Raw genomic sequence first — 220,000 nt, 5'->3', positions numbered from 1 at the left:
TTTTGTTTTTCTTCACAAAAGCACATATGAAAGTAAAGGTTTGCCAGAACGTGCTTTCTATCCGCAGCGCTTAGTCTCTCTTTTCATATTCTGTCTTCAGTACCAGCAATTTAAAATGAAGCACTACCCAGAATTCAAAAACATGAACATTTAACAAATAAACCCAGACACACATGTGCGCGCACACACACACACACACACACACACACACACACACTTGTTTATAGAAGTTAAACTTTAAAAATCATACCGGTATATATTGTTTCTTTGTCTATATATATATATATATATATATATATATATATATATATATATATATATATATACAGAGTTAGTTTGTTTTTAGTTAGCTTGATCCCGACAGATTCTGTATTAAATAACTACTGTTAATGATTGATACTCAATGATTGTGTAAACAACTGAAACCGAGGGAGCGCATTGTTTTATGTTGAGTAATTAATATGTTTTAGTGCATTTAATTAATAACGAACAACTTCACAAGGCAATTACTCAGAAAATAGCAGTCTCGGCACACCCCTGTAACGAACCCTCTCTAAAACAGACCAAAGTGGTGTAATGAACTGCAAACTCCATTGAAATAATCATAATGTGCTTAAACAAATTTATCAAAATATTCTTTAAAACACACTTTAACGTTTTTAAAACAGAGCCCTAAAAATCATCATGAATCAAACAAAGCAGAGCAATTCCTGAGCATTTGACTGTTTACAATGTAAAATAAAAAAAATGTTTAGCGCCACCAGGTGTCTGAATGTTGTAACAGCGAGAGCAGCCATGGTGTGCCTATTATTTGATTGCAGAGTAAATGACGGTATTGCTTTCCTCCGCCGGACCCTGTCTCCTTTCAGGTCCTCTTCCCTCGTCGTTGAACTGGATGCTGGAGTAGTTCTCCCCGGCGCCCCCCTGTGGTTCACAAGAGAGAAGTGGAGGTGAGGCTCACAGTGTGAAGGGATGCATACAGCAGGACTGGAGGAACTGCTTTAGGGAAATCCATTAGAAAGAACCATTTGTTGAGCCGGATCAGTCGTCAGTATGAGGCTAATGGCAAGTGCAATACTGCTTGCTATTCAAACTTGTGGTATTAGGATGCACTATCACCATTAACAAATATTAGTCAGGAACTACTGTGACAGGTTCATGATTTTGACATAAACAATGGTTCACTTTAATGATGTATAAGACTGCAGTCTTTATTTAGATCCCTGATCCACTACCGTTTTGTCTGACAGGTGAGAATTAAACATGATGAAACGTATGGAAAAAAGAGAAACTTTTTTTGGTTGCAAAGACCCTGCTCTCTTGTTCCCTGAATTCAATGATGAAGGTGTACTGTAATGATATGGTTTAGGATGCGACTTTCAGGAGAAAGAAAAAGACTAGTGCTCTTTACAGTAACCGTCGCTCCATTGTATCCCTCGTAATTATAATTATAACGTCCTGCATCTTTCCGTTTATTATAAATATGTATTTTTATATATGAACCTTTGCTTAGATCCTGTGTAATTAAAATCAAATCTGATTTAAATCTGCTTGTGGACACATTCTTTGAAGTTGTGACACATTTCATTATCATTGACACATCCTGTTCTTACCGTAACCTGAGCAGGAATCTCACTGACAGACTCCTTTGTTAATTCTTCATCCTGGACGTGGTTATCTGTGAAAGGAAGAAGAGATGTTCCTTCAGCTTGTATTTTGTGGAGAGGGATTGCTGAAGAAATCGATGGCAGCAGGACTTGAGTCAGTTATTCAATAAAGAGCCCTACCTGAATCTGATCTCCTCCTCTTCCAAACACAGAACGCAACGATGAGGATCAAAACTATGAGGAGAGCGATGGCTGCCGCTGAAGCTGTTGCAATCAATACCGGAGTGTCTTCAAGGAGTGAGAGCAAAACAATCAATCCATTACAGCTGCAGACAGACAGACAGACTTTTTTTTTTTGGGGGGGGGGGGGGGGGGGGGGGTGACAGGGGCAACTACACTGTCAAATCTTCTATGTAAATTAAAAAAAATAGAATTTGTGTTTTCTCTCTATTGTTCAGGGCCCACAAAAACCTGCCGATGGCCCAGATAATATTTTAACTAATTTAAGAAGTTACTGAGTTGAAGAGGGGAACAAAAAGCTACACTTGCGCCATCAGTAGTTTTATTTTTTTCTGTTTTTGAGCTGGTATAACTCTAAAGAGATACTTGCTATTACTTATACATTACTTATACATTACTAAAAAACATCAAGGTACAAGGTAGCCTCACTCTTCCAGTAACCACAGCAAGCAATGAGCGTCTGTTTTAAGTTTGGTTAAAACCTATTTATGAACTTCCATGACCAATCCTCGTCTGAGTGATCTGCTTGTAATGGGAACTGAAATATCATTTGTAAACAAAAAAAAGCAGAAAATAAAACTGATTTTGATGTCATGGTTGATATCTTTGCAAAAGAGAAGCTGAGTCGATATTCGCTGCTTCACTAGGTTTATTCATGCTAGAGTTTTTTTTATGTTTGGAGTTTTATTATTATGGAGAGGGGGGCCCCTAAATGTATTCTTTGCCTACCCCCCACCCCACCCCCCCCCCAGACTTTTGTGAAGTGACGCCCCTGGTATGATCCCTTCTTGCTGTTTGTTTAACAATATTCTCCCGGAGTTTAGTTTCATTAAAGCAGCAGACAGCTACAGCAGACAGACAGTGCCCACACAATCCTGTTCCATTTAACACAACAGTTTCATTCCGTCTTGGTGTCTGTGTTAGTTTAATACATTTTAGTAAAGCTTCAGACAGACCGACAGACAGTGTCTCGCGATCCTGTTCAGTTTGACACTACAGTATCATTCTGTCTGGGTGTCTGTTAGTTTATTACATTTTTTCACAGTTCATTATCATTAGGCCACTCATGTTTAGATTGACCCCGGAATTCAAGTTCTTTGTTAGACTATCATCTGAGCACCAAATCTTGTGATGAACCTCAACCCCTGGTGAGATTAATCTTTTGGTGTTTTTGGGATAGACTAGGTCCTAATACATCCATCCATCCAGGCAATGTGGAAAAATAAAAAAAATACAGACCATATTCCACAGGGTTTCCCCTGGGTTCTAGATTTTTGTAGTCACTCGTGACTAATCCTTTCTAAAAACATTAGTCACTCCAGATATTCACTACTGGCGCACAGCTCAAGTCTGAAAGGGTGTTATGAATCCTGTTTTTATTTTATACCTTAAATCACTGTATTGACCAAAACAATTATTTAATTTAAACCATTTTAATAATGCTCTACAGTTTAAATAAATTGGTAATGTACAGCTGTAAAGTTTTAGAACATTAAAATTCAAGAACCAGATTTATTTGCTCTGAAAAGCTACATACAGACACAGAATGCATTATGAATTACTTATACCATGTATGTCTTTTTACAATAAAAAGAAAAAAACACAGTGTTAGAATATTATATACAACCCATGGAAACAGAGTTTTCCAATAAGGCTGAAACTTTGCTGCTTGTTTTCTTTTTTGTTATCTGACACGTGTGAGCTTTGCTTGTTCTTTTTTTCTGGTGTTCCGAATCCAAGTCTTCATTTTCTACAACTTGTTGTTCTGTTTGTTCTGTTTCACTCTTGCTGAAAAAACGAGTGGATTTTCTTTTGCGACATTTTACAGTATTGGCTAACAGTTTTGTTTTTTAATTCGCGCGCACAAGTTTACCGCAATCATGTATTTATATTGATGATACAGTTATAGAAAAGAAGGCAAAGTTCACTATCCACGGATCTCTACAGCTGGCCTCAATACGAAAACATATTAATGGCATTTTTAAATTATTGGTGACTAAAACGTACAGTACTGATGCTAATTAAAAAATAATAATAAAACGCTTACCTAGTATCAGTGTCATAAATGTCCCTGCTTGTTACCACACAAATCACTGATGATGGCAGGGAAATTGGAGAGAGCTTCAGTCGCAAGACATTTTTGGCGTTTTTAATCTTTGATGGTATTTCGCCTTGATCGCCATTTGCTAGTAATGTACTAGTATTGAGCAAACAATTCACATTTATTCACTGGATTGAAAGCTAAAACTACTCTCACACCAGACGTAACGGCTTGTCAAACTAGACCGCATGACAATACTTTGGTTTCTGATTGGCCATACATTCTGTATTTTGAAATGTAGTACTTAAGTTACAATAAACTTTAATCGGGTCATTGGAAAGAATAAAATATCGACTTGCAGGCATGAACGCACACAGGAAATAAAATGAGTTAAAGACTAGGCTTAGTTTTTTAAAATGTCTTTTTTTGTATCCCAGATAGACTGCAGTAACCGCCCAACTGTTTATATTACATTTAAACAACAGGGCTTATTTAAAATGTACCTATTTAATATGTAAATTAGCCATGTGTGCGCTGAACGCTGTCACAGCGCGTCAGTCTGGTGTTGGTGATTAAACGCTGATTACATGACAAAAGTTTGCAATAGATTGGCAAGTGGTACTAAATAAAATGCGTTGTCTGCCATTTCAGAATTTTTCTCGGGTACCCCAGTTTGAAAGCTGCTAGAAGAAACCACATTAACAACAGGTACAGTTTAATAGTAGTAGTATTTAAATGCCGTTGTCCTGACTGGTAAATTCTTCCAGCTTCCCTTTTTATTTTGACATTTTCCATATAAAAATAACATTTTTATCTTGACATTTTTCATTCTTAGCCACCAAGTAAATATTTTGGACAGTTTTCAAAACAATTGTTGCTTTATTTTTACACGTTGGTGTTGTTGATAATATGATAAACGAGTATATCTGCTTCAGGTTAAACGATGGCCCGTGTTACACAGAACACTACAAATAAAATGTCAAATATACACTATGTATTTTGTTGGTTTTGTGGATTTGCTATGTTTTTAACTTATTTTAATACTGCACATAATAATATGGTTTTGAAAATGCTACTTACCAAATGCACGTGAACTGTATTACATAATAATCTCCTTTATTCCGATTCCAGTGGTGTTTTCTCAATGCAAGATATATTGTAGGCATATATACAGTGCCGTATAAAACCACATACACTGTATATATATAATTTTATCATGCTCGTTATAGGCCTACTGGCGAAATGGTCAAGAGACAGTTGGTGCTTAACACATACAGAATAATTTTGGCCCTGAATTTTAGCATTTTTGGTCATAGAAAAGACACATTTCACATATTTTATAACGTTACCGTAGGCTATTTTTTTTTTCTTAGTTAATGATGCGTTTTCGTTTCACAAATCTTCTGCACACAGTATTTTTAAGCACAACTATAATAACCTATATTTCAACAGTCACTGCCGAAGCTGATTACTTATTCTTCCAGAAGTAATGGTCGGGTGTAACAGAGATACGAGGTTATATTTGCGCAACATGAAACTGAGGCGCTGAATGGCTGACTGCATTTACATCGCCTACCACGGGAGGAGAACGTTGCAGAGTCAATGAATCGATGAGGCCGAGGCGGATCTGATCAGCAGGAGTGATTCTATGGTTTAGCGATCCCTTCTTTTGAAGAAAGAGACGTTGTGTGTGACTTTAACAAAAGGGATTTTTTTTATAGTACAAACAGAAACGATCGTCACTAGTGACGATTCCACTTTTTTTTTTGTCGTCACTTTCAAAAAACATTCGCAAATTACGAGTGACGAGCGACAGGGAAACCCCTGATATTCCATGTAATTACCTGAAATTAATATTTTAAAAAACTATAGGAAGGTTGTATTACAAATGACAATAACTGGTGTTTTACACACTGAATTAAGAACAAAAGTGGTATCAATGCATTCAGCAAGGCCTGTGTTTTTGTTTAATATGTCACAGTTATGAGTTACCATGTGCTGTTGTTAGGGGTCAAAGGTTACATCAAGTCATGTTCTGTGCTGATTTAGGACCTTTTGAGTTTATATGTAAAATCTTATTGAATAAAGAAACTGTAAATTATTAACACATCTCCTGTCAGTCAACAGGGCTGGGGCAATTTCATTTTCCAGGTGAACAGACCTAGTAAGTTACCAGTGCTGTCCTGTACTAGATATATATATATATATATATATATATATATATATATATATATATATATATATATATATATATACACTAGATACCTATACAGTGGAAAGTGCACAGCAGGTCATACTTATTGGGTTATTTATTATATTAGCCACAAACACTCAGCAATGATATGAATAATACCTGTAAGTGTAGTGGTGTAGCTATACGAAGCCTTTACTTCACCCCCCTCAGTTAGGTTGCATCTCCATCTCCTGTTGTGGTCTGATATATGCAGCTCCAGGGACAGAGTGGAATGTGTTCTGCTGGGAGTGATCTTGAACCTGTCTCCCTGCAGGGCTGTGCCTTCATCATCCACCCAGGTCAGTTCAACATTGTCAGGAGCTACACCATTACACACCAGGGTGCACTGTAGAGCTAAAGCAGTGCCTCTCTTTAAGTCTCTACCTGGGTCAGCTGTAACTGAAAGGGAAAACCAACCAGAAACTGTATTAATGACCTCTGGACTTTACAATGCCAACCTATACTTTCCTGTGCTTTCACAGTGCTCTATTATACTTTACTATGCTTTTACTATGGGAATCTTTTCTGAGGATGCCCCTGCATATGGAATTCAGAACCTGGTATCATTTTTAAAGCAAGACTAAAGATATCTTTTTTTATTTAACTTTTGTTCACCAGTTGCAGAACTTGAGTGTGAGTATGAGTGTGTATGATACTGTAACTATGGTGATATAACTGGTTCTAATGCTACTAATGGTTACTTTAAACACTACAACACACTTACTGGTGAGCAGGGTCAGAACAACTGGAGTTCCTCTTGTATGATAGTTCCTATTTACATGTTGTTGACATTCATACTGGCCGGCATCCTCTGTGTGCAGGTGGTGTATCCGCAGAGACGAGTCAGGCAGCACCTCCAGTCTTGCAGCTCTCTCTGGCTGTTTGACTGTAATCTTCTCACCCAAGGCCAGCTCAGAAGCTGTTTCAGATCTTTGACTAAAGATCCAATAAATGAACGAGTTTTCATATTCCTGGAATCTCATACAAGGCAGGGTAACAGTCTCTCCCAGAGAGGAGTACCGCAAGAAACCTGGAAATATAACAACAATAACAGAACAATAATAGTATCATTACTACTACAACTACGACTACTACTACTACTATCTCCTCTGACCCCCGGAGGGAGAGAGTCCCCAGTGGGAGGCCCTGTACTCCCCACTGTTCCCCAGAGGAGCTGGGTAAATGGGGTGGAGGGTCCTGCACGGAGCGCTCGCGTCAGGAGAGATCCTGCGTCACTTTACCGACTCGGACGCCACATGTCCTTTCTGCAGTCAGACCGAGTCGGTAAGTCACATTTATTTTTTGTGCGCCAGGCTGCAGCCGTTTTTCCTGTTGCTGAGGAATCTCTTGCTGCAGTTCTGTCTGCATTTCTCCCCCACCCTCCTCATTTTCAGGCACCCTGTTCATGGCTCCAGCAAGATGAGAGACCTCCTCGTGAATCTGCTCCTGGCTCTTGCTAAACTGGCAATTTACAAGACCAGGAAGCGTAAGATGATCGGGGAGGGTCTCTTTGACTGCGGGGCCATGTTCAGGGCCCTCGTCCGATCACGGGTTAATTTAGAGCACGCCCACGCAGAGTCCGCTGGCGACATGACCACCTTTGTCGACCAATGGGCTCTAGGGGGCGTGCTCTGTACCATCTCCCCTTTGGTTTTGCACATTTAATTTACAGTCCTTTTTTAACCGTTTTTTTTTTTGTTAAATTAGTTAAGGCCTAGTTCTTGTTGGCACCCCTATTTGTTTAGGGGTGCTAAACTGAATTTTTTCTCAGGCCAAGCCTCTTGAACCACTGAACCCTCTGAACCATTTGCTTCATAAAAGATTCACTGAGCCGAATCACTTGAAGCGCTTAGTGCTCCATAGTGACATCTATTGGTAGAGCCGCGTCGTTGAACATACTTGAACTTGAACATACGAGTTACACACAGGCTGGTATTGCCTGGAACTTGGCATTTAGAAATAATGATAAAAGACACCGTAAAGCACGCTTTTACAGGCTCTGTCAGTGTCATTTGTGACTTACAAAATGAAGTTACATTTTATAATTTCTGTTATCTGGTTATATATCAACCACACATGTGATTACCCCCAAAAAAGTCAGTCACACATACGCATTATCATATTTAAGATTGTTGTACAATCGAAAACACGATAATGTTGCTTTAGAAAGGTAGGCATATCTGACCTGATGTATTCATCTGGGAAACTAGTGTTGAAACAAGTAATATATTTTGATAATTGCTTTGTTAGTCAGTTTTCCGGTGGTGCAACAGGTTAGGAGGTGTGTAATTAGAAATGCTTGTAAACTTAACGCAGAATCTAATCCCTGCCGCTGTGAGGAAGTGTGCGCGAAGATAACTTGTTTTATATTTTAAAAAAATAATTACATTTTCCAAAATGCAAAACTAAAAGAATCATATTTGCTGATATTTTTTAAATAAACACATTGAAAAAAAGAGAAAGAAATAATAAACGCTTCCTTCCAGGAGTAATCTAGGCTGTATTTCAACAAAGCATTGTATTGATTCTGGGTCAGTCACATCACGTGATGTGGTGCTTCATGCGGAACACTGTTTGCTTCAGATGGTTCGAGGCGGGTTACGTCATTTGTTTGCTTCACATGAAGCAGTGGTCATTTGAATCACCTGAAGTAGTGAATCACTGAATCATGTGACTGATCCGAAGCCTCAATGAGCTCCTGTGAGCGATTTGAAGCCTCATGAGTAGGGACCTACCTAAATCGCGATTTCGCGGAAATCGTGAAATTGAGAGGTCACCGTGAAATTCACCTCTTAGGGGCCAATGCATACAAACAAATACATAGAGGTTAAAAAAAGAAAACAAACTTGTTTAAATGAACTACTGCACAACGCAAGTGACACAAAATACTTAGCTTCCTTCTGCAGATAGCCCTTTTTTATTCCTTTGCCGTCCTGTGTGCATTGCACTTAAGCAAAAAACAAACAAAAAAAAATGTCCACAAGCAACATTTACAAAAAAATTTCTCCAAAGCAGTTAACGTTCTTGTTTACTATTCAAATGACAGAGTTTTAATCAGCCTATCAGTGCGTCTTTACTGCTTTTATGTGACCTGTACTGTGCAGGAGGGGGCGGGACAAAGTTGGTGCTGCATTGTTTTGATTTAGGTTGCTAAAATCTAGTTTTCAGCATTGGAGGTAAAATAGTAGAAATGGACGACAAATAAAGCAAAGTATATTTCGGCTGATGATCGTTTGAAGATATTTCCCAAAGAAACTACATGCAGACTGAGGTAATTGTTTTCCATATCTTAATGTGTATTTGGAGAAAATACGATCGATCGCTATTTATCTTTAGAATCACATATTAAACAAAATGCTACTACAGAGGCTGCTGAACAGAACGTAAAATAAACAGCTTTCAGAAACCAAACTGGAAAATCAGCCCTGACAAGAAGTATTCCTGTCTGCAAGTTAAATCAGTACTAAAATGATCCAGCACAGCCACCTCGCTTCAACCTGCTGCTTACAGTTGGAATTTTAGCCACGTCTTCTTTGTTTTGACGCGGTACTAATAAAATAAATTCTTGGATGGGACAAAAAACATGACAACGAACGTACAGCATACATTGACTTTATTAAAGTATGCCAGATGCCCTTGTGTAACCGAGTTTTTGGGCTGTTTCTAATCGATTTCCACATCTGTATAACTTGGCAAAGCTTTGCCTTAACTTCCAACCAATTCAGTGGATGCAGACGTGCAGTCTCAATGTATAGGCAAGTCAACTGCAGGGGGATGGTGGGATGGTGCATGCTCGCCTTTAACAAATGCCAGCACTGTTTTAGTAAGGAAACAAGTACCACTATTTTTAGGCTCTATAGTGTTCTGAAATACTGTCTACTTAGGTTTATTTAATGTTTAAACATGTCCGTGAAATCCTAATTTTATTCCGCAACATACCCGTGAAAAATACGTAAATTTACCGCGATTTAAGTAGACCCCCTACTCATGAGGCAATGAACCACGTGTAAGATTTGAAGCCTCAATGAAGCAATGAACCTCGTGAATGATTTGAAGCTCCGCACTAACGTAGTTGAATCAGTTGAAGCCCCTCTCCAAAACTTATAGGCATTCTAGTATTAGGCATAGCATTAATGGGTCATTAGTTCAGTGTCTCATCGGTGTCTCTCAGATGGCTAGATTATTTATAAGCATACAACATACTTGAAGCGTAACCCCAAGTCAATTAAAAACTATTGGACATTTTTAAAAAAGTGTTTTTAAAGTGCATAATATATAGAAACATAACATAATAATAATGTTTATTTTATTACATTTCAGTAAAACAGACTTGAATGCAAATATTTCTACATATACATCCATATATATATATATATATATATATATATATATATATATATATAGTACTGTGCAAAAGTTTTAGGCAGGTATGAAAAAATGCTGTAAAGTAAGAATGCTTTCAAAAATAGACATGTTAATAGTTTATTTTTATCAATTAACAAAATGCAAAGTGAGTGAACAGAAGAAAAATCTACATCAAATCAATAATTGGTGTGACCACCCTTTGCTTTCAAAACAGCATCAATTCTTCTAGGTACACGTGCACACAGTTTTTGAAGGAACTCGGCAGGTAGGTTGGCCCAAACATCTTAGAGAACTAACCACAGTTCTTCTGTGGATTTAGGCAGCCTCAGTTGCTTCTCTCTCTTCATGTAATCCCAGACAGACTCGATGATGTTGAGATCAGGGCTCTGTGGGGGCCATACCATCACTTCCAGGACTCCTTGTTCTTCTTTACGCTGAAGATAGTTCTTAATGACTTTCGCGGTATGTTTGGGTTCGTGGTCATGCTGCAGAATAAATTTGGGGCCAATCAGATGCCTCCCTGATGGTATTGCATGATGGATAAGTATCTGCCTGTACTTCTCAGCATTGAGGAGACCATTCATTCTGACCAAATCCCCAACTCCATTTGCAGAAATGCAGCCCCAAACTTGCAAGGAACCTCCACCATGCTTCACTGTTGCCTGCAGACACTCATTCGTGTACCGCTCTCCAGCCCTTCGGCGAACAAACTGCCTTCTGCTACAGCCAAATATTTCAGATTTTGACTCATCAGTCCAGAGCACCTGCTGCCATTTTTCTGCACCCCAGTTCCTGTGTTTTCGTGCATAGTTGAGTCGCTTGGCCTTGTTTCCACGTCGGAGGTATGGCTTTTTGGCTGCAAGTCTTCCATGAAGGCCACTTCTGACCAGACTTCTCCGGACAGTAGATGGGTGTACCAGGGTCCCACTGTTTTCTGCCAATTCTGAGCTGATGGCACTGCTGGACATCTTCCGATTGCGAAGGGAAGTAAGCATGATGTGTCTTACATCTGCTCCAGTAAGTTTCCTTGGCCGACCACTGCGTCTACGGTCCTCAACGTTGCCCGTTTCTTTGTGCTTCTTCAAAAGAGCTTGGTCAGCACATCTGGAAACCCCTGTCTGCCTTGAAATTTCTGCCTGGGAGAGACCTTGCTGATGCAGTATAACTACCTTGTGTCTTGTTGCTGTGCTCAGTCTTGCCATGGTGTATGACTTTTGACAGTAAACTGTCTTCAGCAACCTCACCTTGTTAGCTGAGTTTGGCTGTTCCTCACCCAGTTTTATTCCTCCTACACAGCTGTTTCTGTTTCAGTTAATGATTGTGTTTCAACCTACATATTGATGATCATTAGCACCTGTTTGGTATAATTGTTTAATCATACACCTGACTATATGCCTACAAAATCCCTGACTTTGTGCAAGTGTACCTAGAAGAATTGATGCTGTTTTGAAGGCAAAGGGTGGTCACACCAAATATGGATTTGATTTAGATTTTTCTTCTGTTCACTCACTTTGCATTTAGTTAATTGATAAATATAATCTATTAACATGTCTATTTTTGAAAGCATTCTTACTTTACAGCATTTTTTCACACCTGCCTAAAACTTTTGCACAGTACTGTATACAGCTCTGGAAAAAATTAAGAGAACACTGCAAAATTATCAGTTTCTCTGGTTTTACTATTTATAGGTATGTGTTTGGGTAAAATGAACATTTTTGTTTTATTCTATAAACTACTGACAACATTTCTCCCAAATTCCAAATAGAAATATTGTCATTTAGAGCATTTATTTGCAGAAAATGACAACTGGTCAAAATAACAAAAAAGATGCAGTGTTGTCAGACCTCGAATAATGCAAAGAAAATAAGTTCATATTCATTTTTAAACAACACAATACTAATGTTTTAACTTAGGAAGAGTTCAGAAATCAATATTTGGTGGAATAACCCTGATTTTCAAGCACAGCTTTCATGCGTCTTGGCATGCTCTCCACCAATCTTTCACATTGATGTTGGGTGACTTTATGCCACTCCTGGCGCAAAAATTCAAGCAGCTCGGCTTTGTTTGATGGCTTGTGACCATCCATCTTCCTCTTGATCACGTTCCAGAGGTTTTCAATGGGGTTCAGGTCTGGAGATTGCGCTGGCCATGACAGGGTCTTGATCTGATGGTCCTCCATCCACACCTTGATTGACCTGGCTGTGTGGCATGGAGCATTGTCCTGCTGGAAAAACCAATCCTTAGGGTTGGGGAACATTGTCAGAGCAGAAGGAAGCAAGTTTTCTTCCAGGACAACCTTGTACTTGGCTTGATTCATGCGTCCTTCAGAAAGACAAATCTGCCCGATTCCAGCCATGCTGAAGCACCCCCAGATGAGTCCAGTTTTCAGCTTTGCCCAACACCTGGTCATCTAATGGTTAGATGGAGACCTGGAGAGGCCTACAAGCCACAGTGTCTCGCACCCACTGTGAAATGTGGTGGAGGATCGGTGATGATCTGGGGGTGCTTCAGCAAGGCCGGAATCGGGCAGCTTTGGCATGAATCAAGCCAAGTACAAGGTTGTCCTGGAAGAAAACTTGCTTCCTTTTGCTCTGACAATGTTCCCCAACCCTAAGGATTGTTTTTTCCAGCAGGACAATGTTCCATGCCACACAGCCAGGTCAATCAAGGTGTGGATGGCGGACCACCAGATCAAGACCCTGTCATGGCCAGCCCAATCTCCAGACCTGAACCCCATTGAAAACCTCTGGAATGTGATCAAGAGGAAGATGGATGGTCACAAGCCATCAAACAAAGCCGAGCTGCTTGAATTTTTGCGCCAGGAGTGGCATAAAGTCACCCAACATCAGTGTGAAAGACTGGTGGAAAGCATGCCAAGACGCATGAAAGCTGTGCTTGAAAATCAGGGTTATTCCACCAAATATTGATTTCTGAACTCTTCCTAAGTTAAAACATTAGTATTGTGTTGTTTAAAAATGAATATGAATCTTTTTTGTTATTTTGACCAGTTGTCATTTTCTGCAAATAAATGCTCTAAATGACAATATTTCTATTTGGAATTTGGGAGAAATGTTGTCAGTAGTTTATAGAATAAAACAAAAATGTTCATTTTACCCAAATACATACCTATAAATAGAAAAACCAGAGAAACTGATAATTTTGCAGTGGTCTCTTAATTTTTTTCCAGAGCTGTATATATATATATATATATATATATATATATATATATATATATATATATATATATATACAGTACTGTGTATATATGCATATTGCATATATGACTTGGCTGACACAAATCCCGACTTCTGGATTGAGGTTGATTACTTCCTCGCACTAAACTCATAGAGCCGCCACGGATCCCACAGTCATACCACAAACATCAACAACATATGGTGCTTTAAGGTGTAATGGTGTTTTTGCAAAAGTATAGCAATTTGATATTTAGAAATTCTATTTATTTTGTTGATGTATCACAATGAAATAATATTGAATTCAAGACTTCTTTGACAAAGGTTTGAAAAGACATTTTATAAACAATTATTTCTGGAAAACATCACAAATAATCATTACATTTATTTTTATAATAATTAACAATAATTAAACTCCCCCAATTTCACATAGTAGTACCCAGCATATGAATGAAATATATATATATATATATATATATATATATATATATATATATATATATATATATATATATATATATATATATATATATATATACACACACACACAGTATATATTAATTTAACAAAGATTAATTGAAATTATTTTAAAATGTAATTTGACAAACAGTATATTCTTCCTTCCAGTTCTAACCTACGTCAACGAAGCATTATTGATTCGAAGTAAAGCGTTGTATTAGTGGTTTGTGTCTTCTTTTGAAAATATACCATCAAAACGTTTCGATAGTGCACCTACAAACCATCAGCAAGATTTTACTCAGTGAGCGTGCGTGACTGAATACCCCGAGCGTTTGCAGCTTCAGAGGATCCGTAGAACTGCTGACGTTTGTGTCACGTGATGTATTGCTTCATGCGAACCAATTGAACCTTTGATTCACAACACTGTTTGCTTCTAATGGTTCGAGACGACTCGAAGCGGGTGAGGCTTTGTACCCATTTATTTGGGCTTTTGTTTTGTGTTTGTGAATTAAAAAAAACAATAGCGCATCCGCTCTTTGAAAACTGCATTCCTGTGTCCTGGGTGTATTTTTAAAGGAGCAACGAACCGCGGAGAGGTATAATTCTATTACAATATATATTAACTATGTCTCAATCCTAAAATTCTAGGTGATGCAAAACCTTTGGCCACAGCTGTATAAAGCCTTCTTCATTTTATATATATATATATATATATATATATATATATATATATATCTCACACCATGGGTTAAATGGAGTACACGACAAGCGTTTATATCAATTCCAATACATTACATATCAATGCAGGGTCACAATGTCAGCACTCACTGATTATTAACTGGATGTTTCCTCAGTTGCAGAACTCTCAACGTGGTGCTTCAGCCCCAGCACAGAACATCCGCTGGACGTCCATACCATGAGCATGCAAGCAACCAGCTAACTAACACAACAATCATTTGTTCTAACCTGTTAGTCACGTCCGGGGGAGCAGCCCTTTCTCTTTACAGTCAAATTGAATTGAAATTGTCCGATAGTTCATTCCTAATTTGGACGAAGTACCCACATACTTTCTCTTTGTACAGCAGCAGAAGCTGATTCTGGGGCTATCATGGCTTCATTTTTGTCAAACGAAGAAGTATGCGTGCGTAAGGGCATTCAGTGCAATTCTAAAGCAGCAAGCCTTGCAAAAACAAATCCAGTGATATGTATGTTTCTAAATCTAAATTCTGATTTCTTTTTTTTTAAATGAGTTCTCATTAAGGTTACATTTAGGCTATATGATGCTGATGTAAATATTCAGGATTCACTGTTTTACTGCAGGTTCGGCTGTATTTTGTTTTTATTCTCTGAAGTGTTTAAGTTTTAGGCTGTTTTATTTTCTGCATCCAGTCACGGTAGATGTTATTTCTGATCTTGTTGTATATAGATTGTATATAAATAGCTGATATATGGATCTATTCAGAGAAAGATATATAATAAATAAAAACAACTTGCATTTACTATCTATCTATCTATGTATCACATATGTCGTGCATATATTGGTGTAATCTCTTTCTCTACATTAAACATGTTTCATATTATTTATTATTTAACATTTGAGGTAGAGGTGAGAGTGGTTGGTTTGCCCCGCACACACGCGCCCCTCACAGGCATGCTTAAGCATGTCCAGTTATTTTGTTTATTAATTTGCTGGAAAGATATTAACAGAATATATATATATATATATATATATATATATATATATATATATATATATATATATATATATATATATATATATAATTTGAATAATCAGATTATCAACTGGATTTACACACAAAAAGGACAAAAAAAGAAATATTTAGAAAATTGCGGCTGTATCCAGTCTGAATCTTGTTTTCCTCTCCTCATCGGGCATGTTTAGAAAATAAATCCATTGACCGATTGCCTGCCGTCCCGCTGGTCTGTGTTGAGCCCAATTATTATAAACTTGCATATCGGTGACATGCAAATTAGACAAACAAGTGATTTTAGTGTATTTCAGATTGTGGGAAACAGTCGCTGCTTGGTATAAAACAATGTCACTCGGTTGTCTGAAAAACGACATCCTCACTTAAACTGTTCTTAATCCATTCATAATAACACATTTTGAACCAACACTTTGATGAGTAGAGGCCATTATCCCTAAATTGCTAACCACAACACCCTTGTAAATGTGGCCACGGTCTCAATGGGTTAACTTTCTACATAAATAATGAATCAATGACGTGTATCTTATGAATATAATGTACTGATTTTAGGCATGATATAATAAAAATATAAGTTTATGTAAAGTAGTGTTAATTAGAATTAATACAGATTCAAAGATAGAAGTAAAAATGATGTCACAATATATAGAACACCATTACATCACGTAAGAATAAATCATGGATTTGAATGTAATCAATAACAAGTAGTTGTCATGCCGTCAAAAACCTATAAATACCTCCAATGTTTTGATTTAAACACAGGCTCCCTTGAGAAAGATATAATATGTACAACATATCGAAACGTTGGGCAGCTGGCTGTTTGAGCTAAAATATATATATATATATATATATATATATATATATATATATATATATATATATATATATATATATTGTCACGGCTGACCCCGAACCAGTTATTATGTGTAGTAAGAAATTGGATTCCTTTGCATGGAGAATTTCAGTGGCTAGAGTTCACGGCTCCTCGATTGATTCAGATTCAGTTGTATTAAGTCTGCCCACTAATAATGTAGAGCAAAATAGGTATTGTGGTGTTTGCAGAGCCGACCCGAGCTGAACCCAAGACAGAAGTGGAGTCCTGCTGGGAACGAGCTGAAACATTGGACATGGACTGGATGATTTAAAAATGAAATGTATTAATGAGATGATATGTGCTGTAACCATTTGTAATGTTTGAATAATCTTTAGTCTGTAACAAATACTGTAAAGTGCTCTCTCTGTAAGACCGAAAAACAGAATCTGGTACAACTTGATACACTGGCCGGCCTTGAGCAGTCTCTTATTAAAATTGGCACGATTCCCAGAATTTAGTGCTGAAATCTCTGTTAAGACTTTTCAGCTTGACTACAGAATAATGCTGTACTAATAGATGTATGTTAATATGCTTGTTTTAAATGGTATAGATTGCTGTGGTAACATATAATCATAGGTAGTGATAATTATTGTTAGTATGAAATACTATGAACAATTTTTATGTATAAGATCATATGATTCACTTTGCTTAATATGATAGCATACCTGAAGCTGTTTTCTATCAAGATGAGCATAGTTAAAAACGGAGTCCTAATTCAATGAAAAGAATTACTGTGTGCTTACATTCAAGAATTATAACTTCTGAATATAAAGGGAAAAGGAGTTAGGAGTATTCTTAAGGGAAAGAGAAAAACAGAAAAGGATTAAAAGACCTCGCTTTGAGTAGGTTTCTGCTTGTAATTCAGTTTTAAAATAAGTAGGTGAGTAAGAACAACCTAGAGTAAAAGCAGACTCTAACTTAAGAAAATAAGCATTGTCAGAAGATACACCACAACTAGAGAGCAGAAAAATTGAATAAAATCCTATTGTAATATTGCGGATATACTGCTGCTAGCAGAAAGTAATAAGGTTAGCAGCCATACGCTATAAGAAGTAATGTACTAGTTTGACTCTGAAGTTAAAAGACGCAGCATAAAAAGATGTTGTGTTTAAAATGCAAAATAAAAGGATTGAATAAATAATGAAGAATAAAAGCAGGAGGTTTTAGGAGAGTAAACTCTATGTGACCTGTCTTCTTGAACTCTCTATCAGCCTGCCCTTGGAGAAATTAATATTAGCTGCTGGAAGGCCTCTTTGGTGGGAAGAAGCCGGAATTTTTTTATCAGAAGGCTTATAGTATCGGGCCGGACTGCAAAAATAGGGAGTTAGAACGGATGGTCTTAGCACTTAAGATAGTTAGTTGTCGGGCGGAACAAGCACGTAAGATACAGGTGTAAGGAAAGTTCTAGGGAACATTAATCACTATTAAACTTGGCAAGAAAAGAGGTGTCTCCAGCAAGCTGGTTTTAGCCAGTATGTGTATAGCTGAAAAATACAGGGTCATCTGGATGTCAATTAAGTTCAAGCTACCAGGGGCCCATAGGAGAAAACATTACAGCTTTACAGCTCAGTAAAATAGTTAGGTTTTCCATAAGGAGAAAACTCTACATTAAAAAGATATAAGATGGAAGTTCCCTATAATACCTGCTAAACACACACCTGTAAGGAAAGAATGAAATTAATTTGAGAGTGAGATGACATGAGGGAATATATTTTTGAAAGCCAAGTTCATGTAATCAATTATAATCATTATAACTATAACTGCTATATTATGATATAACTATTGGTGTTGCATATATTCAAAAAACACCACTTTTCTTATATTGGTGTTGCATATATTTAAAACACCACTCCTTTTTATAATGCACCCATATTAAGTAGTGAATCAAGGTTGCAGGGATTTTGTGAACTCTGCTTCACCTAACTTTTCAGATGAAGGAGGGGGGCCAAGAATGAGTGGATGAGAACATGGGCTAGTGTTGATTTATTAAATGTTGTTGATTTGTTGGCATATGACCTTAATTGAGTCTGAGGAGTTGGTTGAATTCTTTAGAGATTACTGTTTGCCAAGAGATAAGGACTGTCAATATAGATTGATGACTGGATCTAATTGGGGCTTCCCATTGCTTTCAATGGGACGAAAATTGTATAAAAACCCTGGGCCGATCACACTGAGACCACCACAATCAAGCTTGGCAGAGCTATGTGTGGTCCATCCTTTGCAGATCTCCACAGAACAGTCCTTCTCTTTTGTTCACGCTACTCTTCCTTATAATAGGAGGTAAGCATATTAATGGTAATATTGTTATCTCGCATTTATTGGTTATATTGCTATGAGGTTTTGAAACAATGTTTTAGTATTAAGAGTGTTATATTGAATGTGCTAAAATATAGCAGTGGGTGCTTGTAGGCTTTGTGCTTAACCAGCCTGAGGGCTGCACTGAATACATATAATTGTATTATGTTATTGAAGTATTAAATGCTGAAGCTTGTAATAAACTTAGGATTGCTAATTATTGTTACATGTTTTCGGGTTTTGGTAGTATGCGCAAACTACTAAACCAATATTGAAGGCATTTTAATAAAACGAAGGAGCGCTGATGTTGCTCTGATTCGTAAAACTTTGAATAAATGAGTCTGAGTGATTTTCTTGATTAAATAAAAAGGTTTTAAGGACACACCGCTCGTCCAGTGCTCGAACATAAACCACTAGGAGTTTTAAACATCTCTGTCCTCCTTAACGTCTCCCCTGAGTTAAGAGTGTGTGCAGAGCAAATAATATAATAAAAGAGAACGTGAAAAGTGAAAACGTGACAGTTGGCGCCCGACCGTGGGGCGAGCGAAATAAACGGTCCGCAAAATAAACCTAATCTAGAAAACACTAATAAATACAATCGACCAATAATAATTAAAATTGTTTAACATTTTGAAACGCGTTACTGAAATAGTTTAAACATTTTAATTCCATCACGTAATTTTGTAAAGTGAATTGCGTATGGGTATTTAAACTCCGGAAACCCGACGTTGTGACGCAACCCCAGATGCGGCAACCTCACTTGTGCACAAATCTTCCGGTAAAATAAAGTCTAGCAAAAGAGGGCGTTGAACGGGCTATTATAAATAGTAAAAACGGGCTACTCTAAATGGCATCTGCAGGGAGATTCATAGAAAAACTCCTTGAAATAATTTTGTGGAAGAAAGGGTTTATGCAGTTATAAACAGATTGTCTCAGACTATAGACAGAGAAATGAATATTGATGATAATCTGGAAAGCGCTTCGGATAGGGGGGAACAGGATGAGATGGAGTCTCAACTTTCCTCCTCTGAGTCAGAAATGGGGGAAGAAACTGCTAACAAAAAACGAGTATGTGAAAGTAAGCTGTTACTTGCCTTAATGTGTCCAAAGAAAGAAAGAAAAATAAGTTAAGCAAGCAAAGGAATAAATCTGATGAAAAAAAAAACTGCAAGAGAAAACTCAGTAAATCTGCCTTGGGAAGCTGCAACTAGCAGAGAGGAGAGAGCACCGGCTCCACCCACTAATTCATGTGACTTGCGATCATCAGGTCCTAAAGGGATACGAGCACAGAAAGTAACAAACTCTGAAAAACTTAGAGCGCTGAATACGTTAGACAACCAATGTATAATTTATTGGCTGTTACAGCTAATGTCTGCCAAGAAATAAATAATAATGAAAACCTCTTACATGGAGGAGGTGTGGTTAGAGCCCTGTCTGATGCAAGCGGTTTAATAATTCAGGAAGAAAGTTACGATTGGATTTTTTTTTTAAAAAAAAGGTAAAGTTAGAAGTGAGGAATGGATGTAACTGCAACCAGTTTGTTACATGCATTTCACTTGCTATGATTCATGTAGTCCTAGAGAAGGAATGCTGAATTCAGTTAAAAAATTTAAGTGAAGCAGTGTTAGCAGCCTTGATACAGCCTCTGCTTGTAATGCAAGTGAGGAATGTTTAGTTCACCCAGAGGGGCGGTAACCTGCAGGGAGAGAGAGAGAGAGAGCTCACAGACTGCACCAGCTTGTGAGTATAAGGAGGGGGTCTTGGAGAGCCCAGAGATCGGGAATGCACAGAGAGCAGACCTAAAATAACATAGAGTGAAAGACATAGCAGACGTTCGATTTTTAACCCATTAGCAGCAGAAGCAGTTGAGATTATGATAGAGAAGGTGGAAGATTATTTGAAATATTGGAATTAATAAAGATAATGATACAGAAACAAATAATTATATTACATTAAATAATTTAATACATTTAAATAAAATAAATAAATAAATAAATAAATTAGAATTAAATTAAATTAGATTAAGCATCAGGGTATGAAGCTGAGTACAGCCTTTAAAGAAAAAGTTAGCAGTATTTCTTCCCCAAAAACAATAAAGCAACTCCAAGCCGTGATGGGGTTGTTTAATTATGCGAGAAACACTGTAACAGGATACTCAGTCCTGGCAGCCCCGTTGTATCGAAAGATTTCCCACGGTAACGCTGAGGGAATAGGGGTCTCGTGGACAGAAGAAGAAGAACTTAGGCTAACGCAGCTTAAGACGTTAATACAAGAAGCGCAGGATATTACCACCCGAGTTAGTGGTAAGTCCTTGGAAGCCTACTTCCATATTGGTGAACAAGCTGCAGTAGGGGTGAAAAATAAAGGGGATGAAATGCCAATAAAGAATTGGGGTTTCAATTTCACCTCACAGAACAGCAGTTTTGTTATGAAAAAAGGATGCTAACCGCTCTTGCTAGAGTAGCACCGTCCTTATTCAACCTAGCTCAGGATGATCTTATTGAAGTTTTCAGTGATACCCCAGGACTAGCTACCCTAACAAAGGGATCACTGATAAACACGAAAGCGCTTAAATTACGGTGGGATAGATGGGTCACTTTGCTAGCAGACCCTAGAATAATCTTCACTACCGTCTCCGAGCTAGCCTCTAACCTCAGAAGTAAATTCCTTCACCTTCCCCCGTTTGAAAAATGGGAGGAATGAACTGCCCCAGCAGGACAGCCGTTTGTGCCTGACTGGTTAATCTTCTCAGATGGATCCATTCCAGTTTGTGGAATAGGGATATCCGTCGGAAGAAATCGGAATGGAATTTATGAGGAAACGTAGCACCACTCTGAAGTGGTATCAGGTCGATCCGCTCAAGTAGCAGAAGCTAAAGCCCTATTGAAGGGATTACAAATGGCTCAAAGTTTGGGGACGCCCAGTGAGACCATATTATTGATTACAGACTCAAGTTACTGCACCCAAGAATTCAATATTCACTCTCTAACATGGAAAGAGAATGGTTACTCTGACCATAAGGGTAAGCCCATAGCGCATGCCAATATATGGAAAGAGAGTGAAACATTGAGGAGCAATAGGATCAGTGTTCAGCATATAGCAGGTCACCAGAAGGGGAAAGAAGTAACTATAGTGGGAAATAATCGCTCTGATGAATTGGCGCAAGGAGCAGTACAGGGTCATTAAAGTTTGACCTTTTGAGCATCAGCAGCAAAACTGATCAATTTGCTAGCTGATAGCCAGCTGTTGTCTGAGTTCCCGCCGGACGGGGACAGATACCAGTTGGAACAAGGGAATTCTATACCGACTGTTTAAAACAAGCAAAAGGATAGTACCCCCTAAAGCAAGCTGACAAGCCATAGTACTGGCAGCTCATCAAGGAGCAGGTGCCTTGCATAGTGCACTTAAGGGAACTTTGCATCAGTTGCGAGATTAATGGTGGACTGAACTGCATGCTGAAACTGTGGAGATCTGCAGAAGATGTTTGCCCTGCCTGCAACACATTCAGAAACCAAAAGGAACAAAGTAAGAATTGCACCTGGAAATATTTCATTAAATATTTTCATGAATGAGTTTTTAAGAATCAAATACATATTTGAATTACAGACTGCATGAAAAATCAAAGACTTTATTCATTTGACAATGATTAAGGAAAAGAAAATATACAGTATACTATTTAACTCTAGAGTATACATTAAATAAATGTAATTCTGTTTATAACAATTTAAAAAGAAAAATGTTATTGCAGTTTACTAGTAATTCTGTAATGGTTATAAGTAAAGCCTAGCATGGTTTCGTCTTATTTTATTACATGAATTGGAAAAACAAAAATAAGAATAAAACTTAAAAATAAATAATTAGTAATAATACATTTGAACAGTAATGAAAGTAAAAACTTTTATATTATAAATGTGATTATTTTACTGGTTACATCGTTAAAATAAAACTAAAGCTTTTGTGTTTTGTTTTTGCAAAAGGAATGTAACAGAATTATTGCCTTGACTTGACAGGTAAAGCAAAACCATGCAATGAGAATGATAGGGATTTAAGAGAGCAGTTTGGAAAGTACAAAATGCTTATGTCTGTTTATTGAGAAAGTGTGTTAATATACACTTTGCTTTTGAAACACAGAAGGCAGCTTTTGTATTGCAGAACTATTGAAAAAAAAAGTACAATGAATATTTTTTTCTTTTAACACTTTCTTAAATTCAGTTTTGATGTGCTCTGGGTGTTTTTGACAAATGGAAAAGATAAGAAGCTTGGTCTTTGTGTCTTAAATATATACTAACTTTTGTAAGTCTGTAACAAGAACTGAAAGGAGTGAACCTTGCTTGGAAACCATGACAACACTGATAAACAAGTCAGCTGGGAGCCACTTTAACTCTTTAGGTGCAGGTATAGTGGAAGAAGTTGATAGGTATGCTATTGCAAGCAATGAAATGTTATACGTTTGAAAAAATAACTTTTAGCCTGTTTTGGTTTTAGTGATTATATATAATTGATTAACAACTATGGGTTTTTGTAACATCAATTGATAAAATAACATCAAGAAATGTGGAAGTTTATTCTTTAAGTCTCGGTGATATATTCATTTTAACAGATATATCTGCTTGTAATAAGACAAAGAAAAACTTGCACTCATATTTCAATAGAGACCTTGTGAATAAATAATCAAACGATGAAACAGGTCATTGAAGGAGAAGCAAGCGCTTTTTTCTCTGTTACGAGCTGATTTCCAAGAGAATAATAATAATAATAAAAATACATTTAAAAATTATAATATAAAATAAAATAAATAAGCAAGAACCCATAGCATAGGCATTGGAAATTGCTGAACAGGTTCCTTATGACCCGGTGATTTATAGGGATTCATTTACATAGGATGATATTTAAATACTTTTCCAGCAGACCCTACTGTATAGACAGACATATATTTATGAGCAGGGAATGACAAACATCCATTTCATAAAGCAGCAGGGATTCTGGAAACTGTTTGAAATATTTAATATAACAAGAATAATGAGAATAAAAAAAAAAACATGTGAACAATGTTGTTATACTGCACCTTGGCTTTCCTCTGTTCGTGTTCTTTATGAGGAGCAGGAGCCGGTGTTTGAATCTGAGTCTCTCGAGGAACCTGAAGGGGGATCTGTCACGGCTGACCCCGAACCAGTTATTATGTGTAGTAAGAAATTGGATTCCTTTGCATGGAGAATTTCAGTGGCTAGAGTTCACGGCTCCTCGATTGATTCAGATTCAGTTGTATTAAGTCTGCCCACTAATAATGTAGAGCAAAATAGGTATTGTGGTGTTTGCAGAGCCGACCCGAGCTGAACCCAAGACAGAAGTGGAGTCCTGCTGGGAACGAGCTGAAACATTGGACATGGACTGGATGATTTAAAAATGAAATGTATTAATGAGATGATATGTGCTGTAACCATTTGTAATGTTTGAATAATCTTTAGTCTGTAACAAATACTGTAAAGTGCTCTCTCTGTAAGACCGAAAAACAGAATCTGGTACAACTTGATACACTGGCCGGCCTTGAGCAGTCTCTTATTAAAATTGGCACGATTCCCAGAATTTAGTGCTGAAATCTCTGTTAAGACTTTCCAGCTTGACTACAGAATAATGCTGTACTAATAGATGTATGTTAATATGCTTGTTTTAAATGGTATAGATTGCTGTGGTAACATATAATCATAGGTAGTGATAATTATTGTTAGTATGAAATACTATGAACAATTTTTATGTATAAGATCATATGATTCACTTTGCTTAATATGATAGCATACCTGAAGCTGTTTTCTATCAAGATGAGCATAGTTAAAAACGGAGTCCTAATTCAATGAAAAGAATTACTGTGTGCTTACATTCAAGAATTATAACTTCTGAATATAAAGGGAAAAGGAGTTAGGAGTATTCTTAAGGGAAAGAGAAAAACAGAAAAGGATTAAAAGACCTCGCTTTGAGTAGGTTTCTGCTTGTAATTCAGTTTTAAAATAAGTAGGTGAGTAAGAACAACCTAGAGTAAAAGCAGACTCTAACTTAAGAAAATAAGCATTGTCAGAAGATACACCACAACTAGAGAGCAGAAAAATTGAATAAAATCCTATTGTAATATTGCGGATATACTGCTGCTAGCAGAAAGTAATAAGGTTAGCAGCCATACGCTATAAGAAGTAATGTACTAGTTTGACTCTGAAGTTAAAAGACGCAGCATAAAAAGATGTTGTGTTTAAAATGCAAAATAAAAGGATTGAATAAATAATGAAGAATAAAAGCAGGAGGTTTTAGGAGAGTAAACTCTATGTGACCTGTCTTCTTGAACTCTCTATCAGCCTGCCCTTGGAGAAATTAATATTAGCTGCTGGAAGGCCTCTTTGGTGGGAAGAAGCCGGAATTTTTTTATCAGAAGGCTTATAGTATCGGGCCGGACTGCAAAAATAGGGAGTTAGAACGGATGGTCTTAGCACTTAAGATAGTTAGTTGTCGGGCGGAACAAGCACGTAAGATACAGGTGTAAGGAAAGTTCTAGGGAACATTAATCACTATTAAACTTGGCAAGAAAAGAGGTGTCTCCAGCAAGCTGGTTTTAGCCAGTATGTGTATAGCTGAAAAATACAGGGTCATCTGGATGTCAATTAAGTTCAAGCTACCAGGGGCCCATAGGAGAAAACATTACAGCTTTACAGCTCAGTAAAATAGTTAGGTTTTCCATAAGGAGAAAACTCTACATTAAAAAGATATAAGATGGAAGTTCCCTATAATACCTGCTAAACACACACCTGTAAGGAAAGAATGAAATTAATTTGAGAGTGAGATGACATGAGGGAATATATTTTTGAAAGCCAAGTTCATGTAATCAATTATAATCATTATAACTATAACTGCTATATTATGATATAACTATTGGTGTTGCATATATTCAAAAAACACCACTTTTCTTATATTGGTGTTGCATATATTTAAAACACCACTCCTTTTTATAATGCACCCATATTAAGTAGTGAATCAAGGTTGCAGGGATTTTGTGAACTCTGCTTCACCTAACTTTTCAGATGAAGGAGGGGGGCCAAGAATGAGTGGATGAGAACATGGGCTAGTGTTGATTTATTAAATGTTGTTGATTTGTTGGCATATGACCTTAATTGAGTCTGAGGAGTTGGTTGAATTCTTTAGAGATTACTGTTTGCCAAGAGATAAGGACTGTCAATATAGATTGATGACTGGATCTAATTGGGGCTTCCCATTGCTTTCAATGGGACGAAAATTGTATAAAAACCCTGGGCCGATCACACTGAGACCACCACAATCAAGCTTGGCAGAGCTATGTGTGGTCCATCCTTTGCAGATCTCCACAGAACAGTCCTTCTCTTTTGTTCACGCTACTCTTCCTTATAATAGGAGGTAAGCATATTAATGGTAATATTGTTATCTCGCATTTATTGGTTATATTGCTATGAGGTTTTGAAACAATGTTTTAGTATTAAGAGTGTTATATTGAATGTGCTAAAATATAGCAGTGGGTGCTTGTAGGCTTTGTGCTTAACCAGCCTGAGGGCTGCACTGAATACATATAATTGTATTATGTTATTGAAGTATTAAATGCTGAAGCTTGTAATAAACTTAGGATTGCTAATTATTGTTACATGTTTTCGGGTTTTGGTAGTATGCGCAAACTACTAAACCAATATTGAAGGCATTTTAATAAAACGAAGGAGCGCTGATGTTGCTCTGATTCGTAAAACTTTGAATAAATGAGTCTGAGTGATTTTCTTGATTAAATAAAAAGGTTTTAAGGACACACCGCTCGTCCAGTGCTCGAACATAAACCACTAGGAGTTTTAAACATCTCTGTCCTCCTTAACGTCTCCCCTGAGTTAAGAGTGTGTGCAGAGCAAATAATATAATAAAAGAGAACGTGAAAAGTGAAAACGTGACAATATATATATATATATATATATATATTCTAGCTCAAAGTATATATATATATATATATATTATTTTTATTATTATTTATTTCTTAGCAGACATCCTTATCCAGGGCGACTTACAATCGCAAGCAAATACATTTCAAGTGTTACAATACAAGTAATACAATAAGAGCAAGAAATACAACAATTTTTGTTCAAGTGTGACAAACCACAATTCAATAATACAGCAGATAATATATATATATATATATATATATATATATATATATATATATATATATATATATATGCAGCAGTGTGGAGTAGAGGTTAGGGTAAAACCCAACTGTATAAATGGGTAATTGTATGTAAAAATAATGTGATAAAAAAATAAATGATATATATTGTATTAAAAAGTTTGTATTTCACTTGATCACTATTTTTAACACGACGCAATTAATTGCTATTCATAGATTGAGCAGCATCTTCAAAATCTGTTTGGGAACTGCACATTTGCTCAAAGCACATTTCACAATTTGATTAGATCATTTTACTCAAAGACAGAAGAAGCTTTGTTCTTTGCTTGTTTGGTATTTTTCGATTTCACAATTTGATCAAAATAATTTGCTCAAAGACCAAAATAACCTTTTATTACGTTCTGTGATCATTTGTAAATGCTCAAATTGCGAAATGGTTATTTTTATGGAAGATTGACCGAATACTGACTGTGAGTGAGTGTGTGTGTGTGTGTGTGTGTGTGTGTGTGTGTGTGTGTGTGTGTGTGTGTGTTTATATACAGTGCCTTGCAAAAGTATTCAGACCCCTGACCAATTCTCTCATATTACTGAATTACCAATGGTACATTGAAATTTCGTTCTTTTTGATATTTTATTTTACAATGGATGGAGCAAAATACAGGGACATACTGCAAGAGAACCTGCTTCAGTCCGCTAAAAAACTGAAGCTTGGGAGGAAATTCACCTTTCAGCAGGACGTAATCCCAAGCATAAGGCCAAAGCAACATTGGAGTGGCTCAAGAACAAAAAGGTGAATGTCCTACAGTGGCCCAGTCAAAGTCCTGATCTCAATCCCATTGAGAATCTGTGGCACTATTTGAAAATTGCGGTCCACAAGCGTCGTCCAACCAACCTGAACAACCTGGAGCAAATCTGCCAAGAAGAATGGGCCAAAATCACTCCGACACTGTGTGCAAAGCTGGTACATACTTACCCCAAAAGACTTAAAGCTGTTATTGCAGCGAAAGGTGGCTCTACCAAATATTAATGTGTGGGGGTTGAATACTTATGCAAGCAAGATATTTCAGTTTTTTCCCCAACATAAAACTAATGTCACCTTACAATAATTGATTTTGGTTTCAATGTTTTAGAAAATAAAATATCAAACAGAACGAAATTTCAATGTACCATTTGTAATTCAGTTATATGAGAGAATTGGTCAGGGGTCTGAATACTTTTGCAAGGCACTGTATATATATACATGTATATACAAATACATACACACACACACACACACACACACACACACACACACACACACACACAGAATACATAGTAGACACAGACAGTGATTTAATTCAGTCATCTGAAATGTCTTTGTATCAGATAGTTTGTATCAGTTGGAAATAAGACCATAAGACCATGGAGTTGATATCAGCTGGCATTGTACAGCACCACATACCACATATATTCTAAACCTATAGATAGATAGATAGATAGAGATAGATAGATAGATAGATAGATAGATCAAGTTGTTTATATATGTTGTTTAGCATCTTGTATAAATGTCCGCTGTACCGCAGTCTCTTTCTATTGTGATAGCTGTGCTGTGTGGAGACCACATTTCCCTAATTCTCATTTTATATTTTATATTCTTATTTTCAACGCTGAGACAGGAAGACAGAAACCGTTTTTCTGCTTGACTTTTTAAACCCCCAAAACACCAGCGCTTACCAGCAACACCAGCTCCGAAACCCCAGGTAAGCAGAATCAGGCGCACAAGTAAATCACAGAGCTGCTTTTCCATTTTCAGTCTTCGGTTTTAAAAAAATGATCAGTTCAGAGATACAGTATGGAAGCTTTAGCAAAGGAAGGAGAAGTGGCTCAGTAAGATCAGAGCGTTTCCTGCATTGAGAGAGAGGGGGATAATCAACCACTTGATTCCAGTGAATAGAAACGTCATACCCAATACAAGAGAAGTACTTCTAATAGCAAAGCAAAAAATAAGTCATGTCCGGCTTGCTTGCTCAATCAGGCAGTGGTTTCATCTTGGCCATTTTCCAGCAGTAAACTTTCCACACCCCCAATCACTCTTTTCTGATTTTATTTTATTTATTCTCTCAGTCTGGGAACCTGTAGGTACAATTTCAAAAGGAATCTGTGTGCTGTATTCCTGTCTTTCTCTCTATTGAATTGGAGAGCAGGGTGCTAGAAGTAAAGGTTTGAAAAGAAGTGTAGCTCCTCAAACATCACAGGTACCAGCAGGAAGGAGGAGGTCCATCCTGAATTCAGAGAGCTGAATAGATTGGATCCAAGAGCAGCCACTCTACAGGATGAGAGTAGAAGCATGGAGCTCATAGACTCTATAAGAAGAGTCTCTCTATATATGTCTATATATTATTAAATAAAGACATGAAGCTCATAGACTATATAACAGGAGTCACCAGGCCCGAATTAACCTATTCTGAGGTCCTTTGCACTACCATAAATGGGGCCCTGTGGCTAGGGTTGCTTGATCTGTATGACGTTTGCAGCCAAATGCTCAACCAAAATATGTGAAATATAGTCAAAAGCTGATTAAAAAATAGCCCAAGGGTAGCCAATTTTTTTTCTACATTTTACACAATATTAACCCTGGAGAAGCTGGCTGGCTGACTGGAGAAGCTGGCTGGCTGACTGGAAGCTGGCTGACTGGAGAGGCTGGCTGACTGTTTACTTAAAGGGGACATCCATGTGTTTTTTGAGTGTGTGTTATATAGGAACATGTAACACACAGACACACACACACACACACACAAAAACAAGTGGATGTTCCAGCCAGCCAGCCTCTCCAGTCAGCCATCTTCCAGTCAGCCAGCCAAATATCTTACATCCTGCCTGGACCAGGAGATAAACTGAATAAATACTAATGATAATGATAGCGAAAATAACTAATGATATAATTTTATACAACAAATTCAAATTAGAAAACGATTCAGTACTGTCAGCCAATCGGCTTCCAGCATTAGCATCACAAGCAGTAGATGCCCGTTGGAACATCTCAGCATCAACTGTAAATCAAATTTAAAATCAATCTGCTTGTACACCATTATTAAGAGCAGGGGTTTGAAACGTTAGACAGAAAAGTAAAACAAAAACGATTTTGTGAATAAAATCACATTGTTTTTCTCTTTATATGTGCTTTATCCTTGTTTTTTAATCAAAAAATGTTCAGGACTATTTTCTTAGAATGTCATTACTCGAACCCAACAAATCAGTACAAGCTCAAGGTAAATCAAGGTGAAAATGTTCTTACCTTCACATACTGACTAAAGAGGTTTTTTCTGAGACCGGAGACTTGCAAAGTCTTCAATTATGTCACTGAAGTCCAGCTTTCTCATCAAGTCGCTCTCAATGGACATTAAGGTGAGCATGTTCAATCTGGCTTGTCCCATCGTTGAGCGGTCAAAGTTTTTAATCCTCTTCATTTTGGAGAATGATCGTTCTGCTTCTGCATTTGTAATTGGCAAAGTGAGGTAAAGACGAAGAGCGATGTCCACGTTTGGAAAAGTTGGTTCCAGCTGGCAAGCCTTCAGTTGCTTCAAGAGGTTAATTGGAGATTTGCTTTAATTTTTTGTTAGGCAACAAAACTGTTCAAACTCGTCTGGAAAAGCTGCAGCTGCTGAACAAATCTTGGTGTGGGGAACATTGTTAAAGTTGGTCAGGAAGCCAAAATCACTAGATAGATTTCTGTACGACTCCAGGCGATTTTGCAGGCATACTTTCAAACTGTCAATGATGACGTTAAACGTTTCAGCTCTGAATTTTTGGCTCACTGTAGTAAGCCTGCGATATGGTTGCTTTGGACTTTGCACATGCTTCCATTTCATCAAACTGATCCCTGAGGTATGATATAAAACCACCCAGTGACTCCAGGGGCTGCACAGCAGAAGCAAAGTCAATCTCTACTTGTGGAAGTGTGGAGCTTGTTGACTGAAATCGCTGAAGGATATGATTCCATAGCTCTGCCATGAATGCAGTTTCAAGAAGGTCCATTTTCGCTTGCAGGAACTGAACTTCTGTTGGTGTCACATCATATTCAGTGGTGTCTTCACTGACTTTATCCAGAGCTTCTTGATTGCTTCTATATTGTTGTAATTGTAACAGAGGGCTTTTGTGGATTCAGTGTGGCAGGACCAACGAGTGCAAGAAGAGATTTTAGCATCAGAACACGATTATTTTCATTTTCTTTAAGTCCCTCTGTAAGGATTTTCCAGTGGTATGTTGAGCCAGCAGAAAAGGCATAGAGTTGTTGGAGAAAGCCAAAAAAATCACAGTTTGCAGGCAGCACTGGACACTGTGGTTGCCGACGAGATTCAGAGAATGCGCAGCACAAGGCAGATGAGTCCAAAATTTTTATATCCAGCTCGTTTAGAATAGAAAGTACACTTTCTGCAAGACATTCACCACTGTGACTGGAAACGGGCACAAATTTCAGAAAGCGTTCAAAGGGCTTTCCGTTTTCATTAACAAAATGAACAGTGAATGCCAACTGATCAATATGAGACACCTCAAGGGTGCTGTCAACTGATAGGGAGTAATATTGTTCAGTGTGGATTTCTTTCCGTATTACTGACTGAAACATCTTGCCCATCAACTGCACAAACCCGTCGCACACAGTGGAGGAAATATATGATGGATTCTCACGCCCTCCATTACCAAACTTCTCAATATGACTTCCGAATTTGGAAATCAGCTCCAAAGTTCCCAAAAAATTCCTGTAATGAACAGATCCAATTATTTCATCATCACACAAAACAAGAGCCCTCTTTCAGCAAGAAATTTAATTACCTCCACAACTTGCTTTAGCACCTCTCACCACTCTTCTGTAACTGTTTCTCCATTTATTAACTTTCGATTGAAAATATCTTTTGACACATAGCGACTGTAAGACTGATTGCCCCGTATGTACTGCCGTTCAGATGCTTTTAAATCTACGCTGTGGTTCTGGCAGACATTTTGCTGGATCTGACGACGAGTTTTGTAAAAGAACACCGTGTGTATCAGCATCAGGCTCACCTATTCCTGTTTCAGACGTCTCTAGGAGGGGACCCCCTGCTTCAGCTTGTTCTGGGCCATGGACTTCATCAACACAACTTCACGTTTCGCCAGTTCCCAGGTCAGTGTCTTTTACTGGTTGACTAAAGAATCCGCTCAGTTTAGGCATTTTGCTGAGCAGCTTTCATTCTTTCATTAATTTTCTTTTGGCAGAACCGGTTTCGTATTTTCAACCATCAGACATTGTAAATTAAAATATTCACCTACTGTGTAAGTGCCTTCAGTTTTATTTTCACGAGCGTAACTAAACTACGGCGGCAGCCTCCGAGGGACATACGGAAAGGTGCTTGAATGCGTATTGTGTTTTTTGTTTTCATTATCAGTGACTGGGGCCCCCTTAGAGCACCTAGTGCACATGGTTAATCCGGGCTTGGGAGTCTGTGGGAGGGTAGTGGGTGGAGCTTTAGGGAAGGACCAGAAATGACAGCACACAGGAGCCAGAAGTGTCGTTTAGTCCTTGGAGCCCTGTACCATCAATGGTACAGGCAGGATTTTATTTTAACAAACAAAAATAGAACAGTCCAGTATTTCAGAAAATAAACAAGAAAACCACCTGGAATACCAGCAATGGTAAACTCAGGTTTCAAATAAAAAGAATAAACAAAAACGTCTCGTTACAAACAACAATAAAGGAAGCACTGGGTTTCTCCGTGCTACTGCAGTGGGTTTCCTCTCACCGCCTCTTGGCCCCCTTCCACGGATTACTGGCTTGTCCTGGGTTTCCTCCACTGCGGCAATCCACCAAAGTTCCTTAAAGTTTCAAGCTTCTGCGAATTACAGCAGTTTGATAAAACAAAACAACAACAAAGCACAGCACGTGTTTTCAGTTCAGGACAGGGGGCCGAATGGCAAAACCATACTGCTTAAATACTGCCAAGTCCCACCCCTGCAATCAGCACACTGCCTCACGTCAGCCAATCGATGAGAACAGCACAGCTGATTGCAATGATGGGACCTGACGGCCGCATGGTTCCACCTTGGTCCAAGATGGCCGCCTGACCCGGAACTTCCTGTATGGTCAGAGTTCAGCCTCCTGACCCAATCATGGTCAACCCTACACAGCGCTGCCGGTGGTCGGGAGGGCGAATTACAACAGGGACTTCTTTCAATCCTGTCACAGAGTCACTCTCTATAATACTAGAGGACATGGAGCTCATAGACTCTATATAAGAGGAGCCTCTCTCTACATTATTAAAGAAAAACATGGCACTCATAGACTCTATATAACAGGAGTCACTCTCTATAATACTAGAGGACATGGGGCTCACTCTTATAAAAGTTTCCCCATAGTAAAAGCACAGCAAAGTTTAATAAAGCACAGTGAAAACATGGTAAAGCAGAGGAATACATTGTAAGAAAAGCCAGGTATGGTAAAGCATATTAATAACATTGCAAACCAGTTAAACTATGGTAAATGCATAGTATAACCCTGGAGAAAGCATGGGAAACTGCAAAAATACTGTGCAAACATATTGTGGTAAACTTGTATAAGGGCTTAGACTCTATACAAGAAGAGTCTCTCTCTACATGATTAGATTAGAGGCATGGAGCTCATAAATTCTATACACAAGGAGTCAGTCTCTACATGATTAGAGGAACACATGGAGCTCATAGACTATACAAGAGGAATCAGTCTCTACATGATTAGAGAAACACATGGAGCTCATAGACTCTATACAAGAGGAATCAGTCTCTACATGATTAGAGAAACACATGGAGCTCATGGATTACACAAGAGGAGTCAGTCTCTACATAATTGGATTAGAGGTATTGAGCTCATAAACTCTAAACACAAAGAGTCAGTATCTACATGATTAGAGAAACACAGATGAGCCTTTCTCAAGATTATGAGAGGAGCCACAAGCGTGTTAGAAGACTTTGTTTGATTATTTGGGTATGATATATGGAGGTTGTCAGTATCTTGTACTCTTCCTGTGTCTTGCAATCTCTTGTAGTAATATATCTCATTAGCTGGGTGTGTGTGGCAAATGCATGAATTGTGAGCATGTTATTAGGAGGACCAATACAACGTACAAAAGAATAGCAACCTATACTGGAAAACAGTAACAGAAAGAAAGAATTGTTGAAGAATGATGTCACCACAGGTTAAGTATAAAAAGGGTTGTTTAGAGATCTTTGTTATACCCGAGGAAGAAATGAAGACTGCGGTCTTCAAAATTGGCCTTTTTCATATTGTATCCTGATCTTAAAGTTTAATAAAGTATTAGTATTAAACTGACTAATTGTTGTGTTGAGTGAATCATTCTAGGTTAATCCCCAGTGAGCCAGTTAACAAGAGCAATACCAGAATTGCAAATCTAAGAATAAAATGTCATTTCCATCCTCCTTGGTCATTGTGGTCGTGGTTTCAGCTTGGTCATTTTTTCTCCTGTGAAACCACAGGAAACTTGCAACACGACAGTCACTTCTGCATTTTCCTCAGTGCAGATTTGTATTTTAACCAGATAAGCGGAACATTTAATTTGAAAATAACGATGAAGAATTTGCGAGCTTCATGTCTGTGTTTCTTGTTACTCGGCTGGAGAGCCGGGTGTGGTAAGTAATTATTATTCTTTTTAAATATTAATAAAGAAGTTCAGCTTTTACCAGCAGCGGTCTGTTCAAATTAAACGTACACGTTAAAGCATAGACACATCTGGGAAGAGGTCCATAGCTGAGTTCATACTGAAGGTTTGTGACACTGAACAAACTTCCACATTAAAGCAGAGACATCAACTGGGAAGAGGTCGGGGGGACCAACTCAGAATCGGGACACATACATTAAAATTGTTTTAAAACTATAATGTTTGTTTTTTTTAAAGAATTCTTATTTGAAAATAGTGCTTTTATCACTATTAGTGTTTTCACATTAACAGAAAACAGCAAACTCTGACTGTTGCACAACCACTGTACCTTCCCTATTTGTGACCGAGGTTAACTATACATTATAACCAAATGTATTTGGATTTTTACCCATAATTTCTCTCAGTTTAGTATTAAGTATGGAACCATATTTTAATATGATTGATGATTGCAATGTCAGTAGTTGGATGTCTCAGATTTCTTGCACTTGAACTCAGATAAGAACTCCGAAGTTGTGCTGTTAGGTTCTCAGCAACAATAGAGCTTGCAAAGAAGAGCGACCAGAATTATCCTGGGTTTAAAAGGCATGTTGTATGTAGACAGGCTAAAAGAATTGAATCTATTCAGTCTTGAACAAAGAAGACTAAGAGGTGATCTGATTCAAGCATTCAAAATCCTAAAAAGTATAGACAATGTCGACCGACTTTTTCGACCTGAAAAAAAGAAACAAGGACCAGGGGTCAGAAGAATTAATTGTAAAATAATTAATTGAAAACAACTTGTGTGTATTGTTTTATTGTAATGTTAACTCTTTCCTTTTAAGAACAAATGCATTAACTGATTGTAATAATCACCAATTCATTGTATAAAAATGCAATGCAGTTTGTTTAAATACACACTGAAGAAAGCATCTACCGCAATGTGTCCGTGCTTGAGTGTCCACCGTTTAAAAAATAATTTCACATGAAGATATAAACAAAGTTATGTTTTTTTAAAAGATGTGAAGTGAGTGCTGGTCTTCTTCTTGTAACACCGAGAAGAGGCCCAGAGATGAATTCAGAACTTTGTTGCACCTTAAATAACTCGTGAGTTAAAGGTGTGTGTGAATAGGATCCATGCATGTGAATGAGAGGATCGTGCTCATAGTTATACAAAGCAGTGGCATATAGAAGTACAGTTATTTGATAAAGGTTTTGCTGGGAAGTCTTTATCAATGTATGTAAAAAAATGTATTTTTAATATATATATCTATCTCTAGTCACCTCCAAAATTATTGGCACCCTTGATAAAGATGAACAAAAAAGGCTTTATAAAATAAACAACACAGGTAATGAGCTATATTTTATGCTCAAATATATTGGAAAACCATATTCTTATATTCTAATACAATTGCTTAGAGAAAAAGTTTTTTATTAACAAGTAATACAATTGTTTCTCAAAAAGATAGGTGTCAGAATTATTGGCACCCCTAAAGATTCTTCTAAATAAAATCAAACAAAATTAAATCTGCATTAACATTCTACTTCTTTAAGTTCATCTCAGTCTTAAGGAACTGTAATGTGACCTTCCATGGCTTCCTGTTTCACTGGGGTATAAAAATGAGGTAACACGCATATGAAATCCATTTGTCATCCATCACCATGGGGAAAGGCAAAGAACACACAAATGAAAAGAGACAAATGGTTGTTGACCTTCATAAATCAGGCAATGGGAACAAAACAACAGCTAAAAAACTAAATATAGCACTTACCACTATTAGGGCAATAATTAAGAAGTTCAAAACCACTGGAACAGTGGTAAACTTGCCTGGTAGAGGACGCAAGTGTATCTTGCCCCCAAGCACAGTGAGGCAGATGATTCAGGAGGCAAAGGGAAATCCAAGGGCCACAGATGGAGAACAGAACTTGGTTGCATCTTGGGGTCACCAAGTCTCCAAATCTACAATTAAACGCCACCTCCATGCCAATAGGCTATTTGGAAGGTTTGCCAGAAAAAAAGCCTTTATTAAGAGCAACCAACAAACATTAGCGCCTGGCGTTTGCTAAACGGCATTGGCACTTCGATTGGAACCGAGTGCTATGGTCAGATGTGACGAAAACAGAGCTCTTTGGCCACGCACACCAGCGGTGGGTTTGTCGTCGAAAGAAGGATGCATGTGCAGAAAAGAACCTCATACCTACTGTAAAATATGTTGGTGGATCTTTGATGTTATGGGGCTGTTTTGCTTCCACTGGTCCTGGGGCCCTTGTTAAGGTCAGCGGCATAATGAACTCTACCCAGTACCAGGACATTTTAGCCAAAAACCTAGCTGCCTCTGCCAGGAGGCTGAAACTTGGCCGCAAGTGGATCTTCCAGCAAGACAATGACCCCAAGCACACATCAAAATCCACAAAGAAATGGTTAATTGACCACAAAATAAATATTTTGCAATGGCCATCTCAGTCTCCAGACTTGAACCCCATTGAAAACCTGTGGTTTCAATTGAAGAGGGGAGCCCATAAGCACAAACCGAAGGATATCAAGTATCTGGAAAGATTCTGTATGGAGGAATGGTCTAAGATCCCTCCCAATGTGTTCTCCAATCTCATTAAACATTATAGAAAAAGACTCGGTGCCGTTATCCTGCAAGGGGAGGGTGCACAAAGTACTGAAAACAAGGGTGCTAATAATCGTGACACTTCATTTTTTTTGGAAATAAATTTATAATTTGAGAAATGTGCAATTTTGGTTGAATCATCAATTTTAATGAATCATTTAATCATTAATAAAAAGTCAAAGATATTCCACATGTCTTTTTTGCTCATCTTTACCAAGGGTGCCATTAATTTTGGCGGTGACTAATATATATATATATATATATATATATTACATATATATATTACATTTGACTGTTTCACAGTTATGGAGAAGGCAGTGGTGGTAAGAGGGTAACCCTTATAAAAATCTCCATTACTAATAACATAGCAAAGTGTAATAAAACACACTGAAAACATAGGTAAGCATTGTAAATCACAGAGAGGTATGGTGAAGCATATTAATAAATTTGGCAATCCAGGCTAAACTATGGTAAATGCGTAGTATAACCATGGGGAAAGCATGGTACAAGTGCAAACATTATTATTATTATTGTTATTAGTAGTAGTAGTAGTAATGATACTATTATTGTTCTGTTATTGTTGTTATTATATTTCCAGGTTTGGACCGGTACTCCTCTCTGGGAGAGACTGTTACCCTGCCTTGTGCGGGATTCCAGGAATATGAAAACTCTTTCATTCATTGGATCTTTAATCAAAGATCTGAATCTTCTGAGCTGGCCTCGGATGGGATGATTACAGTCAAACAGCCAGAGAGAGCTGCAAGACTGGAGGTGCCGCCTGACTCGTCTCTGCGGATACACCATCTGCACACAGAGGATGCCGGCCAGTATGAATGTCAACAATATCTAAATGGAATGCTTTATAAAGGAGGAACTCCTGGTTTTCTGAACCTGCACACCAGTAAGTGTGTTGTAGTGTTAAAAGTAACTATTAGTGGTGTTAGAACCAGTTATATTACCATAGCTTGTGTATCATACACACATACTAATTTTACTTATCATAGTTCTGCAACATAATAAAAATATGATAAAGTGTTATAAAGCACAGCGAAAGCATGGTCAAGTATCCCATAGTAATAGCAGAGCAGAGTGTGATAAATTACAGTGAAGCATGGTCTAGTATCCCATAGTAACAGCACAGGAGTGTGATAAAGTACAGTGAAAGCATGGTGAAGTGTCCCATGGTAACTGCACAGCAGAGTTTAATAAAACACAGTGAAAGCAAATAAAATAAATCAAGGTGAAACTTTTATAAGGGCGCATGGCAACCAGAACATTTAATCTGTATGTTGGGACTGGCAAACTTATTTCTAATCAGCCATGCTGTTGAGGAGTGTGCACATGTTATAGGGTTGATAGGAATTATTGTATCGTGTATCCTAACTTTCTTGGATCTTTTGAAGAACTCATTGGTAGGTGAAGTGCAAGTGAAGTTCTAGCAGCTAAATCGAAACAGACATTATTTCAGATGAAGGCACAGTCTGAAAGCACTCTTTCTATACAGATGTGTTACCGTGGCACATATTTTTTGTTTATATACCGGTGGTCTTTAATACCATTTCTCGTTGGTTTTCCGTTTCAGTTACAGTTGACCCAAGCAGAGACTTAAAGAGAGGCACTGCTTTAGCTCTACAGTGCACCCTGGTGTGTAATGGTGGTATTGCAGACTGCAGTTCAGCTCCTGACAATTTTGAACTGACCTGGGTGGATGATGAAGGCACAGCCCTGCAGGGAGACAGGTTCAAGATAACTCCCAACAGAACACATTCCACTCTGTCCCTGGAGCTGCAGATATCAGACCACAACAGGAGATGGAGATGCAACCTAACTGAGGGGGGTGCAGTAAAGGCTACGTATAGCTATACCACAACACTTACAGGTATTATTCATATCATTGCTCTGTATTAGTATCCTCCAAAGTCATCATTACTAAAGCTGTAAATCCCTTCTCATTGAAAGGGGCATCTCTCCGGCCTCGTAGGCTTCCGCCAGGACCTGCACAAAGGCAGGCCGCAGCAAGTCCCAGAACTTATAGAACTCCACGGTCAGCCCGTCGATTTGTTGTACAGCATCAGACGGAGGGCGTTGGAGAGCTCGGCCAGGGTCAGTTGGCCCTCGAACTCGTCCCTGACGCCCTCGCCGACCGTGGGAAGCCCATCCCAAAGAACCCTGCAGGCATCGGAGTCGACGGGATCCAGAGAGAAGAGAGCAGATTAGAAAGCCCTGGCCCTCTCGTTTACGCTCTCCAGATCCATCAGAAGGGAGCCATCTTCTGCAAAAAGGTAGGAGATGTTCTTTTGGGCTCCCTTTTTTCACCAACATGTAGAAGAAGTGTGTGCAGTGGTACATCTCCCGAAGATACTGGACCCCCGAGTGCACAGACGCCCCCGGAACCGCTGGAGCTGCAGGTCCCGCAAGGTTATAATAATCTCCCCTGCGTTATTTGCAAGTTCAAACAGTTAACAAGAGAAACAACAAAATACAACAACAACAAAAAACAAGTTCAGAATTTTTGAAGAAACCGACAATATATTTGGTACAACCCCCACTACTCCTTCACACACCATAACAATCACAATCACGATTGAAACCACAAAATCAAAACACATTTAAATTAGGATTTAAGCAGAGTTCAATGCAGACAATATCCCTTATCAGAGAAAAGCACACAATATCTCAGTCCCGCGAACAGTCAAGCAAGAATTTGCATAAAGTAAGATTTTCGGTCCCACAGTGATCTTTGGTCTCAGTCCCGACCAAATAGATCCACGAACAGAGCTGAAAAAAACAATGTATCCACTGTAGAGAGGCATCAGGTGAAAATCCATCCAACCAATTGCAGAAATGCACAATGGTAAAAAAAGAATCCAAACAAAATAGACATCAAAAAAGCTTATCCCAATGGCTGATTTATTTGCAGGAGCAGGATGTAATATGCAGCTATGTTTCTGCTGACAAACCAACATAACAATTTGTCAACAGATATAAATGTGATTTTTCAAATTTCCTTATCTAAAAAACATGGAGAAACCAGCAATCCTCCTCAATTGACCAAGATACAACGCTCTTTCCGTCTCTCTCTTTTCCTCCCCTCCCTGCAGCAAAACCGCAGGGTTTATATAGGTTGTTAAAACAGACCTCGCCTCCTGGTGGAAATTAGGTATTAACACACATAAATACTGTGCACCATAAATCAACAGGCATAAAAAGAAGCATAAAATTAGCTCTGGGCTACAGACATCAATGCAATTGGTTTTCCTATAATTACTTTATAGTTTTCAGTGATTATCTTTATGGGATGGTGTCACAAGGTGCTCTTCTTCTCTTCGTACGTGCTGTGCTCGAGTTGGTCCCTGAGAGCCAGGCTCCCTTTCCAGATCTAGCAGCTCCCTTTCCAGCCACTTGATCCCTGAGTCCCTCCGCCTGCTCGCGCCCCTCGTGTAATCCTGACAGAGGATCCTGATCTGCGCCTTCCCCACGTCCCACCACTGACTCCACGTGGGGAAGCAAGATCGCCTGCTGTGCCAGACCATCCAGGAGTCCCGGAAAGACAGCACAAAGAGCTTGTCCTCCAACAGGCTGTTATTGAAGTGCCAGTAAGCAGTGGTGTGCCTAGCTGGTGTCAGGGTTACTGTCACGGCCACCAGGTTGTGGTCCGTGAACAGCGCCGGCCTTATGTTGGAGGAGCGAATGCAATGAGCATGGTTCCGGGACTGAGAAACCTGCCCCGCCCTGACTCTGATGCAGGCGAAGGCCGAGGCGTCCGAATGTTGCCATCACCTGAGAGGTCAGCTCCCTCAGAGTTGCCGACAAGAGCAGGTAGGGTTCTTGCCCCACGGCCTCCAGGGTGCACTTGAAATCCCCCCCCCCCCCCCCCCCGAGGACCATGCACTCTTTGGTGCTGATAGTACTCATGTAGGCCGACACCCGGCGATAAAACTGGACTCTCTCCAGACCCATGGACGGAGCTTACATGTTCAACAGGTGAATGACAGCATCCCCGTCTCGGACCCAGTGGTGCAACAGATGGCCTGGCACGACGTCGTTCACATCGATCACTTCCAGTCAAAAGGACCGGGAGAAGAGCATCGCCACCCCACAAGATGTGTCGGTGAGGTGGCTGAAAGATGCTCTCCCCCTCTCACTCCAGCGGCCAGTTGGCTTCGGCTTCGACCTCAGGAGTGGTGTGTGTTTCCTGCAGGAAGCACACAGAGTGTGCTTTTTCAGGTAGGAGATTACCTGGGCCCTGCAGAAACTGTCCTTACACCTGTTGGTGTTTAATGTACCGATGTGAAACATCATCTTCTGTCACGGTCGAGCCTGAAGTTTTCTCGGAGTGGCCGGCCCTGAGGAAGAACCTCACAGATCATATGATCGTGGAGAGGTCCCTCCATTTAACCAGGGCCAGCTCTACCTTCTTCCTGCCGCGGACTGTGGCCTCCAAGAACTCCAGCAGCAGGAATTACTGAGGGAGAGCAGGACAACCTCTCAGAGTCCACACTGCACACAGACTGCTTTGTCCTCCTTCTCCCCCATGTCTCCTTTGCCCTCCCCGAAAAGGAGAAGCACAATGCACTCATATTGCTGGGTGAGCGAGTTGCGCTTGATTATTTATTTTACAGCCCCCTCCCCAGTCTCACCCCCAGGAGACGCAGCAGGAGAGGCCAGTTGAAGGACCTTCTTCTGGACCATCCGCACCATCGATACGAAAGGTGCGGACATGGGTTCAGCGATTTACTGCCGAACCAGATGGTTCCATTCCCTGCGCTTAGAGTCAGGGATGGCAGCGGAGCTCTCTTTCAAAACCGAGTTCCTCAGAAAAAGGGCTGTCTGCTTACTTTAATCCAACAGGTTCACGGTTTAATGATGTAGGACGTCAACATTTTTCACTTCAATTTTTCAATAAAACCACAAAAGAACAGAATAGCAGGGAAAGTGCTTATACAGACCTCCCCATTATTTCACATTGAAAACAGTGAATGAGTGAAAGACCCCAATACCGAACATGTAGGACTTTAACCATTCACTGTCAGCATGGCCTACAGTGAACTAACCAAATCAGTGTTTAATAACCCATTAGATGCCATTGTCCTCATTTGAGGACAGGATACTCTGTCTTTTTTGAAGCTTTTTTAACCTGTTTAGTTTTCTCTTTAACTATATTGTTATGATAACTTACTCTCATTTTGTTAACCGCAAAAGCTAAGTCTAAGAGTAATGGTTGATTCTGCAAATAAAGCCTTTCAGATACTTTTATGGCACCTCAAAAAAAATAAGAAACTGAAGCCTAATGATCCATTTCTTGGTGTTTTCTTATCCACAGTGATGATAAAGCTCCATTTTCTATGTTGAGCTTCATAGCCGGCGTGACATTCCACTGGCCTGATTACTGCCAATAAATAGAACCCAACAGTTTGTAGCCAAAACAAAGGATTTTCATATTTTATTCTGTGAAGAAATATTCATTTAGAATGTAGCAAATTACATAAATACCACACGTGTTCTAATATTTTTATTTGGTACTTAATGGCGAAGGTGAAATGCTGCAGATCTGCCAACACTTTTCGCTAACAACACTGAAACTTATTTAAAAATGGATTTTTTAAAAACTGCATTTTTATTTGGAAATAAATCATTTATAAGTAGTTTAATTGCACTAATTCTTTTTCTTTCAGTGTCAGTCTCTAAAGTGGAATTGATAATCAGAGTCTTCATCTTCTGTGCTGTTCTCATAATCCCCGCCATCATCGGAGCTGTCGTATATGTCAAGAGGAGCAAGCGAGCAGCAGAGGAAGTGACGTCAGGGAGAGAGCTCACGCCCGTCCGGGGACTTCCTGTCGGCCCTGGAATCACTGCCACATTGTAGGCTCTCCCTTATAAAAGTTCACCACAATTTGCCTTGTTTTTCAATATGCTTTGCCATACCTAGCTCTTCTTTACAATGCTTACCTATGCTTTACCATGCTTTCACTGTGCTTTATTACACTTTGCTTGGCTTTTACTATTGGAAACTTTACCATTCTTTCACTGTGCTTTATTACACTTTGCTACGGCATGATTTAGATATTTTATTTAAAATCATGTAATCAAGTCATAATAGTAGTACAGTATTTCATGTTAGATTTTGAAATGTCAATGTCGGTATGTAATTCAATATGTTAAAGTAACATTATTCAGCAAATTTCATGTGACTTTATGAAGCAAAATCACTTCGTTCTATAGAGTGATGCAAACGTCTGGTCATAGCTGTAGGCTTTTACTATGAGAAACTTTTATAAGGGTTGCAACACCTGAAATATTTGATTGAGAAGATCTTTACACTGGATAAGGTTCAGTGTATTGCTGTCCTCAGAACTATACAGTGTTCAGAAGATGTATTCTGTGTTTTAATATATGAACAGTAGTCTTGTACTGTATGTTAAGTGTTCGGAGGCTACCGCTAATCAAGTTTGTACTGTAAACTAATGAGAATGAACGCCAGCAACAACCCTAGTGGACCGCTGGGGGATTGCATGTGGATTATGGGGTCACTTTTGTGACAATTCCAAGCTTGAATCCACCTAGACCTGCTATTCCTAGAGCCCCTTTCACACTGGCACTCCTACCCGGGCTACCCGGGTCACAATCCCACGTAGTGTGAATTGTCCCCAGCAAGCCACCTCAGGATGTGAGTTGACACACCGTTCATGAGCCGATGCAATAACAATTCAATTGCAATTCAAACTCTCTCCAATGGTCCAGCCTCAATCAGACCCAGTGACCTACAGCACAGGTACCAGGATGCAGCAGTTTATCTACAGCCTAGCATTTTAAATAGCTGCGTATCCTGAATTAAAAAAAAAAAAAACAAGTGAACAGCATCTTCTGAAAAGACCTCTGAATGCTAATTGTGAGGAAGTGACGAGGGGAATCATATTAGTGTTGCGCTGTGCAATGAAGCCCAAGGCTGCGTCCCAAAACATTCCCTTGCACCTTACACCCTTCGACAAGTGTACACTTCGCGTGATGTTTTACTGACGTCACAGAGTGTGCACTTGGGAGAGCGAGGGAGTAGGGCATTGCAGCATCATCATTCAGCGCCTTTACCTTTACCTTTGAATGAGAAGGGACATTCTGGCTTATTCTAGAGAATGGAACCATCCCCTCTGCCTGTTCAACCTTGATCAGGAGAAGGCGTTCGATAGGGTATGCCATGAATATATGTACAAAGTGATGGACAGGATGAAATTCGCTCCTGGACTTAGGGAGTGGGTTAAAACAATTTATACGAACATTAGTACCCGAGTCTTGGTGCACAGACATGTGACTGGTAAAATATCTATCCAGTCAGGTGTCAGACAGGGTTGCCCACTATCCCCACTGCTATATTTCGTGTGCATTGAACCCCTCCTGCAGGCAGTTCGTAGAGATACCAATATAACTGGTTTCCAGCTGTCTGGTTCCAACGGGGTCCAGATTAAAACAACAGCATATATGGACGATGTGTCACTAATTTGCACCAAAACATTGTCGGTACCTCGGATTAGTAATATCCTTGAGAAGTTCTGCACGGCGACCGGGGCAGTGATTAATAAGTCCAAGAGCGAAGTCTACGTGTCTAAAAATTGGCAGGTAGATAGGGAACTGTCGAACACGAACCCTATCAAAAAGGACAAAATCAAGATTCTGGGCCTCATTTTCGAGAACAATAGCTCGGGGGCCAAGAGCTGGATGGTGGCCATTAACCAGGTCAGTAAAAAGACTGGCAGATGGAGCACATGATCCTTAACAATGACGGGTAGAGTATTAATAACAAAATCTATACTGTTCCCCATCCTCTCTTATGTAGGAAAAATCTTTCCCCCAGACAGGACCACCAAAAAAGTGGTGGACCGCATTACCCACTGCTTTATCTGGGGCAGCAAGATGGAGAGAGTAAAGCGAACCACAATAAATAAAGTTGAAAAGAAGGGAGGTAAGAGGGTCCCGGGCGTTGTGCAGCTCATCCGAGTGCAGGGGCTCACGCAAACCATCAAGAACATCCAGGCCCTGGACAGGAAGGTATGTTACATGAATCATTTCTACTTTGCCACCTGTCTCAGGGCCTTGGGCCTCTGCACTACTGACAACACCGTGCCGTACTCCTGGGACCCCCCATTGAACTATAGAACTTTAAGGGACACTATATATAAATTGGGCTTAGATAAAGCAAAATTGGCCCCCTGGGAATACAAGGCTGTAACTAAACATCTTGCCGGTTCCCAGGAAATTGTTAAAGTAGCTACTTTCTCCCTCACCCAAAGCCAAAAAATCTGGGAGAATGTGTCTCACAGCTGCCTCAGCAATGTCCAGAAGGATAGCATGGAACACCGTCCAGAGTTCACTCCCCACTCAAGCGTTCATGTTCAGGAAGGGACTAGGCCAAGTAGAAACATGCCCCTATGCAAAGTGCCGCAAGAGAGAAACACCAGCCCATATCTTCTTTTTTTCCAGTCACTTTTAAAGCACCACAGGTTTTACCATGTTGATTTTAATCTGTGTCTGTTTTAACCTTGTACAAAGCACAATTGTCTTGGTGTTTTTAAATGTATTTCAAATGCTTTTAAAACAAAATGTATGTCTGTACGCATGAATGAATGTCATCTTTAAAAGAAATGTAAAATGAATGAAAAAAGAATGGGTGTAAATTGTAAATATGTAAAATCTCAATAAAAGAGTACTTACCTTTGAATGAGCAAGAAGCTACACAATGTTTTGTTGTCAGATTGTAGTTTGAAGAATGGCTGTAGCATTTGCACTATTCCTGTTCCAAAGAACAGTGGATTTCAGCAAGTAGGAGATGTCTTCACCACGCTATTGCCCTACTGAGCGAACAAGACGTATTGAGAACATTTTACATGTATATGGTTATTTTTAAACTTTGAGATAATTGGAAAAACTTTGATATTGGTTAATAAAATGCAAACTTTGCCACATCTTACAAACATGTACTTCATAATGTAGCCTAATATTTACGTTTTCTTTTTGTTTTTTTAAATAATATTTTAAATAATAAGATATCTATTTTACTTAATTCAATATGTAATATATTTTGCTTTATATTCAGTATCACTACGAAATGGCTAAAGGTTCTAAACTAATTTATTAATCACTGCAAAAACATATAATGGAAATGATAAAAGTGTGCAGGCTATATTAAAGTTTCAAATGTCACTCCCAGCCCAGCTTCGCAGCGTTTCTTTTCCCTGTGAAGAGGACATCGTTTGCCGCGCGCAGCTGGATCAGTTTTAGAGTCTCTTCCTCTGTCCCTGTATTTCGTAAAAACCAAAAATAATTTTGAAATATATTGCTCGCTTATATCATCTGTTAGTTTTGTAGCTACCTATCTAGTTCATTAATTAATTGATAGATCATTAATTCCAGCAATCGATATGTAGTGAAAAGATTTTTTGCTGTACTTTTTAATCATATTAAGATTAATTTTATTAGCTAAGCGGCTAAGGGTGTAACTTTCTTTTGAACATGGGGGGACAATTCTTGAAACCAGCTAGCCGTCCTTGTGGGGGAAAGATGCTTCTGGAATAGTATTACTAGTATTATTACTAGAGTTATCTAATAAATAAATGAGTATTATAGAATAGAATTAATATAACGTAATGAAAAAGGTTAAATCATATGCAGATGCCAGGTGTTATGACTTATGAGCAAAACCCATATAGGAACTCTACTAACAAAATATAGTCAAGCAAACATAAAATCATAAACTCAAATATAAATATTATTATAATAATTATAACGGTTGTGTCACAAAAATAAATAAATAAAGCGACCAGGTGAAATATTAAACAGTAGGGAGTCTAGGGGCAATAGCACAGACGGACTATATTCCGGTAAATAAGGCAGATAAATTAATCTCTCTCTCTCTCTCTCTCTCTCTCTCTCTCTCTCTCTCTCTCTCTCTCTCTTTCTTTCTCTCTCTCTCTCTCTTTCTCTCTCTCTCTCTCTCTCTCTCTCTCTCTCTCTCTCTCTCTCTCTCTCTCTCTCTCTCTCTCATACTAATTAAATTAAAATGTATACAAAATAACGTGGTGGACAGGCAACCCTGATAATAAACCCCCGTAGCAGATTGGAGTATATATCGACTATATACAGGGCAGACAATAAACACTTGGTGACAGGACATTTTTTCCCCTTTACACAATTACACTGGCCAGTAGTATTAATCTCTGTAGGGGAGATACATTTAACACCCGGGTAAACAGATAACTAAAATAACACATACAGACAACAATGAATAAACGCTGCGGGCCCGAGCGGTGCAGGGTAGTACTGTCCACTACGTCCAGTAAACTGTATTTACCGTCGGTCCAGAGGAGATGGCGATGGAAATCGGCGGAACTAGGACTCGCTTGCCGGTCGCCCCGAGCGCTAACCGATACAGAGGAGAGTCTTCCAGACGACGTTACAACACAAAATAAAATAATACTATCTAGTATCTACACTAAAACAAGGGGGATTTAACAAGCGTATGTACAGGAGAATATAAAAATAAATTAGAATTTATAACCGTGTTGGCTATATTACAAATCACACGTATTTCGTTACAGTATTGTTTTGTTTCTTCTCTCCTCTAGGACGATAACCTCTCTTTTCGCGCTAGTGCTCAGCCCCGCCTCCCCATACTTTCTTCTTTCTGATACGCCGAGCACCAACATTCTTTTCTCCTCTGTCATATATTTTAGCTCAAAGAGCCAGCTGCCCAACGTTTCGATATGTTGTACAGATCTTTCTCAAGGGAGCCTGTGTTTGAATCAAAACATTGGAGGTATTTATAGGTTTTTGAAGGCATGACAACTACTTGTTATTGTTTACATTCAAATCCATGGTTTATTCTTACATGATGTAATGGTGTTCTATATATTGTGACATCATTTTACTTTTATCTTTGAATCTGTATTAATTCTAATTAACATTACTTTATATCAACTTATATTTTTATTATATCATGCAATGCTGGCTCTGAGGATCATCTTGATTTGGCCTCCCCAGTGCATCAGCATGCACAACTTTTGAATGAATTTTGTTTATTTATTTAAATGTTATATATTTATTGAAGTTAATTAGTTCATTCTTTTCTGTTGAGTCCCGCTGGCATAATCGTGTTCAGTCTATTTATCCATTTACTTTCTTTTATTCTTCTATATGTCGCATTGTCTAATTTTTACATCATTTATGTCATGTCCTTGACTGGTGAAGTGCTGTACTATTGGTTCATTCATTTTTTTTATTTCTAATTAATGAAAGGTGGTTCTGAATTCTTTTATATAAAGTAGTTCCAGTCTCTCCAACATATTTGATTTCATCACATTTTTCACAGGCTATTCCATAAACGACATTGCTATTTTTACAGTAGGTATTAGTTTTTAGTGGATATGTGGTGTTCTTATATTTAATTATATTTTTACTTTTGTCCATGTATTTACACACTTTACATCGACTGGTGCACATGTTCGTAGAACCTATTTTGTCAATTATTCTTTTATGTTTACTGTGAACTAAAATATCATCTAAATTAGCTTCTCTTTTGAATGCTACAACTGGGGCCTTAAGAAATACTTTTTAAAATTTTTCTGAATTATGTAGAATCCGCACGCGTTTCCACTCTTAGAAATATTGGGCAAAAGTTTATAAGGCACACACTGCTACACATTAGGGCAGCAATGTGGAGTAGTGGTTAGGGCTCTGGACTCTTGACCGGAGGGTCGTGGGTTCAATCCCCAGTGGGGAGACTGCTGCTGTACCCTTGAGCAAGGTACTTTACCTAGATTGTTCCAGTAAAACCCCAGCTGTAGAAATGGGTAATTGTATGTAAAAATAATGTGGTATCTTGTAACAATTGTAAGTTGCCCTGGATAAGGAAGAAAGTTTTGGAAGCACAGCAGATGATGCTCAAGACAAAGAAGCTCACAGCAGACTGACACAAAGCATCAGGCATAACATTGCATGAAATAACTATACAAAGACACCTGAACACAGCAGAGCTGTATGCACGTAGACCTCAGAGCTGCAAACCACTTTGAAATAAAATTCATAAAACAAACCATCTGAAATATGCCAAGAACTATGAACAGGGATCTGAAACATTCTTCAACAAAATGATCTGGTCTGATGAGACATATAACATTTGTTATATGACTGAAGACATTGATGTGATTGAGGATTGAATGAATACAGCCATCTACTGTTTCAGCTGAAAGAAATATGGAAATATGTTTTTTTTTTTAATTAAGATTATTGGTTAAATTACTAGAAATTGTGTATTTTGCTTTTGTTTTATTAAAATGTGGTTAAAGTTTACTAAATGCTTGTCATAAGAACATAAGAAAGAACATAAGAAAGTTTACAAATGAGAGGAGGCCATTCGGACCATCTTGCTCATTTGGTTGTTAGTAGCTTATTGATCCCAGAATCTCATCAAGCAGCTTCTTGAAGGATCCCAGGGTGTCAGCTTCAACAACATTACTGGGTAGTTGGTTCCAGTAACATAATTCTGTTACCTTGAATTATGGTATAATAAGTGTAGTGTGCCAATACTTTTCTCTACGACTGTACATTCATCTACAGCTTAAATCCAATTATAATAAATGTCTACAAATAAATAGTTTCAGTCTGCAAGCTTTTGAGGATCCTGGGTACAAAGGGTTAAAGTTTTTGCTATTCCCTGAGCATAGAAAAAAAAGAACGAGCTTGGATTGGTCTGCTGTGCAGCGCCTTTGATTCAAATGTGATAATGCAAAAGAGTCTGGAAATATGACATGTTTGCAAATCAAATCTGGTGTCCTGCCTTTCACCTGGCTGGCTGGCTGGCTGGCTGGCTGGGGGGGGAGGGGGGGGGAGGGGGGAGGGGGGAGGGGGGGGGGGGGGGCTAGTTCGCATAGTGGATTTAGTTAATGCACTAGAATAACCTTTTACTTTTTCTCTGGAGGCCTGTGTTGGGGGCTGGGTGGTGCTACTTGTTAATATCAATGCACTAGACTAGCCTTTCACCTTGTTAGTGTTAATGCACAAGCCTTATATCTTTGACTGTGTTCCAAACAGGAGGGCTAGGTGGTGCAGTGGGCTCATGTTAATGCACTAGACCAGCCTTTCACCTTTACCTGGAGTCAGTGCTGACGCTAGGATTTACTGGGCCTTGGTGCAATACTGTAAAATAGACCACCAGCATCAGTTGGATTTTTAATATTAGTACAAACGTTACTATGAAAAAAAACACATGTCTGCATCTCCATACTTAGCCCACAGTACAAATGCTTTCAATACAACTCATAAGCAAAAACAACATTTTATGAACACACTTAACAAATTAATATCCCAAAAGCATGCATTTTTTTTTAAATACTGAATTTTTAGCATTACCAATGTTAGTATCACATCTGCCAGCAGAGCAATCACATGACCTGAACACTGACCTATTGCCAGAGCGCACGCTCTGTGTCCCGCCTCCAGATAGACAATCTGTTGGCTCTGATTTGTGAATTTGTGTTTTGATTGACAGTCCACCAATACTACCTTGCTACGGTTTATTTTTCTGATCCCAGTAGATTAGACGGTGCCTACATATTTTTTACATTTAGTCATTAAATTGGGCTAAAAGAAAAAAAGAAACAGACTCAGGGCTGGGGGCTGGGGCTGGGGGCTGGGGCTGGGGGCTGGCCCCCTCCCCAAAGCCTGGGCCCAGGTGCTGGGGGCTGGGTGGTGCTACTTGTCAATATTAATGCACTTGACTAGCCTTTCACCTTGTTAATGTTAATGCACTAACCTTTTATCTTTGGCTGGTGGCAGGGGTTCCTATCAGGGAGGTCTGGGTAGGTAGTGGGTTAATGTTAATGCACTAGACCAGCCTTTCACCTTTCACAAATACTGGGACCCCAGACAGATATAAAGTGGACAATCCGGGGGAGGCTGAGTGGTGCTGTGGGTTTATTTTAATGCACTGTCACGGACAATCCATGGACAATGGTGAAAATCAGAACAAGCCTCAACAAATAAACATGCAAAAAGGGGACACGTCTGTCAACTTGACTTAGACATTTCTTTAATTTTAATGAATTAAAAGCTTCCATGTGACTGTTATGGGTGTTTTTTATTGGACAGAAATGTCACACAATATACACCAGCTTTCAGGACTTCCTTTTGTTTTGAATGGTAAGTTTCCATTCTATTCTGTTAAGTTGGTTTTGTTCTCATTGCTGTCTTAATGTATTGGCCACCACTGGCTTAAAGCCAGATAACAATAATTGGACTTTATTGTCCTCTTGCTCGTTTTATTGTCCTCTTGCTCGTTTTATTGCTGGTGGTTCATGGAGTCCGTTGAGATTCACCACTGCTGCACTAAACAAGCCTTTCTCCTTTCTCTGGAGGCCTGGGTTCCAGTCTTAACAAAGAATCTATATACAGTGCCCTTCATAAGTATTGGGACAGTGAAGTCAAAATTGCAATTTTTGCTGTACACTCAAGCAATATGAAAATATGATTAAAAGATGAATATGAGGCAAAAGTACAGAATGTCACCTTTTATTTCTGGCTGTTTCAACACATATATGTTTTACCAACTAAGAATAACAGCACTTTCAGAGTTCCATCCCCCTATTTTATGTGAGCATAAGTATTGGGACATTTGGCTCACAGGTGTTTCTAATTGATCAGGTGTTTCCTGTTGCATTGATTGTTCACACATAAAAGAGCTGTGAATGTGTAGTCTTTTATATATATATATATATATATATATATATATATATATATATATATATATATATATATATATATATATAATCTATCACAGTCATAGGCATATACACTGGTGTCTGTGTATAAGCCTGTGACTGTGATGATAATGCGTGCCTGTCACAAGCCAGAGGGCGTGTCTCCTGCCTCCTGCCTCCTGTCCATTCTCAATATGGAAAGCGAGATGATGTCATATTGTCACTTTCACCATCGACAGTGGAGAGGAGAACACCTTGGGATCTCTTGGACTAGCTGGTAAGGAAACCTCTCAATATAATCTCTTATTACTCTATATCGCAGAACATCGTAACTGCAGAAATGTCTGACGCCATGTTTATGCTTTTTTATTTAAACTTTAGCTTAATGCTTTGGATATCATAGTTATACCATACTCTATTAAAAATGTTAAGATTATCTTGAGTAATATAAAAACAGTTTTAAAAATAGTAAATTGATGGATAATTCCTGACAAACTCATTTTTGCTTCGTAATATTAGTATATGTTGTTTGTTTCTGAAATAAAGACAATGCACTTTAAATCAAATCTTTAAGAAATTCAAACACGAAAGCGATTTTAAACACATTCTAATATGTGTATAGCATATTTATATACTTTAGTTTGTTTATGTTTGTTTGGATGAGCTTGTTTTGCTGTGGTTAGTTTTGTTTCGTTTTGTTTTTTGGTGTTGTGTGCTGCGTGTGATTTCACTGTGTGTGGTTAACCCGCAGTTAACCGATATTTCATTTGACTTTAGAATTTTGTATTAGGTTTTCAATATGAAGCAAGGATAGTTATGTAACAACGAATACATTGCTTTTCCAGTACAAATAAATACAGTTTTTGAGATTTTTTAAAAATTATTATTATTTTTTATAATGGTAAAACTACATTGAAGACACTGCTTGAGTGAGTGACGCGGTTGTCATTTACTGTCATAAATCAAGGACGCATCACACAGCGCCGGTATTTGCATCTCTGCTACCGATCTGTTTGAGATCAGTCGATTGAATGGGACGTTATCAAGCCTCACAACAGGTAGGGTTGGTAAGGATGAAGCGCTTTAATGGACGTCGGGTGTAGTAGCCGCCAGAGGGCGCTAAAAACCGGTGTTGAAATAATAGTAAAAATTAGTTTAATAATAACACAGTTAGATTTAGAGGTTGAGATTAGGTTTAGGGTTAGAGATTAGGTTAGTTGTAGACATTAGGTTTAGGGGTAGGGGGTAGATTTAGGGGTTAGTAGGCTAGATTTTGATTGATAACCTGCCATTGACTGATTTCAATCACATTGGATGATCTATTGGACAGACTCCAATATCTCAAATGGGTTTAAGTATTTGAATTTCTATATTGGATGTTATTTTGAGAACAAGTAGGGAACGCAAATAAAAATTCAAGCATTTAACATGTTCACATAAGCTTGGATTTGGATGTGGTTTTATTTTCACCGGTATTGTTAATATTCGTGGTTTTTATTATGTTCACATAAACACACTTATATATGATGTATATTTTGATTGGGATTTTTTTTTTAATTGTTATTTTTATTTAAACTTATTCGGGTGGTGAGTGATGCTGTTTCTTTATACTTTATAAATCATCCTCTCTCTAGATTTGGTTGAGTTTCTTTACTGGTTACTGTTTTGAAGAAACTGGAGGAACACAAATAGAAAAGCAGACATTTAACATGTTTGCATAAACTTGCACATGGATGTGCTGTATTTTAATAATGATTATTAGTATTATAATTATTACCGGTGTAGGACCAGAAAGTACGCATACCAAAACTTGACCCGTGTAACATCAGAAAATGGTACGCTGTCAATCTGTGATTGGCTACTGCACAAATCACTATGAACAAGACAAACTGCAGTTGACCCACTAAATCGTATATGTTTACAATGTTAGATAACCCAAAGTGTTGCTCTTCAGTTAAAGTCACATACATTTGCTGAATTGTGAAACGAGTATATATTAAAAAGAACTTTAAGGGCCAAAATAAGTACATGGTACGTACCCCTTTCAGACGGGCGTTTCCTTGTTTTCTGAGCTAAATTTGCACATGCTATGTCAAGTGCAATACACAGTGTACCACATTTTAACACGTACCTCAAAATAACCCAACACTATTATTAATAGTTGTGATTTTTATTATGTTCTGTAAACAAACTTGTCTAATGTAGATTTTGACTGGGAATATTTTTGTATAATTATTATTATTTGTGCTTATTCTGTTCAAGCTTTTATGTATTTTTGATTGGGGACATAGTAATAATAATAATAATAATAATAATAATAATAATAATAATAATAATAATAATAATAATTGTGCTTTTTATGTTCACATAAAAAATGATGCACTGTTGAATGAGAAGAATATTCATTTTGTATTAATTTATATAAACTTTTTTTTTCCTGTGAATATTATTATTATTAGTAGTAGTATTGTTGTTGTTTTTGTTGTTGTTTAATAATTTTCGTATTTATTTTGTATTGGTTATTTTAAGAGAGATTATTATCTTGTAAATTATCATTGATCATTCGATGTATTTGTAGTCACAGTAAAGAAGGGTGCCCTTTTGGCCGCTGCACCTCGACTCTGCTATGGAATCAATTGATATATTGATCATTGATGCACATGAAACAAACATTCATGTATTTGGACTTCTGTCTCCGGCACAATGTCGTTAGACGCGGTATCGATGGGCACTGCATCATGGGTTATTCTTACTGTCCTTTAGGAAATACAATCCTGAGTGACGGAGCTCATCAGAGACAACAGCAATGTGCAGCCTGGCTTTCCTCATCGTGTCCGGTGAGTTTCACTGTGCTGTACTCATCACTATCATTCAGATGATCACATTTAATAGACTTATTGGTCCTGAATATCAAAGCTTTTACGACCGTCGGGGAGGGCTTTTGTTTTTCTTGTTCCGAGCAAAAATAAAAAATGGCCAGTGAGGATGGGAACAGTTGCAAAATCCCAATTCCGACAATATGAAAAATGTTATGCAAATTAAGTGTTTACCTAATTAACATCCCCCGTCAAATCAAAAGGGTTGAGGTGGTCAGATTGAATATTTTCCGATTGAATAAGTGGTTCCACCTGTTTCAAAGAGTCCTGATTGAGATGGGATCCTATTTCAAACAGGCTCTGTCTAAAGAAGGCTCTGATGTGGTTGCCGTGACTCTGACTACTTCAGCGATGGAGCCCAATGTGCTGCTAGAGATTGCTGCGATTTTAGAGAATGAAAGGGATAACGTGGCTGCTATGCCAAAATGAAAAATATATAAAAACAAATAAATACATACATAAATAATAAAATGTCTTAATATTTATTTCTATATTTATGTATGCATTAATTAATGTATTAAATTATTTTTGATTTTGGCATAAAATATCCTTCATAACCGAAACTATAATTTAATACAGTATACATTAAAACAATTAGGCTACATTAAAATAGAAGCTCTCTAAAATAGGAGCTTTTTTCTCTGTGTCCTGATGTACTTGCTTTATTGTTCTATTAAATGTATCTTCTCTTCTTTCTCCTTATCTCGTGAAACACACGCTGTTTTGTTTTTCTCTGCCTTTGCTACCTTTCAGTCTGTCCACTGATTGAAATCCTGGAATGATGTAAAAACTGTAATTTGCATCATTAACATACATGTTTTTAATTTAAATACTGAATAGTTTTTCTGCCACTTTTATGCAAATTGCACCCATTCCAAAACAGCAGAAAAGTGTTTCATTTTATGATGGAAACACCGTTCAGGATAAGAGTTGGGTTTAAACAAACAGATACAGTGAGTTCCAGACTGTCGGAAGGCACTTTTGATATTCAGGGCAATTCTCCTAGTTGTGTAAGAAAGTATTATTGATTTAGAAGAGCTACACAACAGAATACATCTCTCAGGCTGCAAACTGTTGCACCATTCATTTTAAAAAGTCTGTTTTAAATCAGGACCTCTTTTACAGCACGTTTTAGATGCTTTATTGCCTGAATGGATCCTGTCACTAAAGCGCGGCCCGTTTTATTATCCAGTGGCCTGAAGATTTTGACTCCTGTTGTGTTTTTGTTGTTGTAGCCTGCGCATTGATGGTGGGTCTCTCAGTCTGCTGCCCCCAAAGAAGATATCACGTCGTCTATGATAAAATGAACTGGGACCAAGCTCTCCAACACTGTCAAAATAATTTCATTGATCTGGTTAGTGTTCCCAGTGATGAGGAAATGCAGGCAGTCAAGGCACTGATTTCCCGGGTCTCAGAGTACACGTTTTGGTTGGGTCTGCGCAGAAAAACAGTCAGCTCGCCTTGGGAATGGTCATCCGGTGTGGCCTTTCAATACAGCAAATGGCTGAGTTGGGAACCAGATGCTAATGGAGATTGTGGAGCCATGACTCCCAGTGGAGAGTGGCGAGCTGAACCTTGTGCTGACCTTCACAGCTTCGTCTGCTTGGCAGGTAAGGAAAATTGATTTCTGAACAGAGTACCCAGCTTGCTAGTTATTTTGATATTGCGATATATTTTTATGATGATTACAGTCATGTAGTTTAACATCACAATGTTCAAAACATTGATTCTTTCAAACAGTCCTTTAGTGACCTCTTGAAGTAGAATGCAGGGACGTGATGGAAATGCGTCATGGAAATATCTGGATGGAACGATCAGCACGTTTAGTGTATTGATACTGGAGTTTTGAAAAAAAAATACCATTAAGAAAAAACTAAATGTACGTTTAAAATAAAGTGCACTGTTTGTATGCTACTAATATTACTTATTACAAAAACTAAACATGTACACAAGAAGCACTATTGCACATTAAAAAGCATGGTTTTACTTCAGAATTGCTGTGCATGGTATGACATCTTTACACAGAATACGATGGCCTATGAATGTGACAAATCACTAACTGGTTGATTTATTTATTTTAAGTGAATAATAATAATAATAATAATAATAATAATTATATTTACAGTCCTGTTACACTGTTGTGTTTCTCTGCAGGACCTTCTGTGCTGTGCGGTCAGAGGGAGTACTTCCTGGTTCACACAGTGAAGAATGCAGACGAAGCCAGAGAACACTGCAGATCTCTGTACACAGACCTGGTGAGCATCACAAGCCAAGACGTGCTCCTGGATATCGAACAGCTGATGAACAAAACCACTTCCAATACCGACTACTGGATAGGACTGAGGAGGGACGGTGGGTCTTGGAGCTGGGGAAACGGGGAAACTTTCAACTACAGCAACTGGGGAGTACTTCAGCTAGTGAGGAATGGAACCTGTGTCACGATCAAGACCTCTCAATTGAATTTTGGGGCATGGAAGATGAACAACTGCAATGACATCAACAAGTTCATCTGTTACAAAGGCAAGTCACTTCTGAGTTATAGAGACGCTCTTTATCAGCTACCTGATCAGAATGTTTCATTTCTTACCTGTTAATATCCGTGTGTGTGTGTGTGTGCGTGTGTGTGCTGAGTGATTTTCCATTGTGGTTTCTGCTCATCATTCTTTGACATGTCTACTAACTATAATTACTTAGAATACACAAAATAGGACATTAAACAGGTAAGAAATTAAATATCAGTTTGCTGTAGTTGAGCGGTCAATAACCAAGGCTTTAAAAAACAATTTCACACTCCAGATCCTGACTCCCCCACACTGTAGATTCATTCCCTGAGCAGCAGATACTAGGACAGCACATCCTGACACCACCACACAATGCACAGCACAGTGCGGTAATTAGCAGGCTGGTTGATTCTTTCTATGTGATTTTTTTCCCACAGATCCACAGGACACCACCACTGTTCAGTTTGACTCTTCCCAAACAGAAGATGGAGAACAACAATCCCAGCATCCTTCCACGATGGCCAGCCCCTCTCCTGCTGCAGCAGCGGGTGGGTACAGAGTCATATGGCTGGTGTACGGTCAGGGATATATGAAAAAAATAACTTGTATAATGCAGCAAGACCATGTAATGCCTCATAGGTCGAGTAGGATCTTAAAATCAATTCCATATCTTACTGGAATAGAATGTAAAGAGGTAAAACCCGGAGTGATAGGATCATATTCACACTCCTTGAGAAGGTATTAGGACCCCACATCCTGTCAGTAGTAACTACACAATGCACAGCACAGTGCGGTAATTAAGAGGTTGGTTGATTCTTTCTATGTGATCATTTCCACAGATCCACAGGACACCACCACTGTTCAGTTTGACTCTCAGAACTCTCCAACCACCGAGCCAGCCGCTTCCCAAACACCAGATGGAGGAGAACAATCCCAGCAGCCTTCCATGATGGGCGGCACCTCTCCTCGAGCCAGCTCCCCTGGGCACTCCAGCTCCTGGCTCCCTGGCACTTCACCCGCAGTAACAGGTGGGTACCGTGTCGTAGGGTGCAGTGAAACCAGACCCTAGTAGCCTAAACCGACCAATAATCTGAACCACACAGCTCTCATAATGAAATGCAGACTGAAGCAGAATTTCAACGAAGCTGCATTTGGATGGGCTGTATTAGTGACCTTATTCGTTATTAGTTTTATTTATTATTATCATTGTTATATCTTTTTACCAGGCACTCCAGTCCCTGAGGAGCTCCACCTGATCTCTGACAGTATGGTCTGGCCGGAGGCTTGGCAGTACTGCAGAGATCACTACACTGACCTAGTGAGCCTCACAAGCCTGGCTGCACAGAACAGAGTGTCGGAGCTCGTCAGGAACAGCACTGCGTCGCGATTCTGGATCGGCCTGCACAGAACCATTGTGTATGATAAATGGTACTGGGTTGCTGGTAAGGATAAGAGGGCCCCCCTAAACTACACTAACTGGGCCTCTGGGGAGCCCAACAATCCTTACTATGAGCACTGCGGGGAGATGGTGCTGGGGGAGGATGGGGGGGCTGAGTGGAATGATCTGTGCTGCTATGAAAAGCTCCCCTTTATCTGTTTCAAAGGTTAAAAACACAAACTAAAAGGTTTTATAGCACTGCTTCTCAAACATTCTATAGTATAAAGTCACTTAAGTCTAAAAAAAAGCGATTTCCAAAAACGTTATAGAAATATCTGAGTCTAAATTTTGTTTTATAAACGTGGCATGTGTGAACAATAAAGCAAAACAAAGCAATGCAAGTTCTATAGATGATGATAATGTGTAGCAATCTTAAAGGGGCAATAATTAATTATGAAAGACTTATTGAGGCTGATTGTGAGATGGGGAAGCATTATACTGTTGCACAGGCTTCAGTGCACAATGCTTGTCTTATGGTCTTCATTGTACAGTGCAACATTAATATGATTCCCCTCCTCACTTCCTTACAATCAGCATTGAGGAGTCTTTTCAGAAGCTGCTGTTTACTTGTTTTTTTAATTCAGGATGCGCAGCTATTTAAAATGCCAGGCTGTAGATAAACTGCTGCATCCTGGTACCTGTGCTGTAGGTCACTGGGTCTGATTGAGGCCGGACCATTGGAGAGAGTTTGAACTGCAATACAAGGACTGATCAGCTACCAGGAAGCAGCAGCAACTTGGTTTAAATTATTATTATTATTATTATTATTATTATTAGTAGTAGTAGTAGTAGTAGTAGTAGTATTAACGTTTTCTTTTAAATATCTACATATTACAAATTGAAGTATGAATCACAAGCAAGGGACCAAAAGATCTTCAACATAAGGAAATGTCCAGTGATCTTATTGCTGGGGATAATAAGATATAAGAACATGGATTTAAACCTTGGTCAGCATCATATAGGATGTATTGTTAGAGGGAAGTAGAGAGGGTGAAAGGGTCTTATTTAATATTTTTCTAATTTCTGCTTTTTGCCTTTTAAAAAAAATCTATAATATTTAAGTAGGTTTTATACATTTAAATAATGCTTACATATTTCAGTAGTATTTAAAACGTTTTAACTTGTTAAATTAGTTTTTACATAATTAAGAAGGTGTGTCTGTAGTTAGGTCCTGGATATTGTCATCAGCACCAGTATAACAAAATCAAAAGAAAACTTTTATTTTCCTTATTTGCACTTTTGTGTTGCTTCATTGAGCTACAGCAGAGCGGGCATTCTTACCCCCCTGCTGCTGCAGGTAGTCGCAGGAGTGTGTCTGTTTAGAGAACATTATTAGAGTGACACGAAGAGGGAGGGAGGAAGCTTGTGTGCCAGCCTGCCTGCCTGCAGCTGAAAGTACCTGCCTCTAGGGAATATACCCAAACTGGACAGCCAACAGGGCGTGGTTTCTGACGATGCAGATTGTAGCTAATGCTACTCTGTGAATGAATGTAGTGAGTAGGCAAACTGTAATCATAACTAAACAAAATAGAAACTACGTTATGTACCGAGTGAGTCTTCTGTCAATTTTTATTTTGTATTTCTGAATACATTGATATTCTGTATGTTTTGCTGATATAAAAATAAAATAATGATTTGATCTGAATTTGTCTTTTGTTTGTTTATTTCTCTAATTGCAACAAAACCTGAAATGTATTTCATTATGAACTAAATAGTTTCAGTCCCAGAAAAACAAATGAATGTCAGCAGCAGTAATAGTTATACAGTAGCTAGTCTGAACACTCTATAGTTCTGAGGACAGCAATACACCAAACCTTATCCAGTGTAAAGATCTTCTCAATCAAATTTTTCAGGTGTTACAACCCTTATAAAAGTTTTTCATAGTAAAAGCCAACAGCTATGGCCAAACGTTTTGCATCATCCTATAGAATTAACTAATGAACCTGCTGAATAATGTCACGTTAACATATTGAATTACATACCGCTTTGTAGATTTCCATATACTTGATGACTTTTGCAATATCATTTTGTAGTTTATTTGATTACATGTTGTTAAATAAAATACTTAAATAATCTTTATCATTTTTAATTTGTTATTATTGTGTCTCAATTCAAAAATAGGTCATGCAAAACTTTTGGCCATAGCTGTAGCAAAGTGTAATAAAGCACAGTGAAAGCATGGTAAAGCATAGGTAAGCATTGCACAGAAGAGCTAGGTATGGTAAAGCATATTGAAAAACAAGGCAAATTGTGGTGAACTTTTATAAGGGAGAGCCTACAATGTGGCAGTGATTCCAGGGCCAACAGGAAGTCCCCTGACTGGCGTGAGCTCTATCCCTGACGTCACTTCCTCTGCTGCTCGCTTGCTCCTCTTGACGTATACGACAGCTCCGATGATGGCGGGGATTATGAGAACAGCACAGAAGATGAAGACTCTGATTATCAATTCCACTTTAGAGACGGACACTGAAAGAAAAAGAATTAGTGCAATTAAACTACTTCTGTCTGATGCATGTCTGTGTTTCTGTGCCCCATGTTAAACTAGCAAAGACCAGTAAAGACCACGTTTGGTATTTGATGCTTATTAAAATGCCACCCACAATGTCATGGACTTCAGAAGACAAGCAGGAAAGTTTCATGGCCTATATCTATTATTTAAGAGCTGTTATTATTAGCGGTGTTAACTTGTTTGTTTAATTTCTGAAAGAAAAGGGGTGTGTTGTAGTTAAGGAACAACTAAAAAAAAGTATTTAAATATCAACGACAAGAAGGAAACTGCAGTGTCCCTTATGCTCAGCTTTAGCACGGTAGAATTCAAAAGCAACTTTTCATTCAATTTCCGAGCATGAAGAGACGAGAACAATTTTGCTTAAAAATGTTCCAAGAGATAAATTCACAGTAACGAAACACACTAAAGTCTATATATATATATATATATATATATATATATATATATATATATATATATATATATATATATATATATATATATATATATATATATATATTTAGTTTGGAGAGTAGTGTAGCGTTTCGCCGGAGGCTAGAGATGGAGAAGACACGCTGCTTTCAGTTTAATTATTTTGGACGCAATCTCCGCATCCTTGAGACCACTGCTCTACCAAATTCACAGCATGCCACACACCACACCACTGAACGCCGCTGTAGCATCTCCTATAGACTTAGCCCGACGCCTTATGCAAATAGGGTACCAGGCTCCACACACCAGGACCAATGGGCACAGACAAATAAACAACAACCAATTAGGATGCACAGATAACAACCAATGGGAACAGACCAGGTTACTTGGTACAGGGGGGTGCGTTCACGAGAGGCAAACTTTGCTAAGTATGCAGATTCAGAAAATTGATGGCTACTTGCTCGATTCTGTGCAGAATAACGAAAGTCTGCGTGTCGTGATCGCACCCAGGGATACACACACAAAGGTAAACAAGCAATGGCGGAATACAGACTGCAAACACAAACAGACAGCAGGGGGTACGGTACATGAACACAATACTTTTATAAACTAAAACTAATAACACGTTAGAAAAATAAGAGATTTAGAAAGCGACGTGAACCAAAAATGCATAAATGCAGCCATGAAAATAACCAACTGAAAAAAAGCAGATGGGTATTAAGGATTACTTCAAGGTAATGGACAAAGTCTGAAAATGAAAGCTAAGTAAGCTTTTTTCTTTGTTCACAATTGTAATATATTGCCTCGCTTTGCTAAAGTGAAACTTTTTTTTCTTTGCTATGGACTGGAGAAGAGGGATACAGTGGAAAGGTATTAACCCAAGGGAAGACTATTGTTACCGGTGGGGCTGTAATGGTAACAGTGGGTCAATTGCAACGAACTGAAAGCAGCATACTAACGGGATGATTGGTATTTAACTTGCGTACTAAACTAGTACGCAAGTTAAATACCAATTGCAACGAACTTGGAGGCTGAAGTTAGTCCCCAGCTGCGTACTAAAAAAGGTCTTAATTGCAACGAACCCAAAAATAACTGCTGCTGCCCTCTAGAGGAAACTAAGCGCGGGACTAACTTAATCTAACTCTTGCTATGGACTAAGAATTTTAATATCGTACTAAGTGGAAGACATGTGAAAGTGCCAGAATGTACTGGCAGTTTATTTTTGCTGAAATAATAATGTGTGCATATAACACACACACACACACACACACACACACACACACACACACACACACACACACACACATATATATATATATATATATATATATATATATATATATATATATATATATCTCATATCTATATTTGAAGCATCTGCTGCCTGTACGGATATTGTAATAGTAAAATAAAATTACATTACGACTACAATACTGTTAACTACTAATAATGAAGGAAGGTGTCGACAGCATTACAGTCATGTATGTAGAGCCTGTAGTATGCGATAGTAGCTTTCACATTTGAGAGACGGGTTTTTTTTTGGGGGGGTGGGGGGGCAGAAAGTCTTTTCATTCAAAAACAGAATTCAAAATTAAACCAGCTTTGCGGTTCTGATAATGAATGAATGAAAGAATGATTCAGAGCCCCCTTCAGTTCCTGTTTGGTAACAACAACAATGCTCGATCCTTAGTACTGTACTAAATCTGGGGATCAGCTAGTCTCCAACTTTGTTCCGTTTGTTTTTTCGATTCAATTGGTACTAACTTAGTACGCAGCTGGGGATGATCCCGAGATAGTACCGTACTAGCTAGTTCGTTGCAATTGACCCAGCAGTCTTCCCGAGGAGCATTTCATTTTCCACTATGAGCTGAGTCTGCAGTACATATTTAATATGGGTCAGTCAAAATAATATGATAGGCAGGTTGGACAGTAATTATGACTTTAAATACTGTAAAGCCATAAATATTTGTGTTTTTCGCATATGGAAAAAAAAAATGTAAACATTTTTGGCACGAATATTTTAGTGCTGTACATATAATGAAGTAATATATTACTACCAGTGCAACATTTCCGGAGCAAAATAGTTTTATGGGTGTGATTCACCAAATATTTTGGTCGCAAATATTTATGGCTTCACAGTATTTTGTTTAAATGTAGCTGATACAGCAAAAATAAATAACTAAAAAACATAAATAAATAACAGAACATTTTTTTGAAGTTCATACCGCTAGTTTTTTTCTTTCTTTTGTAGTATGTTTTGTAATTCATTTTCTGTTAAGTCACAGAATCACCATTCAGCAGTTTTTTCATTCAGCCATTTTATCTCTTGTTAGGAGAGGAGGTGGAGGGCCAGTGATGTGAACCAATCACATGACAGATAGAAGCTGTTGCCCGGTGGTGTAAGGATGTTAGGGCAATAGTTAGTTCAATCTATTTTTCTTCCTATGATGAGGTTTTGACCAATCACAGGCCAAAATTTCCAACCACTGACATCGTGAGGGAGAAAAAGCGGACAGCATATGTTGGTTAGTGTTGGTGGTGTGAGCGTGCAACCTCAAGGACCCTAGTGCCTTTTGAAGGCATAGAAGGATCTACGACATTAAGTCGATAGAACCTGGTAAATGTATGCAGAATAGCCCAGCTAGCCGCAGTACAGATATCAGTCAACGAGGCACCTCTAAAGAGGGCCCATGATGTTGCCACACCTCTGGTAGAGTGCGCAGCCACCATCCCAGGTGGGGTTATGCCGGCATTAGTATATGCAGTCGAAACCGTGTCCACAATCCAATGGGACAGTCGCTGCTTAGAGAGGGCTTGACCTCTGGTCCATTCACCATGACAAACGAAGAGCTGGTCAGACTGACGCAGCGCTCTCGTTGTATCCACATAGCATCTCATTGCCCGAACCAAGCAGAGGGAATTTAATCTCCTCTCCAACACCTCCATTATTATTATTATTATTATTATTATTATTATTATTATTATTATTATTATTATTATTATTATTATCTATTTCTTAGCAGACACCCTTATCCAGGGCGACTTACAATCGCAAGCAAATACATTTCAAGTGTTACAATACAAGTAATACAATAAGAGCAAGAAATACAATAATTTTTGTTCAAGTGTGACAAACCACAATTCAATAATACAACAGATAATAGTGATAGTTACATCAGGATATGATTAAGTACAAAATACTACAGGTTAAACACTTGGCAGATTTCAGTATTCTGAAGTACAGGGTTATATGCAGTAAAATAGGAGGCAGATAAGAGCAAAATAAAGCACATTTAAATGAAGGGTGATAGTGTCCCAGTATACAAACAGAGGAGTTCTACAGGTGCTGTTTGAAGAGGTAAGTCTTAAGGAGGCGCCAGAATGTGGTCAGGGACTGGGCAGTCCTGACATCTGTAGGAAGGTCATTCCACCACTGCGGAGCAAGGGTGGAGAAGGAGCGGGCTCTGGAGGCAGGGGAGCGTAGCGGAGGTAGAGCCAGTCTTCTAGTGCAGGCGGAGCGGAGAGGTCGAGTGGGGGTGTAGGGAGAGATGAGGGTCTGGAGGTAGCTGGGTGCAGTTTGGTCAAGGCATCTGTAGGCTAGTACAAGAGTCTTGAACTGGATGCGAGCGGTGATTGGGAGCCAGTGGAGCGAGCGGAGTAGTGGAGTAGCGTGGGCGAAGCGAGGTAGAGAGACCAGGCGGGCAGCAGAGTTCTGGATGAGCTGGAGCGGACGGGTGGCGGACGCAGGGAGGCCAGCCAGGAGGGAGTTGCAGTAGTCTAGGCGGGAGAGTACCAGGGCCTGGACCAGGAGCTGGGTAGCATAGTTGGTGAAGGGAGGGGGGTGGAAAGCCTCTAGTTCCACAGACTGATTCAAGAGAAAAACTGTAATCACCTTCGGAAGGAAAGCAGGGTTTGTGTGCAACGACACCCTGTTTCCATTGTTCTGAATACGCATACAGGAACTGTGCAGGACAGTGCCTGTAGCTCACTCGGGAGCAGTACAGGGGAACGCACGGTGCAGCGCGGCAATAACCTGGTTCTGGACCCCGTGCAGTCACACAACGTGGCAGCACATAGCATATGCCAGGGTGGAGCACATGCTCGAGGAGCTGCGGCTTGTTAGACAGGATGAAAAGTGTACTGCTTTTTTATTTTTTTATTTTAATTGCAAAGGCAGTAAAAGGAAAAAATAGAGGCTTACACACACAGCGATTCAGCTATGGGAGAAACAAATTCACCATGCCAGGTTGGTGACCAAGCACGCCGAACAGGCGGGCTGAAAAAAGCTGTTGGATTCAACTCAACAGCGGGAGCAAAACTCGAGAGAGAGAGCTGTTTTGCACAGGCTCGATCACAGCAACTGGACAAGGGTGTCTAGCCTGGACTGCGCAGCCTATAGCGAAGTGGAGCACCGTCTACAGGCAGAGGGCATCGAGGCATCAGGAGTATCGAGGGCACTTGAGGATGCCGAAGCACCGAGGCAATGGAGCACTGTGAGGCACCGAGGCCACCGATGCAGGGGAGCGCTTGAGCACCAAGGCTATAAGTCACCGAGGCTCTGAGGCACTGAGGACCTGCTCTGCTTCGCCTGGGGTCGCTGCCAGTCCTGCTTTGCCGCCGGAAATACTGTGGCCGGAGCCCCACAGAGGGGAGCTGCCAGCCATGAAGAAGGGGGGAGAGATCAGGAGACCACCTTCCCCCGCAGCACTTTTGCTACAGGAAATTCGCTGGCTGGAGCCCCACAAGAGGGAGTTGCCGGCTACAGTGAAGGGGGGTAAGGTCAGGAGACCACCCCCACAGACAGCCGGCTGATTGCCAGGATTACCTTGGCCGGAGGACCCGGCCTGTGTGTAGTCAGCCAGGCCGCTACAGCTGTTGGGAGGACCTCCCACCGTGGCCGCCACCCTTGGCCAATTGCTGCCTCTGTTCCAGGGCTGGGACGGTGAATCCAGCACTTTGGGACTGGGGGGGGGGGGGGGGCTGGGAGGGGGGTGTATGCTGCGTGTCCTCTAGTATTATAAAGAGAGTGACTCATCTTATATAGTCTATGAGCCCCATGTCCTCTAGTATTATAGAGAGTGACTCATCTTATATATTCTATGAGCTCCATGTCTTTCTTTAATGATGTAGAGAAGCTCCTCTTGTATAGAGTCTATGAGCCCCATGTCCTCTAGTATTATAGAGAGTGACTCCTGTTATATAGAGTCTATGAGCTCCATGCTTCTACTCTCATCCTGTAGAGATCGGCTGCTCTTGGGTCCAGTCTATTCAGCTCTCTGAATTCAGGATGGACCTCCCCCTCCCTGCTTGTACCTGTGATGTTTGAGGAGCTATACTTCTTTTCAAACCTTTACTTCCAGCACCCTGCTCTCCAATTCATTAGAGAGAAAGACAGGAATACAGCACACAGATTCCTTTTGAAATTTTACCTACAGGTTCCCAGACTGAGAGAATAAATCAAATAAAATCAGAAAAGAGTGATCAGGGGTGTGGAAAGTTTACTGCTGGAAAATGGCCAAGATGAAACCACTGCCTGATTGAGCAAGCAAGCCGGACATGACTTATTTTTTGCTTTGCTATTAGAAGTACTTCTCTTCTATTGGGTATGACGTTTCTATTCACTGGAATCAAGTGGTTGATTATCCTCCTGTCTCTCAATACAGGAAACTCTCTCATCTTACTGAGCCACTTCTCCTTCCTTTGCTAAAGCTTCCATACTGTAGCTGTGATCTGATCATTTCTTTTTTTTTAAACCGAAGACTGAAAATGGAAAAGCAGCTCTGTGATTTACTTGTGCACCTGATTCTGCTTACCTGGGGTTTCGGAGCTGGTGTTGCTGGTAAGCGCTGGTGTTTTGGGGGTTTAAAAAGTCAAGCAGAAAAACAGTTTCTGTCTTCCTGTCTCAGCGTTGAAAATAAGAATATAAAATAAAAAATGAGAATTAGGGCAATGTGGTCTCCTCACAGCACAGCTATCACAATAGAAAGAGACTGCGTTACAGCGGACATTTATACAAGAGACTAAACAACATAAATAGCTTTATCTATCTCTATCTATCTATCTATCTATCTATCTATCTATCTATCTATCTATCTATCTATCTATCTATAGGTTTAGAATATGGTATGGGGTGCTGTACAATGCCGGCTGATATCCACTCCATGGTCTTATTGTCCTTCTACAGCACCCTGTCGTATATTTTTATTAGTATGTCCTTAAATAAGAATAATTCCAGTATAGCTCATTTTAATGACTGAGTCACATCACTATCATGGTCTACTATGTATTCTGTGTGTGTATATATATATATATATATGTTACACATACAGTCACATTTGAGTCATCGCCAATAAAAATAACCATTTCGAGATCTGAGCATTTACAAATTATCAAAAAAATGAAAGGTTATTTTGGTCTTTGAGCAAATTATTTTGATCAAATTGCGAAATGGAAAATATCAAAGATTCAAAGACCTAAACAGAAAGGAAGAAAAAGTCATTTCGGTCTTTAAGCAACTTATGTTCCTCAAATTGCGAAATGGAAAATACTAAACCAGCAAAGAACAAAGCTTTGAGTAAAACGATGTAACAAATTGCGAAATGCTCTTTGATTAAATGCGCAGTTCCCAAACAGATTTTGAAGATGCTGCTCAATCTGCTAATAGCAATTAATTGCGGCGTGTTAAAAATGGGGATCAAGTGAAATACAAACTTTTTAATATGATATTTTTTATTGAATGAACATAAAATCAGTAAACTATATTCATGAGATACACGTCATTAATTCATTATTTATGTATTTATTATTTATGCAGGAAGTTAACCCATTGAGACTGTGGCCTATTTTGCAATGGGGGTTGTGGTAAGCAATTTAGGAAGATATTGACCTCAAACATTAAACTTCATGCGAAATAACATTCATAATGTTCTTGCCTTGTTATTTATAAAATACAGTTCTGGAGGAAAAAACGAACACAATTAAAAATTGATTGTTTTATTCATATTATAAGACAACTGTATACACAGTACTTAAACTGCAAAATCAAATGTCAATCCATGTTTGTCTAATCACTGTTTTTTAAGCAAAAGAGAGAAAAAAGAAAGAAACAAAAGTATGCTTCTTAAACGTTTAATATTGTTATCAATCATAGGAATGGGTGAACTGCCACTTTTTAAAAAACAGGTTTTGCATACCCCGATGTCATGCCTGTGGAATAAGAACATAAGAAAGTTTACAAACGAGAGGAGGCCATTCAGCCCATCTTGCTCGTTTGGGTGTTAGTAGCTTATTGATCCCAGAATCTCATCAAGCAGCTTCTTGAAGGATCCCAGGGTGTCAGCTTCAACAACATTGCTGAGGAGTTGGTTCCAGACCCTCACAATTCTCTGTGTAAAAAAGTGCCTCCTATTTTCTGTTCTGAATGCCCCTTTATCTAATCTCCATTTGTGACCCCTGGTCCTTGTTTCTTTTTTCAGGTCAAAAAAGTCCCCTGGGTCGACATTGTCTATACCTTTTAGGATTTTGAATGCTTGAATCAGATCGCCACGTAGTCTTCTTTGTTCAAGACTGAACAGATTCAATTCTTTTAGCCTGTCTGCATACAATTATTCCAATGTATTGGAATAAAGATGGAGACTGCTTTTTGACAGCAAGAAACGCTTCTTAAAGGTTTTTATTTGAGGTGATGACAACATTTGCATAGCCCCAGAATCAGCTTCTGCTGCTGTACAAAAAAACAAAGGTTTTTTTTTTTTTTTTTTGGTACTTTGTCCAAATTAGGAATGAACTGTCGGACAATTTAAATTCAATTCGACTGTAAAGAGAAAAGGCTGCTCCCCCGGATGTGACTAATAGGTTAGAACAAATGATTGTTGTGTTAGTTAGCTGGTTGCTTGCATGCTCATGGTATGGACGTCCAGCGGATGTTCTGTGCTGGAGCTGAAGCACCACGTTGAGAGTTCTGCAACTGAGGAAACATTCAGTTAATAATCAGTGAGTGCTGACATTGTGACCCTGCATTGATAGACAATAAATGTATTGGAATTGCTATAAACGCTTGTCGTGTACTCCATTTAACCCATGGTGCATGCATATATATATAATATATATATATATATATACTGCAGATACTGGGATCCAGATGGAAAGGTTACATGTATAAAGAGACCGGGGTCAGCTTGCTCTATGTCATTTTTGCGAGATGTAGGGGTTCTGATGTGTCTAACTAGTGGATTAAGCAGGTTTAGTCCCCTTGATTGAATTAAAGTTACTACAGCTGCTTATCCTGATTTCAGCATACCAGATGTAAATCATAACAGGTAAATCATCCTTTGTTCTCCAGGAAACGCTCCATGAGGGTTAGTGTGTCCACCTCCATTCTCCAAAAAAAAAGAAAAAGTTTTACCTGCAGCACATCTCCTGGCCTGAGTATGTGGAGGCGCTGTTAACCCACTTACAACAGCATATGTCACAGATGGCTTGGAGGGTGATGTCAGACCAGGAAGTAGACACAGGCTCAGTACTGTGGGGGGAGGTGCAAATGTGCAAATTAAATAAACCAAACACAAACCAAACGGCACTGTGGCCAAAATAAACAGGCAGAATAATTCAACAAGTATCGTGCTGATCTAAATCCAGCACCAGCAGCAATTGTTTTAGTTTGTTCATTCTTACTTCCTTCTCTCTGTCTCCTTTTTCCTCTACTTCAACAACCCATCAGCAAAAGCTGCAGCTATATATATCATGGTCGAGGGATTAACTGGTTGTCAATTACCTTGTTTATCCTGCGATCACATTCCATACAGGTTTTCTCATGAGCGTGGTCGACAGCCAACTTGTCAAGAAATTATTAGCTGCCGATCACGCATTCTTACGGGATGAATTTGGCAGAGACGAGAGGAAATCATCGTTCTCGTGCCAACTACACTGAACTAAAATACAGTAATCTGTCACGTATCCGACTGCAGTGGGACCAGAGTAAGGGCGGATATGTAAAAGGTTGGATAAATGAATGAAGAAGATACAGGGTATTAATGCTTGTGACAGGGTAGTCATCTGCCATGTGGCTGCGTGCATTCGCTGCTGAGTAAAAGGCAGGAGATCAAGACGGAGGTTGAAGTTGATAAGCCCCGCTTATATATAAATGATTTCCATTACACGAGAGTAGATGTTAAAACTTCATGCTGATTTGAACTCAGCTCTCGCCAAGGTAAGCACCAACTAAGACGTAGCTTTACAGTAAACTAATGTGATCCATCTGTGTCTCCATCCATTTGCGCTTCCTTCCATATGATGATGTCGATATCCTTCTGTCTGGTGTTGATGGCTGAAGTGTAGTGCTGGCTCCAGGGATCAGCTTATTGCCTCCCTAGCGCATCAGCACACACAACGGCTGCGATGCTGGCTCCGGGGATCAACCACAGTGCGGTCTCCCCAGCGCATCAGCATGACAACCGTCTGGATTGAGCTAAGTAGGGTACATCTCTGTGGTCTTCAAGTGGGCTCCTTCCATCCTCGGTGTTTCGTCGACTAGCCCACGACACCGCAAGAGGGCTCGACGATGATTCTGGCTTCCCAGCATCACCCCCCTCCGTCCCCCACTCAACTCAGCCCAGCTTACTTACCCGTACATCAGCGTTTCTTTCTTTCTATTGTGCTTGAGATCCCCAGCCAGAATCTTTCCGTCTCAAACACAGCCAGTTGTTGCTCCTCTCTGCTGCTTCAGATAAGTTCTTCACTGTGCGACACTACTTCAATTATATCAGGTTATTGTTAAGTATGTGGGAAACTACAAAGCGGCATGTCATTTAATATGTTAACATTATTTAGCAGGTTTCATTCGACTTTATGAAGCAAAATGTGTTAATTCTGTAGGTTAATGCAAAACTCTTGGCCATAGCTGTAGGTTAGCCCTCTTTATCAGTCTAACTTGTTCCACTTGTTCTGATAAGTTAAACCAATTACTGGGATCATCTGCTTGGTACTCTGCAATCAGGATAAAGTTAGAACAGATTTAAAGGATTTTCTTCTCCGCATTTCACTGGATGTGGACTAAATCACTGGCACTCTGCAATTGAACCATTGTTTTTTTTTGCTTTTTAAATTCTCATAATTCACACTGAGCTTGGTCACAACCCCCCCCCCCCCACCCCCCCCCGCACATACACACACACACACACACACACACACACAGACACACACACACACACACACACACACTCTCTCAAGCCCTTTGTCCAACAGATCACCTTGACTGTTGTAGACGGACAACTTGAGTGTTTCTTAAAGGAACAGATTTTCCTTTTACAATAAGATTTTTAATATAGTGTAACAGGGCAAGAAGCCCTGTACATGGATTTTGTTTAGTTTTAGAACGGGGTCTCCCCCTCCGCCCCTGTGCAGGGTATTGTATTGTTTTGCATTTGTTTGTTTTAGTTGTGGCAGTAGTAGTCGTATTATTATTATTATTATTATTGTATTTGTTAAAGGTATACATGACGGTGAAGCGCCGTGGGTTGTGTTATTGTATTCATGTATTGAAGATGTAGCCATGTGTTTTTTTTTTATTTTGGTTAGTAGTGTGGATGGGAAACCCCATCCACAGTAATTAATAAACTCGTGTAGATTGTGGCCGAGGGGTAATAGAATAATTACCAGCCAGTTAAACCCCTCGGCCACGATATGAAAGGCTGCAGCTCGCTGCACTCCAGGTGGGTGTTAGAGCGGAGAGAGCGAGCAAGGAGCGAGTGAACGAAACTAAAAGAAAAAATATACAGGAACAGTGAAGGCTACAGCCCAGCCTGACCTGTATTAGTTATTATTTTGTGTTTGTGATTTTGTTTTGTTTGACTGTTTTGTTTTGCTCTGTGAGCACAGTGTTTTTGTTTAAATATTTTATTTATTTTGTATTTGAAACGGCGCCGCCGCGTCTTTCTTTTGTTTAAAACTGTAGACTTGGTGTCAGTATTTTTCCTGTCCCTGCATCTGTCCTGACGTCAAAGCCCAGCCATCCTGTCACATATAGTAATCATACAGGGCTGTGGCGGAGTGTCCCGCCCCTATGTAATATTATTTGTATTTTTGTTTGCGGCGCGGATAAAAGCGCCGTGGCTTTTTTTTTATTGTTTTTATATTTATAATTTAAAACCCTGTGAGGATGCATGACTGATCAGCTACTGATTATTTAACTAGCTGACAGTCATGCATCCTTACCAAACGCGTGCAGACTGTGGCCGAGGGGTAATAAGATAATTAACAGCTAGTTAACCCCTCGGCCAGAGTATAAGAACCTGCAGCTGTCCGTGCTGCAGGGTTGGTTGGTTGGGTGCAGAGAGGAAGTTCGGGGAGATAGAGAGGAGACATAAAAACAATTGCTAAAACTTGCTGGATTAGCCCGCACAACACTTACTTACTTGTTTGTCTATTCGTTTGGCCCTCGTGCCCTTTTGTTTTGTTGTTTTGTTAAAATCATTTGTTTTGTTTATTAAACACGCTGAGTGCCATTGCATTCAGCTTCACCCGCCCATCCACTGTTTTGGATTCAGTTACTTCCTGGTCCGTGATGTCATCACACCTCACCACTGCGAGTCAGCCTGTCACAAGGGCAAACAATTTATTATCAAGTTTTTAAAGTTGGTTAGTTATTATTATTATTATTATTATTATTATTATTATTATTATTATTATTATTATTATTATTATTGCTATCACTGTTATTAGTAGTAGTAATGATGCTATTATTGTTGTTATTATATTTCCAGGTTTGGACCGGTACTCGTCTCTGGGAGAGACTGTTACACTGCCTTGTATGAGATTCCAGGAATATGAAAACTCTTTAATTTATTGGACCTTTAGTCAAAGATCTGAATCTTCTGAGCTGGCCTCGGATGGGATGATTATAGTCAGCCAGCCAGAGAGAGCTGCAAGACTGGAGGTGCTGCCTGACTCGTCTCTGCGGATACACCACCTGCACACAGAGGATGCCGGCCAGTATGAATGCCAACAATATGTAAATGGACAGCTTTATGAAGGAGGAACTCCAGTTGTTCTGAACCTGCTCACCAGTAAGTGTGTTGTAGTGTCTAAAGTATCTATTAGTGGCATTAGAACCAGTTCTATCACCGTAGTTACTGTATCATACACACTCATTTTATTCAACAAAAGTTCTGCAACTTGTGAACAAAAGTTAAATAAAAAAAAATACCTTAAGTCTTAGTCTTGCTTTAAGAATGATACCAGGTTTTGAATTCCATATGCAGGGGCACCCATAGGAAAAGCACAGCTTAGTATTGTAGCGATCCATGTAATTGTGTTTGTACTGTAATTCCAGATGTAATTGTGTTCCCTTCCCACTCTGTATTGTCTCCCCTGTGATTGACTGTTGCTTGTCTGTCCTTATTGGCTGTTGTTTGTCTGTGCCCATTGGTCCTAGTGTGTGCCTGAGGAGCAATGGGATGTGTGCAAGCTCCAGTACCCTATTAGAATAAAGGGGCGGAGCTAAAGTTATAAAAGGCGCTGCTCTGCCAATTTATGTGTTGTTTGATTGCCATGGTTGCTGTGTTCCTGTTTGATTCCTGTGTTGCTGACAGAGCTGTGGACTCTGGCAGGTGCAAGTTGTCAAAGAGCTATTGGCAAACTCAGACCACAACATGGTCTCATTTGAAGTATTTTTTAAAACCCCCAAAGTAATGACTAAAGCTAAGATTTACAATTTTAGAAAAGCAAAATATGAAGGTATGAAACAGATACTAACAGAAGTAGATTGGAGTAAAATAGAGATAACAGCCACAGAAAAAGGATGGCTGTTTTTAAAAAATGTAGTACTAGAGGCGCAGAACAATTACATCCCAAAAGTAGACAAATCTAAAACAAAATGGCCAAAATGGTTTAATAGATCAATTAAAAAAAAATATGCAGTGAAAAAAGGCACTTCACAGAGCGTTTAAAAGGGACCAAAAACAAAGTACACAGAAAGACTACTTGGAACTGCAAACACAAGTCAAAAAGGAAGTTAGAAAGGCCAAGAGAGAGATAGAAATCAATATTGCTAAGGGGGCTAAAACCAATTCCAAAATGTTTTTCCAATATTATAACAGCAAGAGAACATTCAAAGAGGAGGTTAAATGTCTAAGAGACACAAATGGCAAAATCATAGATGAAGAAAAAAATAGCAAATATATTAAATGATTACTTTTCACAGGTTTTTACAAAGGAGGACACGGACAGCATGCCCCACATGTCGACCTGTTCCTATCCAATTTTAAATAACTTTAGCGAAACAGAGGCAGAAGTGTTAAAGGGACTAGGAGCTCTTAAAATAAACAAATTCCCTGGTACAATAGTACTCAAAGAAATGAAAGAAGTTATTTACAAACCGCTAACCAAGATCATGCAACAGTCTCTTGACACAGGGGTTGTACTGACAATAACAAACGTAATACCGATCCACAAAAAGGGAGACAAAACCGAACCAGGTAACTACAGACCAATAAGCCTGACTTCTATTATATGTAAACTTATGGAAACTATAATAAGATCTAAAATGGAAAATTACCTATATGGTAACAGTATCCTGGGAGACAGTCAGCATGGTTTTAGGAAAGGGAGATCGTGTCTAACTAACCTGCTTGACTTTTCTGAGGATGCAACATTGAAAATGGATAATTGTAAAGCATACGACATGGTTTATTTAGATTTCCAGAAAGCTTTTGACAAAGTCCTGCATAAAAGATTAATTCTCAAACTGAACGCAGTAGGGATTCAAGGAAATGCATGCACATGGATTAGGGAGTGGTTAACATGTAGAAAACAGAACGTACTGATTAGCGGAGAAACCTCAAAATAGAGCAAGGTGTACCACAGGGATCAGTATTAGGTCCTCTGCTTTTCCTAATCTACATTAATGATTTAGATTCTGGTATAATAAGCAAACTTGATAAATTTGCAGACTACACAAAAATAGGAGGAGTGGCAAACACTGTTGCAGCAGCAAAGGTCATTCAAAATGATCTAGACAGCATTCAGAACTGGGCAGACACATGGCAAATGACATTTAATAGAGAAAAGTGTAAAGTATTGCATGCAGGCAATAAAAATGTGCATTATAAATATCATATGGGAGATACTGAAATTGAAGAATGGAAATATGAAAAAGACCTAGTTTATGTTGACTCAGAAATGTCTTCATCTAGAACAGGGGTGTGAAACGCAGTTCCTGGAGGGCCGCAGTGTCTCCTGGCTTTCGTTCTACCCGAGCTCTCAATTACTTAATTGGTCTAATTATTTGATTAACTGGACACATTTAACACTTCTCTTCAGGCCTCAAAATGTTTCACAGGTAGTGAATCAAGTGCATTTTTAAAACCATAAACTGTAAAAGACCTTGGAAAATATGAAATATGTCAAATTCAACAAATAATTAGATCAGTTATGTTCATTGAGAGCTTAAGTTGGAATGAAAACCAGAAGACTCTACGGCCCTCGAGGACTGGAGTTTGACACCCCTGCTCTAGACAATGTGGGGAAGCTATATAAAAGGCCAACAAGATGCTTGGATATATTGTGAGAAGTGTTGAATTTAAATCAAGGGAAGTAATGTTAAAACTTTACAATGCATTAGTAAGACCTCACCTGAAATATTGTGTTCAGTTCTGGTCACCTTGTTACAAAAAGGATATTGCTGCTCTAGAAAGAGTGCAAAGAAGAGCAACCAGAATTATCCCGGGTTTAAAAGGCATGTCGTATGCAGACAGGCTAAAAGAATTGAATCTATTCAGTACTGAACAAAGAAGACTACGCGGTGATCTGATTCAAACATTCAAAATCCTAGAAGATATAGACAATGTTGACCCAGGGGACTTTTTTGACCTGAAAAAAGAAACAAGGACCAGGGCTCACAAATGGAGATTAGATAAAGGGGCATTCAGAACAGAAAATAGGAGGCACTTTTTCACACAGAGAATTGTGAGGGTCGGGAACCAACTACCCAGCAATGTTGTTGCAGCTGACACCCTGGGATCCTTCAAGAAGCTGCTTGATGAGATTCTGGGATCAATAAGCTACTAACAACCAAACGAGCAAGATGGGCTGAATGCCCTCCTCTCGTTTGTAAACTTTCTTATGTTCTTAAGTTAGTGTCCAAATAAAATAAAAGATTTGAACAAAGAGCAAGCGTGTCTCTCCTGTTTTCTGCCTCCTGTGAAATGCTACAGTATAATAAAGCACAGTGAAAGCATAGGTTGGCATTGTAAAGTCCAGAGGTCATTAATACAGTTTCTCTTTGGTTTTCTCTTTCAGTTACAGCTGACTCAAGCAGAGACTTAAAGAGAGGCACTGCATTAGCTCTACAGTGCACCCTGGTGTGTAATGGTGGTATTGCAGACTGCAGGTCAGTTCCTGACAATGTTAAACTGACCTGGGTGGATGATGAAGGCACAGCCCTGCAGGGAGACAGGTTCAAGATAACTCCCAGCAGAACACATTCCACTCTGTCCCTGGAGCTGCAGAAATCAGACCATGACAGGAGATGGAGATGCAACCTAACTGAGGGGGGTGCAGTAAAGGCTTCGTATAGCTACACCACTACACTTACAGGTATTATTCATATCATTGCTGAGTGTTTGTGGCTAATATAAGAAGTAACCCAATAAGTATGACCTGTTGTGCACTTTCCTCCGTATGGGTCTCGCATCGTGAAAGAAACACATGTTATAGCACATGGATGTTCACTTTAAAATTATAAATATATTTGTAATTAATTTAGAACAATTTGTAGATTTTATTTTTCACTTTGACATTATGGACTTCTTTTGTGTTGATCAGTGGCAAAAACTCCTAATTAAGTCTTTTTTGATTCCATGTTGTAACACAATAAAATGTGGAAAAGTCCAAGGGGAGTGAATACTTTTGAGAGCCACTGTAGAGAGAGAGAGAGAGACAGACAGTACAGGACAGCACTGGTAACTTACTAGGTCTGTTCACCTGGAAAATGAAATTGTCCCAGCCCTGTTGACTGACAGGAGATGTGTTAACAATTTACAGTTCATTTATTCAACAAGATTTTACCCATTTACCTGTTATCTTTACAACAGACACCAAGAACTCCGGTGTCAATCTGAACATGAATGGCTTAATGATACTAAACTGAAAAAATGTAATAAACTAACAGACACCCAGACAGAATGATACTGTAGTGTCAAACTGAACAGGATCGCGAAACACTGTCTGTCTGAAGCTTTAATAAAACAAAACTATAAATAAGTTAGTAAACTAACACAGACACCAAGACGGAATGACATTGTTGTGTTAAATGGAACAGGATTGTGTGGGCACTGTCTGTCTGCTGTAGCTGTCTGCTGCTTTGAAACTGAACTCCGGGAGAATATTGTTAAACAAACAGCAAGAAGGGGTTATACTGTATCGCTAAACCAAACGGGTGGGGGTGAGCTGTCTGTCTGTCTGTCTGTCTGTCTGTCTGTCTGTCTGTCTGCAGCTCTAATGGACTGATTGTTTTTCTCTCACTCCTCGAAGAAAATCTGGTATTGATTGCAACAGCTTCAGCGGCAGCCATCGCTCTCCTCATAGTTTTGATCCTCGCAGTTGCGTTCTGTGTTTGGAAGAGGAGGAGATCAGATTCAGGTAGGGTTCTTTATTGAATAACTGACTCAAGTCCTGCTGCCATCGATTTCTTCAGCAATCCCTCTCCACAAAGTACAAGCTAAAGGAACATCTCTTCTCCCTTTCACAGATAACCACGTCCAGGTTGAAGAATTAACGAAGGAGTCTGTCAGTGAGATTCCTGCTCAGGTTACGGTAAGAACAGGATGTGTCAATGATAATGAAATGTGTCACAACTTCAAAGAATGTGTCCACAAGCAGATTTAAATCAGATTTGATTTCAATTGCACAGGATCTAAACAAAGGTTCATTTATAAAAATAAATACATAAGTATAATAAAAAATAAAATAAAATATACCGGACCTTAGAATTATAATTAAGAAGAGGGATAACATTTTTATACATTTTAACATAATCTTCATGTCTGAACAATACCAGCGGCGGGCTGACTGATCTGATGAACAGGAGCGACGACACTGTTAAGAGCGCTAGTCGTTTTCTTACTCCTGGTCGTCGCATCCTAAACGATATCGTTCAAGTACACTTTCATCATTGAATTCAGGGAACAAGAGAGCAGGGTTTGCATTGTTTAACGGTTCATCATTTTTAATTTTCACCTGTCGGACAAAACGGTCTGGGATCAGGCACAAATGAACCCTTGGATCTAAATACTGTACATCAATAAAGTTTGAACCGTTGTTTGTGTGGAAATTTCTGAAAAAGCAGAATAACCAGAAAGCCTTGATTTGAATTACAGACTTGTGCACAGTTGGGTGTATATTATTATTAATATTATTATTATTGTTATTCCGTAGTATTAATAGTTTCATAATCATGATCCTGTCACAGTAGTTCCTGACTAATATTTGTTAATGGTGATAGTACCACAAGTTTGAATAGCAAGCAGTATTGCACTTGCCATTAGCCTCATACTGACGACTGATCCAGTGCAACAAATGGTTCTTTCTAATGGATTTCTCTAAAGCAGTTCCTCCAGTATGCATGTGAGCCTGACCTCCCGTTTCTTTCATTAACCACAGGGGGGCGCCGAGGAGAACTACTCCAGCATTCAGTTCAACAACGAGGAAAGAGGACCTGAAAGGAGTCAGGCTCCGGCGGAGGAAAGCAACGGCGTCATTTACTCTGCAATCAGATGATTGGCAGACAATACTGCTCTCTCTGTTACAGCATACAGCATCTATTGGCGCTGTGCGCAAAAAAAAAAAAAATATGCTTTTAAAATTGTATTTTACATTGTAAACAGTCAAGTGACCAGGAATTGCTCCGCTTTGTTTGGTTCATGATGATTTTTAGGGCTCTGTTTTAAAAACATTAAAGTATGTTTTATGGAATGTTTTGATAAAGACGGTTTTGTTTAAGCACATTATGATTAATTAAATCGAGTTTGCAGTTCATAAAACCACTTTGGTCTGTTTTATAGAGTTTCGTTACATAGATGTGCCGATACTCTGTTTACTACTACTATTTTCTGAGTAATTGCCTTTAAGAAATGTGAAATTGTTCAATATTAATTAAATGTAATAAAACATATTGATTCCTCAGCATAAAACAATGCGGTCCCTCGGTTTTAATTGTTTACACAATTATATTTTCTAAGTGATTATTTGTCTTTTATCCTTTTGATATTAAATATATTTATTTTCCCTTAGTTTCCTAGCATCTACGAAATACAGTTAAGATTAGGTCTTGTCTAATGTCTAAGAAAAGAGACCACATAACTCCTGTGCTGGCTTCTCTACAGGCTTCCATTACAATTTAGAGTTGATTATAAGATCCTACTTCTGACTTACAAAACACTTCATGGCCTGGCACCTGATTATCTAAGAGCTCTTGTCCCTATAAGTACCTGGACGTGCTTTGAGGTCGGCTGATTCTGGTCTCCTGTCCCTCCCAAAGACAAAAAGGAAAGGAGGAGCTTCCAGTTACAATGGTCCCCGATTGTGGAGAGAGCTGCCATCTGATATTAAAGATGCAGGGTCTCTTAATATTGTTAAATCAAAATTCAAATCTCACTTTGTTAGACTAGAATTTTATACACGTGCTTTAAAGTGTTCTTTCTTCTCTCTTGATTTCTCTAATATTGAAGGTTTTTATTGTTGTTTTGATTAATTGTACTATAACTTTTTCATTTTTGTTTTATTGGTTTTATTGTAACTTTTGTTTGTATTGGAATTGAGATTCTGTAGTATGAAAGTCGCTATATAAATAAATTAATGTTCAACTATTAAATAGGTTGAGTCCCTTGTTCCCTTCTCCTTGTGTGAAACAGCTTCGGAATAGCTGCTTCTTCAGAATAATCTATTTGCATCTTAGTTTATATATTTCCAATTGTAAATATATTGCCCTTAAAATGAATACACTGATCTATAAGAAATACAAACTGAGAAAAAATAAAGTTAAGCAATAGAGAAAAGAAGAACAAAGTTTCTGTCTTCCCTGTACCCTCAAAATCACACAATACCCTGTTCCACCTGTAGATGGCAGTATAACCCCAGACATCTTGTATTCAGCTCGCTACTGATAACCGTGACATTCAATTGTTTTTCTGGGACTAAACATGTTTAGTTAACAATGAAATACATTTCAGGTTTTGTTACAATTAGAAAAACAAACAAACGACAATTCAAATTCAGATTAAATCTGTATTTATTTTTATACCAGCAAAAAATCCAGACTATCAATATATTCAGCAATACAGAATATAAATAGACAGAAGAGACTCACTCATATAACAAAGTTTCTGTTTTGATTACAGTGTACCTATTAACTACATTCATCCACAGAGTAGCATTAGGTGCAATCTGCATCATCAGAAACCAGGCCCTGTTAGCTGTCCAGTTTGGGTATATTCCCTAGAGGCAGGTAGTTTCAGTTGCAGGCAGACATGCACACAAGCTTCCTCCCTCCCTCCTTCTGTCACTCTAATGTTCTCTAAACAGACACACTCCTGCGACTACCTGCAGCAGCAGGGGGGTAAGAATGCCCGCTCTGCTGTAGCTCAATGAAGCAACACAAAAGTGCAAACAGGAAAATAAATGTTTTATTTTGATTTTGTTATACTGGTGCTGATGACAATATCCAGGACCCAACTACAGACACACCTTTTTAAATATGTAAAAACTAATTTAACAAGTTAAAACGTTTAAAATACTACTGACATATGTAAGCATTACTTAAATGTGTAAATCCTACTTAAATATTATAGAATCTTTTTTTTTTAAAGGCAAAAAGCAGAAATTAAAAAATATTAAATAAGACCCTTTCACCCTCTCTACTTCCCTCTTAACAATACATCCTATAGGATGCTGACCAAGGTTTAAAATCCAAGTTCTTATATCTTAATATCCCCAGCAATAGGATCATTGGTCCATTTCCTCATTTTGAAGATCTTTTGGTTCTTTGCTTGTGTTTGTGATATGTAGATATTTAAAAGAAAGTGTTAATAATAATAATAATAATAATAATAATAATAATAATAATAATAATAATAATTTAAACCAAGTTGCTGCTGCTTCCTGGTAGCTGATCAGTCCATGTATTGCAGTTCAAACTCTCTCCAATGGTCAGGCCTCAATCAGACCCAGTGACCTACAGCACAGGTACCAGGATGCAGCAGTTTATCTACAGCCTGGCATTTTAAATAGCTGCGTATCCTGAACTAAAAGAAAAACAAGTGAACAGCAGCTTCTGAAAAGACGCCTCAATGCTGATTGTGAGGAAGTGAGGAGGGGAATCATATTAGTGTTGCGCTGTGCCATGAACCCCATAAGACAAACATTGTGCACTGAAGCCTGTGCAACACTATTATGCTTCCCCACCTCACTTCCTCACAATCAGTATTGAGGAGTCTTTCCTTAAGTAATTATTGCCCCTTTAAGATTGCTACACATTATTATCATCTACAGGACTCTGGCATTGCAAGTTACAAGATTTTGTTTTGCTTTATTGTTCACGCATGCTACGTTTATACAATAAAATTTAGACTCAGATATTTCTAGAACGTTTTTGTAAATCACTTTTTTTTAGACTAAAGTGACTTTATACTATAGAATGTTTGAGAAGCAGTGCTATAAAACCTTTCAGATGTGTTTTTAACCTTTGAAACAGATAAAGGGGAGCTTTTCATAGCAGCACAGATCATTCCACTCAGCCCCCCCCTCCTCCCCCAGCACCATCTCCCCACAGTGCTCATAGTAAGGATTGTTGGGCTCCCCAGGGGCCCAGTTAGTGTAGTTTAGGGGGGCCCTCTTATCCTTACCAGCAACCCAGTACCATTTATCATACACAACGGTTCTGTGCAGGCCGATCCAGAATCGCGACGCAGTGCTGTTCCTGACGAGCTCCGACACTCTGTTCTGTGCAGCCAGGCTTGTGAGGCTCACTAGGTCAGTGTAGTGATCCCTGCAGTACTGCCAAGCCTCCGGCCAGACCATACTGTCAGAGATCAGGTGGAGCTCCTCAGGAACTGGAGTGCCTGGTAAAGAAGATATAACAATGAAAATAATAAATAAAACTAATAATAATGAATACAGTCACTAATACAGCCCATCCAAATGCAGCTTTTCTGAAATCCTGCTTCAGTCTGCATTTCATTATGAGAGCTGTGTGGTTCAGATTATTGGTGAGTTTAGGCTACGAGGGTCTGGTTTTACTGCACCCTATGACACGGTACCCACCTGTTACTGCGGGTGAAGTGCCAGGGAGCCAGGAGTTGGAGTGTGAAGGGGAGCTGGCTTGAGGAGAGGTGCCGCCCATCGTGGAAGGCTGCTGGGATTGTTCTCCTCCATCTGGTGTTTGGGAAGCGGCTGGCTGGGTGGTTGGAGATCTCGTAGAGCCAGACTGAACAGTGGTGGTGTCCTGTAGATCTGTGGAAATGATCACATAGAAAGAATCAACCAGCCTGCTAATTACCGCACTGTGCTGTGCATTGTGTGGTGGTGTCAGGATGTGCTGTCCTAGTATCTGCTGCTCAGGGAATGAATCTACAGTGTAGGGGAGTCAGGATCTGGAGTGTGAAATTGTTTTTTAAAGCCTTGGTTATTGACCGCTCAACTACAGTAAACTGATATTTAATTTCTTACCTGTTTAATGTCCTATTTTGTGTGTTCTGAGTAATTATCTACTTTGATTATTATTGGCCATGCTTACAAACTAAAGGTGGGGAAGCATACAAGTGTTGCACTGGCTTCACTGCACAGCGCAACACTAACATCCTTCCCCACCTTACCTTAGGAGTCTATTCAGAAGGTGCAATAGTTTGAAGACATGTCAAAGAATGATGCGCAGAAACCACAATGGAGAATCACTCAGCACACACACACACACACACACACACACACACACACATGCACCCACGCACGCACGCACACACACATGCACCCACGCACGCACGCACACACGCACGCACACACACACATGCATGCACGCACACACGGATATTAAACAGGTAAGAAATTAAACATTCTGAGCAGGTAGCTGATCTAAAGCGTCTCTATAACTCAGAAGTGACTTGCCTTTGTAACAGATGAAGTTGTTTTCGTCAGTGCAGTCGTTCACCTGCCATGCCCCAAAATTCAATTGAGAGGTCACACAGGTTCCATCGCTCTTTGGCTGTTCTTCTCCCCAGTGGCTGTAGTTGAAAGTTTCCCCGTTTCCCCAGCCCCAAGACCCACCGTCCCTCCTCAGTCCTATCCAGTAGTCGATATTGGAAGTGGTTTTGTTCATCAGCTGTTCGATATCCAGGAGCACGTCTTGGCTTGTGATGCTCACCAGGTCTGTGTACAGAGATCTGCAGTGTTCTCTGGCTTCGTCCGCATTCTTCACTGTGTGAACCAGGAAGTACTCCCTCTGACCGCACTGCGCAGAAGGTCCTGCAGAGAAACACAACAGTGTAACAGGACTGTAAATATAATTATTATTATTATTATTATTATTATTATTATTATTATTATTATTATAAATCATTTAAAATAAATCGATCAACCAGTTAGGGATTTGTCACAATCATAGTCCATCATATTCTGTGTAAAGATGTCATACTATGCACTGAGCAATTCTGAAGTAATGTTCTGAAGTAATGTTTAATAGTGGTTCCTGTGAACATGTTTAGTTTTTCTGATTTATAACAGAATACTAGCAGCACACAAACTACATATTACAATAGCGCACTTTATTTTAAACATACATTTAGTTTTTTTCTTAATGGTATTTTTTTTTTCAAAACTCCAGTATCAATGCACTAAACGTACTGATGGTTCCATCCAGATATTTCAATGACGCGTCCCTGCATTCTACTTCAAGAAGTCACAAAAGGACTGTTTGGAAGAATCGCTTTATTGAACATCTTGATGTTAAATTACAGGCTGTAATCATCATAAAAATATAAGGCAAAGCAGTTCTCCGTACCTGCCAAACAGATGAACCTCACAAGGTCATCACAAGGTCTGGTTTCCCAAAATCCATTGGGATTTATGGCTCCACACTCTCCGTTAGCAGCTGGTTCCTTACTCGCCCAGTTTTTGTATTGAAAGGCCTCGCCTGTTGACCATTCCCAAGACAAGTTTACTGTGTTTTTATGTAGACCCAGCCAAAACGAGTAATCTGTGATCTTGTACAGTGCCTTGACTGCCTTCATTTCCTCTTCACTGGGAACGCTAACCAGATCAGTGAAATTACTTTGACAGTGTTGGCGAGCTTGGTCCCAGGTCATTACATCTCTGACGACGTGGTATCTTCTTTGAGGGCAGCAGACTGAGAGACCCCCGATCAAGGTGCAGGCTACAACAACAAAAACACAACAGGAGTCAAAATCTTCAGACCACTGGATAATACAATGGGGAGCGTTTTAGTGACAGGATCCATTCAGGCAATAAAGCATCTAAAATGTCCTGTAAAAGAGGTCCTGATTTGAATGATTTGAAAGAGACTTTTTAAAATGAATGGTGTTGCAACAGTTTTGTAGCCTGAGAGTTTCTAACGTTTCGAATTATTTCAACTTCTAGCCCTGGCTTAAACGTTTCTATATAATCTATCAATGTTCCAGTTGTTTGTTCACTTCGTGACCTCTTATTGTATTCCAGTGTAACGTGCAGTGTTGTGTGATACACTCCTGTTACAGATCCTGTGTCGGTGTGATGAGATGACGTTAAAAGCTCTGAGACACGCCTCCAAACGACTCCGGCTCTTTTGCATTGTGGTTCACACGGGGGGCATTGAATGCCAAATTGATTTTTATGCTGCACTGCATTTCTCGATATGTGTCGATAATGGCGAATAACAATGACGTTTGGCATTATTTTGTTATGTCTGTCATTTGTGTTTAAGGTTTTATTTCAACATTGTATCAATGTGCGACATAAGTGCGCAGTAAAAGTGACACGAAAGAAACAATTCAAAAGGCGACAAGCTTTTCTATCAAAGAAATTGACTGGTTTTGTTACGTTGCACTGTCTGTAGGATTTTTCTTCTTTGCAACGCTTTTGTATAATTGTAACACGCAGCAATACAATGTAGCAATTAAGCAAGAATTCCATAGTTGAAAATTGCAACTTTGTATATAACTGTGTACCAAACCAGACTTAAACAAACAGCACACATGTATCTATTTTACAATCTGCTCGCTCTGCTTTTAAATCTGTATGCTTAAAAACTCAATTCAAAATAATAATATCAAATGGAGGACTAGGACTTCTATTAGCATCAAACTTATTACCAAAAAGAATCTGGTTTCCAGAGCTAGCAGAAACTTCTCAGTGGATGAAGACTAAAGTGTTTAAATAAATATGATCATACACGCTGCGTGTGCCGGGGGTGGGGTGATTACAAACGATCCGCCGCCAGACAGGTTAGCATTCACACAGGGCAAAAATAATAGATCCGCACCAGGGTCGATTGTCCAAACCAGCCGACAACACCTATTTTTTCGATATTGGATCGTTTGCTCTAAGACCACATTCACATGGGAGTGATTGGACGCTCTCTTGAGGTGTGCGGGGGGTCGCCGGTTTGCACCCAGCCTCGGCCCTGTTACAACGGCACTTACTTCATACAGTAACACTTGTAAAATATGTTGGCTAAAGGTGTCTGTTTATTTATTTATTATTATTATTATTATTATTATTATTATTATTATTATTATTATTATTATTATTATTATTATTATTATTATTTATTAGGCACTTAATCTGCATTATTTTCCACCATAATAGTTTTGTGAGACATATGGAAACATATCGTGCAGTGTAGCCCCCTAAAATGTTTGCCTCGACCTCCTCAGCTCCCTCGCCGGGGAGAGCCTGGCGCCGCCACTGCCTGAGAGACCCATTCCTTCATGTTGTGGAGCTCTTCTGAATCAAGAATACTTTCTTACACAACTAGCAGAATCAGTCTATTAAATGTGATCATCTGAATCATACTGATCAGTACAGCACAGTGAAACTCACCGGACATGATGAGGAAAGCCAGGCTGCACATTGCTGTTGTCTCTGATGAGCTCCGTCACTCGGGATTGTATTTCCTAAAGGACAGTAAGAATTATTTTCTTAGCCGACTTACAATTGTTACAAGATATCACATTATTTTTTACATACAATTACCCATTTATACAGTTGGGTTATTACTGGAGCAATCTAAAGTACCTTGCTCAAGGATACAGCAGCAGTGTCTCTCACTGGGGATTGAACCAACAATCTTCTGGTCAAGAGTCCGGAGCCCAGAGCCCTAACCACTACTCCACACTGCAAACTCCAAATGATTCAGTGCCCATCGATACCGCGTCTAACGACATTGTGCCGTAGACAGAAGTCCAAATACATGAATGTGTGTTTCATGTGCATCAATGATAAATATATCAATTGATTCCATAGCAGAGTCGAGGTGCCCCAATTCAGCAAATGTGACTAACTGACGAACAACACACTGGGTTATCTAACATTGTAAACATATAGGACTGTGTGGGTGAACTACAGTTTCACTTGTATGTAGTGATTTGTGCAGTAGCCAATCACAGATTGACAGCGTACCATTTTCTGACGTTACACGGGTCAAGTTTTGGTGCGTTCTGACGATGTGCCACTTTCTGGCAATAATAATAATAATAATAATAATAATAATAATAATAATAATAATAATAATAATAATAATAATAATAATAATAATAATAATAATAATAATAATAATAATAATAATACATCACATCCATGTGTAGGGCAGCAGTGTGGAGTAGTGGTTAGGGCTCTGGACTCTTGACCGGAGGGTTGTGGGTTCAATCCCCAGTGGGGGACACTGCTGTTGTACCCTTGAGCAAGGTACTTTACCTAGATTGCTCCAGTAAAAACCCAACTGTATAAATGGGTAATTGTATGTAAAAATAATGTGATATCTGCATAATATGAAATCTTGTAACAATTGTAAGTCGCCCTGGATAAGGGCGTCTGCTAAGAAATAAATAATAATAATAATAATAATGTGTAAGTTTATGCGAACATATTAAATGTCTGCTTTTCTATTTGTGTTCCTCCAGTTTCTTCAAAACAGCAACCTCTATAGAAACGCAAATATTAAAACCCTAATCTAGAGAAAATGCGATTTGAACGGAAACTGCGTCACTCACCAGCCGAATAAGTTAATAAAATAAATAAAATATTTAAAAATAATAACAAAAAAAACAATGCCAGTCAAAATACACATCATATCCAAGTTTTTTTTCATGTGAATATAAGAAAAACAACAAGTGTTAACAATACCACTTCTTATTAATCACTTCCGTGCGAACATGTTAAATGCTCGATTTTCTATTTGCCTCCCCCTGCTTTCTCAAAATAACAACCAATATAGAAAATCAAATAATTAAACCCATTAGAGAAAGTGGAGTCTGTCCACTAGATAGAAATATCGGCGCGGCTGTGTCCTGCATTTATGACCGAATAATAATAATAATAATAATAATAATAATAATAATAATAATAATAATAATAATAATCTCAGAGTTTATTTATGTAATATATTTGTACTAGAAAAAAAGTATTCATTTTTAAACTATCCTTGTTTCATATTAAAAAATTAATACAAATATTAAAATACACTACATTTACAAAGACAGCTATTCACAAAGACAATTATCAAGCGACCATTGATTCATTTTCCCCTGACAACAGCGCAACCATTTAAAAACCGCAATACTTTTTTTTTAACCAGCCTTAATTAAACAATTTCGTACCGTTTACTTGTATATCAGAAATACATTTTTAAATAGCTGCATCTATAAGACACTTCATACAGATATAAAACTGATTACCATAATTTATTCATTTATATATATATATATATAAGGACTGTTTAATTTCACTTAAACGGGGAAAGCATAAGTGTTTATTTCATGAATGAAGTTGAAGAGCTATACGTGACTATGCAAGTCATCTCGGCCCTGTAATATAACAATGCTTTATTATTGAAGTGGATGGGAAACGGTAAACACTGTTTGCAAGATATAAATGGTACAACAAACCAAAATATAGAAATACACTTTTTTTATTGCCATAAATGGACTGCTAGCCGGGGTTACCAATACAAGAACAGCACTCAGAATTGCCGACCTGCAGACAAGGGGGCGTGTCGCTCCCATTCCTCATGCCTGCGTGGTTATTTTCTCCTGCTGGAGGTTCAAAACAGTTCGAATCGGGCCTCAAACCGCTTATTCTTCCTCCCCACAATTTCATTACACATCACACTCCCACTGTGCTTACTGTAATACAGACTACTCAAAACGTCGGAGAAATTCTTAATGATCGCTTTCACAGTCTGAAGCTATGTATATCTCACAGCTGTTCCGGGAACGCCAACTTCGTGCATCTCCGGTGCGTTTTCGGTATTTTCCGGAATTATTGATCGTTTTGCATCTCTCAGTGCTCTAAAATTGATCATGGAGATTTAATTTCTTGCTCATTGTGAAAGTAAACCAAGTACGACCCCAAAGCCAAAAAATGATTTTCTGTGTGACATTTGGACTTTAAGAACACACTGAAACCACGTATTTAAGAATTAAACTTACATCTTGTGCAGGAGACTTCAACCATGTTCCACTGTTTTTAATTGTTTGAGAATATATTCGGCCGCACCCAACACACACAAAAGAATAATAATGAAAAAGACTGTAAAGAGTAAAGTATATAAATATTAAATACAAAATATTCGAATGGGTTTAAAATCTGTTGCGTGTTTTAACTTCTTACAGATTTGAAGTGCATCTTCTTTAGTATTATTATTTTTTTTAAAATAACATATATACTGTACTAATAAAAAGAAGCAAGACAAAGTTGGTCCAATTTTCCAGGACATACTGTATATCCGTCAATATATATATATATATATATATATATATATATATATATATATATATATATATATATATATATATATATATATATATATATATATAAGAGAAATATATATATTTAAAAAAAAACATAAAACATGCCGTCAGATATTTCTTCATTCTTTACAGTTCTGTGGTTACGATATTCTCCGGTATAGAGCAATAAGAGATTATATTGAGAGGTTTCCTTACCACCTTACCAGCTAGTCCAAGAGCTCCCAAGGTGTTCTCCTCTCCAGTGTTGATGGTGAAAGTGACAAAATGACATCATCTCGCTTTCCATATTGAGAATGGACAGGAGGCAGGAGGCAGGAGACACGCCCTCTGGCTTGTGACAGGCACGCATTATAATCACAATCACAGGCTTATACACAGACACCAGCAATGATGCACATTGCATTAGTTCAATTAAAAAGGGGATGTGCTTAACAAACCTGTCCGTTAAAGGTACATAAATCCAATGTATTGTCCCTGCATAAAATCCAATATTATAAATGTGTGTTTCATACAAATGTATTTTAAACATTTCTTTGTATCAAGTTAGTGACTGATCAGCCGGCAGTATTGGGGTGCAGCACTCAGAAAGGGTCCCCTTCCTTTCATTTATAAACTCTGGCAGGAGGCAGGGACCCTTTGGACTGCTGCACCCTGACAGGTGAGCTCTCTGCTTTATTGATCAGTCACTAATTAGATATATCGGATTTCTACTTACTTAGATTCATATATATATATATATATATATATATATATATATATATATATATATATATATATATATATATATATATATATATATATATATATGTATATATATATATATGAAAGCTCAAAAAGCCAGCTGCCCAATGTTTCGATATATTGTACATATCTTTCTCAAGGGAGCCTGTGTTTGAATCAAACCATTGGAGGTATTTGTAAGTTTTTAATGGCATGACAAATACTTATTACTGTTTCTAATAATACAACAAACTTTACATCATTTATGTCATGTGCTTGACTGGTGAAGTGCTGTACTATTGGTTCATTCATTTTTTTTATTTCTAATTAATGAAAGGTAGTTCTGAATTATTTTATATAAAGTTGTTCCAGTCGCTCCAACATATTTTCTTTCATCACATTTTTCACAGGCTATTCCATAAACAACATTGCTATTTTTACAGTAGGTATTCGTTTTTAGTGGATATGTGTTGTTCTTATGTTTAATTATATTTTTACTTTTGTCCATGTATTTACACACTTTACATGTACTAGTGCAACTATCTGTAGAACCTATTCTGTCAATTATTATTTTATGTTTACTGTGAACTAAATCACCTAAATTAGCTTCTCTTTTGAATGCTACAACTGGGGCCTTAAGGAATGCTTGTTTTCAATGTTTTCAAAATTAAGTAGAATCCGCAAGTGTTTCCAAACTATATTAGAATATAGAAGTTTCCCCAATATACAATGTGTTGCATTTCTTGCAGATCATGCAGTAGACTATTCCTTTAGAGGTACATGTAAAATGTTCATGAATGTTGAATGAAGATTGAATGCCTCTAATCTCTGTTTCAGGATGAATGTATTTACAGGTATTACATTGTGGTCTAGTACATGGATATGTGCCTTTCAGAGGTTCCCCAGAAGGATGAATAGCACTGTGTACCACATAATCTCTTATATTCTTGTCTCTTCTATATGACATTAAGAGGGGGTCTTGATAATAGGCGCTGTAGATCGGTCTTGTTGTAAAACAGTAAAGTTTCTTTGCACAATTGTCTGTATCTTTCTGTTGGTCGGGTGGTAAGTGAGGACCAGAGGGATTCTATCATCTGTGTTTCCAAAAAGAGGTGCTGACCATAAGAGGTGCTGACCATAAGAGGTGCTGGCCATAAGAGGTGCTGACCATAAGAGGTGCTGACCATAAGAGGTGCTGGCCATAAGAGGTGCTGACCATAAGAGGTGCTGGCCATAAGAGGTGCTGGCCATAAGAGGTCCTGACCATAAGAGGTGCTGGCCATAAGAGGTGCTGACCATAAGAGGTGCTGGCCATAAGAGGTGCTGACCATAAGAGGTGCTGGCCATAAGAGGTGCTGACCATAAGAGGTGCTGACCATAAGAGGTGCTGGCCATAAGAGGTGCTGACCATAAGAGGTGCTGGCCATAAGAGGTGCTGACCATAAGAGGTGCTGGCCATAAGAGGTGCTGGCCATAAGAGGTGCTGGCCATAAGGCACTTTATACATTAATGTCTCTGCAGAGTTTAAAAAAAAAAAAAAAAAGTTTGCACACTCAAAAATCTCTTCTTCTTTTAGACTTGACCGCTAATATTATGCATCCGATTCCTGTTAGGTTTTGTTTTAAAAATGTTTTATTATTTATTGAAACAAAACAAGAAACAAACTGAAAGCGTTTCAACACATGGTGTGTCTTCATCAGGTGTTGCATCGATTCGTGAAATATATATCATTGGTGTTTACTGTTTTTTAGCTCAGCAGAGTATATATAAATCCAGTATTGCAACTAGCCCCCTCTTCCCCTCCCCAGGTCTCCAGAGCCAGGTGAATGGCAGGACAGCAGTTTTGATTTGCAAACACCTTCCTTTCCCCCTTTGCATGATTGCATTTGAATCAAAGGCTACACTCCAATCCAAGCTTGTTCTTTTTTTTTTCTACTCACGTTCATTAAGATTACCTTTAACCCTTTGTGTCCAGAATCCTCAAGGCACTGTTGACTCAAACTACTTATTGGTAAACCAGGAAGTAGGAGACATATCCTCTGTGATCTGACAGGTCCATCAACGCACTGTGCCACCGAGGTATTGTGACCTGAATTTGAACCCAGGTCTCCAGTCAAAGGTGTAAGGCTTGTGCATTAACATTATCAAGATGGAAGCCAAGTCTAGTGCATTAATATTAACAAACTGCACCACCAAGCCCAAAACACATTGCATCCCAAGCCTCCAGAGAAAAGTGAAAAGCTAGTCAAGTGCATTAAGTAAATCCACTATGCCAACTAGCCCTCACAACAACCCCCCCCCCCCCCCTCCCAAGCCAGGTGAAAGGCAGAACACCAGTTCTGATTTGCAAACATGTCATATTTCCAGACTGTTTTGCATTATCACATTTGAATCAAAGGCGCTGCACAGCAGACCAATCCAAGCTCGTTCTTTTTTTTCAATGCTCAGGGAATAGCAGAACCTTTAACCCTTTGTATCCAGGATCCTCAAAAGCTTGTAGACTGAAACTATTTATTTGTAGACATTTTATTATAATTGATTTTAACCTTTAGATGCATGTACAGTCGTAGACAAAAGTATTGTCACACTACACTTATTATACCATAATTCAAGGTAACAGATTAAGGACAAGCATTTAATAAACTTGTACCAAATTTTAATAAAAACAAAAAGTAAAATACACAATTTCTAGTAATTTAACCAATAATATATATATATATATATATATAATTTTTTTTATTATTTTGTGTGTCCTCATTTTACTTTTATTACAGGTTTCAGATGTTATGATAATTCTCAACAGGATGTTGCATCTGGTTGGTGAAATCTGGGCCCATTCTGTCTTGCATAGTTCCTTCAGCTGAAACAGATTGGATACACATCTTTTTTAAGATCAGTCCAAAGCATTTCTATTGGATTGAGATCTGGTGATGGTGAAGGCCATTCCAGAACTTTTAACTTTCTTCAGCAATTCCAGAGTTGACTTAGCTGTATGCTTTGGGTCGTTGTCGTGTTGGAAGATAAACTGTCTGCCAATCATCCTAGAAGAAGATGCTATCAATATACTTTGCATGATGTTGTGATGCATGGCTGCATTCATTCAATCTTCAATCACATCAATGTCTCCAGTCCCTGACTTGCTAAAACACCCCCATATCAGGATTGAAACACCTCCATGTATAACTGTAGGTACAAGGCTTTCTTCATTAAAGGCTTTCCCCTTTTTTCTCCAAACATACTATGGTCCATTTTTGGGGAGAAGTTATATTTTATACCAGGGGTGTCAAACTCCAGTCCTCGAGGGCCGCACGGTCTTCTGGTTTTCATTCCAACTTAAGCTCTCAATTAACATAATTGATCTAACTATTTGTTCAATTTGACATATTTCATATTTTTCAAGGTCTTTAACAGTTGATGATTTTAAAAATGCACTTGATTCAAGGTACACTACCTGTGAAACATTTTGAGGCCTGGAGAGAAGTGTTAAATGTGTCCAGTTAATCAGATAATTAGACCAATTAAGTAATTAAGAGCTTGGGTGGAACGAAAGCCAGAAGACGCTGCGGCCCTCCAGGAACTTAGTTTCACACCCCTGCTCTAGACTCAAGGGACCAGAGAATGTTTTTGACAAATGCTTCAGATTCATATTTATTGGCATATTTAAGAGGGTTCATTTTATGAATTTTCTTTAAAAGCGTTTTTTATTATGTATTATTTATTTCTTTGATAGGGCTCTGTAGCCATTTCCTTTGTGTCAGTCTGCTGTGAGCTGCTTTGTCTTGACCATCATCTGCTGTGCTGCCAAAACGCTCTTCAACAGATATTGAAAGTAATAACTTCTTTTTCTGGCTAATTTATAATGCTGCTTTATTTTTTTACAGACTTTTAATGTAAAGGTAGCAATACTTTAGTCATGAACACATATTTTAAATTGACACTTCGATTCTCTACGTAGCGCTCCCATGCTTTTAAATAAGCACTTGACAGAAAACATTTTAATTTTAAAAAATCATATATGGTAATATATCTGGTTTTAAGAAACAACTTTCAGATTGCAAGATATACTTCTTTGTGGTTTGTTTCTGTTTAATTTCCCAGGTGTTGTTTTAAGCATGCCAGTCATTAGGGGAAGCAGCTGGATGGAAGGGGAAGCTGGGTTGAAAACTCTAAAATAAAAACGTCTGCTGCATGTGGTCTGTCACCGATGGTTAGAGTGGTGTGTGTGGGTGGTGACGTCAGGTTCAGGAAGCAACACAGAACAGACTGAAGGTACAGGGCTGAAACTGCCCCAGCAGTATATTAATAAAAAAACACAAATAAACAGTTTAAACAAAAATACACAAGAAACAAAAGGGCACACGGGCCAAAGTAAAACAAACCCAAACCCATAATCTTTTACACAAACGTGTCCCTTGTTCGCTGGCTGGTACCATTCGTCATTACTCTCCTCTCAACTATCTGCCTGGAGTGGGTCTTTTATACTGTGGCTGGAGCCTTAATGACCCATTAACAATAACCTTGTTAAGACTCCAGCCACATCCCCACAGGTTTTATCGGGATGGGGATTTAACCCCATCCACGCCAGCTACATTTTATGAGACTGGCTTATCGCCGGTCTCAAATAATAAATAATACTGTCGGGCGGCTTTCGTCCGTCTGCACAAAAAAACATAATATATATATATATAACAACAACAATACATAAATAAAATACACACAAGGGAAGGGCACAACACAGACCAGCGAGCTAGATGCCAGTCAGGTAGACTGGGCAGAATAGGAGCTGTAAAAACCTAATGTTAGTGCAACTGAACCATTCTGAGGGGTTTCAAATGGGTACCGTAGTGGGAAAACCCTGGTTTGTAGCCCTGGGTTGTTATACTTCGTTTGGACAGCAGGAGGCAGCAAGTACAGTGCTTTTATATGCAAACCTGAACCCCCACTATGGTTTTAGATTGCTTGTAAAGTTGTTCTTATATATTTTTTTAAAACTGCATGACAGAGTATCAAAGTATCAAAGTATTCAGTCAGGTGCGGAACAGCCCTTTAAACAAAAGCGTGTGCTATACATGACAGGTGTTTAATAATTAATTTTTTGTCTGAGGCCTATTGACAGACAGATAGCTGTACTGAATGGCAGTATTTTTTGTTGGTACTGAAAGTTCAGTTTTAATATCCTGTGTGTATATATATATATATATATATATATAGAGAGAGAGAGAGAGAGAGAGAGAGAGAGAGAGAGAGAGAGAGAGAGAGAGAGAGAGAGAGAGATAGCTTGTTTCCCTGCCCAAGCTCAACTCAGAACTTCCTGTTTGGCGGGGGTGGGGGGGTTAGGGGGTTTGGGGTGTTATTAAGCAGTCACTCACAGACACTTTTAAAAGCTCTGAACAAGTTCCTGAAAACTAAAGCTTCCCTTTTCAACCAGCAAAGCGACAAGAACCCGAACAGAATGAGCTTCGATCCACAGGGTAAGAGTATTCACATCAAAAACTGTGTGTATCACTGCGTCTCTGTCTATCCAACTGTCCATCTGATAATCCATGTACCTGTCCATCTGTCTTTCCAACAGTGTGTCTGTCTGTCTGCTCTCAGCAATTCCTTTCCCTATCTATCAATCATCAAAGTTTACTGCAGTATCCCATGGTAAAAGTGTAGTAATGTGTAGTACACTGAAGGCATGGTATGGATAAGCATGTTGGGAGATTATAGAAGGGAAATGTCCAAATGATTTAGCTTCACTGGTAAAACCTAGCTCTGCCACAGCCATCTGATCACCTACGTTGAAAAGCACTGATGAAGGCACTTGCTAAACATTTCTCTGCTTGACTTACTGTCTTATAAGTTTAACCTTGAAAATCGTCCTCTTTTGGAGTAAAAAAAAGCCCTCCTGATTGAAGTAATTGAAGAGCTAATGCAATAAGATCACGTTAATGGTGTTTAGAACCAGCGAGGAATATTACTCAAAAGAAAGAGCTCCACCTCCCTGTAACCAAGTCATAGTCCAGTTTTTTTCTTAATTATAACATTGCAATTTACACTGGATTACGTTTTAACAGGAAGAGAGGAAATGCCTGATAAAAGGTATGGTTGAAATGTGGCCTCCATTACTGCTGTACAAGTGGATTGCATGCTATTGAATTCCTTAATCTAAAGTGATTTTGTCATGGTGAAACTATTTTAATATAATACTGCATGTACTACTACTCATTTTGACTGCACAATTGCATGAACAAATTGCGTAACCCTATCTGTCTCTCAATCTATTTCTCTTTCTGTATTTACTGGGGGTTTTTTTTCAGAAAAGTAATTGTGAAAGTAAGTTTGCTGGAACGTGCTTTCTATTTGTAGAGATTACAATTGACAGTGAGTTCTGCTTTTAGTAGCTCACTCAGCAAATACACACACACACACACACACACACACACATATATTTATATATTTATATTTATAACACAGTATGTGTCAGAAGTGTGTGTTTGTGTGTGAACCTCGCCCTGCTACATAAGAGTGCTTTTCTTGAGGTTCAAAAATAAAATAAGTTATCTCTTGCTTAGATGTTGATCTTTCTTTTAAAAAAACATGATAAGGGGACATTTGGGGGAGGGGAGGCCTGGGTGAATTATAAGTTGTAATAGGTATAATATAATGGTGAGTCGATGTCCTCAGTAATTCATCATAAAACTGCAATAGTGATGTATTGACTAATTGATAAGAAATACAATGAAATAGAAAAATACAATTCGATGACAACCATTCTCTTTCCAGAAGATCATTCTTCCAGTCGCAACGGTTGTCAGTGCATTATAGTTTTAGACAACTTTACATACTGCCCATAATGATTTCTTTTATTAAGACAATATTTAATTATTTGTTTTCTTTTAATAAGAAAAATATAAGAATGATTTTCTCAAATAATGTATCAAGAATATAGTTCTTATTATTCGGAGCCAGGTAAGACATGAATTATTGCTTTGATATTATTTGAGAAAGCTTATGGGGTCTAAAATTCTGTTGCCACCACTGAATTAAAATGTGAAGCCACAGGAAGCAACATTGTGTAATGGTGTTCATATACCCAATTAACAAGGAGTTAATCTACACTTCCCTGTACAAACTGTGTAAGTGAGGCTTGACTGAAGATCTGCTTCTAAAAATAAAATAAATTAAGAAACGGTGTAACGGTAATTAACGGTGAGTAATGGTGACCTAATGCTATACACTATGGGCCTATGCTATGTAAAATGACACCGTCTGAGCCCAGGTAAGGTATACGCTTATCAAAGGTTTCATTAGCATCACAAAGGTAAGCTTTTATTACATTTTTATAAGCGGAACTCCCTTAAGAAATTAAACTTTGAAGAAGGCACCTTATTTTGCCTAGCTGGGATTCTTTTAAGTTTTACATTACCGTTTAGAAATGCTTACCAGAAACCAATAATCCTGACAATAAAGGGTCGTGGAAGCTGAGGTTTTGGCAGGAAAGTTTCCTTCTCAAGACGTCTTTGCCAAAGACTTCACATAAAAGTGAAAATTACACAGCGCTTGTTCGTTCCCTTCAGGTCATTCTGTAACTTCATGAATCCTAATGTTGTAACGTCTATAACTCCTGCATTTATTTATTTATTTAAGCTCCCACAGGCAGCTTCTGTTAAGTTCTGCAGCAGTTTTTAATTCTGCCGAAAGAATGATGCGTTATATGTGACTCACGCGATTAGCATGACTAGTCATCTTGCTCCCTGCGATGGTAGACAGCTTCAAGCACAGTTTTGCAGGGTATCTGTGTAGAGGGTCTAATGTAAGACAGATAGGCCTACATCATTAACCAGCTCAGCTTCGCTTGACTCTTGCCCAAACCACACAAGACAACGTGTCATATACAATAAGTGACACACCACACTAAATAAAACGGTATTAATCTCATATCTTCTTTTTTTTTCAGGAGGCAGAGCATTTGGGCTTCTCAAAGCACAACAAGAGGAAGGACTAGATTCAATCAACCAGGTCAACCACCCTTTAATACTTTCCAATCTAGTTCACTTGTTTTAGCCCCACACTTATAAAGGTTTGCCACTGTCATTTAGCTCATGTACAATGTATTTGCCCTACTTTACCATAGTTTGCTATGTTTTATTTATTTATTTATTTTAACCTCTGGGTGTTACAATGCTTAACTAGGCTTTACCAGGTTCTCACTGTGCTTTCTTACACTTTACTATGCTTTTACTGTGGGGAAATTTAATAAGGGTAGTGACATTATAGGTCCCTCATTTAAGGAGAGCTAACCACACATTATAAACTCATACCCTTTTAATATGACTTCAAAGGGACGAGCTATACAGTGACAATAAATTAACTTTATCAGGAGTCCACCGATAACCTGGAAAAATAATAAGCATTAAAACACACAAGTGTGGATGCAGAACGTTTGTAACTTAAATATAGGCATTGCAATGATTTCACTGCTCTTCATTAATAGCATGTATTTTCAATACACACTCCATTTCACTGGACTTGCACACATCTGGTAATTAAAGACAGACTTTACCATAGTAAATTTGCATGGTAATTTAGCAGTTTTCCCATGCTTTTTCCCATGGTTATACTATGCATTTGTCATCATTTACCGTGGTTTACCACATGTTTTTAAATATGCTTGCCATGCCTCTCTAGACTTTTTCATGCTTACCTATGCTTTACCATGCTTTCACTATGCTATATTACACATGGCTATGCTTTTCTGAATGCTACCATACTTTCTAATAAAACATTTGAAAGCTGTACAGCAAACTTACATGCAAACCTTCTAATCTGCTTTTAATTTCCTAAAGTGATATTAAGTGGAGAGGGCACCAGTTATACACATGTGAGTAATATTAGTGTTCTTAAACAGAGTTTGTCCCCATTGGCTCCTGTTATATTCTGGTCATGGTCATGTTGTTGTAACATCTGAACTCGGGTGAAAACACCTTGACTTAGAATCCCTATTTGAGTAGCTGCAGTAAGAACCAACTAGAATAATAAAGACATCATAAAAAGGACAATAGAAAACTGAGATGTGACGCTTTAGAAGGGATGCATTTGAAAAGGCAATTTTGAAGAGCAATTCACAAAACACTTTTGTTTTTAACACAGAAATATCTTCTCTTGGTTCTTGGGGAAGTATCTACTTTTGTTTTCACTGCCTGGGGGAGTGGAGTGTTTGTTTTGCTGCCATGTGGTAGTCATTTAGAACTGAATCCCAACTCATATAACACTGCTCAAATAGGGAACCAGGCACTGAAGAGATTTGATTTCACTGCAGTATCATTCTGGGGTTCTCCTTTTCTCTTTTTGGGATACCAGAGGCCTCTTGTGACTAACACAGTACACTAAACTAGAACACACTACACTAAACTAAAACACAATACACTAAACTGCACAGTGAAACCTGGGGGTCATCGAAAGGTCTAAACACATGAGGTTGCTTGTTCAAGACAAGACAAGTGTTTCAGCTAGCATTGTGCATTATATGCAGAGTCACTTACAGTAGGACGTTGATTTAACACTAAACTAGAACACAGAACACTAATCTAGAACACAGAACACTAAACAAGAACACAGAACACTAAACTAGAACACAGAATGCTGAACACTAACTAGAACACAGTACACTAAACTAGAACACAGAACACTGAACTGCCAAGAGGCTGTGTGGTCCAGTGATTAAAGTCCAATTCTTGTAACCAGGTCACTAGTTCAAATCCACTGTCACTGCCACTGACTGACTCACTGCGTAACCCTGAGCAAGTCATTTGACCTCCTTGTGCTCCATCCTTTGGATGAGATGTACATCAACAGGATAAATCAACATCCTACTGTAAGTGACTCTGCATATAATGCACAGTTTGCTAGCTGAAACGCTTGTCTTGTCTTGAACAAGCAGCCTCATGTGTTTTGACCTTTTGATGACCCCCAGGTTTCACTGTGCAGTATTTTCTTTAAACAATTGGCTGTTAAAGACTGTTAACCTGTGACAATTTGAGTTCCGCTCTTTAAATTTCAGTCTGACAAGATATGTTCAGTTCCTCTTATCTGAGAAAGATTCAAGATATCTCTGCCTGCAGATCATGCGGAGAGGTCTGTTATAATTCAGTTTCTTCCATTCTTCCATAGCTTCATTAAAGCAGCAGGCAGGCAGACAGTGCCTCACAATCCTGTTCAGTTTGATAATGCAACAGAATTCGATCTGGGTGTTTGTTCACTACAGTCTTCTGTAGATTCATTTCATTTCAAGCACCTTCAAATGACATTTGATCAGCTTTCTGCACTTTCTTCTACCTTTTTATGTTACTTGCAATCCAAGCACTATGCTCTGATATTAAGATTATTGAAGTTATTTCATGTGACCCGGGAAAGTGCTTTGGACTGTTTTGACAAGCCCAGCTCCTTTTCCAAATTCCAGTTAGCATGTTCTCATGGCTACCAGCACTGTACCTTTAATTCAACCCCTTTCTGAACCGGCTTTGTTTTCTGAAAGCAAAGACTCTGCTAATTTTCCTGTGGTTTTAGACTACAAAATGGTGTGCTATCGTAACAATATACGTTGTAATTGTGAGATACGACAATAACTGAGAGAATCTGATAAAAACATCATTAGAAGCTGCTTGCTATTTAAAGTTGCCAACAGTGTCCCAAGAAAGAAAGAGTACAGCGGGCCTTGTTGACATGTGGGTTTGTTTACATTCTCCAATGGAAGGTTGCTCCCCCCTTGATTGCCACCACATGCCACTCTGTGAGCCCAATAGAGGAGAATAGGCATGCTCCTGCTGCTACACACAGAAGCTTTTCAACATGAAATGGCTTCTACATTAAATCTTTTTTTTTTCTTCTTAATTTTTTTAAGGAATTTCTTGTTGATCCAAAATATAGCGATGTAGAAGACCTGGATTCAAAACTGGAAGCTTTTAAAAGTGAGTATAAAGACTTTTGTAATCTCTTCTATATGCAGTACGTTTACTGGCCACTTTATTAGGACCTGTCAGTTAGATGTGGTATTGCCCTGGTGTGGGGCATGTTCACTGGTATGCCCTGGGTCTCTTCATGTCAAGGCTCGGGGCAAACGCTGGTCCAATGCGATATTAGGTACAGGTCCTAATAAAGTGACCAGGCAGTGTATACATCTTTTTATGTAAAGCACTCTGTGAGGCCGACGTGAAAGGCGCTATAAAGGTGTACGTTTCTATTATATTGCATTGTATAATTCGACCGTTTTTATATGTTTGTCCTCAGAGTAACATGATCAAGTACAGTATTATAAATTAAATATCGTCTAAAAAAATGTTAATAAACTGCAGTGAAGTGCCTTAAATCTTGTTCTTATTTCTTGTTCCAGAGAAATACATGGAATTTGACCGGAATGATCATGGAGACATAGGTAGGTTTGCAGAATGAATGAAGCCCTGCATCCAACCCTGGGTTTCAGAGTTACCCTCAATTAAGTATAATTTTAATTTAATACATATATATATATATATATATATATATATATATATATATATATATATATATATATATATATATATATATACACAATTTTCTAATCTTTTATAGCATTTTCAATCATTCTGAGATCTGCTGCTCCTATATTAAGTTCTTATCATTTTTCTCTAAATCTGAAATACCTGCTTTTAAACTGCTTTGAGCTTGCTTGGAGAATCCTAACAGCCAGGCACTGAACAGCCTTCCTCATTCTGTTCACATCATGTGACAATGTGACCTTTCAACTCTGCCAGCCCCACCTACTTTACATGTAAGTAAACAGAGAGAGCAGGTGTGGCTGGTAAAGGAAATCTAAAAATAATAACATTTGAAGGTACTTAAATAAACGGTTTCTTCAGTACAGCGGAATGAACTAAATCCAGGTTACAGGCTGGGACTGACTTGTTTTGAAATCAGACTTGTTTAATTCAAATCCATTTCAATTGGGATTATCTGTCTGTCAGCTCCGGTGAGGATTGCAGGCTGGCAGAACTCAATCTCTACACACTAATGGCGGAAGTTAGAAAGAGAGGCGGGTTTAGATCTCAAACTGACCCCCCCCCCCCCCCCCCCCCGCGCATGAAGGCTGTTCATATATAAGAACATAAGAACATAAGAAAGTTTACAAACGAGAGGAGGCCATTCGGCCCATCTTGCTCGTTTGGTTGTTAGTAGCTTATTGATCCCAGAATCTCATCAAGCAGCTTCTTGAAGGATCCCAGGGTGTCAGCTTCAACAACATTATATACTGCGAGGGAAATAGGAGAGGCTGGTGAATCTGTTTCTAAATAGCAGTTATACAGTGATACATACGGGTGATCTTTTGTGTGTCTGGTTGCTGACTGGATTGTAGACTGGAGATGGAACCGGCGGTAGGCAGCCCCAGTTTGATACTGGGAATGAGATGAGATTGAGTTTCTCAGACTGGTTTCATGGTGCAGATGGAAGTGGGACATTGTCCGTGCTGTGTCTCTCTTGCAGATATGATGGGTCTGAAACGCATGCTGGAGAAACTGGGCGTGGCCAAGACTCACCTGGAGCTGAAGAAGATGATGTCAGAGGTGACGGGCGGAGCCACTGAGACTATCAGCTACAAGGACTTCATCAGAATGATGCTGGGCAAGAGGAATGGCATTCTCAAACTGTGAGTCTACCGGCAGGGGCGTGCTAATACGCCTACTTGTATGCCTTTAAGAAGTATTGAACGGCAGGTATTAAATCAATTTATTGATTAATGTGTTGATTTCACAACAAGAAAAGCTATCCTTCCCTCACATTTACAACAGTACCAATCAAGGGCAATTAACTTCCACACTGTGTACAGCCTCAATATTATTTTCATTGTCAGTACAGCAGTAAAAATATCAGCGCCCCAGATGAGAGGACAAAGCGCTTCCAAACGGCTTTTAAAACACTCAGTGCGGAAGGTAATTGCCATTGATTGGTATCTGACAACAAATACTTCTTAAAAGCAATTACAAGTTCAAGTATCTGCATGCCCCTATCTACCAGTCTGCTATACAGCCCTTTCAAACCGTGCTCCTAAACTCTAGAACTGCAAAACGCATTAGAGACTTCAATTCTGTTCACGCCTCCAGAATTCTTGTAGTTTTTCCTGCGCAATCTTGGACTGCAGAAATAAAAGTAACATGTACAGCTTTGGACAAATGTTTGTGCATCACCCTACAGAATGGACTTATTTTGCTTCATAAAGTCGAATGCAACCTGCTGAATTATGTTACGTTAACATATTGAATTACATACCGCTTTGACGTTTTCCATAGACTTAAAGGGTATATAAGGACCCGCATGAACCTCTCAGAACTACATTTCACATTCCTGCTTACATATGTAACTGAGATGGATTTACCAGTGAGCAGGAGGATGATGGGAAATGTAGTTCTCAGAGGTCCATGCAGGTACATGTGAAGCCATCTTGAGGCAGGGAATGCAATTTAAAAAATTTAAAAAGTGGTCAAAATGTAAAAAAATTAAAAAAATTAAAACAATACACACACCTTATTTAAACAGTTGTAGCAACACATGGGAACATGTAACACTATAAAATAAAAAGGTCCTTATATACCCTTTAAGAAAAAACTGACAACAATTGAAAAATGTGACATTTCGAAATACTGTACTACTATTATGGCTTCCGGTAGACTTTTGCGATATCATTTTGCAGATTCTCTGATCACATGATGTTAAATAAAATATCTAAATAATGTTCCTACAATTATATATTTTTTAATTATGTCTCAATACAAAAATTCTAGGTGAAGCATTTGGCCACAACTGTAGGCAGAACATGAAGGCAGTGAATGTATGTTTCTAAGTGTCTGGTGGCTCCCTCTCATCAAGTTGAGAGTGTATTTTCTCTTTTAATTTTCAGGCCTGTCATACAAAGAGTGCAACAGAAAGGCCACTCTCACCTTGATTAGAGTCAGCCATCGAATATTACAAATCATTAAACATAAACATTTCGAATGCTTTGTCAATGGCATGCGCAGTGTGAGATCTACTCTCAGTGATATTATAAGTGGAGTTGCTGCTGATAGGTTCCAATGGAGACGTGACTTGTAATATGTTGCCATGGAAATACTGAAGGCTGGTGAATTCATTTATAAATAGCAACACAAAAAACGTGATACACCCTTGGCTTTTGTGTAACGCCCGGTTGCAGATTGGCTCGCAGACTGCAGATGGAACTGGCCCCAGTTTGATACTGGGAACCAGAGTACAGATTGAGGTTTACAGACTGCTTTCCTGGTGCAAATTGAAACGTGGCATTAGCTACTAAGTTTATTTCTGATATCTGAGCAGATCACAATACAAAATCAAGGTGCTGAGAAATTGATTCATGCTTTTGTAACTACTGGAATTGATTATCCCTGATGTCTCATTGAATAGGTTGCAGCTAATACAAAATGCTGCTGCAAGAACACTTACACACACTAGCTCTATTTGCCATATATCCCCTTGATTAAATTCACTACATTGGCTTCCTGTGAAGCAGTGCATTTATTTCAAACCGCAGCTCCTCACTTAGGAGGCTCTTCGTAGTTCTGTCCCTCCCTATTTGTGTGACTTATTTCCTGTAACCAGCCCATAATTTGAGATCGGCAAATGATGGCCTCTTGGTTATTCCAAGAACTCGATAGTGTGAGGGCTTGCAGTGTTACAGCTCCTTCACTGGAACGCACTTCCAAATGTTATCCAGGATGCTGAGTCTGGCAGTATTTTTTAATTGATTTGGCCTTTCACTAGTGAGCAGTCTGGAGCTTGTTGTGGTGCGGTGTGGTGTAATAACTACACATGAATCTGCATTGTCTGATTTTTTCCCAGAATCTTGATGTATGAAGGAATGGCAAAGGACGACGGGGAGAAGCCGAGCGGTCCGCCACCCAAGAAGAAGATCGGCGACCTGCCCTGACCCCATCCCAGCATGCAACGGGGGGAAGGGGGGGGAGGGGGGGTGTTAAACAGTGTCAGATCTCAATGCCGCCGTTCTGAAGCCTGTTTCTTTTCACTGTTGTGTTCATTCAGGGATGTTGAAGACTTCATCCACTTCTGAAATATGGTTATCTTAACTGATGTGTTCTTATTCTTGCTTCGATTCACTGTGTCTAATTTCTGGTTTCAGTATTTTTAAGCACCCCTGTGCCCTCCAAAAGGCTGTCGATCATGTCCTCTCTCTAAGTTCAGCTGGTACACCCGAGTGTAACCATTAACCTGTCCCCCTGCAACACTCTGCCCCCAGTGGATGTAAGAAGTACTGCATTTTTTTTTTAATGTGGTATTTCCAACGGATGCATGTCTTACATCAGCTAGGGGGCAGCGTGTCGCAGGGGGACAGGTTAATGGTTGCACTCCTGGTGTACCCGCTGAACTTAAGATAAGTTTTATTTTTCTGAGGCCACAGGGTTGTTTTAAACTTCTGAGATTTAAAACGTTGCCAGGATGTGATGACTGATGCAGAAAATGAAAGCGATTTTAAACAAGAAAAATCATTTAACGTGCTAGAACAGATCCATAGCAAGCTGCTCTTTAATAACAGCAGAAGAATTTATAGAGACAGCAAGGGTAACAAAACAAAACAAAAATGCCTGCTAAGCTTACTGCCGTATCCCATGGTAAAAGCACAGCAAAGTCTAGTAACACACAAGGAAAGAAACCATGGCAAAGCTATAAACCCTCCCCTTAGAAGAGTTTAAAAATGACTGTGAAAATGCTAGAGAAAACATGCTAAAAACATACGAATAGAAATAGTGTGAAAGTAGTAGCAACGCTGTATGGCTCAATATGTGAATGGTGTCTTTACATGTGCACTCAATAAATAAAGAATGGAACGGTCTTACTGTGCTTTTCTATGCTGTAACAGTCTTGCTAGTTTTGATTCTCAATGCCACAACACCCTCTTGTGGTAACCTCTGGTACTGATTATCCACCCGATCTGATTGAGATCAGTCGATTCAATGGGACATTAGCAAGCAAAAATCATCCTATAGGAATGGGCCAGTAGGTACCTACTAGCCTCCCAACAGGTAGACTAGGTCCGGATCAAGCGCTTTAATGGACGTCAGATGTAGTAGCCGCTAGAGGGCGCAAAAAGCGCTGTTAAAATAATAGTAAAAATTACTTTAATAGTAACACAGTTAGGCTTAGGGGTTGAGATTAGGTTTCGGGGTAAGCATTAGGTTAGGAGTAGACATTGGGTTTAGGGGTATGGGGTAGATTTAGGGGTTAGTAGGCTAGTAGGTACCAACTGGCCCATTCCTATGGGTTGATATCTGCTCGATAACGTCCCATTGAGTCGATTTATCGCAATCAGATCGGATTATCCCCTGTTGCTTATTTTTTTTCGCGATTAAGCACATAGCTAAAATCGGGTATATGTGTGGAGTAGTGGTTAGGGCTCTGGACTCTTGACCGGAGGGTCGTGGGTTCAATCCCTGGGTAGGGGACGCTGCTGCTGTACCCTTGAGCAAGGTACTTTGCCTAGATTGCTCCAGTAAAAACCCAACTGTATAAATGGGTAATTGTATGTAAAAAAATAATGTGATATCTTGTAACAATTGTAAGTCGCCTTGGATAAGGGCGTCTGCTAAGAAATAAATAATAATAATATATTCTACTCTGCAATGCTCAATGCATTTGCTTGCAATTTATTTGATTTATGTTCTAGATGCTACTGTGGTCTTGATAATCCCGTGTTGTCCAATCCAATTTAAAAGCGTTTTTTAAAAAAAATTAAACTATAATAATCGACACCCTGCACCATTTCTCAAATGGCAGTCGGCGAGGTACTGAATATATAGCATAAATTATGCAATGATATGCAATGATATGCCGCATGGGCGGGGTTAAAAGCAAATGCAAAGAAGACCCGCCCATCTTTACGCGCTGATTGGTTGCTTTTTGAGACGTAGAGTATTTCTTCACTGATTATGCTAATCTAAAGCTCTGGCCCCGCCTCTTCGACTCTGGCGTCTCCAGTAGCCGTTGACGGCTCCTCTGGAGTAGTGACGGTTCAGTGTCTCTTTTTTTTATTTTATTTAATAACTACTTCAATCCGTTTACATCCTGCTTTTAATCCCCGATTTGCTTCGGTTTTAATCCAGATTCCTGACATTAGAGACCCGGTAGGACGAGCCCAGGTCGGTATCTTTTGGTTTCGGTCAATTTTAAGAGGCGAATTTGAAGGATGAAAGTCAGAAGGGTTAGGGTTTGAATTTTCCAGCGCTGGTTTGTTGTTGTTTGTTGTGCAGCAGCCGATACCCGCAGCCATTTTGTTTTGTCTTGTATTTTTCAATGTAGGGTTTAGAAATGTCTGGCTACCCGGTGGTAGCTGTGTTTCTTGTGAATGTAGTCCCGCTTGCTGGTAGCATTATCACCCATTTCCAAATGAAACCAGTTTAAAAGAAACAAAAACGCATTCGGTGGACAGCCATTGCGTGAGACATTTTGTATACACGCACACATTTAAGCCGGGGTGCCTATGGAGAAATATAATCACAGCATCGTTGTAATATATGTATTTATATTGTCCCCTTTCTGAATATCAATTAGGCACTCTGTTGTTAAAATAAGTAACTCAGTTTACATTATACCCTAGTTGCACGTACTCTAGTCGCCTTGAATATTTTGTGTGTTTAAAATAACTTACTGTTTCCCGGAATACGTGTTCTTTTTTTTTTTTTTTTTACAAATAAAATGTAATTTATAAAAAAAAAAAAACAATTTTTTTTTTCTAACTAATAATATTGTCGTGCTTAGTCTTTTTTTAAGGCAGGCGGTTTTTCTAGTCGCCAAGCCGTTAACAAAACATGTTTTTTGATTAAACTGAATTTAAGTATTTACTAACTAATCTGGGCATCTGATTTGGAAACATTTCGTGATTTAATACAGTTGAATTATTTTCTTTCGAATGGTTTAAATTGCAATTAATATGCTTTTCTGGGCTCGCCCCATTCAATGTATGCTTTTACTTTCTTTTAAAATGCGTCATAAATCCAGAAAGTCAAGTTTGATAAACTTTACCGTTCTGTAATCTAAATTTGATTCGTACTTCTCTTTCAAATGTATGTATGTATGTTTGTATGTGTATAAATAATTTACAGAATCGTGTTTAACATTCATTGCCCCCGTACCTTTTATTTTGTTTTGAAATAAATACGTCATAAATCCAACAGTTCCAAAATGCATTTTTAGAATACATACGTAAAATGTACTTTATTACTCTTGAATCCATTTATTTGTTCGTTTTTATATCACTATTTTATTTTAGTAAAATGCATTTTCCCTGCGCATCGCATCTTGTTTCCATCAAGATTTGAAGACTGGATTTATACATTTCGAAACTGTCAACAAAGGGACACGAATGCAGAATTAAAATAATGCAGATGGTTGTGTTTTATATTATACAAACCAATTATTTAAAGAGCGTAGTCGCAGTTATATATAATATACGTGTGATGCATGGGGGCCTACATCCTTTTGTGTGAGCGTCTGGAGGGACGTGCGCATCCTGCCTAGTGGTGGTAACTGTTTGTCGTGTTTTAATTTAATAAAGTTTATTGATGACTGTTTATACCTGTAGGCCTCGCATCGTACATTTTATAATTTATTAAAAATACAGATGCGTATCCATCAGCAGAACGACTCCATAGAAGATTTGGTGTTGATTGAGTGCTTTTTGTAAAAATAATGGTGCAAATGCGTCCATCTATTTTACTGTTAATACACAGGATGTTTTTAGGTTGGTATCCACACCTGGCTGTCTTCAGAATCCCAAACCTATCGGATTTATCCTTTGTTGATGTAGTATGGTACTTCAACTCTGGTTAAGAGGAAGACATTTTACTAACTTTTATGTTTTCTTTTTAACATAGCAAGTCTTTCCTGCTAATACAATGTATTTGTTTTTATTCTACCCCTGGTGCAGTTTTTATTTGCATTATGTACTTGTTTTATATGCTAACCTTCTCCATCCTATCATGTTTCACAAAAAGTAACATGTATAGTGTAAAATTTAATAATTGTAAAGGAAATGTATAAAAGTACAGATACTCAACATTAGTTATAATGTATTTTATTTATGCCTAATCATACATACAAATACATACATTTAAAATAGCAGATTAGAAACGTAAATTCCTGAAAATATGGGGCTCTAATTACATATTTAACTATCAGTTTTGTGTGTCTTTTTTAAAAATCTAAATGAATACAACAATAGCAATAAAATAGTCTTTCTGCTCACGGTGACCAAGGTATACATAAGGTGTTCCTTATCGTATGATATTGTTGGGCTACATTACCTGAATAGATTATATATATGCATATGCATGCCTGCCTGTAAAAGACTGCTGGGCTCCAGTAACCTTCCAAACCGTCACTTTTATTTCAAATCTTTTATACATCGCATGCATCTACATTTTTATTTGTGACTTGTCTTTGCCCTGTTTTGTAGATACTGGATGACAGAAACCACAACACTAACCCATACATTCAGCAACAATTTACAGAGCGTCCAATGCAAAAACAGCTGTGTTGCAGCCACCAACCTTTGGCCTTTTGTTGCATCCGTCTTTTTTAGTAATATATCAGTTCTTGTGAGGATAGTATGTCTATACAGCTGCTGCTTTTTTTGTAACTGTACATTTACACATTCTGTTTTCTGCGAGCTTGTTTTCTACTTTAAAATTCCCATTTTATAATTAATACATCCATATGGTTTTCTGCCACAGTGGAGCTTAAATTGAAATGGTCCTTGTTGCTTTGGAAACCATTGTACTGTGTTCTGCATGTAGTAAGTAACGTGCCAGTTACTTATTAACCGCTTTGAAAATCCTCTACCAAGAGGTACGGGGAGTGTGTGTGTTTTCTTGTATAAAATAATGCATTTATTCTGCTGGTTTTAATGTTCATGCCCAGAGACAAAGTGTGTGCAAATCATAAACTATTAAGCAGTTAATACAGAACTGTCGTGACCCAATCACAAATTCAAATTGAATAAAACACTAAACAAGAAGAGAACTGCTTGGATGTTTTATTTTTCTAAACACTAAGGTTGTGATTGCATACTTTGTAGCAGACACAACATTTTCACCTTACTTTCTTTTGGAAACGTTTAACATCCTTAAACGGCAACACCTGTGAATCCAAAGAGCTATGTTTTGTTGGTAATTGACCTGAATACTGCTCAAGAGCCATGTGTTGGATAGCCCTAAATAGAGTTAATGCAATTACACAACCCATAGGCCTGCACTACAGATGCTCTGCTGCAGGATCCTTTATGTCCTGGGGTAGTTGTCCTGGTCTTTGTTGACCATGGTTTGGGGCCTCCTCCACACTAGCAAGTTTCACAAACTGCAGTGAATGTTTGTTTTTTCCACTGCATCTGTGGCGTAGCAATGGTTAGTAATGGATGTTTTTGTGCTGTTTTGATTTTCAGCACAGTCTATCCTGTAACCTCACATCCTTCAGAGGTTGCCATTTTAGTTTTTTCATAGTGTTATACAAGTACCCCAAACTACTGTTCTTTTATTTGGTACTTTTTAAAAGCTGCTGCCAATTGCCTTTAATAATGGATTAAATGAACGTTTCAATTGTATTTAATTATGATGCATTGCAATAAGAAAGTGCTTTGGAAGAATGGAAAACCAGGCTTTAAACTTTTTTTTAGATTAGCTGAGCTGATTTCTATAACACTAGGTGTTGTGTCTTGAGACATTGTTTTGTGGAATTGGTAGTTAAGACAGCTTGCTTTGTGAAACTAGCCCCAGTTTTACCTGGCAATTAGCAAGGGCTGTGGAGGCTAGGCAGCGGGCTCTAGAACTTCTTAAAATAAAGTCTTGTTCTGATCTGAGAGTGCTGCTGCTGCAGGAACTAAAATGGAGCCACCAGTCTCGGAGTATCAGTACTGTGTTCAGGGCTGTTATTCTGCAGGCACAGCGCAGAGAAGGTTGCCATGGTGATAGTCTAAAAGATGTCACTGACCTGCGGGGTTGTCAGGAACATCATTTATATCTCAACTCCATGGCAACAACCCCAGAGCTCCATTTTTACACTTAAATCATGTGGGGATTTTTTTTTAAATTTAAAACAAACAAAAAAAAGCATAAAAGGTTCCAAATTGCTGTAAATGGGAACACATGTCCAAACCTTGAATGCTCTAATGATATAGTAAAATGAAAATTGCTTATAATATGACGCACACAGACTCAATTCCTTCTTATTTGTTAAGCGCTGTATTGATTTTATGTAATGGGTTCTTGAATGTTCTCGGGGCAAATTCTGTTGTATCCGACATATAAAACCAACCTTGTCGTTGTATAATAATAATAATAAAGATACAAATAAATCTGTGATTCTCAAATAGGTACATCAAAGTGGCACACTAAAATTCAATTTGTCACCCACCCGCTTAGTCACGTTACAAAAACCAACAGTTTAAGGGAGTCCTGTCTGATGGTGACTCTGGTTTTCCTTTCATTTCCCCCCTGCAGAGAGTGGCACGTTTCCAGGGGTGTAGCAGGAACCACCGTACTCGATGACCTTCCAGCGCGATGTCAGATCGTTTGGGGCAAACTGCAAAGGGGAAGGATGGAAAAACCAAGTATTCGTCGCTCAACCTCTTTGATACCTACAAAGGAAAGTCCTTAGAAACCCAGAAACCCGTTGGTAAGGCACACTCCCTCGATTTCTATACACAAATCCCCCCTTTCAAAATGTCTGTTTTATTTTAAAATATAAATATTTCTTAAATATCTAGCTCTAAAAAACACGTTGTGCCATGAAAGACATTATATGCCAGAATGGTCCACCCGTGTTATTTCTCTATTCTTTGGGGGCCATCATGTGATTGTTGTGTGTTTCTTATTTTTAGGTAAATCTCCCCTGTTGACAGATGTACTGTATGTTTTCAGAGACTGTTGCATAGCAGTTGAACCCATTCCAGGTTTTACTACAAGCTTGAGTAGCTCCAATGTATAGGTAACAAGATCAGGTATGTCTTAATAAACTCTCAGTAAAACCAGGAATTGATCAAACTGCTATGCAATGGGATTCTTATTTCCAACCCTGGGGATAGTTTCACAAAGCAGTTTTAGGATCAGTCTGCGAAATCCAGTTATCTGCCATAAAAAAGAATAAAGAAAAGAACACATATATCCTTTTAAATATATAGACTTGCTGAGTGGATTTCTATTAAACTGTATTGTTCTATCTTAAAAAGTATTGTTTTTTGAAACAGGTAAAAATAAGAGCTTGCTATCTAGCAGCCTTCTAAGTGCTAGCAGTGCTTTGTGAAACTGGCCGCAGGTTTTCAGTGCTATGCATGAGTATTGTCACGGTCTTTGTTAATCTGTACATCCCTCGCTGCTCTCCCCAGTCGCCCCCCGTCATGGCTTGCAGAGTCTCGGTAAAGTTGCTTCAGCTCGGCGCATTCCGCCCCCAGCCAACCTGCCAAGTTTGAAAGCCGAGAACAAAGGAAATGACCCCAACGTTTCACTAGTACCTAAAGACGGAACAGGATGGGCAAGCAAGCAGGAAACGCCAGACCCAAAGAGGTGAGATGCAACAATTGATTGATTTAAATGACGGCTTTTATTCTGCAAGCCCCAATTAAAACATTCCTTGATGGATTAATCCCTTGGTGCCCTATTTGGTCCCTCAGGTATATATTATATTACCAGCACCCTGCATGTTTTCAGTTGAATTTGAAAGCTTTATTGTGAAGAGTAGCTTGGATACTACAGTGTTGTCGATACCCAACGATCTGTTGTTGTCTGTCAGATATTTGTCTGTGCTTTAAAATGGTATAAGGTGGAGGTGTGGTCTGACTAGCCAGGGGATTTAACTAACGGAGATTTATCCGAGTGGTCTTTAATACAGGCTTGCCTGTAGTTTGTGTTGCTACCCATCTAAAGGCCTGGTCACATGGGCGACAGATGTTGCTGGCTTATCGCCTCGTGTGTCCACCCTGGTCAGCACCCCAGCGACACCTGGTGACGTGTCTCCCTCTTAGGGTGATGTTCTATTTTTCAGACAACACAAGGGCAACGTTTTCAATACCAGCCAATCATATTTGATAGTAGTGTCACATGATAATAAGGATATAGACCGCGTAGATTCCTGCATAGATATGCAATACATATTTAAGCTATGAATAAAATTCTTACAATAGTAAAATACACGTGTAGCGTATTTTTTAAATGTTTTATTTTAATTTGCCGTGCATGCAGTATGCCTGTCATTTCTACATTAACCCCCAATCGTAACATCTTTCATTTTAACAGTAAGCAAAGTGAATTAAAAAAAAAAATCTCAGGTCTACCTTCTTGCTCTCGAAAGCCTAGAATTATAAGCATTGAAAACATTGTTTAGGATAATGAATACCAATTTATTATGCTTGGCATATTAAATATGTAGACCTACTAACTAAATGCTACTAATGTAAACCTTTTTATTTAAATTAGAAGGAACTACAGGTTTGTTAATGTAATTAGTACATTCTTATATCGTAGTCTTTCTTCGCAGCATGTTTGTCTTGTGACAGAAAACGTGCATTATGATTGGGTTGCCAGCTTGTCGATTTACATGCTTGTCTCTTGTATGACCAGCGCAAACTGCAAGGCAACACGCAGGCTACAAATGTGTTCCTTTTGTTGCCGTCAACAAAAGTCGCCTGTGTGACCAGGCCTTAAAGTGACTTTGTATTTCAGGGTGTGCTCCGTCAGGCGTTTCTTTACAAAATACATTAATACGAAGGTCGAAATAAATAAACTGACTACTATCCTGTCAGGGTTTGGTTTTAAGGCTTGTCAGTTTGCTTGGGACAGTTAATTTTGGACGGACAAGTGCTCCCAACGTATTCAGTGGTCTGTCGGACAAGCCCTTCATAAATATGTTTTAACAACGCCTTGTATAAAGGGTGCCTGTATTGGTGTGTGCCGGGATCTATGCAGTGGTACAGTAGCTAAAGATCATAGAGAAGCTGTGAACCAGCGAACGCTATTTCTGCGAAGTACATACTGTAGCAACATACCTCGTGTCTTACCAATCAAATTGAAGTTTGTCAGCCGAGGGCAGTACTATTTTGGCGTGTAGATGCACATCATGCAGGCGACTGCACATCTAATCTGGAGTTTTATTTAGCCGTCGGCTGAGTTGTAATAGTTCAGCATGTTTTACATTTATTTGGGTTTCCTGAAATTCAAGTCCAGCGACATCAATAAAGATATGTACTGTAGAAGTATTGTTGCTTTTTATCAAGTGAACAATGTGCAGTGCAAACCCACAGAAACTCAGGATGCACCGATCATTGGATCAGAATTGCATCTGATTATTAACAAAATCTCATAATCTTTAATCTGCGTTTCACAGTCATTATCACCGATTATTATTTTCCGTCCTTGAAAGCTCAGTCTCAGATATGTGATGTAGTAATAAATTGGCCTGCATACATGCAATATACCTGCAAGCTTTTACATTTTTTATTGCAGTTTTAACAAAAATCTTCATAAGGATCTAGGGGGGAAATATTTATTCAGAATAATTAACATGTTGTGTTTGTGATTTCTGTTAGGCTACGAATGTGTTTCATGCACATTATGTACTAAAATATAGGGTTGGAACAATAACCGATGATCGTGATTTTATCAATAATGTGTTTGCATCAATAATTTTATTGCGTTGAAAAATGATCGATAATCATATTATTGTCCGTTACTCAATATGATACTTGTGTGTAACAGTAACTCTGCATTGAAGCAGTAAGCGGCAATGGACTGTCTGTGAGGCGTAAGATTTGATCTGTGCGCACTGCGTAGTGGGAAGTTGTTGTAACGTACATGTGCAGTAAGCTTTACTGAGTAAGGGGAACGTTTGAAGCCAATGGTGCTGGCAGCTGCAGAAAACCCTGAACTGACTGAAAAGAAGAAAAACAAATCAGTCCTGTGTGGGAGTTTTTTTTAGAGACAATACCACGCAAAGGGAATACCACTAATCTGTTCACCCATCTAAAGATCATCATCCAGATTCATATTTACGTGTTTCTGCGAGACCAAAATACGACAGGCACAGTAAAATCAAAATCTGAGCAGAGAAGTTCAAAATAACTAAGTTATGGAACGTAAATCAAAATATAGCAAGGATCACCCGTTTTATTTGCAAGGTTATGCAGCCATAAGGTGATACAGTTGTATGTAATTATTGATTTTAAACAGTATGCTTGCTTTTAACTAGGGCTGTATTAGAGGGTTCGTTTGCTAGCCAGGAATTCACGCACTGTTTATTTATTTTTTGACAATGTGTGAATACAGAAATCACACATTAAATGTCACTTGCATGCAAAATTCGATCTTTTGATTTGTATAATGCATATTACTTAAACAAAAGTTGTTGTATTAAAATTCACTACCAAATGTTGGGGGTGGGGTTACCTATAGCGGTTGTAGTGCTTCAGTAAAATATGTACAGAATACCTAGTGTACAAGACATGTCCCTCCCCCTCCAGTTTGTGTTAACCAGAGGCAAATTTCTTCATTCTCCATCTCGACAGCAAAGCGCTGTATAACGTAGGCTGTATTGAAAGAAATGTCTCGAAACCCCTCTGCTGTTTGGGATTTTTTTTGTTAAATGCCCAGACAGTTGCGTGTAACTAAAAAAAAAGCACATTTTTATTTAAATTATATAAACATGATTACTGTTCTTTAACATATTTTTAAACTACATATGGATGTTTTATTCCATTTATATGGCTTACCTGTAAAATAATAGGATTTTCAATCAAATATAAACAAGTACCTATGGTGACGTCACCAATAAATTTTGCAAATGAGTACCATCGAAGGTTTGAACCTTCCTTCAGTAATGTTTTCCGAACCTTCGAAGGTCAAAATGTACCCTTCGTTGCAGCCCTACTTTTTAACTTTACATCATGGTTTAATTTTCTTCCTAAATTTTGCACTGGCAAAGCAGGAAAATACAAATATGTAGCTCACTGTAAATTATTGTAGAAAAGTGGACCTTTTGCCTATTTATTATTTTAAGAATTTAACGTACATTAAATGCAATTGCAATTCTCAGTGCAAAAAAAAAAAATCTTTTATTAGCCTAAACTCAATTAGTCTGTTTCTTTATTTTAAACTACATTTTTTTTATGAATTACATTAAAACTCAGCGTAATTTCTTTTTATCGTCTAGTTGTATATCTCAATTAGATATTTAGCATAAATAGAAACATTTAGCTTGCAAGTATCGTTCTGTCTGAAATTTAAAGCTGTTCAGTGGATGTGGAGTGATAGTGATCCTGCAACGTAATCGACTCTGTGCTCAGTGTTAAACAGCTGATATTTTTTAGGGCTGTGTATCGGCAGTGTCTTAACGGTACGTATCGCGATACGAGGGTCACGATACGATATGTATCACGATACAGTGAATTCAGCACGAAATATAAAAATCACACAGTCTCATTTGCTTGTGCAAGTGTTTGCAATCACAACACTGGTAACGCACTTTTGGTCAAACAAGCTTTGGTTTCCTGTTTCATTCTTTAAAATACATTTCTTTAAAACCAAAATTAGAAATCAGGGCTCCAGACGCAGTTGTTCCCTTAGGAGCCAATGGCTCCTCGGTCAAATCCAATTGCTGGTGCCACTTCAGGAGCAAGTTAGTTGCGATTACATTCAACTGCTTAAAATACAGCAACTTGTTCAGACACTAAAGTGATAGTAAAGCAGTAACTTCATGGCTGTACTAGCTTGTTTGTTGCCACATTCTGCTCGATGGTTAATCGATGCAGCTGATGACTGCAGTGAACTCAGCATGTTTATTTATCAAAATCTGTGAAGGCACCTCTAATTGTGTGCAGGTTTAACATGGGAAAGAGCATGCTGCAATGCAGCAGCTCCATGCTCAGTGTCAGTGAAGTCCTGATCTGACAGCATGTAACACAGACAGCTCTTATGATTACATGTTACCGTTTATTTTTCAGTAAAAACCAGTTTAAATTGCAGTAAGTTGGTTCTGCTGTTGACGATATTAAACACTAAATGTTTACACAACACTCAAACACGTTTGGTCACGTCACAACTGCTGCATGAAACTAGGGTATCATGCTGGTGTTAATACAGCACCTGTCTGTGCTTACAAGCATTTGCATTCAGTGAAATTGTTACTATTATGAGTGTATTCGTTACTTTTCTTCTCGCACTTCAGTTTATTAAATAAGTGTGTTCCCCTTGCAGACAGACATCATGGCGCATTCATAAATATTGACACGTGGTTTTAAAGGGAGAGGCAGCTTTTTTGTGTTGCAGGCGCCAATGCACCTAACCCCTAAACAACTTTACAAATGATTTATTTTTTGCATTTTCCAACCATTTTAGCCCCAGTCTGGAGCCCTGCAAATTTGAGCCTTACGCATTTTATACACAGTGTGATTCTTATAGAACATGAGGCGAGTCCATACTGGGTTTTAAACCGGCTGGAGCAGGTTAAATTTCACTGTCGCCCTGAAGATTTTATCAACATTAATAACCTGCCTCCGCTCAGCTTCCGTTTCACTCTGCTGCTGGCGGACAAAAACACCCTCAACACAGTTGATGTAACTTAAAACGTGAGTATCGATGTTTCTTAAGAAACTGCACAGACGCCATTTCTTAATCAGTGTTAAGTTTATTTCATACATGCAGGGAAACCAGTCCAAGTATAGAACCGATTACCAGCTGTTACATCTTTTACATGACATTAAATACCCTTCTGCATAGGTGTCTCTCTCCTCCTCTTTCTCTGACACTTAACCAATAGAAAAGGTACAACACATTATTCTGTTACCATATATTTAATTTTGTGTGTGTGTGTGTCTGTGTGTGTCTAGTCTAGTGTGGCGACCTCTGAACTCAGTGCATTCTTCAGACCCCTGATGCCCCAAAAAGGTCCATACATCTGGTTTTTGTCCTCTTCCTTGTTCCTATCTCTCCGTTTTGCCTGAGACCCTTTGAGTCCAGTGGCATTATCTCTTATTCTCCCTGTGAACCTTTGGGTCCAACGGCAGTCCCTGGGAGCCTTTTAGCTCCTTTATGCTTTGTATTCCAAAAGTCTTAGAGCCTGGCCCCTTCTGGTCCACAGCATTGTTATCTTGTTAGCTTGCAGTCAATGTTGGACAAGAAGCTTGTAGACGCAAGGTCTCTTATCAGTTGTTTGCAGTACATGCAATTTGAACCAAACAGTCTGCTATCTGCAATATTAGTCTCTTTTCAGAAAAGAACACCAGTATAGCTTTGCCAGTCCACATGCGTAGCAAACTGCTAATCAATTCTCGATCCATGTTTTCCAACAACAGTGAATGAGGTGAAGCTGCTAATAAATATGATCTAATCAGTGTAGACAGAAATTAACACATGCTCATGTTTGTTAGCAGATCAAATTTTACATAAAAAAAAAAAAAAAAAAACACAATGTGTTGATACAGGGGTCACTGTATCGATAATCGTATCGTCAAGAAAAATATCACGGTTCACCGTGTGATTTGATGAATCGGCACAACCCTAGTAAGTGATATATTTCATGTTTGAACTATTAAACAGAAATGCAATATGAGTAGTGCAATGCAGTTTGGAAAAATGTCAAGCTTAACCCTTAGCGGTCCATTTATTCAGCGCCTGTGATGCGCGTCGGGTCCAATTTATTTTCACACACGCAGTTTATTTTAGACGCGCTGTTTAAAAGTATTTTTTTTCTCAGTAAAAAAGGTTTAAAAGGCACTGCATATCAACAGGACACTGAGTATTGCATCTCCAGCCCCGCTCCACCTCTTGTTCACTGTATTTATCACATACCTCTTCATATTCGTGCATACTGATAAATAATCACCTGATCACTTGTTTTATCACCAAACACCTCAATAATGCGATCCAAGTCATTATTTTATTCCTATAACATCTCAAAAAGCTTGGCAAATGTCTGTGATATTCTTTGAGCGCTGGATGCGGAAGCAGCTATCTTGTTTGTTTATGTCCGTGTTAGGTCTGTGATGCCGGGGCTATGTGTATTGCTCAGATCCGCCCCCCCTCCTTTTTTTTCCGGATTCTCTCAGCGCCTCTCAGTCTCACTCGGCCATCGAAAGGTTTTCTTTGCTTTTTCCAGAGAAAAAACAACTAGAGACCTATGCTTGACGTCTTTTTGATGATGTCGGACATGGAAGGGAAAATTGTAATGTCGGACCTGTTTTTTTAAAAAATTTATTTGTATTTTGTGTTGCGGACAACCAGCGATCTACCTTGCAATTGTCCGTTGATCAATGAAGAAAATCCCGTAATCTAAACCTGCATATAAATGAGTAAATAATGTGCTGACTGGACCTTGACTGTCACATTAACCAGGGTTTCCCTCTCTCTCTCTTCCTCCCTGCAGTACCGATGCATTGTCAGTACAGCAGCCGGAATCGCAGCTGCCTCCGGCTTCACAGACGCCTGTGTTGATCCAGCCGAAACCATCCCCGGCACCCGAGGTAAAACTTTCCATCAGTGTGTCCGTCTGTCTGTGGAGGACATTGTAATGAATCTCCTCCTAGTGGCTGATGAGTAAATACAACTGACATCAGCATAGGACATATACTAACCTCTCGACTACTGAGCTTGTTCTTTACAACCGTATGGTCTGCAGGTTTGTGTTTCAGTTTTTACTGTGATTTTGTTTTTTAATTGAACATTGTTGCTGATACACTGTGGCTAATCAAGCACATATTAAAACCTGGAATGGGTCAAATTGCTATGCAATAAGTCATATTTCTCTCCCTGTACTAAAAAAGGTGATACCCTTTTATAGGATCAGCTAAAATGTCTAAATATTCTAAAATTGATTTAATCCAAATTGCATAAGAAATGGATCAGAAAACAATTCTTTTCAAACCACTTTTCCAGTCATACAGTTTGCATTTGGTTTGTTTTTTGTTTAAGAAAACTCACAAGGCTGACTAATTTTGTTGTAACATGAACAACTGTTTATTTTCTGTGAGCATACTGTGTGAGATTGAAATGGATCTGTTCGTACAATGACATTTTTAATTTTTTTCTTTTCTTCAGAATCCGGTTTCTTCAGCAGCAGCAGGCGTAGCAAAATCCTGGGCGCAGGCCAATGTTATACATGGAGCACAAGGAGATGGTGAGTCTGTCTGGTCACGGTTTCTTCATGTGCCACCTTGATACAGGGGCAGTGTATCATGGTACTTGACCAAAAACACTTCATAGATGCGTGAATGTGACCATTATAATCAGGGCATATGAGGCAGTGCCTGTCTGTTGTACTACATTTTTTCATAGATCTAGACAGCTGCTTATGGGTCAGTCTCTTATTAGGGCCAGCATGTGGTACAGCAGCTTGTTCATGCTGTATTTGAGATGTAATATGGACAAATCACTCTCGCTAATCGGTCCTTTTGTGCACCAAGTTTATGAATCAAATTTAACCATCAAGTAATTGGATTTTCTCATGAGAACATCCCCAGCAAATGAGTCCCGATATTTATTAACTCTCTTACCAAGGACGGCATTTAGCATAATTTACCTTTTATAGGTTTGATGGTTTAGTTTTTCATGATACTGGTAGTCCTAAAGTTGTATTTAGTAATTGGTCATGGTGATAGTTCCTGAGCTGCTTGTAAACCACAGTGCTTTCTGTATGTGTCTCTCAGGTGGAAAGGGATCAAGCCAACCGTCGCCATTCTCTCGCGAGGAATTTCCCACCCTGCAGGCGGCTGGAGACCAGGACAAAGCTGGCAGAGAACAGGACATTACAGATCTGTCGTATGGGCCAGGACCAAGCCTCCGCCCCCAGAGTGAGAGCCAGGGCATTCAAAAAAAAAATATAAAAAAAAAAAAATATATATATATATATATATACACACACACAAAACTACACCTTGTTTAATTTTGTCTGCTGCAACCACCAGTTTGAAACTAATATTTGTGCTTTAATAGCTGCATTTTAGTAATAATTCAGCCCTGGGAAGCCAGATAACACTGATGGATGCTTTATTTCTACACATACCTTCGCCTTCTAATATAGGTACACACACTTTTATATTGGTGATAATATTGTTATTTGAGTTTTTCTTAGAACTAATAATTCTATTTATTATGTCCTGTTTTCAGGGTTGGCTTAGTTGTTCTCTGACTCGCTCTCTTCTCTCTGTTTTTCAGACGTGACGAGCTGGCGGGAGGGTGGTGGTCGTGCGCTGAGCTCGGTCACACCCGGAGAGGGGGGGGAGGTGTGTGCTGGGGTGGGAGGGGAGATGGTGGGGGAGGGGGGGCAGCCCGGAGGCCCTGAGCAGCAACAGCACCACTCCAGAAACAACCCCCCAGCACCCACCCCAGCTGCCACTGCAGGCCTGGCACTGCCTCTGCCACCACAGCATGGAGTCCCGCCACAGTTCGCTGCCTACCGAGGAATCATGCCTCCTTTCGTAAGTGTCCTCGGTCCTGAATAACAAACTCCGTAAACAAGGCTGGTTCCTGCTTCAGTCATGCAGTCGTTGCTGAGGGTGATTTCTAGTCTCTCTAGTTGGCAATTGATACAAAGGGGACTGGGCTGAGTCATTTTTTTCATTACTAGCTGGATGCTTTGCATCACCTAGAATTAAGACATAATAAAAAATAATAATAATAAATAAAAAAAAGAACTAAACATAATTTAGATATTTTATTGACCATCATGTTATCAAAGAAACTACAAAATAATATTGCAAGTCTACCGTAAGACTTAATAGTAGTGCAGTATTTCATGTTAGATTTCGAAATATCACATTTTTCAATTTGTCAGTTTTTCATTAAGTATATGGAAAACTAAAAAGCAGTATGTAGTTCAGTATGTTAATGTAACATTATTGAGCAGGTTTCATTCGACTTTTATGAAGCAAAATTAGTTAATTCTGTAGGGTGATGCAAAACTTTTGGCCATAGCTTTACATCTCTTTAGATATGAACTAGCCTTAATACTGTAGAAAATCAATAATATATAAATGACTTGTTTGCATATATGTGTCAATGTTTGTATTATTTATAGATGTATATACGTGTATATAGATGGGGAGGGGATGCTCATTGAATGTTCATGGAGTACTGTAGTTGTTCCACAAATGAACTCTGGGGGTGGGGTGGGGGCAGCTCTTTATGAATGCTCATGAACTATTCTGTTACTATAACAAGTACAATGTATGGAAAACAGTGGGTGGATTGCAACGTTCCACTTAAACCAGTTTAACAGGTTTAAACCTTAAAACGTGTTTTTTTAAAAAGGCCGGTCTCTGAGCTGAATTGCAACGCACCAGTTTAGAACACAAGGTGTCAAAAGGCGTTTTCAACTTCAACCTATCAGCAGCGTTTTAATTTAAACCAAGTTTTCATTCTTATCTAGACCATGTAGCAGCAGGTTTGTTCGTTCAAGATTCTAATATTCGTTCATTTTCAAAATGTTATCAAAGCCATTATATGTAACACTGTATTAAAGTTGAAAAAGTAATAACGCAGGCATATCTCTGTCGTGAATAGAGGTTGTCAAAAAACACTTGCTCAGCAACCATGTGGCAAAGCAAAACTGATTTAAAGAAAAAACAGCAAAAAAAAAAAAAAAAAGAAACTTGAGGATCTGATGAACTCTTCATGTCGGGTTAATTTTGGATAAAAACTGTTTGGGATTCTTGCATGCTGGATTAAGATTTGGTGCACTCTGAAATAATTAGTGTCAGATTGATTTTGAATAAAAGTTCAGCTTCAATTCATGGTTTATGCTTTTTGTACTACATTTTAAAACTAAGTAATAGGATAAAGCAAAGGCAGAATACTGCATACATGAGACGATCAGGTACATGTAATTCTACTTGTATTCACAATCACATCTCATTAATTCACTCCAACAGTATGTTTTGATTGTCCTTTCTCTGACGAACCCCTCGATATAACAAACAAAAGGCTTGGACCTGAACAGGTTTGTTAAAGCGAAAGTGTACTGTTGAATTAGATATGATAACATTGGTTTTTACTGGAACGTATCAATTGTTTATGTATATAATGTATTTGAATGACTTAAATATTACAAATAAAATGGAATACACAAAATGTATTAAACCTTTTTTTATTCTGAAACCAGGATTTAAAATCCTTTAAAAATGCACAATATAGTAATTTAAATGCTTTATTAAATTAATTTAGGTTTCATGTAGGCATATTTAATATTACAAGATAAGTTGTAATTGCTGCTTAGATGAATTCCTAAGGAAAGATTCATTTGCGGCAGTAGTCTTAGAGCTGGTTTATAATGGGTCTGAAATAAACAATTAATTTGGTTTTAAAGTGTTTGGTACGTTTTCAACGTAGTTTAATTTAGACCAGTTTTAATGGTTTAGCTGGGGTTGAACCAGACCTGAATTTAGTACCAAGATAATGGTCAGTGTATGTGGTACATTGCAGTATGTTTAAATCCTGGATTCAGACAAGTTCTGGTCTTTTGATCAAGCTCTGCCTCTACTAAGGTAACAGTGTGTTTGTACCAGCCATTCTGTTGATGTGCTGACATCATAATACACATTTGAAAAATATTTGTTTAGATATTTTACATTTGCTTTATTAATGCATGCTCTAATTTTTTGACTGGTTTGTTTTTCAGATGTACCCCCCCTACTTGCCGTTCCCTCCCCCTTATGGGCCCCAGGGACCCTTCAGATACCCCCCGCCAGGAGAGGCACCCAGGTCAGGATTATACCGTGTGATGTGAAAATGAAACGGTTCACCTTGTAAACCTGGGGGCTGTGTGTATGCAGTTGATGGTGTGTTCTGATGTTTGTGTGTATGTATAAAGCTGATGACATGTTGTTATGACTGTTCACCTGTGTCTTTAGTGCTGATAGCAGGTTCCAATAACAGTGTGTATTAGCTGAAGGCATGTTAGTGTATGTATGAAGTTCCTGGCTTGTTCTGATGGAGGTGCTCTCTTCCCTCTGTGTTCTCCTTATAATGAATGTGTCTGCAATCATTGATGCAGGCTTTCATTTTCCCTGTGTGTGTGTGTACTTGCTTGCAGACTCTTTTCCGCCTGCATGACCTTGCAGCAGGTTGTAATGGCTATCTGTGTATGAAGCCGCTGGCATGTTGTCCTCACTCTCCCCCCTGGTCTGTGTATGAAGCCGCTGGCATGTTGTCCTCACTCTCCCCCCTGGTCTGTGTATAAATCCGCTGGTATGTTGTCCTGACTCTCTCTGTGCTCATCCCCCTGCAGGTTTGCTCGTGTGCCAGATAGAGGGGGAGGTCCCAGGCAGTCCCAGCATCCCTCGCGGGTCTCGGAGGCGGTTAAGCGTCCTTCCATCCTCAAACAGGATGACCTGAAGGAGCTGGACGAGCTAGACCACGATATGGATGACGGCTGGGCAGGCAAGACCCTTCTAAAAGCTTACCGTGCTTTTCCCATTGTTATACTATGCCAGGGGTGGCCAATTCTGGTCCTGGAGAGCCGCAGGGTGTTCTGGTTTTCGTTCCACCTGAGTTCTCAATTACTTAATTGAACCAATTGTTTTCTTAATTGGCCAACACTAACATGTTTCTTAAGTCTTTGGCCATTGAGGATTTAACGAGACCCAGAAAACCTGTATGATTGTGGCTCTCCATGACCAGGATTGGCCACCCTTGTACTATGCGTTACTCTTTATTCTGTACAATGCTAACCTGTGCTTTACCCTGCTTTCACTATGCTTTATTAAACTTCTGTGCTTTTACTGTGGAAACTTAACCATGCTTTTACTATGGTTTATTAGACTTTGCTATGCTTTTACTAAAGGGAACTTTTATAAGGGGAGAGGTGTTGAGACCTGGCAGGACTGAGTGTTATAGAAGGCAGAAGGAGGTGGGAGGTATTGGAAGGGCCCTTGGTGGAAACTATTTAACTTTTAGATCATTTTTTGAGATCAATCTTAAGTTTAGAAAGGTATATTCAGTGTATTAGTGCCGTATTCAGTATTTAGGCTAAAAGATGCAGTCATTTAATTTTTTTTAAACAGAAATATGCTTCTTGGGTTTTAGGACTTGGTTACAGGCATTCATAATGTTGTTTTTTTTAAATTTTTATTTTAAACAAGCCTGATTCCAATAGTTAAAGTGTTTTGTGAATGAAACAGAATCTAACCCCTCTGGTGCTGCGTGTGTGTGTTACAGGAGCTCACGAGGAGATTGATTACTCAGCCAAGCTGAAATTCAGCGATGATGAGGGGGAGGAAGAGATGGAGGAGAAAGGAGACAATAGTAATGCAAACTGGTGAGGAACAGCTTTATTAGCATTAACCCTTTGCGGTCCTATGTCGGACCAGGTCCGACATAACAATTATTCCTTTCCTGTCCGATGTCTGACCCTGTCCGACATCATCAAAAAGACGTCAAGCACAGGTCTCTAGTCATTTTTTCTCTGGAAAAAGCAGAGAAAACCTTTCAATGGCCGAGTGAGACCGATAGAAGCCTAGAGAAGCAGAAAAAGAGGCGTATCTGAGCAATACACATAGTCCCTTCACCACAGACATAACACAGACATAAACAAACAAGATAGCTGCTTCCGCATCCAGCGCTCAAAGAATATCACAGACATTTGCCAAGCTTTTTGAGATGTTATAGTAATAAAATAATGACTTAGGTAGCATGATTGAGGAGTGATCAGGAGATGATTTATCAGTATGCACTACTATGAAGAGATATGTGAAAAATACAGTGAACAAGGAGTGGGGCAGGTCTGGAGATGCAGTACTGAGTGTCCTGTTGATATGCAGGGGCTTTTAAACCCGTTTTACTATAAATAAAATTACTTTTAAACAGCGCATGTAAAATAAACAGAACTTGTGAAAATAAATTGGACCTGACGCACCTGACAGGTGCTGAATAAATGGACCGCAAAGGGTTAATATGGGACCACTTTCATTGTGATGGGCTTCTGAATTACAACACTAGATAAACTGCTGCATCCTGGTACCTTTGTTGTGGAATGAATTCAACTACAGAATTGGAGCAAAAGCCAATTTTTGTCTGTAGCATCAGCCTGTACTAAACTACGAAAAAAAAAAAAAAAGATCTTCTGCACATGAAAGGGAGGAAAGGGTTACCAAGTTGTTGGCAACATTAGATGATTAAATCTTAGTTAAATCACCAGAGGACATTAAACTGCATATAATACCGCCCCTCCCTTCTGACAAGTTTTTTATTTTTGTTTCCATCTCAGGGAGCGCCGTGACTCGCGGCCCCAGGAGCACCAGCCTTCTCGCAGCTCCGACAGCGGGGGAAACAGCCGCAGGGGCACCCCATGTGAAGAGCCTCCCCAAACCAAGCCTGCCTGGGGAGACGAGACAGGGGAGCAGACCCCCGCACCCCAGCAGCACAGGCAGGGGGGAGGTGGGGGAAATAGGGGACATGCCAGCGACTACCAGGTAACTAGGGAGTGTGTCAATGAATTGTGATACTTTCTTTACATGATATATCGAATTGTAATAGAGGTATGTATCGCTTGTATCATGATACAAGACAAAAGCACAGCATACCTCAACGACAGTGAGAAGGAATGGATGGCTAAAGTCAGTAAACTGGAGACAGGAGGTGCCCACCTGATGACTTGCCCCACCCATCCCATTAGACAGTTGCCGTGCTGAGGCGCTAGGGAGGCTGCTCTTTGGTTAATCCTTTGAGCCAGCATTACGCTTCAGCCATCAAAACCGGGCCAATAGGAGATCCACTTTACCCGGCTGAGGAAAAGCAGTGAAGGCTCATATTACAGCGAAGCTTCGTCTTGATTGGTCCCACCACTACTATCTTTTTGTCTCGGTGAAAGCATGAAGTAAATAACAGCTATTCTCATGTAATAAAAACAGTACAGTTTATTATGGAAACCAGAAAAATTTAACTTGTACTTGAGAGTTTAAAAAAAAAAAAAAAAAAATCTCTTACCTACTAACCAATGTTAGAAGCCTGTGTAGGGTTACAACAAACCAAGAACTTGGTGTATAGTAACTCAGAACTACTGGGGGATTTTTCTGTTTTTATATATAAAAGTTAACAATTATCATGCTTTAGAGTCCCAACTGGATACAGCAAAAATAAGGTATAAGTTAAAGCCTTTTTTTAAAGTGTTGTAGTTAGTAAACCAGACGTACAGCTTGTTGACTTTCTTCCTCTTCCACCAGGGTCGCAGGACAGGCTTAGCTCCTCCCCATGAGCAGCAGTCTCCGCCCCCTCATGGCCCTCTGACTGGCCAGGGGCCGCACGGGTACTACAGACAAGCTCCGCCCACACACAGCGTTCCACAGGTACGCAGAAACATTCTTTCCTACCTCCACAAACTGAGGTTGTGAACTGAGGTGACGCCTTCGTCGGTGTAAAACGAGGCAGAGTGGGTCTTGCGAACTAAATGTAGAAGCGTTTGCACGGAGTCGTGATCATGGGACACAATTTTAAAATTCTATTCTGGATTGATCCGTTGTTTAATGGTTGCCCATCTCCCTTCCCTGCGCCCATACTCTTACGCAGGCCAGGTTCTCCCATCAAGCAATGTTGCCCCCCAAGGAAGGTCCATTCCTACCTCTAACTCTGACCAGACCCAATTCACCAGGAACGCTGCCAAATTCTGTGTTTTGTTTAACCTAAATTATGCGAGAAACCTGTGAAAAAAATAAATAAATGTCAGTTTCAGTTAAATGACTTTTTTTTATTATTATTGTTAAATAAAGGTATTCTAACCAAAACATTTGTGTTTTTTAATATATATATATATATATATATATATATATATATATATATATATATATATATATATATATAATTATAGGGAAGTTGGCTCTTTTGAGCAAAAACTTAGGGTTTAAATGTTATGCATTGTTGAGGTTTTCTAGTAAAATGTGCTTAAATTGTTCATATGGTGAAAATGGCTTAAAAACTGCACCTACAAAAAGGGGCTTGAAAGTTGGCTACGTGAGCTTTAGACAGACACAGGCAACTTGTGGATCAAAAGAGGTTACATTTAAGATCTCATTTTTAAAGAAAAAAACAATGCACTTATTTTTTTTATTTTTTTATTTTTTTATTAGGAGAGGTCCACTTCGCAAACAGCGTCCACACCTGTCCCTGTGCCTGGCCAAGCAGTGGTGGCCTCTCTCCCCCCCTCAGGGGGCTCTACAGCGGGGGTGGCACCGGGTTCATCACCCTCAGCAGGGGCTCCAGGCACAGGGGGCGAGGATGAAGATGAGACCTGGCGCCAACGCAGGAAGCAGTCCTCCACGGAGATCTCTGCAGCCGTGGAGCGGGCGCGCCGTCGCAGGGAGGAGGAGGAGCGGCGCATGCAGGAGGAGCGCAGAGCCGCCTGCGCAGAGAAGCTGAAAAGGCTGGATGAGAAGTTTGGGGACAAGCAGCCGCAGCAGCCAGCACAGCGCCCAGAGAGGGTGTCCTGTGCTGGGAGTGAGGAGGCGGGGGAAGGAGGCAGCACGGCCAACACCCCCAGTCCTGTCCCCCCGGCCTCGGAGAGCGAGAGGGAGGGGGAGGAAACGCAGCCGGCTGGTGGAGGGGTCAGCGCTAATCATAGGCAGAGGGCCAGCAGCAGCAGCAGCTTTGACTCTAATCCTGGTACTTTTATCCCTGTTATTTATTTAATAAAGGTTATTTTTTCTGTTTTATAATTTGAACGTCTCTCCTTGTAAGTGAGGCTAAAACTATGTGCTTCATTGATAAAAATGTGCAGGTCATGATGTGATTCCATATTTATTAGTTTGGGTGTTTCTGTGGCTATATTTCCAGTATTTGTTTGGTCAGTGGAAACGAGGCATTTGTTTCTGTAAAATGACAGATTTCTTTACAGTCAGTTTGCTTAGTGTTTGAATCGACCCACGACAGCACAGGTGACTGAATCTCTCCCCTCATTCCAGCCGAATCGCAGCCGGCCCCCCCTGTCCCGCAGGAGCCTGCGGAGATGATGAAGGAGGAGCCGGGCGTCCCCAGGAGCGTGGAAGGTTCAAAGGTCGAGGTGATGTCACAGGCTCGGCAGCCAGTCTTGACACAGGGCTACTCCAAATATCAGAAATCCCTGCCGCCTCGATTCCAGAGGCAGCAGCAGGCAAGTTTCCGTCGCTGGACTGTTCAGGGGGATTTCTTGGGTTCATAAAGAAAACAAGAGGTTGCTTTGGTGTAACCTGCATATGCCACAATTCATGTTGCAAATGTTTTTTTCAGATTTTTAGTTTGAATAGTATTTGACTGTAATTGGGTTTGTTAAATTACTCTACATACAGTATTCTACTTACTGTGCTGTGTCATAACAAGCAACATGGGAGATGTTAAACTGAACTCAGGTTGTTCTTTTCCACTGCTAAAATATACATGCTGATACATTTGCATAACTACTAAATTGGATTTCTGTACAGTGTATGTGTACTTTTAAATACACAAATAGTCATAAGTGTGTCAGGTGTGGAACATTAGCAAAGCGAATGTTGAAAGTGACCCTGTCAATGTTAAGTGATGTGCACTGTGTTACTGAATCATTTATTCTTTCATCTTTCAGGAACAGCTCCTCAAACAGCAGCAACAGTGGCAGCAGCACAGCCAGGTGGCACAGAGCCAGCTTCCTCCTCCACCCCCATCCCAGCCCCCTCAGAGTGCACCACAGCAGGGGGGTCCCGGAACGGGCATGGCTCTCCCCGCGCCCCCACAAGGAGCCCCCAAACAGCCCATGTACCCCCCTGGATCAATCGGCAGGCCCCCGCCCATGGCGCACATGAACTTCGACCCGCGCTGGGTGATGATCCCGCCCTTCATGGACCCCCGAATGATGCAGGGACGCCCGCCTCCCATGGACTATTTCCCAGGCAGCATGCACCCCTCTGGTAGGGAGCAAAGCAATGAAACAAAACAAACAAACAAGTTTCACTAGATAAGGTTGTAATTTGTACAAGCACACCAATTTGTTAGTCTCGACTGGTTTCACAGATCCTTGGTGCTAATCTTGAATTTCCCTTAAGCACTTGCAGCTTTCAGGCTACTTTTTCTGGCAACTTTTCAAGCAACAAACTTGCAACAAAATCTGATAATTTTTATTAAATTAGTTTTACCAAGATTTAGCAAATTTGTTGCATTAGAGGAACATCAGAAAGGACTAATTCTGGAAAAGAGAGAGCATCTTTGTTTTGTGTTTATAAAGTCTCTTACACTCCCACTTCTCTCTCTAGGTCTGATGGGTCGAGAACGTTCAGACAGTGGTGGCTCGGGCTCCGACCCCTTTGACAGACACCCCAATATGCTCCGGGAGCGCGGGACTCCCCCCATGGACCCAAAATTGGCCTGGGGGGCCGACGTGTTTGGTGCGCCGAGTGAGTGCCACCCCCTGGGGTCCCCTCTGAGACATGAGGATGATGACAAAGGGCTCAGGTAAGAATACGTTACATTCAAATAATGATTTAAATTGCATTAAACACCTTGTTTGTTATTCGGTATTCTATGTAACATAGTCATTCTGGCTCAAGTGGACCAATAAGGGCTATTCAACCTATTATGTGTAGTAAGTCTAGTGAGAACTGCAGCTTCACTCTTTGTAAAGCAACAGTGTAAGCTGGCAGATAGGAGCAGGATCCAGGGAAGGGAGCCAGGCTCTGTGGAGACCAGAGAATGTGAGCGGAGTGGAGTGGTGACAATTCTGCTCACCGCTCATAATATCCTCTGCTCTGGTTTCTTCCATTTTTTCCACCAATGTGTTTCCATTTGCAGATGAAAAGATTTAATGTACATTCACAAAGGAATACTATTGAATCTTCCAAATTTATAATCGCATAGCTTTACCCAAGTAAAAAAAATAATTCCCAGCTATGATCAGCAAAGAAAAAAGCCTACATTAAATGCTTAGAGAAGTTATCTAATTCAATTTGAAAACGCTTTCATTAATTGGTACTGAAAAAATGCGTAAAATTTAAAGTAAAGTGGAAGTCAGGAAATATTTTGCAATTAACAGGTTTTTACGATGTCTTGTATTCACCTATTTTGAATATGTATATGTTTCATATCAAATCAGCTTTGCTGGGCTTGTTTGTGTCTGAATATCTCATAGCAGGGCTGAAGGACCACCCTGCACTGTATGAACTATCCTTAAGAGTGCAGAATATGAACCATGTTCACAGTGCTGTATGGGGACATAACATTTTATTTTTGTGCAAACTCCGTGGCCAAACATTTATTTCAGAAAAATAACTCTGCTCAGTAGTTTTCAGTGGTGTGAAAGAGCGGGCCGGAACGTAATAAATAAATAAATAAATAAATAAATAAATAAAGCATCAACATCATAACAGCATCGACAGTTCAAAATCCAGTCCTTATTTCTTTTCATTTCTTTCAGGAGTGACACGCCTCCAGTCAGCCTACGTGATGGGGGCATGCCTCCCCCAGCTCCGGCTGCTGCCCCTGCTCCTAACACTGCTACTTCCCAGCACCCACACCCCCATCGCCACCAACACCCCCCACACCCCCACCACCAATCCTACTTGGGGGGCCGCAGCTACCAGCCTTTCCCCGAAAACGGGGGTGGAGGGAGAGGCCCTCAAAGGGTGCACCGCTACTCCCACGAGGAAGGTTCCAGGGCAGGGAGCACGCAGCCGAACCTCTGGGGTACAGCGACGCTCCCACAGAGCTCAGAAAATGTCAGAAGCAGCGGTGGTGGACGTATTCTGGATTTGATCCCGGATCAGCATCAAGTTCAGCAGCACCAAATAATAATTCAGCAGCATCCACAGCAATCAGCAGCAGCTGCAGTCCCTCCTCAGTCCTCTACTTCACTGTCTGTATCTGCGTCCTTAACTTCATCAGCATCCTCTGCTGGGATATCTCCTGCTGCTGGGGTATCTGCTGCTGCTACCTCTTCGAGGGAGAAAAACACAGAGGTCCGAAAGCCAGAGAGTGGTCGTGAAACTGCGGCAGGAAAGAAAGCAGACTCTTCTTCATCCTCCTTCTCCCGGGACGAGGCCAGTGCTGGTTCCAGGAATCCAGAGGAACTGGGAGGCAGGAGGTCTGATAAAGGTGCTACCGGCACCACCTCCTCCCATCACTCACACGCCCACAAGCCACAGCGCGGCCGCGAGCATAAAACTGAGACCCACTGGGGTCCGCGGCCTGGCACCTCGGCCAACAGCAGCAGGAGAGGCGGAGGAGGGGGAGGAGGTGGTGGGAGTAGTGGAGTCGAGGAAACTCGGGCCAGCGTTAACTCTGGAGGAGAGAAACACCTTCACAGCCAGGGCAGCAAGCGCGCAGGGCCTATCAAGCGTCCCATCGTGAAGGAAATGAAGAGGGAGCGAGAGGGAGGTGGGGGAGAGGCAGCATCCGAGGAGAAAGTGGCTTTGAAAGAGAAAGACGAGCAGCAACAAGAGCAAGTGTCGTCGCAGTCAAACTCTCAGCAACAGCCCAAATCTGCAGCCCCTGATTCTTCCACCACTGCATCTGCTAATGCTTCTACTACTAGTTCCACTACCACTGCTGCTATTGCAAGTAACGCTCTGTCTTCCAAAGATAGGGATCACCAAATAACTAAAAACAGCAATGTGGTTAAAGACCGCCCGGGGAAGTCTGTAAAGGATGGAGAAGGGGGTTTTGCTTCTGTGACCCGCCGAGAGCGGGACAGAGAAAGGGAGCGCTCTTACGACAGGGGAGGCTATTCCAACTCCTCCAAAGGCAGCCGAGGCAGCAGGGGGAGAGGCAGCGGGGAGTTCTATGGCCGAGGCAGAGGTTTCAGGGGCACCTACGGAGGCAGCCGAGGTAGGGCTGGAGGCAGGGGCAGCCGGGAGTACAGAGGAGGAAGTGGGGGTTACAACCAAGACTCCTACAGAGGAGAAAGTGGAGGACGGGGCCGACTATCTCATCCTCATCACTCTTCCAGCTCGGGGTTCAGGGCCCGTAACCACAGCGAGACCAGAAGCGAGGGCTCGGAGTATGAGGAGGTGCCCAAGCGCAGACGGCAGAGGGGCTCCGAGACCGGCTCTGAAAGTGCAGCCAGTGACGTGGCGCATTCCGACAAGGAGGAACGCAAGACTACCAGAACTGGCAGTGCCAGCCAGCAGCCGACACGCGAAAGCCAGGCATCGACGCAACACGCCACCTCACAAGCAAGCGCTCAGAGTTCAAGAGGACCAGGGGGCAGGATCTTCACCCCCAGGGGAGTGCCGTCCCGTAGAGGGAGAGGGGGAGTGTACAGAGGCGTGCCGGGCAGCAGACAGCCCCCTTCTGCTTCCTCAAATAGCGGTTGGGGGCAAGGTCCCAAATCTGCAACCTCTTCCTCCTCTGCTGCTAGGAAGCAGCATCAACACCCTCCTCCTGCTTCTAATCTGCAGCAAGCAACAGTGCAGTCTTCAAAAGAAAACAAGGCTGATAAAAAGACGTTGGAGAAAAGCGAGCAAGCGCTACCAACAACGCAGCAGCCGCCTCCAAACATGAATCCCAATTCCAATCTGCCGGCAATCCCTCTAACCGCTCGACCCCCCTCCCACTCTCACATGGAAGGCTCCAGGTTTCCCCCTCGACCTTTCGAAAGGCCCCCGCGCAGGAGACGCCATGGCAGGTCCCAGCACCAACAGGACAAGCCCCCCCGCTTCCGGCGCCTGAAACAGGAGCGGGAGAACGCGGCACGCATGAACGGGGAGCAGCGTGACGCCGGCGGGCAGCAGCCTTCAGAAACGCCCCCGATCCACCATTCAATGCCGGCCAACTTGCAGCAGAATGAAATGGGAGGTGTGAGTGGGGTCACAACTGTCTCTTCCTTTACTGCCAGTAATAATAATGACAACGTTCATAACAACCACAGCGGCCACAACCATCACCATGCACCTCATCAGCATTACCAGCAGCATCACCATCACATGCCCAAGGAGGCTCTACGCAGCCCTGTTGGAACCAAATCCCCAGACCTATCCAACCAGAACTCGGACCAGGCCAACGAGGAATGGGAGACGGCTTCTGAAAGCAGCGACTTTGCAGATAGGCGGGAGAGAGAAGGGCCGTGTGGGGGCGGCAGCAGGCATTACCACCACGGAGGAGGGGGTGGACCCAGAGGAAACGCAGAGCTCTCCTCCAAAGAAGCGGCGGCAGCAGCAGCAGCCAAACGCAGTTTCTCGAGCCAGAGGCCCGGCATGGAGCGGCAGAACCGGAAACCAAACCCGGGGGGAGGGGGTGGCAGAGCGGCCAGGGGAACAGCTGGGGGCCCCGGCAATGGCAGTGGTAACCGCGGCGACAAACGCAACTGGCCGTCGCCCAAGAATAAAAAGTAAGCTGTATCCGTTGCCGTCACATTCCCACCCCCCACTCCTCCCCATCTCTGTGTTGTGTTGCAGTCATGTGGCCTTTTAATGGGAATGTGCATTTGATTGAGTGTGTGAGTCAGTATAGAGGGGTGGGTTCTGTCACAAGGTCTGGTATTTTGAAGCCCTAAGCTACAGTGGTTAGCATCCTGATTTTCTGGTCAAAATGTAAGCTTATCTTCTGATGAAGGTCCTTTCTGGTCCATATTCAAGATGTATATTTATGTCTATGACTTGGTTTTGACAAATGTTTTTAAACCTTTGATTAAGGAACTTAAGGACTAGGCCTGAATCCAATTCCAGGATTTGGTTTCTTTTAAATACCAGATTTGAGAGAATAATGTTTCCACCGATTTTACCATGCACTCTCTCACAGACGCACGACCTCTACCCTCCCTCTCTGTTTCCATCTTACCCCACTGAGATGCTGCAGTGTCAAGGGAGTATGGGAGGAGGGGATTGCCAGTGTGCTCTCTCCTCCTTCTCTGCCAAACTCTTGAAAAATCCCTCATGCTCTGTCAAACATGGAGAAGAGTTAAGTGACAGCAGCATAGGGATCCACATAGCTGATAACATGGACATCACAATGTCATTATTAGAGCATGTTTTAGTTTGGGATTCAGAGGATTAACAGAAGAACTTTTCATTTTGTGTCATGCATACAAATACCCACATTATATTTATATATATATATTTATATATATATATATATATATATATATAATCTATATCTCCCTCAAAATACAACAAGTTCAAGGGGTGGGGGGTTGGGGGGGTGGCGATGTATAGACAAAGTACAGTGTCATTTTTTTTTTATATGGGTTATTTTGGTTTGGGAGATTTATGAAAAGTGACTGGGAAATCCTGTCACGCACACCAATGTGCATTCCCATATTCACTAAAGTTTTACATGTCGGGGCAGTAATGTATAAACAGAAGTGTCTTATTGAAAATAATTAATAATAAATAAAAGTTTTTCTTTTGTTTTAATGGTTAACCTGATTCTGAATGACATTTATTTACTATGATCAGAGCCTTCACTTGTTTTGGTTTCATACTCTGTGTGTCATTTTATTTTATATATACAGCACTCCATCACTATGAGGCTCTCGGTTATAATGCGCCTCAGATATAACAGCAATTCCCTATACTAGTGATTCATGCAGTATTTCTACAGTAAATACAGTACCGGTTTTCAAACTATAAACAACTTCTCAGTCGAACTTCCATTTCTGTCTCTCCCTTTTGATACAGTATCTGAACTGAAGAAAAGCTGCTCTGGTACTTTTATAACAGACATTTTATTCAGCATTCGTTTTATAAGTAAGTAAATATTAGGCCTATTATGTGGTTATCTTTCCTAATGCATTTACTGTTTTGCTGCGAGAGGAGCTGCGGCTTTCTCTGGGAGACGAGATGCTTCACCCCCGCTCTGGCAGCCGAACCTGGGGCGAGCCCATTCCCTCTTCCCCTCTCCCGACCCGCTCTCCTCGCACTTGGTTTGCTTGTCTGTTGCTTCGAACTGAACTCCTGACCGCCGTTTAGCCAGGCTATTTATAGTTTAAAAACTGCGAATTAAAATGATCCACGAGTGGGAATGTTACCTTTTTTTTGTAAAGAATATAGCGTTGACTACATGGTGCTTTACGCATGGTTAATTCACGGGAAGTTATGTTTTTGTTTCACTATATGTGCATTGTAGAGAGGGAGTTACTTTATTTTGTATTTGTCAGATGTGTGTTGTGTCCTGTGACGTCCCCTCCATTTATAACCCTCTTTGGTTACAATGCTTTATATTGTGTCGTCCCCCCCCCCAGACCCGCGTTATAGCAAGGGAACACTGTATGTGTGTGTGTGTGTGTGTGTATATATAATATATAATCCACAGTAATCCTAAATGGATCATACACATTTAAAGAACATTAAAACGTGGAAGAGCACATGTAAAGTATGCACATATATATTTGGAAAGATAAAAGTGAAATCGCAAATAGAGAAAATAGATATTCAGTGTTAAGAAATTTGTCATGCAAAACGAGCAACCTTGTTTTATGGTGTATTTTGCCAAACGTAACACAATATATAATATGTAGCTTTAGAAGAAATAAAATTAGATAATGTGCAATACTGAAGAGTAAAAGAAAATAAATGGATCAGGGTTTAAATAGAAATGAGTAGTTGAGTGTTAGCTGTGGTAAGTGACATCACAAACACATTATTATATTTAAATGTGTAGTTACCATGGCATCAAAAAGCTTATAAATACCCACCAGGGTTTGTTTGCAAACACATTCCATTGACAAAGGTATGTTAAACATACAAAAAATGTGAATGAGTCAGTGGTTGGAATCCTGGCCTGTGATTTGGTTAAAACCTCATCAACGGAGCAAAAATAGATATGAACTATTGCCCTGACATCCTTACACCACCCTGCAATAGTATCTGTCTGTCATGTGATTGGTTCACCTCTTTGTCAGTCCAGGCCTTTTTCAAAAGAACGCCCTTCCCTGCACTCGCAACAAGAGAAAATGCCTGAACACCGATTCGGTAATTTAACAGAAAATGAATGACAAAACCTACTATAAAAGTGCTTCAAAAATGGGGATTAAAACGTCACTGCCACTGTTTTCTGACTCAACAATGTAAACAAATGACAGTGGGTATGTAAACTGGATTATACAGCAGTCAGCAAGCCGCACAAAGAGCTGGACGCCAAAAAAAACTTTTATAACCACTGTATGCGGTGTCAACTTCAAAAACTTTCTGTTTATTTTATTTATTTACTTATGCGGTATCAGCTATATTTAAACAAAATATCTAAAGTCGTACTCACTATCCAACTTTGCCTCGCTTATTTGCTTGACTGATTCATATATTAAATATGTACCGCAGACTCCGCTATAGTGGAAAATGAAATGCTCCTCCAGGGTGCAATGCCCTCAGCCTGCGGCTTCAGGTATTACAGCCCCCTGTCGGTAACAATAGTCTTCCCTCGGGTCAGTAATTTTCCACTATAGCCTTCCTATCCAGTCAATAGTTACTCTACTGATGGACAAAAGAAACGCAACACTCCAGTCTAATGAATTTAATTAAATATTTTAAACAGATATCAAACAGTCACAGAAAATGTGAACAGAAATACAAATCAAAGAATCATGATAAGTTTTCAGTATGAAACATGACACGCAGTCAGAATGAAAACATTACAAAGTTAGTATCGGGTATGACCTCCCTGAGCATTAACACAATCCTAGCAGCGTTGACGCATAGACCTGATCAGCTTCTGGATAGACTGCTGTGGGATGTTCTGCCACTGTTCCTGTGCAGCTGCAGCCAGCTGGTGAAGGTTGGCTGGTCGCGGTTGTCTCCAGTGGATGGCACTGGCAATTTGGTCCCACAGATGTTCTATTGGACTCAGGTCAGGAGAGAAAACTGGCCACAGCAAGACCTCGACATTGTTTTTTGAAGTCTTGTAATTGTAATAGCATGAATTAAAATCATGTCTTATTTAATGGCTATTTATACAGATTCTTAATCAACTCATTGTGGCAATTTTAACTCAAATACCAAACACTGAGCATCTGGCATTTTTATGAAATCACATGACTTGAGCTCAGTATTTGATCCCAAGGAACAATACTACTCAAACAATCAACAAACCTATATGCTCATTATTTAAAATGTAAATAACACTATGTATGTGTCCAATGAGCTATTGATGTAAAATTTACTGTTGTGATTTCATTGTGCATCAGTATGTATGTGTGTAATTCTATCTATGTCGTAAAACTTTAAATAAATGCCCCAGCGTTTATTTACAATATTTTATTTACAATAGTAGCCCCAGTGCCTATTTGAGACTTAGCATCTGCAAAAAACCTCAGATGCAGTCATGAAAAAGCTTGCAGCACAATAAAAAAAACAAACATGGTTTTAAAATTAATAAAAGCAGTAAATATCATGCTTTATTAACACATTTATTTGTTGTTCACCCTCAAAACGTGTACATTGGTAAGCATGGACAATTGATGAAAAGTTAACCAGCAACAAATCTTCATAGCAAAACAACCGCATGAAATACTGTGTTAATACGAAAAATAAGTTCATACTGTTGGCCCACAACACACTCAAAAATGCTTCAAACTGTTTAAAGATTAACAATAAAATCAATACAAGTACCAGTTTTATCACAAAATCAAAGCAAAAGTGACTAATCTGTTTTTATAACGTGGACATTGATAAATAAGAACGCTGGAAAAGGAGCAAAATACGAATATGCATTGCAAAACTCAAATACCCATACAACTACACTAAAAGGCAACCCTGTTAATATCAGAAAAACAAGTTTGTATTTTATTTGCCTTCAGCACGCTCAAAAAAGCTTCACAACTGGTTTTAAAATGAATGTAAAAAAAAAAACTGATACATGTACCTTTTAAAATAAGTTAAATTCATTTTTCTTACCAATCATCCTGAGTCTCAGGGTCTCTTCATCGCTGTTGAAAAACAGCACCTTTGACTTATTAATACAGCTTAGTTTGGGTGAGAAGAAGCTTGTCATTTAGCAATCTTTAATTTACATTGATCAGAATCTTCAACAACTTGTGATCACAACAACTCAAAGTAAATGATACATGAGCAGCTAATATGAAGTGTTGCAGTAGCTAATCTATCACGTTTACACAGTGCTTCTCAACGGGGGGGGGCGCCCCAATCTGAGCGTTTATTTTATTTAAAATGTGTACATGGCATGACGTTCTATAGATGGCATGGGTTGATTCAATGGTAGTATACCCCCGCTCCCCCAAAATGTCTTGGGACTTATAAAAGCACTTAAGCAATTTCAAATAGTTCATGACAAAAGTATTAGCACCTAAACATTAAAAGTCTGTAAAATTGTGAATTCATTTTAAAAACATATTAATTGATTGAAAACCATTACACTAAGCTGCATTTTCAAGTCCAGAGCAACACAGCAGATGTAAACTAATTACTCGTTACTGGACCCTGCTGCTGAGATCAGGGCAGATCACAATCTCAATGAGATGGGCTGACCAGGCTGGACCCTGGTGCTGAGATCAGGGCAGATCACAATCTCAATGAGATGGGCTGACCAGGCAGGACCCTGCTGCTGAGATCAGGGCAGATCACAATCTCAATGAGATGGGCTGACCAGGCTGGACCCTGGTGCTGAGATCAGGGCAGATCACAATCTCAATGAGATGGGCTGACCAGGCTGGACCCTGCTGCTGAGTTCAGGGCAGTTCACAATCTCAGTGAGATGGGCTGACCAGGCTGGACCCTGCTGCTGAGATCAGAGCAGATCACAATCTCAGTGAGATGGGCTGACCAGGCTGGACCCTGCTGCTGAGATCAGAGCAGATCACAATCTCAGTGAGAAGGGCTGACCAGGCTGGACCCTGCTGCTGAGATCAGGGCAGATCACAATCTCAATGAGATGGGCTGACCAGACTGGACCCTGCTGCCTCTTGGTTAATCTTCTTGAGATCTGAGCGGATCATAATCTCAATGAGATGCACTGACAGGTCCTGACTCTGTTTATCATGAAAAAAGAATATGATGTACACTGGAACCATAATTCTGTTAAGATGCTGTAGTAGTCCATGAGCATCAGTGTCACTATAAGAATGTTAAGTTTTAAGAACTGGAAACACTTTTTTTATGAATACCTCAACCATGAATGAGGTGTTTTCTCAGGTCTCCAATCCATTGTATACACCGATTAAGAAAAAACTAAAAATGTCTGCTGATATACCCAAAAAATGGGACTGAGCCAAGTCCCCAACATGGCTGTCAGACAGTAAGCTGTTGTCAAATCTGATTGCCCAACAAGTCCACACTGATTTTGTTGACCAATTTGGTTGCTGTATGTTGCTGGTCAACATGTTCAGCTTGTGTGCACATTCACAGCTCTGTAGACAGAAGCAGAGCAACACCAATGGTCTGCCAGGTGTTCAGTTTAGTGACTAATCACCTGGTTGAAACAAGGGCTTGGACCATCGTTTTTCTATTCCACAACAGAACTTTGTTCCAACCAGCGAAGGTCAGTGAAATAAGTGACAAATTTTATATTGAAAATAAATCAAAAAACAAAACCGCAAACATGAGTATGCATTGTAAATACATTCAAATAATATATAGAAGCTGTACAATAAAAGCTGATGTCAACCCCAAATACCCCTTTTCCATATATATTTTTATGTTTTATTATGTTCCACATTTTTTTCCAAAAGTACCCTGTGGCAAACTAAAGGGATTGTTTTTCACACTTTAACATTCATTACTGAACCTGTAGTGATACTCAAAATAACCAATTTGGTACAATAGGGAACATCTGCAGTCAAAATGTCAACAGGTTGCATAGCAATACAAACAATAATATATATATATATATATATATATATATATATATATATATATATATATATATATATATATATACACACACACACACAGAGCATCACCCCCTACTTCCTAATCATTCAACAAATGCATGTACATAGCTATTATAATACAGATCTAGAGGTACAGTATAAATGAAGAAAATAAAAATATGGATATATGTACAGTGCCTGTAGAATACCTACACCCCCTTGAACTTTTTTCACATTTTGTTGTGTCAGTGCCTCAGAGTTTCATAAATTTAAATTGGGATATTTTTCCACTTATCTACGCACCATACTCCACACTGTTAAGGGGAAGAAAGTTATATATTAAAAATACAAAACAGAAAGATAATAATTGGATAAGTTTCCACCCCGCTGAGTTAATACTTGGTGGAAGCACCTTTGGCAGCAATTACAGCTGTGAGTCTGTTGGGATAGGTCAACTTTGCACACCTAGATTTGGCAATATTTGACCATTCTTCTTTACAAAACTGTTCAAGCTCTGTCAAGTTCCTTGGGGAGCGTTGATGGACAGTAATCTTCAAGTCATGCCACAAATTTTCGATTGGATTTAGGTCGGGGCTCTGACTGGGCCACTCAAGGACATTTACCTTTTTGTTCCTTAGCCACTCCAGTGTAGCTTTGGCTGTGTGCTTTGGGTCGTTGTCATGCTGAAAGGTGAACTTCCGTCCCAGTTTCAGCTTTCTTGCAGAGGGCAGCAGGTTTTCTTCAAGGACTTCTCTGTACTTTGCTCCATTCATTTTCCCTTCTGTCCTGACAAGTGCCCCAGTCCCTGCCGATGAGAAACATCCCCATAACATGATGCTGCCACCACCATGCTTCACAGTAGGGATGGTGTTCTTTGGGTGATGCGCTGTGTTGGGTTTGCGCCAAACATAACACTTTGCATTTAGGCCAAAAAGTTGCATTTTAGTTTTGTCAGACCACAAAACTTTTTGCCACATGGCTACAGAATCTCCTGAGTGTTTTTTTGCATACTTCAAATGGGATTCAAGGTGGGCTTTCTTGAGTAATGGCTTCCTTCTTGCCATCCTACCATACAGGCCAGATTTGTGGAGTGCTTGGGATAGTGTTGTCACATGCACACTTTGACCAGTCTTAGCCATAAAAGTCTGTAGCTCTTGCAAAGTTGCCATTGGCCTCTTGGTAGCCTCTCTGATCAGCCTCCTTCTTGCTCGGTCATCCAGTTTGGAGGGACGGCCTAATCTAAACAGAGTCTTGGTGCCATACACCATCCACTTCTTAATAATCGTCTTGACCGTGCTCCAAGGGATATTCAAGGCCTCTGATATTGTTTTATTTCAAAATTGATATATCCATCCCCTGATCTGTGCCTTTCAACAACTTTGTCCCAGAGTTCTTTTGAAAGCGCCTTGGTGCTCATGGTTGAGTCTTTGCTTTGAAATGCACTACCCAGCAGAGGGAACCTACAGCAACTGCTGAATTTATCCTGAAATCATGTGAATCATACAATTTAACACAGGTGGAGGCCACTTAACTTGGTGTGTGATTTTGAAAGCGATTGGTTACACCTGAGCTAATTTAGGATTGCTATTACAAGGGGGGTTAGACACTTATCCAACCAAGCTATTTCAGTTTTTATTTTTTATTAATTTTCTACAAATTAGTTGTGGGGTAGGATGTCTAGATAAATGAAAAAAAAACTATTTAATGCATTTTAATTCCAGGCTATAAGGCAAGAAAAGGTGACAATTTTGAACTGTATATAAATGTCATTCTCTACTTTCTACATTTAATTATTGCATTATATGTCCATCCAGTATTCAGATTTAGAAGTACAAAGAAAAATCAGCATTCATAGCTTATCCTCCAAGTTATATTACATTTTCTCTGTGTTTGACATGTGTATGTACAGTAAACCTTGTTAGTATCTCACTAACATAATGAAAAAAAATCATATATGTTTTCACACATTGTATAAACTATAAAATAAACTGAAAGAATGGATATGTACAGTAAAATACACAGATCACTGTACATATGCTACAGTTTATACATGCATATACTTCTAAATATTGTATTTGTAACGTTGAGAATACCACTAAATATATATATATATATATATATATACTGTATATATTAGGTGTTTTGAAAAAAAAAAATACAAATGTTCTCTTGGGCCAGTAAGAAAAGCACTGTGAATGTGATCTGGGAATGTTGGCCTGTAAGAGAGTGACAGCTGCAACACCAATCAAAGCCAGTCTCTTCAAAACGAACAGCCTATCAATCAATCAAGCTGTGTAAATAAACAGAGACCAGTCTAGCAGCTTGGCAAAGTGCTTGGCTGTCTCTGAAGTTTGGTGCAGTTCAGTGACGGATTGCCATAGTTACACAGCTATGGGGGGACGCATAGCGCAAAATCAAACATGGCTGATGGCGGCTTCCCCAAAGATCACTACGGGAATCAAACCTAGCCGACGGAGGCTGCAGAGGGGTGAAGTCTACTGCGGTTCTTTCGCTAATCGAAGTTCATCTTTCGGTGCTGAACGGGGACTTTATCTGTAACTGCGTGTAATTCATGACGTCACAAGATCCATTGAACACAAGAAAAGAAATGCTTCTGATATCTTGCACACGTTACAGTGATCATGACGTTTAATAAGTAACAAGACACCTCCGTCTATCTACCTACGACTGGTCTCTGCTGTTTTACCCTTAAATAGAAGAAACGGCAGTACAGAATAAAAGAAACCCGGTAACAAAATTAGACAAGCATGTTGATGATTTTAAAAGAATGTTACAGACCTTTTACACAACTGGCCAAAATCTCTTGGGGTGCGTCAGGGCTCCAGTTTGAAGGAATTACAGACGTCCTTACACTTGAGAGAGCGGAGATCACAATCACATTACTGTTCAGGCCAGGGCTGGATGTTCAATTACAACTGATGGCATAGCACTATTGCCTGGGCTACCCTCTCTAGATAATATCGAGATCAACTCTTTTAGAGATCAGAACCAGAACTGCACTTTGCAGAAGGTCTTATGGGCAGCTGTGAAAAGATAGCCAGTGTTTTTAAAGAGGTCTGACTCAAATCCGGTTTCAGTAGCAGGACCTCAGTCAGTATCTTTTGCCACAGTAGAAAGATATGACACTCTTGGGCGACTGGCTAATAAGATGAAGGTGCTTATTATAGTGTTTAAGTCATCACCTGCTTGGTGACTTTTTAAAAATTGAGGCCCCATGTGGCCTCAATTGAGATCTCAAGACATTGTCTAAACCATAACAAATAACCATTTTTGGTGTTTTACATCCACTGGGGGAGGGGTGTTGTAAGTGGCCAGGTTAACATTTAAACACTTGATGTACTTGGAGTTAATCTGAGAGCTGCTGGTCACAGGGTCGCTTTACATTTCTGAGCTTTAGAAAGTCACCTGGATGTAATGACTGAGAGAGAGAGTTGTGGTCTTTAAGCTGCACCGTTATATGTAGAGTCCAGAGTAACAGCCTTCTCTCCCACCCCTCTCACAGGCCTGTGGAAGATTGCTCCCCGGTTCTGAGCGCTCCGATCCCACCCACCTCCAGTGCTGTGTACCGACTGGATCGGGTCGTGCCCTCGGACCCCTCCGCCATCCAGCGTGCCATCGCTGAGGTGCAGGGGCGCCATACCCCACAATACAAACATCACCCAGGTATTGAGAGCACTGCAGAATAATGTGCTGTGTAGGAATCAATTAGCCTACAAGCGGGCTTCCATTTAATTCAGTGAAAAAAAGAAAAAAAAGTCTGTAGGTTTTACCATGCTTATTTCCTGACTGTATTTCCAGGGTTTAAAACCATGCCAAATCCCTCCTGCGTCAATTACTGACTGACTCACTACAGGTTCACTGACTCTTGAATGAGCTTAGAGTGAATTCTGAAATAGCCTGAATGCTCAGATTGCTGCTGGCACAGTCCTAAATGTGTGTGTGTGTGTGTGTGTGTGTATATATATATATATATATATATATATATATATATATATATATATATATATATATATATATATATATATCAGTCCTTAGAAATTCTGCCATGTGATTGGTTAAAACCTGATCACATGACCCAAAATAGATCCAACTATTGCCCCTGTTATGCTGCTTACAGTCAATAGTTGACTCAAATGACATCGTCACTCTGAGCGTCCTTCCTCTCTACACACAACAAAGCAAAATGGCGGACAACAGAACATTTATTACAAAATATACTAGAAAACAGAGATGCCACAAACACCAAAATCACCATAGAAACTTTGCTTTCAGTGATTTCTGACTTCCTAAAATTCAATGAGAAAGTCAGATGGACAGTTCTATGCCAAAATGAACTTTAATAACTATGAGCTATGGACTTCATAAACACAACTTTCTTGACTGATTCATAAAACAAATAGGACTGCAGACCTCAGCTCACAGTGGGGAACTAAAGGCTCCTCCGGAAGAACTATAGTTACCTGCAGTGGATCTCAGCCTGCAGCTTTGGGAATTATAGTCCCCTGTTGGTAACTATAGTTCTTCCCGCTATGAGCCTCCCTACCACAGTTAAACAATAGATTTCTTGTGGTTTTTAGGCTGTGATGGTGAATTCAGCAACTATAAAAGCGAGAGAAGCAGAGGGTTGAGTCAGCGCCCTGACTGCAGAGGGAGAGACAGGAGCCTGAAGGATGAGGACCTGCTGCAGGTGAGCACCTCACCATACCGTGACCCACAGTATCACTAAACATTGCATGGAAACCAGCCAACCCTATTGGCTAATGCAGTGTCACGTGACCACAAATAGTCAATAGCCGCTCAAAGCAGTCAAAGAACTCTTGCCCTCTGACATCACTCAGCAGTCAACAGTGAAAACACTTCAGCATAGGGATAAGAGAACAGATACTGAGTGCAGCTTTCACCTTCCAGTGAAAACCTGTTCCCCTGGGTTTGAAAAAGCAACCTTCAGTGAAGCCCATTACTGCCCACTGTGTCACCTGTGTAACACTCAGGGCAACACCATTCCACTATAAGCCTGAACTCCGGTCAATATTTGTATACTGTGATATAGCAGTTAGGATGTGTTATATAGTGTTGTCATGCCAACCAGTGAAGCACAGCTGATTATTAGAATGCATACAGTACATTGCGGGTTTCATTCTTCTATGAGCTTATTTAGTGGCGTCACTGAAATATGACCCTGTGCACAGTTATAACAGTATTATAACTGTATGTGATAAGTTGCTGTAGTTCTACCAGGTTTTGTAGTGTTATATAGTGTGGTCATGTGAGCAAAGCCCTGTGTACAGTACAGTACAGTACAGAGAGACTACCCTTAGAAAAGTTTCCACAATAGTTTTTAATTTTCTCATGCTTTTCCCATGGTTATACCATTTACCATGGTTTTTCATGTTTTCTGTTTAGATCCCTGGATTTTACAATGCAGACCTATGCTTCACTATGCTTTCATCATGCTTAATTGTGCTTTGATATGCTTTTACTTTCATAATGGTATATCCAGCACACATCGGTGCAATGCTTGCAATAAAACCCAAGAAAATGACTACCCAGCGTATGAAATGAGTATATCACAGTATAGACTAGGCTAGGCTGGCTTTGCATGCTGTCCTTTGCACAGGTTCCATGTTAATGTTCTCTTGCCCTCAGAAAGCATTGCGCACTCTGCATTCTGCTGCTCCAGGGATACACAGCAAGTTCGAAGAGAGCCTCGATCTATCACAGCTGAGCAGCGACAGCTTAGGAACCCATCACTGGAAAAGCTCCAACACAGGTATGAATGCTCAGGAGGGATCATGTGACCTCCCTTGTGATCCGGGTTGTAAAAGCTGTTGCATCAGCACCTGTGCTACCTAATAATAATAAGCAGTGATAATGACAGTGAAATGCTGATTACAGATTATGGTATTTTATTACTAACCAGTGTTGATTCCGATCCAGTGATTACATTAAAACCGAGCCTTGAGTTCTGGTGAAACTAGGCATTGACTGAGCACAACTTCATACCATTTTTATGTTTAAACATTAGCTGCTGGTTTCACAGACGCTGATCAGCACGAGTCTTGGACTCCTTACTAACATCAGGTAGTCCAAGATTAATGCTAATCAGGGTTTGTGAAACCAGCCGAAACACAGAAAGCATTATTTCCGGTATAATAATGCATTTATTCCTACTGCTTGTCCGATTGTGGTGAAACTTGCGAAGGAGCTTCTTTAGCACAAGTTATTGAAAGTATCACAATCAAGGCTGTCTGTCTGTCCATCCAACTGCCTTTCTCCATGTCATTGTAGAGATTTGCAAAATGAATTGTTATTGAGTGAACTGTAATGTGTGGGTGTGTGGAGGATGTTCACATACGTTGTAACTAAATGTTTGTTAACAATAGCGCTGCGTTGTTGTTGCTTCTTTTTGTTAAGATTCCTTGACTGTGCCTTCTGCTGCGGACCAGTGGCTCAGACCTGTGGACCTGTTTGAAGACAGCTCTGAGGTGAGACAACCTTGATGCACAGCGATTCTGACTTCAAAAGCACAGTCCTGAAACAGCAGGACTGCATATATATATATATATATATATATATATATATATATATATATATATATATATATATATATGCAAATTTGATGCGATTTCATTGGCTCATGTAATGCTGAAATGAGCATGTTCCAATTACCCACAATGCTGTATCTGCTGCTTTTTCTCACCTTAACTCAAAAGCTACTTTAATTTGTATATACAGTAAATGCCGGTTATTAGCAACCCTGATAAAGACAATTTACGGTTATTAACAACATTTTCACGGAAACCAATCCCATCCCATAGACTTTAATGTTAATGGATCTCGGATATTAGTAACTGTCTGCCGCTTACTGACGACTTTTTTTGTTTGTTTTTTGGTCAATTTCAATGGCGATGGCACGCTCACGAATACCTTATTATTATTGTTATTATTATTATTATTATTATTATTATTATTATTATTATTATTATTTATTTCTTAGCAGACGCACGCTCTTATCCAGGGTGACTTTGTAACAAGATATCACATTATTTTTACATACAATTACCCATTTATACAGTTGGGTTTTTACTGGAGCAATCTAGTTAAAGTACCTTGCTCAAGGGTACAGCAGCAGTGCCCCCCACCTGGGATTGAACCCACGACCCTCCGGTCAAGAGTCCAGATCCCTAACCACTACTCCACACTGCTGCCTTACATACATCGCGCGCACGCATCGCAGCGTCTGTTTATGTATCAGTTTTCATAACACAGCTGTACATTTATTGAGTCTGATTGTCGTCTGTCATCATGGCTTCAAAACGTGTCGACCTTTCTATGGCCAGTAAAGTTCGGATTCTGGAGGCACTACGTGAACCCGGTGCTAAACAAGTACGGGGAGCAGAGAAGTTTGGCATCTCAAAATCTGTAGTATCCTGCATTTTGAAACTGGCTACGAAGCTGCACGCAAAATTGAGAGTGATTTACAGCTGGAGGTGGCGAATCATAAAAAACACACACTGGACAACTACTTCTTTTAAAATGAACTCCTGTATTAAATGTAAGTCCTGTATACCAGGAGTGTTTACTGTGTTTAAGGATATTGATAGTACGTTGTTGTTGTACTGTGTGTACAATACAGTACTGGGTATCCTTTTCTCTTTCACACATCCGTGTAGTATTAGTAAACAGTTGTCTGATATTTGGTGTTTTTCGTGTTTATTTTTTAACACTGTAATATGAACCAAGATGTGTATTTCAGTGCGCTGTCTCTACAACTGTAGTATACACAGTTTTTCCAGATACATACACTTGGAAATGTGGTTTTTTGCTTAATAACAATGTTCGGTTAATAACAACTTTTTGATGGGAAACGAGAGGTTGCTAATAAGCGGCATCTACTCCATATATATTTATATGAAAATGTATGCTTTGGAGTGCACTGGAAGCTGGTAAATGATAAGTGAGAGAAACTGCAGATTTAGCGTATCTTTGAATGTAGATTTGAAACATCCGATTTTAAGGAAATGTATAAATCTGTTAATATGGTGCACCCCCGCAGGTTAGTCAGGCAGACAGCGGCGTGGATGTTAGGAGTGATGTCACCGATTGTTCAAGCACCTCCAGCCAGAGGGACTCCCCTCACTGCAGCGCAGCAGCGCCACACCCCCCTCTGCTGGAGATCTGCGGCACTGCACCCCCAGGGAGACACCCTGCACAGCAAGGCAGGTTTCAGAGGAGTGACAAGCAGCAGCAGAACCAGCAAGGCGTGGTGAGGAGATGTATATGAAGACATGTAATAAAATATAGCAATAAAATAATGTGAATTGAATGCTGGTTTGGAAAATCTAACAGTACAGACAGGCAGAAATGAACTGTTTCTTCCTCTCTCTAGCTGTAGATATTCGATTTGTCCACAAAGAAAATAAGCTTTATTTTAGAAAGCGAACAGCAGATCGAAACTAAAAAGAGTGTTTTAGAGAAAGAACCGCTAACTAGGGAGAAAGTTGCAATTAATGATAATCGCACTCATTTTTAGCCACTAATCAAGTAATTGAGAATGTGGTTCTGGTCCAGCCCTGGTTGTGTCTCTGATCGCTGTGCTTGTCTGTTCAGTACCAGGCCCGGCGGGCACCCCAGAGCCCAGCTCATACCCAGCTGCAGATCCAGTCTCCCTGTGCAGCCTCCTCCATGCCTCTCCACTCCAGCACTGCCTGCTCCCCGTCTGCACAGCCCTACCGGTGAGTGAGGGGCTCGCAGGAGCCCTGCCTTCAGGATGATCACAGCGAGGGCCAAAACTGCTGTCTCGTTCACTTGTAGAGTCGTATTTAAAAGTGTTTCCTCCAGTCTTTAACTGCTATTGTTTGATGCAACGTCATTTATTCATTTATTCAGTCATGTATTCTTTATTTGATAGGATAAGCAATCAGAACGACATGCTCATAAATTCAGTAAAGCTTACGTGATCCTGACCTGCTGTTCAGTACCACAAACAGCACCTTTTTATTTAACAAAACAACCAAATAGCACACTTCCAGGCCTCTTAAAGTGTGAACTACACCCAATTCCCTAAAGTCTCAGATTGGAGCACAGTGCTCTTTTCAAGGTGTTGTTCTTGTGTGTGTTTTTGCAGGTTCTTTCAGCCCAGCTCCAGCCCTGTGCCCTCGGTGAAGGGGGGTCGGTGTCCTCTCAGCCCTCTGGCTTCTCCCCCTGCAGAGATTGGCAAGGGTGTGCCCTACCCCGGAGCCGGGTATCTCTACCACCCCGCCCAGTTCGTGGACACCCGCCTGCTGCAGGTGGCAAGTTACTCCTCCTCCTTCAGCCGAAGCAGCTAACGCAGGGGGGCAGACTCCATTTTAAAAAGGCCCAGAAAGAAACAAACACAAAACATTAAAACTTTACATTTGCAAGTCCCTACATTAAACAGAATGAATAAGTCTTGAGCTCTGGTAATTATAAATCTATACTCGGTCTTGTTTAATTTACAACACATATATTGTTAGGCCTGTTGAACAGTCTTGACACGATGAATTGTCTTGTTGGCATTTTGACTTTCTCAAAATTACTTTCTGTAATCTTCATGTGTTATTGTGAACATGGTTGTTTTAATATAAATGTATAAAAGAACACATGCTATACACAATTAATGGTGAAAGACTACAGGCGTTTGTCTCAGACAGATAGACTGTAAGACTGGATCAGATAGGCGGGTAGACTCTCTCTAACACACACTCAAACTTGATGATGTGATAATACCCAGTGTCTTATGAATATTAATAGTAGATCTGAAGAATTTATTCTAATAGCTTTTCCCATGGTTATGCTATATATTTACCACAGTTACCAGGGTTTGTATTGTTTTTTATCTGCATTAGGCTACCTCTCTGGGTTTTACAATGCTTACCTGTGCTTTACCATACTTTCACTACATTTTATATAGCTTGACAATGCTTTTTCTGTGGGCCATACTGTACATTTTACTATTGTTCTTGCTGTACATTAGTATTGATACTGTATCTGAATTCGTGATTGCTCCAGTTCTGTGATCAGTGTGTGTTCACCCTTATGAAAGTAAAAGCACAGCAAAGTGTAATAAATAAGGCTGTCATTTTTCATGGTTATCATGGATTTCACAATTTAATTGCCGTGTAATATGTAGGTCCCCATGATAATTCCCATGACTAAAAGAATTGTGTAAATATGTTTTTTATCACATAAAAATGTTGCCTTATTGACGCGCTGCCTGTTACACTGCATTTAGGAACCTGGCAGCCAGTTTAGTTTGCTTCCGGTAATGATTGAACACACTGCATGGAGCTCCACGATTTCTTTAAAATGACTTGAACGAAAAAGACACCAGCTGCATCAAAGATCGGAAATATTTCTGCTAAAGATCGCCCTGTCTGGTACAAGAAGGGGGCATTTTACATGCCTGTTGTTGTTTTTATATTTATTTATGTTTTAATTTTGTTTGATAATTCACTGGTTAGTGAAAATAGAATGTCTTTAAAAGGTGGACATATAAAAACTAAATATTCTACAATTTAGCATTTACTGTTTTTCAGGTAAGTATTTAAATAATTAGAACATTTGCTGTATAAAATCTCTAGAGAAAATGATCAATTTTGAATGCGACAACACTATTTTTTCTGCTTTCAATGTTATGTTTAATTGAGAAATGTCTTGAAATATCTATTTTTAGACCTCAAAAATGACAGCCCTAGTAATAAAGCATAACATGGTAAAGTATAGGCAAGCATTGTAAAGCCCAGAGAGGTATAAAGCATATTAAAAAAACATGGCCAGCCGTAAAAGATTATGGTAAATGTAGAGTATAACCACGAAGAGCATGGAAAAACTGCAAAGCGACCATGGTACGCTTTCATGGTGGTAGGCAGTGTGTATTATTGAGTCGTGGCATGACTAGAGTGTGTCTTTGCTTTGCTATGTTGTTTCAGGTCCTGGTGCCCATGATGGAGTGTCCGAGGTTTTCGGGGTACAGTGCGGCCCAGCAGCAGATTGGGGGTCCCCTACCTCCCCCTCCCCCAGCTACAACACTACACCCCCTGAGCCCAGCGGAGCTCAGCCCAGCACAGAGCTCCTTCCCCCTGACTCAGGGGAGAGTCTACAGCCCTGCTGCTCAGCTAGTGAGTCCCAAAGCGTGCATCACCTAGAGGAGTCTCCCCTGGTCCTGTTGCAGTGCATTGCTGCAGTGCTAACTAGGGCCACCATGCTTCTAAACATGTATGTGTGTATATAAGCCACAGCGGGTTCCACTGAAACCTCCCTGGTACCGTGGTAAACTTGTGGTACCTACAGGCCTGTCGCTGTATACCGCGGTTAGCACGCGGCGCAGACTTTGAGGTTGTTACCCCTGCACTGCGGCTAATCAAGCTCATTTTAAAACCGGGAATGGGGGAAACTGCTGTGCAATAGGAGTGAATGAATTTAGGGACTCGGGAGTTTTAAACAAATAAAAATGAAATAACAGTAAATTAAACTGAAGCGCATGCGGACACATTTATTGTGCTTACCTGTGACTTCTTTGCAATTACCGTGGTTTAATCTCTTTTTTTTTCAGGCAGGTGCAGAGACAAGCTCACAGGGAGGCTCCTTGCAAAGAAGACCCTTTGAGCTCCCGACCAATCAAATGGTCTTGGGGAGGCAGGGGGCGGGGGCAGAAGAGAGGGTCCCTCCTGTAGCCAGAGATTGGAAGCAGACTGCAGAGAGCGACACCAAGACAACAAAGCACCGTCCACCACACACCAAATAGAGAGAGAGAGAGAGAGAGAGAGAGAGAGAGACTGACACAGACACAGACTCACACACACACACACACACACACACACACACTCACTCACTCACCGCTCTGTCTGTAGTGTTTATGAGGATGTTGCATCGTCACTCTTGTAAATGTACTATTCAAAACTCAATAGGGCCATGAATTAACTTGGGGCAGAAGTAAATACTTCTTTGACAGATGTCCGGACAGACAGATAGGGAGACTGGCTAACATCCATAGACACCACACACACACACACACACACCAAGCAGACAGACAGACATTAAAAGTGACAAACACACAGGTGGACACAGGTATCCAGACGGACGCACTGACAGGCGGACAAAGCTTTAGAAAGCTGTTTTATTTACTTTTATTAGAAATACTAAGAAAATACAAGAAAAACATACAAGTGAAACTAAATAAAATAAAAAGCAATGTCCAAATTCACCCTGTGTGGCATTTGCGTCCGTTCTGCTGGACCTTGAATTCGGTGTCTCAAAAAACCAAACATGTTTTTTTTCAGTTTTATTTTTCTTTTATTGCTTTTTTCTCTCTTACAAAAACACAACGGGCTTTGTGGCATTAGGGGGAGATGATTGAGTGCTTACCTGACCCATGAAAAAAACGAATATACTGTATATATATATACATTGTACTAGTAATCTGCACCTCCAACAGGAATTAAAATATTTGTTACTAGATGTGCTCGACTTTATTTCACTACAATTTTAATAGTTATTATTTAATTATCTGTGTCATCCCTACACTGTGGATCTTTATACAGCCACCCTAAAATTTATAAACTTGATTTTTTAATTTCCTCATTTTTTATTTCATTGAGTTTTATTGTATTGTTACAGAGTTGGGGCAGGGCTGAAAAAATACAATATTTTGGGCACTCTGCGCTGAAAAACTCAACCCCTAAAAACAATACAGTTCAAAATGTTTAGATCAACAGTTTCATAAATATCATTAGACTTTGTATTTTAGGAGTCAACCCCTCCTCAGTTAAAGCTGGATACAGATTGGTAAGATTATTTTTATTGTGCTTGCTTGGTTTCGGCAGACAACTGAGGTCAGAGATCACTGATGGTGACGGAGTTAAACACGTCAGTTTTTTTTTTTTTTTTTTTTTTTTTTTACTTTCTGTTGCGTTGTATGAATTAGGTGATCCAGACGGTGTACTGCATAGTTACTGGTAAGATGTGCTTGTCCAAATACAAAAGAAAAACAGCTATTCAACAAACAAATAAAGAAAGGAAAACACCAGAACGTTTTTTTTTTTTTTAAGTGTAGTATTTTTATTCAGAAGGGGAAAGAGGGAACTAACAGTTTGGGTGCATTGTGTGCTAACAGTAACATATTAGTGGCGTCAGGAAAACTTGTGGTGACAGGATGTGGGATACTAATACCTGCTGCACAGGGAGTGTGAATCTGCAGTGTGGGGGTGTCAAGGTATGGGGTCTAATACCTGCTGCACAGGGAGTGTGAATCTGCAGTGTGGAGGTGTCAGGGTATGGGGTCTAATACCTGCTGCACAGGGAGTGTGACTCTACAGTGTGGGGATGTGGGGTCCTAATACCAGCTGCACAGGGAGTGTGAGTCTACAGTGTGAGGATGTGGGGTCCTGATACCAGCTGCACAGGGAGTGTGAGTTTACAGTGTGGAGGTGTCAGGGTATGGGGTCTAATATATGCTGCACAGGGAGTGTGACTCTACAGTGTGGAAGTGTCAGGGTATGGGGTCTAATACCAGCTGCACAGGGAGTGTGACTCTACAGTGTGGGGGTGTCAGGGTATGGGGTCTAATACCTGCTGCACAGGGAGTGTGACTCTACAGTGTGGCAGTGACAAGATCAGGGGTCCGAAGAAAGTGAAACTACAGAACTCCACTGAAGATTGGGAAAGGACTTGGCGGAAGTGGCGAGGATGAGTTTGGGACGCCCTAACGCCTGGTGTGCACGGTTGCGTACTCCACATGATCGATGTTTTGAACACGGTCTTTGCGCGGGCGTTTCAGGTTCAGCTGCACGTACTGAAGTTCATCCGCGGGGGCTTGGGCAACAGACTAACAATTAAGAACAAACACGGCGACAGAAACAAGACAAAGAACAAGAAAAACAAAGTGTTACATACAATCCACACCGAATTGGTTACTTTACTATAATATGTACTACACCCAGGGGGATATGATGTCACATTAAAATGAGGTATACCCAAAATTGACAGTACTGGGTGCTGTGGAAGCTCATTTGTAACTATAAGCAAGCCCTGTGATTCAGGCTTCTAGATAGTTTCAGCTTTAAACGCAAAATAATGACTAAACGCCTTTATCAGCATAATGCGCCAGAGTGTGTTTCCATGTCCTCGTAACACTCAATTACATACAAATACAGAAATAGGTGTGCAATTGTGATTATTAATCAATATAGAAAACAGACAATAATAAGGCATTTCTATTATCATTTCTGAGTTATATGAAGTATACACAAAGGGAAGCTGTGTGTGCTATATTCCAATATGACAGATTGAGCAGCAGCATTGAAATGGATCCAGTATTAGATTAACGCACCTTGTCTTTTTTCTTTAGATTTTTCTTTTTCTCTGTGAAGAACACATTAGCATTGTATATTAGAAATGTGCAATCATGTGTTATATATATATATATATATATATATATATATATATATATATATATATATATATATATATATATATATATAATTATTATTTATTTATTTCTTAGCAGACGCCCTTATCCAGGGCGACTCACAATTGTCAGAAGATATCACATTATTTTTATATACAATTCCCCATTCATACAGTTGGGTTTTTACTGGAGCAATCTAGGTAAAGTACCTTGCTCAAGGGTACAGCAGCAGTGTCCCCACCGGGGATTGAACCCACGACCCTCCGGTCCAGAGTCCAGAGCCCAAACCACTACTCCACACTGCTGCCCTAGTTAATGACCATGCACATGCCATTTTAGAATTGTTCATATACTGCCTCTAGAGAATTGCCTGTACAATAGGCACGATACCTGCAAAGGACCTTCTTTAGTACAAGTCATATAATGTGTCATCAGGCAGATGTTCTGTATATTTTAACATATAGCTAGATAACCACTGTGCTATTGTGAGGGAACTTGCGAAGGACCTTCTTTAGCATTCATTATAGAATGTAATCAACATCTGATTACTAGTAATAACTGTTTATAAAGTAAAAAAACAACTAGAGCTGCAATTAACAATCAATTTCCAAATGGAATATCGGACTATAATTTATTCAGAACAACATGTGACTCTTTACAGAAGCCTACAAATACAACTGAAAACATGTGCGTGTGCGTTTCATTAATCATGGTATAATAAATGCATTTGGAAAACTTCAATACCGTAGTCTTCACATACAACTGGAACTATACACGTGTCAGTAATAACAGTCATGCTGATCAATGATCAATTACTTGATTGATTGTTGAACAATCTCAGGAGACTTATGTTCGGTATGAAAATTTGACCCGAAACATTTGTCCAGAGATTCGTGTTAAACAACGGGTTAGTGAAACCGGCCCTGTAGTTTTGACCTCATACTGACTGTGTGAATGGGTGGGGAAGGACTGCAATAAAGGGTGACTGGACATACACATAGAGAGTGGAGCAAAAACAAGAACTCGTTGAACGGAAGTTGTTTATCTGATGATCTGTACATCGGTGCTGACTTAACAGCCACATTACTGATGGTGTGAAGTGACCACCACAGTCACATTTCCACTGGGGCGGAAAAAGAATTCGCACAGACAGGCAATTCATGTTAAGTGAACTTGTATTAAAACACGTCATTTACAATAAGCGACTGCTATATTTGGTCGGGACCAAGGACAGCATGCGCAGTGTCAGGAAATGCATGGAATAAATGTATTTCAATGTAATGTGATTTTAGTTATTCTAACTCAATTCAAGCCCTTCTTGTTTGGTCGAGCGTCTATGCTTCCTGTTACTGGATACAAAATAAATAAAAAAAACGTCATTTTTTATTAAATAGATTTATTAATTACTGCATTGCAAATCTACATTCACACACCAATAAAAGTAGAACTGTTATTAAAAAACGTTACAAAAAAATCTGTAAGTCGTTAAAGCTTTGTGAATCGGGCCTATTATTACAAACTTAGCAATGAACACATTCTGAACAGAAGGCACACAAAGAGTGATGCGTGGAACAGGTCAAGTAAATAGATTTGAAATACAATGAGATTCTGTCCTATTAAAATCGATCCCATTAGTAAGGACACGTGGTGGATGCGCTGAACAGGCTCTTCTCATTCCTAAACATTTGCTCGGATGTTCTTTTTGCGACAGGTGGGCGGCGGTTCAAAGCAGGCTCCTCTGGTGAAGCTACTCCGCTGTACGGGCAGGCAGAAGGGCCGCTGCTATAGAGAGGACCGCCAGAGCGAGTGTGATCGCGATCCGAACGAAGATCCAGACTCTGTCCTCGCTGCAGTCATCATCCACGAGAACCTCAGCCCAGGAGCCTGCGGGGAGAGACCGCATGACGTCACTGTCAGCCATAGAACACAGCGGGGCCTTTTGAGACTGAAGTGCGTATCTCGGCGCTTAACTTGGGTTATGGAGGATATTTAATTCCAAAATGAAAAACAAACACACATAAACAAATAAATACATATCGAAGTAAAAAAAATGCATGTTGAAATAAATAAATCAATTCCTCCCTACGCACAGCTGTAGGGAATGTGCGTAAATGGTGCGTAAGCCAAGTGAGTATAGGGTCCAGCGAGCGCGCTCCCATGAACGAGCGCAATGGGGTATTGCTGCAGACTATCGCTACAGCTCTCTGTGTCTCAGCATATTGTATTCAAGTAGTATTATTGCACTTACTGTATATACTGAATTGAAATATTAATATTGCATTGTAACTGCTGAACTGCGTCTAAAACGCTCTACTTTTTATTAGCGGAAAGTAATTTAAATTAGGTAGCACATTAATTGAATAGGAGGCTGTGTGGTCCAGTGGTTAAAGAAAAGGGCTTGTAACCAGGAGGTCCCCAGTTCAAATCCCACCTCAGCCACTGATTCATTGTGTGACCCTGAGCAAGTCATTTAACCTCCTTGTGCTCCGTCTTTCGGGTGAGACGTAATTGTAAGTGACTCTGCAGCTGATGCATAGTTCACACACCCTAGTTTCTGTAAGTCGCCTTGGATAAAAGCGTCTGCTAAATAAACAAAATAAATAATAATAGGATGATATACACAGTAGAATAAAACGAACTCTGGTCCTCACTTTTTACAGCCACCGTAGTCGCATTGCCGCTCATGATAACACTGCCGCTGCCGCTGTAGCCCCGGCACTTATACTCCCCGGAGTCCGAGTATTCCAGGCCAGTGACCCGCACGCACACCTCCGAAGCGTTGTTGTAGCTCTCCAGCGGACGGCTCTCCGTTCTCCGCCGAAGAGAGGAGCTGAGCTCTGAGACCTCTTTGCCAGCCGACACTCTGACTAGATCTAGTCTCAGATCCGGGCAGTCAGGAGATCCGTAGCAAACGCAGACTATCTCTGCTGCCTCTCCTTCGTTAGCCTCGATGATCAGCGGGTACTGGTACACGGGAGGGTATTCGTCTTTGTCGCCTGTTTGTATACAATAAAAAAACTAATGTTACACGATAATGATAACCTGGGTTTAAGTTTTAAACACAGTCTCATTTTTGTTTAAGCAAACATTATTCTTTTAATTATTTGACAAATGATGGCTTGATTGTTATGTGCCCTGGATATTCCAAACATGAAGATCAAAGTAGAAAAGGCAGATTGTAGAGAAAAAAATATATATTATAGTAACTCAATACTGGAGCATCAGAAAGCCAGACCATTGAGAACAATTCACTTAAAGCCCTTAAAACAAGCGTGGACAAAAGCAATGACCATGAAGCTATAACCTTACTCAGGTTGTGCTAAATAGGAAGTAGATTGCTGTGCTGTGTGTAATGGATTGCTGTGCGTAGTGGATTGCTGTGCGTAGTGGATTGCTGTGCTGTGTGTAGTGGATTGCTGTGCTGTGTGTAGTGGATTGCTGTGTGTAGTGGATTGCTGTGCTGTGTGTAATGGATTGCTGTGTGTAGTGGATTGCTGTGCGTAGTGGATTGCTGTGCTGTGCGTAGTGGATTGCTGTGCTGTGTGTAATGGATTGCTGTTCTGTGTGTAGTGGATTGCTGTGCGTAGTGGATTGCTGTGCTGTGCGTAGTGGATTGCTGTGCTGTGTGTAGTGGATTGCTGTGCTGTGCGTAGTGGATTGCTGTGCTGTGTGTAGTGGATTGCTGTGCATAGTGGATTGCTGTGCTGTGTGTAATGGATTGCTGTGTGTAGTGGATTGCTGTGCTGTGCGTAGTGGATTGCTGTGCTGTGTGTAGTGGATTGCTGTGCTGTGCGTAGTGGATTGCTGTGCTGTGTGTAGTGGATTGCTGTGCTGTGCGTAGTGGATTGCTGTGCTGTGCGTAGTGGATTGCTGTGCTGTGTGTAGTGGATTGCTGTGCTGTGTGTAGTGGATTGCTGTGCTGTGTGTAGTGGATTGCTGTGCGTAGTGGATTGCTGTGCTGTGCGTAGTGGATTGCTGTGCTGTGTGTAGTGGATTGCTGTGCTGTGTGTAGTGGATTGCTGTGCTGTGTGTAGTGGATTGCTGTGCGTAGTGGATTGCTGTGCTGTGCGTAGTGGATTGCTGTGCTGTGCGTAGTGGATTGCTGTGCGTAGTGGATTGCTGTGCATAGTGGATTGCTGTGCTGTGTGTAATGGATTGCTGTGTGTAGTGGATTGCTGTGCTGTGCGTAGTGGATTGCTGTGCTGTGCGTAGTGGATTGCTGTGCTGTGCATAGTGGATTGCTGTGCATAGTGGATTGCTGTGCTGTGCGTAGTGGATTGCTGTGCTGTGCGTAGTGGATTGCTGTGCGTAGTGGATTGCTGTGCTGTGCGTAGTGGATTGCTGTGCGTACTGGATTGCTGTGCATAGTGGATTGCTGTGCTGTGCGTAGTGGATTGCTGTGCGTAGTGGATTGCTGTGCTGTGCGTAGTGGATTGCTGTGCGTAGTGGATTGCTGTGCATAGTGGATTGCTGTGCTGTGCGTAGTGGATTGCTGTGCATAGTGGATTGCTGTGCTGTGCGTAGTGGATTGCTGTGCATAGTGGATTGCTGTGCTGTGCGTAGTGGATTGCTGTGCGTAGTGGATTGCTGTGCTGTGTGTAGTGGATTGCTGTGCTGTGCGTAGTGGATTGGTGTGCTGTGTGTAGTGGATTGCTGTGCTGTGTGTAGTGGATTGCTGTGCTGTGCGTAGTGGATTGCTGTGCGTAGTGGATTGCTGTGCTGTGCGTAGTGGATTGCTGTGCTGTGTGTAGTGGATTGCTGTGCGTAGTGGATTGCTGTGCTGTGCGTAGTGGATTGCTGTTCAGTCTGATGCCTCTGGTGAGTTTCTACAGCTCAGGAGTTTGGAAATGTATTAATAAATAGAAATAAAAAGTAAAGGTATACACTTTGCTTGTTATGTATCAGAGAGTCTGAAAAACGTTGATACTCACACAGACCTAAAAGTTTGTCTGCGAAATTCAATCGAAAATATTGAAATCAATTAAGGATTTTTTTTTTCTATAGAGACGCTGTATTATTATTATTATTATTATTTAGTCATTAGCAGATGCTCTGCATCATAACCGTTCTGCGCTTCAGGTCCCACAATCTTTGTTTATTTGACCTTTTGAAAGAGGTTGCGTTTACTTTCAGTTATATCCTTCCTTATTTTAAATTTAACAGTGGCATTAGACCTTTTGCTAAAAATAAGCTTTATGTGCTAAATATTATCGAGCAAAAAGCTCAAGTTGGGTGGCTAAGAATGTATTTTTTCTTTCTTTTTTCCCCATTGTTTGAACGACATGTACGTTGTTTTCCAGTTAAATGGAAGTCCAGACTATTGAAATGTGAAAATCAATTGCCGTTTCTATTGAAAATCAATTGCCGTTTCAATGAATCGGTCATAAGCAGAAGTCGCAAAAGGCTTTGCGAGTACAGGAGAAATGAACCTGCCCGTGTTGGAAATAAAGATCTATAACTAGGTGGCAAAAAGCAAACAAACTCGCAGTGCAAATGCATTGCAGACATTGAAGGAGAGCGCGTCCCGAAGCACCGCACTGCACAGCAAAAAACAGTAAAACCAAAAGAAGAAATACAAATATTACATTACTTAAACTCTTTATGTACAATACATATAGATGCGCCTTTGTAAACTTTGATTGAATGACGCTATATGGGAAATGAACATGTTTAACTGAGCCCACACGCTAACGACTGTCTTTACCTTTTCCTATGACCTCCAGGGTGGTCCCTCCTCCGTAGCGTGTGGCATACTGCAGAAACTCCACCTCGCAGTAGTAAACGCCGGCGTCAGATCTCTGGAGCGCCGCTATCTGTAACGAGACCGTGCTCCTATTCAGGAATAGCTCGAGCTCGCTAACGAACACTCTGCCCTTGAACACCCAGTTGCTGTTGGAGACGAGCTGGCCTTCCCGGACGCGCCCACGCCACCAGCTGGCCTGCCCGACACTGGGCAAAGTGCCCGCGCTCTGGAAGGTGCAGTTCAGGATGACGCGAGTGCCTTCAGCTGCACGCAGAATAGCTGGGGACTGGTGCACGAGGAATGTGCTCTGAACAGCAGAAGCTTAAAATAAAATTAAAGAAAGAAGAAAAAACATCAGCATACTAAAAGCAACTTAGAGTTTTTCTCCGTTGCCCAAAATTCGTTAACATATACGGAGACAGAGGTATAGTGGGCAGTGAACTGTACAGGAACAGGCTGGAATTGTTTAAGAAAATAACTGATTTATAATAGATTATTTCAAACTTCACACAAGCTACCAGTACATCAAAAAGATATTAATGGACATTAAAAGTATAATTCTATAGATTATGTTTGACGTGCGTCCTTACATATACATATACATATACATACATATATACATATATATCATATACACATATACATATACATATACATACACATACACATATACACATATACATATACATATACATATACATGTACATATACATATACGTATTCATATACATATATGGCCAAATGTTTTGCATCACCTAGAATTTTAGGATTGAGACATAATAAAAATAATTAATAAAAACTATGAACACAAGTTAGATCTTTTATTTAATCATCATATAATCAAAGAAACTACAAAATGACATCGCAAAAGTCTAAGCCATAATAGCAGAGAAGTATTTTATGTGAATTTCGAAATGTCACGTTTTCAATTTTTTTCAGTTTTTGTTAGGCTTATTGAAAACTACAAAGCGGTATGCAATTCAATATGTTAACGTAATATTATTCAGCAGGTTTTATCCGACTTTATGAAGCGAACTCCGTTCATTCTATATCATTTCTACAAACCGTGTTTTAAATTATACGACAATTTGAATTTTTTGGGACTTGACGTAAGGCATGACTTCTTAATTTGGATTGCTTTGAAACCTATTGAACAATTAATAACAGATCTTTAAAAAATCTTAGAAGTGCACCGGGTACTGAAAAACATAATAAGCCAACAAAACACGCATCTAAAAAGTGAAATTTATCAGATAAAAAAGAAGCAGATATTTACATGCTGGCTTTTCATTCGTGAGCCTACAACCCCACATTGTATAATAATAATAATAATAATAATAATAATAATAATAATAATAATAATAATAATAATAATAATATATGTACAAATATACTAAATTTGAATACTTGCTCATCGATGTCAATATTTGATGTTTAGTTGAATTTTGATGAACCAGAATCTACAGCATCGCAACAAGAGCAGAGAAACACATTCCACTGACCCATTCATCATCTCACAGCAGCCTGCCGAGAGATAAGCAGCCTCCCTAGGTAACGCACATACCACGAGGGCATTCGCTCGGATGTTTATACCTCTATTTTCTTTACAGAACAGCTCGTCTACTTAATTTTGTTCTTGTTAGTTTTACTACAGTTTACTGAGTGTATGAAGTTACAAATCAATACATAAACAACAACAACAACAACAAAACACGTTACTACATACCTGCGCATAGGATGAAAAAGGCAACAGGAATTGTAAACGGTAGAATCATGATGGACCTATACATGCGCTCTGTCACGATAGAGAGATACAGACCGGTGTGATTTACATTAGCGGCGTCTTTTAATTACGCAGTGTGCCAATAGCTCCACCCTCGCACACAGGCATATAGCAACACCTCGGGCAGTTTATCACAATTAATCGGAAGTCTGCTAACTTGGCCTTGCAATTTCACATAGGGTAACCGCAATAACCTCCACGTCTAGGCTTCAGTTCTGTCAGCACGCTTCCCAGCTTGATAGAATGGTTAGTGGAAGGGAGCGATTTGCTGGGGATAAAGTGGATTTGAAAATGAATGAATAGTAGCCTATATATAAGGAATGGAGGGAAACAGCGAGGGGTCAAAAAACCGCGAGAACACCGTCTCCCGCCAAGTTACACGTTATCCACGAGTAAAGGTAAAATGTAAATGGTTTTATGCCAAGCACTTTTGACATTTAGTCCTCAATTTCTGCTAGCAGCAATTCTATTAGGGCGCTGTTCTGGCTTAGTTTACGCACCCTTCTACCAGCGCTTAAATAGCGCGTAAACCAAGTGAGACTAGGGCACTTACTGATACCAGTAATGTTTAGCTGATATCAAAAATATAACTGTTGATATTAAGAATATCACTTTTCATTAAAAAAAATGTTGATATAAAAAATTGAGGATTCAATGTTTAAACGACTTGATATAGGGCTTGCAAGATTAAATAACGATCTTTCCCACGTGGTCAGCATTTTTGTAATAAAGCTACAGTATAACCTGTCACCGTCTATTAACCGAGGACCTCAGGCATGTGACATTTACACGTGCTTGCTACAAACCGAACGCTACTGGTAGAAACTAATCAACGTGCATTTTATTATGGGTCTAAAGCAATACATTCAGCTCGTAGCACGCCAGAATCGAGTCAGTGCAGTTTAAAAGAAAGCAGCGTTTGGGAAGTCACTTTCACTTTATAGACTTCATATTACTGCCCAGTTTAAACATGATAAATTAAAGAAACAGTACAATTAATACAGTAACTGTACCGTTAAAAAGCTGAAACAAGATTATCTTGCCGTCCTCCAAAGACAGTGTGCGCGCTCTCATGTTGTTTCTGTGTTGTGTTAACTCGCACGGTGCAAAGATACCTGTCTGATTATTTGGCATAGAGTAAGAAAGCACGAGAAGAACTGTTTTTGGAACGCTGTTATGTAAATTGCCAAATACTGTTTTGTTTGCAATAAGTTTCAGTGGTTTTCCTTGTAGGCCTGTACGTGCAGTACCGTGCTGTGGTGTTTTAGACGCACTGAACTATCTGACATTGTTAATGTATAACTTCCCGACGTTAATAAGCAACTACTACAATGTAGTATAACGACTCCGTCTGAGATACGACATTTTTGCATATCTGATGGACCCCTAGAACCAATTAAATTGAATCTGACAGGCTGTGTCTTAATAATAATAAAAAAAAAATGTGGTGTGAAAATTGAGAACATGGCCTTTAGGTCTAGTAGTGGGCTGAACCATTTAGAAATTAAAAGAAATTGCTCACAGTGAACGGCACTTTCTGTCAGAAGAGTTAGTCTGAATCTAGCATTAGAGCTAGGCCAGGGGTTCCCAGGCTTTTTCAACGTAGGGATCGCCTTGGTGTTTGGATTTTTTCCAGGGACCACTTCCACGCATTTTGTTCACAACAGCATTTTGAAAGTCATTTGTATGTGTGTATTTATAACTACACGTAGAAAGTAAAGTAAGGTAGGCCTATGTATATAATGTACAGAACTTAATGAGATTCCTGGGCTTGAATCTTCGCAGTTCATCAATGTATGTTGTCATTTTACGCATTGAAAGTTGCTAGTGGAAAAGCTTCTGTTTCGATTTAGAATGCAAAAACGATTGGCCGGAATGTACACGCATGCACCCCCCAAGTGAAACCAATTGGGTACCCGTGAAAGGGGAGCTCTAAATATACATGAGCGCCCTGGACATGTGCTTAATTCAGTTCAGATTATAAAGTTAATTTATAAAGCCGGATATAAATGTTAATTGAACTGTACAGGAACAGGCTAAATAATGTTGGTAAACAGACAGAACACTTCCACGACAAAAAGCACAGGCGTGAAATTATTGCATCGTCGTAACAGCGGGACACAGAAAGCTGGCCGTGTCTGACCTTTTTTTTAAATGTCTTGAAGGAGCTAAATAATTTTTAAGATATTAAATGTTGTGAAGTGTTTTCATGCTGCAGTGGGGGGTTCTTTTGTAACAGAATATGGTGAAGGGTGGGGGTGAATTCTGTTTCCAGTTTCGCATTGTATCGCAGTTCCTTCTTTTGTAAGCGCTGCAAACCGCAGGGAGAGAGGAAATGTTCGCATCTTACAGAGCTTGCCATAGGATCACTAAAGGGGCTGGCACGTTTGGTTGAATAGGTCTGTCCCTCTTCCGATACGTTAGTATATCTATCATTGTTTAAGTGTGTACATGTTAGAGAAGCATTAACAGATTTCCTGTGAAGTGCTGTCTCTCCAGATATCTGCTTGAATAAAGACTACCTTTTTATCACCGACTCTTGGAGACTGATTTTATTTTTCGTCACTACAGTCTATTATTTATTTTTGTATTACAGATTATTCTATTTTGAATACTTTGTTGCAAAAACCAAAAATCGGAAAACAAGCCTGAATCCGTTTTTGTATTTTAAAGTCAGAAATTAGAAAATGAAAAATGAGTCGTTTAATGGTTTTGCGATTTCCGATTCTGAATGCAAAAACGATTGGCCGGAATGCAAAAACGGACCGTGCATCCATAGATATAGATATCATGATGCAGAAAACGTCATAACACCGAAACACATTCGATACGAGGAGAATGTAGTGCTTTTTTATTTGGTCTGTTATTTATTTTTGATATTACAGATTATTCCATTTTTTAATTATTATTTATTTCTTAGCAGACGCCCTTATCCAGGGCGACTTACAATTGTTACAAGATATCACATTATTTTTACATACAATTACCCATTTATACAGTTTGGTTTTTACTGGAGCAATCTAGGTAAAGTACCTTGCTCAAGGGTACAGCAGCAGTGTCCCCCACCTGGGATTGAACCCATGACCCTCCGGTCAAGAGTCCCGAGGCCTAACCACTACTCCACACTGCTGCCCATTATATGTACATTCGTTACTTTACAGTAATGTGGTGTGTGTGGGAGTCTGTTTATTGTAATCTCTGTAGAGGGCCTGCTCACTGTGATTGTATTCGTTTCAAGATGTTGCTCAGACACCCCGTTATTGCTATGCGGTAATTTTGAATACTCCGTTGCAAAAAGCAATATGAAAAATGGGAAACAAGCCTGAATCAGTTTTTGTATTTTAAACTCAAAAATTGGAAAATGAAAAACGGGTCGATTTTTTATTATTTTTTTTTATTGAAAAACCGAAATAGAAAAACGAGTCGTTTTCTGGTTTTCCGATTTACGATTTAGAATGTACACGGACCTGGATAAATGGCGTCTCAGTTTTGCAGGATTTAGAGTTTTGATGACAAAACCTCCTGACAGATAATGCACTGGTGCTTGCAGGCCCGGCGGCAGCATGAACGCTATGGGGCGGCATCCACTTATTTAGGGCGGGCTCATTGAGGAAAAGACAAATTAATTAGCTCGTATTCTCTGCTATTTTACTTCATTGTGGTGACAAGAAACAAATAAATAATTAAATAAATGATATGACAGCGCAATATTATGAACTATCACACAGCACGAATTATCACAGCTCTTTCCGAAAAGCAATTTTTTTTTTTTGTCTTTTAAATTATTATTATTATTACCGCATAGCAATAACGGGGTGTCTGAGTAACAACTTGAAACGAATACAATCACACAGTGAGCAGGCCCTCTACAGAGATTGAAATAAACAGACTCCCACACACACCACATTACTGTAAAGTAACGAATGTACATATAATGCTTACTTTCAACTGACTATTCAATACTGAATATATATATATATATATATATATATATATATATATATATATATATATATATATATATATATACATACATACAAAAAAAAAAGAAAACATACGCTCTTGTAAACAATCCGACAAGGCGGCCCTACAAAGGGGTTTCCAAACACCAGAAGCAACTAGACATATTTAAATTATTATTATTATTATTATTATTATTATTATTATTATTATTATTATTATTATTATTATGCATTGCTTTACTTTAATTTGATTTGATTAGTGATTTCTCATAGATTTTTTTTTATTATTATTTAATTTAAGCGATAGTGCCCGTCGATGATGGCTCTACCGTGTGATAGTTGACCGCGACGGGAGTTATTCGTCTCGAGTCGAAAGCCTGGCCACTAACTAAAGTCAAGGTCAACTATCACACTGTAGAGCCATCATCGAGAGGGCACTATCTCTATTAGAAAAGTATATTCACCATTGTTTCTTTTAAAAAAAACACCTTAAAACCTTTTACATTTACCTTGAACTTATACTGATTTGTTGGGTACCTTGCCGCTGAGTAAAGACGTTCTAAGAAAATAGTCCCAAACATTTTTTTTAAAATAAAAAACAAGGATGACATACATATAAAGAGAAAAACAATGAATTTTTATTTAGTAAATCGATTTAAATTGTGTATAACTTGTTAGGGTTTTAAACCCCTATGTATAATCTGGACATTGCCTGAGGAATGAACAAAGGAATTACTGGAAAGTCCGGGTGGATGGAGTCTAAACTACCAGTACAATCTCTCATCAAACACCACTCTAAAATGCCTCCTTACTGACCATGTTTCTACCTTCAGCCAAAACCTTTCTCTCCTGAATCTGTATGAATGGAGCAATGTTACTGAACTGTCCGCGTCTCGCTTTGTTGTTGTTGAAAGATGCCGTGTCTGTGCTCCAGTCTAGCTGACAGTCTGTGATTGGCTCTCTGCAGTTGCAGGTCCAGGATTGGTTGCTTTCATCTGGCACTGCTCTGGCCTGGTTCTCCTCCTACCTCTCCAACCGCACTTACCAGGTAACCTGGCGTGGAGCAACATCCACACCTCGCCCTCTCTCAACAGGAGTCCCCCAAGGGTCAGTCTTGGGTCCTCTCCTGTTCTCTCTCTACACCCGCTCCCTGGGTCCCCTCATCGCATCCTATGGTTTCTCATACCATTTCTATGCTGATGATGCTCAGATTTTCCTCTCCTTCCCCACCTCTGACTCCACCATCCCCTCCCGTATCTCTACCTGTCTGTCTGCTATTTCCTCCTGGATGCACTCGCATCACCTCAAACTCAACCTCTCTAAATCTGACCTCCTTTTCTTTCCCTCCTCCTCCTCCCCCTCCTCTGATCTCTCTATCTCTGTTCCTCTGGAATCTACCACACTCTCTCCCTCTTCCTCCACTAAGAACCTCAGAGTCACCCTGGACCCCTGCCTCTCTTATTCCCAACACATCTCCACTCTGGCATGCACTTGCCGACTTCCTGAGCAACATCTGAAGAATCTGACCCTTCCTCACCAACTATGCTACCCAGCTCCTGGTCCAGGCCCTGGTACTCTCCCGCCTAGACTACTACAACTCCCTCCTGGCTGGCCTCCCTGCATCCGCCACCCGTCCGCTCCAGCTCATCCAGAACTCTGCTGCCCGCCTGGTGTTCTCTCTGCCTCGCTTCGCCTACGCTACTCCACTACTCCGCTCGCTCCACTGGCTCCCGATCACCGCTCGCATCCAGTTCAAGACTCTTGTACTAGCCTACAGATGCCTTGACCAGACTGCACCCAGCTACCTCCAGACCCTCATCTCTCCCTACACCCCCACTCGACCCCTCCGCTCCGCCTGCACTAGAAGACTGGCTCTACCTCCGCTACGCTCCCCTGCCTCCAGAGCCCGCTCCTTCTCCACCCTTGCTCCGGAGTGGTGGATTGACCTTCCTACAGATGTCAGGACTGCCAAGTCCCTGACCACATTCCGGCACATCCTTAAGACTCACATCTTCAAAAAACACCTGTAGAACTCCTCTGTTGTATCCTGGGACACTATCACCCTTCATTTAAATATGATTTATTTTGCTCTTATCTGCCCCCTATTTTACTGCATTTAATCCTGTACCTCAGAATATTGTAATCTGCCAAGTGTTTAATCTGTAGTATTTTGTATTTAATCATATCCTGATGTAACTATCACTGACACTGTGTTATCTGCTGTATTATTGAATTGTATTTTGTCACACTTGTACTTGCTTGAACCAAAGTCATTGTATTTATCTTTCTCTTAATTGTATTATTACTTGTACTGTGATACTTGAAATGTATTTGTTTATGACTGTAAGTCGCCCTGGATAAGGGCGTCTGCTAAGAAATAAATAAATAACACTGTAGCACATATTTTATACTGTTGAAAATGAAAGGACTAAAACTGTGGTTTTAATGGGTCTTGTTTTTGTTTGTTTGTTTTAATTTAGTCATTCCAACCGAGTTAGAAATATTCAATGCAGTGTGATACTTTTATGCAGAGATACTTTTCCTGAACAGTGAACACAAGCAGTAGAATGAGCACGGATTAGAAAGAGATGCATTTACATGAATACTAGATACCAAAAAAATAATAATAATGCTGGCTCAAAAATAGAAGGCTGTAATTTTGACAAGACAAATTATTATTATTATTATTATTTATTTCTTAGCAGACGCCCTTATCCAGGGCGACTTACAATCGTAAGCAAATACATTTCAAGTGTTACAATACAAGTAATACAAATGCATCTTTATAATGTGTAACAGTTATTTAGTTAGTATTTGTTTCACATTAGAAAGCTGTTTCAGTTACTGGCAGCTTTGAAGACCTCTGGGTCTTCCGCCGGTTCCCTCGTTGGGGCAGCCCGGACCAGTGTGCTCACAGCTCAGATCATCAGACTCTGGATTTCTAAAGGCTTTGGTTCCAAGATGTTACTCTTGGTGGCCGTGCTTTTAATGTATTTTTGAATTGACTGTTTGTTGTTTGCTTTGTTTTATTATTATTATTATTACTATGTTGCTGATTTTATTTTTTTCTACGGCAAAACACAAAACAATAACAAACACAGGCCCCGGCTTCCTGATCCCGTATCAGCGTAAGGAGACATACTCCCTTTTGTACTACCAAACTCCTCCCTGCGATCAGCCAGGCGCCCTGGTGTATCCAATCACTGCCATCCCCACAGCTGATCACAATGGAATCGTTCAGAGCACTTGCAGCTATGCGCTTCCCCCAAGATGTCCGACTTCCGGTTTCCGCCTACCTTCGAGTAAGCCCGTCTATGGGGAAGCATCCCACCAACCATACATAGCGCCTTTTCTGGTTGGGAGTTAGATTTACAGCTCAAATCCCTTCTCTCTTGGTCACACCATCTTATTGGCATACTTTGTGCTAGCACTCCCCATGTGGTAAATGTAAAATCTCATATTCTCAATTTCAGAAAGAATCTAAATTGAAGTACAGAGCTGTAGGTGAGATTTTTTTTAAATATTTTTCTATGATGCAGTATTATATTCTAGAGGGTCAGACAGCGTGAAGAGTCTGTGTTATTAAAGGCTTGCTTTCCATCACAATGCACACAGATAACCACCAACAGTATGTGCTTTTTTTCTTGTTTTTTTCTCTACTGGTTATATTTCCTGTTAGTCCTTTATTTGGGCAGGGAACCTGACTAAACCAAACAGAAACACAAAATTCAAATTATAAAAGAAGAAACAAAGACACCTTCATGCATGTCCCTGTATGGTATAAAGCCTCATTTGCCTGTACATTTTCATGCTATATCTGTATACAAATTGCCTGGTTTGCTTGCTTTCATTCCACAGTGCATGCTTGCTGATAACAACCAACATTATGAGCTGTTTGTTTTGGCTATCGGTTATATTTCATGTTACTTCTTTATTTGAGCAGGTGCCTAAACTAAGCCAAACAGAAACATAAAATGCAAATTATACAAGAAGAAACAAAGACACCTTCATGTATTTCCCTGTATTGAACTAGCCCTCATTTGGTTAAATGACACAGATTGCATGGTGTGCGTCCCCCACAGTCACGCTCCTGTCCCTGCACACACACAGCGACTGCGCAGAAGAGATATTGCACTGGCATAAAGTTGGGGACTCTGCTCCAAACCAGCCTGTCTGCTGAACACTCTGAAAGGACGGTGAGACTTCTTGAGACCGCTAGGATGGAGAAGACTGCGCTGGTCCTGCTATGTCTTGCAGGTAGGGAGTGTAAGGATTTTTGCCTATTTATTGCCCTGGCCTTGTAGGGAGTGACTGGCTTTTCATATCTCAGAGTGCTGCTGTGGCCTCGGGACAGATGATAACACTTTTGTATTCGCATAAATTGTTTCTGCTTAATAAACTGTTTAGAGCCTGTATACGAACCATAATCAAACCAATTGAAACATGTAGGCTTTTTCTGATAACCACGCACCTTGTGTGGGGCAGGGTACACATTATTCCAGTTAAATTGCACAAGCTCTTATTGTTTCATCAGCCTTTGTTCCTTTTCATTATACAACCTGTTATTTATGCTTCCCATTTAAATGGTAAAGAAATCATTGAAACTGTCTGTAAACATTGTGTGATTGTCCTGTGTTTAATGTAATATCTGAATCAATGCAGGGTTAATGAAGTCTTAATATTAAGCTGTACATAGCTGGTGCAGATCAGCCGTTTGCAATCACCAGCCTTGTTGTTCGACCTTGTGATGCGTGGCTATAGTGCTATGCTGCCTGCGAGAATTGAGCAAAACTCATAGCCTTGTTCTTAAATATAACTTATTGCTATCTGGGTTTCTGCTGACATTAGTAAAGTAAAGAAGAAACGCAAATGTAACTTTTAGTGTGCTTTGTCTTGCATCATGCTAGGGAAATAAGACCAAATTTGGTCAAGGAAATTACATAAGCTAGCTGTATATCTGTGCTGTACGAAGTAATTTCTTTGCTCAGCTAAGAAACATCTCCACTGATGCCAGCTCAGAAACTAACATCTCCACTGATGAAAGCTCAGACATTACACCTTGTGAGGGCTACCGTATGCTGTATGATTTCTTTGATTTGCTTTGTTCCTGTTTGCATTTTGATTCGTGAATAAACTGTTTTTGATTAACTTTACCTGAAGAAGATTAATTATTTTTAAAAAGAAATTGAACCTCTTACAGGAGTCTTGCATTATATCATCCGCAGCTATACATGGCTTGGTTCACAGAACCCTATTAGCACTAATCTTGGACTACATAAAGTTAGGCAAGGAAGTCTGTGAAACCAGCCCTCAGCAGAAGAATAGGTAATAATGACATTCAGCTCACAGTCTACATTACTGCCTTATAATCACCCAGTGGCTATAGTTGGTCTTTGCTATAGTTGTTTTTTAATTGAACTCACAGGTTAGAACTATGAAATAAGATCCAGTTTGCAATGAAATTATTTATAACAGCAACCTCACCAGCAACTATATAACAGATAGAGAGAGTTAAGGAACTGTGGATAGACAAGGACTACACAGGCTGAACACACAGGGACACTCACACTAGCACACACCCACAGAGAGAGAGAGACACTGTGACCGAGCAGCTGTTGTTGAGTGGTGTGTGTGGTGACGTCACGGACCAGGAAGTACCAGAAACAAAACAGTGGGTGGGCGGGTGAAGCTGAACGCTACTGCGGTCAGCATATTTATTAAATAATAAAACAAAACAAAATATTTAAACAAACAACAAAACAAAAGCACACATTGGCCAAACAAATAAGAGTGCTGGTTTTAGCACCAGCACCATACTTGGCAGTTGTTTTTAAATGGCGTTTTTCTCTCTCCTCGCTCTCTCTGCTCCCCGTACTCTCCTCTGTACACTGTCCCCCGAGCGCGGACAGCTGAATGTTCTTATAATCTGGCCGAGTGGTTAACTATCTCTTAATTATCTTATTACCCCTCGGCCACAGTCTGCACGAGTTTAGTAAGGATGCGTGACTGTCAGCTAGTTAAATAATCAGTAGCTGATCAGCCACGCATCTTCATAAAGTTTTTAAAATATAAATACAATAACAAATATGCTGCGCTTTTATCCGCCGCAAACAATAATACAAATAATAATACAAATACATATAGGGGCGTGACACTCCACCACTTACACACACAGACAGACACAAATATACTTTCAAAGTTAACAGAATATAATATGTTGCATGGATCTTGGCACAGAGCATGTCATTTCCTCCAAGCTTTAACCCATGAGATACAAGTATGTTTTAAAACGCCTGTATCTGTACATGTTTGCGCATGTGCGATCACTAAATATCTTGCTTCAGTATCATTCTTATGTTCTTTAATAGCTTGGTATCCCTGAAGGAACAAACCCTTGTCAATGATGTACAGCATGCTGTCTCTAACTTCACATTAAGATGAAAAATAGAACACTCCAAGCTTGTTTTTTTCGTGTATGCAAATCTGACTGACGTTTGAAAAGGGCATGTTTTGAAAACGGAAACGTTCTTTATATTATGCAGCCAGATCAGAGAACAGCAGCTTTCTGTCTGCATGTATAACACTGTGTGTGGGGCAGTGTACATTGTATAACTTTTATTATGCTGAAGTGGTTCATTTTTGGGAATGCAATCCCCTGTGAAGTTTAGTGGAGGCGCTCGTAGGTACGTACGTCACGCTTCACATTTCCAATTGTCATGGACGTTGGGTTATTATTTTGCATAAGATATTGAGAGTGTCTATCAGGCCTTACATTCATTCAAATTATTTCAGAATAGCTTGTACAATATTTAATAACCTAAAAACCACTTTCATGAACAACAATGTATTTTTTTTAGGTTTTTGTGTACCGGCTTCTAACCAGATCAGAAAATTCTTGTTTGTGAAAACTGAGATGAGCTGGTCTGAAGCTCAGGGCTACTGTAGAGAGAAGCACACAGACCTGGCCACTGTGCGCAGCCAGGAAGAAGCAGAGCAGCTCTTAAATATTACAGGAGATTCTCTCAATGATACTGCCTGGTTCGGGCTGTATCGTGATGACACACAGAACTGGCAGTGGTCTAACAGCGATGATGTCATCTACTCTAACTGGAGGGCAGACCTCTTCTGTGCTTCAGTCAATTCACAGGGAGAGTGGGAGGATCGAGTCTGCAATGAGAAGGAAGCTTTCATGTGCTACACAGGTAAAGATCTCGCTGTTTCTATACTGTGAATATGTATTATTATTCAGATATTTTTGTTTTCTTTTTACAAATCTGAGATTTTCCTTTGGACTTAGAGCCTCTGTGATTGCTTTTTGTGTTTACAGAGACCAGCAACATCACTGAGAGATACACCCTGATTGAAGGACCGAAAACCTGGACTGAAGCTCAGCAGTACTGTAGAGAACACCACACCGACCTCGTCAGTATAAAGAACGCCAGTGAAAATGCAGACCTAGTGAAGAAAGCGCAAGGCAAGCCCTTCTGGATAGGCCTGTTCAATAACCCGTGGAAGTGGTCACGCCAGGGGGATAACTACACATTTCACAGCTGGTACAGAGGGAAATCAAGTTATGAACCAAACAATGAAAAAGGCAATGAGAAATGTGTGGTGATGAATGAGAAAGCTGAATGGTATGACACTTCCTGTAGCGAGAAGTTTCTCTTCGTCTGCTGTTCAGGTAAGGGCCCCAGCTTAGGCTGTGTTCCTGTTGTGTGTGTGTGTGTGTGTGTGTGTGTGTGTGTGTGCTTGTGTGAGCAATATAATGCTAGTGTTCTGTGGTATATAATGTTCAGTGCAGCACTCTGTGGATTCTGTAGCCCCTTTTCTTTCCAATTACCTGTCTGCTGATAATCCTTAAGGAAGTATTGTGTATTTAATTTGAGTTTTCCTTGTATTTATCATACAGTACTTGTAGTATCCCTTATATAAGTTTACCATAGTAAAATCATAGCAAAGTGTAAAAGCATAGTAAAACATGATAAACCATAGATAAGCATTGTAAAGCCCAGCAAGGCATTGTAAAGCATTTAAAAAAAAACAAGGCAAGGCAAATCACTATTGTAAATGCATGTATAAGCATGGCAAAATTGCAAAGTTACTGTGCAGCATTACAAGCTTTTAAAAGGAAAACTACATTTTTACAACGGTGATCTCTGACTTTTGACAACATGCAGTGTGCATATCATTTTATCTGAAGATCCCATTTTCACTAATCTTATTTAGCGGATGCCTTCTCCCCAGGAGGTTCCTCTGGTAATTGTAGCTTTGAAGGACCTAAGAAGACATGGCATGAAGCTCAGAGCTACTGCAGAAACCACAACAAAGACCTGGTCACCATTCAAGACAAGGACAGGATGAAGAATATTTTAGACATCATACTTGGTAACTCCACCTGGATTGGTCTGCATCGTGACAAAGAGAACTGGCAGTGGTCCAATGGAGGTGATGTCATCTACTCCAACTGGACATCACAACTCTTCTGTGCTTCAGTCAATTCAAATGTGGATGTGTGGGACGAATCACTCTGCAAGGAGACAAAACTTTTCATGTGCTACAACGGTAAGATGAGATTCAATTAATCTTTTCATGAAAATGAAACAACTGACTGTACTGGGGATTGAAGCCAGGTCCCCTGGATACTGCCCAGGTCTGTGACAGCTGAGTTTGTTGAGTATGTTTGGGTAAAATGAACATTTTTGTTTTATTCTATAAACTACTGACAACATTTCTCCCAAATTCCAAATAAAAATATTGTCATTTAGAGCATTTATTTGCAGAAAATGACAACTGTTCATTTTACCCAAACACATACCTATAAATAGTAAAACCAGAGAAACTGATAATTTTGCAGTGGTCTCTTAACTTTTTCCAGAGCTGTATATATAAACAAAAATCAGAAGCCCTAGATATAATAAACAATAGGTTTTAGGTTGTTAGCAGTTGAGAGGTGCTATTTTACAGATTTACAAAAAAATTGGTCCATTACACCGTGTAACAATTTATTTATTTTTTTTTTTTGGTTCCTGGGTAGTAAGTGTTATTTCCTAATTGCTTATGCCTCAAAAGTATAGAAAATGGCTATTATTCCCAAAAACTTTGCTTTTGTGATCAGGACAGTGATATTTTGAAATTTACCTATTTTCCAGAACATACCAGATAGATTCAGTGCTGAGTAAACTTGGAGTAACTTCTAGAACTTTCTAGAACTTTCCAGTAATATAAATAGTAGTATAAATACAGGGGCCTTAAGCCCACCAGTTCAGTTTAGTTCCAGCTGCCTAAGTGGATACATATCTGCATTTTTCTGAGATGGCATCAAGAGGCTGCAAGCATCCGGCAGACGCATTTTGCTATGTCTGCGGCCAATTTATCAAGACAAGAGCGAAAAAGTACTCCGTGGAAGCATCTGCTAAGATGTGTGAGGCCTACAAGGCATATTTCGGCATGCCTGTCGGGGATCAAGACAAACCCTGGGCACCTCATTTCACCTGCGAGCACTGCAAAAAAACTCTGGAAGGTAAGATGGACAATTGTTGCTCGGAATTTTATGTTATAAAATTTATTAAAATTTTTAAAATTGTAAAAGTTTTTAATTTTAAAATGTTTTACAATTTTCAATGTTATTGAAAAAATATATCATATATGAAAAATGTTGCAAGAATCTCTTACACATTAGTCATGGGTGAAATAAATGTATTTTTGTAGGATGGTACAGAGGGGAAAAGAGAGCCATGAAGTTCGCTATCCCAAGAATTTGGCGGGAACCCACTGACCACTCAAGCAACTGCTACTTCTGCATGGTGAACCCTTCCAAACGTAGGACTGGCAAGAATGCACCTGCTATTACGTATCCGGACCTTCCTTCATCCATCGCCCCGGTGCCACACTGCCATGAGCTCTCCGTACCCACTCCTCCGGAGAGAGAGCAGCCGTCTTTAGAAGAGAGCAGCAGGTCAGAGACCGAGGAAGATGTTGTAGATCCAGATGACAATTTCAGGGGTGGAGCTGAGGAGAGAAACCCATACTACCCCAACCAAAAAGACCTCAACGACTTGATTAGAGATCTTGCCAAGTCCAATGCGGAGCTTTTGACGTCTAGGCTCAAGCAGTGGAACTTGTTAGATGAAAGTGTGCAAGTCACAGATCAGAGGAAGCATCACCAACCTTTTTCCAGCTTCTTCACCCGTCAAGATGGGCTCTGCTTCTGCCACAATGTGACCAGTCTGTTCGAGGCAATCGGAATCGCCTGTAACCAGAATGAGTGGCGCCTCTTCATTGACAGCTCATCCAGGAGCCTCAAAGCTGTGCTGCTCCATAATGGTAACAAGTACCCGTCTCTTCCCCTGGCTCACTCGGTGCACCTCAAAGAGGATTACAACAGCATCCAGACCTTGCTGGATGCCTTGAAGTATGATGAGTACGGCTGGGAGGTCATAGGAGACTTCAAAATGGTGGCATTCCTGATGCGGTTTTACCAAGTTTCAATGCTATCTTTGCCTTTGGGACAGCAGGGACACCAAGGCGCACTACCACAGGCAGGACTGGCCACACCGGACTGAGTTCTCTGTGGGGAGGAACAACGTCAAGTGGGAGCCACTGGTGGACCCCCGGAAGGTGCTGATGCCACCACTGCACATCAAATTGGGCCTTATGAAACATTTTGTCAGAGCTCTAGATAAGGAGTCGGCAGCCTTCAAGTACCTTCAAGACTTCTTCCCTAAGCTGTCTGAGGCAAAGGTCAAAGCCGGTGTCTTCGTTGGACCACAGATAAAGAAGATCCTGGAGTGCAATGAATTCCCCAAGAAGCTCACTAGTAAGGAGAAAGCGGCTTGGAACAGCTTTGTCGCAGTGGTTCGGGGCTTCCTGGGCAATCATAAGGCCGAAAACTATGTGGAGCTGGTTGAGACTCTGGTGAAGAACTACGGCACAATGGGCTGTAGGATGTCCCTCAAAGTCCATATCCTTGATGCTCATCTTGATAAATTCAAGGAGAACATGGGAGCGTACTCGGAGGAGCAAGGCAAGCGCTTCCACCAGGATATACTGGACTTTGAACGCCGCTACCAAGGACAGTATAACGAGAACATGATGGGAGACTACATTTGGGGGCTGATTCGTGAAACTGATTTACAGTATATTCGTAAATCTCGAAAAACTACTCACTTCTAAATCTTTTGTAGTCATTTTTGTATTACTTTAGTATAAATACATGTTAATTTGGATTCATATGTTGTTTATTTCTGACTTTATGTGAACGAAAAGACACAAATTCGCCCGTTTTCTCATTGGAAATAGGTAAATTTCAAAATATCACTGTCCTGGTCACAAAAGCAAAGTTTGTGGGGAATAATAGCCATTTTCTATACTTTTGAGGCATAAGCAATTAGGAAATAACACTTACTACCCAGGAACAAAAATTGTGTTCAATAGTGTTATTCTTTTTTAGATTTGGTTGGATGATGTGCAAACTATGACCCTACAAACAGCTAACTTTCATTATGACTGCAATAGAATATTAGATTTACTCTGTCCCATAGATTTTGATTTGCTGTTTGTGTTTACAGAGAATAGCAACATCAAACAGAGATACACCCTGAGTAAACCAAAGAAAAACTGGACTGAAGCTCAGCAGTACTGTAGAGAACACTACACCGACCTCGTCAGTATAAAGAGTGCCAGTGAAAATGAAGACCTAGTGAAGAAAGCGCAGGGCAAGACCTTCTGGATAGGCCTGTTTAATAAACTCTGGAAGTGGTCACACAAGGGGGATAAGTACACATTTCACAACTGGGCTAATGAACAGCCAAACAATGTTGAAGACAATAAGAAATGTGTGGATATAGGTCTAAGGGATGGTCAGTATCAATCCAGAGGGGAATGGCATGATAAGGATTGCAGCTTGAAGCTCCCCTTCTTCTGCTTTGACGGTAAGGCTTCCTGTTCAGTCTGTGTTCTTGTTCAGCTCATTGTTTTTACCCCAGTCTTTGAGCAGGGACTCAGAGGCCCAGTCCATCTGATCTTACAGTAACTGTCTGACCCCCAGAGCAGGGCAGGGTGTAGCCTAGAGGTCTGAAGAACCAGAATCCAGCCTGTCATTAAGAGTGTGTGAGCAGGGAGCAGCTACATTGTTACACACAGGAGAGACACATTAAGAGTGTGTGAGCAGGGAGCAGCTACATTGTTACACACAGGAGAGACACATTAAGAGTGTGTGAGCAGGGAGCAGCTACATTGTTACACACAGGAGAGACACATTAAGAGTGTGTGAGCAGGGAGCAGCTACATTGTTACACACAGGAGAGACACATTAAGAGTGTGTGAGCAGGGAGCAGCTACATTGTTACACACAGGAGAGACACATTAAGAGTGTGTGAGCAGGGAGCAGCTACATTGTTACACACAGGAGAGACACATTAAGAGTGTGCGAGCAGGGAGCAGCTACATTGTTACACACAGGAGAGACACATTAAGAGTGTGCGAGCAGGGAGCAGCTACATTGTTACACACAGGAGAGACACATTAAGAGTGTATGAGCAGGGAGCAGCTACATTGTTACACACAGGAGAGACACATTAAGAGTGTGTGAGCAGGGAGCAGCTACATTGTTACACACAGGAGAGACACATTAAGAGTGTGCGAGCAGGGAGCAGCTACATTGTTACACACAGGAGAGACACATTAAGAGTGTGCGAGCAGGGAGCAGCTACATTGTTACACACAGGAGAGACACATTAAGAGTGTGCGAGCAGGGAGCAGCTACATTGTTACACACAGGAGAGACACATTAAGAGTGTGTGAGCAGGGAGCAGCTACATTGTTACACACAGGAGAGACACATTAAGAGTGTGTGAGCAGGGAGCAGCTACATTGTTACACACAGGAGAGACACATTAAGAGTGTGTGAGCAGGGAGCAGCTACATTGTTACACACAGGAGAGACACATTAAGAGTGTGCGAGCAGGGAGCAGCTACATTGTTACACACAGGAGAGACACATTAAGAGTGTATGAGCAGGGAGCAGCTACATTGTTACACACAGGAGAGACACATTAAGAGTGTGTGAGCAGGGAGCAGCTACATTGTTACACACACAGGAGAGACACGTGCTGGCTGTGTTCTAAACTTGCTTGGCGTGTATGTATTTTATTCATTTCATTTCACTGAAGCATTTTTGGCAACTGAGACAACAAATGTAATGTTCATCATTGAAAGCAAGACTACACAGGCTTTTACAAAAATACATTTTATACAACAAATGTTAATAACACTAAATGCTAGCTTGTAGAATATTTAATTTTTATATTAACATTTTAAAGACATCCTATCTTCACCAACAGTGAATTACCAAATGCAATAAAAACATAAATAAATATAAAAACAACAGAAATGCCCCCTTCTTTGATGCAGCTGGTGTTTTTCATTTAAGAAATTCCATGGAAATCATGCAGCTCTATGCTGTGTTTGTTCAATCATTTATCGGAAGCAAACTAAACTGGCTGCCAGGTTCCTAAATGTGCTGTAACAGGCAGCACATCAATAAGGCAACCATTTGCTGTATTTATTTTTAAATGTTAAATATGTATATTTACACTGTTCTTTTGGAAATGAGAATTTTCACATCGAACTACATGGCAATGAGTATATTTTCATGGAAATTGTGAAATCTGTGAACAAAAATACAGCCTTGTCTATTGGATTTCCTCATACCAGAACATGTACCCTTTGAAACGTTGTTTTTTTTTTAGCCACTTTATTTAATTCCAGAAAGATCATTGAAAACTTTGATCATCTGACGCCTTAGAAATACAGTTAATGAGGCATTAGGGCACACAATGCACAGCTCGATGGTAATATCGTAGCGTACCTGGGGGGCTGGACAGGGAACAAAGCTCACACTCCAGGTTATATGGCCAGTGGCCGTCTCTATTAACATACCAGCCCAAACCATAGACAGCACACAGAGAAGAGCCAGGAGGGGACTGGATACAGAGAGCATATTAAAGAACTAGAGACACCACAAGCGAGCATCTTAACCACAATGCAAAAGAGCCGGGCTCGCCTGCATTCTTGGTTATGAGCTTTTAATCTCATCTCACAGACAGGGGACAGAATCCCTAAAAGCAGGGCATCACATAACACTGACCGTTACATCAGTGTAACAGTTATATCGGTTATATTTAAATGGATAAGCAATGGGTAGACGTTATAATATTTAGAAAGTTTAAATAATATTTGTTGCTAACAATTGAAAGTGAAACTATGCACAATGTTTAATAGTAAGAGTTTGTGATATTGTGTTTCCTGGTGGGAATGTTTAAGCAGTAGCGCAGCTCCACCACTCGCTTGTGGTGTGTGCTCATGTTATGCAGCGAGTGAACAGTCAGTGAGTTGATGTTGAAGGCCTGTATCGATGGACTCTGATTTAATGTCATCTTGGAATGGTCTCGGTTGTCTAAACCCACATGAAGTCTCAGAAAAGTCTTACATTAGCACAAAACAATCCATCCCTGACGCCTGCAACCTTAAATGCACAATTAAAACTATTTATTTTGTATTTGATAGTCACTAACATACTGTACATTGTCTGCTGCACAGATCACATGGCAATCCTAAGAGTCAAACTTACTGCACCAAGAGGAATGAATCTTGAAGACCCCAAAGTGAGCGAAGCCATTTTAGAGCAGGTGGGTGACATTCCACAATCCAAGCTGACACTGCTTCAAGTTTGTGGCATGCGCCACATATTATTATGAGGCAATGAAAGTCTCATCTGCCTTACTTAAGTGCAAGGTGGGAAGCCTGGCCAGGCAGATTTATATACTTCAGTCTTATTCAGTCTTTGATATATTCGTTTTAATAATAACAAAAAATGAAAGAAATAAGAATATATAGATATATGGAATGAACGTGTTCATGAGAAGTAGGTATTCACGAAGGTCAGGAGCTTTTGCTGGTTTGATGGTCCGTTTGGGTTGTCTCGGGTTTTCTGAACGCTTTTTGGTATATGATCTCTCAGGCTTGCCGTACCTTTTAGAGGCAGGGTATGGTTCTCCCTGGATTTAAGTGTTGGAAGAGACGGTAAGGAGGGACCCATTTCTTTCATGTATGCTTTGGAGACTGGTATTCTATTATTTAGAATGTTGGTTTATGTATCCTTAGTAGCGTAGTTCTATTGTGTTAGTCTGTGTTTCGCTTCTCGTCTAAGTTTGTAGTCAAACGTGCTTACACTTGTGTTTGGTGTGCACAGGAGTTTGGCTGTCTGTAGAGAGAAACTGTAGCACAGTAGTACTAACACAGGGTTTATTTAAGTTTTTAATTTTTCTTTTGATACTTTGTTTTTTCAAGCCTGTTTTTGTTTTGTTACTTTGACTCATGGTTTGCAACGTGAGATTGAGCCATTGTTTTGTTTTGCGTTCTGAGTGGCCTACTTTGTGGTTCTATTAGGCTTCTTATTTTCAGTTTTGTCTTATTTAGTTTCAGGTGTATATGGATCTGATAATTGTGCAATTGTTGGTAATTCGTAGAGTGCTAAGCCAATAAAATTAAGCCGTTGGTGACCTCTTGGATTTGAACTCTGGACATTCTCTTTGTTTCTTTATTGCTGTATCAGCTGCTGCATAGTATCTGGGATAACTGTTACAAGTTACTGTTTGTGATTTGTCAACTTTGTGTTAGACTGGCTGCTCTCTTTCAGATTACTGATGAAAGCTTTGGCTGAAAGCTTTTATAGTTTTACTCTCATTTCCCAGATTTTTCCAAATAGACGATGGATAGAATGTATCACTTATTACTAGACTTATAACGGACACTTAAAGTAATTGCGGCTCACAAGACAGTTCCATAAAATCTCTCTGCAATGCAAATCTATTTATTTTATAGGTCTCAAATGTGCACTTTCAGAAGAAACACATGAGATTGCACACATGCATTTTAATTTCAAAACATGTCTGGTACTACACCAGGTTAAAGATACCATGCTTTATGACTGTCTTTGTACTTCCTGGAGAGTAATTCTCCCCACTCCATTCACTGGCTTCTATCCTGTAAATAACCAATCAGCTGCTTCCCTTATTGACTGGCATGCCTTCAGCCAGTAATATGCTTTGACCCAGAAGACACTGCTGAGGTGCAATGACGTATTGGCTACATGTGCCAATGGAAGTGCAAACTGGTTCAGATTTATAGAATGATTTAATTAGCTGGAATTCCTCCACGGGGTTTCATGCAGCCAGTCATGTCTTTGTGTTTCTATTTGCAGCTTCCCATCTTCTCACCTGGTAAATGGACAACTAGATAGAAAGATAGCTCTTTGGTAACATTGTGCTTCTTGTTTCAGATTCGGGAGCACCTCTCCAAGTCGTCTCCAATGGACGGTTTTAAATTGCGCTGGAGAAAACAAGATAGAGAGATTTTCCACAAGGAGGAAGAGGAGGAGGAGGAGGGGTAGCCCAAGCCCTGAGATGCCCAGTGGGGTTTCAGGGCATTTTGACATGCATCTCTAATAAAACATATAATCAAGTATCAGTAAAATGCATCAATATTTTTTTCTTATTATATATTTCTTTTTTTCTTATAGTTTCGACAGACCAACTATTTTTAGTTAGGTTTCATGAAACTGTATCTTATAAAACTTTTAAAGGTTTATGTTGGACAAGTTTATTTGACTCCATAATGCACAGCTTGATAGGAATATTGTACATTTACAAATTAATCCCTGAGTTCTTGGGCTTGCCAGTAGCCAGATATTGATAACTTATTCAAAGAAACAAAGTTTTCATGAATTAATCAGAATTCCAGTAATTCCTCTGAAAGACTACTGTAAGAGGCTTGTTCTAAGACCTTCATTCTAAATGGCAGGCTCTTAAATTGTCTCGCTAATGATATTATAACATGCTATCTGTGACTGATTGGTGTGAATATTAATAAATAATAAAACAGATGAACCTGTTTGCCTGTTCATTGCCTGTGTCCCATTATAAAGTGTGCTATTGCACTGTGATTTTGCACTTTCCCATTTTACTCTGTGCTTTAGTCTAACAGGGTTTGCACAAGCCTTCATCATCTGTGACTGGATTTCATCATTAGTGTCTCTGCTTAACCTGGATTAAACTGCGTTTTGTTCCACTCTGCCAACTTTTACCACAGGATACTGCACTTTAGAAGGGTCATATCTGTCTCTTACAGTTATGTTATAAAGACTTTGACTTCTCCATTGTGTTGTAAAGCTCTGAACCATGGAGGGCAGGTATTGCAGTTTTCACAGGGCTTGGAGTCAGAACCCCTCTCCACTGCCCTGTTTCTCAGCTTAGCTTTGCACTGCACAGCGCAGCGTTTGTTCAGCAGTTAGGTAAGCATGTGGGTATGCCTAGGAAAGGAAGCTTCTGAGTTTAATAAGCAATACCAGTATGATATATCAAGGGCATTTTCATAGCGTTTTCGTCCAAATAGCAAAGTGTGAAGGAGGCCCTATAGTCTGGCTTTAAGAAATACATTTCTAGAGAGCACTATATTTCATATCAATTGACAAACATCACCTATAGAGCAGTTTAATAAACTGAAGACTTGTGGGGTAAAATCCTGTATGTAGAGTTTCTAATGTACTGGACCCAGCACTCCAGATACTCATGTGACGTTTAAAATAAATGATTTATTTGACTTCTGAGTTAAAGCTTTGTTAACAGGACCCTGGTATCCATTAAACTTTCAGACAGCTGTTCAAAAGAAAATACAACAGCCTGGAAATGTTTCCATCATATCAAACTTCTTTTAACTCATCATAGGGTATGCAATCTTACTGGCATACTGTGTGCCAGCACTCCCCATGTAGTAAATGTAAGTCTCGAATTCTCAGTTTCAGAAAGGATCTAAATTGAAGTTCAAAGCTGTACGAGTTGTATATATATATTCTTTATCATGTAGTATTATATTCTAGCGGGTCCAACAGCGTGAAGAGTCTGTGTTATTAAAGGCTTGTTTTCCATCAAAATGCACACAGATAACCACCAACATTATGTGCTTGTTTTTTCTTGTTTTTTTTCTCTACTGGTTATATTTCCTGTTAGTCCCTTATTTGGGCAGGGAACCTGACTAAACCAAACAGAAACACAAAATTCAAATTATAAAAGAAGAAACAAAGACACCTTGATGCATGTCCCTGTACTGAACTAGCCCTCATTTGATTAAAACATTGACATATCAGTATACAGATCACATGGTGTGTGTCCCCCACAGTCACGCTCCTGTCCCTGCACACACACAGCGACTGCGCAGAAGAGATATTGCACTGTCATAAAGGTCCAGTTGGGGACTAAGCTCCAAACCAACCTGTCTGCTGAAAACTCTGAAAGGACGCTGAGACTTCTTGAGACCTCTAGGATGGAGAAGACTGCTCTGGTCCTGCTGTGTCTTGCAGGTAGGGAGTCTTGCATTGTGTCATCCACATCTATACATGGTCTGGTTTCACAGAACCCCATTAGCACTAATCTTGGGCTACATAATGTTAAGTTATGCAAGGAAGTCTCTGAAACCAGCCTTCAGCAGTAGAATAGTTAATAATGACATTTGGGCCATATTCTACACCTCTGTTCATAATGCTAATTCTAATTTAAATGTACCTCACTGGACGATCATCTTTTCAAAAGCTAATTTTTAAATCCTCCCATATAATGACTTCCTTAAAATGACCCAGTGGCTGTAGTGGGTCTGTCATCCTGGATATACGAGGCTCCCTCTCTATGAGGCTCTCGGTTATAACGCGCCTCGGATATAACGCTCCTACAGCATGTCCCCCAATTCCATATACGAGTGATTCAGGCAATATTTCTACAGTAAATACAGTACCGGTGTTCAAACTGTAAACAACTTCTCAGTCTAACTTCCATTTCTGTCTCCCTTTTGTATCTGAACTGAAGAAACACTGAGCTGGCACTTAATAACACAGGCATCGTATTCAGCATATTAGGCATATTACACGGTTATCTTTCCTAATGTATTTACTTTTTTTTGCTGCAAGAGGAGCTGCAGCTTTCTCCGGGAGACCAGACCTTTTCAGCTTCGCTTCAGCCCCGCTCTGGCAGCCGAACCTGGGGCGAGCCCATTCCCTCTTCCCCTCTCCCGACCCGCTCTCCTCGCACTTGGTTTGCCTGTCTGTCGCTTCAAACTGAACTCCTGACCGCCGTTTAGAAAGGCTATTTCTAGTTTAAACATTGCTAATTAAAATGATCCACGAGTGGGAATGTTACCTTTTTTAAAAAAAAAATATGGCGTTGATTACATGGTGCTTTATGCATGGTTAATTCGCGGAAAGTTACATTTGTGCTTTACTGTATGTGCATTATAGAGAGGGAGTTATTTTGTTTTGTATTTTAGTCAGATGTGTGTTTTTATGTGTCTCGCGGCGCCCCCCACCCCCTGCCCCGTTTATGACGGTCATATTGTGTGTCCCCCGGGACCCGCGTTATAGCGAGGAAGCACTGTAATTATATTAAGAACATAAGAACACAAGAAAGTTTACACACGAGAGAGGGCCATTCAGCCCATCTTGCTCATTTGGTTGTTAGTAGCTTCTGACTGTTGCATTGTTATTAGTAGATTTGACTGTTGCATAGTTAAATGTCTGTGGATAGACAAGTACTGCACAGACTGAACACACAGGGACACTCACACTAGCATACACCCACAGAGAAAGACACACAAAGACAGGCACAAATATACTTTCAAAGTTAACAGACTATAATATGTTGCATGGATCTTGGCACAGAGCATGTCATTCCCTCCAAGCTTTAACCCATGAGATACAAGTATGTTTTAAAACGCCTGTATCTGTACATGTTTGCGCATGTGCGATCACTAAATATCTTGCTACAGTATCATTCTTATGTTCTTTAATAGCTTGGTATCCCTGAAGAAACAAACCCTTGTCAATGATGTACAGCATGCTGTCTCTAACTTCACATTAAGATGAACAATAAAACACTCCAAGCTTGTTTTTTTTTCGTGTATGCAAATCTGACTGACGTTTGAAAAGGGCATGTTTTGAAATCGGAGACGTTCTTTATATTATGCAGCCAGATCAGAGAACAGCAGCTTTCTGTCTGCATGTATAACACTGTGTGTGGGGCAGTGTACACTGTATAACTTGTATTATGCTGAAGTGGCTCATTTTTGGGAATGCAATCCCCTGTGAAGTTTAGTGGAGGCGCTCGTAGGTACGTACGTCATGCTTCACATTTCCAGTTGTCATGGACGTTGGGTTATTATTTTGCATAAGTTATTGAGAGTGTCTGTCAGGCTGTACATTCATTCAAATTCTTTCAGAACAGCATGTATATTCATGAACAATGTTTTTTTTTTTTTTTTTTTTTTTTTTTTAGGTTGTTGTGTACCCGCTTCTAACCACATCAGAAAACTCTTGTTTGTGGAAGCTGAGATGAGCTGGTCTGAAGCTCAGGGCTACTGTAGAGAGAAGCACACAGACCTGGCCACTGTGCGCAGCCAGGAAGAAGCAGAGCAGCTCTTAAATATTACAGGAGATTCTCTCAGTGATACTGCATGGATTGGGCTGTATTGTGATGACACACAGAACTGGCAGTGGTCTAACAGCGATGATGTCATCGACTACTCCAACTGGAAGGCAGAGCTCTTCTGTTCTTCAGTCAGTTCACAGGGAGAGTGGGAGGTACGAGTCTGCAATGAGAAGAAAGCTTTCATGTGCTACACAGGTAAAGAAATAGCTGTTGCTTTACTGTTAAGATATTATTATTATTATTATTATTATTATTATTATTATTATTATTATTATTATTATTAGTAGTAGTAGTAGTAGTAGTAGTAGTAGTAGTAGTAGTATTATTATTATTATTATTATTATTAATAATAATAATAATAATAATAATAATAATAATAATAATAATAATAATAATAATAATAATAATAATACTTTCTATTTTTTTTGCTTCAGAACCACTGCAACTCCGCAATTCAAAGCCTGTTTGATCTGCTGTTTGTGTTCACAGAGACCAGCAACATCACTGAGAGATACACCCTGATTGAAGAAATGAAAACCTGGACTGAAGCTCAGCAGTACTGTAGAGAACACCACACCGACCTCGTCAGTATAAAGAGTGCCAGTGAAAATGAAGACCTAGTGAAGAAAGCACAGGGCAAGCCCTTCTGGATAGGCCTGTTCAATAACCTGTGGAAGTGGTCACACCAGGGGGATAACTACACATTTCAAAACTGGAACACAGTGGAACCAAACAATATGGGAGGCAATGAGAACTGTGTTGTGTTAGCTCTAAGGGATAGTCAATATCTAGCCAGAGGTAAATGGAATGATCAGAATTGCAAGTTGAAGCGCCCCTTCTTCTGCTTTGACGGTAAGGCTCCCTGTCCAGTCTGTGTTCTTGTTCAGCTCAGTGTTTTTACCTCAGTCTGTGAGCAGGGACTCAGAGGCCCAGTCTATCTGATCCTATAGTAGCCAGGCTCACCGAGAGGGCAGGGAGGCCGAGGAGAGTGGAAACAAATGTGATCATTCAGTACCGAACGTCTGAAAATCTTAAACAGAGTGTGCACTTGTTAGTGTACGCACCCACATAAGTGAAACAAATAGACGGTGTTGATTTATCTGTTACTATGCTGTGTCAATTACAGCCCACCGCCCCCCTCCCACCATGGCTGTCACCCACATGTCGGTGTCATTGAGAAATTAGCTTGCTGATTGCATCACTATTAATCTACCCAACTTCCCCAGGCCATTTTATATTTGAGAGTTTAGTTTGTTACCATTTTCTGAAAACCGTCCTGCACATGTATTTAGTTTGATGTATTTGTTGTTGTACTCACCTGTACTACAAAACTGGCAAGAACATACAAAACAAAGTTTTTATTGCAATACATGTGAAAAAGTTTGACTTGTTTACCACACTCTGTAAACATATCTCATTGAACATTGTGATCATCTGACGCCATAGAAACAGATAATGAAGCATTAATGCACAGCTCGATGGTAATATTGTAGCGTACCTGGGGTGCAGGACAGGGAACAAAGCTCACACTCCAGGTTATATGGCCAGTGGCCGTCTCTATTAACATACCAGCCCAAACCATAGACAGCACACAGAGAAGAGCCAGGAGGGGACAGGATACAGAGAGCATATTAAAGAACTAGAGACACCACAAGCGAGCATCTTAACCACAATGCAAAAGGGCCGGGCTCGCCTGCATTCTTGGTTATGATCTTTTAATCTCATCTCACAGACGGGGGACAGAATCCCTAAAAGCAGGGCATCACATAACACTGACCGTTACATCAGTGTAACAGTTATATCGGTTATATTTAAATGGATAAGCAATGAGTAAACGTTATAATATTTAGTAAGTTTAAATAATATTTGTTGCTAACAATTGAAAGTGAAACTGTGTACAATGTTTAATAGTAAGAGTGTGTGATATTGTGTTTCCTGGAGGGAATGTTTTAGCAGTTGCGCAGCTCCACCACTTGCTTGTGGTGTGTGCTCATGTTATGCAGCGAGTGAACAGTCAGTGAGTTGATGTTGAAGGCCTGTATCGATGGACTCTGATTTAATGTCATCTTGGAATGGTCTCGGTTGTCTAAACCCACATGAAGTCTCAGAAAAGTCTTACATTAGCACAAAACAATCCATCCCTGACGCCTGCAACCTTAAATGTACAATTAAAACTATTTATTTTTTATTTGATAGTCACTAACATGCTACACATTGTCTGTTGTACAGATCATATGGCAATCGGAAGGGTCAAATTTACCGCACCAAGAGGAATGAATCTTGAAGACCCCAAAGTGAGCGAAGCCATTTTAGAGCAGGTGGGTGACATTCCCTTTCAGAATCCAAGTTTTTGTGATTTGTGAACCCTCGGTGCCAGACTGGCTGCTCTCATTTTCAGATTACTGATGAAATCTTTGGATGAAAGCTTTTACAGTTTTACTCTCATTTCCCAGATTTTTCCAAATAGACGATGGATAGAATGTATCACTTAGCTACACTTAAAACAGACACTTAAAGTAATTGTAGCTCACGATAGTCCCATAAAATCTCTGCAATGCAAATTTATTCATTTTATAGATCTCAAATGTGCACTTTCAAAAGAAACACATGAGATTGCAAACATGTATTTTAATTTCAAAACATGTCTGGTACTAGACCAGGTTAAAGATACCATGCTTTATGACTGTCTTGTACTTCCTGGGTCATTTCACCAGGAGAGTAATTCTCCCCACCCCATTCACTGTCTTCTATCCTGTAAATAACCAATCAGCTGCTTCCCTTATTGACTGGGATGCCTTCAGCCAGTAATATGCTTTGACCCAGAAGACACTGCTGAGGTGCAATGCCGTATTGGCTGCATGTGCCAATGGAAGTGCAAACTGGTTCAGATTTATCGAATGGTTTTATTAGCTGGAATTCCTCCATGGGGTTTCATGCAGCCAGTCATGTCTTTGTGTTTCTATTTGCAGCGCCCCATCTTCTCACCTGGTAAATGGACAACTAGATAGACAGATAGCTCTTTGGTAACATTGTGCTGCTTGTTTCAGATTCGGGAGCACCTCTCCAAGTCGTCTCCAATGGACGGTGTTAAATTGCGCTGGAGAAAACAAGATGGAGAGATTTTCCACAAGGCTGAGGAGGAGGAGGAGGAGGAGGAGGAGGGGTGCCCCAAGCCCTGAGATGCCAAGTAGGGGTTTCAGGGCATTTTGTCACTCATCTATGTTAAAAAAAAAAAAAATTAGTTAGGTTATCTCATACCTGAAACTGTGTCTTTAGAAACGTAGTTTAGTTTGGACAAGTTTATTTCTTCATAATGCACGGCTTGATAGGAATATTGTACATTTACAAATGAATCCCTGAGTTCTTGGGCTTGCCATTAGCCTGATCTTGATGACTTATCCATAGAAACCAACATTTCCATGAAACAAGCAGAATTTCGAGTTCTCTGTAAAAGGCTTGTTCTAAGACATTCATTCTAAATGGCAGGCTCCTAAATTGTCTCTGTAATGATATTATAACATGCTATCTGTGACTGCTTGGTGTGAATATTAATAAATAATAAAACAGATGAACCTGTTTGACTGTTCACTGCCTGTGTCCCATTATAAAGTGTGCTACTGCACTGTGATTTTGCACTTTCCCATGATTTCACTCTGTGTTCATTGTGCTTTAGTCTAACAGGGTTTGCACAAGCCTTCATCATCTGTAACTGGATTTCATCATTAGTGTCTCTGCTTAACCTGGATTAAACTGTGTTTTGTTCCACTCTGCCAACTTTTACCACAGGATACTGCACTTTAGAAGGGTCATATCTGTCTCTTACAGTTATGTTATAAAGACTTTGACTTCTCCATTGTATTGTAAAGGTCTGAACCATGGAGGGCAGGGTATTGCAGTTTTCACAGGGCTTGGAGTCAGAACCCCTCTCGACTGCCCCGTTTCTCAGCTTTGCTTTGCACTGCACAGCACAGTGTTTGTTCAGCAGTTAAGTAAGCATGTGGGTATGCCTAGGAAAGGAAGCTTCTGAGTTTAATAAGCAGGTAGATTGTACACATCAGCTTGATTTATCAAGGGGTGCATTTTCAAAGCTGTAGCAAAGTATCAATTAACAAACGTCACCTATAGCGCATTTTAATAAACTGAAGACTTGTGGGGAGAAAATCCTGTATGTAGAGTTTCTAATGTATTGGACCCTGCACTCCAGATAAGGTTGTAGGTCATTGAGTAATTAACTCTTTGAGACACCTGATAGGTGGCAAACTGTATTTTCAAAAGTCCTGTACGTCAGCTGTGCAATGGCATTTCAGGGTGTGTGCTTTATGAAAATGCACTCATATTACAGTGAGGTAAGCAATTGAAGTCCGTAATTAGTTCTATTTTGAAAATAACATCTTATTTTCAAAAGGTGCAAAACACTGACATGCCCACTTAGTACAGCAAAATACACGCGATAATTAAGACATGACCCCTCTCGGGTTTCATTTAAACTGCGACCGCTGAGAGGGTCACTAAGAATATAAGAAGAAAGTTTACGAACGAGAGGAGGCCATTCAGCCCATCTTGCTCGTTTGGTTGTTAGTAGCTTATTGATGCCAGAATCTCGTCAAGCAGCTTCTTGAAGGATCCCAGGGTGTCAGCTTCAACAACATTACTGGGGGAGTTGGTTCCATACCCTCACAATTCTCTGTGTAAAAGAGTGCCTCCTATTTTCTATTCTGAATGCCCCTTTATCTAATCTCCATTTGTGACCCCTGGTCCTTGTTTCTTTTTTCAGGTCAAAATAGTCCCCTGGGTCGACATTGTCTATACCTTTTAGGATTTTGAATGCTTGAATCAGATCACTGCGTAGTCTTCTTTGTTCAAGACAGAATAGATGCAATTCTTTTAGTCTGTCTGCATACGACATGCCTTTTAAACCCAGGATAATTCTGGTTGCTCTTCTTTGCACTCTTTCTAGAGCAACAATATCCTTTTTGTAACGAGGTGACCAGAACTGAACACAATATTCTAGGTGAGGTCTTACTAATGCATTGTAAAGTTTTAACATTACTTCCCTTGATTTAAATTCAACATTTCTTACAATATATCCAAGCATCTTGTTAGCCTTTTTTATATTGTCTAGATGAAGACATTTCTGAGTCAACATAAACTCCTAGGTCTATTTATGATGCACATTTTTATTGCCTGCGTGCACTACTTTACACTTTTCTCTATTAAATGTCATTTGCCATGTGTCTGCCCAGTTCTGAATGCTGTCTAGATCATTTTGAATGACCTTTGCTGCTTCAACAGTGTCTGCCACTCCTCCTATTTTTGTGTCGTCTGCAAATTAAACAAGTTTGCTTACTATACCAGAATCTATATCATTAATGTAGATTAGGAATAGCAGATGACCTAATACTGATCCCTGTGGTACACAGTACGTTCTGTTTTCTACATGTTTATTAACCACTCCCTAATCCATGTGCATGCATTTCCTTGAATCCCTACTGCGTTCAGTTTGAGAATTAATCTTTTATGCGGGACTTTGTCAAAAGCTTTCTGGAAATCTAAATAAACCATGTTGTATGCTTTGCAATTATCCATTGTCAGTGTTGCATCCTCAAAAAAGTCAAGCAGGTTAGTTAGACACGATCTCCCTTTCCTAAAACCATGCTGACTGTCTCCCAGGACATTGTTACCATATAGGTAATTTTCCATTTTAGATCTGAGAATCACTGTCGAGCCCTCAAGGTCTCGTGGGCTAGTCGACGAAACACCAAGGATGGAAGGTGCCCACTTGAAGACCCCAGAAAACTACCCTACTCAGCTCAGTCCAGACAGTTGTCATCCCGCACTGTGGTTGATCCCTGGAGCCAGCATTGCAGGCGTTGTGTGCTGATGCGCCAGGGAGGCAAAATAGGCTGATCCCTGGAGCCAGCATTACACTTCAGCCATCAACACCAGGCAGAAGGATATCTGCATCATCAGATGGAAGGAAACGCAGATGGATCACATTAGTTTACAGTAAAAGAAGCTGTCTTAGTTGGTGCTTATCTTGGCGAGAGCCGAGTCCAATATTAGCATGAAGTTTTAACACCTCCTCTCAAGTAATGGAAATCATCTATTTTAAATTCAGCAGTGGCTATGGACTTCTTACCAATTTCAACGAAACACTTCGTCGACGAAACACTGAGGATGGAAGGTGCCCACTTGAAAACCCCAGAGATGTACCCTACTTAGCTCAATCCAGACGGTTGTCATGCTGATGCGCTGGGGAGGCCGCACTTTGGTTGATCCCCGGAGCCAGCATCGCAGCCGTTGTGTGTGCTGATGCGCCAGGGAGGCAAAATAAGCTGATCCCTGGAGCCAGCATTACACTTCAGCCATTAACACCAGACAGAAGGATATCTACATCATCATATGGAAGGAAACGTAAATGGATGGAGATGCATATGGATCACATTAGTTTACTGTAAAGCTACGTCTTAGTTGGTGCTTATCTTGGCGAGAGCCGAGTTCAAATCAGCATGAAGTTTTAACATCTACTCTCGTGTAATGGAAATCATGAAGATCTGGATACGTCCAGTGACTGCTGTGAATAGTGCAGCTGGCAACAAGGGAAAGACCTTGTGACAGCCTGGAGAGACAGCTGACAGGAGGAAAGAGACCCCATTGGGGCTGGTAAGGGTTAGCTACCTTTGTCGGCAGTATCCAGCTCTGTGTTTACAGGATGCTGGAGACACCCGCCCAAGGCTTCTAAGAAATTAAAGAGAAAAATACCCCTAGAGTCTGCGAGAGCGGGGGCGGAAGATGACTCAACGTTGGACAACACGGTTAACGACTTAGGAACGGAAACGGATATGAGTATGGAGAGTACTTCACAAAAGACTAGTTCAAGATCTGCAGTTAACAAAGACATGGAACTCCAGGTTTGTGTCTGCGGCTGGAGCAAGGCGACAACGGTCAGGGGTTTGAAGATTCATCAAGGGAGAATGAAATGCTTGAGGGAGAAGGGACAAGGGCCTCGCATTGAGGAGTAGTGGAGTAGTGGTTAGGGCTCTGGACTCTTGACTGGAGGGTTGTGGGTTCAATCCCCAGTGGGGGACACTGCTGTTGTACCTTTGAGCAAGGTACTTTACCTAGATTGCTCCAGTAAAAACCCAACTGTATAAATGGGTAATTGTATGTAAAAATAATGTGATATCTGTATAATGTGAAATAATGTATAATGTGATATCGTGTAACAATTGTAAGTCGCCCTGGATAAGGGCGTCTGCTAAGAAATAAATAATAATAATAATAATAATTGATCAGTACTTCTTACGAAGTCAGTCAAGTCAGTCGAATGAAATCCAGCGACAGGAAGCAAACCACAGTTCGCAGGATATCAGCACCCCTGTCATAGATGTGAGGAGGACTTGCATGGACACAGTTAGTGATGAACCTAATGATCCTTGTGAACCCGGTCAGACAAACCAGCATAAGAGAGAAAAGAACCTCAACGGGCACAAGCCTGGAGTTAAATGGCCAAGAGCTTGTGAGAAAACTGCATGGGACACAGTAAACACAGATCTCTGCGTTGCATTGGAAAGATTAAGTGGAACAGTTGAAAAGAAGCTGGATAAATTTGGGGACATCATCTACGCATATGGAAGTGAGAGGTTTGGAGTTGAAAAAAGGAAGGAAAAAGTACAAACTATTCCTGGAAAGTCTAGACGGCAGCAGGAGATTGAACGCTTAGTTAGAGAAAGGAGACAGCTGAGGAACCAATGGAGAAGAGCAGAACAAAGTCAGAAGGAGGGACTCAATCTCTTACAAAGGGTCATAAAAGATAAGCTTGCAACATTGCGCAGAGCTGAGCGCCTACGGAAACGCTACAGAAAGAAGGAGCGTGCGAGAGCTAACTTTTATAAAGACCCATTCAAATTTGTAAAGAAGTTATTCACCAGTGAGAAGAATGGCACACTAAAAGCATCTAAGGTTGAGCTGGAGAGATATTTGGAGGAAACACATACAGATTCAAAAAGGCAGGAGCCTATGTCAATTCCGTCAGACATCCCACCTATCAATCCACCAGAATACCAAATGGAGGACTGTGCACCTAAGTGGAAAGAAATAGAGCAAGCTGTGAAAAAAGCAAGGGCTTCATCATCTCCAGGGCCTAATGGAGTTCCGTACAGAGTGTACAAGAGTGCTTCAGGAGTTCTACGAATTCTGTGGAAATTGATGAAAGTGGCATGGGAAAAACAGGTTGTACCAAGAGCATGGCGCCGAGCAGGTGGAGTCTTTATACCTAAAGAAAAAGATTCTACAAGCATCAGTCAGTTTCGTCCCATTTCCCTATTAAACGTAGAAGGCAAGATTTTCTTCAGCATTATTGCTCAGAGATTGTCAGCTTACCTATTAAAGAACTGCTTCATTGACACTTCAATACAAAAAGCGGGCATTCCAGGTTTCCCAGGTTGCTTAGAACACATCAATGTGATCTGGCAACAAATTCAATCAGCTAAAAAGGAGAGGAAGGAGCTCCATGTGACATTCCTGGATTTGGCTAATGCATATGGTTCAGTGCCACATGAACTACTTTGGGCAGCATTTGATTTTTTCAGTGTACCGATGACAATAACAAATTTAGTGAAAGCCTATTTTGGAGATTTGCAATTCAGTTTTTCAACTTCAGAATTCAGCACTACATGGCAATGCCTAGAGGTTGGAATAATGGCAGGATGCACCATTTCTCCACTGGCTTTTACCATGGCAATGGAAGTAATCATTAGGGCATCAAAATGGGTAGTAGGAGGAGAGCGCTTGGCTTCTGGAATGCGACTACCACCAATTCGAGCATACATGGATGACATGACAACCATGACTACAACAGTAGCCTGCACTAATCGATTATTGGGCAAATTAACCAATAACATTGAATGGGCACGAATGCAATTCAAGCCCACTAAATCAAGGAGCATCTCTATAATTAAAGGCAAAGTAGTAGATAAAACGTTCTTCATTAATGGTGAGGCAATACCAACAGTGTCTGAGAAGCCAGTGAAGAGTCTTGGGAGATGGTACGACGGGGATCTAAAGGACACAGTTCGTGTGGGAGAAGTTAGACAACAAGCAGTGGAAGGGTTGAAGAGCATAGACAGCTGCGCTCTACCAGGTAAACTAAAACTCTGGTGCTTTCAGTTTGGTCTACTGCCGAGGTTGCTGTGGCCACTGACTGTGTCCGAGGTTTCTTTGACAACAGTCGAGAAGCTGGAAGCTTTAATCAGTTCATACATCAGGAAATGGTTGGGAGTTCCACGCTGCCTCAGCAGAGTGGGACTTTATGGTAAAGGAATACTGCAGCTACCAGTCTCTGCTCTAACCGAGGAGTTTAAGTGCGCCAAGGTCAGACTGGAAATGACATTAGTAGAGTCACGCGATAAATGCGTAAGGGAGGCAGCACCTGTGTTGAAAACTGGAAGAAAGTGGGCGGCAAAGAAAGCTGTGGAAGATGCAAAGGCTGCCCTTCGAATTGGTGATATCATGGGGCAAGTTCAGCATGGAAGAGGGGGTCTTGGTTTCAGTTCAACTCCTCCTACATGGCACAAGGCGGCCCCAGCTCAAAGAAGGAAGCTGGTAGTCAACGAGGTGCAAAAGCAGGAGGAGAGGATGAGGTGTATAAAGGCCATTTCCCAGGCCAAACAGGGAGAATGGATGAGATGGGAGAGTGTGGAACAACGCAAGATTGGCTGGCAAGACCTATGGTCAATGGAACAGAGCAGGATCAGTTTCCTCATCAGGTCAACATATGATGTTCTCCCATCACCACAGAACCTAAACCTCTGGGTTCGAGAGGATCCCTCATGTCCTTTGTGTTCATCACCTGCAACATTAAGGCACATTTTGACAGGATGTAAGGTGGCTCTTAGCCAAGGACGGTTTACTTGGCGCCATGACCAGGTGCTGCGATGTTTGGCCTTAGCATTGGAAGACAAGCGTAACATGACCAATAAGTTGCCACCTGTTCCATCAAAACATTACACACAAAAGACAACATTCCTCCGCCCAGGAGAGCAACCACCAAGAAAAGGTGTTAAAACCAATCCTCGCCCAGGACAACTGGAAGCTGCTAGAGACTGGAATATGCTGGCAGATGTTGGTCAACAGCTTATTTTTCCACCTGAGATTGCCACCACTAACCTTCGACCAGATATTGTCTTGTGGTCTAGATCAGCACGCCTTGTTCACCTAGTAGAGTTAACAGTGCCATGGGAGGACGCTGTAGATGAGGCGTATGAGAGGAAGAAACTGCGGTATGCTCAACTAGCCACTGAAGCGGAACAGCGAGGATGGAGAGTTCGGGTTTACCCAGTGGAAGTGGGTTGTCGAGGATTTGTGGCACACTCTACAACCCGGTTTCTCAGAGACGTCGGATTCAGTGGCCAAGAGTTGCGTCGCACAGTGAAGAACTTATCTAAAGCAGCAGAGAGGAGCAGCAACTGGCTGTGGTTGAGACGGAAAGATTCTGGCTGGGGACAGGTAAGTAAGCTGGGCTGAGTTGAGTGGGGGACGGAGGGGGGTGATTCTGGGACGCCAGAATCACCGTCGAGCCCTCTTGAGGTGTCGTGGGCTAGTCGACGAAACACTGAGGATGGAAGGTGCCCACTTGAAAACCCCAGAGATGTACCCTACTTAGCTCAATCCAGACGGTTGTCATGCTGATGCGCTGGGGAGGCCGCACTTTGGTTGATCCCCGGAGCCAGCATCGCAGCCGTTGTGTGTGCTGATGCGCCAGGGAGGCAAAATAAGCTGATCCCTGGAGCCAGCATTACACTTCAGCCATTAACACCAGACAGAAGGATATCTACATCATCATATGGAAGGAAACGTAAATGGATGGAGATGCATATGGATCACATTAGTTTACTGTAAAGCTACGTCTTAGTTGGTGCTTATCTTGGCGAGAGCCGAGTTCAAATCAGCATGAAGTTTTAACATCTACTCTCGTGTAATGGAAATCATGTGCTAAAATCCCATCAAGGGAATCTCAACTTGGGTGGTTAAGAATTTATTTTTCCTGTCTTTTTTCCTCCATTGTTGCGATGACATGTGCACTTCTTTGTTGTTTTTCCAGTTAAATGGAAGTCCAGATTTGAAAAGTAACTAATTGGCTTGTTAAGGAACCGGAGAACAAATTGCCATTTCAATCGAATCAGTCACAAGCAGAAGTCACAAAAGGCTTTGTGAGTGGGAGAAATGAACCTGCCCCTGTTGAAAAATAAAGACTACAATTAGACCTCTATTTTCTCTCTAGAAATGCGCCTTCTTAAAATCAGGCTGTGTGGGAGTAAAATGTATTTTGGGCAAATAAAATGCATCATGAGTAATTAAAAAAAAAATACTGTTCATGACTTTCCAGCCATATAGTGCCTTAATAATATTACTAATATTATAGTCTGGAAGTTGCTACTCTCGATGCAATTAGATACTGCATTCACAGAGTTTGTTACAGTTTTTATAGTAGTTTTCTGTAACTATTGATCTCATTTCTATAGCAATATAAAGCATCCCGACTCTCTCCAAACACAGATTATTGTCTTTACAGTAACTAGTGCATGCAGTATATTCACAATTGACCATTACATGTAGAGTAGGGGAGAGCGGGGTTGGTTGTCACAGTGCATTTCATTGACACTATTGTGCTACCGCATGATAACACCGAGACGTGTGTTTTGTCACTCTAAAACCCATCTTCCCTTGTACAAGGTGCAATCACCTTATTTGAGTGAAAGGTGTATGTGGCAGAGATGGACGGCTCTTTGATAGAAAGTTTAATTTATTTGAAGTCTTCCCACTGATCATTGGAATGAGAATGTAGAGATGGGAGCCCAGCTAATAAGATTTACGTTTTTGCAGGTATCAGGCTTTTAAAGACACACCTGTGGTGGCTTTTTGCAGACTCACTGAGAGCAGAAACTAACTCAAGACTGTGACTGCTACTGGAAGCAGGCTGATCTTTGTGATACAAATTGAACATTTGTGAAACTGCATGTGCGTTAAAATGTTGTAATAACTGTACTGTGTTTTAAAGAATATAAAGCCAGCAGAAACACTAAACACATTGTTAAAACACACTGTTCTTACAAAAAGTTATAATATGCTCTGCATTGACCTACAGTTATGTTAGAGGATTCTATATTCCTGTTTATTCTGTTATAACAGTAAAAAAATATTATTGGATCTTTCTAAGTCTGAGTAAAAAGGGAGCTGGGTTGGGGCAACGCTGACCAAAAAACATCTGTGAAATGAGCTAAGCTTGTCTTTGTCTGAGCTACTGGTGCCAAGGCTTATAACCTTGAGGAGAAAGGCAGAAACGAGAATTTCATTTAATTAACTCAAATGTTCACAGTCAAGTTTCTTATTCAGAAAAAAGAAGTAAGCTTCATCTGAAAGTAGTCTTTAAGCTAAACACAGGTATTCTAGAATAATTCAAACAGAATATAAGTGTAAATGTTTTATTATAACAGAAGAACTGTAAGAGTTTGAAAATAAGAGAATATAGTGCAGAAGTTAACTTAAAAACTTCAGTCAAAGCAGAATGGTACCAGTCTGTGTCAAGCATATATTAGGTCTGCCAAAGAGAATGTAATTCATTTGTTAACCTTGTCTTTGCCTGAAGCGAAGCAGTACCATGTGTGGGCAACTGAAGCTAGACTTACTATTCAGTAGTTAAAAAATGGTTTCTATGATGGATGATCTTTTTAAAAAATATCTTCTGGTCCATGAAAGGGAGTATATGGTGAACTGTCTATGGCTTCATTAAATCATAGAAATTAATGAAGACCTGTTAAAACAAGTGAGGGGGAGCAATCGCATAGGACCATATTTAGATTTAGTAAGAATGCCTGAATAGGATATTTTTTTTTGTAAAAAACAGAGAAGATGGTCACATTTAGTTTAAAAAATTGAAAAGCTAAAATGGGACTGTTATATTTTGACTATGTTCTTGATAGACTGGATTTAAGTGAAAATAATTGGATATATAATTGCAGACTTAAAAGTTTGCTATGAAGCATCTACTAGCCTTTATCCAATATGACTTTGTTAACATCTATACATGAAATAAAGCCAACTTACTGCGAAGGATGTTTTTAATGTTAAAAGGGAAGTATATTTTAAACCCAGGTTGGAGTAATTAAATATATCTTATATTAAAACACATCTCTCTATATGTATTTTTATATCTATAATTGTATTCACTTGTATGTTGTATTCAGGAAATCTCTGATACCAAAAGAGAATAACATCAGTTCAAAAGTTCACCTCCCATATTTTGGAAATGTAGGGGAGGTGGATTATGGGATGATGGCCCATTAGAAAGAGTTACTGGGTGTATTTGAAAATGTTATTCATTATTATTATTATTATTTATTTCTTAGCAGACGCCCTTATCCAGGGCGACTTACAATCGCAAGCAAATACAAATACATTCAAGTGTTACAATATAAGTCATACAATAAGAACAAGAAATACAATAATTCTCAAGTGTGACAAACCACAATTCAATAATACAGCAGATAATAGTGAAAGTTACATCAGGATATGATTAAGTAGTGATAGTTACATCAGGATATGATTAAGTACAAAATACTACAGATTAAACACTTGGGAGATTACAATATTCTGAGGTACAGGATTAAATGCAGTAAAATAGGGGGCAGATAAGAGCAAAATAAAGCATATTTAAATGAAGGGTGATAGTGTCCCAGGATACAACAGAGGAGTTCTACAGGTGCTGTTTGAAGAGGTGAGTCTTAAGGAGGCGCCGGAATGTGGTCAGGGACTGGGCAGTCCTGACATCTGTAGGAAGGTCGTTCCACCACTGCGGAGCAAGGGTGGAGAAGGAGCGGGCTCGGGAGGCAGGGGAGCGTAGCGGAGGTAGAGCCAGTCTTCTAGTGCAGGCGGAGCGGAGAGGTCGAGTGGGGGTGTAGGGAGAGATGAGGGTCTGGAGGTAGCTGGGTGCAGTCTGATCAAGGCATCTGTAGGCTAGTACAAGAGTCTTGAACTGGATGCGAGCGGTGATCGGGAGCCAGTGGAGCGAGCGGAGTAGTGGAGTAGCGTGGGCGAAGCGAGGTAGAGAGAACACCAGGCGAGCAGCAGAGTTCTGGATGAGCTGGAGCGGACGGGTGGCGGACGCAGGGAGGCCAGCCAGGAGGGAGTTGCAGTAGTCTAGGCGGGAGAGTACCAGGGCCTGGACCAGGAGCTGGGTAGCATAGTTGGTGAGGAAGGGTCGGATTCTTCGGATGTTGCTCAGGAAGAATCTGCAAGTGCGTGCCAGAGTGGAGATGTGCTGGGAATAAGAGAGGCAGGGGTCCAGGGTGACTCCAAGGTTTTTAGCTGAGGAAGAGGGAGAGAGTGTGGTAGATTCCAGAGGAACAGAGATAGAGAGATCAGAGGAGGGGGAGGAGGAGGGAAAGAAAAGGAGGTCAGATTTAGAGAGGTTGAGTTTGAGGTGATGCGAGTGCATCCAGGAGGAAATAGCAGACAGACAGGTAGAGATACGGGAGGAGATGGTGGAGTCAGAGGTGGGGAAGGAGAGGAAAATCTGAGCATCATCAGCATAGAAATGGTATGAGAAACCATAGGATGCGATGAGGGGGCCCAGGGAGCGGGTGTAGAGAGAGAACAGGAGAGGACCCAAGACTGACCCTTGGGGGACTCCAGTCAAGAGAGGGTGAGGTGTGGAGGTTGCTCCACGCCAGGTTACCTGGTAAGTGCGGTTGGAGAGGTAGGAGGAGAACCAGGCCAGAGCAGTGCCAGAGATCCCCAGGTCAGCAAGAGATGATAGTAGAATAGAGTGATCAACAATGTCAAAGGCAGCAGAGAGGTCGAGGAGAATTAGGACAGAGGAGAGAGAGGCAGCTCGGGCACACTTAAGTGAGTTGGTGACAGAGAGAAGGGCGGTTTCAGTGGAGTGAGCAGAGCGGAAGCCAGATTGGAGAGGGTCAAGCAGAGAGTGGTTGGACAGGAAAGCAGAGAGCTGGCGGTGTACAGTCCGCTCGAGGGTTTTGGAGAGGAAGGGTAGGAGGGAGACAGGACGGTAGCTCTGGAGGGAGGTGGGGTCGAGGGTAGGTTTTTTGAGGAGGGGAGTGATAGAGGCTTTTTTGAAGGCAGAGGGGAAGATGCCAGAAAGTAGAGAGGTGTTGAGGAGGGAGGAGATGAAGGGGAGTAGAGCAGGAGCAGCAGCTTGAAAGAGGTGAGTGGGGAGGGGGTCCAAGGCACACGTGGTGGGTTTGTGACCCTGGAGCAGGGAGGAGAGGTCAGAGTCTGAGAGGGGCAAGAAGGTGGAGAGGGAGGGCGAGTTAGTAGGGGATGTAGTGGGTGTAGGGGTTGGAGCAGGAGGGGGTGCGGGGGAGGGAGAGGTGTTAAAGAGTTTGCGGATATCTGAGATTTTAGAAGAGAAGAAGGAGGCAAAGTCGTCAGGGGAGATAGAGGAGGGAGGAGGAGGGGGGGGAGGGTTTAGGAGGGAGGAGAAGGTAGAGAATAGTTTACGTGGGTTGTTAGTGGAGGCTTGGATTACAGATTAGAAATAAGCACATTTAGCAGAGGAGAGAGTAGAGGAGAAGGAGGAGAGAAGAGTGCGGTAAAGGTCTAGGGCAGCAGGGAGTTTGGTTCTCTTCCATTTCTTTTCAGCAGATCGCAGTGTGATTCTTGCCGAGCGGAGCACAGAGGAGAGCCAGGGATGGGGAGGGGAGGGGCGAGCGGGTCGGGAGGTGAGGGGACAGAGGGAGTCGAGGGAGGAGGTGAGTGAGGAGAAGAGGGTGGAGGTAGCAGAGTCTACGGAGAGTTGTGAAAAGGAGTCGATAGGAGGGAGGTGAGAGAGAGCAGTGGAGGCAAGGACAGAGGGGGAGAGAGAGCGGAGGTTACGGCGAGAGGTGACAGTGGGGGTAGGAGGAGCAGGGAGAGGGGGGAGAGACAGAGAAAAAGAGATGAAATAGTGATCAGAGAGGTCCAGGGGGGTGACAGAGAGGTTGGAGGGGCAGCAGGCCCTGGAGAAGGTGAGGTCCAGTTGACGGCCAGCTTTGTGGGTAGGAGGGGACGGAGAGAGACAGAAGTCGAAGGAGTGAAGGAGAGGGAGGAATCCAGCAGAGTGGCTGGGGTTGGAGAGATGGATGTTGAAGTCACCCAACAGGACAGTCGGGGTAGACAGAGAGGGGAGGGAGGAGAGTAGATAGTCGAGTTCATCCAGAAAGTGAGTGAGAGGCCCAGGGGGGCGGTACAAAACAATGAGCAGGAGTTGACAGGGAGAGGTTAGTTGGACTGCATGAAATTCAAAGGTAGTGACAGAGAGGGAGGTGAGATCAGAGGGGACAGAAAAGAGTAAGGAGGGAGAGAGGAGAAGACCCGTCCCACCTCCCCGTCCGGTGAGACGCGGGGTATGGGACAGGACGTAGAGAGAGGACAGGGCAGCAGGAGTAACAGTGTTATCAGGGGACAGCCAGGTTTCAGTGAGAGCAAGGAAATCGAGCGAGAGGTGGGAGGCAAAGGCAGAGATGAAATCAGCTTTGTTAGCAGAAGAGTGACAGTTCCAGAGTGCACCAGAGAGTGTGCGGGAGGGGGGGAGAGGCAGAGAAATGAGGTTAGAGGGGTTGGAGGAGCAGTAGCGGAGGGAGGGCAGAGGACGAGGACGGGAGGACAGAACAGGGATGTGAGAGACAGTCATAGCAGGACAAGCAAGACAAAAGGCACAGTAGGAGCAGTGGGGTGGAGGATACAGACCTGACTAGTAGATGGCTTCTTCCAGAGCGCTGGTAGGTTCGGATCTAGTCGAACAGCGTCTCAGCGCAGGCCTCCCCTCGCTGGACTCCCACAGCTAGACTCCCGGCTCTTTTGTTGAGGCTCTTCTGTTGGCTGGCGCTTCGTGCTGGCGCTAAAATAAGCTGCTTGAATAAATGTTGTTACCCCTGCTTGGCAAAAGAACCAACTAAACTGTGTGGAAACCAATCAAATAGCAAAATCAACTGCTAATCAATTTAGCCACTCACCTGGTACTAATCACACACAAACTCAGCCAATTCAAACACCACCTTACAATGTCACCAAATGTAGTAGTTACAATTACAAAAAGCAGGAACTTATCTATCTGCCTCTCTCCCTGGTTCCCTGAAGACTGAACTAATTACCAGATGCCCACTCTTAAATAACTCCCTTCACTTAGCAAGGGAACTAGCTGCTAACTGCTCTGGAGACAATAGTTTCACACACTTTGATGGGATCACACAACTGCAGGAGCTGTGTGGAGACCAATTCAAATGCAAACTGCTCTAATCAAGTTAACAGTTTGCATTTGAATTGGTCTCCACACTATTCACTTGAAGGACATGAGCTGTCAAGGAATATTAAATGTTTAAGATTTAATTATGACTTCTGATGTAAAAAGCAAAGCAAAAACTCTGTAAAAACCGAGATAAAATCCAAGTGTCACTCAACGTGCTAACTACAAGCTGATGTGATCCATGCTCTGAAGATCTCTGATCGAGTTGATTGCTGCTTGGGTCTTATTCAGAAGTCTTTGCCTTTGATGACAGTTCCTGTCCTTACATTATATTTTGCATTTCCATATATATTTTGGAAGGTAAGAACTATTTTGAATCTATATCTATTTTATATTGATGCATTGCTATAAGGTATAGGATTTATGTTTTAGCTTTGGAGAGTGATATATTGGATGCTGTATGATTTAGCGTTGGGCATTTTCAGCTTTATCAACGCATAGCCTAAACATGTTATAACCATAAACGTAAAGAAGTATTAATGCTATTATACTTAATTGCTTGTCAGCTGGGATTCGATGTAGTCTATAACTACTCAGTCCATTTTTAAGCTTTTTATAAATCGAAGGGGTATTAATACTACTCTGATTTCGTTAAAACTTCAAATCGAATGAGTCTGTATGATTTTCTTGATTATTAAAAGTCATAATACGTTGCAAGCCCATTGCACAAACAATCCACTTACAGGAGCCTGAAACATCTCTATGTCCTCCTAAACGTCTCCCTTGAGTGTCTTATATCAGAGTGCTTACTGTATTATTATTATTATTATTATTATTATTATTATTATTATTATTATATTTCGGTTCCTTTTGCCATTCTTGTCACAGTAACTTATTTTCAATATTCAGTTTTAGAAAACCAGTCCTGCCAAGTTTTTTTTTATTTTTATTTTATTTTATATAATATTCTGCTGTGTGTTAATAGCCTGGTGATAGCCTACTGTATGTAAGCAATTACAGCTGTGAGAAAGTGACGTAACACTGCCATTTTAAAACCTGAAGCAGTAACTGAGAGAATGTATGGCTATACATGTGAAATTAAAGTCGTCAAGGCTCTTAACTGAACATTTTATAATTATTATTTGTTTTAAAATGTAAAATATAAATAAAATATAGGTAGAACACGCTTGTGAGGGCTGGCTATTCTTGTTGTGTGTAAATAGTTTTTTGCACAAAGAACCCTGATAATGGTCAATCATTTTGAAAAGTGAGTATCACAGACCTGTCAACTCTCTCGTATTTGCCAGGATTCTCATGTTTTTTGAACACTTCTCCCCTACAACTCCCTGGACAGACATTCTCTCGTATTTTGCTCAGAACTCTACTCTTAAACCTCCTTATGTCAGCAAACCTTTTCAAAAGTTGACAGGTATAGTATCATTTCTGCTATTATTAATGCCATTGACACACTTGCCTATATCCCCATCTATATATCATGACAAGTCTGGGTGATAACGGTCAATAAGGTAGACAAAGATTGAAATTAAAACTTTTATTGAAATAATTCAGCAAAAATACATCCAGAAATACAGAGAAATACAGCTCATTATCTATTTATATTCATACAAAGCAGAGAAACCCTAAACCATAGCCTATTAATTTCACCCCATGTTGCATTGCATGCAGATGACTGCACATAGAATCAGGTGGACCTGCCTGTAGCTGGACTATAGCTGGCTTGGATTTCCTTTACAAACGGATAAAAGATTTTATAGTCATTCAAAACCCCCAGCTATTTTTGATCAGCTTAGTGATGAATGTTGTAAGTCATGTTGTATTTAAACTCCATTGCAAGTGTAACAAACAACTTCTTTCTATTAAAGGATTTATATTTAGAACATAACATTACTTTTCAGTTAATTCATAAAATGGAAATGCAATGATTTCATCACAACTTTATAGAAAAAGTTAATACAGTACAATCTAATCTAGAGCTCAATCAAATAGTATGCATTGTAGAATAGTGAAATGATTGCTGTTAGTATAAATGAGAAATGTGTAATTAATATTGTATTATAATGAACTTCCTTTCATAATAATCTTTAAGCCTGTCTTCATCTGGAAAGGGATATCCAGGAAGCCTCTTGTGGATAGCTGACCTCTGGGTGCCACCCTAATTTGTGCAAAGACAAACAATCCACAATTATTTTTTATTGTAAAGAATAGAACATATCCAGTAGATCACTGTAACTTGGATTGCAGTGATACTAAAACATAGATACTGTAGTAGGTATGTTACGAGCCATCATCCATAAGTGTGTAGTAAGTTTTAAAATCAATTTCCTTTTCACATTCCTAGTCATAATGATCATTACTGATCCTGCTGCTTAGTTTACCTTTCTGAGATTGAATGAGCGATCATTTTCCTTGAGTGAAAAATAACCACTAGAGGGCACACATCTGCCATTTAAATGTTAGAAACAAAATTGCAGAAGGGAGAGAAAATATAGCTGCACCCCTTGTGGTCATTTTTCAAACCACGGCTTTTCAGAAATAAAGCTTTAGAAGCAGACTCCTTGGTTGAAAATAGACAATGAGTTAGTAAGCCTGGTAAGTTTTCAAATAATAATAAACACACACGTAGTAGGCTATGAAACAGGTAAGAAATGTAAAGTTACGAAAGTGTATCTGGTAAACAATGGCACATGATCTGCTTTTCATTGGGGTAAGGATTTTTATCAGCAAGGACAGACAGGCTGCAGTACCTTAGAAGCAGAAGAAGTTGAGCTTCTCCGTGCAGGGTTTCTCAGTCCAGTGGGGGTCAGACCCTGTAGTCATGGCTACGCAGGGGCTGGAGTCGGGGTACCCAGGGGGCTGGACCCCCCCCTTTCCACTTGGTGTAGTCCAGGGGCTCACTGTTCATCCAGAAATAGAAGCCAAACAGCCGGCTCTGCCTCAGCCCGATCCACACCAGAGGGGAGTTGGCATGCTCAGACAGGTAGGTGGCGTAGCGTTGCTCCTTCTCCGAGACGATGCTGGCCAGCTCTCTGTGCTGAGCTCTGCAGTGGACAACGGCTTCCTCCCAGGTTTTATTCTCCTTCTCTAGGACCAGATCCCGGACATCTGAACACAAAGACAGCATTTTAAATTTGACTAGAAACCCCCTTCATTCCCCCTAGTTTATGGGCATAATTAACTTATTTTTTAACAACTGTATAAACTTTCTTATTGAAAGAGATACACTATATATCTCCACAGTATATTTTTCTTTTGAAATCTGTCTTGCTGCTTTGGGTTGATTTGTGGTTATTAAATGTACCTCTGATTTCATTCCCAATTTAGAATGCACTGGTATGCTCCCTGACCGCAGCAATTCCCCACCTGATCCCACAGCCATGCCAGCTTCCTGTTTTAAACACAGGAACTCGAAGGAGGATGTCAGCGAGGTACCGGCCTCTGCAGGACAAAGGCCAGCCTTGCAGGGGTGCACCTGAGCTCAGCAGGCACCTGGCCAGTAGTGTCCACTACAGCTCAATGAGGAGAAACAATTTTGCTTCCCAAACACGCGGGAGCACCAATACACTCTTGCTGGAATCGCCAGTAGTAGGGACCCCTACTACTAGCTTATTAACATGTTAGCAATTATTAAACCTTCTGTTAGCACAGTTGTTAACATGGTCGGATGTACGGATTTAATGATTACTCGTGTATCAATTTAAATTGACCTTTACATGTATCATACAGTAATAGAGATATGCATCCTTTATATCCTGATACAATTCAAAAATCACAGCACAGCTCATTGCAGTTCAACAAATAGTTCTTGAAAGAAAAAGTGTGTTTTATAGTTGTTATGAATAAATACTCCCCATTTAATTTCTGTCGTTTAACAAAGTGGAGCATTATTAAATGTCCATTTGATCTTATCATGCATCAAACAAGTGGCCCATCAGGACCATAACATGTATCGTAGCAGGACATTCATTAATAATGTTACACCCCCAGTACTAAGCTATTTTAGAGACCATTCACAAGATTTTGCATTTGCACTGACTTTAAAAGGCATGCATGTAGATTTATTGTTGAAACTGTGTTTTTCATAGTGGATATTATTATATCTGTTACTGGGTTTATAAAGTTTGAAAAACAGATTTACCATCAAAGCAGAAGAAGGGGAGCTTCAAGCTGCAATCCTTATCACGCCATTCCCCTCTGGATTGATTCTGATTATACCTTACACCTATAATCACACATTTCTCATTGCCTCCCACATTGTTTGGTTCCCCTGTGTTCCAGTTGTGAAATGTGTAGTTATCCCCCTGGTGTGACCACTTCCACGGGTTATTGAACAGGCCTATCCAGAAGGGCTTGCCCTGCGCTTTCTTCACTAGGTCTTCATTTTCACTGTCACTATTTATACTGACGAGGTCGGTGTGGTGTTCTCTACAGTACTGCTGAGCTTCAGTCCAGGTTTTCAGTTCTTCAATCAGGGTGTATCTCGCAGTGATGTTGCTGGTCTCTGTGAACACACACAGCAGATCAAAAGCAATGTCTGTCACAGAGGTGTGGTGGCTCTCCTGTTGCATAGTGATGAGAACAGGTCATTATTTACCATTACAACAAGATTAAACAACAAAGCCAGATAGACAAATGTGTCATCTAGAATCACCAAATATATTCTATAGTGACCCCCCTGCAGTTAAAATATGATATTGTGTTTTATATAGGGAATTATTACCTTCAAACACCAGAAGGATACATTATTCCCAGCTGGGAGATGCAGTGGAGGCAGAAGGCAGTCCATCTGTATGCAAAAGTTTTGCACTTGTATAGATAACCACTGGTACAATTGAGTTGTTAAGGAACTTCTTTAGCACACATTATTGAGTGTTTCAAAATCTGGGGATGTATGGAGGCTGACTGTATGTATGGCTGAATGCATTTATCTTGAGAATCACTTATCCTGTTATGATGAAACCTGAAAGACTTTCTTTTACACGGTATTGATTCTGAGGGGTTATGGACACACCTCTTGTGTCTGTCGGTCATGTGATCTATTTTTATAATACCAATAGCTCTAACTTGGCGAGGATGAATGTCACTGAAATGCTTTCCTGTGAAACAATAAATTGGCTCTTTATTTGTACAGGTGTCTGTTAAAACAGGTTTTATATATATATATGACATTTACATAACATTGGACCTGGCTTCATTATCCAGTCCACTCAGCTGTTTCATTAACAGATTGATTGAATCTCATCCTACCGTTGTAGCACATGAAAGGTTTCTTCTCCTTGCAGAGTGATTCGTTCCACACTCCACTTGAATTGACTGAAGCACAGAAGAGTTGTGATGTCCAGTTGGAGTAGATGACATCACCTCCATTGGACCACTGCCAGTTCTCTTTGTCACGATGCAGACCGATCCAGGTGGATTTACTTTTAGGCATGATGTCTAAAATATTCTTCATCCTGTCCTGGTCTTGAATGGTGACCAGGTCTTTGTTGTGGTTTCTGCAGTAGCTCTGAGCTTCATGCCATGTCATCTCAGTTCCTTCAAAGCTGCAATTACCAGAGGAACCTCCTGGGGAGAAGGCAACCGCAAAATAAGATTAGTGAAAATGTGATCTTTAGATAAAATGATATGTTGTTAAAAGTCAGAGATCACCGTTGTAAGAATGTAATTTTCATTTTAAAAGTTTTTTATGGTAATTTTGCAGGTGTTCCATACTTTCCCCAAGGTTATCCAAATGTATTTCCCATAGATTACCTATGTTTTTAAATATGTTTTACTTTACCATGCTCACCTGCAGTTTACCATGCTTTTACTATGCTTTATTACACTTTGCTGTGGTTTTACTTATATAAGGGATGCTACAAGTAGTGTATGATAAAGTGTAAAGGAAAACTATAAATACATAAACAGCATCCTTACATACAGATTAATGTGTCAGTCTATTGCTGTAACAGCAGTCCCTCACTGCAGTCTAATGAACTCAGTGTGACTGGGGTGATGTCCTGGACAACAGAACTGTGCCTATACTGAAAAACAGTAGATCCTATCAGGGTGGTATGAACAAAAAAAAAAAAAAACTTTGTTGCACATATATGTAATTTTTATAAACAGAGAAACATTTTACACAGATCACAGGCACACACGCAGACACGCACACACACACACACACACAACACAGGCTAAACTGGGGTCCTTACCTGAACAGCAGACGAAGAGAAACTTCTCGCTACAGGAACTGTCATACCAGTCACCTATCTCATTCATCACCACACAGTTCTCATTGCCTCCCGCATTGTTTGGTTCCCCTCCGTTCCAGTTTTGAAATGTGTAGTTATCCCCCTGGCGTGACCACTTCCACGGGTTATTGAACAGGCCTATCCAGAAGGGCTTGCCCTGCGCTTTCTTCACTAGGTCTTCATTTTCACTGGCGTTCTTTATACTGACGAGGTCGGTGTGGTGTTCTCTACAGTACTGTTGAGCTTCAGTCCAGGTTTTCTGTTCTTCAATCAGGGTGTATCTCTCAGTGATATTGCTGGTCTCTGTAAACACAAACAGCAGATCAGAGAGACTCTGAGGCCAAAGGAAAATCTCAAATTTGTAAAAACAAAACAAAAATATCTGAATAATAATACATATTCACAGTATAGAAACAGCGAGATCTTTACCTGTGTAGCACATGAAAGGATTCTTCTCATTGCAGACTCGATCCTCCCACTCTCCCTGTGAACTGACTGAAGCACAGAAGAGGTCTGCCCTCCAGTTGGAGTAGATGACATCATCGCTGTTAGACCACTGCCAATTCTGTGTGTCATCACAATACAGCCCGATCCAGGCAGTATCATTGAGAGAATCTCCTGTAATATTTAAGAGCTGCTCTGCTTCTTCCTGGCTGCCCACAGTGGCCAGGTCTGTGTGCTTCTCTCTACAGTAGCTCTGAGCTTCAGACCAGCTCATCTCAGCATTATCATAGCCGTATCTTCTGATCTGGTTTGAAAAAGGTACAAAGAACCCTGAAAAAAGAATTGTTTTCATTAAAATGGGATTTTCAGATTTAAGAAACATTAGCTATGCAGAGCTTACATCTTACAACTGGATGTGCAATTGTAATTGTGCATCAAAAACAAAGTGCCCGCAGGGGCACATTCTAAGGGGCATGTCATAAGATTATGTGGTTTGTGAACGTGTGAAAAAAATCTGTCAAGGAATGTGGCACTGAAACAGTTAATGTTCACAGCACATCACCTGTAATGGAATTTTATTGAGAGAATCACAGAATACAACTATGTACCAACTATGAAGACCTCCAAGTCCAGATATGAGATCTGTCTGATAGATCTGTCCAGCGGTTAAAGCAATGTGACAGTCTAGGGTTATTTTTTTACTGGACAATAGAACTCAGAACGTATTGTCTATATGCAGCTGGAACTTCAAAAGTCACATGACCTCCGTATGGTAGACATATTAGGTTCAAGGTCAACGCCATGGTCACCAACACATTAAGCATGCAGGGTTTGAAAATATGAAGCCACTACCTCAAATCGTTTCTGAGGCTACGAAACTGTGCCACAGTCAGCTTGGCAAAAAATAAATAAATCGAGTCACGTGGTTACATTAAACAGGGTTTAAACATCATTTTGCGACCTAGTTTTTATTTTGCCCCTTTTGAAAATCATGCTGACAGTACATCTCGTCTGCTGCGTGCTGAACACGCCTTCACTTCTCAAAATAGACCAGCAGCTCTTCTGCTACAGACAACAACAATACAACAACAAATTAAACCCACCAGTTTCGACAGAAATTCAGGATCGCTGCAAGCCCACGAATCAAAAGAGGCTGCGTTGCTGTTTTTTTTTTTTTTTTTTTTTTTTTTTTTTTTTGCGTGTAGTATGTAAAGACTAACAATTGTTCTTGTTTGTTTACAGTTTTTGGATATGACGACAGGTTTTTTATGTTCTCTTTACAATGAACAGTTCATTTCCTAGAACTGCTTACTGTAGCTACATAATTTTATTTTAAAAGAATTTAAAAAATCAGTCCACAATCACATTTAAAAATAGATATCCTATTTATTCTGTTTTCTGATCTCTGTATGCTGCTGATCAAGCTTGAACCGCACATGTTATTGTGTTGGTTGTATTTGTAATTTCTAAATTATTGACCCAAGTACATTTTGGTCACGGTCTCAGTGGGTAAATTTACTGGTTAAATAAATAAATACATTTTAAACAATTTTATTTACAGTCAAGGATAATAATAATAATAATAATAATAATAATAATAATAATAATAATAATAATAATAATAATAATAATAGCATCAGTAATAAAACTAATTTAAGTTAGATGGATGCAGTAATTGTATCAATTTAATATGCGATTAGAACCGACATTAACTAAGATTAATTTTTTCAATTGCGAGATTAATCGCGATTAATTTATATAATTCATCCTATTTCATCCAGAACTCTGCTGCCCGCCTGGTGTTCTCTCTGCCTCGCTTCGCCCATGCTACTCCACTACTCCGCTCGCTCCACTGGCTCCCGATCACCGCTCGCATCCAGTTCAAGACTCTTGTACTAGCCTACAGATGCCTTGACCAGTCTGCACCCAGCTACCTCCAGACCCTCATCTCTCCCTACACCCCCACTCGACCTCTCCGCTCCGCCTGCACTAGAAGACTAGCTCTACCACCGCTACGCTCCCCTGCCTCCAAAGCCCGCTCCTTCTCCACCCTTGCTCCGCAGTGGTGGAATGACCTTCCTACAGATGTCAGGACTGCCCAGTCCCTGACCACATTCCGGCGCCTCCTTAAGACTCACCTCTTCAAAGAGCACCTGTAGAACTCCTCTGTTTGTATCCTGGGACACTATCACCCTTCATGTAAATGTGCTTTATTTTGCTCTTATCAGCCCCTATTTTACTGCATTTAATCCTGTACTTCAGAATACTGTAATCTGCCAAGTTTTTAACCTGTAGTACTTTGTATTTAATCACATCCTGATGTAACTATCACTATTTAATCATATCCTGATGTAACTATCACTATTACCTGCTGTATTATTGAATTTTGGTTTGTCAAACTTGTACTTTGCTTGAACAAAAGTTATTGTATTTCTTGCTCTTATTGTATTACTTGTATTGTAACGCTTGAAATGTTTTTGCTTACGATTGTAAGTCGCCCTGGATAATATATACCTATTAAATATACTCCACATAAAAACATATTTAAAGGCATGAATCATGGATACATGTATTGCTTTTTTAAATATATACTCCCAGTTCTTAAAAAAGTGGGTGTTCCACATACAGTTGGTATAAAAGTACATTTCTGTGTGTCAGTGTCTGTCTCTGTGTGCTTGTGTGGGTGTCCCTGTGTGTTCAGCCTGTGCAGTCCTTGTCTATCCACAGTCCTTTAACTCTCTCTATCTGTTATATAGCTGCTGGTGAGGTTGCTGTTACAAATCATTTCATTGCAAGCTGAATCTTATTTCATAGTTCTAACCTGTGATTGTATTGTTAGTATGAATGATTCACTCATTCAGCAGCTCAGTTTTAATACAGCATGCAGCAGTTATATCTACTAATAGAATTACACCCAAGAAGAAACACCCACTGCACTCTAAGGCTATTCTAAGAAAGGCATTTATATGGGAATTTTATTTTAAAAAGAGTATCTAGTCAGGCACATTTGAAATAGAATTAGCATTATAAACAGAAATGTAGAATGTGAGCTGAATGTTATTATTACCTATTCTACTGCTGAAGGCTGGTAACATTATGTAGCCCAAGATTAGTGCTGATAGGGTTCTGTGAAACCAGACCATGTAAAGATGTGGATGACATCATGCAAGACTCCCTACCTGCAAGACACAGCAAGACCAGCACAGGCTTCTCCATCCTAGAGGTCTCAAGAAGTCTGATCGTCCTTTCAGAGTGTTCAGCAGACAGGTTGGTTTGGAGCAGCGTCCCCAACTGGACCTTTATGCCAGTGCAATATCTCTTCTGCGCAGTCGCTGTGTGTGTGCAGGGACAGGAGCGTGACTGTGGGTGACTCTCACCATGCGATCTGTATTTGGGTATGTAAATGTTTTAATCAAATGAGGGCTAGTTCAGTACAGGGACATGAATGAAGGTGTCTTTGTTTCTTCTTGTATAATTTGCATTTTGTGTTTCTGTTTGGCTTAGTTGAGGCACCTGCCCAAATAATGAAGTAACATGGTTGTTATCAGCAAGCATGCACTGTGGAATGAAAGCAAGCAAACCAGGCAATTTGTATACAGATATAGCATGAAAATGTACAGGCAAATGATGCTTTATTTCATACAGGGACATGCATTACTCACTAAATACTTTGCATGTTCTGTTTCTGTTTGGCTTAGTAGAAGCGTACTGCACTGCGCATGCCCAGATTTTATTTCCTTAAGAAACAAGGACGCTCGTCAAAACTGCTATATATATATATATATATATATATATATATATATATATATATATATATATATATATACTGTATATATATATATACTGTATATATATATGAGAAAATACGTGTTTTGTACAGTTACATTTTACTTCACGTGTAATAATTAGTTTAATATTACAGCTGGTGTTGACTAACGTTGAAGGGTTCTGCAGAGCTAGCTACATTTTTAAAAATAAAATAGCAAAAGATAAAAAGGCACCTACACGCTGACTGCACATTGTTGTACATTAAACGCAGCGTTTCTTGACACTAAGTAACCCTTAAGTATTGGGAAATTGTTTTCCAAATGTTATTATTATTATTATGATGATGATGATGATGATGATGATGATGATGATGATGAGATATTTTCTGGTGTGAATTCCGATCATGTTGTTGATATTAGTTTAAAAATATGTAATGGTTATTATATTACATTATTTTAGTTCTATTTTTTATTTTATTTTATTTTATTTTTTTAATCTTTTCAAACTACTCTCTATATAACCACAAAGATGAATTGTTGGATTGATTCAACTTGACCAGTATATATATATATACTGGTCAATATATATATAATTTATTTCTTAGCATACGCCCTTATCCAGGGCGACTTACACTTGTTACAAGATATCACGTTATTTTTTCATACAATTACATTATTTTTACATACAATTACCCATTTATACAGTTGGGTTTTTACTGGAGCAATCTAGGTAAAGTACCTTGCTCAAGGGTAGATAGATAGATAGATAGATAGATAGATAGATAGATAGATAGATAGATAGATAGATAGAGATTACATTTTGGTACAGGTAGCAAATTTTGACAAGGTGGTAAGATTTGACACTTATACAAGTCATATTTTTGCTACCGGGAGCACATTTTTATGACGTAGAAAAAACTGACGTTACACCGGACCTCTTTTTGTCCAGAAAGCGCTCCACTTGGAACGTGTGGTAATTCTATTCTGATTGCAATTTAAAAAAAAATAAATAAAAAAATGTTGTGCTGCGACAAAGATGACGCAAGATTTGTATTTCTGAGATGATGACACTGCCGAGCTGTGCGTGTGTGGTGTATTTTGCATTGATTGTCTGAAGCGTCGAGAGACTCCAGGCCAGCTCTCAAACGAACCCTTTCAGTGGCTAATGGTTATTTCAGACAAACATTGCTAAATAAATAAATATCTTTTCAAAGCTGTGGTATAACAGTGATTCACGGGTGGGCATAGCACTGCTAGGTGTGTTGTGCAATGCTGTGCTGTGATTGGACTGTTTGGTCCATGATCTCACCTTCTGGATCCGCAAGAACCGCCCTCAATTACGTGAGACTGTGGCCGGGTGATGGAGGAGGCTTATTATTCCTTTGTGTGTGTGTGTGTGTGTGTGTGTGTGTGTCTAATACATTGTCAAAGATGATGGGGGGGGGGGGGGCGGTTGGAACTCCCTTGGGCCGTGTGCTTGTTGCACTTCCCCTTTTCAGCCGCTAGAGAGCCACACTGAGTCTGAGAAACAGCAGCAGACGATTTGGAAATTTTCCCAATTATGGGCTGCCCAGCAGCAGTTGTGACGTGGCGTCTGCGCTGATCTAAATGAGCGGTTTCCTCTTTACTGTACGCAACAGAAGTGGCTAGAACAGGTTGTCCGGGCACGCAGTGTACGCCACGGCGCGGACACAGTGAAAGGGTTTCATTTTAGAATTCCCCTAAACTGGGTCCTGCTCGGAACCTTATCGTGTAAACTCCATATTACATGGGGAGCTTCCGAGCAACATAAAGGTTTTGTCGAAGTTCATGTTCCAAAACAGAGGCAGGTATTACTATCAATGTGCGGACAAAATTTGAGAAAATGTCCCCACAAAGATAGTAACTCCTGAAAAAACGACGATGTAAAACACGTTTTTAAGAACTAACTATATATATATATATATATATATATATATATATATATATATATATATATATATAGTCGACTTTCACCCTGTGTGGAGTTTTGTAAATAAAAATCTACTGAGAGTCAATGAGTCCCCACAAATATAAGAATGCAAACGTGTATGTCTGTGTGTGTGTATGTGTGTGTGTGTTCCTATTGCTTATAATATATATATTATATATATATATACACACACACACACACACACATACAGTGCCTTGCATAAGTATTCACCCCCCTTGGACTTTTCCACATTTTGTAGTGTTACAACCTGGAATTAAAATTGATTTAATTAGGATTTTTTGTCACTGATCTACACAAAATAGTCCATAATGTTGAAGTGGGGAAAAAAAATCTACATATTTTTCAAAATTATTTACAAATAAAAAACTGAAAAGTCTTCATTGCATAAGTATTCACCCCCTTTGCTGTGACACCCCTAAATAGCTCTGGTGCAACCAATTGCCTTCAGAAGTCACATAATTAGTTGAATGGAGTCCACCTGTGTGCAATTAAAGAGTCACATGATCTCAGATTAAATACACCTGTTTCTGGAAAGCCCCAGAGTTTGTTAGAGAGCATATCTAAACAAACAGCATCATGAAGACCAAGGAGCTATCAAAACAAGTCTGGGATAAAGTTCTGGAGAAGCACCAGTCAGGGTTGGGTTATAAAAAAATATCCCAAACTTTGAACATCCCCCGGAGCACCGTTAAATCCATTATTAAAAAATGGAAAGTATATGTCACAACCACGACTCTGCCTAGAGAAGGCCGTCCACCAAAACTCAGTGACCAGGTAAGGAGGGCATTAGTCAGAGAAGCAGCCAAGAGGCCAATGGTAACTGAAGGAGCTGGAGAGATCCACAGCTGAGATGGGAGAAACCGTCCATGGGACAACTATAACCAGGACGCTCCACAAAGCTGGGCTTTATGGAAGAGTGGCAAGAAGAAGGCCATTCCTGAGAAAAACCCATATCAAATCCCGTTTGGATTTTGCCAAAAGGCATGTGGGAGACACAGCAAACATGTGGAAAAAGGTTCTCTGGTCTGATGAGACCAAAATTGAACTTTTTGGCCTTCGCGCAAAACGCTATGTGTGGCACAAAGCCAACATTTCTCATCACCCTGAGAAACACCATTCCCACGGTGAAGCATGGTGGTGGCAGCATCATGTTATGGGGATGCTTTTCATCGGCAGGGACTGGAAAACTGGTCAGGATTGAGGGCAAGATGGATGGAGCCAAATACAGGAAAATTCTAGAGGAAAACCTGTTTCAGTCTGCAAGAGACCTGGGACTGGGGCGGAGGTTCACCTTCCAGCAGGACAATGACCCTAAACACACAGCCAAAGCTACACTGGAGTTGTTTAAAAACAAGACCCTGAATGTCTTAGAATGGCCCAGTCAAAGCCCAGACCTCAATCCGATTGAGATTCTGTGGCAAGACTTGAAAATTGCTGTTCACCAACGGTATTTTGCACCTTCAAAGTGTTAAGTATGTTGTGTAAATCAAATGGTAAAAATCCCAATTAAATCCATTTTAATTCCAGGTTGTAACACTACAAATTGTGGAAAAGTCCAAGGGGGGTGAATACTTATGCAAGGCACTATATATATCTTATACAACTACAGACATTTCGTTTCCTTCTTCCTTATTCATAAACACAAACCGGTTTCACCCCATGTACATTTTACACTGTGATGGCTGTAAGAAAAATTCCAATTGGTTCATAGACACGTTACATGTAAAAATTACTATAGGGAACTTGAAGCGTCTGGAAAACGTCATTGGTATATTTCAAGTATTATTATTATTATTATTATTATTATTATTATTATTATTATTATTATTATTATTATTATTAGTATACCTACACTTTTATTCCTGTTAAAAAGGTAAATGCGATCTTCTAAAGTTTCTTTTATTTTTTTTATTTTTTTTTAATTGAGTGTTATTTTTAAAGGCGTCTGGTTTTATGTGTGCTTACTGTAAACGTCTGATTTATTTATTTATATATTTGTTTGTTTGTTTGTTTATTTACATTTGGTAAAACCCGCGGGGTTGTTTGTTCTTACAAAGCTTGTCATGGTTATTACAGTCATTCAAAGATGTGGTTAGGGAAATACCGAGGATGATACACAAGCGCGATATTAGTAAAGCGCCTATATTGAGATGTACTGGCGAAACCAAACGGCACCGAGGAGGGAGGCGGGGGTGAGGGCTTGAAAAGGCAACCTAGACCCCAATTGTTCTCTTTCAAGGTGGGCCGCGTTTCTGTTGACAGGCTGATGTGTGTCTGTGTGGGTGAATGTGAACGAGATATCAATTCGTACATTTCAGAGACCGGATACCAGAAGAAAAAAAAAATCATTGACTGTCCAGTTTAGTTAAAATCCATAAAAGGTAATATTAGTTGGCCTATATAGTCTTCTTACCCAGGAAGAAATATTTTTTATATAATAATATA

At 40.0% G+C, this 220,000-nt stretch overlaps 11 protein-coding genes across 18 annotated transcripts; 7 read left to right on the top strand and 4 right to left on the bottom strand.

Annotated features, from left to right (window-relative positions):
* Positions 1 to 344: 344 nt before the first annotated feature.
* LOC117433889 (uncharacterized) lies at positions 345 to 7,528 on the bottom strand. Its single transcript, XM_034909613.2, has 6 exons — positions 7,501 to 7,528; positions 6,846 to 7,151; positions 6,242 to 6,520; positions 1,788 to 1,895; positions 1,614 to 1,678; positions 345 to 924 (listed from the first exon to the last, which is right to left on the bottom strand). Exons 1-6 carry the CDS (start codon positions 7,526 to 7,528, stop codon positions 808 to 810), a joined length of 903 nt encoding a protein of 300 aa, XP_034765504.2. The 3' UTR covers positions 345 to 807.
* Positions 7,529 to 34,750: 27,222 nt separating this feature from the next.
* LOC131709097 (uncharacterized) lies at positions 34,751 to 46,281 on the top strand. The gene is made up of 5 exons (XM_059010981.1): positions 34,751 to 34,837; positions 38,059 to 38,361; positions 39,043 to 39,339; positions 39,420 to 39,742; positions 43,136 to 46,281. The coding sequence occupies exons 1-5, from the start codon at positions 34,777 to 34,779 to the stop codon at positions 43,157 to 43,159; spliced, it is 1,008 nt and encodes a 335-aa protein (XP_058866964.1). The 5' UTR covers positions 34,751 to 34,776; the 3' UTR covers positions 43,160 to 46,281.
* A 6,084-nt stretch (positions 46,282 to 52,365) lies between these two features.
* LOC131696694 (secretory phospholipase A2 receptor-like) lies at positions 52,366 to 58,046 on the top strand. The gene is made up of 5 exons (XM_059010632.1): positions 52,366 to 52,478; positions 54,965 to 55,038; positions 56,313 to 56,687; positions 57,232 to 57,597; positions 58,024 to 58,046. The coding sequence occupies exons 2-5, from the start codon at positions 55,008 to 55,010 to the stop codon at positions 58,044 to 58,046; spliced, it is 795 nt and encodes a 264-aa protein (XP_058866615.1). The 5' UTR covers positions 52,366 to 52,478; positions 54,965 to 55,007.
* Positions 58,017 to 60,661, top strand: LOC117433867 (C-type mannose receptor 2-like). The gene is made up of 3 exons (XM_034909524.2): positions 58,017 to 58,126; positions 58,418 to 58,606; positions 58,805 to 60,661. The coding sequence occupies exons 1-3, from the start codon at positions 58,096 to 58,098 to the stop codon at positions 59,185 to 59,187; spliced, it is 603 nt and encodes a 200-aa protein (XP_034765415.2). The 5' UTR covers positions 58,017 to 58,095; the 3' UTR covers positions 59,188 to 60,661.
* A 1,696-nt stretch (positions 60,662 to 62,357) lies between these two features.
* On the top strand, positions 62,358 to 80,940 carry LOC131709093 (uncharacterized). 2 transcript variants are annotated; one of them, XM_059010962.1, is made up of 7 exons: positions 62,358 to 62,462; positions 67,600 to 67,775; positions 73,696 to 73,998; positions 77,231 to 77,527; positions 78,464 to 78,571; positions 78,681 to 78,745; positions 79,592 to 80,940. In XM_059010962.1, the coding sequence occupies exons 2-7, from the start codon at positions 67,703 to 67,705 to the stop codon at positions 79,706 to 79,708; spliced, it is 963 nt and encodes a 320-aa protein (XP_058866945.1). In that variant the 5' UTR covers positions 62,358 to 62,462; positions 67,600 to 67,702; the 3' UTR covers positions 79,709 to 80,940. The 2 variants fall into 2 exon arrangements, with proteins under 2 accessions (XP_058866945.1, XP_058866946.1); XM_059010963.1 differs by lacking the exon at positions 67,600 to 67,775 and having other exon boundaries at positions 79,592 to 80,938.
* A 293-nt stretch (positions 80,941 to 81,233) lies between these two features.
* LOC131709092 (macrophage mannose receptor 1-like) lies at positions 81,234 to 90,225 on the bottom strand. Of its 2 annotated transcripts, none has more exons than XM_059010960.1 (6): positions 90,144 to 90,225; positions 87,014 to 87,087; positions 84,978 to 85,349; positions 84,086 to 84,442; positions 83,249 to 83,437; positions 81,234 to 83,046 (listed from the first exon to the last, which is right to left on the bottom strand). In XM_059010960.1, exons 2-6 carry the CDS (start codon positions 87,042 to 87,044, stop codon positions 82,664 to 82,666), a joined length of 1,332 nt encoding a protein of 443 aa, XP_058866943.1. In that variant the 5' UTR covers positions 87,045 to 87,087; positions 90,144 to 90,225; the 3' UTR covers positions 81,234 to 82,663. The 2 variants fall into 2 exon arrangements, with proteins under 2 accessions (XP_058866943.1, XP_058866944.1); XM_059010961.1 differs by having other exon boundaries at positions 90,136 to 90,184.
* Positions 90,226 to 96,000: 5,775 nt separating this feature from the next.
* On the top strand, positions 96,001 to 106,533 carry LOC131709091 (allograft inflammatory factor 1-like). Its single transcript, XM_059010959.1, has 6 exons — positions 96,001 to 96,131; positions 98,603 to 98,664; positions 101,546 to 101,612; positions 102,035 to 102,076; positions 103,162 to 103,324; positions 105,526 to 106,533. The coding sequence occupies exons 1-6, from the start codon at positions 96,113 to 96,115 to the stop codon at positions 105,611 to 105,613; spliced, it is 441 nt and encodes a 146-aa protein (XP_058866942.1). The 5' UTR covers positions 96,001 to 96,112; the 3' UTR covers positions 105,614 to 106,533.
* Positions 106,534 to 107,634: 1,101 nt separating this feature from the next.
* On the top strand, positions 107,635 to 153,915 carry LOC117433694 (protein PRRC2A-like). 3 transcript variants are annotated; one of them, XM_059010957.1, is made up of 26 exons: positions 107,635 to 107,837; positions 112,191 to 112,365; positions 113,075 to 113,252; positions 120,100 to 120,196; positions 120,771 to 120,849; positions 121,379 to 121,522; positions 121,887 to 122,149; positions 124,348 to 124,430; positions 124,957 to 125,108; positions 125,886 to 125,985; positions 126,934 to 127,138; positions 127,889 to 128,011; positions 128,789 to 129,320; positions 129,620 to 129,807; positions 130,255 to 130,576; positions 130,919 to 131,117; positions 132,076 to 134,985; positions 144,938 to 145,098; positions 146,013 to 146,122; positions 147,082 to 147,205; positions 147,850 to 147,920; positions 149,492 to 149,701; positions 150,046 to 150,170; positions 150,563 to 150,725; positions 152,388 to 152,576; positions 153,011 to 153,915. In XM_059010957.1, the coding sequence occupies exons 2-26, from the start codon at positions 112,251 to 112,253 to the stop codon at positions 153,200 to 153,202; spliced, it is 7,035 nt and encodes a 2,344-aa protein (XP_058866940.1). In that variant the 5' UTR covers positions 107,635 to 107,837; positions 112,191 to 112,250; the 3' UTR covers positions 153,203 to 153,915. The 3 variants fall into 3 exon arrangements, 2 of the variants coding, with proteins under 2 accessions (XP_058866940.1, XP_058866939.1); XM_059010956.1 differs by having other exon boundaries at positions 150,563 to 150,728; XR_009311373.1 differs by lacking the exons at positions 146,013 to 146,122; positions 147,082 to 147,205; positions 147,850 to 147,920; ... (3 more) ...; positions 152,388 to 152,576; positions 153,011 to 153,915 and adding an exon at positions 136,274 to 136,342 and having other exon boundaries at positions 144,938 to 145,072.
* Positions 153,916 to 156,916: 3,001 nt separating this feature from the next.
* On the bottom strand, positions 156,917 to 163,448 carry LOC117433807 (uncharacterized). The gene is made up of 4 exons (XM_034056226.3): positions 163,333 to 163,448; positions 161,568 to 161,927; positions 158,515 to 158,859; positions 156,917 to 157,747 (listed from the first exon to the last, which is right to left on the bottom strand). The coding sequence occupies exons 1-4, from the start codon at positions 163,394 to 163,396 to the stop codon at positions 157,611 to 157,613; spliced, it is 906 nt and encodes a 301-aa protein (XP_033912117.2). The 5' UTR covers positions 163,397 to 163,448; the 3' UTR covers positions 156,917 to 157,610.
* An 8,025-nt stretch (positions 163,449 to 171,473) lies between these two features.
* Positions 171,474 to 191,442, top strand: LOC117971092 (macrophage mannose receptor 1-like). 3 transcript variants are annotated; one of them, XM_059010954.1, is made up of 7 exons: positions 171,474 to 171,608; positions 174,209 to 174,553; positions 174,679 to 175,032; positions 175,596 to 175,913; positions 188,369 to 188,731; positions 190,109 to 190,197; positions 190,927 to 191,442. In XM_059010954.1, the coding sequence occupies exons 1-7, from the start codon at positions 171,572 to 171,574 to the stop codon at positions 191,056 to 191,058; spliced, it is 1,638 nt and encodes a 545-aa protein (XP_058866937.1). In that variant the 5' UTR covers positions 171,474 to 171,571; the 3' UTR covers positions 191,059 to 191,442. The 3 variants fall into 3 exon arrangements, with proteins under 3 accessions (XP_058866937.1, XP_058866936.1, XP_058866938.1); XM_059010953.1 differs by having other exon boundaries at positions 175,578 to 175,913; XM_059010955.1 differs by lacking the exons at positions 188,369 to 188,731; positions 190,109 to 190,197; positions 190,927 to 191,442 and adding exons at positions 178,919 to 179,281; positions 181,950 to 182,038; positions 183,691 to 184,284 and having other exon boundaries at positions 175,578 to 175,913.
* Positions 191,443 to 206,682: 15,240 nt separating this feature from the next.
* On the bottom strand, positions 206,683 to 215,135 carry LOC117971094 (macrophage mannose receptor 1-like). Of its 2 annotated transcripts, XR_009311372.1 has the most exons (7): positions 214,996 to 215,135; positions 211,802 to 212,146; positions 211,334 to 211,675; positions 210,387 to 210,704; positions 209,278 to 209,640; positions 207,887 to 208,244; positions 206,683 to 207,294 (listed from the first exon to the last, which is right to left on the bottom strand). XR_009311372.1 is itself a non-coding variant. In XM_059010952.1 (6 exons), exons 1-6 carry the CDS (start codon positions 215,030 to 215,032, stop codon positions 207,943 to 207,945), a joined length of 1,707 nt encoding a protein of 568 aa, XP_058866935.1. In that variant the 5' UTR covers positions 215,033 to 215,135; the 3' UTR covers positions 207,756 to 207,942. The 2 variants fall into 2 exon arrangements, 1 of the variants encoding a protein (XP_058866935.1); XM_059010952.1 differs by lacking the exon at positions 206,683 to 207,294 and having other exon boundaries at positions 207,756 to 208,244.
* Between the last annotated feature and the right edge of the window lie 4,865 nt (positions 215,136 to 220,000).

This window comes from Acipenser ruthenus, chromosome 41, assembly GCF_902713425.1.
Source record: "Acipenser ruthenus chromosome 41, fAciRut3.2 maternal haplotype, whole genome shotgun sequence".
NCBI lineage: Eukaryota > Metazoa > Chordata > Actinopteri > Acipenseriformes > Acipenseridae > Acipenser > Acipenser ruthenus.
This window is presented reverse-complemented; position numbering and strand designations above follow the sequence as displayed.

Coding starts and splice junctions, on each gene's coding strand:
- LOC117433889 (XM_034909613.2), bottom strand. CDS start 7,528: ATGAACAGGGTGCCTGAAAATGAGGAGG. Junction 7,152..7,500: donor GGTGCCTGAAAATGAGGAGG/GTGGGGGAGAAA, acceptor TTATATTTCCAG/GTTTCTTGCGGTACTCCTCT. Junction 1,896..6,241: donor CTACACCACTACACTTACAG/GTATTATTCATA, acceptor CACTCCTTGAAG/ACACTCCGGTATTGATTGCA.
- LOC131709097 (XM_059010981.1), top strand. CDS start 34,777: ATGAAGAATTTGCGAGCTTCATGTCTGTGTTTCTTGTTACTCGGCTGG. Junction 38,362..39,042: donor TTTTCTGAACCTGCACACCA/GTAAGTGTGTTG, acceptor TTTCCGTTTCAG/TTACAGTTGACCCAAGCAGA. Junction 39,743..43,135: donor GAGCCATCTTCTGCAAAAAG/GTAGGAGATGTT, acceptor TTTTTCTTTCAG/TGTCAGTCTCTAAAGTGGAA.
- LOC131696694 (XM_059010632.1), top strand. CDS start 55,008: ATGTGCAGCCTGGCTTTCCTCATCGTGTCCG. Junction 55,039..56,312: donor GGCTTTCCTCATCGTGTCCG/GTGAGTTTCACT, acceptor TTGTTGTTGTAG/CCTGCGCATTGATGGTGGGT. Junction 57,598..58,023: donor CAAGTTCATCTGTTACAAAG/GCAAGTCACTTC, acceptor ACAGATCCACAG/GACACCACCACTGTTCAGTT.
- LOC117433867 (XM_034909524.2), top strand. CDS start 58,096: ATGGCCAGCCCCTCTCCTGCTGCAGCAGCGG. Junction 58,127..58,417: donor CTCTCCTGCTGCAGCAGCGG/GTGGGTACAGAG, acceptor TCATTTCCACAG/ATCCACAGGACACCACCACT. Junction 58,607..58,804: donor CACTTCACCCGCAGTAACAG/GTGGGTACCGTG, acceptor TCTTTTTACCAG/GCACTCCAGTCCCTGAGGAG.
- LOC131709093 (XM_059010962.1), top strand. CDS start 67,703: ATGGAAAAGCAGCTCTGTGATTTACTTGTGCACCTGATTCTGCTTACC. Junction 77,528..78,463: donor CTACACCACTACACTTACAG/GTATTATTCATA, acceptor CACTCCTCGAAG/AAAATCTGGTATTGATTGCA. Junction 78,572..78,680: donor GAGGAGGAGATCAGATTCAG/GTAGGGTTCTTT, acceptor TCCCTTTCACAG/ATAACCACGTCCAGGTTGAA.
- LOC131709092 (XM_059010960.1), bottom strand. CDS start 87,044: ATGTGCAGCCTGGCTTTCCTCATCATGTCCG. Junction 84,443..84,977: donor GAGGTTCATCTGTTTGGCAG/GTACGGAGAACT, acceptor GTTTCTCTGCAG/GACCTTCTGCGCAGTGCGGT. Junction 83,047..83,248: donor CACTTCACCCGCAGTAACAG/GTGGGTACCGTG, acceptor CTTCTTTACCAG/GCACTCCAGTTCCTGAGGAG.
- LOC131709091 (XM_059010959.1), top strand. Junction 98,665..101,545: donor GACTAGATTCAATCAACCAG/GTCAACCACCCT, acceptor AATTTTTTTAAG/GAATTTCTTGTTGATCCAAA. Junction 103,325..105,525: donor AGGAATGGCATTCTCAAACT/GTGAGTCTACCG, acceptor ATTTTTTCCCAG/AATCTTGATGTATGAAGGAA.
- LOC117433694 (XM_059010956.1), top strand. CDS start 112,251: ATGTCAGATCGTTTGGGGCAAACTGCAAAGGGGAAGGATGGAAAAACC. Junction 129,808..130,254: donor GATTCCAGAGGCAGCAGCAG/GCAAGTTTCCGT, acceptor TTCATCTTTCAG/GAACAGCTCCTCAAACAGCA. Junction 147,206..147,849: donor CTGGAAAAGCTCCAACACAG/GTATGAATGCTC, acceptor CTTTTTGTTAAG/ATTCCTTGACTGTGCCTTCT.
- LOC117433807 (XM_034056226.3), bottom strand. CDS start 163,396: ATGTATAGGTCCATCATGATTCTACCGTTTACAATTCCTGTTGCCTTT. Junction 161,928..163,332: donor CTTTTTCATCCTATGCGCAG/GTATGTAGTAAC, acceptor TTTTATTTTAAG/CTTCTGCTGTTCAGAGCACA. Junction 158,860..161,567: donor CCTGGAGGTCATAGGAAAAG/GTAAAGACAGTC, acceptor GTATACAAACAG/GCGACAAAGACGAATACCCT.
- LOC117971092 (XM_059010953.1), top strand. CDS start 171,572: ATGGAGAAGACTGCGCTGGTCCTGCTATGTCTTGCAG. Junction 174,554..174,678: donor AGCTTTCATGTGCTACACAG/GTAAAGATCTCG, acceptor TTGTGTTTACAG/AGACCAGCAACATCACTGAG. Junction 175,033..175,577: donor TCTCTTCGTCTGCTGTTCAG/GTAAGGGCCCCA, acceptor AATCTTATTTAG/CGGATGCCTTCTCCCCAGGA.
- LOC117971094 (XM_059010952.1), bottom strand. CDS start 215,032: ATGGAGAAGCCTGTGCTGGTCTTGCTGTGTCTTGCAG. Junction 209,641..210,386: donor ACCTTTCATGTGCTACAACG/GTAGGATGAGAT, acceptor GTGTGTTCACAG/AGACCAGCAACATCACTGCG. Junction 208,245..209,277: donor CCCCTTCTTCTGCTTTGATG/GTAAATCTGTTT, acceptor CTTTGTGTTCAG/ATGTCCGGGATCTGGTCCTA.